The sequence below is a fragment of the Loxodonta africana genome, chromosome 5 (assembly GCF_030014295.1).
Source record: "Loxodonta africana isolate mLoxAfr1 chromosome 5, mLoxAfr1.hap2, whole genome shotgun sequence".
Lineage (NCBI taxonomy): Eukaryota > Metazoa > Chordata > Mammalia > Proboscidea > Elephantidae > Loxodonta > Loxodonta africana.
In genome coordinates this window covers 101,054,416-101,342,773 of record NC_087346.1, presented here as the reverse complement: position 1 = coordinate 101,342,773, position 288,358 = coordinate 101,054,416, and the positions used below count along the sequence as shown (strand labels likewise).

The 288,358-nt window shown below is 40.4% G+C and overlaps 4 protein-coding genes across 6 annotated transcripts; 2 read left to right on the top strand and 2 right to left on the bottom strand.

Annotated features, from left to right (window-relative positions):
- The first annotated feature begins 72,576 nt into the window (after positions 1–72,576).
- REST (RE1 silencing transcription factor) lies at positions 72,577–113,361 on the top strand. Of its 3 annotated transcripts, XR_010322096.1 has the most exons (5): positions 72,712–72,819; positions 75,198–76,108; positions 79,580–79,663; positions 85,057–87,750; positions 90,009–113,361. XR_010322096.1 is itself a non-coding variant. In XM_064285759.1 (4 exons), the coding sequence occupies exons 2-4, from the start codon at positions 75,211–75,213 to the stop codon at positions 87,276–87,278; spliced, it is 3,204 nt and encodes a 1,067-aa protein (XP_064141829.1). In that variant the 5' UTR covers positions 72,577–72,819; positions 75,198–75,210; the 3' UTR covers positions 87,279–113,361. The 3 variants fall into 3 exon arrangements, 2 of the variants coding, with proteins under 2 accessions (XP_064141829.1, XP_010594000.1); XM_064285759.1 differs by having other exon boundaries at positions 72,577–72,819; positions 85,057–113,361; XM_010595698.3 differs by lacking the exon at positions 72,712–72,819 and adding an exon at positions 73,509–73,637 and having other exon boundaries at positions 85,057–113,361.
- An 11-nt stretch (positions 113,362–113,372) lies between these two features.
- Positions 113,373–124,770, bottom strand: NOA1 (nitric oxide associated 1). The gene is made up of 7 exons (XM_003415896.4): positions 123,552–124,770; positions 121,609–121,773; positions 119,913–120,121; positions 117,285–117,416; positions 116,175–116,291; positions 114,626–114,746; positions 113,373–114,377 (listed from the first exon to the last, which is right to left on the bottom strand). Exons 1-7 carry the CDS (start codon positions 124,699–124,701, stop codon positions 114,169–114,171), a joined length of 2,103 nt encoding a protein of 700 aa, XP_003415944.1. The 5' UTR covers positions 124,702–124,770; the 3' UTR covers positions 113,373–114,168.
- Positions 124,771–125,382: 612 nt separating this feature from the next.
- POLR2B (RNA polymerase II subunit B) lies at positions 125,383–177,580 on the top strand. Its single transcript, XM_064285757.1, has 25 exons — positions 125,383–125,515; positions 132,678–132,750; positions 137,999–138,149; positions 140,602–140,714; positions 140,860–141,079; positions 141,453–141,611; positions 148,818–148,982; positions 151,840–152,036; positions 152,215–152,334; positions 153,151–153,337; positions 156,049–156,192; positions 156,397–156,536; positions 156,655–156,766; positions 160,360–160,514; positions 161,238–161,436; positions 161,756–161,924; positions 167,552–167,648; positions 168,619–168,713; positions 171,060–171,310; positions 171,392–171,481; positions 171,729–171,836; positions 172,564–172,677; positions 173,041–173,201; positions 176,319–176,514; positions 177,314–177,580. Exons 1-25 carry the CDS (start codon positions 125,497–125,499, stop codon positions 177,401–177,403), a joined length of 3,525 nt encoding a protein of 1,174 aa, XP_064141827.1. The 5' UTR covers positions 125,383–125,496; the 3' UTR covers positions 177,404–177,580.
- Positions 177,497–261,610, bottom strand: IGFBP7 (insulin like growth factor binding protein 7). The gene is made up of 5 exons (XM_003415897.3): positions 261,106–261,610; positions 186,879–186,988; positions 179,712–179,828; positions 179,006–179,132; positions 177,497–177,767 (listed from the first exon to the last, which is right to left on the bottom strand). Exons 1-5 carry the CDS (start codon positions 261,578–261,580, stop codon positions 177,748–177,750), a joined length of 849 nt encoding a protein of 282 aa, XP_003415945.1. The 5' UTR covers positions 261,581–261,610; the 3' UTR covers positions 177,497–177,747.
- Between the last annotated feature and the right edge of the window lie 26,748 nt (positions 261,611–288,358).

The following is a 288,358-nucleotide window of genomic DNA, read 5'->3' as shown; positions in this document are numbered from 1 at the left end:
TTTTAGGGTTGTTCCATCTCAAATTTGTAATATGTAGTTTTTCTTTTCTCTCAAAAGGATGTTTTCAAGCCCTGGTGCTGGCTTCCTGGATACACCATGAATGGGTATGGAGAAAATCCACTTCCAGCTATCAGGTTTTTGATGAACAATGTATCAGATCTATATTTGTCCCCTAATTATCCACAAGTAATTAGATAATTAATTAACAATTAATTCACAAATAATTAACATTCACTATTTAATCTAATGAAGTTGAAAAAAATATTAAAAAACTGGAAAGGTATTGCAACAAGATAACATAACTTTCTGAAATTTCCAAATCAGAAAAATTTTATTGTGTTGATAGTGTTATTCTATTGTCTACTACTGTTTACCATTTATTTCTGCAGTTTGTGAGTTTATCTAAATGAAAAATTAATAGTGATTAGATACTGCTTGGCTTATATTTGATTTTTTTTTTTTTTTTTTTGCATTTTCTGATCCTATTATGAAATCAGAGGACTACATCAAATTAAATTAACTAAGAATGAAATGGTTTCCTGCCAGGTTAAAGTGATTTGTCAACATAATCATGTGAGCAAAGCAGCCCATGGTTGTTCCAACCTAAGAATGTCCATCTCTAGCCTGTGCCAGTTGTGAATGGCAGGGAACAGAAAATAGAAGGCCCAGTGATGTGGAACACATGGTTAGCTTTCCTTTATGAGACAAGCACGGTACTCAGAAGAGTTACCTCTTACAGCTAAGTTAACTGGTAACACACAGTTTAAATTTTGATTGAGAATGTAGAATTCTTTGTACATTTTAAAAAGAATTACAAAAATATTACCTCTTTTTAAAGTAATTCTTAAAAAGCATTTATAAGGAATAGCATGAAAAGGAAATACTAGAAAGAAACAGAAAGAAAATGTCCTGGAAACATTAGAAAACAAAACTTGCTATTTTTCTCCCAAGAAGTGTTTTACAAGATAATAGGAATAATTTTTTTCCTAAGAAGTTTCCTTTGGAAAAAATGATTTTTAAAAGACTATTTGTTTTTTTTCTGATTCAAAGGAAGGTACTTTATCAGAGAACCCCAGACAAGTTATAAAATTCTTAGTACCTGTGAAACATAACTGTCTAGTCATTCGTAAAGCAATCTTGGATTGTGCCTTTTCTTCCCCTAACCTTAATGAAAATGTTAAAAGGAAAGTAGAAGAAAATAGCCGGGTAAATCCCATCTACAATGGTGGCAAAGAGCCATATCCAGGTACTTTATTTTACATCACTATAAACGAGTAAAATCCACAAGTGTGAAAATACTGGTCTCATACTAGTCTCATAGCCAGATCAATGCATTGTTCATTTGAGAATCTGGGAGTTTTGAAAATGTGATAAACTGTTTCAATTGTATGAAGCAATTGTATAAAGCAGAGAGAAACTATTCCCTTAGAATACCGAAAAAATATTTGTCAGGAACATTTAGGCCTACTATCGCATAAATGGAGCCCTGGGGCACAGTGATTAAGAGCTTGGCTATTAATCAAAAGGTCGGCAGTTCAAATCTACCAGCAGCTCCTTGGAAACCCTCTGTCCTGTAGGGTCGCTATGAGTTGGAAACGGCAATGGGTTTGGTTTTTGGTATCACATAAACGCCTTCTCAATGCAATATTTAGGAAGAAAATAGAGAAGGGCAGAAAGAAGAAATTAAAGTAGGAGACAAGGGTGTCTCGAAAGTACTTTGGAAATGGCTTGCTGTTCAATGTTTTTCTTTTGTTTTTCCACACATTAGGCAGAGAGATTCCATATGGGAAAAAAATATTATAACTTAACACTAGAGGAAAAATAGTATAGCTGAAGTTCAGGAATTCACCTTGTAGCAAGAAATTCACAATATGAAAAACATGCCATCATAACTGCAAAATGTGTAAAACTGAAGAAGTTCAGCTAACAGTTGCCGTGAAACACAAGACCATTGGAACAGACGGAAACTGTCAATGGTATGCAGCAGGTAGAGAAAGGAAAGTTAACCCCTGGAAAAAATGAGTCAGAGTTTGAAGCCTATAATGTCGTGGTATACATTTTAATGGAGAAAAGTTGTACCTTCCTGGTTCGCTGTTAGGGCTCAGGATTAAAAGTACTCTGGGGGAGCCATCTGTGTGTACAGAAGAACAATCCTGTGCACCAGTGGCTTTCAGATCTTTCTGGCTTTGACAAAAAGAAATCAATTTCACACAGCTACCAATGCGTACACATTTACACACACACAACTGAAGAAACCGATTGCTGTTGTTAGTTGCCATGGAGTCAGTATCAAACTCATGGTGACCCCATGCACAACAGAACAAAAAGCTGCCGCATCCTGCGCCATCCCCATGGTCAGTTACAGATAGGACCATTGTGATCCATAGGGTTTTCGCTGGCTGATTTTTGGAAGCAGATCGCCAAGACTTTCTTCCTAGTCCCACTTAGTTGGGAAGCTCTGCTGAAACCTGTTCAGCATCCTAGCTTCCGCTGACAGATGGGTGGTGGCTGCACATCAGGTACCTTGGCTAGGAATGTCAAGAATGCTAACAATGCTCACCCTTATCGTGTAAGATATACTTGGACATTTTTATGCTATTCTGTGTTACTTTTAGTGAAGATCCACTAAACGGATTTCATGAACCACTGGTAAGTTGTGACATTCAAGTTGAAAAAAGCTGTTATGCAAAACTATTACCCAGTTTCATCCTGAAATACAGAGAATAATCAGGTAAAGCCACAGGATCCAACCTTTTACATCAGCCCACTCTCCCCACCAGGAAAAGGTAAGGAAGTCAAGTGTGAAACAAATTTTCTTTTTAAGATTTTAATGATGCATAAAGTTGAACCAAGTATTTAAAAAAGTTTTTTCTTCCTGTTATTTCCTCATTCTCATTTCTTATTTTGTGAAATGATGCTTTTTTCTTTTTTATTTCTTAGGTTAGTGATTTATTGCTTTTTTTAAGAGTTATTTCTTATATTTTTCCATTGGTTCTGCCATTTTTCAATTCTCTTATTAATTTTTGCGTTTTGTCTTTATTACTTCTTTTTCTTCCTGCTTTTTTTTTTTTTATCCTTGAGTTTATTTTGTTTTTCTTTTAAGTATTTTACTTTGAGGCTTAATTTAGTTCTTTTAATTTTTCTTATCACATTAACCTATTGCTATTAATCTATTATAGGGTTTCTGTGAGGTGGAATCAACTTGACAGCAATGGGTTTGGTGTTTTTTAAATTATTAATCTATTATAAGAGTCCTTGGGTGGCACAAAAGGCTAAGTGTTCGACTGTTAGCCGAAAGCTTGGCAGTTCAAATCCACCCAGAGGCTCCTCAGAAGATGAGCCTGATAATCTGCCTTCAAAAGGTCACAACCTTGAAAATCCTATGGAGCAGTTCTACTCTGCCCACATGGGGTCGCCATGAGTCGGAATCAACTCAGCAGTAGCTAACAACTACATTAATCCATTGCTGTGAAACAAATTACCCTAAAACTTAGCCACTTAAAACAACACACCTTTATTACCTCAGTTTCTTTGGGTCAGGAATCCAGGTTTAGGTGGGTTCTGTGCTGCAGTATCTCTCACAAGGCTGCAATCAAGGTGTCAGCTGGGGACACCACCCCCTCAAGACTCAACTGGGACAAAATCTGCTTCCATAATCACTTAGTGGGATCAGTTCCTCAGTAACTGATAGTTGGTGGCCTTTCTCAGTTCCTTGCCATGTGGCCTCTCTGGTTCAAGGAAAGAGACAGGGACAAAAAATACCACTAAGACTTAGGTCACAGTCTTTTGTAACCTAGTGGCAGAAGTTTCAGTCCATCATGTGTGCTTATTCTAGGTCCAGCCCACCCACAAGAGGAGGAGGTTACACAAGTGTATGAATACCAGGAGGCCCAGATCGTTGGGAGCCACATCAGAGGCTGCCTATCACAAGTAGATATTAGTGTTTGCATATCAGGCTGTAACTTTTCCTCTGAGTTGGGTTTTATATTTATTTCATAGGTTCTAATATGTTGAGAGGGAATACTGATGACAGACACAGTGACTAGGCACTCAGCTGCTAACTGAAAGGTAGGTGGTTCAAACCCACCAAATACTACACAGTATTACAGAGCTGAGCTTTCCAGTTCGGGACTAAGCCCTGCTTAGGTTCTTTCGTTTTTCTGACCGAGAATGGCCAGGAAAAGCTCAGAGGTTCCACATGAACAAAGGTTTATTAGGGACAGAGAGAAAGTAAAAGGCCTGCGAGGGAGAGAGGGAGAGAGAGAGAGGGGTTTCCACCTATGTTAGCCTCCAGTCTCTCCATGAACAAAGGATTTCCTAGGCTTATAAAAGTTTTTAGGCAGGGAAAAAGGCGTTATCTTTATTCATTAGATGAGTGGAGATTTCCAGGAGAAGGGGGGAGATTATGAAAGTGAAATGCATGCACAGTCAGAATTCAAGATGGACTTCCTCGCAGAGGTTGCTGGAACCAGAGCGGAGTCTGTCACAAAGGCTGCTGGGATGTCGAACAGGACTTATTCTGTGATGTTGTGCATGCGTGATGCCTCTAGATCTTGGTTCAAGCCCTGGCGAGGAGTCCCTGTTCATGTTTGTCTCATGTGGAAGGTCATTCATAGGCCACGTTGATCTTTATTGCGCATGCTCTGCACCTGGTGAGGTCTTGAAAAACAACTCAGGAAGATTATCGGTAATTTACAGCTGGTCAAGTACACAGGGCCTTGAAATGTAGCCCCTTATCTTGCCTAAGCACCTAGTTTGTTAATCACAAGTAGTTCTCGGGTGCCAGCAGTAAAAGTTATACGGTGGTCTGGACTCAGGTTTAGATTTAATTATAGCTGGTCGAACACACAGGGCCTTGAAGTATAGGCCTTATTTAATTCAGCCAGCCTGCTTCTTTGTCTCAATGGAGAAAAAACTCGGTGATCTACTCCTGTAAAGATTAAAAACAAAAACAAACAAAAAACAAAATAAAACCCATTGCCATCAAACCTATTCCAACTCATAGTTATCCTATAGGGCAGAGTATAACTGTCCTATAGGGTTTTCAAGTCTGTAAATCTTTACAGAATCAGACTGCCACATTTTTGTCCCAAGGAGCAGGTGGTGGATTACAGCCTAGGAACTCTATGGTGCACTGCTGCCCTGTCCTATAGGGTCACTATGAGATGGAATCAACTGCGACACACAACAACAATAACAATATGTAGAGTATACTTGTTATTAAGGTATTATCTCTCAACTCCAAACTTCAAAAAGATTTACTTTCCAAGTACCTTGAGTCCTATATGCTGGTGTTTTTGAAAACTCCAAGCTTTGTTTGAGATTGTGGAGCTGCAACTCTATAAAACATCCTTTGTCAGATGGCTCCTCTTATGTTCTGCCAATAGGGGGCAGTAGAAGGAGACTGTCATACTGTGGTGGCTTGATACTGGAAGCTACCAATATCAAGTACCTTCCAGTCAATTCCAACTCATGGCAACTCCATGTGCTTCAGAGTAACTGCACTCCACAGGGGTGACCTTTCAGAAGCAGGTGGTGAGGCCTTTCTTTGAAGGTACCCTGGGTGCATTTGAACCACCAACCTTTTGGCTAACAGCCCAGTGCTTAACCATTTGCACCACCCAGGGACTCTGCTGGAAGCTATGCCACCAGTATTTTACCCATGGTGACAAGTTTCAGTGGAGCTTCCAGACAAACACAGACTAGAAAGACAGACCTAGTGATCTACTTCCGAAAATGAGGCAATGGTAGATCACAACAGAATATTGTCCAAGATAGTGCTGGAAGGTGAGCCCCCGAGGTTGGAAGGCACTCAAAATACAGTGGCTGCAACAATGGACTTGCTCCTTCCTGCTTTTATTATTGTTTCTGTCACTGTTGCCTAGCAATGCCTCTTTGCCCTGGCAATAGCAACAGTTGGTTCCACTCCTGGCTTCTTTTCCATACTCCCTGAACCAGTCCCACTGTACCCCTCAGAGGCCTGAGTGCCAGCTTTGCAAGGCCCCTCCTAGATTATGGCAACTGCTACCTGCAAGCATTAACTCTGGGTTACCTCGATGTCAGTCCTTTGACATCTATGTAACCAGTTTCCAAATGAATTCTTTCTGTTGAAATACCTATTGTGGTATTTTTTAATTCTCTCTGTTGAAATACCTACTGTGGTATTTATTTTCCTGGAATCTGATACACTGTGTTGTGTTAGCTGCCTTGGGTTTGGCCCTCAACTCAAGGTGACCCCATGCACAACAGAACAAAATGCTGCTGCTCCTGAGCCATCCCCATTTTTATTGCAGATAGGACCGTTTTTACTGGCTAATTTTCAGAAGTAGATCGCTGGACCTTTCTTCTTAGCCTGTCTTAATCTGGAAGCTTCGATAAAACCTGTTCAGCATCATAGCAATAACATACTGGTGGTAACTGCATGACTTGGACTGGCCAGGAACGAACCTGCTTCTCCCTCATGGAAGGAGAGAATTCTACCACTGAATCACAGAGATTTTTTATAAAGGTTCCTGTTTTTTAAATAATTTCAAACTTATAGAAAAATTGGAAGGCTAATACAGAGAACTTTGAATATCCTTAACTCAACTCAAATCCATCAATTTTTAATATTTTGCCATTTTTGCCTTATAGTTCTCTCTCTGCTTATTTATATTTGTATCTACATACATTGTATTAGTTTCCCAGGACTGTTGTTAGGTGCCATTGGTTCTGACTCATAGCGACCATATGTACTACAAAACAAAACACTGCTCGTTCCTGTGCCATCCTCACAATTGCTATGTTTTAGCCCATTGTTGTTGTAGCCACTGTGTCAATCCATCTCGTTGAGGGTCTTCTTTTTCGCTGACCCTCTACTTTACCAAGCATGATGTCCTTCTCCAGGAATTGATCCCTCCTGATAACATGTCCAAAGTACATGGGTCAAAGTCTTGCCATCCTTTCTTCTAAGGACCATTCTGGTTGTACTTCCCAGACAGATTTGTTATTTTCCTCTCTCCCAGCTTCTAGTAGCCCAGGTGTTCTTCGACTTGTAGATGCACCTTCATTTGGCCATCCTTCCTGAGATGGCATTAGGACCCACCCTACTCCAGTATGACCTCCTGTAAACTGATAACATCTTCAAAGACCCTATTTCCAAACAACATCACATTCACAGGCACCAGGGGTTAGGGCTTCAACAACTCAATTCATAACATGCCTGTATGTTTATACACATAGTTATGCATAACGTTAATTTTTCTGAGCCATTCATGATTAAGTTGCTTAAATCTTTCCTCCTTTACTTCTTATCCATCTGCCTGAATTTCCTAAGAACCAATCATATTCTCATATATAACTACTCATTTCATGTAATACTAGTATCTGATTTATATTTTATCTAGTCTACAGTCCACATTCCACATTCCAATTTTGTGAATCGTCCCAATGATAGCTTTTATAGCATTATTTTTCACATGAGTGCAGGACTTAGTCCAGGGCCATGTATTGGATTTAGTTGTCATGCCTCTTTAGTCTCCTTCCGTGTAGAACAGTCCTCTTTGTCTTTCCTGACACTGGCATCTTTTTAAAGAATACAGGCCAGTTATAGACCATTCTTCATTTTGGTCTTGTCTGATACCTCCTTATGAGTAAGTTCTGGTTGAACATTCCCAGCTGAAAGAGTATATAAGTGATTTTGTGTCCTTCTCAGAGTATCACTTCTGGAGGTACAAGATATCTATCTGCCCTTCATTGGTGCCATTAATTTTGCTCAAGTCAAGGCGTTGTCCAGTTTTTCCACTGTAGAGTTATTATTTTTCCTCTTGCAACTAACAAGCAAACTGTGGCAAGATACTTTGAGACCATGCAAATATCTAGAATTTTCATAATATTTATTTTCTGTATATTTTGAGGAGCCCTGGTGGCACGGTGGTTAAGCATTTGGCCACTAATCAAAAGGTTGGCAGTTCGAATCTACCAGCTGCTCCTTGGAAACCCTATGAGGCAGCTCTACTCTGTCCTATAGGGTCCCTGTGAGCTGGAATCAACTCAAGGGAAATGGGTTTGGGTTTTTTGGGGTGTATTTTGTAGTTTGGTCTTGGATTTTCTCTTAGTTTTCCTCTTTGATTCAAAGTTTAAAGGGAGTTTTAGGATGTACTGTTTAACTCTACAATTCTTATTAACTATTTTTTCTTTAAAGGCAAAAATAAATCACGTTATTTCAAAAAAACTTCGTTATGCTTATTTTGTTATATGTTTTTTAATACCCAATCTCTTTTTGATGTAAAAAAAAATTTAATGTAAAAAAAAATTATTGCTATAGTTAGATGTCTTAAAATTCAATAGACACAAATGGCATACAGCAAAAAGTCTTCCTCTCACCCCTATAATCCAGCTACCCAGTTTTCCTCCCTGGAAGTAATCAGCGTTGCGAGTTTCTTTGTGTCCTTCTGGATATAGTTTATTCATATAAAGCAAAAAACCTATATACCACCCTATAAAAATTGTCAAGGAAACCTGCTGGTGCAGTGGTTGAAGCACCTGGCTGCTAATCAAAAGGTCTGAGGTTCCAACCCACCAGCCACTCTGCAAGAGAAAGACGTGGCAGCCTGCTTCCCTAAATATTACAAGCTTGGAAACCCTATGGGGCAGTTCTGCTGTGTGCTATAGGGTCACTATGAGTCAGAATCGACACGACAGCAGTGGGTTTTTGGCATAAAAATTGTCTTTTGGGTATGCTTTTCACATTGTTTAACAATATATGCTGGCCCTCAGTGCATTAAATATCAGCTTCCTTATTCATTTTGACGGCTGCATAGTATTCCATTGTATACAGGCTCTGTGATTTAGCTAGTCCTCTACTGATAGACATAGAGTTGTTTCCATTCTTTTACCTTTTATAAGCTATACTACAGAATAACCATGCACACATATCAGTTCAGACATGTGCAAGTATGTCTGTAATAGAAATTCTTGCATGTGAAATTTCTGGGCCAAAAAGTTTGTAAGTTTGCATTTGTAATTTTGGTAAGTGTTGCCAAAGTTCTTTTTACAGAGTTTCCACAGAGACTGTACCAATTTACACAGAATGCATTTTAGCACAGATGTTCACATCTCCTTTAAACACATGCAATACGCTGTGGAAAAACAACAAACAAACAAACTTGAAAATAATATTAGCCCAAGAAGATTCTAAGGGAATGGCTTTGCCAAAAATGATACATTCAGTATTGTGACATAGTTCTTAGGGTTCAAAAACTTAGCTCAAAGACGAGCCTGGAATTTTCGTTTAATTCTTGTACTTGTAAAAAATTGTTGTTTCTCCCACTCCAAAGTCTTGCTATTGGCTTAATTTTAATTCTGTGCATATTCCCAGCCATGCTATAAAGGAGAACAAAACTCCAGAAGGTAGCAAAAAGTTCAGTCATTCTACAGATGTGAACACTGGCAGAGGAGAAGAGGAAAAGCACTCCAACACTGTGAGTTCTCAACTCTCCTGCAGGCGTTTCTGTCCTGGGAGAATTTTCCTTGCCCAAATAAGAGGAAAATCATTTTCCAGCCTTAAATCATGTGCCAAAATTATTCTTGGAATCGTTCCTTTAATCTGTCTATTTCATTTCCCCACAGAGGTGTGGTCAGGGTAGCCAGGCAGAACTTCACAGTCAGAATCAGAGTTGGAACTTGATTGTTCCCACAGATAGCTGACTTGGAAAAGCACCTTGCAAAGAGATTTCAATAAGGAACTAGAAACAGCTATGAGCTGGCACAGGGATATGAAGTTCTAGTTTCACATTTGACTTCACTCTTTCTACAGTCCTAGTGGTTAACAAGGAGTCCCTGGATGCCGAAAATGGTTAAAGGCCTTAGCTGCTAACTGAAAGGTTGAGGATTCAAGTCCACCCAGAGGTAACTCAGAAGAAAGGCCTGGCAATCTACTTCATTGAAAACCCTATGAAGCACAATTCTACTCCAACACACATGAGCTGAACTCCACAGCAACTGCTTTTTTTAGTGCCTAGCAGAGGTACACAGCAATTAATCATCCCTGGGAATTTCTCAGGGAAGAGAAGGCAGAGGAATCTAGGTTCCCAGGCCTCTTACTGTTAGTCTCAAGCTCATTTCCCAAGTTCTTCATTTTCATTCTCTTTCCCAGTCTGGTCTAGTCAAGAGCACGGGCTTGAGAGCCAGAGAGATTTCAGTTCACATCAAGCTGTCCATAGCTGGATATGGTACTGCAGAAGACTTAGCTTCCTAGACACTCAGGGTCCTTACCAATAAACCTAGGATCAGCTTGATATGGGATCAGTGTTGATGTGAGGATTAAAAGGAAGTCAAGGGTACGGTGACCATGCTACAGCACAATCTGACACATAAAACCAAAAAATCAGACCCATTGCTGTCAAGTCGTCTCAGACTCATGGCAACCTCAAGTGTTATGTAGCACTGCTCTATAGGGTGTTCTTGGCTGTAATCTTTACAGAGAAGTCCTGGTCTGCAGTGGTTAAGAGCTTGACTGTCAGCCAAAAGGTCAGCAGTTTGAATTCAGCAGCCAACCCTTGGAAACCCTATGGAGCAGTTCTACTCTGTCCTGTAGGGTCTCTATGTGTAGGAATTGACTTGATGGCAACGGGCTTGGTTTTTTGGTTTAGGCCTTACTTCTGCGGCGCCCTTGGGTAGGTTTAAACTGCCAACCTTCTGCTTAGTAGCTGAGAGGAAACCATGCTGCTCAGGGACCTCTCAGTAAATGTTAGTTTCTTTCATATCACCTCTCTAGCCCTCTGGCCAATGGCTTAAAATTATTCTTCTGGACCTTATGATCTTGACCAGTATTAAATTAGAAAAGAAGCACTATGGTAAGGCAATGTTAGAGGAAACACCAGGCTTCACGTATACCTAAATTAGAATTTGGAAATTAAAAAAATATATATGTATGTATCTCCGTTCCTATCCATCCGGTGAGATTTTCAAAGCCTCAGAAATGTATTTTGCAGTGTTCATAGACACACTGTTAGTAAATCCACACCTTTGGGAGCAACTCAGGCAAGTTTTGTAATCAAGTCAAAACTATAGTTTATATTGAAACATTTCACAATCTTGTAAAGCAATTTAAACACAAATGCTATGTATATACATATATATATACATTTTTTTTTTTTTACAAAAATCAAGTTCAAGTTTCTCCTTTCTTTCATCTCCCCATAGAATATAAAAGGCAGTTCCCATGAATAGGGGATGGTTTTATCATAGAATGAAGTCTTGCAAATCCTTTGAAACAAATAGTTTCTAGAATTTCTAAATACAAATATACTGATGTGAATTGTTTTACTCTAAAACCTTTGTTTATAGATATCCAGCAGGAACCAACTTATTTAACCACAGCGACAGAGATTGGCCAGCTGTCCACCAAATCTCTTTTCTTGTCCTCCTAAGCACACAGGGAGAATATTATTTCCCAACCTCCCCTGCACTGAGGTATGGCCAGTGGAATGTGGTCCTAAGTAATAAGAACCACTTCCAAGCCTAGCCCATTAAGACTCTCATGCATCATCCTCCAAACCGTTCAACCCACCTGTCTTCCAGGTAGGACGATGACTCTCGGGGCAACCTTGGGAACCAGACTTTTAATATAGCAGAACAAAAGAAGGAAGGAGCCTGAGTCCTGAATCACTACTTGGTAGAAAACTGCCTAACCAGGAACATCTGCATTAGATAATTGTATGGGTGAGAAATAAAGTTTTTTTGTATTGTTAAGGCACTGAGATTTGGAGGGTTTATCTGTTACAGCAGCTGGTATTATCAATACAACATCAAACATAAAAACAACATCTCGTAGTCCTCAAGTGCTTTACATCAGCTCCTTCCCTCTTCCCTTCTTTCATCTTTGTCTTCATGCCTTCCTTCCTTCTTTCCTTTACCAGCACTAACTGAGCACCTACTACATCCCTTCCAGGCACTGTTCTAGGCACTGGGGATGTTGGGTGAAGACAGAGACAAGTCTTTTGTATTATAATGGAGGAGACAGGCAATACGCTAGTTAATATGGTTTCAAGTACTAATATCACTTAGAATAAAAATAAAGAAGAACCTTGGAATATATTCTAGAGAAGAGCCATCTCACCAATAGACATACATACACCCATGTTCATTGCAGCATTGTTTACAATATCAAAAAAATGGAAACAACCTAGATGCCCACCAACAGACGGAAAGATAAACAAACTATGATATATACGCACAGTGGAGTACTTATTACTCAACGGTAAAGAACAATGATGAGTCTGCTAAGCATCTTACAACATAGATGAATCTGGGAGGGCATTACACTGAGTGAAATAAGTCAATCACGAAAGGACAAATATTGTATGAGCTCACTACTATAAAAACTCATGAAAAGGTTTACACACAAAAAGCATCTTTGATGATTACGAGGGAGGGGAGAGGTGGGGATGGAAAAACACTAAATAGACAATAGATAAGTGGTAACTTTGATAAAGAGTAAGATCGTACACAATACGAGGGAAGCCAGCACAACTTATACAAGGCAGGGTCATGTGAGCTCCATAGACGAATCCATACCCCTTGAGGGACCAAATTATTGGACTGAGGTCTGTAGGGAACATGGTCTCCAGGAACATCTAGTTCAACTGGCATAACATAGTTTATAAAGAAAATGTTCTACATTCTACTTAGGTGAGTAGCATCTGAGGTCTTGAAAGCCTGTGAGCAGCCATCTAGGATACTCCACTGCTCTCACCCCATTGGGAGCAGGGGAGAACGAAGAAAACCAAAGACATAAGGGAAAGATTAGTCCAAAGGACTAATGAACCACAACTACCATGGCCTCCACCAGACTGAGTCCAGCACAACTAGACGATGTTCGGCTACCACCACTGACTGCTCTGACAGGTATCACAATAAAGGGTACCAGACAGAGCTGGAGAAAAACGTAGAACAACATTGTAAGGCACAAAAAAAGACCAGACTTTCCGGCCTGACAGAGACTGGAGAAACCCTAAGAGTATGGCCCCTGGACACCTTTTTAGCTCAGTAGTGAAGTCACTCCTGAGCTTCACTCTTCAGCCAAAGATTAGACAGGCCCGTAAAACAAAATAAGACTAAAGTGGCACACCAGCCCAGGGGCAGAAACTAGAAGGCAGAAGGGGACAGGAAAGCTGGTAATAGGGAACCAGGTAGAGACAGCAGAGTGTTGACATGTTGTGGGGTTGGTAACCAATGTTATAAAACAATATGTGTACTAAGCGTTTAATGAGAAGCTAGTTTGTTCTGTAAACCTTCATCTAAAGTACAATAATAAATAAAGAAGGAGAAAGGGGTTACAGAGTGACAGGGAGGGTCTTTTACGCAAGATGGTTGGAAAGGCCTCTCTGAAGAGGTGACATTTGACCAGAGACCTGAATGATGTAAAGAAGCGAATCACTGAAAGATCTGAACAGTGAAGTCTTAATAATCATTTCTCTAAAAGCAGAAGGAAAACAAATATAACAGTATAAAAAGAAAAACTGTAGTGACTCAGACTAGTCACAAGGTGAGTCATAGAGAAAGATGAAACTCAGACTCCAGGTTTATATAGAGGTAGCCCCTGACCTACAACGGATTCCTTTTCAATGACTCCAACTCCAGTGTCAGTTCTGAAGTAAGTTGAATGCCTCTTTTTTTTTTTTTTTAGTTCTCATTATTATTGCCTTTTATTATCAGTATCTTTTTTGGTGTGTGTGCATTCGATGAAAGTTTACAGAACAAATTAATTTCCGGTTCGATAGTTTGTACGTAAAGTGTTCCACAACATTGGTTTCATTCCCCACAAGAAGTCAGCGCTCTCTCCATTTCCATCCTAGGTTCCCATTTCCTTTCATCCTGATTTTCTACCCCTTCCTGCCTTCTGATCTTTGTTTTTGGGCAATTGTCACTCTTTTGATCTCGTATAATTGATTGTTCCGAGGAGCACGTTCCTTTTGGATGTTACTGTTTATTTTATGGAACTTTCTATGGTTTGGTTGAACGGCACTCTTCGGTATCAGCTTCAGTGGCAGTTCAGAAGGGTATCTTAGGGCCATAGTCTTAGGGTTCCTCCAGTCTCTGTCGGACTGGTAAGCCTGGTCTTTTTTGTGAATTTGATTTTTTGCTATCCAGTTTTTTTTCCCTGTCTGTCCTGGACCCTCTGTTGTGATCTCAATCAGTAGTGGTAGTAAGGCACCATCTAGTTCTTCTGGACCTGAAGTCATGCAAGCTAAGGTACAAGTGGTCCTTTAGTCCTTTGGATTATTTGCTCCCTTGGATCTTTGGTTTTTTTCACTTTCCTTTGCTCCAGATAGTAAGAGACCAACAGATGTGTCTTACATGGTCGCTCCAAAGCATTTAAGAGCCCAGCTGCTACTCATCAAAGTAGGATGCAGAACTTTATGAACTATGTTGTGCCAATTGACAAAGTTGACCCCTGAGTCTATGGTCCCTTGCCTTTGTACCTAAGAACTTCGTTCCATGACATATTTGGCTATGTCTAAGAAGTTGCCCTGACTGTGGCCCTCGTGTGCTCTATTGTCTATATTTATATATCAGCAGCACCTACAGTGTATGTAGAAATATCCACCTACTGCAGTGGGCGTATTCTCTTACCCCCTCCCACACTCCTTGCAATACCGTCATGGATTCAATTGTGTCCCCCCAAAAAGTGTATATCAATTTGGCTAGGCCATGACTCCCAGTATTGTGTGTGTCCACCATTTGTCATCTGATGTGATTTTCCTATGTGATGTTAATGAGATGGGATTAGTGGCAGTTACATTAATGAGGCAGAACTCAGTCTAAAAGATTAGATTGTGTCTTAAGCCAATCCCTTTTGAGATACAAAAGAGAGAAGTGAGCAGAGAGACGTGGAGACCTCACCAACAAGAAACGAGAGCCAGGAGAATAGTGCGTCTTTTGGACCTGGAGTCTCTACACTGGGAAGCTCCTAGTCCAGGGGAAGATTGATGACAAGGACCTTCCTCTAGAGCTGACAGAGAAAAATAGCCTTCCCCTGGAGCTGATGCCCTGAATTTGGACTTCTAGCCTACTAGACTGGAGAGCATAAACTCCTGTTTGTTGAAGCTATCCAGTTGTGATATTTCTGTTATAGCAGGACTAGATAACTAAGACAGACACCTATCTGCATATGTATCCATTCATAAATTAGTCTTTATTAATGCTATTGTTGCAGGATTGTCTATGCTATAGTAATTGCCCTTAGTTCTTGCAGGCTTCTCTGTGACCTCCCATACCTTAGTCCTGTCTCGTTTTGTTAACTTCCCCCATAAACTGTATTGCCTTTCCCTTCACCAGTATTGACACTTGTCTTTTATCTATTTAGTAATTTTCCCTCCCTGCCCCTCCCATCCCTGCATACCAAAAATATTTTTTTCCGTCAGGAAAAGTTTTCTTGTTTCTTGGTAATAGAGGTCTCATACAATATTTGTCCTTTTGTGATTGACTTATTTCACTCAGCATAATGTCCTCCAAATTCATTTATGCTGTGAGATGCTTCGTGGATTTGCCATTATTCTTTATCATTGCATAGTATTCAATTGTGTGTATGGACCACAGTTTGTTTATCCATTCATCTGCTGATGGACACTTAGGCTGTTTCCATCTTTTTGCTCTGGTGAATAATGCTGCAATGAACATGGGTGTACATATGTCTATTCGTGTCACAGCTCTTATTTCTTTAGGGTATATACCTAGGAGTGGAATTGCTGGGTCGTCTGGGGTTTGTTTTTATGGTATTTCTATTTCTAGCTTTTTAAGAAAGCACCATACCATTTTCCATGGTGGTTCTACAATTTTACATTCCCACCAGCAGTGTACAAGAGTTCCAGTCTCTCCACAACCTCTTCAATATTTGCTATTTTCTGGGGTTTTTTTGCCAATACTGTTGGGTGAGATGGTATATCATTGCAGATTTGATTTGGGATAGGGTGGCTACGAGTCTGAATCGACTCGACGGCAGTGGTTTTTTTAATGGCTAATGAGTCGGAATCGACTCGATGGCAACAGGTAACAGATAAATGGCTAATGATCATGAGCATTTCCTCATATGTATGTTAGTCATCTGAGAATCCACTTTAGTGAAGTGTCTGTTCATATCCTTTGCCCATTTTTTAACTGGAGTCTTAGTCATCTAGTGCTGCTGTAACAGAAATACCACAAGTGCATGGCTTCAACAAACAGAGGTTTATTCTCTCACAGCCTAGTAGACTACAAGTCCAAATTCAGGGCATCAGCTCCAGGGGAAGGCTTTCTCTGTCTGCCGGTTCTGGAGGAAAGTGCTTGTCATCAATCTTCCCCTGGACTTGGAGCTTCTCAGCGCAGGGTCCCCAGGTCCAAAAGAAGTGCACTGCTTTTTTGGTGGTATGAGGGCTCCCTGTCTCTCTGCTCGCTTCTCTCTTTTCTATCTCAAAAGATATTAGTTTAATTTGTAGATTAATCTTGTAGATTGAGTCTAGATAACTGCCGCTAATCCATCTCATTAACATCATAGAGATAGGATTTATAACACATGGGAAGGTTAGATCAGATGACAAAATGGTAGACAATCACACAATACTGGGAAACATGACCTAGCCAAGTTGACAGATATTTGGGGGGAACATAATTCAATCCATGACAATTGGATTGTTTGTATTTCTGTTGTTGAGGTGTTAAAGTTTTCTATAAATTTTAGAGATTACACCCTTGTTGGATATGTCATAGTCAAAAGTTTTTCCCAGTCTGTAGGTTCTCTTTTAACTCTTTGGGAGAAGTCTTTGACAAGCATAAGTATTTAATTTTTAGGAGATCCCATTTATTTAATTCATCTTCTGTTGTTTGGCAGTTTTAGCTGTGTCTGGTATTCTATTTACGCCATATATTAGGGCCCCTAGCATTGTCCTTATTTTTTCTTCCATGATCTTTATTTTTTTAGGTTTTATATTTAAGTCTTTGATCCATTTTGAGTTATTTTTTGTGTATGATGTGAGGTATGGTCCTGTTTCATTTTTCTACAAATGGACATCCACTTTTGCCAGCACCATTTGTTAAAGAGACTGTCTTTTCCTCACTTAATGGAGTTTGGCCCTTTGTCAAAGATCAGCTGTTCATAGGTGGGGTTTACATCTGGGTTCTCTATTCTGTTCCATTTGTCTATGTGTCTGTTGTTGTACCAGTGCCAAGCTGTTTTGACTATCCTGCTGTAGAGTGCGTTCTGAAATCAGATAGTGTGAGTCCTCCTACTTTGTTCTTCTTCAGTAATGTTTTTGTTAAGTTTGGGACTCTTTCCTTTCCATGTAAAGTTGGTAATTAGTTTTCCATCTCATTAAAGAATGCTGTTGGAATTTGGATTGAAATTGCATTATATCTGTAGATTGCTTTGGGTAATATTGACATTTTCACAATGTTGAGTCCACCTATCCATGAACATGGTATATTTTTCCATTTATGTAGGTTTCTTGCAGTAGTGTTTTGTATTTTCTTTGTGTAGGTCTTTTATGTGCCTGGTTAGATTTATTCCTAAGTATTTTATCTTTTGGAGTGCTGTTGTAAATGGTATGGTTTTCCTGGTTTCGTTTTCAAAATTATCTTTGTTGGTGTATAGGAATCCAACTGATTTTTGTATGTTGATCTTGTATCCTGCTTCTCTGCTGAATCCTTCTATTAGTTCCTGTAGCTTTTTTGTGGGATCTTATGGGTTCTGCTGTTCTAGCTATGATTTCCAGCACAATTTTGAATAAGAATGGTGATAAAGGGCATCCTTTATTCTTTATCCTGTTCTCGAGGGGACTCTCTCCATTGAAAATAATGTTGGCCGTTGGTTTTGTATAAACACCCTTTATTATGTTTAGGAATTTTCCTTCTGTTCCTATTTTACTGAGAGTTTTTTTAATCAGGAATTGGTGTTGGACTTTATTGAATGCCTTTTCAGCATTGATTGAAATGAGCATGTGTGTGATTCTTTTCTTTTATGTGGTACGTTACGTTGATTGGTTTTCTAATGTTGAACCATCTTTGCATATCTGATATGAATCCTACTTGGTCGTGATGTATTATTTTTTTGATATGCTGTTGAATTCTATTGGCTGAATTTTGTTGAGAATTTTTGCATTTATATTCATGAGAGATATTGGTCTGTGATTTTCTTTTTTTGTAGTGTGTTTGCCTAGCTTTGGTACTAGGGTTATGCTGGTTTCATAGAATGAATTCAAGAGTATTTTTCCTTTTATATGCTCTGAGATAGTTTGCGTAGTATTGGTGTGAACTCTTCTCTGAATATTTGGCAGAATTCTCCAGTGACTGTCTGGGCCAGGACTTTTATTGGTTGGGAGTTTTTTTTTTTTTTTACTATCTCTTCAGTCTTCTCTTTTCTTATGGATTTGGTCAGTTTTTCTACCACGGTTTGTGTTAATTTAGGTAGATAGTGTGTTTCTAGAAATTTGTTCATTTGTTCTAGGGTTTCAAATTTGTTGGAGTACAATTTTTCCATAGTGTTCTGTTATGGTCCTTTTTATTTCAGTTGGTTCTATTGTAATGTCACCTGTCTCATTTCTTATTTGGGTTATTTGCTTCTTCTTCTGCTTTTCTTTATCTGTTTGGCCAGTGGTTTGTCAATTTTATTGATCGTTTCCCAAAGAATCAGCTTCTGATGGCGGTGTTTCTTTTTATTGTTTTTCTGTGCTCTGTTTCATTCATTTTTGCTCTAATTTTTATTATTTCTTTTCTTCTGGTGACCATGGGCTTCTTTTGCTGCTCTCTTTACGTTTGATCTAGTTATAGGGTTAGTGTTTTAATTTTAGCCATTCTTTTTAGATTTGTGCATTTATTGCTATAAATTGACCTCTGAGCACTGCTTTTGCTGTGTCCCAAAGGTTCTTGGTAAGATATGTTTTCATTCTCATTTGGTTCTAGAATTTTTTTTATTCCATCTTTGATTTCTTCTGTTATCCAGAGGTCTTTAAGCAAGGTGTTATTCAGTTTCTACAAATTCGATTCTTTTTTCCCTTGTTAGATTTCTACTTTTGTGGTGTTGTAATCAGAGAAAATGCTTTATATTATTTCAATGTTTTGAATTTTGTTAAGGCTTGGTTTGTGGACTAAAATGTGCTCTATTCTAATGAATGTACCATATGCATTGGAAAAGAATATATACTTTTCTATTGCTGAGTGGAGAGTTCTATATATGTCTATGAGATCGAGTTGGTGGAATTTTCCTTTAGAATTTCTCTATCATTGCTGACTTTTTTCCCAGGTGTTCTGTCCTTCACCAAAAGTGGTGTGTTGAATTCTTCTACTGTTACTGTGGAACCGTCTATTTCTCTTTTCAATGTTATTAGACTATGTTTTATGTATTTTGGAGCCCTGTCATTGGGTGCATATATATTTATTATGGTTATGTCCTCCAGATGGATTTATGCTTTAATCATTATGTATTATTCTTCCTTATCTTTTATGATGGATTTTGCCTTGTTGTTGTTGTTATGTTATTAGGTGCCATTGTGTTGGTTCCAACCATAAGGACCCTATGTACAACAGAACAAAACACTGCCTGGTCCTGTGCCATCCTCACAATCCTTGAGCCCATTGTTGCAGCCATTGTGTCAATCCATCTCTCTGAGGCTCTTACTCTTTTTCCCTGACCCTCTACTTTACCAAGCATGATGTCCTTCTCCAGGGACTGGTCCCTCCTGATAACATGACCAAAGTATGTGAGACATAGTCTCACCATCCTTGCTTCTAAGGGGCATTCTAGTTGTACTTCTTCCAAGACAGATTTGTTAGTTCTTTTGGCAGTTCATGGTATATTCAATATTCTTTGCCAACACCATAACTCAAAGGCATAAATTCTTCTTTGGTTTTCCTTATTCATCCTCCAGCTTTTGCATGTGTACAAGGTGATTGAAAACTCCATGGCTTGGGTCAGGTACACCTTAGTCAAGGTGGCATCTTCGCTCTCGAATACTTTAAAGAGGTCTTTTGCAACAGAGTTGCCCGATGCAATGCATCTTTTGATTTCTTGACTGCTGCTTCCATGGGCGTTGATTGTTGATCCAAGTAAAATGAAATCCTTGACAACTTCAATCTTTTCTCCATTTATCATGATGTTGCTCATTGGTCCAGTTGTGAGGATTTTTGTTTTCTTTATGTTGAGGTATAATCCATATTGAGGACTGTGGTCTTTGAGCTTCATCAGTAAGTGCTTCAAGTCTTCTTCACTTTCAGCAAGCTAGATTGTGTCATCTGCATAATGCAGGTTGTTAATGAGTCTTCCTCCAATCCTGATGTCCTGTTCTTCTTCATATAGTCTGGTTTCTTGGATTATTTTGCTCAGCATACAGATTGAACAGGTATGGTGAAAGGATACAACCCTGACACACATCTTTTCTGACTTTAAGCCAGATATTTAAGCAATATCCCCTTTTGTTAATTTTGCTTTGTTTTCCTTGATCCCTTTCTTGGTCTCATGGAGAGCCGTATATATTATATTAGTCTTTTGAATTCCTGTTCAGGTAGTTCCATTGCCATTTCTTCCTCTGGAAGGCTTTCTGGTTCTTTATTTTCGTCACTTGCTAGAGCAATCATGTCCTGCTTCTTTATGTGACTTGATATTGTTCCTTATCTCCGAGGCATCAAAAAGTTAATTTGTTTATTTATTATTTATTTATTTGTGGTATGTTTGTTTGCTGCATCCTGAATTTTTGTTTTGTTTTGATATATCTGAGTAGGCTGGGTATATGTGCTACTCAGGTTGTTAATCTGGCCACCTTTAAGCTCTCACTTCCTGTCTCTAAGCGGATAGGGCAGTGACTGCGTGTGTGAACATGGGTCTCTGTTCACTGACCTTGCAAGGCTGCCGAGAATGTAGCTGGTGTTTCTAATGAGATGATGGATCTGTCCAGCCATTCACCTGGTCGTGGGTACAGGCGGCATTCTGCCTGGTTGCTCGGTTAGGTTTCTCTGTGCATCCTGCAGGTTTCTGGGTGGTAAAGGCAGGGATGCCCCAGTCATCAGTCGCCTAGTGGGTGGTACAGAAACTCTCACCAATGGTCCTGGGAGGGCAAGGCTGCACAGGGGTGTTTGGAGTGAGCCCAAGCCTCCAGTTGCTGGGAGGGGTGGGTAATGCAGGGGGTGAAGCAGGGGGGATGTTACCTGTCCACAGATGCCCAGTTGGAGGAGGACATGCCCCACCCTCTAGAGCACATTGCAGGGGAGGTTGAGCAGCTGATCATCTGGACCCTGGTGCAAGTAGCTAAAGGGAGTGGCGGGCATCTCTGGCACTGTTGGAGGCACTTCAGGACCATGGGTCCCCAGTGCGAGTGGCTGAGTGAAGGGGCAGACACCTACAGTCTGTAGGTGCCCAGCCTAGGGGGTAGGGCAGTGGTAGCTACCACTGGACTGGGATCACAGGCAAGGAGGGAGATAGGAAAGGAGGGTGAAATGGCCCCAGGCCTTGGGGCTTCTGGCAGTAGGGCATGGGGTGGGTGCTGCGGATGGGGTATGTGCACTCAACTTTCATGGAGTGGGAAGTGCTCCTGCCTGGCTCTAGAGATGATTGTAAAGTCATTCCTGCTTGGTTGCACCAGTTGATGGGGGTTTCAGCTGGGAATGCTGCTTCCTTTGTCTCAATATGGTTCAGCTAGTAGGGTACCTACAATATGCAATTCTCCATGTCCACAGCTTCTACGCTGTCTCTCCTTCCACCTGGCACTTGGTCCAATTCTTCAGCCTTGTCTTTTATGCTCAGGGTTTCAAAGTTGCCTTCTATCTTAGTTATCTAGTGCTGCTATAACAGAAATGCCACAAGTGTATGGCTTTAACAAGGAGAAGTTTATTCTCTCATAGTCTAGTAGGCTAGAAGTCCAAATTCAGGACATCAGCTCCAGGGGAAGACTTTCTCTCTCTGTTGACTCTAGAGGAAGGTCCTTGTCATCAATCTTCCGCTGGACTAGGAGCTTCTCAGTGCAGGGCACCTGGGTCCAAAGAATGCCCTCTTCTCCTCGCACTGTTTTCTTGATGCTATGAGGTTCCCATGTCTCTCTGCTCATGTCTGTCTTTTATATCTCAAAAGAGATTGGTTTAAAACACAGCCTAATCCTATAGATTGAGCCCTGCATCGTTAATTTATCTGCCTTATTAACATCATAAAAATAGAGATAGGATTTATAACACATAGAAGAATCTATCAGATGACAAAATGGTTGAAAATCACACACTGCTGCGAATCATAGCCTAGCCAAGTTGACATATGTTTTGAGGGGACATAATTCAATCAATGACACCATCTATATCCGATTCACTTGTTCTCTGTGTCTTTGTTGTAACAGCAACTCTACGAAGCATCAGACTGCTCCGCCTTCTTGGACCACCTCCTTGTTATCAGTATCTTTATAAATCCAATCTTTGTCTCTGGGGTTTTGAAACATACATAAATATAAAAAAAAAACTTGAATCATAAAAATTTACTCCAATGATGAAGAAGAGTTGGACAACTTTGGCATTTTGTCAGTTGTGGTAATAACTCCATTTGTGGAAAGTTCTGGATCATCCCTGGGAATGGGAATGGTGTTTCTAGTCAGAAAATTAGTAAGAGTGTCTATATGGGCCTTTTTTTTTTTTAGTTTGTATGTTTCTTGGTAACATCTCACTGCTTTCTGAGTCTATTTCTCAACAGTAACAAATGATCAGTGTTTAGGTCCATGTTTTCAAGCAACTGAACCCCCTGATTTAATTTAGAAAGAATTCCAGCCAATCCTTTTACTAATGAGCCCTGGTGGAGCAGTGGTTAAGTGCTCGGCAGCTAGCCAAAAGGTGGGCGGTTTGAACCCACCGGCCACTCTGACGGCGAAAAATATGGCAATCTGCTTCTGTAAAGGTTTATAGCCTTGGAAACCCTAGGGGACAGTTCTACTCTGTCATGTAGAATCTGTATAAGTTGGAATTGACTAGACAGCAAAAGATTTTTTGTTTTTAATCCTTTCACTGTAAAATTTTTTGACAACTTCTCTCCATCCTCTTCCTCATTATTTCTTCTCCGAAAGCCATTAAGTTCTGATCTGTCGATTCCCTTTCTTCGTGATCTATGAGCTGTTCCACATCAACAATGTCAAGCTGTAAATTCAGCATTCTTACCATATGAACAACTTTTCCACTGATCTCTTCCATCATTTATCCTGATCAGATGCTTGGAGTGTGTGCACGTAACTCAGCAGTTTTTTCCATATCCTTTGCATGCATTTTCCTGTAATTCCCTCCCAGGAAGATGTACAGAAAAAAAGAAAGAAAAAAAACTGGACAACTGTAAGTGCGGTTTATAACTTAAATACATTAATAAGTTGGGGACTACCTATATCCTTAATCTGACTTTAGAAGCGCCCGGGTGGCGCAATCAGTTAAGGGCTACCTAAAGATTGGAAGTTTGAGTCCAGCCAGAGACACCTCAGAAGAAAGGCCTAGCAATCTGCTTCCAAAAGATCAACCGCTGAAAACTCTACAGAGCACAGTTCTACTCTGCCACACATGGGGTCGCCATGAGTCAGAGTCAACTCACGGAGGCAACTGCTTTAACCTGACTTTACCCTTGGCCAGGAATCATTAGCATCATTGAGAAGCACTTCCTTCCATTTTTGGCTGATTTATTCATACTTTTCATTCCCTCACATTAAAGCTTATCCATTTATTAAGGCAGTACTATATGTCAAGCTCTATGCCCAGACATTTATCAAACACTATCTAAATGAAACTACCTGTGGAAACTTCATTTGGTTGGTTATTTAATCTCTCCAATCCTTAAGTTTCTCACCTCTAAAATGGGGACAGTCACAGCAACTCAGTTACTTCATAGGTTTATTCTGTTGATCAGATGAGATTGTGCCTGTAAAAATGTCAGTACATAATAAATGCTCAAGAAACACTGCTATTTTTATTAAGGTTAAATTAACCTATTGCACTCCATTTACAGTCCAAGTCTATGAAATACCTGAATCCATATTCTTTTTTTTAGTACATATAATTTATTTTATTTTCGTTGTTGTTGAGAATATATACAGCAAAACATACACCAATTCAGCACTTTCTACATGTACAATTTAGTAACACTGATTACATTCTTTGAGTTTTGCAAACATTCTCACCCTCATTTTGTGAGTTGTTCCTCCTCTATTAACATAAAAGCTCACTGTCTCCTAAGATTTCTGTCTAATCTTCGGAGTTGCTGGTTTCAATTTGATCCATATAGATAGATCTGAAAAGAGCATAATCCCTAAGGCATGAGTCCATGTTAGCAACCAAGATACTTCTGGTCTCTTTTAGGACAAACTCCAGTTCTGACTGGAAGGAAAAAGTGTAGTCCTCCTAATAGGCCAGTGTATTTATGGCTTTTTAGGTAGGGCAGAGAGGAGCCATGGTGGCGCAACTGATAAGCACTTGGCTGCTAACTGAAAGGTTGGCAGTTTGAAACCACCCAGCAGCTCCATGGGAGAAAGACCTAGCAATCTGCTTTCATGAAGATTGCAGACTAGAAAACCCTATGGGGCAGTTCTTCTCTGTCACGTGGGGTCGCTATCAGTTGAATATTGACTCCATGACACCTAACAACAACAATAGATGGGACAGGGAACCAGCTGGCTCTGGAATGCAGAAGGCTTTGTATTAGGGATGCTTATTCAGGAGCAGCTGACCTGAGATACTGATCTGGTTGTCTGAGACATGTTCCCCACTGGGTGGCTGAACTGCAAACTCCACAGGGCACCATTCACATAGAACTCTGGGTTGTCATCTATTTGTGGGGTGGGAAATCAACTCGTGGATCACGGCTAGCGTCTTTTAAAACTTTTATTGACATGTAACGAAGAAGCAGAAAAGTGTACACATCGAAAGCATACAACCCAATTAATTTTTATGGAACGAACACAACCAGCCTGATGTGAATAAACAGAACGTTGTTAGCATCTCAGAAATCCCCCTTGTTACTTACCTTCCTCCAAAACTAACCACTGTCCTGATTCCTAGCACTAACGTTATGTTTTGTCTTTTTAGAGCTTCATATAAATAAAATTACATGTCAGGTGTCGCCGCGGTACAGAAAGCAAGTCTGTTTAAGATAAAATTACAGAGGTTTATTCCAAGCAAAGATTACAGTTAGAACTGTGAACAGTACTGCTCACTGAGACGAGACAGTAGTGTCTGAAGAGAGGGTCTGAATCCAGGATAATTATATTGCTACAGCAGGCATCAGCCACAGGTTATTCTTGATGGGTGCATCTCCGATTAGGGAAGTGGGCGGTGGAATCTTGCGAAGCAGGGGAAAGGTACCTTATTGGTTCAGATACTATAGCTGCAAAACACTGATTGGTTACTGATTACTGATAGCTGTAATCAAAGATTATGGATAGTTTGACAGGATGCTTAGATAGCGATGCTTACATGTATTGTCTTTGTCTATCTTGCAAAAATACCTTGCTGGCAATAGCAACCAGACAACACTCTTCCTGAGTATGTGTATTTTGAGGGGTGCAGATGGTCTTTTGGTCGAGACCCCTTAGGGCATATGGTTTCACATCCTGGTTTTGACCACTGAGAAAAAACATGTTTTTCTGAAAAACATAGCTGTTAGACTAGAAGTCCTCATTAAAATTAGACAGCATGATCAGCTTATGATGCCATTATGCGTCTGTCTTACTGACAGCACTGCAAGTTTGTTTTTTTTTTTTTCTCTCTCTCTCTGAGACACATGTATTCTTTTGTATTTGGCTTCTTTTGCTCAGCATTATATTTGTGAAATTCATCCGTGTAGTGATAGTTCTCATTGCCATAGAATACTCCATTCGTAATGGAGTATATGAATATACAGCAACTTATCTATTCTATTTTTTAGTGGACACTTAGGTTGTTTCCAGTTTTTGGCCACCACAGATGGTGGTATAAAAGAACAACCTTTTTCTCCTGTTCACAGATTCTGAGTCAGGAATTCAGAAAGGAAACAGTGGAGATGGCTTATTTCTGCTGTAAGCATGTCTGAGCCCCAGCTGAAAAGACATGAAGGCTGGTGGTGTCTTGAGGGAGTACGGGGCAACCATGTTGGGCACCTGGGCTAGGAGGACTCAAGACTAAGGACTGTAATTTAGAGCACCTACATATGGCCACTCCAGGTAGCTGGGCTTCCTCACGTTATGGTGCCCTTACGACAGTTGCACTTCTCACATGGTGGCTCAGAGTTCCAAGCCTGAGTGACTCCAGGAACAAGGCAGCTTTGAAAATCAGTCAGCACCATTTCCACAGAATTTTACTGGCTACAGATGAGTCACAAGCCTGCATAGTTTTGAAGGGAGGGGCAGAGACCCGTCTCTCCTAGTAAGGAATATCAAAGTTACATTCTAGAAAAACATATGAGCCGGGAGAGATTGTTACAGTCCCCTATGAAAAATACAATCTGCCACAGCTGCTTTGACATTTTTAGTGTACATATGTATATTTCTTTTGGGTATGTGCCCAGGACTACAATTGCCAGGTCAAAGGGTATGTGTATGCTAAGATTTAGTAAATAACACCAAATGGTTTTTAAAGTACTTGTACCAATTGATACTCCCATAAGTAATGTATGAGAGTTCGATTGCTTCATATCCTTGCCAACAATGGTTTTTTGTTTTTTTTTTTAGCCATTCCGATGGGTGTGTAGTGGCATTGCATCGTGGCTTAACTTGCCTTTCCATGATGGCTAATGAAGTTGAGAACTTTTCATATGTTTACTGCTCATTTGAATATTTTTCTGAAGTGACCATTCAGGTGGGCAACTTTTTTTAATGTAAAAAATAGAAAATATCAGAGGCCATCATGTATAGCAAGAGGTAGTTTTATGTATTGCAATAGATGCTATGTTGTACTATCCAGATTCCCTTCTTCAGGATGAAGGCACAAAGTCCCCAGCTTCCGGTAATCTTGCTTTCTGACTGAGTTCCTTCTCAGGAAATGCCCTTAGTTTAAGGGAGCTGAATCACCGGGTTAAGGCCCTTTCCCAAGAAAAGCCCACATCCAGTTTGGTGGGAAGGTTCAAAGGCATAGACCTCCTACGATAACTAACTCTTCCTAGTTTGTCGGGGTTGCAAGTGCATCACAGCTCAACTTCTCCCTCTGCTCAGTCCTGCTCTCCTTACTTCCTTACAAGTGTTGTTCCTAGAATGCTCCCCAAAAAACAAACTAAAAAGTTCCTGTCAATTAGATTCTGACTCGTGGATACCCATGTGTGTCAGAATAGAACTGCATTCCATAAGGTTTTCAGTGGCTGATATTTCAGAAATAGGTTGCCAGGTCTTTCTTTCGAGGTGCCTCTGGGTGGATTCAAACATCCAGCCTTTCAGTTAGCAGCCAAGCATGTTAACCATTTGCAACACCCAGAGACTCTCCTTAATAAACAAGCTGCATGCAATTCTTCATTTCAGAATCTGTACCCCAGGGAACTCAGTCTACTATGTATAGTAAGTCCTGGTGATAAAATGCATTTTTCATGTTCCGTTACATACATATTGACCACAATTTTTTTTCTTTTTTTAATTTCTATTGTGCTGTAAGTGAAAGTTTACAAATCAAGTCAGTCCCTCACACAAAAGCTTATATACACGTTGCTACATACTCCTAATTGCCCTCCCCCTAATGAGACAGACTGCTCCCCTCTCCGCTCTCTGTTTTCATGTCCATTTCTCCAGCTTCTAGCCCCCTCTACTCTCTCATCTCCCCTCTGGGCAGAAGATGCCAGCAGAGTCTCAATTGTCCACCTGATCCAAGAAGCTCACTCCTCACCAGCATCCCTCTCTAACCCATTGTCCAGTCCAATCCCTGTATATTGGCCACGATTTTTTAAAAATACATTTCTTCCTGGATATCAAGCTCAAAAAGATTTGAAAGTCACTAGTATGGTAGACATTGCCATTTTGTCCACCTTTCTCTTCCACCAATGACAGTATCCTGTTTCTTATATGAAAGGAATAGTCCCCTGACTCCAATCAGAGGTTCTTGTGGGGGCCTCCAATTTAAGTGCCCCATCCCTGATCCTCAACCACCATCACAGGAGTGGGCCTGTGTCTCAATCCAGACATTTCAGAATCTTTTCCTATAATTTTTTATTTGGAATTAAAGAAAAAGAGTTCTTTCCTCTCAGATGTGCCAGGAAGGGTGAGCCTGGGGCCATCCAGAGACTATGGAGCCCATGCTGAGTCAGAGGAGCAGGGGAAAGATGGAGAAAATGATGGGACAGACATGAGACTCACTTGCACCTCCACCCTTGCCTGGTTCTCCTGGTTGGGCTTCTGCCATATGCATCCCAAAGGATCCTGACTAGTGCTGAAGACTTTTAAGAAAAGTAGATTATGGGTGGTCATGGCCCCCAGAAATTCTGTTGGCCCAGGACAGGAACCATTCCCAAAGCCAACTCTTCAGACGTGGATTGGACTGGACAATGTGTTGGAAAGGGAGGCTGGTGAGGAGTGAGCTTCTTGGATCAGGTGGACACTTGAGACTATGTTGGCATCTCCTGCCTAGAAGGGAGATGAGAGGGTGGAGGGCATTAGAAGCTGGCGAAATGGACACGAAAAGAGAGAGTGGAGGGAGAGAGCAGTCTGTTTCATTAGGGGGAGAGCAATTGGGAGTATGTAGCAAGGTGTATACGGGTTTTTGTGTGAGAGACTGACTTGATTTGTAAACTTTCACCTAAAGCACAGTAAAAACTATATTAAAAAAAAGTAGATTATAAATTAAAAGATTTTAGATGGGAAACTTAGGGGGCAATGAGTTTATGTTAGTGGGGGAGGAACAAATTGGAAAAGGAGGGTGAGAATGGTTACACAACTTGAAGAATGTAATCAATGTCACTGAATTGCACATGTAGAAATTGGTGAATTGGAGTATGTTCTGTTCTCAAAAACAAAAATAAAATAAATTATATATATAACAAAAAAGAAAAAAACAGATTATGATAATTTATCAGGAAAACAATCCACAGATGTACTGCTGCCTTTCTAATGCTTTTTCTTTTTCTTTCCTCTTTTTATCCTTTGCCTTCTTTTCCCTGCATAATCAAGTCTACCCCTCCTTCAAGACCTATTCAAATGCCCCCTGCTCAGGGAAGGCTAGCTTTCCTGACACTCCCAGTCAGATAACATTTATGCAGTCAACAGACATTTATTGAGTGCTCAGTACCATTATGCTTGTGGCTGCTGCTGTGCTAGCACCGAAGATCCCAAATTGAACAGTGCACCAAAGACCAAGCCTCTAGGTGCTTTAATATCTTAGTGGGAGAGGCCAGCACATAAACAGATGATTTATAAATTCAGTGATAGAGATATTAGGGAGCCCCTAAACCAAAACCAAACCCATTGCTGTCAAGTTGATTCCGACTCATAGTGACCCTGTCAGACAGAGTAGAACTGCCCCATAGGATTTCCAAGGAGTGGCTGGTGGATTCGAACTACCAACCTTTTGGTTAGCAGCCAAAGGCTTAACCACTGTGCTACCAGGGCTCCAGAGAGGGCAAGTCATCCAAGAAGCTGGACTATATGAAGAAGCACACAGCATCAGGATTGGAGGAAGACTCATTAACAACCTGAGATATGCAGATGACACAACCTTGCCTGCTGAAAGTGAAGAGGACCAAAAGCACTTACTAATGAAACACAAAGACCACAGCCTTCAGTATGGATTACACCTCAACATAAAGAAAACAAAAGTCTTCACAACTGGACCAATAAGCAACGTCATGATGAACGGAGAAAAGATTGAAGTTGTCAGGGATTTCATTTTACTTGGATGCTATGAGTCGGAACCGACTTGACAGCACCTAACAACAACAAGAGGAGGGGACACGTGTGGCAGCCAACTTCCAAGATGCCCCCCAATGAGCCCCACCTCCTAGTATTCCTCCCTTTGTGTAGTTCCCTCCCGCATTGTATCAAGGTTCCTCTATGTGACTTATAGAATACCACAGAAGTAATGGTGTATGATTTTCAAGGTTGGCTTAGGGGCTGGCAAGCTTTTTTTCTGTGAAAGTCCAGATGGTAAATATATTAAGCTTTGCACACTGTCTTAGTTATCTAATTCTGCTATAACAGAAATACCACAAGTGGATGGTGTTAACGAGGAGAAATTTATTCTCTCATGGTCTAGTAGGTTGCAAGTCCAAATTCAGGGTACTGGCTCCAGGGGAAGACTTTCTCTTTCTGTTGGCTGTGGAGGAAGATCCTTGTCATCAGTCTTCCCTTGGTCTGGGAGCATCTCAGAGCAGGAAGCTCAGGTCCAAAGGACACTTTCTGCTCCTGGCACTGCTTTCTTGATGGTATTAGTTTCCCCTGTCTCTCCGCTCGCTTCACTTTTATATCTCAAAAGAGATTGGTTTAAAACACTACCTTATCTTGCAGATCTCATCAATATAAATGACAATGATCCATCTTATTACATCACGTTGTTGGTTGTTGTTAGGTGCCATTGAGTCGGTTCCAACTCATAGAGACCCCTATGCACAACAGAATGGAACACTGCCTGGTCCTGAGCCGTCCTTACGATCGTTGTTATGCTTGAGCTCATTGTTGTAGCCACTGTGTCAATCCACCTCATTGCTGACCCTGTACTCTGCCAAGCATGATGTCCTTCTCCAGGGACTGATCCCTCCTGACAACACGTCCAAAGTATGTAAGAAGCAGTTTTGCCATCCTTGCCTTTAAGGAGCATTCTGGCTGTCCCTCTTCTAAGACAGATTTCTTTGTTCTTTTGGCAGTCCATGATATATTCAATCTTCTTCCCCAACACCACAATTCAAAGGTGTCAATTCTTCTTCAGTCTTCCTTATTCACTGTCCAGCTTTCACATGCATGTGATGTGATTGAAAATACCATGGGTTGAGTTAGGCGCAGTTTAGTCTTCAAGGTGACATCTTTGCTCTTCAACAGTTTGAAGAGGCCCTTTGCAGCAGATTTACCCAATGCAATCCATCTTTTGATTTCTTGACTGGGCTTCCATGGCTGTCGATTGTGGATCCAAGTAAAATGAAATCCTGGACAACTTCAATCTTTTCTCCCTTTATCATGATGTTGCTCACTGGTCCACTTGTGAGGATTTTTGTTTTCTTTATGTTGAGGTGCAATCCATACTGAAAGCTGTGGTCTTTGATCTTCATTAGTAAGGGCTTCAATTCCTCTTCACTTTCAGCAAGCAAGGTTGTGTCATCTGCGTAACACAGGCTGGTAATGAGTCTTCCTCCAATCCTGATGCCCCATTCTTCTTCATATAGTCCAGCTTCTTGAATTATTTGCTCAGCATACAGATTGAATAGGTATGGTGAAAGAATACAACTCTGACGCACACCTTTCCTGGCTTTAAACCAATCAGTATCCCCTTGTTCTGTCTGAGCAACTGCCTCTTGATCTATGTAAAGGTTCCTCATGAGCACAATTAAGTGTTCTGGAATTCTCATTCTTCCCAATGTTATCCACAGTTTGTTAAGATCCACACAATCGGATGCCTTTGCATAGTCAATAAAACACAGGTAAACATCCTTCTGGTATTCTCTGCTTTCAGCCAGGATCCATCTGACATCAGCAATGATATCCCTGGTTCCACGTCCTCTTCTGAAACTGGCCTGAATTTCTGGCAGTTCCCTGTCGATATACTGCTGCAGCCGTTTTTGAATGATCTTCAGCAAAATTTTTCTTGCATGTGATATTAATGATATTGTTCTATAATTTCCACATTTGGTTGGATCACCATTCTTGGGAATAGGCATAAATATGGATCTCTTCCAGTCAGTTGGCCAGGAAGCTGTCTTCCATATTTCTTGGCATAGACGAGTGAGCACCTCCAGTGCTGCATCTGTTTGTTGAAACATCTCAATTGATATTCTATCATTTCCTGGAGCCTTGTTTTTCGTCAATGCCTTCAGTGCAGCTTAGACTTCTTCCCTCAGTACCATCAGTTCCTGATCATATGCCACCCCTTGAAATGGTTGAACAACGACTAATTCTTTTTGGTATAATGACTCTGTGTATTTCTTCCATCTTCTTTTGATGCTTCCTGCATCGTTTAATATTTTCCCCATGGCATCCTTCACTATTGCAACTCAAGGCTTGAATTTTTTTCTTCAGTTCTTTCAGCTTGAGAAACACCAAGCATGTTTTTCCCTTTTGGTTTTCCATTTCAAGCTCTTTGCACATGTCATTACAATACTTTTTCTTCTTGAGAAGCCCTTTGAAATCTTCTGTTTAGTTCTTTTACTTCATCAATTCTTCCTTTTGCTTTAGCTGCTCGATGCTCAAGAACAAGTTTCAGAGTCTCCTCTGACATCCATCTTGGTCTTTTCTTTCTTTTCAGTGACGTCTTGCTTTCTTCATGTATGATGTCCTTCATGTCATTCCACAACTCATCTGGTCTTCAGTCACTAGTGTTCAATGCATCAAATCTATTCTTCAGATGATCTTTAAATTCAGGTGGGATATTCTCAAGGTCATATTTTGGCTGTCATGGACTTGCTCTGATTTTCTTCAGTTTCAGCTTGAACTTGCATAGGAGCAATTGATAGTCTGTTCCATAGTCGGTCCCTGGCCTTGTTCTGACTGAAGATAATGAGCTTTTCCATCGTCTCTTTCCACGATGTAGTCAATTTGATTTCTGTGTGTTCCATCTGGCGAGGTCCAAGTGTATAGTCACTGTTTATGTTGCTGAAAGAAGGTATTTGCAATAAAGAAGTCATTGGTCTTGCAAAATTCTATCATTCGATCTCTGGCATTGTTTCTATCACCAAGGCCACATTTTCCAACTACTGATCCTTCTTCTTTTTTTCCAACTTTCACATTCCAATTGCCAGTAATTATCAATGCATCTTGACTGCATGTTCAATCAATTTCAGACTGCAGTGGCTGATAAAAATCTTCTATTTCTTCATCTTTGGCCTTATTGGTTGGTGCATAAATTTGAATAGTAGTCATATTAACTGGTCTTCCTTGTAGGTTTTGTATGGATATTATCCTATCACTGACAGCGTTGTACTTCAGTATACATCTTGAAACGTTCTTTTTGACGATGAATGCAACACCATTCCTCTTCAAGTTGTCATTCCCAGCATAGTAGACTATATGATTGTCTGATTCAAAATGGCAAATACCAGTCCATTTCAGCTCACTAACGCCTAGGATATTGATGTTTATGCATTCCATTTCATTTTTGATGATTTCCAATTTTCCTAGATTCATACTTCATACATTCCAGGTTCCGATTATTAATGGATGTTTGCAGCTGTTTCTTCTCATTTCGAGTCATGCCACATCAGCAAATGAAGGTCCCGAAAGCTTTACTCCATCCATGTCATTAAGGTTGACTCTACTTTGAGGAGGCAGCTCTTCCCTAGTCATCTTTTGAGTGCCTTCCAACTTGGGGGGCTCATCTTCCAGCACTATATCAGACAGTGTTCTGCTGCTATTCATAAGGTTTTCACTGGCTAATGCTTTTCGGAAGTAGACTGCTGGGTCCTTCTTCCTAGCCTGTCTTAGTCTGGAAGCTCAGCTGAAACCTGTTTGCCATGGGTGACCCTGCTGGTATCTGCATGCCGGGGGCATAGCTTCCAGCATCAGAGCAACATGCAAGCCCCCACAGTACGACAAACTGACAGACATGTGGGGGTATTACATCATAATGATAGGATTTACAACATGTAGGAACATCAAGTCAGATGATAAAATGGTAGACAATCATACAAAACTGGGAATCATGACCTAGCCAAGTTGGCAGATATTTTGGGGGGGACACAATTCAATCCATGACACACACTCTACAGGAGTGCCTGAGTAGTGTAAACAATTACTATGCTCAGCTGCTAATGAAAATGTTGGAGGTTTGAGTCTACCCAAAAAATACGCCACTGAAAAGCCTATGGAGCACAGCTCTACTCTGACACACGGGGGGTCGCCATGAGTCGGAGTGGATGGCAACTGGTTTTTGGCATACTATACCGTGTCTGGCACAACTACTGAACTCTGCTGTTGTAGCACAAAAACAGCCAATAAGGAGACTAATGAGCTTGGCTATGTTCCAATAAAACTTTATTTTTACAAAAACAAGTAGCAGAAATGTCGCCAAACTGTGCTTGTAAAAAGCATTCAACTGGCATATGTTTTGTTACATATATTTTTACCACAATAAAAGAGTTTTTTTTTTTTTTTTAAAGGTGGTGGACTGGCATTGGCTGCTGGCTATAGTTTGTCAATCTCTGCTCTAGGTCATAAGAGACATCACAGTTTTTTTTATGATTTTTATTGTGCTTTAAGTGAAAGTTTACAAATCAGGTCAGTCTCTCACACAAGAACCCATATACACCTTGCTACACACTCCCAATTACTCTCTCCCTCCACGCTCTCTTTTTGTGTCCATTTTGCCAGCTTCTAACTCCCTCCACCCTCCTATCTCCCCTCCAGGCAAGAGATGCCAACATAGTCTCAAGTGTCCACCTGATCCAAGAAGCTCACTCCTCACCAGCCTCCCTCTCCAACCCATTGTCCAGTCCAATCCATGTCTGAAGAGTTGGCTTCGGGAATGGTTCCTGTCCTGGGGCAACAGAAGGTCTGGGGGCCATGACCACTGAGGTCCTTCTAGTCTCAGTCAGACCATTAAGTCTGGTCTTAAGAGAATTTGGGGTCTATATCCCATTGCTCTCCTGCTCCCTCAGGGGTTCTCTGTTGTGTTCTCTGTCAGGGCAGTCATAGGTTGTAGCCGGACACCATCTAGTTCTTCTGGCTCAGCATGATGTAGCCTCTGGTTCATGTGGCCCTTTCTGTCTTTTGGGCTCGTAATCGCCTTGTGTCCTTGGTGTTCTTCATTCTCCTTTGGTCCAGATAGGTCGAGACCAATTAATGCATCTTAGATGGCTGCTTGCTAGCATTTAAGACCCCAGAAGCCACTGTTCAAAGTGGGATGCAGAATGTTTTGTTAATAGATTTTATTACGCCAGTTGACTTAGAAGACATTACAGTTTTTAACTTGCTCTTTTGGGTCACTTACTCTGGGGGAAGTCAACCTCCCAGTTATAAGGACACTCAAGGAATCCTACAGAGAGGTGCACACGGGAAGGAACGAAGGCCTCTGCCAATAGCCAGCGCTAACTTGACAGCCATGTGACTGAGCCATCTTGTAAATGGATCATCTAGCCCTAGCCAAGCTTTCAGACGAGACTGCAGCCCAACTGACATCTTGATTGCCACCTTATGAGAGACCCACGGCCAGAAGCACCCAGATAAGCTGTTCCCAAATTCCTGACCCACAGAAATCTTGTGAATCAATACATGTTTTTTGGTCTTATAAGTCACTAAATGTTAAAGCGTGTGTTTTATGCAGAAATAGATAAGTAATACAGAAGGTTTGACTTCCTCCTGACGCCTGAGATAAGAATTAAAGGAGTAGTAGACTCTAGCGTTGGTTCTTTGGTGAGTTATTTGCTTGAATTACAAATACATACAGACTCATTGCAAATATGTAAACACTACAGAAGTATAGAGAGCAAACAAGAAAATTCCCCTGTAGCTACACTTCGCCAGCCCTCTCAGTCCCACTTCCGCTGCTCTTGCATGAGGTAATCACTATTAACATTTTTGTGTATAATCTTGTAGTCCCTTTTCCATAGCCAAACCAAACTAGCTGCTGTTGCCCCTACATGTGTCAGAATGGAACTCTGCTCCATAGAGTTTTCAATGGCTGTGATGGCTTAGAAGCAGATCTCCAGGCCTTTCTTCAGAGCTGCCTCTGGGTTGATTTGAGCCCCGAACCTTTCAATTAGTGGCCGACCATTTAACCATTTGTGTCACCCTAGCATAGGTGACTAATTTCTTTTCCCTTTGTTAATTTCCTCAGCACTTTCTGTTTTTCTCTAACATCTATTTCATTCTATTTTGTCTTAATGGTGGTTTTCATCAGGGCCAGCTTCACAGATGTACGACCTGTGCAGTTCCAGGGGGCCCCATACTTAGAAAGGCCCTGTGCTTGGTAATGCTCTATAATCACTGTCTTGAAATTCTTTTTTAAAAAAATTTAACTAAGGACCTTGCATTTTCATTTTGCCCTGGGCCTCGTTTTCATATTTATCCTCCCAAAATTTAAATGCTGGAATCCAAGGCATGGATCCTGTTAGGGGCATCTTTGAATTCTCCGCAGCACCTTGGGAATGCCCTCAGTAAAGACTCGTTTTTATGAGGGAAACACTTATCCCTGAAGCCTTTTGTTGCTGTTGTTTGTTTTGTTTTTGTTTTGATTTATGAAGTCATATACAGGTATCTTTAATGATGATCGACTAACACTCACAGAAGAATCCAGAATTATTATTATGGTTGAGTCCCATTTCCCTCAGATCTTTGCATGTTACTCTGAGCTTCATGTGTTCCATATATGGGACAAAGGAAGAATGCTGTTCTCTGTTTGTCGTTTAGAGAAATCTATAAACACATTCTCAAGAAGCAACAACTTCAGCCCCTTGCAGCCTCTGAGCTCCATTTTTCAATAATATCTGCATTCAAAGAAGGATTGTGAGCCATGCACAAAGAAGCTCATGTTTTCAGGCAAGCAGTTGGAGTAAGTGAATATATAATGGAGCATATGACTATGAGATGTAAATATTCTCTTCTATCCATACTTCAATCATTCTTTTGGGTATTTTCAGGTGTTCAAAATTCCTTGAATTTCAGTCATAGAAAGATTTATCATGATTTCTTGGAAAGAATATTTGGATTTCAGATCGTTCTGAATTTTTTTTTTTTAGAACAACTTTTTAAAAATGAAACTGTCTGCTTTTCCAAATTTATACTTGGAAACAGTTCAGGCCTTTTTTTCAGCCATATCCCCAAAATGTTAAAAGAACTTTTTCTGAAGCTTTATATTACTTCCTAAAGTTTCTTTTTCTTTTCTATTTTTTTTTTTTTTTGCTTTCTAAAGTTTTAAACACTTTTAAGTCTATACTATACCAAACCAAAAAAAACCCTGTTGCTGTCCAGTCTATTGCAACTCATAGTGACCCTATAGGACATAGTAGAATTGTCCCACAGGGTTTCCAAAGAGCAGCTGGTGGATTAGAACTACTGACCTTTTGGCTAGCACCTGAGCTTTTAACCACTAAGCCATCAGGGTTCCTTTAAGTCTATAAAAAAAGAAAAGAAAAGAAAAGAAACCTGTTGCTATAGTCTATGGTAAATTTAAAAGGTATAGACCGATTTAAAATGGTTCAGAAAAGTCAAACAGTAAAAATTTAATAAAATGGTAGTTATATGTTAACATCAAAAGTAAAAATTTTTTGCCACTCATTAGATCATTCATTATACCTTAACATTAAAAAAAAAAAAAAAAAAAAACCTCACAGCTGGACCAATAAGCAACACCATGATAAACAGAAAATACTGAAGTTGTCAAAGATTTCATTTTACTTAGATCAACAATCAATGCCCATGGAAGCAGCAGTCAAGAAATCAAATGACATGTTACATTGGGAAAATCTGCCTCAAAAGACTGCTTTAAGATATTAAAAAACAACGATGTCACTTTGATAACTAAGGTGCATCTGACCCAAATTATGGTATTTTCAGTGACTTCGTATATGTATGAAAGCTGCACAATAAAAAAGAATGAAGAAGAATAGATGTACTTGAATTACGTGTTGGCAAAGATTACTGAATATACCATGGCCTTCCAGGAGAATGAACAAATCTATATTGGAGGAAGCACAGCCAGAATGCTCCTTAGAAGTGAGGATGTCTTGCTTACTTCAGGCATGTTATTAGGAGGGACCAGTCCTTGGAGAAGGACATCATGAGTGGTATAGCTCTAGAAAACTAAAACCAAACCCACTGATGTCAAGTCAATTCCAACTCATAGCGACCCCCATAGAACAGAGTAGAATTGCCGCATATGGTTTCCAAGGAGCAACTGGTAGATTTGAACTGCCAATCATTTTGGTTAGCAGCCATAGCTCTTAACTACCACACCAACAGGGCTCCAGAAAAGGGGAAGGCCCTCAGTGAAAAGAATTGACACCGTGGCTGCATCAATGGGCTCAAACATACCTACAATTGTAAGGATGGCGCAGGACTGAGCGATGTTTCCTTTGGTTACACACAGGGTTGCTATGAATTGGAACTGGCTTGAAAGCACCTAACAAAATAAGTGAAGCTCCCACTATGTGCCAGACACTGTTGCAGACACAGGAAACACAGCAGATGAAGTCTCTGCATTCTGGAACTTGCATTATGGTGGGAGAACCCGACAATAAACACATGTGAAGACAGGACAGTTAAGTAATATAAAGCTTATTTTCAGCTAGCAATATGCAGCATGGAAAAAAAAGCACAAATTTGGGTATTTATGGACGTTTTAAAGATCTTTAGAGTGTGTTGTAAATGAAATTGCAAAATAATGAGGTATACTGATTTCATTTTTATGAATATATATGAATATTACAGGAAAAAGTTGAGAACTATATACACTAAAATGCTAAAAAAAAATAAGACTGTTTAAACTTGGAATCTATTTCCCAAAATTAAGAGTGAGAAAAAGAGGGGAAGCTTAATTCTCTGGGGCTGCCAAAACTTTGGTTCTATTTGATTTTATGACCAGCTGGAGAGGAATTTTTCCTAATGGCCTGGAGCCAATACTGACAAAAATAATTTACAGGGTGATAATGAAAGCAAGAACGCTGGCTTGCATTAGTGTACTTCCTCTGCCCACCTCTACGGTCAAATTTTCATATTGTCTGACACAGTGCTTTGCACGTAGTAGGTGCTGCATAACTGTTTACTGAAAGCTGGCAGGAAGGATTGTATGAACTTTCTGTGGAACGGAAAACATACGTGACCACTTCGGAAATGTAATCAAACAGTCTTTGCGGTACTAGTCAGGAGCGTATTTACAAACCAGGAAATACCCAACCTCAGGAAGCAGATGCTGGTATGCTTTTGGTGAAAACATCTTTTTCATAGAAAGCTCTAGCGTCGTTTACTTGATAATAATGCATTAATATGGGTTCATTAATTGTAACAAATATACCTTACTAATGTAAGGTGTTAATAATGGGGGGAAGTATATGTATCCGTGGTGTGGGGTAATATGGGAGCTCTGTACTGCAAACTCAATTTTTCTCTAAATCTAAAATTATTCTAGAAAATAAACTGTAGTAAAAAAAAAAATAAATGCTTTCACTGGTGGGAGAGAGAGGAAGAAGTGTCAAGAAAAGACTCCTGAAGAGATAACATATGAGCTGACACTTGAAGTTTAAAAAAGGAGTTGGCCAAGAAAAGAGAAGTCAAGGTCCTTCTAGGCAGAGGTCACAGGGCATTCTAACTAAATCTGAGAACTTTAAGAGCAAATTTGAGGTGGCTACAGCAAGATCCCTAGAGGAAAATGATAAGATAAGGCTGTGACCTTCCCATGGTAGGCCTTGGATACCAAGTTAAGAACTTCTGAATTTGTCCCAAAGAACCCAAAGAACCATTCATTCAACAACCAATGTTATCAGCAGTATCAGGTGAACTAGTCCTAACTACTGGCCTCCGGCAATGAACAAAACAGTAACACCCCTGCTCTCTTTGGGCTGGGTTGGGCTGGGCTGGGCTGGGTAGGAGGAGATAAGAGAGAGAGAGACACTACACGAGGGACTTTGATTTTCATCTGAGATGAGAGGTTTTGAGCAGAGGAATGACCTAACCTTTATGCATTTTTAAAACCTCACTCAGGTTGCTGATCTCCACTATAATCCATCCCTCCACAGCAGCTAAATTGACCTTGGTGACCAGGACATAATTAGACCTAGTTGTTCCCCTGCTTTAAAAACTCTCGTATTGCTTCTCCTGGCATGGAGACTAAAATTCGAACTCCTCACTGTGACCTCAAGGGCCTAACATGCTCTGGCCCTAGCTTACTTCTTGATCTCTTTTCTGGCTTTTCTTCCTCCTCTTCTGCTTGAGAGCTCTTTTCCAGCCATGCCAATCCACTTCCCGTCCTCTGAATAAACCCGTTGATGTTGAGTCAATTCCAACTCATAGCGACCATACAGGACAGAGAAGAACTCCCCATAGGGTTTTCAAGGCTGTAATCTTTTTTTTTTTTAAATAATTTTTATTGTGCTTTAAGTGAAAGTTTACAAATCAAGTCAGTCTCTCACACAAAAACCCATATACACCTTGCTACACACTCTCAATTACTCTCCCCCTGATGAGACAGCCTGCTCTCTCCCTCCACTCTCTTTTTTCGTGTCCTTTTCACCAGCTTCTAACCCCCTCCACACTCTCATCTCCCCTCCAGGCTGTAGATGCCAACATAGTCTCAAGTGTCCACCTGATCCAAGAAGCTCACTCCTCACCAGCCTCCCTCTCCAACCCATTGTCCAGTCCAATCCATGTCTGAAGAGTTGGCTTCGGGAATGGTTCCTGTCCTGGGGCAACAGAAGGTCTGGGGGCCATGACCACTGAGGTCCTTCTAGTCTCAGTCAGACCATTAAGTCTGGTCTCATGAGAATTTGGGGTCTTCATCCCATTGCTCTCCTGCTCCCTCAGGGGTTCTCTGTTGTGTTCCTGTTAGGGCAGTCATCGGTTGTAGCCGGACATCATCTAGTTCTTCTGGCTCAGCATGATGTAGTCTCTGGTTCATGTGGCCCTTTCTGTCTTTTGGGCTCGTAATCACCTTGTGTCCTTGGTGTTCTTCATTCTCCTTTGATCCAGGTGGGTTGAGACCAATTGATGCATCTTAGATGGCTCCTTGCTAGCGTTTAAGACCCCAGATGCCACTGTTCAAAGTGGGATGCAGAATGTTTTGTTAATAGATTTTATTATGCCAATTGACTTAGGTGTCCCCTGAAACCATGGTCCCCAGACCCCCGCCCCTGCTATGCTGGCCTTCAAAGCATTCAGTTTATTCAGGAAACTTCTTTGCTTTTGGTTTAGTCCAATTGTGCTGACCTTCCCTGTATTGTGTGCTGTCTTTCCCTTCACCTAAAGTAGCTGTTATCTACTATCTAATTAGTGAATATCCCTTTCCTACCCTCCTTCCCTCCCACCTCTCGTAACCACAAAAGGATGTTTTCTTCTCAGTTTAAACTACTTCCCAAGGGCTTATAATAGTGGTCTTATACAATATCTGTCCTTTTGCAACTGACTAATTTCACTCCGCATAATGCCTTCCAGGTTCCTCCATGTTATGAAATGTTTCACAGATTCCTCACTGTTCTTTATCAATGCATAGTATTCCATTGTTTGAATATACCACAATTTATTTACCCATTCATCTGTTGATGGGCACCTTGGTTGCTTCCATGTTTTTGCTATTGTTAACAGTGCTGCAATAAACATGGGTGTGCATGTATCTGTTCATGTAAAGGCTCTTATTTCTCTAGGATATATTTCAAGGAGTGGGATTACTGGATCTTATGGTAGTTCTATTTCTAACTTTTTAAGTAAGCGCCAAATTGATTTCCAAAGTGATTGTATCATTTGACATTCTCACCAGCAGTGTAGAAGTGTTCCAATCTTTCCACAGCCTCTCCAACATTTATTATTTTGTGTTTTTTTGGATTAATGCCGGCCTTGTTGGAGTGAGATGAAATCTCATTGTAGTTTTGCTCTGCATTTCTCTAATGGCTAGTGATCGTGAACATTTCCTCATATATCTGTTAGCTACCTTAATGTCTCCTTTAGTGAGGTGTCTATTCATATCTTTTGCCCATTTTTTAATTGGGTTATTTGTCTTTTTGCAGTTGAGTTTTTGCAGTATCATGTAGATTTTAGAGACCGGGTGCTGATCAGAAATGTCATAACTAAAAACTTTTTCCCAGTCTGTAGGTTCCAAGGCCGTAATCTTGATGGAAATGGACTGCCACATCTTTCTGGGTTCGAATTGCTGACCTTTCGGTTAGCAGCTGCAGGCTTAACCATTGAACCACCAGGGCTCCCTGTCCTCTGAATAGGCCAAGCTCATTCCTGCTCTAGGACCCCCAGGCCTCTGCACAGCTGCCTCCTTCTAGCTATTTAGACTGATATTCAAATGTCACCTCTCCAATGAGGTCTTCCCTGATTACCCATTCTTAACTATCCCAGGGCCCCCATCAGACTATTACCTTTTCTTCATAGACTGAGTCATCATTCCAGCATAATTGCATACTGTATTGCTGGTGTGCTACATTAGAAAACAGGCTCCAAGGGAACAGGACCTTGTCTTTTTCACTGCTGTGGGAAGCAATGGAGAATTCCAGGCAGAGAAGACTAGGGCTTAATTAAGGTTGAGCATTGAGAAAAACCCAAAACCTACTGCCGTGGAGTTGATTCTGGCTCATAATGACCCTATAAGAGAGTAGAACTGCCGCATAGGGTTTCCAAGGAGCAGCTGGTAGATTCAAACTTGCTGACCTTTTGGTTAGCAGCCGAGCTCTTAACCAAGAACTGAGAGAAGAAGATAAATGTCTAGAGGTATTTAGAGGGTAGAATTTACAGGATTTGGCCATTAATTAGATATTGGAGTCCTTGGGTGGGGCAAATGGCTTTGCTGCTAATCAAAAGTTTGGTGGCTCCAATCCACGCAGAAGTACCTCGGAAGAAAGGCCTGGCAATCTACTTTCAAAAAATCAGCCATTGAAAACCTTGTGAAGCACAGTTTTACTCTGACACACATGGAGTCCCATGAGTTGGAATAGACTGGATGGCAGCTGACCCTTGGATCCCAAAGATCTGATCCACAACAAATCACAGGGATGATGCAGGACAGGAGAGTGTTTTGTTCCATTGTGCATGGGGGTCACCATAAGTTGATGACCATTGCCATAGAGTTCATTCTGAATCATAACCACCCTGTAAGACAGAGTAGAACTGCCCCATAGAAATTCCAAAGCTGTAAATCTGCAAATCATTGTCGACAATTTCATTTCACTTGGATCCACAATTAACGCCCATGGAAGCAGCAGTAAAGAAATCAAAGGGTGTATTGCATTGGAAAATCTGTGGCAAAAGATCTCTTTAAAGTGTTAAAAAGCAGAGATGTCACTTTGAAGACTAAGGTGCCCTTACCCAAGCCACGGTCTTTTCAACTGCATCACCTGCATGCGAAAGCTGGACAATGAATATGGAAGACTGAAGACGAATCTGCATTATGGTGTTGGTGAAGAACCTTGGATATACCATGGACTGCCAGAAGAGCAAACAAGTGCTCCTTAGAAGCAAAAAGGGCGAGACTTCGTCTCAAGTAGTTTAGACATGTTATTAGGTGCGACCAGTCCCTCGAGAGGGACACCATGCTTGGTAAAATAGAGGGTTGGTGAAAAAGAGGAAGACTCTTAAGGAGATGGACTGAAACAGTGGCCACAACAATGGGTTCGAACATCGCAGCGATTGTGAGGACGGCACAGGAACAGGGAGTGTTTTATTCTGTTGTGTATAGGGCCACTATGAGTCAGAACCAACTTGATGACGCCTAACAACAACAACAACAAATCTTTATAGAAGCAGACAGCCACATATTTCTCTCATGGAACAGCTGGTAGCTTTGAAACACTGACCTTTCAGTTAGCAGGGGAACGCTTAACCACTGCACCACCAGGACTCCCTTCCATAAAGATTACAGCCTAGAAAACCCTGTGGAGCAGTTCTACTCCTTTGCATGGAGTCACTATGAGTCAAAATCAACAACAGCACTAATTAGTTGCTCCCGCAGAGAACTTGGGCTTGCCCGACTTCGGGGCCCATGATTTTTCCTCTACATGCCACGTCATTTTTACAGTAAGATATATAACACTTTTTTATGTTTACGGACACTAATAAAAAAGAAGGAAATTATAATACTATCCAAAAAATAATGATAGCAGTGAATGGACTAATGAACACATAAACTCTGAGTGTGAATGGCCCATTTTATTTGGATTTTCAGTTCAAGATGACCTTATATTTGCTGGCAAATTTTCCATGACTTTTCTCCAGTCAAAAACAAGTTACGTTGCTATTTTGCAGCTTAATTCCATTAGGGATAAGCTTGCTTCCTTGATTATAGTTCCCATTCCCTTCTTTAAAAAAAAAAAAAAACCTACCCAGTTCTTACCAACCCAACCCAACACTGACCAATAGTTGCTTTGCTCACAGTCCACTGTATAAGTAGGGAAGGATGTGTGGTGCTTGACTACAGGCCAAATATGCCTAGGTGAGAATCGATAGGAAATCTCACCATCAGCATTCCAAAAGGTCTCCAGAACTACTTCCCCTCAACCCACCCCTCCTCAAATACAACTCTGTCTGATGCTTGTTGAACGGATTTTCTCTGGTTAAATGAGTCCCTGCCTCCTCTAGCCTATCCTGACCAAGACTGGGTTGTTGTTGTCTTTCCCACTAATAGTGACCTTAGGTATAATAGAAGGAAAACTTTGCTAGGTCCTGTGCCATCCTCACAATAGTAGGTATGTTTGAACCTATTGTTGCAACCATTGTGTCAATCCATTTTGTTGAGGGTCTTCCTCTTTTTCTCTGATCCTCTACTTTACCAAGCAAGGAGCCCTCATGGCTCAGTGGTTAAGAGCTTGGTTACTCACCAAAAGATTGTCAGCTCGAATCCACCAGCCACTCCTCGGAAACCCTACGGGGCAGTTCTACTGGAAACCCTGGTGGTGTAGTAGTTAAGTGCTACAGCAGCTAACCAAAAGGTCAGCAGTTCAAATCCACCAGACACTCCTTGGAAACTCTATGGGGCAGTTCTACTCTGTCCTCTGGGTTCACTATGAGTCAGAATCGACTCAATGGCAATGGGTTTTTTTGGTTTTGGGTGCCCTTCTCCAGGGATTGATTCCTCCTAGGGGCAGATTAACCAATAAGCAAGGTACACAGGGCTTAATTGTGTTTATTCACTAATACGTAGTGCAGAGTTTCACATAGGTTTCATCATATCTTTGATGTGGTGAAATTTGGACTGTAGATTAACAAGTACGCACAAATTAAGCCTGTGTGTACCTTGCTTATTGGGTAATCCACCCCTGAGTCCCATCTGACAACAAGTACAAAGTAAGCAAGCCAAAATCTTGCCATCCTTGCTTCTAAAGAGTGTTCTGGCTATACAACACTTCCAAGGCGGATTCATTTGTTTTCCTGGCAGTCCTGGTATATTCAGTAATCTTCGCCAACATCATAATTCAAATGCATCAATTCTTTTATCTTCCTTTTTCATTATGCAGCTTTAGCATGCTTATGAGGCAATTGGAAAGACCATGGTCTGGGTCAGGCACACACTTTAGTCATCGAAGTGACAGATTCAGATGTCTTTTTTTTTTTTTTAAATTGTGTTTTAAGTGAAAGTTTACAAATTGAGTCAGTCTCTCATACAAAAATTTATATACACCTTGCTATATACTCCTAATTGTTCTCCCTCTAATAAGACAGCACACTCCTTCCCTCCACTCTCTATTTTCGTGTCCATTCAGCCAGCTTCTGACCCCCTCTACCCTCTCACCTCCCCTCCAGATGGGAGATGCCTGCATCGTCTCATGTGTCTACTTGATCCGGGAAGCTAACTCTTCACCAGTATCATTTTCTATCTCATGGTCCAGTCCAAGCCCTGTCTGAAGAGTTGGCTTTGGGAATGGCTCCTGTCTTGGGCTAACAAGGCTGAGGCCAAGTCAGGTAGCTCATAGGTTTTATTAAGAAGCTTAAAAACAGAAAACCAAACCAGTTGCTGTTGAGTTGACTCATGGGAATTCCATATGTTTGAAAAGTAGAACTGTGCTCCATAGGGTTTTCAAGGCTGTGACCTTTGGGAAGTAGATAATTAGGCCTTTCTTCTGAGGTGTTTCTGGGTGGGTTTGAACCACCAGCCTTTAGGCTAGAAGTCAAGCGCTTATTCGTGCCACCCAGGGAGCCCAAGCAGCTTGAACATCTCCCTTAAAGAAAAGGCAGTAGGGGATTTCAACAGAGGAATGATGTGATCAGATGATCAGATTTGCACTTTTAAAAGTTAGCTTTTATAAGCTGGTGGATGAAGAATGGAATGAAAAGGAGCAGGAATGGGAGACTAGCTAAGGCAAGACTGGTGGCTTAACGAGTGTGCAGTGCATGACTGAACCTTAAAATCAAAGAAGTACAGGAGTAAAACCTGGAAAAAAAAAAACAAAAACAGAAAACCATCCAGGTTTTATACCTCAGTTAACGAGGAAACTGAATTCCAGAGTAGTAGCACCATGAATTATTCAATGCTACACAGCTTATTCAAAGCCAAGCTGGGACTACAAACCAGTTGTGTGTTTTGTTTCTTTCCATCTTTTTTTCATGGACCTTCTTTGCTCACGTGATTCGGCAAGGTTTCGAATTAAAAAAAAAGGTGGTGTTTTACTAGGTGATAGGCATATGAGGTTGATGACACAATTCTTGCTACTTTGATATGTTCGAAAATTCTGATAATAAGGAATTTTAGAAGAAGCAAAATTTTAAAACTGTTGTAGCATAAGTACAAAGTTAAGCCTGCTGAAACAGTTTGGCTTCCTTACACTCCCAAGTTCTATGATACGCTCTGATTCCCACCCTAATAGACTCTTTGACAGCTGGAACGTATTTGGACTGATTGCCATAGTCACAGACAATGTCAGGCTGCTGGACTTCATGGTGCTTGCCCAGGGCAAGATGCATTACCTCTTTTAGGCTCTTCTGGAAAATGGGAGTCAACACCTATTACAAGAGGAGGCCTGGTGGCTCAGTTTTTAAGCATTCTGAAAGGTCCATGGTTCGAAAACCACCAGCTGCTACGAAGGAGAAAGATGTGGCAATCTGCTTCTGTAAAGATTACAGCCTTGGAAGCTGTGGGGCAGTTCTACTCTGTCCTATAGGGTCCTATGAGTGGGAATAAATTCAACGGCAATGGGTTTGCTTTTGGTTTGGCTACCTATTAAAGGAGCCCTGGTGGCACAATGGTTAAGCACTTGGCTGCTGACCAAAAAGTTGGCAGTTCGAACTCACCAAACACTCTGAGGGAAAAAGATGTTGCGGTCTGCTTCCACAAAGATTTATAGCCTCAGGAACTCAGTGGGGCAGTTCTACTTTGTCCTATAGTGTCACTATGAGTCAGGATTGACTCAACAGCAATAGGTATACCTATTACACTGGAGGTGTTGTGAAACGATTCATGTACCTCACTCCCAGATCCATGAATGTTTGTTTTTCACTTTCTCTTGAAACTGAGTAATCAGTCTTACCACAGGTGTCTGCATAAACCACCAAGAGTGACCAACCAGTTGTCCATTTATGGTTTATGTCAGGGGTAGATTAACCAGTAAGCGAGGTATGCAAGGGTTTACAGTAAGCAAGGTATGTCCGAGTTTAATTGTGTTTACTTACTAATCTGTAGTGCCCAATTTCACATGGGTTTCACAGCGCTGATGCAGTGAAAAACAGGTGAAATTGTGCACCACAGATTAGTAAATAAGCACAAGTAAGCCCATTCGAATCTTGCTTATTAGGTAATCTGCCCCTGTTATGTCACACGTTAAGATAAACTTGAAGAGGGTCTGGGTCCTTCTTGTTTCATTTAGGCCGTGGATCGTTACTCATTTAATAGACTTATCATAATGAAATCAAAATAACAGTTTATATTCACTGAAACAATGATATGGAAGGCAGGCGAGTGGTGGGGTATTTGCTTTCAATCTGAAATTGATGGGTCTCGGAGTGTGGTGGTTGACAGTTAAAAGAATTAACTTTAGTTATCAGTACCCACCCCACCCCGCTCCATGGCTGGTGTGATGGGTCTTCCTTAGAAGGTGTACTCAATGAACTCTTCAAATAGCATTCTCCATTTTCTTTTCTTCCTAATAGATTGAATGTTACACCTTTTACACCTAATAGACTGAACATTAACCTAAAAGTTGATGTTTCAAATGCACTCAGGGGCTCTACTGAATGAAGTCCTGGTAAACTGCTTCCATAAAGATTACAGCCAAGAAAACACTGTGGAACAGTTCTTCTCTGTAATACATGGGGTTACCATGAGTTGGAGGCTGACTTGAGGACAGGTAACAACAATAGACTCTTAGAAATAATTAGTCATTTCCCCAATTCCCTCCTCTTCTTAAAATTTTCTTTCCTTTCCTCAGTCATACATTGGTGAGGGCATATTCAAAGGGGCGAACAGAACTACTTGGTACATTCTACTACCCACTTAATATTGAGTGAACGAAGCAATTAATGAACAAAAGGATGAGTGGATGAAGCAATGAATGAACAAAAGGTTGTATAATTAAATTTGAGCACTGTAATTTAAATATAACACTATAGGAAGCCATATGGTATAAAGTCCAAGTACTTCTGTAACTTCATTCCCCAAAATAACCCTGGCCAACATTTTGATCACCTGCTTGCCTAAAACAAACATGGGAATGAATATTCTTATATGACCTCTATATGTTATAGGAGGTTACGTGGGCCAAAAGTGGGGCGTGCGTATGTATGTTTTTATTTTGACTGCACCAAATTGTTCTCCAAAAAAGTTCTGATAATTTTACTCCCTCGACCACAGTATTGTGAGATGGCCCATGATTCTTTTTATTTTGCTTTAAAAATTCTTACTTTCTAAATTATAAAAGTAATACACTCTTTTATTGAAATCCATTGCCTTCAAGTTGATTCCAACACGTAGGATCCTACAGGACAGAGTAGAATTGCCCACACGTTTTGCAAGGCTGTAATCTTTATGGAAGCAGGCTGCCTCATCTTTCTTCCTAGGAGCGGCTGGTGGATTTGAACCACCGGCCTTTCAATTAGCAGGTTAGCAGCTGAGCACTGAACCACTGCGCCACTAGAGCTCTTTTTTTATCGAAAAGAGTTGGAATAATTTGGAAGCAAAGTAGAAAATTAAATGTTCTTCCTACCCTCGATCCAATTTTTGGGATTATTTTCAGAACTATGAGAAAATAATTGTCGATATAGTAAACTCCCAAAATCAGTTTTACTTCATTTTTTCTTCTCCCTCCATCTGCCCCCCAGCATAGGTAACCAACCTGTATCACTGCTAGGAAATTCTGGGAGAGAGTTGCTTAGGATGAGTTGTAAGATTCTTCTAGGCCTCAGTCATTCCTACCTACAAGGCTCTACCTTAACATCCCACCCTCTACAAATGTACCCACATTAAATAAATATGTAGTGGATAAAAGGTAATAATTTAATTTTTTCCCCTTAAAAAAAAATTTGGTTATTAGTAAGTTACTTAATTTCCCAGCTGTGATTTCCCAATAATGGTTCTGCATACTCAGAATTTCTTAGGAAGTAAGAAAATCAATCATGGAAGTTTTTTTTTTTTTTTTTTTAATGTAACAACATTTTTATAAATACTAAATGTATGAATTAAGTAAGTTGACCTACTGTATTTTATAGGGACTGAATTAAACCTTTATCAATTTTTGTCTTACAATTTTCTTTTCAAAGTTTGGAACCAGTAAAATAAGCATTCTTCAGGTCTCAACATTTTCATAAACTCTTGTAAACTGGTAGATGTGCAGGTAAGAGATGATCATACCAGAGCAAAAGGTCATGTTGATATTTTCTTTGAAAAACTGTCTGGCCCAGAAGATTCTTTCAGAAAAATATGATGGAGTTCAGTCAGATCAGTCCCAGTGAAGGAATTTTCTGGAAAATACCATTGATTGCTTGGTGTCAGACAGGGCAAGCAATAGAAAGGGAAAACAATTTGGAGTTGCTTTTTACTGGCCAGCAATCTGCCTATCGTCCATACCTATTTCATAGTGAAGAGATTGACAAAGAAGTGGAGCTTCTGTACAAAAATTAAGCCTCTGAAAAGGCAAAGCACTGAAACGGTGTAACATCTAGGCCAGTGTCAGGTAGGGTTGCCATATTTAGCAAATAAAATACAGGATGGAACATACAAAAAATAAAAGTACAGGATGGGACATACTTATGCTAAAAAAAATTATTTGTTGTTTATCTGAAACCCAAATTGAATTGGTATCAGGTATCTTATCTGGCAACCCTACACCCAGGCCACAGTAGTCAATGTCTGGAGAGAGTTTTGGTTGTTACAACTTAGGGAGGGGAATGTGCTACTGGCTTCTAGTGGGTAGTGGCCAGGATGCTGCTAAATATCCTACAATGCACAGGATAGTCTCCCACTACAAAGAATTACAGAGTCCAAAACATCAGCGCAGAGGTTGAGAAATTCTGACCTAGGTTAACTGAAGTGTAAGGTGTTTGCTGGATTGAATGTGTGTTTCAGGTTATAGAATAATACTCATTAAAATAAAAATTCAAGCACTGAGGAAAAGTATTATTTGAGAGCAGAAGTCTACTGTCACCCTACTTCCCAAATTACCATAAACAGTTTGAAATGCTATTCCAGATATTTTTTTCATACCAATGTATATCCTGTTTGTTTATTTTTAAAAATAAAGACAGGCTTATATGATATGTTCTGTTCTGAAACCTGCATTTTTAAATTTAACAATGCTCCTTAGATGTCTTCTAATACCAAGACACACAGTTCTATTTTGTGTCTTTTAGAAGCTATATAATATCTCATTGAATGACTATGCCCCAAACCAATTCCCTATTGACGTTTTCCAATTTTTTTTTTTTTTTAAATGAGATTCTTGGTTCCAGCCATGCTTATTTTATGTCTAATTAAAAAAGAAAAGAACCGAAAATGTTACTGGTCCTCCAGGTCTCGCTCGGTGCAACGCTGAGACACGAGTCAGGCGAAAGCGCAATAAAAGAAAACCTTATTTGGTTGGCCAAGCAAAGGAGCATACCAGGATGTGTGTCACCAAGATGACTCCCCAATCTGCACAGGGGTTTATATGGGGTGGGGGGTAAACAGAGTAGGGGCTCTTCTTCAGGGCATGTTCAGGAATGTGATCCAACAAGATTGGTAGACAACCTCTATGATGATGTCATTGCCATTGGGTCAATGCAGTCCCATTGGGGTTCAGGATTCACAAGATGGCAGTGGCGATGGGCAAATGGTGACTTATCTCCTCCCAGCACCCCCTCCCCACAATCGACACCTCTGTGATATGTCACCAAGAGGACAAGTGGAGATTCTCTGCTCTTGCTTGCATTGTTCTGTGCCTGGACGGGTACTTCAGACTGATTCTGTCCAGCACTCACCCCAGTCCTTATTTTTCACTCTTGAGGTTTTATCTTAACCTTACCTGGCCACTGTCTAGCTGTTGGCCATTTTGGCTGCCCATCTCACTCCCTCCTTTTCTTTTCAGAATTTGGATCCCACATAAGGTCCAAATTGTGGGCCAGATGGGGACATGGGCCGGAGGTCATTCTTCTGTAAATATTTCATTCAGGCTAAGGGTGCTGGTGTAGAACTGGTCTCTGGCTGTAACCAGTTTGGGGGAGATGGGGCAATATCCTTGTTTTAACATCACCTGCAGATGGAACTTCTGGAGCCTGGAAGACACAAACTTTACTAAAAGGTTAAACAGACAAGGCCTGAATACAAGCAGCAGGATGACAGCAATCAAGGATCCTAGAAGGGGAAGAAACCATGTTAAGCTCGGGATTGCAGCCTTTACTGCATTCCAGATAGCCTGTGAAGTTGGACCTTGGTTGAACTTGTGTAGCCGTTTGGCTTTTTCATAAATCTTTTTCACACTTATTTCCACCTCTCCTGAGGTGTTGAAGTAAGTGCAGCAAGAGGTGTTGGCTACTTCACAAACGCCTCCTTGTTCAGCTAGCAAGTAGTCCAGAGTGATACGATCATCTAAGACCACCCTCACCACAGTCAAGGCTCTTTTGTTGAGCTTCAATGGTTCAAGCAGCAGATTGTGTAATATTTTCTGTGGACAAAGTCAGATTATGGAGGGTGGCTTCATGATAGGCAAATCCTCCCTAAGGGACCAGGAGCCCTATTACTGCACTTGCCCCAGCCAGAATTAAATCTAGTGCTCTCTGTTGTCTATAACTTGAGCTTTGGTTGGAGGCCTGGTCTATTTGGACACTGGTGCCTCATAGGAACAAAAATTCTAGGGAGAATTCACCTGTGGTAGTGACAGGGTCAATGTAAGGATTTGCCCATCCATAGCTTGGATAGTGATAAACTGGGCTGCGGCTATTTGGGTATGAGCTAGATCCACATATCCAGACATATCCACTGGGGGCACACAAAGATTCAGTGATGGTGCAGTTATTGAGGGCGGTGAGTCAAGTGTTGCTCTGCAAGCTCAGCCATAAAGTTCAGGTTGGTATACTTGACATGCAGGGCTTTGGTATTCTCTCCTGTGGTATTGTAAATATGCTTTGGAGGTGATGAAGTGTGCTTAGGGCTGTAGGCCCCATGCGGTAGGGCAAGCAATAGTTAGAGAGCAAATAAAAAGTTCTTGGGAAATTCCTGGATATCTTCCCTCAGATGGTGCCCCTGTGCAGCAGATTTGGTTGGTCAGGTTAGTTTGGATACAAGTTCTCTCATTCAGATTGTCCAGGGTTTTAGCATTGGAGTCAGCAAGACTTCGGATAGTCTGTTGGACAAAGTCCTTATTGTAATTAGAGGAATTAAACTCTTGGTCAATGAGTTGTGAACAGATGGAGTAGTTTCGGTTCTCAACCCAGGAAATGTTACTCCCGTATGTGGGAGTGAATGAAAGATGGGCCCAGAAGGAGACCCAAAGCATGGAGAATCTGACGGTGTTTTTAGTAGGTGGGGGTATTTGGGTGTAATTGATGACTGGGACTACTTCAACTACTTCTACATTGTCTTTAGTTCTGGTCGGGGGGAGGAGGTGAAGCAGATCCAGCACCTGGGCCAAATGGAGAGCATTTGAGGTACGTATGAGATAGTTATCTTGCCATTCTGGGGTTCTTGCGTCTCACCTAGAGAGACATAAGAGATAAACAAACAGGATGTCTAAGAGGTGAGGGAATAGGGTGGAAATTATATAAGGCCGCATGTGTGTAGCAGAGCACTTAGGAGGGCAAGAGCCCAAAGTGTGAACAGAGTTATGAACAGAGCTAGTTGACAGTCAGTCATTGAGCCCAGCAGGAAGCAACCACCAGGTGGTACAAAAACAGAAAATAACTACCAATAAGGCTAAAACAACATACACAGCCACCAGGGATGACAATCAAGTAGAACAACTGCCTATGTTGCCTGTTTCCTCTTAAACAACCACTTTAAACCCCTCTAAAGGCTGACTCTCCAAATCGTCACTGTCTTTCCAGTTCTAACTGTTTTGCAGGGTTTGCCAGTTGATATCAGGAGTGGGAACCAGTTTGATGCAAGAGTGGTGGATCCACTCTCCTCTTCCAGCAATCTTTAGGGCAGTGGGGATTGACATCAGCACTTCTAAAGGTCCCTTCCATTGTTCTGCCAGGTCTGCAGCATTCCAGGTCTTGACATATACCCAGGTATCAGGCTTCGAAATGTGGAGAGGAATTTTGAGTTGTGGAAGAATCTGCCACATCGCATACCTATGAAAAGAGTCAAGTGTCCCTGCCACAAAACACAAATACTGTTCAATAGCAAGCTGGCATTGCTCACGCATGTTTTCAAGATCCAAAGTATTTAAGCCTTCCGAAAAGTTACAGAGGAGAGGACACCCATACATAAGCTCAAAGGGGCTTACCTTAAATTTGGTTTGAGGTGCAACTCTAATCCTGGACAGAGCCAAGGGAAGGGCCTTAATCCAAGTAAATTTGGTCTCCTGGCAAAGTTTGGCCAAATGGGTTTTAATAGTCCAGTTCATTCTTTCTATTTTTCTGCTGGATTGGGGTTGCCACACACTGTGAAGATGCCACTTAGTCCCTAGCTGCCAGGCTGCAAGTTGTGCGACCTGAGCTGTAAAGTGTGTTCAGTTGTCACTCCTGATGGTCTGGGGGAGGCCAAACCTGGGGATGATGTCTTCCAGCAGTCTTTTGGCAACTTCTGTGGGCTTTTCAGTGCTGCAGGAGAATACTTCAACCCAATTGGAAAAGGTGTCTATAAACACTAGCAGATACCTGTAATTACCTGGAGACTGGGGCATCTCAGTGAAGTCTATCTGCCAGTCTTCTCCTGGAACATATCCTTGGTACTGGGTCCCCTCTGGCACTGCCGAGAAGGTCTCGGGGTTGTTTTGCTGACAGGTGACATATTATCTAGTAACGTCTCTGATAATAGCCTACAAATTCTGGCTGACAAAATGTCTCTTTACCCAATCATACTTGGCTTTTGCCCATAGTGTGTGGTCTCGTGTAGATGCTTTAGGATGCAAGGAACCCTGTGTTGTAGAATGAATAGCCTCCCATTCCTTGTGCAGAACTACTGATCCTTTTTCTGGAGCTACCACTTATCAGCCACATAAAGGTTTTTTCAGTATGACAAGGTCTTCTGTGGCTGGTAGCAAGCTAGGTTGTGGAAAGAAGGCAGCAACTACCACTGGGGCCGTTGTTCTTGCCACCCGCTTCGGCTCTAAGCCAGCCCTTCGGTTGCCCTGGGCCACTGCTGTATCTCCCTGCTAATGTCCTTTGCAGTATACCACAGCCAGAGTGGCAGGGAGTAGTACCACCTCAAGGAGTAGTAAAATCTGTTGGCTGTGTTTGATTTCTTTACTGCCTGAATTCAAAAGCCCCCTCTGCTTCCACAAAGCCTCGTGCACATGCAAAACTGAAAATACATACCTCGAGTCCGTGTAAATTGTCACTCACTTGGACTTGGCCACCTGCAAAGCCTGGATCATTGCAACCAGCTTGGCCTTTTGAGCTGAGGTTCCATTGGGGAGAGCGTTTGCTTCAAGGACCTCGGTGAGGCTGACAATTGCATAGCCAGCCCCCCTGTTGGTCACCCTCTATGAAGCTACTCTCATCTCTAAGTCGGTGTCTGCTAGAGGATGCTTTTGTAGGTCTGGGTGGCTGGCATAGACCAGGTCCACCATCTGGGCACAGTCACAGTGGATGGGGTCTCCTGGAGCAGAGTGGGGATAAGGGTGGCTGGATTTAGAGTAACAGCAGATTGGACCAACATGTTGGAATTGTCAACCAGAGAGGCCTGGTATTCAGTTATTTGACTCTGGGATAGCCAATGACTTCCCCTTTGTTCCAGTATAGTGAGTAGCAAATAAGGAGCATGAACTTGAATAGTTTGGCCCAAGGTTCGCTTTTTAGCTGCCTTCAGGATCTATACAGTGGCTGCTACTGTTTTAAGGCACGCTGGCTACCCAGGGGTCCATAGTCTTGGAGAAGTAAGCTACCAGTCGCCTATAGGAGCCCAGATTTTCACTGAAGGACCCCTGCAACTAAGACCTGATGCTCATGCACAAAAAGGTCAGAAGGTTTATGCAAATCCGGGAGTCCTAACACTGGGGCCTCTAGTAGGGCACTTTTGACCCGTTCGAATGCTGTCTGTTCTCGTTGGCCCAAAGAAATAGGTCTGTCTATTTTTCTTCTAGGGGGGCATAGAGGGGCTTGGTAAGTAGCCCAAAATTAGGGATCCATATCCTGCAGAAGCCTGCCGTCCCCAGGAACCCTCAGAGCTATTTGCAGTTCTCTGGGGACACTAGTCTATGCATAGCTCCTTTCTTGTCTGGATGGAGCTCCCTCTTTCCCTCACTGATGATAAACTCCAAATACGTGACTTTCTGATGGACCATTTGGGCCTTTTCTTTTGACGCCCGATAACCAGCCTCTGCCAAAAAGTTTAGCACAGTCACAGTGTTCTCTGCACAGCTGAACTTGTCAGAGCTGGCAATCAATAAGTCATCTACATACTGCAACCAGGTGCCATCAATCAGTGTCAGCCTTCAGAGCTCTTGGCCCAGGGCGGTTCCAAACAGAGTAGGACTGTTTTTAAAGCCCTGAGGTAGAACCTGCCAGTAATATTTTATTATTGTTTGTTGAACCATTTGAAAGTACATTGCAGATATGACACTTTACTCCTAATATTCTAACATGAATCTTCTAGAAACAAGGAAAATTCTTCCATATAACTACAATACCATTTTCACACTAAAACAATTTAACATTGGTGTAATATTATTACAATTTCCCCAACTTATTCCAATAATGTCGTTTATACATTAAAAAAAAAAAACAAAAAACCTGGGACCCAATCAGGATCACACCTTGAATTTGGTTGTCTTATTTCTTAGCCTCCTTTAGTTTAGGACAGCCCCCGCCCCCGACCCTTTTTGGTCTTTCATGATATTGACATTGTCTAAGAATCCAGAGGAGTTGTTTCTCAGAATGCCCCTCAATTTGGATTTGTCTAATCATTTCCTCTGTTTCCTCCTGATTAGATACAGGTTAAATGTTTTTGACAAAACACCACATAGATAATGTCTGGAGGAGACTGACCCAGAGAAAAACCACTTTTTTTTTTACCTACTTCCTTCCTCTTTCCTTTTTGTAACCATCGAGGACTAAGGTGATCTGAGAAGCTTAGAGGAGAAAGGAAAGAACTGACACTTACTAAGCATTCAATATGTGCTAGATACTCTGCTAGTATTCTCCATTTGTTGCTAGTATTCTCCATTTGTGATCTCATTTGGTCCTTACATTAGCCTTGTCAAGTTGGCATTACTATTTTGATTCTCCAAATGAAAAACCTGTGGTTGAGAGAAGTAGCCTAAGTGGCAAAGCCAGAACTCCACCCAGATCTGTCTGACTGTAAGCTTGTACTTTCCTTCCTATTTCACTTTACTTCCCAGACTTATATTGTTTTTATTGCTATTGTAGAAGGTGAGGCTGAGATTTCAGGGCAGGAGGCTTCTCAGCTTCTTATATAGAACCACACAGGAAAAAATAATATTCTAGAGCTTTACTGACCAAATAGAAATATAATACAAGCCATATATGTAATTTTTAATTTTCTAGTTGTTGTTAGCCCCTGTTGAGTTGGCTCTAATTCATAAGAATCCATGCATAATGGAAAGAAATGCTGCCTAGTCCTGCGCCATCCCCTTGATTCATTGCATTTGGAACTGTTGTGATCCATAGGGTTTTCAGATTTTTGGAATTAGATTCCCAAGCCTTTCTTCCGGATCGATCTTAGTCTGGAAGCTCTGCTGAAAGCTGTTCAATGACATAGCAACACTCAAGCCCCCGTTGACAGAACGGGTCGGCTGTGCATGGCTTGCATTGACTAGGAATTGAACCAGGGTCTCCCACATGGAAGATGAGAATTCTACCATAGAACCACCAATATCATAAATTTTCTATTACCTACATTGAAAATGATAAAAAGAAACAAGATAAATTAATAATTTAAACACTTAATTTAAAAATTATTATAGATTCACAGGAATTTGCAAATATAGCCCTGTGTACCTTTCTCTACTTTCCCCCAGCAGCTAACATCTTACATAATTACAGTATGTCAACAAGCAGAAAACTCAGACTCTGTTTGAAGAGGTTTATTATGGGAGAAAACAATTACCAAATTGGGAAACAGGATCAGAAGCTCTCAACTCAGTGTTTCCCCAGTTAGACGGCATCCAGGGCTCAAATATTAAAATGCAGGAACTAACAGTAAAAAATATTCTGATTGGCTAGCTAAAGTAAGTTCTTCTGATTGGCTATTTTCAGTAAATCATTAAAGACATGCCCAGGCAATTTCTTTATGTATAAAGTACATTTTCAGGGAAGTTCCATAGTTCTTTGTGTAAGAAGGACATACCTAGGCAAGTTCTTTGTAGAAGCATCTTTCTGCACACTAATTAATCTGCTTTCAACCACATTCTTCCTGAGGGCAAGCTCCCCTTCCTGAGCTTGCCAGACTTTATCTAAGCACAGCCTGGACTTGCCCAGATTTATGTAAGCATAGCCACATCGTTTAATGGTCAGTAAGCATTAGGGAAATAAAGAACTTAAAATGGAGACTGAACTTAAGTCAAGACTCGAAATGGAGTTCAGGCTCCAGCTGTAGACTGCAGCTTTCCACAAACCAAGTGTTTTAAATTTTAGGCTGTCATCCATTCTCTCTTCCTCTTGATCATGGATTTTATTTAAAATCCTTTGATCACACTTAGTTGGTGTGCTTTCTTCTGCATGGACTGGTTGATGGCTCCTTTAGATGGCTGCTTGTTTTAGGACAAGTTTTTAAGACCTCAGACACTATCCTTTTTTTTTTTTTTTTTAATTTTACTTTAGATGAAGGTGTACAGAACAAACTAGTTTCTCATTAAACAGTTAGTATACATATTGTTTTATGACATTGATTAACAACCCCACAACATGTCAATACTCTCTCTTTTCAATCTTGGGCTCTCTATTACCAGCTTTCCTGTCCCCTCCTGCCTTCTAGTCCTTCCCCCTGGGCTGCTGTGCCCCTTCAGTCTCATTTTGTTTTATGGGCCTGTCCAATCTTTGGCTGAAGAGTGAACCTCAGGGGTGACTTCCTTACTGAAAGGGTGTCCAGGGGCCATATCCTCAGGGTTTCTGCAGTCTCGTCAGGCCAGCAAGTTTGGTCTTTCTTTTTGAGTTAGAATTTTGTTCTGCATTTTTCTCCAGCTCTATCTGGGGCCATCTATTGTGATCCCTGTCAGAGCAGTCAGTGGTGGTAGCTGGGCACCATCTTGTTGTACTGGACTCAGTCTGGTGGAGGTCTATTACTCCTTTGGACTAATCTTTCCCTTATATCTTTAGTTTTCTTCATTCTTCCTTTCTCCCAAAGGGATGGGACCAGTGGAGTATCCTAGATGGCCACTCATGGGCTTTTAAAACCCCAGACACTACTCACCAAAGTAGCATGTAGAACTTTTTCTCTATAAACTATGTTATGCCAATTGAGCTAGATGTTCTCCGAGACCATGGACATCACAGCACTCAGCCCAGCAATTCAGTCTTTTAGGGTGTTTGGATGTGTCTATGGAGCTACCATGACCTTGCCTTGTGCAAGATGTGCTGGCTTCCCCAGTATTGTGTACTGTCTTACCCTTCACCAAAGTTACAACTTATCTATAGACTCTATCCTTTTTGGTAGCTGGGTACCATCTAATTTTTTTACCGTGCTTTATTGTTTTTTTTTTATTGTAGCACCCAGTCTTCAGTGTTTGTCCCCTTGAGGGTAAGTATGAAGCAGGGTCACAATGGAAGAACTACTTGGCCTTAAAGCAGGAGCTCGAGCACATCTGTGGAATATATACATGATTCCCTTCATAGGCAACATAATTAGCTTTCTGAGGAATCATGTTAGAAGTAACCTTCATACAACATTGGATAATTCCAATAACAATGAAAGTTACAATGAGCATCATTAATCCAATCAATAGTATAGATCTAAACCAAGAGCCTATTCCTTTTAGCAACTGGCTAAAGATATTAAGGAAGGGGTAGTCAGCTTGGGGAGGTATGTGGAGCCATGTAGCCATTTGACAAATTTGCTTAGTGTCTTGTTCCACTATACCAGAGGTGTTAATCCAAGTGCAACGAGAAGTATTAGCAATGGCACCAAGTCCACCTTGTTGAGCTAAAAGAAAATCTAAGACCATTTGATAGTCCAATATAACCTTGGTGAGGGAATTCAAAGATTTTACTTCATTTGATGTAGCATCTGTAACTTTTAATTGCCATACCTTCCACAGTGCAAGACAGGTTGCAGATAGCATGTTCTAAGTCTATAACTCCATATCAAGGCAGAAATGCTCAGAGGAGAGTATCTTAAGCCACAATTGGTATTCAAAGAGTTCATTGTTTCTTATTCATCTCTGGTGGACCTTTTTGTTTTCTTTTCACATAATTTTAGGTGACTGGTCCAATGTATACTTTCATTGTACGAGTAAAGTACTAAAGGAATTCCCAAATGAACTAGAGTACATTCTGTAGTCATACTCCATCCATCTAGATAAGATAAAGCCCAAGCGAAAGGCTGGGGATAGGCCTGCAATATTCTCACATAAACCTTATACTAAGAACATACACATGAGAACATATATCCAGGTGGTGTGCATAATATTCCTGCTTCAGACTGATTATCTGAGGCAGGAATAGTCTTATTTGCATGTATAAGTCATTTTTCAATAAGGGAGTTATACAAAGCAATAAGGCAAGTTCTAGGAAGGGTTTCATACCGAAGAAACACAATCTAAAAATAATACAGTAAAGCAAATAGCATAAACAAACCAGTTACTTTGTTGTTGTGGTTAGGTGCTGTTGAACCGGTTCCGACTCATAGCGACCCTATGCACAACAGAACGAAACACTGCCCGGTCCTGTGCCATCCTTACACTCGTTCTCATGCTTGAGCTCATTGTTGCAGCCACTGTGTCAATCTACCTCGTTGAGGATCTTTCTCTTTTCCGCTGACCCTGTACTCTGCCAAGCATGACGTCCTTCTCCAGGGACTGATCCATCCTGACAACATGTCCAAAGTATATAAGGCGCAGTCTTGCCATCCTTGGTTCTAAGGAGCATTCTGGTTGTACTTCTTCTAAGACAGATTTGTTCGTTCTTTTGGCAGTCCATGATATATTCAATACTCTTCAATTTAGGTAGCATTAAAAACAAAACAAAACAGGGGTCTAGGCTTATAAAAGAAATATGAAATATTAAAACAAGGAATGATACCACCAGTCTGCAATAGGCTATTATAAAAATACCAATCACCAGAAATCAAAGTCCAAAAAGTAAAAAAGAAAAAAAAAAAATGCAGTAGGTTGCATGAGGTCTTTCTGATGGTTTGGGGATTAGCTTCTACTCAAGAAGTCATCTGCTTCTGGCCACAAGAGTGGTGGTGGGTAAGCTTTAAGTCTCTAGAGGGTTAATGGGTCCAGAACTGATGTTCTTTCCAGTTAATATTTTTCAGGCAAATTTTGGAATTTAAATTTTCAATCATCAAAGGCTTCTCTAATCTTGAAAATATTTTTTTAAAGCAAAATTAAGTGTAGATAGAGCATTTGAGGAAACTTTGGTGGCATAGTGGGTAAGTGCTACAGCTGGTAATCAAAAGGTCGGTAGTTTGAATCCACCAGGCACTCCTTGGAAACCCTACGGAGCAGTTCTACTCTGTCCTATAGGGTTGCTATCAGTTGGAATCGACTCAAAGGCAATGGGTTTAACAGGTAGAGCATTTTATAGTAATAGATGTAAGGATGTCTGGGGTACTCAGTTTTGAAGAACTCATTTCTGGGAGTCTATGGGTGAACTAATTTAGAACATTCTGAATATATTATCTTCTAATCTACAGGAGATTCTGCAGCCAACATAATGTGATTAGTTATTGAAATAGATGATCCTTACAAAAAGGGAAAAAGAAAAAAATGTTTCTTTTATATACATATAAAAAATAGAGCATTGAACATTAGCAATATTCTCACATAAACCTTATACTAAAATCCTTTTACTTTACCTGATTCTGTGTAATTTGGTTTCATGTAATTCTGGAAAATATCCATATTTGAAATATTATAGTCCTCTGATTGGTCTGATATATAGTCCAATTTTGTTGAAATATTTTGATAAGTAGTAAAGTAAAAAAAAAAAAACAACAAAAAAACCTGATGGCCTTGTGGTTAACAGCTCAGCTGCTAAACAAAAGTTCTGAGGTTTGAATTCACCAGCTGATTTGGAAACCCTATGGGGCAGTTCTACTCTGACCTATAGGGTCGATATGAGTCAGAATTGACTTGACAGCAACGGGTTTGGTTTTTTTGGTTTAGCGAAGTAAAATTTATCTGTAGAAAACAACTTAAAATGTTCATGTCAACTTATAACAATATTTCTCAAAAGTGAAAACTATATTCAAAAGAAGTAAAGTCAAGACCAAATTAGCAATTAAAAAATAATAAAATTATGATTTTTTTTATGATATAATGTGTCTGTTGTCTAATACCAGGCAAGACCTCACTGACACATAATTTTCAAAGTTGTCAAGAGCTTATTTTAGGTCACTGAGAAACAATACTTAAGTTATTTAGCCAAAGAGTTTAAAGATAAAATTCTTAGCTTCCTTCAAAGCCATGTGGCCTGGTCCTCAACTCAGGAATTTTACTTTAATGAGAGGCTGAACCCTTGCCTTTTAGGGAGAGTACAGGAAGAATAAATTAACTCTTCAACCTAATAATTAAAGAAAATTTTCTTATTCTAACATCAAGAAATCTCTTCGTGAAGGGAGCGGGCTGGCTCATTAGGGAGAGAGTAAATGGGAGTATATAGTAAGGTGTATAAAAACTTCATATAAGCTTATATGTGACAGACTGACTTGATTTGTAAACTTTCACTTAAACCACAATAAAAATTATTTTAAAAAAACAAATAAACAAACAAAAGAGCATAAAAAAAGAAATCTCTTCATTTCATATGCATATTAACATTAAAGCTCTTAAAATCTCATAAAGTAACCCAGCAAACAGATAGTTAAAAAAATACTTGGACCATATCAAATAAATTCCCTTTCTAATAAAGCTTTTAAACTTTGTCTTTGTTGCATATCTCTTATAGTTCATCCCTAAATGACAAAAATGAACACACTCATTCACAGACTCATATATATATATATATACACATATATATGTATATGTATATTCCTTCTCTGTTGCATAAGAAGTAAAAGTATATAGAGTTAAATTATGAAGAATATCTAGCAACTCAATTTAATATCACTAAACCAAAAAGAAAAACCAAACCCACTGGTGTCAAGTCAATTCCAACTTAAAGCGACTCTATAGGACAGAGTAGAGTTGCCCCATAGGGTTTCCAAGGCTGTAAATATTCTACGGAAGCAGACTGCCACATCCTTCTCCCACAGAGCAGATGGTGAGTCCGAACTGCTGACTTTTTGGTTGGCAGCCAGGTGCTTTAACCACTGCATCACCAGGGCTCCCCCCCTAATATCAATAAGGTACTTAAACACCTTGGAAGTTATTTTAAACCTGTGTCCTGTAAAACATAATTACTGTTGAAATAAAGTTTGTTTAAATATTCGAAGTTTTCATTCAAACTTTTACCTGGGGGTGGAAAGGGAAATGAGGAGAGTGCTGACATATTGCGAGGATTACAATCAATGTCACAAAACAATTTGTGTATAAATTTTTGAATGAGAAACTAATTTGCACTGTAAGCTTTCACCAAAAACGCAGTTAAAAAAAAAAAAAAAGACACAGAACTCTTCTATCACCATAAAGATCTGCCTTGTGTTACCCTTTTATAGTCCCAAACACCCACCCACCCAGCCCCATTCTTAAAACCTGGAATCTCTAATGTGTGCTCTATCTCTAACTTTTTAAAAATTAATTCTTTTTTATCTTCTTTCTTTTCTCTCACTAATTTTCACCTTCTTTCCATTTTTAAATGAAATGAAGCCACTGTCTGTTTGACCTTAGGCAAGGGCCCTTGCGAAGCAAGCTGACTTTAATTTTTTTTCCCCAAAATTTTGGACTATTGTTTTTTTTTGTTTTTATTTTTTAAATTGTACTTTAGATGAAGGTTTACAGAGCAAACTAGTTTCTCATTAAACAGTTACTACACATATTATTTTGTGACATTGGTTGCCAACACTCTTCCCTTCTCCACCTTGGGATCCCCATTACCAACTTTCCTGTCCTCTCCTGCCTTCTCGTCCTTGTCCCTGGGCTGGTGTGCTTATTTAGTCTCACTTTGTTTTATAGGCCTGCCTAATATTTGGCTGAGCCTCAGGATTGATTTTATTACTGAGCTATAAGGGTCTCCAGAGGCCATACTCTTGGGGTTTCTCCAGTCTCTCTCAGGCCAGTAAGTCTGGTCTCCTCTGTATCTGCTTCACCTCTGTGTGTCTTATATGAATGCTTGTCATTCGATTTAGGGCCCACCAGGAGAATCCAGGATGATCTCCTCATTTCAAGATCCTTGACTTAGCTATCTCTGCAAAGATCCTTTTTTTTCCAAATCTAACATTTGGAGGTTCCATTTGACTCACTACATGCAGTATGCGAGTTTTTTAAAAATAGTAGTTATATATGTATATCAAAACATTCACTAATTCAACAATTTTAACATGCAGTGTGTGACCTTTGGAGACCCTGATGGCGTAGTGGTTAAGTGCTACGGCTGCTAACCAAAGGGTTGGCAGTTCAAATCCACCAGGCGCTCCTTGGAAACTCTATGGGGCAGTTCTACTCTGTCCTATAGGGTTGCTACGAGTCGGATCGACTCGACAGCAGTGGGTTTGGTTTTTTTTTTTGGATGTGACCTTTTGAGATTCGTTTTTTTCTCAGCATCTAATGCCCTTCAGATCCTTCCAGGTTGTTGTACTCCCTTTTTGTTGCTGAGTAATATTGCATGGTATGGTGAAAATAATTTTAATAATTATATATATTTTTTGTATTTACATATTTTGCATTCTTTGGTTGATACTAACTTTTTGGAATCCAGTGTGTATTTTACACCTACAGCACATCTTACTTTGGACAAAGCACATTTTAAGTGCTCAGTAGTCACCCATGGCTAGTGTCCACCACATCGGACAGCACAGCTCTAGAGTCTGAGCTTCAGCTTTATAAGATGCCTACAATTTGGTCCAGATAGACTGATCCATACTAGACAAACTCACCTGGATTGGTTCATCCATTCAAGAAAAAATTTAGTGAATATCTAGTCAGTTCCAGGGCTCAGGGGATAATCAGGAAACAAAACAGACATAATCCTTGCCTTCCTGGGCCACAGTGGTGTTGTAGAGGAAACTAACAATAAACAAAATAAATAAATAAGGTACCATATAGTATATTAGATGGTGATGAGCATTATGGAGAAAGAGAAAAGCAGAGAAGGGAGATAAGTAGAGGCAGGCTGTTGTTGTTGTTGTTGTTAGGTGCTGTCGAGTCAGTTCCGACTCATAGTGACCCTATGTGCAACAGAACGAAACGGTGCCCAGTCCCACACCATCCTTACAATAGTTGTTATGCTTGAGCCCATTGTTGCAGCCACTGTGTCAATCCATCTCACTGAGGGTCTCCCTCTTTTCTACTGACCCTGTGCTTTTTCAAGCATGGCTGTCCTTCTCCAGGGGCTGACCCCTCCCGCAGGAGCTGCAACTTAAAGTAGGGTTGCCAGGAAGGATTCATTGAGAAGACATTTGAGCAAAGCCCTGAGGTGAAAGAGGGAACCTTAAGGATAGCTGGGGAAAGAATGCAAGCAGAGCGGACAAGAAGTACAAAGGCCCTGAGGAAGAAATAAGCCTGGAAGGTGCAGCTATAGCTGAGTGAGTGAAGGCAAGAAAAGGAGTGATTTAGTAGGAGGCTTGATGGGGAAGAACCGTAGAGGATATGCATAAATTAAGATACCAATTGATAAATGACTTAATTGTGGCTTGAAATCAAAATGGGGAGGAGGGTTGGCTGGTGAGTATGGATGTGAAGTCAGGAGAGATAAATAATCTGGACTGTCAGATTACTGATTCTAGACCCTGGAACTACCTGTCCTAAACCTCCATTGTCTGCCAGATTCTGTTCTTAATCCCTTCTGGTCAGTGTAGGTGAACAGTGTCATTTTTTCTCTTTCATTTTCCTACTTTCTAGATTACATGCAGACTACCTTCTTATGGAAATACAGTCTTTCTTCTGAGCACAATACAAGTATTTAGATTTCATCCCCTTTCAAATAAATATACTTGATTAGGCTACGGTTTGATTGTGTAACAACCACAATTATAGCTGGATTGTAGTGCTATGATTATGCTTCTCCAAGAAACTTCTGTTTTCCTAATTCATTTAAGACCTCATTGCAACCCAGTCCAAACACAGAAGGAGTGCCCTTTACCTAGACTAATTTCGTACATGTCATTCTCAGTCCTGTTTTCTCCAGCATAGCTGGTTTGTCATCATGGTTTACCTGACTTGTCTGCAATCCCTTCTCTTTATTTTCGGACGTCAAGTCCTCCCCCACCCCCATCTTAGAATTTCACGGTAGGAATGACCTTAAGGTAACTGATCGCTGAACTTTGGACTGTCTTCATATAAACTGCTTCCATGAGCTGCTTAGTTCCAGCAATCAGACTCCATCTCCTACTTGAAGCTTGCTCATTGTCTGCCTTGTTGTTAGTTGCTTTTGGAATCAATTTTCATGGTGACCCCATGTGTGCAGAGTATCTCAATTGGTATCTTAATTTATGCATATCCTCTACGGTTCTTCCCCATCAAGCCTCCTACTAAATCACTCCTTTTCTTGCCTTCACTCACTCAGCTATATAGCTGCACCTTCCAGGCTTATTTCTTCCTCAGGGCCTTTGTACTTCTTGTCCCCTCTGCTTGCATTCTTTCCCCAGCTATCCTTAAGGTTCCCTCTCTTACCTCAGGGCTTTGCTACATAGCTGGAAGCAATTTCTCCTTCAAGTTCTGAAAGCTCTTACTGCCTGTACTTTAAAGCACAGTATGTTTTATTTCCCCAACTAGGTTGTAAACTGTTGAAGGTCAAAGCCCATATTTTATACTTCTTTATTTGCCTCCCAACCCACCCCACTCTTGTGCAGACAAAGGTACACAATAAATGCATGCTGAATAAAACAGCTTTAAGGATAGAAAATGACGTTCTTGGTAATAAATTGGTAGAGACTATATATTTTTTTTATATAAGGAGGAAAATATCATTCTCAAATATAACATTTTGTGAAAGGATTTTGAACGCTTGACCAAATAACCCAAACAACCATGTAAAGAAGAACTAGTTTCCATTGTTTACAATTAGAATTTTTTTAAGTCAGGCTTATTGAGGTTGTTATTGTGGGCTGTCTAATTTGGAAGTCAGACAAGAGCTCTGAAGACAAGCGAAAATGAACAAAGTTACATGGGCAAAGTGGTGTAAGAACAAGGAAGTAACACTGGGCAAAAGTGATTGGTTAGTTCTAAGTTATATTCCTCATATGGCATATTGGGAACTTTTGTAGCCAAACCGTGAACCACAGCTCAGGCAGCAAGCACAAATTGGTTGACTTATGTTTAGGCTCCTGGGAAGGTCAGGCATTATAGGAAATAGGAACTTAGCTAAGTTTTGATTTCCTGAAGTGGGGCTTAGCATAAGTGACTTCATCTTGGGTCTACTATTTTTTTTTTTTTTCACTACTATAGTCAGGTTGACAAGGTAAAATTTGCATATAGTGAAATTCACCCTTTGAGTTGCTCAGTTCTACAAAATTTGACAAATGCATGCAATCATGTGACCACAGCAGAAATATAGATTATTTACATCAATCCTAAAAATTCCCTTCTGCCCTTTTGTAGGCAATCCCCTTCCTCAGCTCTAGCCCCTGGCAACCACTGATCTATGTCCCTGTAGCTTGCCTTTCCTAGAATACTATGTAAAGAAATCATACAGCATATGTCCTTTGTATCTGGCTTCTTTCAGTTGGCATAATACTTTCGCAGTTGATCCATGTATAGTAGTTGCATATATCAGTAGTTAGTCCTTTTATTGTTTATTATTATTCTATTGTATGGATGCATTAAAATATATATTGACCAGTTTGACATATAGATTGTTCCCAGTCATCACGCACTTCCCTACAGGTATTTGTGTTACTGGGTGGAAACCCCAGGGTACTTGAAGAAATTGTCTCCTGAGCCAAGTCCTCTTTCCCCAAAATTGGTAAGCTCAAAAGAGCTACACATGGGCAAAGGGCTGGAGGCTTTCGTTAAAATGTCAATACTGTGTCTTAAATATTTTAAATACAATGAAAGATTGTCAGGACTTCCCTAGTCGGAAGGTAGTTAATATGAAAATAGGCGTAAGAGTGAAGGAAATGTGGATCTGAGGAGTCCCTTTACCTCAAATACACACTGACTGTGGAGTCATTGAACAAAGTAGCCTTTCAAGCCCAGGAGAGTAAAAGATATTTTGGGGAAGGTGAACTGGTGGGGCCAGGAAAGAGCAGAGGGAAGATGGGAGAAAGAGCTTGAGAGACTTGGAAGGAGTACTAGACTGGTTAGAAATCTGAGCTCCTGGATCTTAATTCCATCTGTGCCCTAACAAAAACAAACCAAAAGCTCAGAGGCCAGTCTTCTCTCATCTGTAAAACAAGGACCAGGACTTCTAAGATCTTTTTTAGTTGCGCCATTTTGTGGTCAGTATAGTCGCTATGAGTCAGAATCGACTCTAGGGCAGTGGGTTTTGGTTTATAGCACATGGATCCGCCAGGTGGGTACTGAATTGCGGTACCTATGTGGGTAAGGAGGGTCCCCACTTTGAGAGATTGGGATACCAAGCTAGGATCCTGTTAAACACGTTGCCATCAAGTGAATGCCAACTCATAGTGACCCTCTAGGACGGAGTAGAACTGCCCCATAGGGTTTCCAAGCAGTGGCTGGTGGATTCAAACTGCCGACATTTTGGTTAACAGCCATAGCTCTTCACCACTGTGCTTCCAAGGCTCCAGGATCTTGTTACTATTAATTTAACAAATACTGTTGGGCAACTACCATGTTCTAGGCATTGGGGATAAAGTTGAATTTCTCTGCCCTTCTGGAGTTTGGAGCATAGTGGTTAAGAGTGGCACAGTGGTGAAGAGCTATGGCTGCTAACCAAAATGTTGAATCCACCAGCCTCTCCTTGGAAACCCTATGGGGCAGTTCTCTTCCGTCCTGTAGGGTCACTATGAGTTGGAATCGACTTGATAGCAACATTTTTTTTTTTTTTCCCTGGAATTTAGGGTCTAGTGAGGGGAGATAATAAATAGGTTAAATAAATAAAATGCATGGAATGATAGTGATAAATATTAAAGAGAAAAAGCAGGGAAGGGGAATAGGATTAAGACAAAGAGAAGGGGGGGTTAATTTTAAACAGTGTGGCCACTGAGAGGGTGGTATTTGAATCACGGAGGGGAGGAAATGAGCTTCTTGGGCAGAGGGATATTTATTGTACAGACTTTCAGAAGAGGAACAGCAAGGGACCTGAGTTGGGTGAGTAGCCAGTGTTCAATGGGGCTGGTGTGGCTGAAGGGAAGGGAACCAGGGGGATTGTAGCTCAAAATGTGATCTGGGTTCCCAGAAGGTTAGAAGGAGCCCAGCTCATTCTCATGTTCCTTTCTTGCCTGCTTTCCTTCTCTCAGCATTTACAGAACACCTCTATAGCTCAGGCTGCAGACACTGTAGTGAATAAGACAGTGTGTTAAGCAGTCCTCAGAACCAGGTCAAAAGGTCAGGGTCCAACTGGCAGCAAGGATGAATGCTGCTGCATCAGACAGGACTAGACCAGAGCTTCTCACATCCTTCTGCCTTTGGGAAGGATGACTCTTGAAGGTAGTGTGGCTACAGGCCTACAAGTGGGCCTTGAAGAGGGCAACAGAGAGCTACAGAGAGGAAACAAGGGGGGCCTCATATACTGAACTTAAAAAATATGTAATTGTGCTAGGAAATACATGTACATGATTCAAAATTTGAAACAGAGTAAAAAGCACCAGAAGTTGCTGAGAATTTTAAGTACCACTAGTTCAATCTCTTCATTTTACAGAGAAAACTCCAGAGAAGGGATTCTTAAAGGGTCAGATGAGAAATGGGTCTCTTGTGTCCCTGGCCAGTGTGCTTTCTATTATATTCCAATCTTTCTCACACCCCACCAGGACTTTCAAAATAAACTTATAAAGGAAACAAGGCAACATTTTAAATGGTGCTTTCAGTTCACTTTTAGTTAAATGCGTAATAGAAATTGTGCTGACTCAGATGTAAGAATGTAAGAGCCAGGTCAGTTACACCTGGAGGAGATTTCTGTGGGGGCAAAGAGGGTGCTGGGTACTGCTGGAAATGAAGGGAGGATGGAAGAAAGGCCCCAAATTTTGTTCCTTGACAGACCAATGTCTTCACTCTGACTTTTACAGCAGAAAGTGGAACTGAAACCTTTCAACATCAGGATACAGATGTTGCACCCAATTTTTAATCAACCCAAACCTTGAGTCAGATGTAACATTTAAAGCAGATTGTTGAACTTCAGTGTAACATTAATGTGGGTTCAGTCAAATTACACTCTTTTCTAAAGAAAACATTGAGACATGGTTAGGAATAAAAAGCACATGGAAGCTGAAAAACAATATTTTACCAAACTTTTGAAATAAATCTCAAGAGAAAATATTAAGAACATATGACAATTAAAGTTAAAAAAAAAACTGCTGAATTAAATATGCAGGAAAGAACCCATATTCTCAAAATAACAAAACCAGAACTCATTCACATTTCAGTCTTTATCTTGCAAAAGATCTTAAAATTTGGATGCAACAAAGTAAAATACTGCCTCTTGAAAAACAATGAAGAATTTAACTTCATAGTACCAGCTTCCCCCAAGGTAATTTTCTATTGATTTATAATTTGGCCTTGAATTTGACCTGTGGCCTTCATGTCTTGATAATTTGGGTCATTCTGAATATGTCATCCCTTGAACAAGGGCCTTTGCTAATTTTAAGTGAATGCAGCTGCCCCATTTGCAATTCTTCTATTTGCATCACAATATGTGGGAATAAATTCACAATTAATAAAACATTTCCATTAAGCGGTCAGACCAAGGAAATGAAGAACATTCATCTAGTAGGTTTAAAAAGAGATTTCTCATTTTTTCCTTTTTGGACCTAAAAAGGGGCCCTGGTGGACAAAAAAAGGGTAAGAAAATAGTTCATGTCTTTGACAACTTTCATAGAGGACAGAATTGGTCTCTGGGGTACAGCATTTAGAATAGCCATGTAACCTCAAATTAGATTTTAGTTTAAAAAGAAGGGGGGAAAAAAGAATAAACATAGAAAAATTTTGTACCAAGCCTAAACATCTAGAAAAGTTGGCCTTGTTCCTTAGTTCTCTTTCTCTAAATGAAAATGAATACTTATCAAGTTTGATTCTTGGTGATGGTTGGGGTGGGGGAGGGGGGGAGGTTTGTGTTTGAAATGAAGTCGCTGAAACTTTTAGCCGTCTTTAGGCTCTTCATTCTATCCCGCATCTAAAAAACAAACAAACTAACCAGTAGCCACGGAGTGGAATAGGACTTCTAGCAATCCTATAGGACAGAGTAGAACTGCCCTATAGGGTTTCCAAGGAGTCCCTGGTGGATTCAAACTGCGGGACTTTTTGATTAGCAGCCAAACGCTGCATTAATTAGTAATATGTTGTCTAGATATAGGAAAATAAGAGTCTTACTGAGGAGTGTACTAGAAAGCGTCAAGTCTGGAAGTCCTGTCTGAAGAGAAAGGAGTGAAGGAACTGAGCGAGCCAGAGGAAGAGCTAGGGGTATCTTAGGCGGCTTTGGGCTTTTGAACTGGTTTTTACAGTTTAAATGGTCCTTCACCCAGGGCTAAAGAGAATTCTACTTGTTGAATTCTCATTCTCCAAGGTCAGATTGAATGTTATCTATTGTGAGAAGTTTCTAGATCCTCCTAGTTAGGATTCAGCTCCCTATTTTGAATCCCCGTAGCCCTTGCTGCCATCTTTATTATGATGCTAGTGACAGGCCGACTAACCTAGATCAGGTTAGGCAGGGCCTTGAATGCCACACTAAAGAATTTAAGCTTTTAGTTTGTAGGCCATTGGGAGCTATTAAGTTTCTAAGGACAGGCCTGACACAAGACTCATGTTTTAAGAAGGTATCAAAGGCACTTCGGGTGGAAACAGAAGGTAAGGAGTGCATGAAACTACTTTTTAAGCATATTATCATATGCCAGGCATTTTGTGTAGTTATTCCAATTTACAGACAAAAAAAAAAAAAAACCCAAAAACCTGTTCCGACTCATAGCGTCCCCGTAGGACACACAACTGCACCACAGAGTTTCCAAGGAGCGGCTGGTGGATTCGAACTGCTAAACTTTTTGGTTAGCAGCCATAGCACCTTATCACTCAACCACCAGGGTTTGCATTTATAGACGCGGAAGCCAAATTTAACAACACGTGGACGCCGGCAGCTTCACCACCTCTTCAGTTCTTTACCCTCAGTAATGTGGTTTCTACTCTTCCACTGGAATCGCGTTTTCAAGGCTCAGCAATGAGCTGTTTACCTGACACGTCTAGGGAGTTGTCCGCTCAATCTTATTTTTACTAACTGTTCTGAGGCTTTTAACACCGCTGTTCATAACGTCCTTCCCCGAACATTTTCTTCTCACAACAAACACACTAATTACATTTTCCTCGCTTACTGTTTGAAATTTGGATTGCATTTTTACCAAAAAAGTTTAAAACGCAGTTTAATTAGTTACGGGTGGGGATGGGTGGAGACTTGAAGAGATTTTGAAAAGTACTTTCTAGCGCTTCAGATTTAAGAGCCCAGTGACAATAGTGCTAAACAGAACGGTCAAAGCCTGCAGACTTTTCTTTTAACAGCTCTATTCTGACGCATGCACGACAGGGTTGGGGATAACTTTTCTGTTGCTTGCTTTTAAGAGAAATAAAGGAGCGGGGCCCGCCTCTTTTTTGACCTAAGAGCAAGAGTGAGGGACCGCGCGGATTTAGGTACGGCCCCCTCTAGGCGCGACCCCAGTCCAGCGAGGGTGTGTAACTACCCCCTTCGCCGAGGGGCGGGGCGCGCCCAGCGGCCACGCGCGCGGGCGGTGGAGGGGGCGTGTCTCGCGAGGGCGCGCAGGCGGCGGAGGGGGCGTGTCTCGCGGGCGGCGGCGGCGGAGGCGGCGGCGGCGGCGGCGGCGGCGCGGGCCGGATGCGCGGCGCAGCCTCCTGTGTTGGAATGTGCGGCTCCCGCGAGCTCACGGCGCAGCGGCAGAGCGAGCGCCGCCGAGGCCCCGGGCCCCAAACCCGGGCGGCGGCGGCAGCCAGGACGACAGGGCGAGGGCCAGCGGCCTGAGCACCCACAGCAGCCCTACTCCTGGACCTTCGCGGGCCTCGACGGCCCAATCGCCCAACTTTTCTACCCTGCACCTCCCCTCCCCCGAAACTCCAGCAACAAAGAAAAGTAGTCAGAGAAGGAGCGGCGACGCCGGGTCGCCAGCTCCTCGTCTCCTGGTTAGGTGGGTAAGCCGGGCGCGGGGCGGGGGGCTCGGTCGGCGTGGGGGAGGGCCGGCCCGGTAGTGGCCGGGCGGCGGGAGGGGGAGGGCGCGGAAGGACGCGGAGCAAGGCGCTGTCCAGGGCTGATTTGCAGATACTGTGGCTCCGCGGCGGCGGCCGTACCGGGCGGGGGCGGGCGGCCGAGCGGGATCGGGTTACACCGCCGCGGCCCGGGGGCTGGGCCGGGGGCGTCCTTGGGGAGCGGCGCGTCGTCGGGACCCCCTTCACGGGCGAGGCGGGGTCGTCCCCTCGGCGCGGGCCCGGCGCCCCTCGAATTCCGGTCCTGAGGCCGCGAAGCGGAGCTGCTCGGGGCCCCAGTCCTGAAACTTCCTCCTCCTCCTCCCATTCCCAGGTCCCGCCGCCCGCAGCAGCCCCGCGCCGGCCCGAGGCCCTCCCCTCCACCCTTCCCATCCCGGCCTCTCCCTTTTGCCGAAGGCGCCGTTGAGTGCGGCCGGGCGGGTTGAGTCAACCCCGTGGCCCGGGCGGGTCCGCCAATGGGGCTGGACAGCGATTTCTGCGCTCGGGCCGCCCCGGCGCCTCAGCCCTCCGCGCGCGGCCGCCGGCTTGTCCGACCTGGCGGACCCGGGGAGAGCGTCCTGCCGGGCGCCGTGGGGGAGTGAAGTTCGCAAACTTCCGGGGCGCGGGGGTGGCGGCCGGCGCGCGTGGGGGCCCCCTGCCTGCTCTGGGCCGACTCCTCCTGAGGGCGCCAGCGGAGGCTCTCCGGTCCTTGGCGGAGGGAGAGCCCCGGGGCGATCAGGAGAGCCGGGGCGCCGGAATTACGGTAACTTTCCTCTTTCCTCCCAGACCCGGGCCCGCGGGCCGGGAAAGGGACTGCCTGGACGTGGGAATGACTTGGTGTGGCCCCACGAGCCCCAAGTACCCATCCCCCTCGTTTTTAGTGTTGGGGGACACAGGAAAAACCTCGGGACGGTTGTTGGGGCAACTCGCGCGAGTTGGTGTGTAGATGTGTGCAGCGTGTAGGCCCGAGAGGAAGCGAGAGCGCCCGAGTTTGCAAAGAGCTGCTTTGTGTTTGGTATTTTGAGAAAATGGCCGAATGCCTATTTCAGTCAGGAATGCCGCCGCCGAGGCAGGCGCTGGTGGCAGCAGCACATAGGAATTTGTGCAACTCGTAGGGCTGTGCTTCGTCGGCCTCACAAATGTTAAAATTCCTTTAGGGATAGTAGGTAGTAGGATTTTGGAGGGATTAGAAAAGTTGATGTTTGGGTAAATACCGAGTAGTCTGTGCTGTTAGGCACTGGGAAACCTTTTACGGTTAGTTTGTTTTCTCTGTTGGTGTTTTGATTCCAACTTTTTCTTGGTACCTATTACTAAACCGGCTTGTGTTCATAAACTTGATTGAAATGGTCTCCTTTTTGTATTTTAGGTTTAACTGTACTTTTTAGTGTAACTTGTCGCATATTTTGGCTTTTCTAATTTGGAAGAGAACAGCTAAAGTATTTGAAAAGCAACGTGATGGTCAAGACCATTTAAAAAGCCAACATGTTTTCAAGAAGGTGATCTTGTAATGGCTTCCATTAGGGCAAGTAGGCCAAGTCAAGCACAATGCACAAAAAGTTACTGGTTGTGGAATGTAGAGTTGTAGGTTTTTTTCGTTAGAGGGGTTGAAAGATTAATTCTTAATCTTCGTTTGTGAAGTTTGGAGTAAGCTAAACTTCCCTTTTTCACAGGAAGAGGGTCCATGATTATTTTCCCCTTTGAAACCAGTGGAGTCATCAAAAAATTTAGACTGAGTGGTACTTTTTCCACAATAGCTTATTCTTCTGAAGTTAGTTGGGTTGATATAGAATTTAATTAGGTTGACCAATTATTACAGCCTTCCACTTTCCAGACGTGCTTGTGAATATAAGGCACAACAGTATGATTTTGGGGTTTTTCAGCTCAGATTTAGACCAGTGAATTGTTGGGAGAATAGGAGAACAACAATATGCTAATCATGTATTGAATTTTAAAATAATTTTAATTGATGTTGAAAATGAAGATTACTTGTTCTTTACCCACCAGAAAAATGAAGTTCTTGAGGGAAGACCTGCTAATCAAATATAAAATTAATCACCTAGTTGACCTAGTCGGTGCGTGAGTTATGTCAGTACTGTTGATAAAAATTTTTTAGGGGTAATAAAAGTTTTTCTGTTGACTGAAGAAAAGAAAATTGGTGATTACAAGAATATTTTGAAGGTTTGTTTTTAGTGGTTTATTAAGCTTCTGGAGTTTTAAAGATTATATTGGAAAAAATGTTTTTTTAGTTAGGAAGAATTACATTGATGCTTTCATTTCAGACTATTAAAAGTTGTGTTTTATTTTTTGTTTATTTTAACTTCAGACAGAATACAGTTATGGCCACCCAGGTAATGGGGCAGTCCTCTGGAGGAGGAGGAGGGCTGTTTACCAGCAGTGCCAACATTGGAATGGCCTTGTCTAACGACATGTATGACTTGCATGACCTCTCTAAAGCTGAACTGGCCGCACCGCAGCTTATTATGTTGGCAAATGTGGCTTTGACTGGGGAAGTAAATGGTAGCTGCTGTGATTACTTGGTTGGTGAAGAAAGACAGATGGCAGAATTGATGCCTGTTGGGGATAATAACTTTTCAGATAGTGATGCAGAAGTACTTGAAGAGTCTCCTGAAATAAAAGGTGAACCTAATGGACTGGAAAACATGGAACTGGAAAGTTTGGAACTCAGTGTTGTAGAACCTCAACCTGTATTTGAGGTATCTGCTGCCCCAGAAATTTATAACACAAATAAAGATCTTCCTACCAAAACACCAGGAACAGAGGACAAGTGCAAGAACTTGAAGACCAAACCATTTCGCTGCAAGCCATGCCAGTATGAAGCAGAATCTGAAGAACAGTTTGTGCATCACATCAGAGTTCACAGTGCTAAGAAAGTTTTTGTGGAAGAAAGTGCAGAGAAGCAAGCAAAAGCCAGAGAATATGGCTCTTCTGCTGCTGAGGAGGGAGATTTCTCCAAGGGCCCCATTCGCTGTGACCGCTGTGGCTACAATACCAACCGATATGATCACTATACTGCGCATCTGAAACACCACACCAGAGCTGGGGATAACGAGCGAGTCTATAAGTGCATCATTTGCACGTATACCACAGTAAGCGAATATCACTGGAGGAAACACTTGAGAAACCATTTTCCTAGGAAAGTATACACATGTGGAAAGTGCAACTATTTTTCAGACAGAAAAAACAATTATGTTCAGCATGTTCGAACTCATACAGGTAAGGGCCTCTATCTAGTCCGTAAGTTCAGCTCTGTCAAAAAATTTAAATTTTCTTTATATGAATAATTTCAAACACCTCAGAAGTACTATAATACCACCATGATCCAGCTTATACCCATGGCCTGTACTTAACAGTTGCCAATATTTTGTGACATTTGGTGTATTAACAATGGTTTTCTGGGTAATTGTTTCATAAATTTAATTTTTAAAAAGAACATTATCTAGATTTTTTCACATACCATGCAGTTCATCTATTTAAAGTATGTAATTTAATAATTTTTACTATTTCGTGTATTCAGAGTTGTGCAGCCATCTCCACAATCAATCTTAGAACATTTTCATCACCCTGGAGAGAAACCTGTATCCATTAGCAGTCACTCCCCATTTCTCACCAGCATCCCTTACTTACTTTTAAAATTGTCTTTTAAACTTTTGTTAATTAAGGGATATCATTTTTCAAAGAGATATTTGTAACTGTTAGTAGTTAATATTCACATTTTTCATTTTCCTGGTGAGAATTGAGGCTGGATTACTGCCTGAACAAAATGGATAGTAAACTAGTGTACTGTACTCTTTGGATCACTAGTGAAAGGGGGCTGTAGAAGCTGTTTTGTTATCAGGTCCCCTTTCCAGGAGGTGGCACTCTGCAGGATTGAACCCTACAGGTAAAGAGGGACCCAGTGAAGGGGGGAGGGAGATTGATAATGCTTTGTTTATTAGGTAGATTTAAACAGTAAAACTTACAGGTGAAATTCCATTACAGGAAAGATTTGCAGCAAGATTTCTAGGCCCTGTGGTTGCAGATATCTCATTTCATGTTTTCGTGTTAAACTCGTGCTAAGCGTTTTCGTGTTAAACTTAATGCTTTGTTAAAAGATTTTTTTCCCTTGTTTTACCTGATTAATGTGATTTTTTTTTTTTTAATTTTAAAAACAAAGTTTATGAAGGATAACATTTAAATGTAAATTTTAAGAGTATCTCTAGTGCTAAATGCATAGTTCTGAAAATTGAATTTCTGGAGAAATAAACTGATTTGGTGCTATAGAGCAGAGAACAGAAATGGTAGGGGTAGGAATCACTTGTTTCTCTTTTGCACTGTTAGTTTTCAGATTCATTTCATGGATTTATTCTGTTCCTCATTAAGTACCTGGTGTTAGATACTTTCTTCTGTTCTATGCTAATCTTCAGAAAAATCCATTGAGGAAAAACAGGGCAAATTACAGCAGTCTGTATTTCCAGAGAAGAAAACTAGATTTGAAAGCGTGAAGTGATGTGCCCATCATTCCCTAATGATACATACCACTGGGATTCAAAGTTCAGAATCTCTTTCTATAGGTAATTGTCATGGGAGCGGGGTGGAGCTAGAGATTACTTCTGAGTCAGCCTCTTTAATCAGAAGACTCAATTTTGTAGTTTTGATATATAACCTGTTCACAAATTCTTCTTAAAAAGATCGTTTTTGTCCATATGTGTGACTTCAAAATCACCGCCTAACTAAACTTTCTAGAATAGGCCTATTTTGTGGAGTTTTACAGATAAGAGCAATTTATTTTGTTATAAAGAATTTAAGAGTAGACCTCAAATGACCTTTCATGCTAATCTAGAATAGTGTTTAACTTTTCTCCATTAACATTTTTATCAAATTAAATAAATATGTAACAAAACGTTTGCTGTTTTAGTATTTTTTTATATGTAAAATTCAAGGGCATTAATCGCTTTTATTATGTTGTTCAACCACGACCATTATCCATTTCCGAATTTTCCTGTCACCTTTAATAGAAGCTCAATGTCCCCTAAGCAATGACTCCTCTTTACTCCCTTCCCTATTCCAGATATACTTCGTATAAGTAGGGTCATATAATATTTGTTCTTTTGTGACTGACTTATTTCAGTTAGCATGTCTTCAAGGGTCTTCAATTTCATTAACGTTTTTTATAATTGCTTTAACCAAACCTAACCCGTTGCCGTGGAGACGACCCTGACTCAGAGCAACTATAGGACAGAGTAGAACTGCCCCATAGAGTTTCCAAGGAGTGCCTGGTAGATTCAAACTGCCAACCTTTTGGTTAGCAGATGCAACTCTTAACCATTATGCCACTACGGTTTATTGAGATATAATTCACCTAGCGTACAATTCACCCACTTAAAAATCTGTACAATTCAGTGGCTGGTAGTATCTTCATAGAGTTGTGCGACCATTGCCATACATCTTTTTTTAGAAAATTTTCATCACCCCAGAATCCCATACCCATTAGTATTCACAACCCCATTTCCCCACAACTTCCCCAGTCCAGGAACCGCCAGTTTGTTTCCTGTCTCTGGATTGGCATGTGTTCTGGACATTTCATATCTGCCAGGCACTCCTTGGAAACTCTGTGGGGCAGTTCTACTCTGTCCTATAGGGTCGCTATGAGTCGGAATCGACTCGATGGCACTGGGTTGGTGTTTTGGGTCTCCAGTCCAGGAACCACCAATCTGTTTTCTGTCTCTGGATTGGCATGTGTTCTGGACATTTCATGTAAATGGACTCTCACAATTTGTGGTCCTTTGTGATTGGCTTTCACTTAGCATGTTTCGTTGTTTTTATATGTAGAGTTCTTATTTTTATTATTTGTTTTGCTGAATAATACTCCATTTTATAAGTAGAATTTTGTTCATCCATTTTTCAGGTGGACATTTGGTTTGTTTCCGCTTCTTGACTGTCATGAATAATGGTCCATAAATTCTTGGGTACAAGTTTTTGTGTGGACATACGTTTTCATTTTTCTTGGGTACATACATCTAGGAGTAGACTTGCTGGATCATAAAGTAACTCTAACATTTTGAGGAACTGCCAGACTGGTTTCCAAAGTGGCTGCACCATTTTACATCTCCACCAGATATATGAGGGTTCCAATTCCTTCACATCCTTGGCTAACACTTGGTATTATCTGATTACAACTATTCTGTTAGTTTCTGTCAGTCAATTCCAACTCGTGACAGCCCCATGTTTGCAGAGTAGAAATGCCCCCATAGGGTTTTCTTGTAGAAGCAGATCATCAGGCCTCTCTTCAGAGGCATCTCTGGGTGGGTTCACCAACCTTTCAGTTCACCCACAGCTTATTTAGTAGCGTTTATCCATCAGTTATTTTTTAATTATTAGTTACAATAGAAAGTTATTCCAATTGCACTTATACAGGAACCATACAGGTGGAAAGAAGAGCTAAGACGTTAAATACTTCAATAATAACCTGCAGCATCATTTTGAAAATAAAAAGGGCTATGAGAATTCACAAAGCCAACCTGAATAATGTTATGGAAATTCTGAATTGAATTATGTACATTTCTATATAAATTGGTCATTTTGCTAGAAATAGGAAACATACCTTTTTAAAAAGAAAAATGCTCCGTGCCAAATATTGTGTATGTTAGTGAGATCTATATTTGGCTTATTTTGTTATATTTAAACACTATTACTGTATTTTTGCAGGAGAACGCCCGTATAAATGTGAACTTTGTCCTTACTCAAGTTCTCAGAAGACTCATCTAACTAGACACATGCGTACTCATTCAGGTTGGTATGAAATGGGAACTTTTTAAAGTCATTTTTAGTGAACTACCGTTAAGTTCTTCTAGATTTGGAACTGAGTATGATTTATTAACAAAGTATTTTAAACGGCTTGTTGGCAAATTTAGAAATTAGAGCTAAAAATCAGTGCTGTGTTAGTGTGCAGAGGGAGATCCTTAGCCTGGAATTTAGATGAACTCCTGAAAACTGAGTGTAAATGCGAGTGTGTGCACGCTTTCCGGGAGGAAGGTCCTTAACTTAAATCAGATCTTCAAAGACAGAGAGCTCCATAACTACAATAAAATTTGACCAGCTATCATAGACCAAGGCTTTTTGAACAATCTCCACTTTCTCACAGTTCCCTAGGCATGTCATTATGTACACAGTATAATGTTGAATTTCTTAGTATGTGATTACGGTTACCAGGTTCTAGAGATTTCATCCTCAGGTCCTGAAATTTGGATTTGTTATTTTGAGTTGACAGGGGTTTTAAGAGCCAATTCACAAAAACTAAACACAAAAGAAAATGATAGATAATCCAGGGTACCAATTTGTTAACCTATAAAGTATAAGACTCTAGCAAGTGGAAAGTTAATCCGTTCCAGTGACTGAAATCATCATGATCACTGCATGGATTTGGTTCTCATTTTCAAGGTATGTAGATGGCAAGGTAAAAAAAAAAAAAAGAAAAAGAAATCTAACATAGGTGGTTATGAAAGGTAATTATTTCATTTGGCCATGAGGGACCCTTAGTGAACTACTACTTCTGATCAGATTACTCTCCTTCCAGATTTGATGGGGAAAATATGCTAAAATCTTGCTATTTAGGAAAGTGTAGATTCATTTTCTTTAAATTAACAATTAGATCTGGCCTATGAAGAGGTCATATAGTATGCTAGCCTTGCTTGACCTCACATGCTTGTCATGTTAATGTACATTGAGTGTTCCTTCTAAATCTCTGAAGTTACTGAGTTGGGTTACTTACCTAGAAACTTTGGGAATAACTTGGACACAATCTCAGGCTTTGTTGAGGACAGGGCAGAGTCTTGTTGATAGATGTGCGCCAGGCCCTAAATAAAAACATTTAAGAGCCTTGCATGAGTTAACTTAACTCGTTATAACTCCCTTATGACTTATTAAGTTCTATTGTTATCCTCATCTTTCAGATGGGGTAACTAAGGCATTGGAGAAATATGGCTATTTTTTCCTGTACAATGTCCCCCCTTCTGATTTGTCTACTTGCTTTTTTATGGTGCCATTTAGCTTTTTCCTGTGTCTTGTATTTCCTGTAAGGACTTGATATTTACTTTCTGATATGTGTCACTTGAATTGCATACTGATCAGTGATGCTTGGTCACTGGGTTAGGATGATTAATTCTTGTTTCATTGAACCGATACAACTTTGTCTATGGTGTTTTACAGTAGTTGATAATCTTCTGTGAAGCACTTTTATTTGGATTTGTCGTACCTTGCCTTGGGTTTCATTTACTTTAAAGATGGTTTTCTATACTTGTTACAGTACAGGAAGTATTTTAAAAGTGTTAATAATGAGTAGTAGCTTTATATGAATATGTAAAACTTGTACAAATGTTAACTCTTTTGAATTGGACTTAAATTAATTTGGAAGACAGAAAAGGTGCCTAATCCCAGTTTATAGCTGAGGACATCGACTCAGAGGATAATAGTCATTTCTTGAAAGTAGAAGAGCTAGGATTTGGTCTCAGACCCCCTCCACTACTCTCCAACTTCTATCAACATAGTTAAAAAGAACATTATGGCTTAGAAAGTGGCTCAAGTAAAGAATTTACAGCATGTTGAAATTTGAACCACACTGTATTGAGAGAGCAGAACCATTGTCTTTTACTGGATGCCAACAGCTTGTGAGTCAAAAACTGGAAACAAAAATAGTCTGTTTCATGTTTGAGTGTGCTGAATTATTTTCAGCAGAGCCTATATTTTAATACTTTGAATGGAAATTGCTGATAGCACATAAAATGAGGCTAAGTCAGGTCAAATTGGATGGTCTTTCGCATGGACTGAATATCTTGGTGGCTCTGTGGTCTCATTTTTATAGGTCACCTTGGGCATTTTGGTTCCTTGTTCATCTCAATGTCTTTAGAGGAGCAGTTTGTACTCTGACTTATTTCTGGGCGAGATTAGGCTTTGTTGAGTTAGTACATTTTAGCCAACCTGACAGTGGTTTATAAAGCAAAACCATATTGGTTGTTTACTTGGAGCACTTCTAACCAGGGTCTAATTTGATCTTAGGTCAAATTAGAGATCAGAATGTTAGTTTGGTGAAAAAGAAAATTGGATATTGGTGCAAATACAGCCACACTGAATTAATCTGGTGGTGGTGTGGGCTTCATTTTATTGGTGTTCTTACCTGATAAACCATCTGTGATCAAGTTGATTCTGACTCATAGTGACCCCATGTATGTCAGAGTAGTCCTGTGTGCTCCATAGGGTTTCATTGGTGGCAGAAGTAGATGGCCAGGCCCTCTTTCCAAAGTGCCTCTGGGTAGACTTGAACCATCAACCTTTGGGTTAGTAGCTAAGCACGTTAGCCTTTTGCATCACCCAGGGACTCCTACCTAATAGTATAATAGTATTCGGATAGCCTCTCCTGGGTAGGCCAAGAGACACTGATGTTTTCCTCAGCTCTCCCTTTCCTGCCCTCAGTGGAGGCCACTGGCCTGTTTATAATTGCCGTTATATTTACCTGTAATTATACTTCATGTATCACACTGACTAGTTATCCCATTCTGCTAGTATTGGACTTAATTTTGTCTATTTTCTTATTACGTGGGTATGGATGTTTGTTAAAGATAACAGAAAAGTAGCTTGCCAAATTCCACCGCCATTTATTACTTTTTTAAATTCACTGGTAAATTTATTTTCTTTTCAATAACTATTTGGTTATTATTATTATGTTGTTACTTGCGATTGAGCTGGTTGCTACTCATAGCAACCCCATGTATAACAGAACAGAAATTGCCTAGTTCTGTGCCATCTTCATGATCCATTGGTGTAATTATTTAATACCCTGGCTTATTTTAAAGACATTTTGGTTTGAGAGTCTTCATGAATTTTAGAGTGATTTTTTTAAGTAATAATTCTTTGTAGTATGGTTTATTTACATTAAATTGCACACATCTTAAGTATTCTTAGAGGGTACCTCAGTGGCTTTCTGGATCTTTTCACCTTTTTGACTACTGCCCAGATCAAGGCATAAAACTTTTCTGTCACCCTCAGAAAAGTTGCCTCCTGTCCCTTTCCCCATCAGTACCCTTCTGTCGATATTCTGACTTTTTATCAAAGAACAGTTTTGCCTTTTAAAAGTCATGTAAATGAATTAGACAGTATAGAATTCTTTCATCTAGTTTCTTTCACTTAGCTTAGTGTTTTGGAGGTTCATCCCCTTTTGTTGAATTATCAGAACTTCGTTTATATTGTTGAATGGTTGTAATCCATTGTATGTCCCTATTAAAATTTTTCTTAGCTGTTCTTTCTGAATTATTCTTTATATGAATGTGTAAATCTTGTACAAATCTTTCCTTTTTTGAATTTACCTTATACTTAAAATAGACAAAACTGGCACATTTATATGAAATGTGATGAAAAACATGGGTAAATAGCAGATTTGGAAAAGAGAGTAAAGTTAAAACTTGGTCCAGGGCAAAAAGACTTATTCAAATTAGGTACTTGTACATTAGAAAATCTTGATGAATATTCTTAATACAAGCCAGCTTTAATGTCATCAACAACAACTGGGAGAGAAAAATTAATCCAGCAGGTTAATTATGCCACCAAATTTTAAACATAAAATTCCTACATTACCACTTCCCTGGCCAGGCGGAGGCTAGGTGGGGGTGTACACCTCAGTACTTGCTGTTCAGATCTCCTTATTCATAGGGGGTACTAAATGGTGATATTTTAGTTACCATTCCCTTATTAGAGCAAATATTTTCATAAACAGATAAATTTCAATTGTTAGTTTTTTATTTACTCATAACCAAAAATTACCAGTTGATTCCAAAAGTGATTGGTTATAGATAATGCGTATTTAGTGCTTTGTCAGCCTTGAGCTAAGTGCTTTATGTGGATTAGATTATTTATATCTCACAAGGTTTAGAGAGTATTTTACAGGTGAGGAAATTGTACGTTGCCCAGGGCCTCACAGTAAGCAAGTAGCAGAGTCCATATTTGATCCCCTAGACTTTTAACTCTAGAACTTGAATTCTTAACCATTATGCCACCTGTCTTTCCCCAATTTATGTCTACATACGGTAAGCAGATATATTCTCCATTTAAGTCTTAGATTTGAAAGGACAAGAAAGGGCCAAATGGACAGTAATGAATCCATTAGTGGACCAGTGTGGAAAGTTGTTGTTCAGTTAGCTGCATATCCAATCTGACATACCTGGATAAGTTTTTGTTTTGTGATATAGTATTTAAAGTTATCATCAGACATTTTCTAATCATGTAAAGCTTAGTGTCTAAATGGTTTTGCTTTTAATGTCTGAGTAGTTTTACATTATGAAAATTTAAAATAAGATATTACATGAATTTGATGTTTGAGAGATGAATTTTCATAAATGTCAATTTCCATTTTTTTACTATGCATTCCATTGGACCAGTGGGGTATGGATACCATTTGGTAATATTACTAGAATGTGATCTAGATGGGTATGTATTCAGGTAGAATGTGTTACTCTTATCCCTTTAATTTGGGGGTGGGAGTGGTTTTTCTGGTTTTGTATGTATCTGTGATTATGATGTTGTTGGCATATTTTATATACCATATCTATTTGTATGCCTCTTCTCACCTAACTTCCTTGGCCATTTTATAGAAGAAAGTGGAGGCGGGGATCAAGAAAAGTTTTCTGAATAACTACCTTGACTGTATTTTTGCTTTAAAATAGCAACTCTGGCATTTGTAAAGTTTGCTGAGCAAAACTTAGCACTTTCCACAATGGACAAAAGGGTTAAATTTGAAGAAAAAAGCCTTTTCTCCCTGAGCCTAGAGCAATGTTTACATAGTTTTCCCCTTGGGTCAGGGAGTATAGAGTATAAGAGATTTCTTTGAAGTTTTTAAGATTTATCTTAAAATTATATAGGAATTTTAGATTTTCTTTAATTAGTAGTGCTTGAGAGCCTCTTGATGAACTTTTCTGAAGATGATGGTAGACTGAGATAATTATTCCTCTCCTTGGTTTTAAATCAATATCAAGGGATAGAGAAAAGTTAAACAAATAAATATGGTAAACATAAGGTGCATGATACGATCTGTTAAATAGTCTGTGGTTTTTACACATATACTATTCTTTATATTTTAGCAGGTCTTGAATTCATTGCTTAATCTATGTCTTCTCTAAACATCTCTTATTTACCTTCAGGTGAGAAGCCATTTAAATGTGATCAGTGCAGTTATGTGGCCTCTAATCAACATGAAGTAACCCGCCATGCAAGACAAGTTCACAATGGGCCTAAACCTCTTAACTGCCCATACTGTGACTACAAAACAGCAGATAGAAGTAACTTCAAAAAACATGTAGAGCTACATGTTAATCCGCGGCAGTTCAATTGCCCTGTATGCGACTATGCAGCTTCCAAGAAATGTAATCTGCAATATCATTTCAAATCTAAGCATCCTACTTGTCCTAATAAAACAATGGATGTTTCAAAAGTGAAACTAAAAAAAACCAAAAAGAGGGAGGCTGACTTGCCTGATAATATAACTAATGAAAAAACAGAAACAGAGAAGACAAAAATAAAGGGAGATGTGGCTGGAAAGAAACATGAGAAGCCTGTAAAGGTAGAGAGAAAAGATAATGTTTCAAAAGAGAAAAAGTCATGTAATGCCTCAGTGGCCCAAGTGACTACCAGAACTCGCAAATCAGCAATGGAGACTAAAGAGATGGATGTGCCTGCAGGAAATAATTCAGAAAAATCCTGTAAAACCAAGAAAAGCAAAAGGAAGATGGGAGCTGAAGCCCATTCCTTAAATGATCCTGTGAATGATGAAGAACCTATGACAAAAAAGAAAAAAAAAGTAGAAAGCAAATCCAGAATCAGTCAGGAAGTGTCAAAGGATGACAGCAAAGTGGAGGAGAATAAAAAGCAAAACACATACACAAAAAAAAGTACAAAGAAGAAAACTCTGAAAAATAATAAATCAAGTAAAAAAAGCAGCAAGCCTCCTCAGGTCGAGTCTGCTCAGAAGGGGCCTTGCCAGAAGAAGCCTGCTCAGGTAGAGCCTCCTCAGACAGGAACAGCTCAGAAGCAGCCAGCTCAGGTGGGGCCTTCTCCCATTGATCCACTTCCTCCCACAGGCCCTCCTTCTGTGGATCCTCCTCCTCCCATGGAATCTCCTCCCATGGAACTGCCTCCTTCCGTAGTGTCTCCTCCTCGGATGGAGCCTCTTCCTCAGACGGAGCTGCAGCCTCAGACAGAGCCGCCACCTCAGACAGAGCCGCCACCTCAGATGGAGCCTCCTCCTCAGACAGAGCCTCCTCCTCAGACGGAGCCTTCTCCCCTTATGGAGCCGCCTCCTCTGATGGAGCCCCCTCCTCTGACGGATCCCCCTTCTCAGACGGAGCCGCCTTCTCAGACGGAGCCGCCTTCTCAGACGGAGCCGCCTTCTCAGACGGAGCCGCCTCCTCAGACGGAGCCGCCTTCTCAGACGGAGCCGCTTCCTCGGATGGAGCCTCCTCAGGTGGAGCCGCCTCAGATGGAGTCTCTTCAGATGGAGCTGATTCCCAAAAAGTCTCCTCCCCCAAAAGATGATAATAAGGAAATGTGTGACACACAGAGTGAAATGGCACGGAAGGAGCAAGTCCTTATTGAAGTTGGCTTAGTGCCTGTTAACAGAGATAGCCAGGCTCTAAAGGAAAGTACAAGCACACAGGAACTCCTACCGTCACCACTGCCACCAAAGGAAGACTTAAAGGAAGAGGAATCAAAAGACCAAAAATCATTCTCTGAAGAGGAAGGAATTAAAGAAGCCTCTCTTCAGAAAGTAGGAGCAGAAGACGCAGACAAGAGTCTAGCTGGTCTTACTGCTACTACCGAGGAATCTACCAGTATTTCATCTTGTGAAAAAAACTTGAAAATGCCAGAGGGTGATATTTTAGATGATAAACATCAGGCTGACACTATGCTTTGTAAAATGGAAACGGATACTGATCAAAACAAAACAGAGAGTCTCTCTGGTAAAGACTCAGTTAAACCAATTTTACCACTGCTTCTTCCCCCACCGATAGAAAAACGTGAAACAGTGTCCAAAACTGCTGTGACATCACCTCCTGTTACCACGGCAGTAAATGAGTCTCAGGAAATTGATGAAGACGAAGGCATTCACAGTCATGATGGAAGTGACCTAAGTGACAACATGTCTGAGGGTAGCGATGATTCTGGATTGAATGGAGCTCGACTGGTTCCACAAGAAACTAGCAGAAAAAATGTAAAGGAAGCTTTGTCAGTCAAAGTGGCTGAGGGAGATTTTGTTTGCATTTTTTGTGATCGCTCTTTCAGAAAGGAGAAAGATTACAGCAAACACCTCAATCGCCATTTGGTTAACGTATACTTCCTTGAGAAAGCAGCTAAAGGGCAGGAGTAATTAACTTTGGACAAAGTTACAGGTCTATCATATTTTATAGTCATTTATAGTAGTAGGCAACCTTTTATTTTTAAGATTGCTTTAATTAGTGTCCAGCGTTGATTTTAAGTGACACTTATCCTTAAGACTTTTTTTATACTGATTGATATATAAATTGGCAAATCCAAGGGAGTTAGTACTAAATCAGCAGAAACCTAAATCTGTTAGCTTATGCATTTAATTGAAATGAGAAAGCCAAGACGATATAGAATTCTGTTGCTTTGTTCAGGTACAACGTGTCGGTTTTTTTCCATTTCACTGTATTCATAGTTTGTTATTTAGCTCTATAAAAATTGGCATACTCAACAGCAAATTACTTGAAGAATTTGCCTGCTTTATATAAAGTTAGCACTTTAAAATTTTTTTTAGAGATGAGAAAAGATACTTAAATTGAAGAAAAACTCTCCCAACAATGGACAGTGTATTGGTCCAGGTATTTACTTTCTGAGTTTTGATCATTGTTTCTTATTTGTGTATGTTACTGGTCATGAAAACAGTGATTTTGGTGTGCTTTGTGTGTGTGTGTGTGTGTGTGTGTGTGTGTGTAGGGGGGGTGCTTTAATGGCTTAAGATGTTGCACATTTTTTTTTTGTTTGTTTTTTTACCTATGCAGTTAATTTTTAAAAAAATAGCATTTGTGTTGAACAGGAACACTTTATACATATATATGCATGTTTATTTTGGCCTCTTTGGAGGGATGCTTTTAGGCTTGTTTGCAAAAGGACAGTTTTCTTTTTCTTTGCTGCGATTGTCTTTTTTGCAGAATATTAGCGTGCAAGTTTGTGAGCAAATGAAACATGCAGGCTCAATCTTTTTTTTTTTAAATTTCATATCTTTATATCTATGCTGTATTTCATGTAGGTTATTTATTTTGAATGGATGTAGTAAATTTGTAACTCTCAGCTTTGATTTTTGCAATAAACCACTAGGCGCTATTGAATGGATTTTTACATCAAATTACCAACCATCGGTAATTATATTTTGCCTGTTTTGGTACAGCTATGTCCTGACTGTACAGTGTTAAATAGTATGTTTGAGATAAACCTTCTTCCATAGGTGGCTGGCATCCATATGGCTACTCAACTGAGTAAAGAAGTGATATTTGAAAACTGCACATCTTGATTTAGGAGACAGACATATGTTCAAGTTATACTGAATATTGCTTGTGAGATTCCAAAGCCATAACTATTACAGCAAGCCTAGGGTAAGACAGCAGTAGTGTGAGTACTGGTAGACCAGCTGGAACTTCCTATGACTACAGTATAAAAGGCTGGTGAAATTTGAGTACAGTCCAGATTTTAAAATCACACTTTCTCAGGGTTTTCCACAAACTAGTGGGTGTCCTGGCTGTCCCTGTAACAGCCTCTTTCTATAGATGGGGCCTAAAATGAATTGCAACTGTCTTGTGTTCCAGTGGGGCACTTTGTATGAAAAAGGAAGTGTACTCTCAAACATTTTTGTAGGTTCTTTGGATAGTTGCCAAAGAATATGAAAGAATTCAACATAGGATTTTTGGCAGTTCTTGCTTACAACAATTATTCATTCAGTAAAATAAAATATCCCATTAGGGGATCCTGAACAATTCTGGCCTCCCATGACTTATTCTGAAATAATCAACTTAATACTTCATTTATTTTTTTTATCTGGTGATCTCTTTGAGGCAAGTTTCAGATTTTGGCAGTATAACTTAAAAGATTGGGAAAAAAAACATTGATAAAGTGTGGGTGGAAAACTGTTAAAAATCTTGAGTGAAGTTAAAAAATGTTTGGACTTGGAATTGACTGAGAGGCCAAAGATTTAAGGAAGCAGAAGATTCTCAAGACACGGAGTAAATTGCATGATGTGTGTTGTGTTTTGTGTGTGTGAATGGGAATTACTAAATGATGTTGAATTCTAGGCTCTGACAATCATTGTCAACAGAAGATCAAGTTGCAAATATTTATGTTTTAAATTTAAATTATAAAGCTAGTAAAATCTTTCTAACAACTAGTTTTAATGCTCATGGGTACATTTTGCGTAAGTTACCTTTTGCAGTATGTATAGAAAGATTCACCTTGAGCGTAGATGGAAGATAGGGAATCACAGATTTTTGTGGATTCTTTCATACTTCTGGGGAATGCCGAAGAATTCAACTAATTTCTAATCTAGTTTTTAGGCTAGAATGCTAAAAAAGACAAAAATATGCAGGAAACTAATTGGTCTATAAGAACATTATTACTGGAAATTGAGTGGGAGTTTTGAGGCCTTTCTTCCAGAAAACAAGGACTTTTGATGGTCAGGCCTATATTAGGTTCTGAACCTTAATGCCATGTATTCGTACTTATTAAAAATTGTATCAATGGAAAGTATATTAGTAATATGAACTTCTAGTTCAGTTGGGAGTTCTTCCATTTAAAAATGTGATATTTGCATGAAACTGTTTGACTCTTTGTTTTCTCAGCCCTTACCCTCCTCCCACTGAATAGAGTTGAAACTACAATTTTCCCTTCTTGATAAAGGAACAAAAAATGAACATGTATTTGTAAATCGATGCTTAGTAACTAGTGATAAACTTGAAATACTAGAACACATTATAAGCCTAATCCTAGATAGTCTTATGAAAATGTATCTCTTTTAACTATCTTTTGAACCTATATTCACATCGGTTTTGAAGATATTTTAAATTATATTTTTTCCTCTTTTTTTTTCCAGAGCTGCTTCTTCCTTGGGGAGCTACATGTATTCTTTTTTTTTTTTCTCTAATTGCGGTGAAATTCACAAGGAGCTAAGTGTTCTTGATAAGGCTTCTTATAACTGGGTGGATGTACTGCTCTAGTCTTCCAGGAAAGGGGCCCTTTTATTTTTTAGAGTCACTTCCAAAGTCACATGGTCTTTGAACTTTGGGGGCTATTTTGCTTATAGGTGCTGATAAAAGTCTCAACCCAAGTAGACCCCGTGGCATGTCGCCCTGTGAATGTTAATGATGGAAAGAATACCTTGCCTGTAGTACCTTATCAGTTCTGGACTGAAAAGTTGGGGGTGAAACTTAGTTTGGTTTTTTTTTGGTCTTTATTATATAAATCAGAAAAACTTTACAGCCAGTGTACTGAATTTCGCTGTTGACCTCAGCAGGTGAACTGAGCTGATAGTGTTAATTCACAGTCCAGGAATTACCTGAATCTTGGTTTGTGTAGATTTACAATCTACATGCAATATTAACAAAACCAGGTAGCTTTTACAGTTTCGTGTGTGTATAGGTTCCTCTCAAATTACTCCCCCTCCCCCACATACACACTCAGTAGTTATTGAACTTTGTAAGCTGGCATTGAAACTATAACGAAATTGTATCATTTTTTAACTTTTACAGTGCAATACGTGTGTTTTTCTGAAGCAAACCAAAGGTAAATTTCTCATGGTTCTTGCTGCCTGCTTTAGCAGCATTTGAGGGAGGATCTTTTATACATTTGTATTTGTAATAGATGAAAAACCAGGTGTAAATCCTCTTTTTTTTTTTTGAAATCTTAAACCACGCACCAAGGTTTTGGTCCAAATTGTGTAGGATAAGTTGAACTTCAATTGAATTCTGTTAACCATTATGAGTGTATTTCTGTAAACATAGTTATGTTGAAATAAAGTTGGGAAAAAAAATACAATGATGGCTTTGTTTATTATTGGTACATAAGTATCAAGGAAGTCAACTTAACTTTGTTGGTATTGCAAGTGTATCAGTGATTCCCAAAGTTATTTTCTTACATATCCTATAATAGGTGGAAAGGTTTTGGGTAATAATCCAGTGGGTGGTGCTCCAAAGCATCCTGATAATGAAAGATAAAACGCTTTCTTCAAGACAAAGGGTCTGGGGGAGAAACTGGACAATTCATTAAGGTTTTACATAGTAATTCCCTCTTAACCACAGATCCCTTTAAAAGTAGTAATAATAGGCCCTTTTCAATAGTAGAACTGAGATTAGGATTTAGATTTGTAATTAGAAATAAAAAGGGTCAAAGGGAAGATAGGTTGAAGTTCTTGAAATAGTTTTTAAATTGAGTGTTCACTGAGTGCCAGGGCACTATTTTTTATAGAGAACCAAATTCTTTATTCATGTGTTGCATTTGAAATATTGTTAGTTGACATCCTTGGCCTGTGATTCTTTTCCATAGTCCTTAACCAGACAACTGCAGCCAACAACTTTTCTACCTTTCCCAGAGATTTACCCATTTCCATAGTAGTCATCAACCTTATTTAGGTTGATTTAGTGTTTAGCACGGAGGGCCTCTGCCAACTTGTTATGTTCCTCACAGTTGCAAGCACGCAGAGATGAGTTTGTTACTTGTCTTTGTCAGCTTGGCAAATTGCACATGCTAGACCATCATGAATGAGGATAGTCTTAATTCATGTAGAGCTGTATTAACAACTATAATGTCCTAGCCATGACAGTTGGTTATGGGTGAAGCCCCATTTTGAATGCCCCTGAAAGAGCTAGGGCACAAGTATGATCTTAAGGGTTTTATAGAGAAGTAAATGAAACCCAGGGGAAAGAGAAACCAGAATCTTAGGCTTTGCTTCCTCTGTTAATGGAAAGGAATAGGTTTCTATATTGTGGAGTTTAGAGTAAGTGGAGAAGGGGTTGGAGAAACCTCCCCAACTGTGTAAAGTGTCAAAGTAAATGGATGGTATTCAACTGTTCAGATGTAGCATGTGACCTGGAAGATAACCAGTTGCAAACCGGAAGGAATATTTGTGATTTTACCTGCCTCTCCCCCCGCCCCCAAGGCTTCTCATCAGCAACAAGGCGAATTAAATTTCTAAGCATTTCTGTGGCGTGGTAGAGTCATTGACAAGAGTTCATTGAAATTTTTACCTGACTGGGGTGTATGGAATTTAAATAAGATGTTATTGATAGTCTTATTTGGTATGCTATCTTTAATGAATGAAATAATTGTTACAAGTATCTTTCTCTAGTATATTCCTACCTCCTTCCCAAAAAATCCCGTATGATTTTTACATGTATCAAACATTTATACTTGACCTCCTTCCTCCACTCTTTTTTCCCACTTGAAGGTTTCGTAGATTAATCCTAGTTTATAGGTAGAATTAACAGTATCATTATATGAGCTTCCTTCTAGGGTACTTTGCAGCTCTTATCCTCAGCTCTAAGACGGGTAAGTGAAAGTGCAAAAAATTTGCTAATGTTAATTAGGGAAAATTCAATGTTAAGGCTTTTCAAAAGATGTTGATGTTGACGCATGCTACATCAAGTGCTATATATAGGTCCTGGAGTCAGACCTGGGTTTGCACTGGACTTGTCTCGCTTACTGAGTATAATTGGGAGATCATTCTAACTTTACTCAGCCTCTTTACTCATCTCTCAAATGGGGATAAATAGTACTTCCACAGAATGGTTTTGACTATATTGCATGGTTAAGTGCCTACATGTTAGTATTAAGACCTTTTGCACTGGGTCCAAGCCCAGTAAATATCCTTAAATATATAATGTGCCTCTCTATTTGGGAATGGTTAAGTTGTATAACTCCTGCTTGTGCAAGTTAGCATTTTAGTGCTGAAGTAGTATGAGCTTTCGTATCAGGCTAGATTGTAATTTTCATGAGAGGAAGAATGCTTTTATGTTTGCTATTGAAGCACCTGAAACAGTATCTGGCCCTTAGTAGGACAAATAATTGTTAATTGGCTAGCCCAAGAGTATGTGTGTCGGGATGGGGGGGGGGATTCCCCTTGGCTTCTAATGTAGTTCTACTGTAATTTTTTAATTCTGATAATCCAGAAATCTCTAAGTTTCTAGACAAACTGGGGTGTTTTTCTCTTGGATGATGTGAGGAGAATCAAGTAGCAGGAAATAGCAAGCCTTGAAAAACAATCTGTAAATGAGTATATTACACTAGAAGGTATATGTCAGTTTATCTCATTACCGATTATGTTAACTTTTATCATTTGGTTAAGATGTCCTTCAGGTATTTCCCTGTGAAGTTATTTTTTTCCTTTTATAAATTGTGTGTGGGGCAGGGGAAGGATACTTTGAGACTAAATATCCTGTTCTCAACATTCACCCAGTGATTTTAGCATCTGTTGATTCTTGCTGGAATCAATTATTACTATTACACCTCCATTTAAACTAGCTGGTATTCTGTCAAGAAGAGTTTTTCCTTCTCATGTCCTAATTTGTAACTCGATATTGGTGTGGATTCATGGTTTTTTGTTTCATTCGTGTGCCCCAATTCAGCGCCCTTTCCAGCTGACTAAATGAGAGTTAGTCTGCTAATATACTTATTGTGTTTGCCATGTTGTTTCCTATTCATGGCGACCCTATGTGTGCAGAATAGAACTGCTCCATGAGATTCTCAGGGCTGTGAACTTTTGGAAGTAGATCGCCAGACTTGTCTTCTGAAGTGCCTCTGGGTAGGTTCGAACTGCTAACCTTCCAACCAGTAGTCAAGTGCTTAATCATTTGTGCTATCCTGTGACCCCTGCTAATATACTTTTGGGCTCCTAATTATGACCAAATACTTTGAAAAGTCAGATATATCAAATTTCTGCTTAAGTCATTAACAGTACTATAAAATTTATGAAAGCTTGATGGAATATGTTAAGGGATAAATTGTAAACGAAAGTTTGCAAGTAATCAAGATTGTATCACCAGAAGAGGCAATCTTTGAGAACAATAACCTAATTCTTTCTGAATGTCAGACTGCTGGTGTGCTTTTTATTGATTTTAGAGTATTACAACTTTCTTTTTCTGTGTACTCTAATTAGATCATCATTCTAAAAGATCATATAACATACACAACTGCATTCTCACAGAAATTTAAACAAGCGAAAATCTCTTTTGACAAACTTTGACCTTCATTTGTTTCTTTAGAGTTAACTACTGTTAACTTACTACTTCCATCTGTGTATGCACATTGAAATGTATAATTTGTGTATTTTACATAAATGAGATTGTTGATACTGTTCTGCACCTTGCAGAAGAAGTCTTTAATTTGAGGTCTCGGTCAGTAGTTAGAGACCTACCTCGTTCTTTTTAACTAAGGCATAGAGTGTTCTGTAGTATGGATGTGTCATGGTTTAGTTACCTTGTTGTTAGGTGCTGTCCAGTTGGTTCCAACTCATAGCAACACTACCTGCTCCTGCACTATCCTCAGAGTCGTTGATATGTTTGAGCCCGTTGTTGCAGCCACTGTGTCATTCCATCTCGTTAAGGGCCTTCCTCTTTTTTGATGACCCTTTACCAAGCATGGTGTCCTTCAGAAACAGCCCCTTTCTGATAACATTTCCAAAATACATGAGACAAGGTTTTGCCATCCTCCCTTCCAAGGAGCATTCTGGCTGTACTTTTTCCAAGATAGATTTGCTCATTCTGGTAGTCTATGATATATTCTGTATTCTTCGATAACACTGTAATTCAAATGTTGTTGTTGTTAGGTGCCATGGAGTTGGTTCCGACTCATAGTGACCCTGTGTACGACAGAACGGAACAGTGCCTGGTCCTGTGCCATCTTCACAATTGTTTTTATGCTTAAGCCCATTATTGCAGCCGCTGTGTCAATCCATCTTACTGAGGGTCTTCCTTTTTTCCACTGACCCTCTACTTTACCAAGCATGATGTCCTTCTCCAGGGACAGATCCCTTCTGATAACATGTCCAAAGTATGTGAGACGTAGTCTTGCCGTCCTTGCTTCTGAGGAACATTCTGGTTGTACTTCTTCCAAGACAGATTTGGTCATTCTTTTGGCATTGAGTATGCATTCAAATGCATATGCTTTAATATCTGTTATTTACCTGATATTCTTCCTGCCAAAACTGGTTGACAATTGAAGTGTTTTGAGAGTGAAGCCATGTGAAGTGAGTGGTTGAAAGTTCCTATACTTTTTCCAGTCTTATAAGTTATGTTTGTTTATGCTTGTGTGCTTGAAAATAGAGCTTGTTTCATATTTTTTCAATGATAACCAAGCCTTACAGTCTATGTTGAAGTTTTTTGACTTGAAAGATTTCTGTATATGGAATGTTCAATTTAGTGTGTTCCTGAAAACAACAAAAAATTATGAAAAATAGATGTCCAACATCACTGTGCTAGGGGATAGTACCTAGGCACTCAGCTAACATTATCAGGGCGAATGATTGAATTATTCATATAATGGTATATTAAACATTTACAGTTTAATGAGGTAGGGTCCTTATTTGAGCATAAGCTACAACAGTAACTCGAATTCAGCCATGTCTGGTGGATCGTTGTAGGGAGAACAGCAAGGAGTCTTATTTGCATCTTTCTGATGGAGATACAGTTCATCCTAAAGAATAAGCAGGCATGTTTCCCCAGTGGCAAGCATGGGTTCCTGGTATTAGTGGAGGTGACTAGGATGATGGCAGTACCCAGGGATCAGAAAGAGGCAAGGTCAGGAATCGGTGCCACCAGCAGAACTGGAAGCACTGAGATAGCCTCTCTGGTAGGGATATCAATGAACATGATTAGTCCCGTGGTGATTAGTGACAGCAGTGGAGTGGTAAGATACCTGCATGTGGCCTCCCTGTAAGCAGACATGGGGAATTTCATCAAAGGGAGCTGATCCTGAAGAGGAAGAGAATGGTTGATTCTGTGTAAGAGGAGTCGTTAGCTGCCAGCTACCATGGAGTCAGACCCCAACCCATGGCGACCCCACGCACATGATGCAAAACACTGGTCCCGTGCCATCTCCATGATCAGCTGTGGTTTGGACTGTTGGGATCCATAGGGTTTTCTTTTTCCTTTTTAAACTTTTTTTATTGTTGCAGAGAATATACCCAGTAAAACATAACAATTCAACAGTTTCTACATGTACAGTTCAGTGACACTGATTACATTCTTCAAGTTTTACAACCACTTTCACCCTCGTTTTCTGAGTTTTTCCTCGTTAACATAAACGCACTGCCCCAAGCTTCTAGTTAATCTTTAGAGTTGCTTTTGTCTGTTTGATCCCATATAGATAGATCTTAGTTAAGCTAAACCATTGTTTGGTTTTAAGAAGACTTCAGGAGATATTTTTGGTTTAAAGTTTAAAGATTATTTCAGGGCAATAGTTTTGGGGATTCATTTAGCTTCCCATGACTCCAGAAAGTCTGATTTCCATGAGAATTTGAAATTCTGTTCTGCATTTTCCCCCTTTTGTGATCTGTAGGGTTTTCATTGGCTGATTTTTGGAAGTAGGTCAGCAGGCCTTTCTGCCTAGTATGTCTTAGTCTGGAAGCTCTGCTGAAACCTGTTCAGCATCATAGCAACACGCAAGCCCCCACTGACAAGAGAGGGTGGTGTCTGTGCATGAGGTATGTAGGCCAGGAATTGAACTCAGGCCTCTTGTATAGAAGGCATGTAAGAGTAGAGTAGGAAGGCCGTATTCATGATCCTATGTGAGCCTTCTCCAGGGACACTCAGAAATAATTGGGGGACATTTTGCATGGGACTAGACATCCTGTATTAAAACCCCAAAAAAGGACTAGACATCCTGCATTAGCAGCTAGTAATCCTTTTTAGGTGTCAAGCTAAGCACAAGACATTAACTCATTGAGCTGCTCTCAATATCCCTGAGAAGTAGGTTGTTATTTTCACCTACTTTCCTCAGAACTTAACTTGCCTGAGGTCACACAGGTAGTAAGTGGCAGGTGTGTGTTACCCTGCCTTTTCTGATTAAGTGAAGGATATTAAATCATGTGGGGAAATGGATGCTATAATATATAAAAGGAGGAAATAGGAGTGGTGGTCAAATCTACTAAATGTTCTAAGCCTAATCTGAGTGTTCTAAATTTACAAGAATATTAATGTGTTCTTTAATTATATTAACATGGTAAAGAGAGGACACTTATTTTAATGGGCCGTACGGGCTTCCCTCTATCATGGCAACCCTACGTATGCAGAGTAGAACTGTTCCATAGGGTTTTCAAAGCTGTGACTTTTGGAAGCAGATTGCCAGGCCTACCTTCTGAGGTGACTCTGGGTGGGTTCGAACCCTTTTGGCTAGTAGTCAAGCACTTAACCATTTGTGCCATGCAGAGACCCTTATTATAATGTCAAACCAGTTTATGGTTACCAAAGACCACGAGAAGTTTACCAACAGTGGTCAGATTAATTCACCTGGAGAAAAAAAGTAGGGTAAAACAGATCTGGGACAGCATAAGCTAGCTGCGCCCCCCCCCACCCCCATTTCGGGCCAAAAGATTCTCATCAAGAGAAAGATGGAACTTTGAATAAAAAAGTTTTAAATTTTGGTGCAAATATATACAACAAAACATTGATTAATTCAACAGTTTACAGGCACCATGCAATGGTATTGATTACACTCTCCATGTGCATAAGCCTTATCCTATCTTTTTCCAAATCTACTGCTATTATAAACTCAATGCCTCCCCCCAGGCAAAATTTTCCTCTCCCTCTCACGCAACTTGGCATTTTTAGAAAAACCATTTCTAATAATTTAAAATAAGTTCTGGATTTATTTGAATAAGTCCTTGGTTCTTGGGCCTTGGTGAACCTGCTGTATGGTAAGTCTTGACATTTGTCCCATCTGATCCACTTACTAGAATATCACTTCAGCTACAGTTTCAGTTGCATGCATCCCAGAATTAATAGGGAGTGATGAAAATGGACTATAACAGGTTATCCACTCTGGACAGCTGCCAGGAGATAGGCAGTGGAGAGAACAACAAATATCCCCAAAATGGGTTCTCATCTACTTGCTTGCTGTTCACTGGACACCATGTGATTATATTTTGCTTAATTGAAAAAAATTTTTTTTAATGTATTTTTTTATAGCTTTAATGTATGTCTGTGCTGTCTTCCCACAGGTTTCATTTCTCCTTGACTAACCATAGCAGCAATAGCACTGATAGCAGTAATAGTAATGGCAATAATAAGCATTTTCTTTCTTCCTGTACCTTTTTGATGTATCCCCACTCCCAGCACCACTCATATATGTGTACACACACCTCTAAACCTTGTATTGATAATGGGTAAAGTTCTGTCTCTGGTTAGCAGATGGCTCACTGGCAGGCAGCCCCAAGGTCAGCCCACCCCACGCAGATAAAGTCAGAGGGTGTAGAGTTATTTCAGGGCCTTGTCCTCTCAAGACAGTGAATCCAGAGGAAAGCGCCCTTCTGGAGATCCCCTGGGCTGTGCTTATATACATGGGTGTGTTGACCAATTCACATCAATTGTCAATTTTGTTCTCCTGTTCCATTTTTGTTCTGACGTCAGCTGCATATACACTTTTTCCTCTGACCCTAACCACACAGAGCTAGGTCAGACCTTACTGTTAAAGGTCACGGTCCTCCAGATTGCCAAGTCTACCCAAGACTTTGGACACCAGCCATAAGCTTGTAAGTCCCCATGACACCCTCATTTCTGACCTGTTGGCTACAAATTCAGGATTTTTCCACTACGCCTTCAGGATGACACCTGTGAGCTCGGGGGCCCCCGAGTGCTCCCTTCACTTCTGACCTGGTGGCTGTGAATTTGGGGGTTCCTTCTAACCTCTCAGGATGCCAGCATAAGCTTGAGCCCTGCAAGCACTCCCCCTCACTTCTGACCTGCTGACTTCCACTACTCCCTTGGGTTGACTAGAATGACTCACAGAACTCATGGAAAGTGCTATATTTATGTTAGTTTTACTATAGCAAAAGTAATACAAATGAGTTTCCTTGGGGGTGTGGCTTGCATCCAATATATATGGATGTTTTGGCAAAGCTCATTCTCTTTCTTGATCTGACTCGTCATCCTCTGACCTTGGTTCTTGGGATGTAAGCCATCTGACCTACTGATTTTGGTTTGTCAGCCCCTGTAAACATATGAGTCAGGAGAAGGCTCCACCTGACGCTTGACCCACAGATTTGGGACTTGCCAGTCTCCACAACTGCATGAGCCATTTTCTTGAAATAAATCTATATATTTACATGAATATATTTCACTGGTTTTGCTTCTCTAGAGAACCCAGCCTAAGACAGGCATGATTGACTCATCACCCCCCACCCCCCAATATCATGAAGTGGGCCTTTCCAGCCTGGCCAACCCTGACCTGAGTCACTTTATTAGCATAACCTGTTAGGTAAGATGTGGTCTCGAGCCCTCATCAAAGACACTTCAATCACCAGGGAAATTCCAAGATTTTAGAGGTTATTGCCCAGGAACCAAGGATAAAGAACAAATTTGTTAGGTAAAGTTAACCCCACACTCAGAAATGTGCTTTACAGTAGAGTCTGGATATGCCCTGAGACCTTTGTAGTTCCCTGATCCCAAATCTTAGCAGATCATCTGATCACTTTCATTGTTAGTTGCCCTCTTAAAACAACAACAAAAAAACCCCATTGCTGTCGAGTCTATTCCTACTTATAGGGGCCCTATAGGGGACAGTAGAACTGCCCCATATGGTTTCCAAGGAGCCATATAGGTGCTCCAAATCATGTACAGGTTATCCAGTCTAGACAGCTGTCTTCTATGTGACGTTATGTATAACAGAACAAAATATTGCCTGGTTGTCTTAGTCGTCTAGTGCTGCTATAACAAATACCACAAGTGGATGGCTTTAAAATACAAATTTATTTTCTCACAGTTTAGGAGGCTATAAGTCCAAATTCAGAGCGCCGGCTCTTGGGGAATGCTTTCTCTCTCTGTTGCCTCTGGAGGAAGGTCCTTGTCTATTTAGCTCCCTCTCCCTGGTTGCTTGGAAATTCCCATGTGTCGTGGCATCTATCTTACCCCATCTCTTTCAACTCGTATTTTACTATAAGTAGCAAGGAAAAACCACAAGCCCCCTTTAAGATCTTGCTTAGAAATCTCATCCACCATATATCCAAGTTGATCACTTACAAGTTCTACCTTCTACCAAACATTTGAACATAATTCAAACAAGTTTTCTGCCACTGCATAAAAAGCATTGCCCTTCCTTTGTTGTCCAGTCACAGGTTCATCATTTTGTTTTAAAGCCTCACCAGGAAGAAGCACATTTAATGTCTACATTTCTAGCCACATTCCCTTGCTGGCGCCGCATGTATTCTCTAAGACAATAGAGTCGCTATAGCTCCTCACTTCATTCTGAGCCCTCACCAGAATTGCCTTTGACGACCATGATTCTACCAACCGGCTCTTCAAGACTTTTACTATTAGGTACCTTAAAAGTTTTTTAGCCTCTACCCATTACCCAATTCGAAAACTACTTCCACATTTTAGGTATCTGTTATAGCAGCACCCCCACTTCTTGGTGCCAAATTCTGTCTTAGATGTCTAGTGCTGCTATAATAGAAATACCACAAGTGGATGGCTTTAACAAACGGAAATTTAAATTTTAGGAGGCTAGAAGTTCAAATTCATAGTGGCTGCTCTAGGGGAAGGCTTTCTGTCTATGTTGGCTCCAGAGGAAGGTCCTTGTCTCTTTATCTTTTGCCTCATGGTTCCTTGGAGATCTCCATGTGTTTTGGCATCTATCTTACCCCATCTCTGCTTCTTTGGCTTGCTTGTTTAATCTCTTTTATATCTCAAAAGAGATTGACTTAAGACCCACTCTACACTAATCCTGTCTCAATAACCTTATAAAGACAGCCCATTCCCAAATGGGGTTATAACCACAGGCATAGAGGTTAGTATTTACAATGCATAATTTTGGGGGACACAATTCAATCTGTAACACCGGTCATGTGCTGTCTTCATGATTGTTGGTATTTTTGAGTCGTTTCAGTCAGTACATCAATCCATCTCACCAAGGGCTTCCCTTGCCTTTGCCCAATTCTCCACTTTACCAACCATGATGTCCTTTTCTAGAAATTAGTCTTTCTTGATGATGTGTCCAAAGTAAATGACCCAAAGTTTTGCCATCCTCACTTCTAAGGAGAATTTTGGTTGTATTTCTTCTAAGAATGAGTTGTTCATTCTTTTGGCAGTCTACTGTATGTTCAGTATTCTTCACCAACATTACAGTTTGAATGCATCAGTTCTTCTGCTTTCCTTTTTCATTGACCAACTTTCACATGCGTATGTGGTGATAGAAAAGACCACGGCTTGAGTCAGATGCACCTTAGTCATCAAGTGACATCTTTGCTTTTTAAAACTTTGAAGAGGTCTTGAATCAGATTTGCCCAATATAATGTGTTATTTGATTTCTTGACTGCTGCTTCCATGGACATAGTTGCTCCAAATAGAATGAAATCACTGACAACTTTAATTTCTTCACTATTTATCATAATGTTGTTTATGGGCCTAGTCGTGAGGATTTTTGTTTTTTTCACACTCAGGTATAGTCCATACTGAAGGCTGTAGTCTTTGACTTTAATCACCACGTGCTTCATGTCATCTTCATTTTTGGCAAGCAAGGTTGTGTGATCTGCACACCGTGGGTTGTTAATGAGTGTTCCTCCAATCCTGATGCCATGCTCTTTTTCATATAGTTCAGCTTCTTGGATTATTGGTTCAATATACAGATTGAAAAGTATGGAACCCTGCTGCATACCTTTTTCAATTCAGAAACACGCATTTTCCCCTTGCTCTTTTTGAATGACTGTCTCTTGGTTCATGTACAGGTTCTACATGAGCATGGTTAAACTTTCTGGAATTCCCATCCCTTCCTAATGTTATCCATAATTTGCTATGATCCACTCAGTCAAATGCCTTCATGTACTTGATAAAACACAGGTAAACATCTTCCTGGAGTTCTCTGCTTTCAGCCTCAGCCAAGATCCATCTGACATCAGTGATATCTCTCATTTTATGTCCTCTTTTGAATCTGGCTTCAACTTCTGGCAATTCCCTGTTGATGTATAGCTACAGTCATTTTTGAATTATGTTCAGCAAAATTTTGCTAGCATGTGATTTTAATGATATTGTTCTATAATTTCTGCAGTGCGTTTGATCACATTTTTTTTGAAATGGACACAGATACGGATCTCTTCCAGTCAGCTGACCAGGTAGCTGTTTTCTAAATTTCTTGATGCTTCCAGTGTTGTATTCGTTTGTTGAAGCATCTCAATTGGTATTCTGTGAATTCCTGGAGCCTTGTTATTTCACCAGTGCTTCCAATGCAGCTTGAACTTATTCCTTCAGTACCAGTGGTTCTTGATCATATGCTACCTCATGAAACGGTTGAATGCCTACCAGTTCTTTTAAGTACAGTGAATCGGTATATCCCATCTTCTTTTGATGCTTCCTGTGTCATTCAATTTATTCTTCATAGAATCCTGCAGTAATTCAACTGAAGGCTTGAATTTTCTATTCAGTTCTTTTAGCTTGGGAAATGCTGATCACTTTCTTCCTTTTTGGTTTCCTAACTCCAGCTCTTTGTGCATTTCATCATAATACTTTACCTTGTCTTCTTGAGCTGCCATTTACAATCTCATCTTCAGCTCTTTTACTTCACTTCTTCTGTTTACTTTAGCTACACTGTGCTCAAGAGGAAGTTTCATTGTCTCTTCTGACATTCATTTTGGTTTTTTCCTTCTTGCTTGTATTTTTAATGGCCTATCACTTTCTTTTTTTAAAATAATTTATTTTTGTTGTTGAGAATATACACAACAGAACATATGCCAATTCGACAGTTTCTATATGTAGAATTCAGGGATATTGATTACATTCTTTGAGTTGTGCAACTATTCTCTCCCTCGTTTTCTGAGTTTTTCCTCCCTCATTAACATAAACTTACTGCTCCCTAAGTTTCCTATCTAATCTTTCAAGTTGCTGTTTTCATTTTGATTCCATATACATAAATCTTAAAGGAGCTTAATGCTCAAGGCAGACATTCTTTACTAAGTTAAGCTAAACTATTGTTTGGTTTTGAGAAGGCTTCAGGGGATATTTTTGGTTTAAGGATTAAAGATTATCTCAGGGCAACAGTTTCAGGGGTTACCTAGCATCCATGGCTCTAAATGGTCTGGAGTCCATGAGAATTTGTAATTCTGCTCTGTAGTTTTCCCCTTTTGATCAGGATTCTTCTATAGAATCTTTGATCAAAACATTCAGTAATGGTAGCTGGGCACCATCCAGTTCTTCTGGTCTCGTGGCAGAGGGGACAGTTATTCATGGAGTCACGTAGCCTTACATTCCACTTCCTTCTCCTATTCCTGACTCTCCTTCTTTCTCTTGTCCAGGCAAATAGAGACCAATTATTGTATCTTGAATGACCACTTGTAAGCTTTTAAGACCCCAAGCACTATACAATGAACTAGAAGGTGGAAGAAAAATACTAAACAAGATACTAGGCCAGTTAACTGGGATGTCCCATGAAACCATGACTCTAAACCTCCCAACCAAGGAACCAAATCCTAAGAGGTGTTTGGTTGTATATAAGGAGCCTCAGCAGCCACTCTGTGTGTGTGTATCAGTGTGTGTGATTGTTGTAAATATGTCTGTCACACAACTTTTGTTGATTCAAATTTTTACAAGTGTACAACTTCCTTTCATTTTCTTCATGTATGATATATTCTTGATGTCTTCCCATAACTCTTCTTGTCTTTGTCATTAGTATTTAGCACATCAAATCTATTCTTGAGATCTTTAAATTCAGTTGCAATTTTCAAGGTTATACTTTGGCACTTGTGTACTTGCTTTCATTAGCTGTGTTAATCAAATGGCTTCTTCAAACTGTTAACAATTCTGTAAGTATACGGTGAAACTAATTCATAAAGCTTTTACATATCTTTAGCTTTCTGTCTTTTTACCTAATTCTTTTTTCCTTTATGATTTCCCTTTTGCACTAAGTGGTGGGAACAGTTGTTCAAATTCTTTTTTTTTTGTTGTTTCAACCATTTTAACCTGTGCCCTCTTTTGATGAACATAATCCCATTGTACTCCCACCACCCTCCAAGTTTGTGACACATTAGGTGGTAGGCCTCCCTCTCCCGTTAAGACTATTGAATAGGAGTTAAAGATGATTTTTTAAAAATATTTTGTTTTAGATGAAAGCTTACACAGCAAACTAGGTTCTTATTTAACAATTTTTATACACCTTTACATGCATGTACATGTACTTTCGTATGCTTTCCTATATACATATTATTTACCTATGTAACCACAGACATATTTTTTGGTTGTTATCGTTGTTGCAAAATTGTATATGTGTAGCATTTACTGAAATTGTCCCTTTTTCTTGTGTACTTCTTAGTGTCTTTATTTACCCTTGGTGAAGGTGTGTAAGAATTCATCCGTATTTAGTATTGCCTTTCCCATGGCCAACAATAACAAGTGTCTACTATGTAGAAAATAATGCCCCCTCCCTCACCTCCCATGCCTGGTAATTTCAAAGAACATTGCTTTGTGTATATCTATTCTTGACTTTTTAAATAGTGAGACCATACAATATTTGGTTTTTTTGTGATTGACTTATTTCATTCTGCATAATGTCCTTAAGATTCATCCATGTTGTTTCTTTATAGTTGTGTAATATTCCATTGTATGTATGTACCACAGTTTGTTTATCCATTCATCCATTGATGGACACTTAGGTCGTTTCCACCTTTTTGCTATTGTGAATAATGCCTCAATGAACATAGGTGTGCATATGTCTATTTGTTTCACTGCTCTTATATCTCTTGGATATATTCCTAGGAGTGGGACTGTTGGATCATAAGGTATTTCTATTTCTAGCTTTTTGAGGAAGCACTGTACTGTTTTCCATGGTGATCTTACCATTATACAATCCCACCAGCAGGAAGAGTATGTATAAAATTGAAGTTGGTATTTAAATATCCCAAGCGTTAGTGAAAAAGGTTCCTGGGTGGCACAACGCAGTTTGTGATCAGCTGCTAACCTAAAAGTTGGTTGTTCAAACCCACCCAGTATACCATGGAAGAAAGACCTGGTGATCTGCTTCTGTAAAGATTATAGCAAAGAAAACTCAATGGAGCAGTTCTACCCTATTACACGTGGCGTCCCCAGGAGTCAGAATTGACTCAACAGCAGTGCACTTGGTTTTTGTTCTTTTTGGTTGTTGAGTGTTAGTGGCTTAAAATTGAAAGATTTTATTATTCTTTGATGGGATTTAAGGGACCTAGGAATGCCCAAATTTTGCCCTGCCAATAACAGTAACTCATGGGTTCCTGTGGGGAGCTATAGCAGGCTAGAAAATTAAATTTATCCTTTATCAAATCTCTAGAAACACCAGCATGAAATTCTAGTAAAACACTGAGTTGAAGACTGGATTACGAGTAAGTAAAAAACCAAACCTGTTGCTGTTCAGTCAATTCTGACTCAGTGACCCTAGAGGACAGAGTAGAACTGCCATCCAAAGAGTGGCTGGCGGATTTGAACTGCTGAGCTTTTGGTTAGCAGCCAAGCTCTTAACCACTGAGCCAGTAGGTCCCCCTATATGATTTACCCCTTTCCTGCCCTCTTAAGTCAGCCTGGGCTCAGTGTGCTCTGGCATGACTGGGAGTGGGTGGGGGAAGGCAAGGAAAGAGATTGAGAAATACTGGTAGATGGCCAATGCTAAAAGAAGGGCTCTGAAATCACTTCCAACCCCACGTCACCTCATCCTTCTCCCTGATTGTGGAGCCAGGAGGAGAAAGGAAGAGCTCATAGGGCTCTAGGGCCCTCAGCTTGGATTCTACCTCAAGCCTCCATCCTTTCTTTCTTCTTGGAGACTAATAGAATACTGGTAGTCCCCAACTTATGACGGGGTCCTGTTCTGATATAAGCCAGCTCTGATGTAAATCAAATACCTCATTTTTTCCCCATTATTATTGACTTTTAGTATCAGTATCTTTATAAATTTGATCTTTGTCTTTGGGGGTAAAACATTACATATAAACTTACAGATATGTTTTAACATTTTATGGAGGACATATTACTAATGAAAGATGTACCAAAAAAAAGGTATGGTTCATCATAACTCGAATATGTGCTAGGTTGGGGACTACCTGTACTGTTTTGAGATATGAAGTTCCCTCATTTCTGTGTTCTTATTACCTTCCCTGTGATAGAGACTTCCAAGATAGCTGACTTCCTGAGAGAGCTTTCTGTTACTGTAGGTGCTGCCTCATGGAGGACAGGGTTGGGGCAGTGAAAACTTAGATTTGAATCTGAATGGAATTAATTTTTTTTTTCAATTCAGCAAAGGAATACATGCACACACTTAAAAACAGAAAATATTCCTGAAGGATTTATGATGAAATTGACAGTCAATAACCCCCATCCTCCCTTTTTCCAGTCAGATAGCTGCTTTATGTATCGGACTCCTGAGGTAAATTTAAATTAGAATCAAATTTCTTATTTGGTAGGTTTACATTGGATTTACTTTATATAGATCATTGGAATGGACTTGACGGCAATTAACAACAACAAAGGTTGTTGGAAGAGATAGCATGTTATGCTGCATTTTCCTCAAGGTGATCAAAGCAATGAAGCCTTGTAGTGAATTTAAATGGCCACAAATTATTTGCAGTCCTTCGTGTCAAGAGTTGCTGTCTATCTCTTTACCCCATGAATCTATGTTGCCATTGTGACTTGCTTTGACCAGCAGAATGCTAGAGAAGTGACATGGTTTGACTGCTGAGTCTCGGCCCCCAGGGGCATTGCAGCTTCCAGCTTCGTGCTATATTTTTCAGAATACTTTTATGAATAAACCTGAATTGAGGATAATACCCTAGGTGGAGAGAGCAATCACATGGAGAGAGGCCCAGCTTTCCCGGCCCTTATAACCATCCCAACTGAGGCTCCTGACATGGAGTGAAGTTGGTCTGCCTGTCAACTGTCCGCACAAGCACGTACCCATAGAACAGAAGAACTACTGAGCAGAGCCCAGACTAAATTGCCAATCCCAAGAATTGCGAGCAAATTAATGCTTGCTTAAAGTCACTAAGTTTTGGGGTTGTTACTCTGCAACAGATTCACAAATCAAATCATGTCCTCAAATTTAATCAATAAAAAATAAGCATTTCCAATTAACAAATGAGCAATTGTACCTAGGAGAGACACCCATGATGAATGGGGCAGGTTGGTGGGTAAATGAGACCGTTTATGCATTGTTCTCCTTTGTTGAACAGTCTCTTGTCCATGTTCCCATGTTGAAAAATTTCAACACATTTCTCAGAATTAGATTTGCATAATAGCATATTTATCCAGTGGAAAAAGACATTTTCTTTAGCTAGTGTTTCAATAAAATGCCTTTTTATCTGACATTTAAATAAAAGCAGTCTGCATTTCTCTGATTTGCCTTCCTTTTGAGTATTTAACCATAGAGATTAAAGTCAAAGACAAGAAAAAAATAACTTTTGTTAAGCCAGATGTTAAATGCTGAGAAAGAATGATGATAATAGAAAGCTCTTAATTGGTGAGGCTAATTGCCACTGTGAACAAGTGCCTCCTTTGCCATGAGTTAAGAAGAACTGCATGGTGCCCAGATACCATTTCTGAATATTTTGATCAAAGATTCTACAAACCCTGATTAAAAGGAGGAAAATGCTGAACAGATTTTCAAATTCTCATGAACTGTAGACTTTCTGGAGCCATGGGGGCTGGATGAACCCCTCCCTGAAACTATTGCCCTGAGATAGTCTTTAAAACTTAAACCAAAAATATCCCCTGATATTAAAACCATAGTTTAGCTTAACCTTTGGGAACAGCAAGTTTATGTTAATGAGGGGGGAATAAGCTAGAAAAGGAGGGTGAGAATGGTTGCACAACTCAAAGAATGTAATCAATGTTACCAAATTATATTTGTAGAAACGGCTAAATTGGTGTATGTTTTGCTGTGTATATTCTCAACAACAGCAAAATAAAATTAAAAAAAGAAAAAGCTTTTAGACAACCTAAAACCCCTTTTTTTGGAAAGTCAAGATGTAACAAGGAACAGGAAATAGTATGAGTGCTACACAAATAGAAAAGGCAGGTCCATTTAAACAAGTTCAGGATCAAAATAAAAATTTGGTCTTTGAAGCTATTTGATTTGTGAATAAAAATAGTGACCACTAATTATTGTAATTCTCACTAGTAGGGCTAGAATTAATAATTACAACCTCTTTTTTCATGATGGTTTAGTGGTGTAATTCTTTGGATGTTTGCATTCCAAATTTCTTGTGTATTTAATTTACTATTTTCTTAATCAGAATTGTGGGTCAGGATCTCCACGCATGCTGTGATCTGTCCGTGGTACTTGGCAAGCTCACTAACGATATGAAGTTTCCCAGCCGGCCCTGAAAGTACAGTCAATTTAAAGTTATCTGAGGTGGTAAAACGGCATGGAGATCACACTCGTACCCGTTTAGATCTGCACAGCACATCAGATATTTATAGACTGAAAATACTTAGGGTTTAACTGTATATGGTAAGATTCAAAGAAAGCCAAAAAGAATTAAGGGACAGTTATAGAGTTTCCAAGGAAATTGTGTGTCATTATCTTTTTTTTTTTCTTATTTTGTTGTTGAGAATATACATAGCAAAGCATACACCAACTCAACCATTTCTACATACACAATTCAGTGACATAGATTACATTCTTTGAGTTGTGCAACCATTCTCACCCTCCCTTTTCCAGTTGTTCCACCTCCATTAACATAAATTCACTGCCCCCTAAGGTTCCTATCTAATCTTTTGAGCTGCAGTTGTCACTTTGATCCCATATAAATAATTCTTAAAAGAGCACAAAACTCAAGGCAATGGGTCATTACCTTTGAAGGCCTTCAACGTTTCCTTTCTTCTCTGAGATGGTTAGCTTCCTTTCTAAGGTTGAATAGTTCTTGTCTTTAGACTTGTGATGAGTTCTTGTACATAAAGCAGTATGATGTAGTGATTAAAAACACAAATATTGATGGAACCATTCTATATCCTGATTATGGTGATGGCTAAATGAAATTATTCATGTATTAAAATCCATAGAAATCCCTCCCTCCTTCCCCACCCCCCAAAAAACTAAACCTAACTCACTACCATTGAGTCAATTTCGACTCATAGCGACCCATGACTCAGGGACAGAATAGGGTTTCCAAAGCTGTAAATCTTTATGGAAGTCAACTGCCATAACTTTGTCCCACAGAGTGGCTGGTAGGTTCAAACCACCAGCCTTTTGGTTAGCAGCCCAGCTCTTTAACCACTGTGCCATCAGAGCTCCTTCCATAGAACTGTACATCAAGAGGAAAAAAAAAATCAATTTAACTGTATAATTAAAAAAAAGTCATAGTGTGGAGCTAGATTGGTTGTGTTTGAATCACAGCTCTATCACTTAATTGTGTGACCCTGGGTAAGTTAGTTTTACCTCAGTTTTCTTATCTAGGAAACACTAAATAAATTACACCCAATGTAGGGGGTAATAGCACCTACAGCATGAGGTTGTTATAAGGATTGAGTTAATATATATAAAGCACTTAAAACAGTGCCTGGACCATGTGCTACATAAGGGGTAGCTACTATGATTATTATAAGAATTATATAAGAATATAAAAGAATAAAAAGAAGGTATATGGGCTATGTTATGATTATAGTAACTATAAGTAGTCTGAAATACAACTTCCTGAATGCAAAGTGCTGTCTTTATGCAGGGAAGGAAGAAACTCTAGAATAAGTGTAAATGCTACTACACAGAATTTAAGTCTCCTCTTTTGCTATTTTCCAGGGAAGGCAAAAACCAGCTAGCCACACAGACAAAAACCCCTCACTCTCCTAATTCATTCATGCATTAAATGCCTACTATTTTCCAATGACTTAATGAAAAGTCAGGAAGAATCTTGGCAATCTTTTGCTTTCAAAATCACCTGACACGTGATTCACTTATTTTTTTTTTTTGTGGTCTTATTTTTCTCAGATTTACTGACAATGTCTGTGATTAAGTATCTACCTATTACTCCATCTTCCAATGAGAATATCAATACCAAATAAACTCTTCTTCTAGCTGGACTATCCAGAAGGGAAATTCTGAGAATTACTTGGGAAGTAAAATGCTGCTTTTGAAAAACAGGAACCTGGAGATCTAAGCAGTGGGTGTTTTGAGGATGATGTAGATATACTTTGGAGTATTCAGGTCATGAAACCCGGGGAGCTATTCTCTACATGAGAGAATAAAGATGCCCTTTGACATGAAGGGAGAAGGTGAGGCATCATTCCGACATGGTGTTAAAATAGTAATCCTGAACCATTCCCCACCCCCACAGGGCATTACACCATGGAGAGACATTAAGAGTGGGCAGAGGTACTATTTATTGGATTCACATGAATTTGAAGCCTTGCTTTTCATGTTTAAACATTACTCTTTGACAGTTGAGAGAAAACAATCCCCCTGGGAGGAGGAAAGCAGCCAAGAGAAAATGGAACAGTCGGAGAAAGAATGGAAATGATTCTATTGCTCCACGACGCAGAGCCAAGTGGGAGGGAGGCCAGGGTAAATGATCAGAGGCTGTCTCCGAAACAGCCTGCCGCAGCTTGAGCACTGGGGGCCTGCTCGGTGAAGCAGTACACAGCTCTGCTGTGGCTGCCACAGCTGGGGCTCCAAGTTAGTCATCTGCAGAAACGAGGCTTGATCTCCATTTTGCAGGAAGTGTCCTAATGACCAAGAAACACAAGCACACAGGACGGCATCTGCCTTCCACTTCTCCTCGGTTGTCACGGGAAGTGAGTGTCGCAAGTAACATACACGAAGTTAAACACTGGGAAACTACCAGTAAAGCCCTGGAGATTCGTAGGGCTTGGCATTTATGGTGCTTAAAAATACAAAGTACATTACAACTTCAGTCTGTTTCAGTAACTTTGAAGAGGATGCTGTTACTCTAGCTTTATCAGAGGTAGAAAAGCAGAGATTACTTCTAAGTGCAAATTTTTAAAAACACAACTTTCAGCCTGTTGTATCATAGGAGTCATAAAGCCTTTGATGGCACGTTTCACTTCCTTTGACTGTCTTTAATACTAGAGAGGTGTGACATGCTTAACACCGCAAAGGCTGCAGAGCTTGGTAAACAATCTAGTATAAACTTGCTCAGTTGCTTTCAAAACAACCTCTATTCCGTGGAAGTGAGGGGGATGTCCTGACATTTTGCCATTAAAGGGCCCACTACCTCCAGAACCTCACCATAGTGTAAATGATTACTGATTCCAGGGAGGTCTCCATACTCAGATTAATGGATTAAGAGATATCAACAAACTGGCTAATGCTCAAAAACCAAAACTGTTGTTAACAGAATTTTCTTAAAATCCACGGTGGAGCACAGAATAGTCCAGCAGTAACCCTGGGCTATATTAGTTTGGAAGAACATGGAGTAAGTTAATACCAGGTCATAGCAAAGGCCCTCAACTAAGTCTAGGCACAGGGTGTCTTTTCTGAGTTATTGTAACCACCCTTCCCTGGCTTGCTTTCCTGCCTGTTTTTAGTCAGAATTATAAACGAATAGAACTGGGAACCCTTCAACGTGAACTAGTTTCATAGGTGAGAAAATTAAGACCCAAAGAGATTAATATAACTAAAGAAACTTAAACTTAGCAAATTGAACTATTCAAAACTCCTAGAAAGGTACCTTGGAACATTTTTAGGTAGAGTCCAACTTTATGAAACAAAACTGTTGAATTTTAGAGGTAAACGAGACCTAAGAATATGATCTATGGACATTTAAAAATAGAATCTTTGCTAGTCAAGAGGCCTAAAAGCCTGGAGAGAAGAAGGAATGTTCTGCTTTCTAAAATACCCAAGTTGTCAGGGTAATAACCATGTTAGTTTTGAGGTTCTGTATTTCTCTAAAAATGCCAAATATACCATATTTTCTTCATTCTATGTATAGATTCAGGTATTAGCTCTAAATTAGGAACTCTTGTTCTCAACAGAAGATAGAAATATAATGGCCATACAAATGAGTGGTATTTTGTTCTCTACAAAATGAAACAAGCAAAATAACTAGAAATCAACTTCCAATCAGGTTTCTCAATTTGGGAAGCCACCATCCTCTAGAAGTACACTGGGAAATATTGAGGGTTCTTTTTGGGTGTCACAATGACTGGTGGGGGGGAGGGGAGAGGCAGTTGCTACAGGAAATCAGTGTCTGGGGACCTGGGATGCCAGGCACAAAGTTTTGCAGACAAAAAAAAATATTCTCTTTCCCAAGAAACCCAAAGTGCCCATTTTGAAAGACTATGAAAATGAGATATACAAAGTTATTACAGGTTGCATCTCAAAATTTTTTCCTTTATCTTTATTCTAAGAGGAGTTATTGAGAATAGCGGTAGAAGGAAAGGCAGGAAAGTGTGAAATATGTAGGGGCTCCCACACAACAACCCACAGACTGGCAGAAAATACGTATCTCTATTACCTTTATGTCAAACCTCAGAGTCTTCAAGAAGTTCATGCATCTGACTGCATTTCAGCCCAGCTTATTCATCTAGCATTTATTTCAACATTAGGATCTAGGACTTGACTTGCCAATTATTTGTTGTGAACAGCTGTAGTACTACTTACTCACCTAGGGATAACAAAAGGTTGACTTCCGATTGATGTATTTCTTAGGTTTAACTATAGTAAATGTTACCCAAGGTTTAACAGGTTAAATATAACACAGGCAAATGTAAACACAATGGTTCAAGTGCTCTTACAGTTGCAGAAAAGATATAGCTTGAATTCTTTTACCTAAGCTGTTAAGGCATTTTTAAATTGTATAAGGTGGCCTTCTAATTGTTGTCCAGAATCCACTCTCCTCTTCTTTCCTTAATAAAAACCTGAAATGATTCCTTTTTCCCAGGTTCCCTGTGGGTAAGTGTGGCCATGTGACTGTTGACCAACGAGCTGTGTGAGCTGAAGTGATGTTTGCAACTTTTTTTTTTTCTTTTTTCTCCTTCTTTTAAATAGGGAAGTTGCTTGCCTTCCATTCTGTCCCCATCTTCCCACTTCTTGGGAAATGATGACAATTTGAATGACCACCTTATACTTGGGGATGGAAGCCATGCAGTGTTCTACCAACGGGATCCTTGGATGACTACACGGAGCAGAGCCACGTACGCACTATTTCAGCCAATGTATTTAGAGAAACTGGTTTTCTGCCATTTTTTCATATGCCAACTGCTAAACTGTCAACTGTAGACTCCAAATAGGAAGAAATCACAACTGGTGTCAATTAAAAAAAAAAATAGTGGGAGAAACTTGAATGTAGCAGGTCTTTTTTTTTTTTTAAATAATTTTTATTGTGCTTTAAGTTTACAAATCAAGTCAGTCTCTCACATATAAGCTTATGTACACCTTACTGCATACTCCCATTTACTCTCCCCCTAATGAGTCAGCCCGCTCCCTCCTTCCAGTCTCTCCTTTCGTGACCGTTTTGTCAGTTTCTAACCCTCTCTACGCTCCCATCTCCCCTCGACAGGAGATGCCAATAGTCTCAAGTGTCCACCTGATACAAGTAGCTCACTCTTCATCAGCATCTCTCTCCAACCCACTGTCCAGTCCCTTCCATGTCTGATGAGTTGTCTTCGGGAATGGTTCCTGCCCTGGGCCAACAGAAGGTTTGGGGACAATGACTGCCGGGATTCTTCTAGTCTCGGTCAGACCATTAAGTCTGGTCTTTTTATGAGATTATGGGGTCTGCATCCCACTGTTCTCCATCTCCCTCAGGGGTTCTCTGTTGTGATCCCTGTCAGGACGGTCACTGGTTGTAGCCGGGCACCATCTAGTTCTTCTGGTCTCAGGATGATATAAGTCTCTAGTTCATGTGGCCCTTTACAGGTCTCCTTTTTAAGGTGTATTTGGGTCACTGATACATACACAGCTTACAAAAAATAACATGTATTTATAAGCTCATTATATTACAGACAGGCACAGTCTAAGTAGTTTAAAAGGCCATCTGTTAAGATCTCTAAAGTTGGGAGGAGGGGGGCTTTATTATAAAAATAGTTTTATTTAATATAATCCAATGTACAGTTATGTTCGGTAAATATTCATTGTGAACAAGGTCAGCCTCATACACTTAACTGTTTTTTCTTCCGCAGGTTGTACACAAGGGAAGGAGGCTTCTTGGTTTTATAGGCCACACTTTTCTTGATGCGTTTTCCTTTGATGTTCACAATATATGGCAAGAGAGGGGGCCGGACCGTCAGAACCGTTCCTTGAGGTGTATAGCCTCGGAGATGCAGTCTGTCTTTAAATTGAGGTGTTACTGTAACCCAACCTATGCAGGCATGCAACAGAACACAAAATGGGGTTAGCAATCATTTTATTGAAAACACCAAACCAAAGCTCAAAACGGAGCACAAAAGGAGGCTGTGCTCTTTCACTTTCTTTTTAAAACTTCTTATGTAGTCCTTAAAATACTCAGCTTATGTAAGATACACGTTTCTATAAAATTACACTATTGTACTATGTTAAGTCATAAGGTTACTTCATGTAACTTTTAAAACATGCTTGGTATAAACTTACCTGCGGAGGAAAACTTGATGTCAGCCACTGCTTCAGATTCCCCAAGTCCTTCTTCTAATGTGATGTCTTCAGCAACAAGAGGAGGAAATTCTGCCATTCGCTCTTCTCCACCCATTGGAACCTTTCATTGAAATAAAATGAAAATGCTTCGAAGTTCAAATAAAATCCCCTATAACTCTGATATTAAGTAAATCACTAGTAAGATGATCTCTACAGGGATCAAGAAGAAAATCCTTTTAAGCATTCAACTGTTGAAAAAACTCCAAATCACTTCCAAGGTCAATTGAAAAGCATGGGAGCTCTGTGTCTATGATGAAAAGCATAAATTCCAGTGCCACATGTTAGGCAGGCATATGGTGGTAACCTCTTGAGGGTAGAATTGGGTTTTATTAGTTTACTGTTTTCATAGCCCTCTACAGGACTTTATTACATAGAGTAGTGTTGGGCAATTAAGGCAATGTCCTTCCAAATACCTCGACTGTTACAGTCCTGGCCATGAAGATTAATTTCTGCCTCATGACTAGCCAATGGTACATGTATAACAGAGATGTTTCCATGAATTGGAAGGAACCTGATAATTATTTATCCATCCACTCATTAATAAATGAATGCTTATCATGAACACCTACTATGTCCCATGTTAGGCATGAGGGGCACAAAGGCAGATGTTCCAATATGGTCCCTGCCCTCAATATCAGATGGGGGAAATGATTTATAAACAAATACACGGTGAGAATGTGATATGAGAGACATATATAAAGTGCTATGGTTGTGGCAAGAGGTGTAGTTAATGTGTTTTGGGTCAAGGACATTAGTGAAGAAGTAATATGTGGGCAGTATTTTGAGGAATGAGTTGAAGTTACTCAGTAGAAAGGTATTCCGGGAAGAAGGATAAGCACACGTACAGATACAAAAAACTGGAAAAGGGTTGATGAGCTCAGGGATTTATAGTTTAGGCTTCTCTAAGTAATGTGGAACTACCAAAGAATTAAAAGTCGGAGAGAACAAAGATCAAAAAGGAATAATGCGACCTGGTTTGTATCGCTATTTTTGGGCCAAATAATTCTTTGTTGTGAGGGGCTGTCCTGTGCATTGTAGGATGCTTAGCAGCATCTCTGGCCTCTACTCACTAGACCTGGGTAGTACCCCAAATTCCCACAGTTGTGACAAAATCCATAATGTTCCCTCCTGTTATGAGCAGCATTGTCAAATGGAACTTTCTGCAGTGATGTGACTACTGGGCACTTGAAATGTGGTTAATATTTAAATTTAAACTAATTTTTAAAAATTTAAATAGCCACATGTGGCTAATGGCTACTGTACTGGGCAGTGCAGTCTAGAGAAGGCACAGCTCTGTAGCTATTCTAGGAGTAGGCCAAATCAACTCCTTTTTTCTTATGCAGTCCTTTCACTTTATAGGTGAGGGAGGAGCTGGCTAACAGTATAGCAAAGACTGCTCTATCCAATAAAGGTTTCTTTGCAGGGCTATGGGACTATCATGCTATATGTTCATATAACTATATGCAATCATCGAAGTGTGTCACCTTACCTTCAGTAAGGTATGACCTGCATGCTTCTGATACACAGCATCTGCCCTGTCCAAGGAAGTAATGTGTACAGGAAGGATGTTGGAAGCCACAACTGTAAACCAAGCTGAATGATTGCCCTTGAGAAAGGAAGAAAGAAGTTACTTTATACAATAAAATCTTGCAAAACCAGCACATTACACGGTAAAATCAATTACCAAAAAAAAAAAAAAAAATCAAGCTCCTTCTATGAGTATTACTCTGATAGGGCAGCTGTAATCAAACGATAATGCCTAAAAAGATGGCACAATATGGAAACAGTGCCTTTTAGCAATCCATTGGAAAACTATGCTTCCACAGCTTTGTTTATATCATTTAAAAACAAACTACTATTATTAAAATCAAAGAGGAAATACTGTTCCCTTTAACTGTCTCTATGTAAAAACTGATATTCTGTGGATCTTAATGAGGTATATAAGGATTCTAAATGTGTAATGCTATACTTTCAATAAGTTATGACTATAAAACCCAAGAAACTTATTACTGCAATGTCCTGTAAATTTCATTTGGTATTGTTGAAGACACTCGTATTTCATTTTCCTTTCCCCCCTTACTTTGGTAAAACAGGGAACAATTCTACAGACCTCCTAGATCCCCTAAATGATGGTATGCAGATTAATGCCAAACAAAAACATACATATAAAAGCATACATGCCATGATATAAAAAAAGCCTAGAATTTATTTAATGCATACCTACCCTGTACCTAAAGGTCTGACCTACGATTTCTACATGAAACACCACCATAGGAAAAGAACAGTACTATCTTGTCTAAACGCAAGCTGTATGGGACATTCAACATCCCATTGAAGATACAGTTTTTAAGGCCTAGTCCCTTTGTTTAGAGTGGGAAAGGCATTTTTTTTTTCCCCTTAAGTTTTTATTATGGGAATTTTCTAACATACAAAAAATAGTAAATCAAACCCCCACATACTCATCACCTACTTATCAACATTTTGCTGGTCTTGTTCATATGACTGATTTCTTAGCCCCTTCCCCCATTTTTTCCTGGAATACTTAAGCCCCAACACTTAGTTTTTTTTTTTTTTTTTAAATGGTACAGACTTTCCTTACCTGCAGGAAATCTATGCGGCCTATAGCACCCAGAAATAGAACCATTCCTGGTTTAAGCACAAAAGTTCTTGGAACAATGGAGTGTGTTGGCAAAACAACATTTACTTCTTTTTCTGTTAGAAGATTTAAAATCTGTGAAGCAAATAGCAGATTTTTAGAGAATTACTTTTACTGAAAATAAAATATGACTTACCTGGAAGGTAAAAAATAATGAAAAGTTACCATTCCAGACTATCCAATAAACCGTCAGAATTTGCTACACATAAATTTTATGTATTTTTTTCCTGTCTAAATTAATCTCAATTTACTGATGGTTCTATTCTTAGTACTTTCACAACTCAAACCTGAGGGAGGGCAAAATAATTTTTTAAGAGTATGGGACTTTCCAATGCTACCAGCAAATCCCTCCCCTCCCCTCAATGTCAAAATCAGTGTGAGCCTGAAAACACTGCTGATTTAATTGCAAATTGAATAGTATGCTCTCCCCTTCAAAGCTTCTAAGGAGCAGTGGTTTTCAGCTGAAGGTAACAGAATATGCTACCTTGCATCCCAGTGGTAACCATGTACGCATTAAATACAAAATGGTCATCAACTCAAGGAGCAGGTAGACAGCCTGAAAAATCTCTAGATTCTGATTCTCAATTTCCTTCAAATATTCAGCAAAAAAAAAGAGAAGGTAATGAATCCTGTTGCTTCTAAGGATGAAGAGTTTCTAAACAGACTAGAAAAAATAGAAAAGGAAAACCAGGAAGTACAAAATTCTGTTAAGATGTAAAGAATCAAAATCTGGTTAAAAAAAATGAATAGAGAAGGTAAAAAAATGGATAAAGAAACCTTTTAGCCCTTTTAAGCTGAGGGCCTAATACTTCCACTTTACAATGGAGTTCCTTGGTTAGTTTGGGAAACTTTGGCTCACAGCCTCAAATGAGCGTAATGGCACAGAAGCAAACTACTAGTGCTGGGAGACTCTTCTATCTAATAACCTGAGGGTCTCATTCTGCTGGCAAAAATATCCTGCAAATTCTTGCCTTTCTGATCTACTTCACAAGAGTGACTAAAAGTAACTGCTATCCCAGACCTAACTGGGTCTGAAAGGGAAGAATTAGTTGATGAAGTTAAGGTGAGAGGCCATAATTAGAAAGCAGTCCATTTACACTGAAGTTACAGATTGCTAAGAAAGGAAAGCCTGTGCACAAATAATTGTTCTTTTTGTTGTTGTTGCTGTTGAGTTGATTCCAACTCATGGCGACCCCATGTGTACAGAGCAGAACTGCTCCATAGGGTTTTCGAGGCTGTGACCTTTTGGGAGCAGATCCACAGGCCTATTTTCCAAGGTGGTGCATTTCGGTGGGGTTTGAACCACCAAAATTTGGCTAGTAGTGACTAGCTGTTGAGCGCTTATAACTGTTCGCTCCACCCAGACTACCTAACAATTATTCTAGGGAGACAAAGGAGTTAAAGATCTACATGATCCTATGACTTGGGCACCAGCTAGAATATAATTCTGAGAATGGAATAGTAAGCGATCCAGATGAGGCAAAGGAAGGAAAAGTACCTAAGAAACCACTGATTTCCTCCCCCCCCCCACCAGAGATACTTAGGTGACTCAGAAACTCCATAACCAGATTCAAAGGATGCTGGCTAATGGATGTTTCTTGCAAGGCTGTATCCTCGACACATACCGAAATCAATCAATGACTGGATGAAGATTAAAACTGCAAATGAATAAAAAGTTGTGAGATTTAATGAGTATATAACAGAGTAGGGTACAGACTGAATTTAACAAGATAAAATCAAAGTTGCCCATGATTCTGCAACTGGATTCCAAAGGCTTATGAGGGCAAGACAGGTGGAGTTAATCCTATCCTAAAGTATGCTCGTCTGAGGGCACTTATACAGGAAATTCAGTACTCAGTGTCATACTTTAAGAACAAAAACAAATAGAAAACATTCTGAAAAGAGGCTTGGGATGATGAACAGCCTGGATCCCGTCTCTTAGAGAGAACAGCTGTAGGACATGAAGACAAATAATCTGGATTATGAGTCAGCACAGTGTTTAGCTGGATAAACAAACGAAAGGGTAGCAACAGAGTGAGGAAGAGATAGGACAGTACATTCTAAAATATTTCAAGGTCTGGCAAAGGAAGTAGTCATTACATTGGTTCCGTATGGCTTTGACAAACAAACAGGTACAGGTTAAAGGGAGACTGTTCACCTCAACACAGAGAGGCCAAAGATCAAATGCGTCATGTTGGGAGGTAATGTGATACTGCTTCAGCTGATGGAGAGTCACTCCTTATTTCAAGTAGGATGACCTCTTGATGGATATTTTAAAGAGGTAACTCAAGCACGGAGTAAGGGGTAAAACTGCAGTGATATTTAATGTTTCTTTCAACCTCAAATCTAGGCTTCCATAAATATCTCCCTTTAAGGTGACACCCATAATGATAATACAAGAAGGCTGTCTGCAGTGATGGCTACCAAATGGAATATAGAATGTGATTCATCCCTGAACTGCCTTTGCACATGAATCATAACTGAGTCTAAAATGAAAATATACCTTCTGCCAATTAAGAAAGTACTTTTGCAACTGTCTGTCAATGTTTCTGAAAGAAACCAAATACATACACAGTTCTCTTTTGTAATTCCAGGGGTGTCATGAAACCAGTGGGCATCCTTCACATCTTGTGGTGTCAATTCTACTCCTTTGGTGGGTTTGTCTTCAACCACAATGGGGGGTTCATTTTCCATGTCAAAGGCAAGTGAATCAGCATCAAACGTAAAGGTAGCTTCACCTTTCTGTTTTTTTGAATACAGGAATGTTCTTCCAACTCTTCCTAAAACAAGTTATAGGGACATTATTATCGCTGCTTTAAAGATTTTGACTCCAGACAGGTAAAAAAAAATTTTTTTAATGGCTAAATTAGTTTTATTTTTATTTTACTCTGCTTTAGGTTAAAGTTTACAGCTTTAGTTTCTCACACAAAAATTTATACACACATTATGTGACTGTAGCTGCTATCCCTGTAATGTGATAGCACACCCCCCTTTCTACCCCAGATTTCTCATGTCCATTTAACTAGCTCCTATCCCTTTCTGCCCTCTCATCTCACCTCCAGACAGTAGCTACCCATTTAGTCTTGTGAACTAAGAAGCACACTTTTCACGAGTATCATTTTATGTCTCATAGTCCACTCTTTGTCTGAAGAGTTGGCTTCAGGAATGGTTTTAGTTCTGGGTTAACAGAGTCTGGGGGCTATGTCTTCTGGGGTTTCTCCAGTCTCAGTCAGACCATTAAGTCTGGTCTTTTTACAAGAATTTGAGTTCTGCACCCCACTTTTCTCCTACTCCATCAGGGACTCTGTGTTCCCTGTCAGGGTGGTCAGTGGCAGTAGGCAGGCACCATCTAGTTCTTCTCGTCTCAGGCTGATGGAGTCTCTGGTTTATGTGGCCCTTTCTGTCCCTTGGGCTAATATTTTCCATGTGCCTTTGGTGTTCTTCATTTGCTTTTGCTCCAGTTGGGTTGGGACCAATTGATACATCTTAGACGGCCACTTGCTAGCTTTTAAGACCCCAGATGCCACTCACCAAAGTGGGATGCAGAACATTTTCTTAATAAACTTTTTTAGGCCAAGTGACCTAGATGTCCCCCGAAATCATGGTCCCCAGACCCCTGCCCCTGCTATTCTGTCCCTTGAAGTATTTGGTTGTGTTCGGGAAACTTCTTAGCTTTTGGTTTAGTCCAGTTGTGCTGACTTCCCCTACACTGTGTGTCAGATAGGTAAATTTTATGTTTGCCTTAAAAAAGTTACTAATGTTAACTACAACCTATGGAAATAAGACCACGATACCAACTTTGCTTTTTTCCCCAAAGGCAGTGGGAGTCAGACTGTTGCAATGATCAAGTGTACAACTGGCTGTGTAGTGTTGGGGGTAGTGTGGTGTTGGAAATCAAACTGTTTTTATTAATGAAAGGCTGGAAACAGATACCAAGAAAAGGAGGACAGATTAATTTAAAGCTGCTGCAGGGAATCACCTTCACTACCTGTAATGGTCTGCATTGAATAGGGTGCCTCCTGAGGAAATGTTTCTACTGCTGACAATGGCTAGGGCAGCAGCTATTGCATGGTTTCTTTTCTGGACTCCTCCAAGTAACTATGGTCCCAGCGTACTAACCTCTGGGTTTCCAAAGAGAAGCTTTGCATCTGAAGGGCTTCTATTTTCTCCACAAAAACTAGCTAGCCCACGACAGCTGTATTTCAGGTGGCACTCCGAAGAATTTTAGCACAGAACCAACAACAGCTTTCCTACGGAAGATGCTTACCTACTACATAACCATGCTTTTTCAAGAGATTAAGTTGATTTTGTTCTTGCTCTGTAAGATCTTCTTCAGCTTTTCTTGCATCTTTTTTAAGCCTCTTTTGCCTTTCAAACATTCTATAAGGCGTTGGGTTGCAAATAGGAAACTTCAGAAGGTTTAATGTAGTACCTAAAATACCAAAGAATAAGTGGGCTTTTATAAATGCTGTACCAAAAAAAAAAAAAAAGAAACGCGCGGGGCGGGGAACGACTAACATTTTTGAAGAGTTACACTGTGTTGGATACTGTGATTTATCTCACTTAAGCTTTGTGATAACCCTCTATAAAATTATTCCCATTTTACAGATGAAAAAACAGGCTCAGATTGGCTCAGGATTTGAATCCAAAATTTGCAGATCTGATTTCTTTCTATATTCACCATGCATAGAAGCACTTTCCTGTATAATTCAACCAAAGTTCAAAGCAGAAAAAAAACCAAAGACACAAAGAAAATATTAGCCCAAAAGATCAATGGACCAAATGAATCACACACAGCCTCCACTAGCCTGAGCTCAGAACTAGATGGTGCCGGGTTACCACCACCAGCCACTCTGACAGAGATCACAACAGCGTCCTGGACAGAGCAAGAGAAAAATGTAGGACAAAATTCAAGTTCACACAAAAAAGACCAGACTTACTGGTCTCACAGAGACTGGAGGAGCCCCCGAGACTATGGCCCCCAGAAACCCTGCTAACTCAGAACTGAAGCCACTTCCGAACTCCAACTTCCAGACAAAGATTAGACAGGCCTAAATAACAAACAATTTTTTTTTGTTCAATCAAGTATACCAGACCAAATGGGCAACTAGTGCCCAAAAGCAAGATGAGAAGGCAGAAAAGGATGGGAAAACTGGACAAATGGACACAGGGAACCCGGGGTGGAAAGGGGGAGTATGCTGTCACATTGTGGGGACTACAACCAACATTACAAAATGATTTGTGTATAAATTTTTGAATGAGAAATTAATTTGTGCTGTAAACCCTCACCTAAAGCACAATACAACAAAACAAAACCAAAACAATAAAGTTCAAGGCCGAGAAAGAAAAAAGCTTGCCAAAGCTCAATTCTAGTTTCAAAGGAAAAACTGGGACAGTTAGTACCCACAAAAGATTAAACCAAAAAAAACAAACAAAAAAACTCCACCAAACCTGTTGCCTTTTCAGTCGATTCTGACTCATAGTGACCCTATTGCCAACTGTTAAATACTAACAGGGTCACGTTGTTGTTACGTGCCTTCAAGTAGGTTCCGACTCATAGCGACCCCACAGGAGAACTGCCCCATAGGGTTTCCAAGGAGCGGCTGGTAGATTTGAACTGCCAACCCTTCGACTAGTGGCCTAGCTCTTATCCATTGCGCCACCAGGCCTCCAACAGGCTCATAGAATGACCCATTTTTCGATTACAGAAACTTCTTAAAGCCACAAAATCGACATTTCTTCTAGACAGAGCCACACATCATATTGCTTCACTGAATTTTTCAAAATGTGAAATGTGTATAGCACACTTCACATTTGTATGAATAAACTCAAGATATGAGAAGTAGGACTGAAGGGTGTAAGTTCAGAGCATAAAAGGAAACATAACGTTTCAGAGAAACACACAAAGAAGTTACAAGGGAAACCTCCAAGACAGCAGGAACTTTGTATCTCCAGTGCCTAGAACAGTGACCGACACATAGAAACGCTCCATAAATATTTCTGTTACAAAATTACTACAATGCATACAGATTGTCCAAGCACTAAGATGACTCAGAAAAGAGACCTGTGACCAAAGTTGGGAAAGAATTTCTAAAGGGAAAACTGTAAGCACCTCCTGGTGGACATTACAAATGCTGTACTAGACGCCTGGGGTCACGACCAGAAGTCCAACTTCTCAAAAACCGAAGGGGCGAGCCTCGTACGGCTCACCTGGCCAGGTGGAGATGGTGGCCCTGTCGATGGCCTCGGCGCCCTTGGCGATGCAGTAGTCGGATTCTAGGAGTGTGTTGAAGAGAGTGGACTTGCCGGCGTTGGTGGCGCCCACCAGGTAGACGTCACCACGGTAGCGCCAGGAGCGCTGAAGCGCGGAGATCAACTCTTCGACCCCGTAACCGGTTTTGGCGCTTATCAGCCGCACGTCCCTGAGTACCGTGCGGGGCTTGGCCGACGGATTCGGATTTTCCTCCCGGTCCCCAGGGCCGTCTCCGCCGGGGCCCTGTGGCCCTCGGTACCTACGAGGCGGCAGGAGGCCGGCGCGGGCACAGTCGTTCCACAGCCGCTCCCGGAGCCGCCGCCGGTAGCCGGGGGCGTCCTGGGGCAGCAGGTCCACCTTGTTCCCTAGCACGATCAGTTGTTTGGGGCCCACCAGCGCCGGCAGGTCGGGCAGCAGGGCGTCAGGCAGGTCGAGCAGGTCCACCATGTAGAGCACCAGTGCGGGACCCGGCCGTCGGAGCGCGGAGCTCACGAGCTCCCGGTACTGCTCGCGGCTCACCTGCACGCGCAGAGCGCGCCGGTGGTGCACCAGCAGCCAGCAGCGCTGGCACACGGTCCGCGCCAGCCCGCCGTCGGCCTGCGCCGCGGCGCTGAGGAACTTCTCGCTGGGCAGGTAGCCGGGCACGTCGGGGTTCTGGCAGTGCAGCTCCGCCCCGCAGCCTGAGCAGTTCACGCCGCTGGGCGGCACCGCCGCGTCTGGGTGCCCTACGATCGGGTGCACCCGGCGGCTGACCCGTAGCTTCTGCTGGCGTCGCTCCTCCCGCCGCTGCTGCTTCTCTCGCTCCTCCTCCTCCTGCCGCTGCAGCTGCTGCTGCAGCTCCTCCTCGGGGGTCGGCGCGGGCTCCGGCTCCGCGACGTACTCAGGGAACAGAAATTGCTCCTCCATGTCAGTCCTTCCTCCGTAGCCCCCAGTCGCCGTCGGGCCATAAGAAAGCCCACGTCCCAGGCCGGAGGGGTGCTGGAAGGAGTAGGCGGCCGCGTATCCTCTCTCGAGCAGCGGCTCCCGGAGGCCATGGCGCACTACCACAGGAGCTGAGGCCCGCAACAACGAGAGGAACAACTCACGGGTTAGGCGTGCGGGCAGCATGAGAAACGCGGCACCTGGGCAAAGGGGCGGAGCCACCTCCGCACATGCGCACTCGGGACCGAGGCGCGAGGCAAACGCGAGTCGAAAACCCCGGGGTGTCTGGGAGCTATCATTCTGGCTCCTCCTCCCGTTTTGAATTCCGTGAGTTCTCGCGATTGGAAGGCTTTGAGGCCACGAATCTGGGACCTAAATACTCACTTAGCTGCCACAAGAGGATAGTTCATGCTTTGAACTATTCAGATTCCTTCAACGCTCCACCGCTAGCATACCCTGCTCTTAATAAATTACATTTTAAAAGCTTGCGTGTTTTTTGGTCTTCAGAAGTGCAGAAAATAAAACGAGTGTCGCAGAAGCAGGGCCGCAACGAAAGCCTTTTATTAATAACACTTTTTAAATTAATACACCTTGGCTAAAAAAAAAATCATTATTTGCGCAACAACACTCAGAGTGTGCACACAATAAAAAAAAACCTGCACTGGCCGAATACCCTCAAACAGTACGAGGAGTTCTAGCGAACAGCCACTAGAGGCGTCGTGTCAGAATTTGCGCGTGCGTAAAGCCAACCCTAGCCAACATGCTCTATCATTTGCGCAAGCGCAGTTCTAATATTTGCTTCTTTGTGGGTGGCTTTTTTTGGTGTTTTTTTTTTTTTTTTTTTGGTGTAAGACGCACAGTATTCTGGGAACGCCGGAGACGGAAATTACTTCGACGCGCTCTCCGGGAGCTGGCGGCTGCTTCGCTCTTTTCTGTCTCTCTAGATTTCAAGAGCTAGGCGCTCCGGTACCTTTTGCCAATATGTATGACGCGGACGAGGGTAGGTGACCACTCAAATCTCACTCCGCGGCGACCCAGTTAGGGTGGGGAATTTGGGTAACTGGACGGATTGAGGATTTGTGGCCGACCCCCGCCAGCCGCACAAGTGTCCCCGGTTGTGGTCCTCGCATACTACAGGCCGAGAACGAAGCCAGGTTGCGAGAGGTGGAGGGTGCAGGGAACGTGACGTTGAAGTTCCTAGTCAAGTGACTGTTATTCTCTTCTCCCTCTCTATTCTCTATCCTGTTAATTGTGCTATTTACCTGCGGTATTGCAAAAACGTACAGAACCGTAAGACAAATATGGTTGTTTTGACTTGATCTGAAGCAAAGTGCTCTTTTCTTGATTTCCCTTAGGGCCACAGTTAGTGGTTTTATCGACTAGTTCAATTAATGAGCGTCACCCTTGTGCCAGGCGTTGTGCTGTTGTTGTCATTAGGTGCCGTGAGCGTCTTCCTCTTTTTTGCTGACCCTCTACCAAGCATGATGTACTTCAGGGACTGGTCCCTCGTTTTAACATGTCCAAGGTACATGAGGCGAAGTCTCACCATCCTCGTTTCTAAGGAGCATTCCGGCTGTACTTACTCCGAGTCAGATTTGTTCCAACTTCTGGCAGTCCGTGGTATATTCGGTATTCTTCGCCAATACCGTAGTTCAAAGGCATCAGTTCTTCTTGGGTCTTCATTCATTGTCGAGCTTTCACATGCATACTTGATGGAAAATACCGTGGCTTGGATCAGCCGCATCTTAGTCCTCAAGGTGACAGCTTTGCTTTTAAATACTTTAAAGAGGTCTTTTGCAGCAGATTAGTACAGTACGTCGTTTGATTTCTTGACTGCTGCTTCCATGTGCATTGATTCTGGATCCATGTAAAATGAACTCCGTGACTTCAGTTTTTTTTCTGTTTATCATGATGTTGTTTATTGGTACAGTTGTGAGGATTTTTGTTTTCTTTGTATCGAGGTGTAATCTATACTGAAGGCTGTGGTCTTTGACCTTCACCAGTAAAGTGCTTCAAATCCTCTTCACTTTCAGAAAGCAAGGTTGTGTCATCCGCATATCGCAGCTTGTTAGTGAGTCTTCCACCAATCCTGATGCCACTTTCCTCTTCATATAATCCAGCGTTTCAGATTGTTTGCTCAGCATACATATTGAATGAGTATGATGAAAGGATACAACCCTGACGCACACCTTTCTTGACTTTAAACCACCCAGTATCTCCTTGTTCTGTTCTAACGACTGCCTCTTGGTCTAAGTACAGGTTCCTCATGAGCACAATTAAGCGTCCTGGAATTCCCATTCTTCACGGTGTTATCCATAATTTGTTATGATGCACACAGTCGAATACCTTTGCACAGTTAATAAAACACAGGTAAACATATTTCTGGTATTGTTTCTGTCAACCAAAATTCCTTTGACTTCAGCAATGGTATTCCTTGTTCCATGTCCTCTTCTGAATCTGGCTTGAATTTCTGACATCGTGCTAGGCCCTGGAAATACACTGGAGAAGGGGTTGATCTAGTTTGGCATTCCTCATGCTGTCTTAAGTCTAAGCAAATTGTCTTAAAAGATGGCTTTTAAACTTACTCTTCCCACAAGGAATTGTAGTAATTGTTCTTGCTTGATAATACGTTTTACTGAACAGGTGGAACGTATCCTTTTTCTTTTTGTATAAAGAATTTTTAATCATGTCTAGTGTATTTTCATGTTGTGTTTTTAAAGCTCCCTCTTCGATTGCCTACAGTTACTATTTCAAACTTCATTCTCCTCCAGCTCCTTATCCTATGGTCACTGCTTGCTTTTCTTGTCATTCTGTTAGCTACTTCACGGAGAAAATAGAAACGGAAAGTTAAAACTCTGCTGTAATGATTCTGTCTGATTCATATCTTTTGTCTAGAAGTTCATCAGCATCTTTACATTTCCTTTTCTTCTTAACTTTATCTCAGAAGAAAATTTTAAAGTTTTAAGTTTTTGAGTAGGTACTGTATTCTCATGGCTCACCAGCTAGAAATTACAAACACTTTAAAGTGCCTGTTCTCATTCTTGTTTACCATCTGTCTACTTTAATCCCTTCCACAAATGAGTAATCACTCTTTTTAGATTCTTACTTATTACTCCAGAATTTCTTTTATGCATATTTAAGCAAATATAAATGAGATTCTGTGGGGCAGCTTTGTTCAGTCCTGTAGGGTTGCAATGAGTCAGAATTGACTCAACATAACAGGTTTTTATTTTTCCCCCTTTTACAAATAGAAGCTAATATTCACACTTCTCTGCACTTTTATTTTTTGCTTAATAAATTTAGGAGATTTTCTATTAGTATATAGAAAGCCTCGTTTTTCTACCATAGTTAACCTAGTTTGTATGGATATCTGTAACTTAATTAGGTAGTGTCTTGTTGATGGACATTGGTTATTTCCAGTCTTTTTCTAGTTCAAACAGTGGTTCATAATCTTGTACATATGTTTTTTTTCCCACGTACAAGTATGTCTCGAATAAATTCCTGGGTATAGAATTGTTGGTTCAAATGTTAGACACATTTAACATTTTGATAGATGGTGCCAAGTGACCGCCAAGGTAATTGTACAATTTTACATTCTTATTAGCGATGTATAATAATAATGCCTGTGGAAAAAGAGTTAAAGTTATCATGTTCATGAATGCTCTAGGATTGAGTACATTCCATTCACGTCTGTGCCTTTTGAAATCTGTTAGACACCATCTTATCAGTTTTCAGACACTACTTTTCATCTGGTTTCTGTGTAAAATATTAGATGTCATTCACAGGATACACCATTCACAGTTAAACCCTCTTTTCACTGTTTTCTTTTTTTTTCTCCCGGTATTTTTGTCTTCCTCTTTCCATTCATAGCCACGCTTACTAAAAGGAACAGGCTCTGCATGTTTCCAATTCCTGTCTTTCAGTTTTTCCTCAACCCATTACAGTCTGATTCTGCTCACATCACTGCATTAAAACAGCTCTTACTAAGACTGTTGGTGACTTTTCAGTTAATAAATTAGATAGACATTCTTTAAACTTTGTCTTGAACCTTCTGTTATTTGACATCGTTGATGACTTCCTCCTGGAAGCTTACTCCACCTTTCTGCCATTTCACTTTTCACTTGATTCTTTTTACCTCTTCACTTTCTCTCGCATTTTCTCCCACTGATATTCTCATTGGATTATCTTATTTTTTCTTTATGACTACAGTCATCATTTATATATAGGTACTTCTGATTATGTATTTCCAGCCCAGATGTCTTGTTGCATATCTACCTACCAGTAGACAACTTCACTTGGATGTCTTCCAGGCCCCTCAAACTCATCACTGCCCAAACTCAGCTTACCATTTTCTTCTACCTAGGCCCCTTCCAAAGCTGCTTCCTCCTGTGTTCTCCATCTCGGTGGATGGTACCATCCTCCTCTGTTGTTCAAGCCTGAAGCCTGAGCATCATTCTTGATTCCCCTCTTTGGCCCCTGATTGGTGGTTCTGTCTCCTAAATATGTCAAATTTGGTCACTTCTCTCTCTCTCCTCTGCCACAGTTCTAGTTCATGCCACCACCATCTCTTGCCTACATTCCTTCTCCAGGCTTGTAACTGATTTCCCCACTTCCAGTCTTCCTGCCCCTACAGACCACTCTCCAGAGTGTACCATAATGATCTTTCTAAATGAAAATTTGAGCTAGGTACACCCATGCTAAAATCTTAGAATGGTTTTGTAAAATGCTTTTGGTAAAAAGTTGAAAACTCTTCTTACCACTTCCAGCTTCATACTCCTTGAGTCAGTTACATTGTCCTTATATTCTCTGAATATGCTTTACTATCTTTCATCATGGAGTCTTTGAACAAGTTGTTTTTTTCTGGTTGGAATACTCCTTTCTCAACTCCTCCCATTTTCACCCTCTCCTTTTGCCTGATTTGCCGTTGTTCATGCATCAAGTTGCAGCTCAGCTTTTGGGAAGTCTTTCCTGACCTCCACAGGCCCTGGTTAAGAGTGTCCGTATCACTTTGTCCTTCCCCTTAATTGACTTAGTCTTTTCTGTGTCTCTGAAACAGGTATAATCTCCCCGCTGGTGGTATCTCCAATGCCTGGGACATAGTAGACACTCACACTCAATAAATATTTTCTGAAAGCATGAATCAATAAATGAGTCTCCTTTTTCATGGCTTCATTTTCCTTCACATGACTCTCAAACAGCAGTGATATTTATTTCTTGTCTTTTGTCTTATTTCTTTACATAAACTCTTTTTATTCTTTTACCCATTTGTTAATAATTCCTAAATCTTTGTAATTTAGACTCCCTCATTTGAGCTTCATATTCAGTTGCATACTGGAAGTATTTAAAAGGGTAAGTATAAATTTACACACATGCCTAAAGTTGGCCTCATCATTTCATCTTCCCTAGTGCTGCAGTGGTGAAAGAACTTGACTGCTAACCCAAAAAGGTTGGCAGTTTGAACCCACCAGCCACTCTGTGGGAGACAGATGTGGCATTCTGCTCCCATAAAGGTTTACAGCCTTGGAAACCCTGTGGGCAGTTCTCCTCTGTCCTATGGGATTGCTATGAGTCAATTCAATGGGAGTGGGTTTCTCACCTTCCTACCTATTTTTCTATACCTATTGCCATCAAGTCGATTCTGACTCATAGTGACCCTGGAGGACAGGGTAGAACTGCCCTAGACGGTTTCCAAGGCTGAAAATGTTTACAGAAAGAGACTGCCACATCTTTCTCCTACAGAGGGGCTGGTAGGTTCAAACCACCAACCTTTCTGTTAGCAGCTGAGTTCTTAACCACTGTACCATCAGGCCTCCTTTGCCCACCAAAACAAAAAACCAAACCTGTTGCCATCGAGTCAATTCCAACTCATAATGACCTTATATGATAGAGTAGAACTGTCCCATAGAGTTGACAAGAAGCACCTGGTGGATTTGAACTGCCAGCATTTTGGTTAGCAGCCGTAGTTCTTAACCACTATGCTACCAGGCTTCCCGCTTTTCTTACAGGGCAGTGTTATAACCTCTAATCTGTCATCAAAGCTAGAAACCTCTGAGCTAGCTATCTTAGATACCTTAGTCTTTCCCCCTCTTCCCGCATATGCAGAGATTAGTAACTCCAGTTCATTTGAGAAGCATTTCTTAAAATTTGGCTATGTTTCACATATTGAATGGAAAGCCTTAAATTTTACAGACTACAGTTCAGAATATAAAACAAGTGAAAATACAGCACACAATCTTTCACATGAGAAGATAGAATAATTACTAGAGGGCCAGTGCACAGTGATTTTACAAATGCCGTATTCCGGTTACTACAGCTGCATGTTGTGTGCCATCAAGTGACCCCATGTGACAGTACAACTGCCCCGTAGGGTTTTCTTGACTATAATCCTTACGGAAGCAGAATGGTAGGTCTTTCTCCTGCAGAGTGGCTTGTGGGTTTGAACCGCCAAACTTTCAGTTAGCAGCCAAGCGAGTACTTAACCACTTGTGCCTCCAGGGCTCCTTCATAGCTGCACAACAACCCCAAAATTATCTGCTTAAAAAATCATTTTGTTATGCTCATGGATTCTTCTATGAGTGTGGAATTTGGACAGGGCGTAGTAGGAATGGCTTGTCTATTATCCAATGTCTGAGGTTCAACTGCGAATACTGGATGTTGACTTGACAACTGGGCCTGGATGATCTGGAGTGTTTACTCACACCTGTTACCTAGTGTAGGAGGACTGAAGGATGGGGATTGCTGACTGGAGTGGCTTCTCCGAGTGGTTTGAGTTTCCTCACAGTGTAGCAGCCTCAGAGTAGTAGGACTTGTTACATAGCAGTTCAAAGCCAAAAAGCCAAACCCGTTGCTGTCGCGTCAATTCCGACTCATAGCGACTTTACAGGGCAGTGTAGAACTGCCCCATGGGGTTTCCAAGGAATGGCTGGTGGATTCAAGCTGCTGACCTTTTGGTTAGCAGCCGAGCTCTTAACCACTGCACTACCAGGGCTCCAGTTTAGGCTTCCAGAAGTAAGTGTTTCATTGAACGAGGTGGGTACATAGCTCTTTTTTTTTTTTTGACGTAGCGTCTGGGGTCATGCAGCGTCACTTCTGTTGCATTCTCTTACTGGGCGAGTCATCAAAAGCCGACCCCAACTCAAGGGAAGAGCATCTCTTGATGGTTTGGTAGGAGTGTCTAGGTCACATTGTAGAAGAGCATATGGCTATGATTGTGGCCATCTGTCTTAGTTTCCTGGGGCTGCCATAACAATAGCTCAAAGTGGATGACTTTCAAGAACAGAAATTTATTCACAGTTCTGGAGGCCACAAGTCCAGATCAGGGTATGGGCCATACCAGTTCTTTCTGAGAACTTAGAGAGAACTGTTCCTGCCTCTCCTAGCTTCTGGTGCTAAGCCTTGGTGTTTGTTTGCTGCTTTCCTTTGCCACTTGTAGATATATCTTCACATGATGTCTTTGCCCTGTGTGTGGGTCCTTATCTCTGTGTTTGTTCTCTCATTTTATAAAACACCACTCAGAAGGGATAAGGATCAGTAGTATACCACCCTACTCTGGTATACTTTAACTGATAGTATCTTCAAAGAAAGATCCTATTTCCCCAAACACGATAACATTCACAGGTACAGGGTTTAGGACTTCTGCGTATCTTTTGGTGGACACAATTCTGTTCATAACACCATCTTTGGAAAATACAATCTGCCACACCTGTACATGTTGGAAATGTTGCTGTGATAGCCCTCCCCACCTTTGGGTATTGCCCAGCTGTTGGAATTGTTTTTTAGCTTACCTCTATACCTTTACCTCTGGCTCAGGTCTCTGAGGAGCTTATTGATCAGAGGATTTTGAGCTTGCTCCCAATTATTATGGTCAGCTATACATGAGAATTACATGGATTTGGACTTTCTGGACAAGCTGAGAAGTTTACCAATCCACACAGTTTATATTGAACCTTTGTAATAAAACTTCTTTGTAAATCAGAAGAATACCTATATGATATAGACATACACTGTTTCCTTAATATAACTGAAATTTCAGAAGTGTAGTAAAAGGATTGCTTTTTATTTAGATAGATGGGTAATTGCCATTGCAGAGAGTAAATATGTAAATCTCATCACTTAACTAGTGGTATTTTATTGCAGATGAAAACAAAATTTTGTTTTTGCAGATATGCAATATGATGAGGATGATGATGAAATCACCCCGGATTTGTGGCAAGAAGCATGCTGGATTGTAATCAGGTAACTTTTTAGACCAAACAAAAGGCGCTGTAACAAGTAAGGATTTCCTGATAATTCTCTCCTGGGAAAATCAGGTGTTTTACATGAATAAGCTACATGGGAGCCTGTTTTTCAACTTATTTGTATATTTCAACTTTTATTTTTAAAATGTTTCAAATTTATAGAAAGTTACACTGGAATTCCCTGAACATTCCCTGAATGTTTACCTTTTATCACATATTCTTTCTTTTTCTCTGTGTTTGTATTATTTTTTTCCTGAAACATTTGAGAGAATGTTGCAGGTCTATGCCTTTACCTCTAAATAGTTCAGTATGTAGTTCCTAAAAATAAGGACATTCTATTGTGTAATCACATTACAGTGATCAAGATGAGGAAATTAATACTGATGCAATACTGTTATTTAATCTACAGACCTTACCTGACTTTGCCAATTATGCCACTAATGTCATTTATAGCAAGAGAAAAAGAAGTTTTTTTTTTCCTGATCCTGGATCCAATCTTGGTTCACATATTGCATTTACTTATCATGACTAATTTTTTAGACTTCATTAATCTGGAATAATTTCTCAGGTTTTTTTTCTTTCTTTCATGACATTGACATTTTTGTAGAATGCCCCTCAGTTTGGGTTTGTCTGATGTTTTCTCATAAGTAGATTCACTTTTGGCAAAAGTGGTAGCCTATTCTGAGCACATTATATCAGGAGGGAAACGATGTCTATTTATCCTGTTACTGATGATGTTAATTTGATCCCTTGGTTTTCTCTTTATTTTTATTTTATTTTTTGGGTGGGAATATACACAGCAAAAACATACACTAATTCAATAGTTTCTGTATGTACCATTTAGTGACACTGAGTTGTGCAAACATTCTCATCCTCCTTTTCTGAGTTGTTCTCCTCCATTAACTAAATTCACTGCCCTCTAAGGTTCCTATCTAATCTTTCTAGTTGGCTGTTGTCAGTTTGGTCCCATACATCTAGATCTGAAGAGAGCATAATGCTCAAGGCAGATGTTCTTTACTAGTTAAGCTAAGTTTTCTCATTATTTTAAATGGATAAAGTTATTTGGTTGTATTTCAACCCAAATCCCCATCCAATTCTAAGTGTAACTCAGTAAAACTCAATAAGAAGCTTTATGTATAGGTAAGAAAAGTAACTTAAGTAACGAAGTAACATCCTGTTAAGCTAGAATATAAAATGCCAACAACTCTGCTCTCCGATCACCAAACTGAAAGTTACTTTAATTGCAGTAACATTCCAAGATACACATCCTTTGGTTTGACATCCTCTCCCCTTTTCAAAGAACACATGCTCCTGACATTCTGCCAGTTGTACTTGGAGTATAATTGAATTCTTTCTTGGACAGTGTTACGTTAAAAATGCATTGAGTTTTTGAGATGTGTATCCCCTTGGTGGGCTGTAATCACCCTGTCACATAGTCCCGCCTAGTCATTTGGGTGGAAGTTATAAGAGCATGGCTAGAAAGGCCACACAAAAGCAATCCATCACACTGCAGGATGTTAAGTATATGTTTTTCTTATTAAAAGACTAGAAAAACTTTGTATTGAGACACAAGTATGTTCTATGATGTTTGGGTGTTAAAAACCAAGAGGCGTTTTACTAGGAAACAGCAACAGAGTAGATGTTCTGTGGGCTATGCCTGTATTCTATAGCTTCTAGGTAGAAAAGACATTTTTATTTTAGGCAAAAAAGAGTAGTTTTTAACATAAAAACTACTCTTGTTCAGGAATAATATACTCTATTGTGAGCAGTTACAACATTTATCTTTTGTTGAAAAGTAAATGTTTGATTTTTAAAAATTAACTCTTGGTCGGTACCTTAACTATTGTGAGGTGAAATTCTATTTTTTCATTTTTTAATGTCACATGATCATTACTGAGTAACATGAATGTGATATTATTTTATGTCATGAATAACACCAGTAAGTTGACCTCTGGCAAAATAATCATGCTAGTAGATAACATAAATATGAAATAGTTGTGTGGTTTAGGAATTTGAAGGTTAGCATTCTACTGAAACATTGTTCTAATGGTTTTGGGGGAAGTAGCTTATGGCTCATTTTCTTTGTGTGATGATACTTGTCTAGAGTTTGAGAAGATTTTTTTGTTTTAAATTGCCCATAAAAGCCATTGCTATTTATGTTACAGACAGTATCTTCTATATGTTTCTGACATAGCAGTGGCTGAACCAGGTGGTTATATGAAATTTCTTTCCTATTAGCCCACAACCTCTACTGAAGGAAATTGCCTGGCCACTCTTTAGGCTATACCTTCCGGATGGATGGTTGTGTGCTGTGTTCTCTATCGCAGAGCCTAACTTCTGGTACTGGTGGTCATGGTTGATTGGATCATGCAGGGGCCTTGACCAAACGCAATCTGTAGGCCTACCAGTGACCTCTGAGATGACCTGATGATGCCAAAATAGGAGGCTGGTGATTAGCTGGGCTATGCATATTGTCTCAGAATATTGAAGTGAGCATGGAGGAGTCAGTAGTTACTGGGCTGAGGGGAACAGAAGCTAAGGCAGTCTCACAGATACAAGATGCAGTGGGTCACGAGGTGAAGGAGTTCAGACATGGGGTGGTGGTGGTGGGGCAATTCCTACTGCTGAGGGGTGATGATATAATCCACTCAGTAGGGTTTTGTTAGATGTCAGAGCTCTTCTGGTCTCTATGAAACCCAGCTATAATACAGTTGTTCCTGGGTGGGGGTGGAGAATGATTTGTTGAGATTCCTCTTGCGCTTATGTCTACTTGTGTCTTTAGTATGTATCCTTTCCCCATCCCTCATCTGTGCGAGCATTCCTTGTAAACAATAAAGTCTGTGCTTTTAGATTGTCTGCCTTCTCTCACTCATGCTCCATTTTTTATCTGTATTTACTTGCTGAGTATTTTCACTTATGTGACTTGCTCTCATTTCACCCTCAATAAGTTCAAATAGAACTAATGATCTTTAAAAATTGATATTCTAATATATTTTCAACTTTAGTCATTGTTATAACCATTCTCCCTTTTGTTCAGATTATTGTTATTAGGTGCTGTCAAGTTGGCTCTGACTCATAATGACCTCTCTTAGTTATCTAGACCCCAAGTGGATGGCTTCAACAAACAGCCTCCATGTGGCAGGATTAGAGGCAGTTATGTTAATGAGTCAGGACTCAGTATAAAGTATTAGGTTTTATCTTGAGTCAATCTCTTTTGAGATAAAAAAGAGAATAGAGTAGAGGGACCTCATTACCACCAAGCAAGAAGAGCAAGGAGCAGTTACAATCATAAAATAAACTTCTGTTTATTTTCTCACAGTTGAGGAGACTAGAAGTCAAAATTCAGAGTGTCAGCTCCAGGGGAAGGCATTCTGTCTCTGTTGGCTTTGGGGGAAGGTCCTTGTCATCAGTCTTCCCCTGGTCTAGCAGCTTCCCAGTGTAGGGACCTCAGATCCAAAGGATGCATTCTGCTCCTTGCTCTTCTTGCTTGGTGGTAATGAGGTCCCTCTACTCTATTCTCTTTTTTATCTCAAAAGAGATTGACTCAAGATAAAACCTAATACTTTATACTGAGTCCTGACTCATTAACATAACTGCCTCTAATCCTGCCACATGGAGGCTAGGATTTACAACACATGGATAATCATATCAGATCATAAAATAGTGGACAACCGCACAGTACTGAAAATCATGGCCTTGCCAAGTTGACACACATTTTTAGGAGGTAAAAATCAGTTCATAACATGACCCTGTGTACAACAGGACAATACACTGCCCGTTCCTCTGCCATCCTTATGGTGGTTGCCATGCCCGAGCCCATTGTTGCAGTCACTGTGTCAGTCTAGCTTGTTGAAGGTCTTCCTCTCTTTTGCTGACCCTCTGCTAAGCATGGTGTCCTTCACCAGGGACTGGTCCCTCCTAATAACATGTCCAAATAAGTGAGATGAAGTCTGATCATCCTTGCTTCTAAGGAGCATTCTGGCTTTACTTCTTCCAAGACAGATTTGTTCATTCTTCTGGCAGTCCATGGTATATTCAACACTCTTCCCCAACACTGTAATGCAGACGCATCAATTAATTCTTCGATCTTCCTTCTTCCTTGTCCAGCTTTTGGGTGCATATGAGGTGATTGAAACTGGCATGGCTTGGGTTAGGTGCACCTTAGTCCTCAAAGAGACATCTTTTCTTTTTAATACTTTAAAGAGGTCTTTTGCAGTAGATTTGCCCAGTGCTGTGCATCATCTGATTTCCTGACTGCTGCTGCCATGGGTGTTGATTGTGGATACAAATAAAATGAAATCCTTGACATCGTCAGTCATTTCACTTTTTATCATGATGTCGTTTATTGGTTCAGTTGTGAGAACTTTTGTTTTCTTTGTGTTTAGGTGTTGTCCATAGTGAAGGCTGTAGTCTTTGGTCTTCACCAGTAAGTTCTTCAAGTCCTCTTCACTTTTAGCCAGCAAGGGTTTGTTAATCTGCATATCGCAGGTCGTTAATGAGCCTTCCTTCAGTCATAATATTCATTCTTCACACAGTTTAGCTTCTTGGCTTATTTGCTCAGCATACAGATTGAATAAGTATGGTGAAAGGATACAACCCCGACACAAACCTTTTCTTATTTTTAAACCATGCTGTATCCCCTTGTTCTGTTCAAATAACTGCCTCTTGGTCCATGTAGAGGTTCTGCATGAACACAACTAAGTGTTCTGGCATTCCCATTCTTTGCAATGTTATCCAAAATTTGTTATGATCCACACAGTTGAATGCCTTTGCATAGTCAATAAAACACAGGTCAACATCTTGTATTCTGCTTTCAGCTATGATCTCTGACATCAGCAGTGATTTCCCTCCTTCTACACCCTCTTCTGAATCTGACTTGAATTAGAGTCTTTGTTTTCATTTTTGTCCATTTTCTTTAGTTTCCTTTCTTGACACTTTGAAGAAATGTTTCAAAGGAGTTAGATGAAATTTGTGGGTAAAAGACATTTTTAAATAAGTGATTCCTTGTAGTTCTAATATTGTGCTTTTATTATTTTATCTATATAGGCCTTGTTTCCCAAACTTAAAATAAGTTATACAAAGAAAATGCCCCTGGTCTTACCCCTTTTCTGGATACCTCATAGCATCTTGTGCAGTGATTGGCATACAGTTGGTATTTAATGAGTATTTGTTGAATTTAAAAATGGGGAAATGAATAGAAAACATCACTGAGTTGTAAATGATTATAAACTCAAATATTTTCACAGTTCCTATTTTGATGAGAAAGGCTTGGTCAGACAACAGCTGGATTCTTTTGATGAGTTTATTCAGATGTCCGTTCAAAGAATTGTGGAAGATGCTCCACCGATAGACCTACAGGCTGAAGCTCAGCATGCGAGTGGAGAAGTTGAAGAACCGGTAAGATGTTTGTTTTAATAAAGCAGCATAAGTAAAAGAAGAGTAGTGGTTTGAAATTTCAGCCTTTCCCCTTTCTCCAGACAGAAAGGTAAAAAAAAAAAAGCCAGTAGGTGATTTTAACAATATATTTATATAGCATTTTCAGTTAGCTCCTGATTTGTTTATTTATGCTAATAGAGAGATGCATTTTTGCAAGTAATCTAAAGTCCTAATTCTTATTCAGATAAAAAAGAAAAACGAAAAGCAAAAAATCACTTGCTGATTTATCGATTGTGACTCATGGCTGACCCCATGTGTTTCAAATTAGAACTGCACTCTAGGGTTTTCAGTGGCTGTGATCTTTCAGAAGTAGATTGCAAGGCCTTTCTTCTGAGGTGCCTCTGGGTCGTTTCAAACCACCAACCTTCCCATTAATAGCCAAGTGCTTAACCATTTGCGCCATCCAGTAGGTATTTAATAGTTGAGAAGAGGGAACTTAGAAATGTGGTGAGTAACTAAGAGAAACCAACCAGAAATAGTACTATTGCTTTAGATAACTACTTTTTCCTTCACAGTGAAGGAATTATAAAAGAAAAAGCATTTGAGGCACTTTTCCTCTCAATTTTTACTTATTTCCTGAAGTACATTATAACATTATGAGAGAGAGTGAAAGAAAATCAACCTACCAGCTATTTTAATTTTTCTCAGTTCTTAATAGTTTTTGTTCACACATATTCATATCTTTAACATCATTGAAATCATTGCAGTGGTATAATTTTATAATCTGATCTTTACCTGAGTGATTGTAAAGAAGTAAGTAGTCGAACATAATGATATTACTCAATTTTGGAGAGGTGGAGAGGCAGCTGTGGGAGCGTGTTGGGCTTTGAGAGCCAGAGAAAACTGGAAAACAGAGTGCGAAATAGAGTAAGCGATAGGGAGAGGTTGTTATTTCTCACCAGTCTAGCACCTCTTCTCTGTGGCTAAGTCCCTAAGGGCTGGTCACTTACTCTCATTCTAGTGGGAGATGCTACACAGAATTCTACTGTTAAAAGTAATTGGCTTTTCTGGCACTGTGCTGGAAATAGTGGCATGAAAGGCCTTTTTTTATCTTCAGGTTATTTTTCTTCTTGGTCTTTGCATAATAAGTGAGATACAATACAACAGAGCACATTCAAAGTGCCAGAACTGTAAGTACTGCAGGAGGAACAGATCTCTACAGCTTGGGTATCAGAGCTTTATTGAAAAGATGGCAGGAACTTAAGCTGACCTGGAAGGGCGGGTAGGACTTAGTAGAGAAATGATGCTTAGCCATTTCAACAAGAAAGTACTTGGTATATTTGGCTTGGGGTTAGGGTGGTACCACACAATCCATATATGATTTTTAGTTTGATCTGTTTTTGATAGATGTTAGTGGAACCAGGTTATAGAAGGTGGAACCAGATTGTAGAAGGTTTGGATAACATAGGGAGTTGTTGAAAGATTGTTGAAGAATATGTATAAAGCATGATTTTAGGACGGTTGCTTTGGAAATGTTATTTACTTGGAATAGGAAAAGGATGAAAGCAGATTAAAATCTTAGCATAACGTAGGTTTAGGATAAGGAGGTGCTGGACTGGAGTAATGGGGGTGGAAATAAGGAGTGAAGAGATGGCTTCTCTTGGGTTCCTTAGCACCACCAGTTCTCTTTGTCCTTTACCTACTTCAGCTCGAGGAACGTGGATGTCTGTCATTTACCTATAGGTCTGCTTAGTCCCATCTTCTCCTTCTTTGAGATTTGATTTAGAGAGAAATCTGTTTATCTCTAAAACTTTGTTGTCATGGATCTTGGCTTATTGGGCAGCAAATAGATAATTTAATTGAAAGCTTTTTTTGTGGGGGTGTGGGGGTGAGCGCTGTAGGCTAAGTAGTAGTAAACCAGGGTTGGCAGTTCTCAGTCCTTTGTGTAGGTTCATTAGGATTTTATGTATATTCATTTGAAGAGTCAATTTTTTATTTTCCTGACACTACTGTTTGATATAGACTCCAAGCATATGGAATGTACAGTCTTTATTGGGGTATATTAAATATCTTTTTCCTTTCTTCCTTAAAAAACAAAACAAAACAAAAAAAACCTGTTGCTGTTGAGTCGATTCTGACTCATAGCGACCCTGTAGGACAGAGTAGAACTGCCCCATAGGGTTTCCAAGGGGTGGCTGGTGGATTTGAACTTCCATCCTTTTGGTTAGCAGCTGAGCTCTTAACCACTGTGCCACCAGGGCTCTGTCTTCTGCCTTAAAGAAGCAATTAAGTATAAAACTTGTCATCTATGGAATGTGGATGTTGACTTTGGAGAGTCACCATATCAGTAAAATGGATTAATTTTGCCATTTCATAGAATTTCTATTTAAAATGTTAATATTGGTTAAAATAAAATTATTAAAACTTTTATGAGGAAAATTTATCCTTTTTTTTTTTTTTTTTTTAATTTCAGCCAAGATATTTGCTGAAGTTTGAACAAATTTACCTCTCCAAGCCTACCCATTGGGAAAGAGATGGTGCCCCTTCACCAATGATGCCAAATGAAGCTAGATTAAGAAATCTCACGTAAGAAATAGTTTTTCCTGTCAGCAGCTGAAAAATAATAGTGAAATAGAATTTGAGATGTCATTTTTTTTTTAACCAATTGAGGGTTTATGCTTTAGCAAACATACTGCTGTTACCTAACTGTGAACTATTTTTATTTTCAAAGGTATTCTGCTCCACTTTATGTTGATATAACAAAGACAGTCATTAAAGAAGGTGAAGAACAACTTCAGACTCAGCATCAGAAAACCTTTATAGGAAAAATTCCAATTATGTTGCGTTCAACTTACTGCCTGTTGAATGGCTTAACAGATCGTGATCTTTGTGAGTTAAATGAATGCCCCTTGGATCCTGGTGGCTATTTCATTATTAATGGATCTGAAAAGGTATAGTAGCATTATTTAAAAAAAAAAAAAAAATTATAAAATAATATTTAAAGATTATTCAAATTGAAATTAAAAAGTAAACTTTTATACAGAATAACCTGGAAGTGGCGGTTGAATTTAAGGGTTCACAACTGAATTTATTTAGTGGTATATAAAATATATCAGATACTTATTTCTATGAAGCATTTGTACAAAATGGAGTTTGTAAAGTTCAAGAATAATGTTTCAGTGATGTTTTGGATGAATTTAGAGGAAAGATAACTGAGATTATACGTATCCTTATATGTGATCAGTTTAAGATGCAAACTGTACTCTTCTTTATACTTCAAGTGCCTTTTGGGTTTTATGACTGACTTTCTTATTGCCCATATAGGTGCTGATTGCTCAAGAGAAAATGGCGACGAACACAGTTTATGTGTTTGCCAAAAAGGATTCTAAATATGCCTACACAGGAGAGTGTAGATCATGTCTGGAGAATTCTTCCCGGCCCACCAGTACTATATGGGTTAGCATGCTGGCGAGAGGAGGACAGGTATGGACTGGGATAATATTGTTTGAGTTTATTCCTTTGTGCCTAGTTTTGTTACTTACCAGACTGCACTCTCAGTCTGAAAAGCTTTTCTGGAACATAATATTATTGGTGTTACGTATTAGATACTGTATGATTTACCCATTGCTCTGCAACAAATTGGAGTCCCTGGATGGTGCAAATGGTTAAAGCACTTGGCTGCTGACCGAAAGGTTATAGTTTGAGTCCATGAAGAGGTGCCTTAGAAGAAGGGTCTGGCAGTCTGCTTCAGAAAAATCAGCCATTGAAAACCTTATGGAGTACAGTTCAATCTGATACACATGGGGTCACTGTGAGTCAGAATCGACTCGATGGCAACTGGTTTGGTGCAGCAAATTACCCAACACTTAGTGGTTTAAAGAGCAACATTTATGATCTCACAGTTTCTGTGAGTCAGGAATCTGGATGCAGCTAACTGGCCCAGGTCTCTCTCTCACAAGGCTGCAATCATGGTGTTTGCCCGGCAGCAGTCACCTCAGTGCTCGTTCTTGTTGTCGGCAGGATTGAATTTTCATGGGCTGTTGGACTGAGGTCTCAGTTTCTCTCTGGTTGTTAGCTGGAAACCTCTCTTAGTTTCTTGCCACCTGGGCCCCTCCGTATAGCAGCTGACAGCACGGTGGCTTGCTTCATCAGAGTAAGGAAGCATAAAGAGCCGCAGAGAGTGTGAAAAGATTGAAACTACAGTTTTTTGTAACTTAATCTTGGAAGTGACACCCATCATTTTTGCCTGTTCTTTTTGTTAGAAGCAAGTTAGTAAGTCCAACCCACACTCAAGAAAAGGGAAATACACAAAGGCAGTGATAGTAGGAAGCAGGAATCATTGGGAGTCGGCTTATAAGCTACGTAGCTTAGGCATGTTGCTTATAAAAATGAAATTGAAGAATAGCTACCATTTGAGCTATGTGCCGGTTATACTACTCAGATAGTTGATTTAATCTTTACAACTATCCTACAAAGTAGTTGTAATTGTCTCTATTTCATTCATTATTAACTTATTAATGTATTAACTTTTTGAAAAAGCCATACATGCATGTTAAAAAAAACAAAACCAAACCCATTGCTGTTGAGTTGATTCTGACTCATAGCGACCCGATAGGACAGAGTAGAACTGCCCCATAGTTTCCAAGAACGCCTGGTGGATTAGAACTGCTGACCTTTTGGTTAGCATCCGTAGCACTTAACCACTGTTCTACCAGGGTTTCCATGCACATTAGTCTTTAAAAAATACAAAAATGTGTGTACAATGAAAAGTAGTCTCTCTTTCATCCCCAGGTCCCTTCCTCAGGGGTAGCTGTTTTTGGTAATTTCTCATGAATCTGTCCAGAAAGAGTCTTAATGCAAAAAATACAAATGGGAGCATATCATATATACTGTTTGAATTTTGCTGAGATCCTTTAAAAACAAGTATTGTGGAGATCCTTTTATATTGGCACTTCATCATTCTTTTTGAGATGTAACATTCAAGACCTGGCAATCTGCTTCCGTAAAGATTACAGCATTGGAAACCCTGTGGGGCAGCTCTCCTCTGTCATAGGGGTCACTATGAGTTGGAATTGGCTTGGTGGTACACAGCAACAACAACATTCTGTATGCAGATGTAGCATAGTTTATTTAGCCACTTCTTCTTTTTTTTTTTTATTAACTTTTATTGAGCTTCAAGTGAACGTTTACAAATCAAGTCAGTCTGTCACATATAGTTTATATACATCTTGCTCCGTACTCCCACTTGCTCTCCCCCTAATGAGTCAGCCCTTCAGTCTCTCCTTTTGTGACAATTTTGCCAGCTTCCAACTCTCTCTATCCTCCCATCCCCCCTCCAGACAGGAGATGCCAACACGGTCTCAAGTGTCCACCTGATATAATTAGCTCACTCTTCATCAGCATCTCTCTCCTACCCACTGTCCAGTCCCTTTCATGTCTGATGAGTTGTCTTCAGGGATGGTTCCTGTCCTGTGCCAACAGAAGGTTTGGGGACCATGACCGCCGGGGTTCCTCTAGTCTCAGTCAGACCATTAAGTATGGTCTTTTTGTGAGAATTTGGGGTCTGCATCCCACTGATCTCCTGCTCCCTCAGGGGTTCTCTGTTGCGCTCCCTGTCAGGGCAGTTGTCGATTGTGGCCGGGCACCAACTAGTTCTTCTGGTCTCAGGATGATGTAGGTCTCTGATTCATGTGGCCATTTCTGTCTCTTGGGCTCTTAGTTGTCATGTAACCTTGGTGTTCTTCATTTGCCTTTGCTTCAGGTGGGTTGAGACCAGTTGATGCATCTTAGATGGCTGCTTGTTAGCATTTAAGACCCCAGATGCCACATTTCAAAGTGGGATGCAGAATGTTTTCATAATGGAATTATTTTGCCAATTGACTTAGAAGTCCCCTTAAACCATGGTTCCCAAACCCCAGCCTTTGCTCCGCTGACCTTTGAAGCATTCATTTTATCCCGGAAACTTCTTTGCTTTTGGTCCAGTCCAGTTGAGCTGACCTTCCATGTATTGAGTGTTGTCCTTCCCTTCACCTAAAGCAGTTCTTATCTACTAATTAATCAGTAAAAAACCCTCTCCCTCCCTCCCCTCCTCGTAACCACAAAAGTATGTATTCTTCTCAGTTTATACTATTTCTCAAGATCTTATAATAGTGGTCTTATACAATATTTGTCCTTTTGCCTCAGACTAATTTCACTCAGCATAATGCCTTCCAGGTTCCTCCATGTTATGAAATGTTTGACAGATTCGTCACTGTTCTTTATCGATGCGTAGTATTCCATTGTGTGAATATACCACAATTTATTTACCCATTCATCCGTTGATGGACCTTGGTTGCTTCCAACTTTTTGCTATTGTAAACAGAGCTGCAATAAACATGGGTGTGCATATATCTGTTTGTGTGAACGCTCTTATTTCTCTAGGGTATATTCCGAGGAGTGGGATTTCTGGGTTGTATGGTAGTTCTATTTCTAACTGTTTAAGATAACGCCAGATAGATTTCCAAAGTGGTTGTACCATTTTACATTCCCACCAGCAGTGTATAAGAGTTCCAATCTCTCCGCAACCTCTCCAACATTTATTATTTTGTGTTTTTTGGATTAATGCCAGCCTTGTTGGAGTGAGATGGAATCTCATCGTAGTTTTAATTTGCATTTCTCTAATGGCTAATGATCGAGAGCATTTTCTCATGTATCTGTTAGCTGCCTGAATATCTTCTTTAGTGAAGTGTGTGTTCATATCCTTTGCCCACTTCTTGATTGGGTTGTTTGTCTTTTTGTGGTTGAGTTTTAACAGAATCATATAGATTTTAGAGATCAGGCACTGGTCGGAGATGTCACAGCTGAAAATTCTTTCCCAGTCTGTAGGTGGTCTTTTTACTCTTTTGGTGAAGTCTTCAGATGAGCATAGGTGTTTGATTTTTAGGAGCTCCCAATTATCTGGTTTCTCTTCATCATTTTTGGTAATGTTTTGTATTCTGTTTACGCCTTGTATTAGGGCTCCTAAGGTTGTCCCTATTTTTTCTTCCATGATCTTTATCGTTTTAGTCTTTATGTTTAGGTCTTTGATCCACTTGGAGTTAGTTTTTGTGCTTGGTGTGAGGTATGGGTCCTGTTTCATTTTTTTGCAAATGGATATCCAGTTATGCCAGCACAATTTGTTAAAAAGACTATCTTTTCCCCAATTAACTGACACTGGGACTTTGTCAAATATCAGCTGCTCATATGTGGATGGATTTATATCTGGGTTCTCAATTCTGTTCCACTGGTCTATGTGCCTGTTGTTGTACCAATACCAGGCTGTTTTGACTACTGTGGCTGTATAATAGGTTCTGAAATCAGGTAGAGTGAGGCCTCCCACTTTCTTCTTTTTCAGTAATGCTTTGCTTATCCGAGGCTTCTTTCCCTTCCATATGAAGATGGTGATTTGTTTCTCCATCACCTTAAAAAATGACATTGGAATTTGGATCGGAAGTGCATTGTATGTATAGATGGCTTTTGGTAGAATAGACATTTTTACTATGTTAAGTCTTCCTATCCATGAGCAAGGTATGTTTTTCCACTTAAGTATGTCCTTTTTAATTTCTTGTAGTAGAGCTTTGTAGTTTTCTTTGTATAGGTCTTTTACACCCTTGGTAAGATTTATTCCTAAGTATTTTATCTTCTTGGGTAGCCACTTCTTTTGACGGACATTAGATTTCCAGTCTTGTGCTTTTACAAACAGTTCTGCCGCAGAATCCAACATCGTCTTTATAATATGCCTTATAAAGATGAGGAACCTACAGATTGGACAGTTTTAATTTGCTTAAAGTTATATACAGATGTAGAGTAGGTATATTAAAGAGTTAAAATAGTTTTTAATTTATAAATGGGAATGACTGTTTCTTGGTAATTAGTGTTTCCATTGGTTTTTCATAGTAATACTTGTAAGATAAAAGTTCCTCCATGTGTAAAACATTGGTGAGTATTATGAGAGGTAATTAAAATGCACGGTCCTTATGAAGAAGCTAATGCTTTTATTGGGAATACAGAGTTTAGCCATAAAATGATAGTAACATAGTGCAGAGGCCAAATGACACCTAGTATATAAAATAAAAACCCAAAAAAGCCACTGCTGTTGAGTCTATTCCAACTCATAGTGATACTGTGGGACAGAGTAGAACTGCCTCATAGCATTTCTAAGACTGTAAATATTTATAGAAGCAGACTGTCACATCTTTCTCCAGACTATACAAAATAGTTCTATAGAAACCTGGGGGAGATGAGATTACTAGAATGGTGTGGTCTAGAATGGCTTAACAGAGAAGCGGGGACTTGACTTATACCTTAAAAGACAGTGTGCATTTATGTAAGCAGAGAGAAACTGGAAGAACTTTTTTTAAGGTATACAGTTTGGTGTTAGCAATTAATCATGTTATGTAACCACCACCTATATTCATTGCTAAATTTCCTATCACCATAAACAGAAACTCACTGCTTCCTAAACCATGGCTTCTCCTTTCCCTCTTGGAAGGACATTCTTGATGGAGGAGAGTAGGGTGAATAGTATGTGTTTGACGAATCAGCAGAAGATTGCTTTGACTGGGCTAGGCGAGTGTGTTGAATAGTGGGTGATAGGTAGATGATCAGGATCGGTCTGGATTAATGGTTCCTAACTACAGGTTTACCTCAGTTACAGTATACAAGGTAGGCCCCCTTTTCAAATCTGCTATGTCAAATGAGGGCTAGGGGTGAGGCCTGGGTACAGGTATTTGGAAAAGATCTGCAGGTGCTTGTGATGTACATTCTTTGTTGAGAAGCATTGGTCTGGATTGTGGAGGACAAAGATAGGAACACAGTATATTAGGGAGATTATCATGGCAGCTATGAGCAAATAAATTCATAGAGGCAAAGCAAGGAAAGTCTTCTGGATTTGGTGATAGGTTTGATTTGAGATGAAGATGAGTAAAGATTCCATAGTTTCTGTCCTGAGGCTCTGGGACAATGGGAATAAAATAGAGAACTTACAAGAACTGATTTTTGGAGAGAATGTAGTGAACTGTTTTAGACAAGATTTTAGGGAGGGTCTCTTAGTCATCTAGTGCTTCTGTAACAGAAATACCACAAGTGGATGGCTTTAACAAAGAGAAATTTATTTTCTCACAGTTTAGTAGGTTACAAGGCCAAATTCAGGGTATCAGCTCCAGGGGATGGCTTTTTCTGTCTGCTGGCCTTGGAGGAAGGCCTTTGTCCTCCATCTTCCCCTGGTCGAGGAACTTCTTAGGCACAGGGACCCCCTGTCCACAGGACATGCTGTGCTCCTGGTGCTGCTTTCTTGGTGGTATGAGGTCGCCAACTCTCTGCTTGCTTCCCTTTCCTTTGATCTCTTGAGAGAGAAAAGGTGGTACAGGTCGCACTCCAGGGAAATTCCCTTCTGGATCAGGGGGGTGACCTGAGTAATCCTTTTAGCCACAGGCAAAGATTATGATTTATAACACATGGGGAAAATCACAAAATGGAGGACAAATACACATGGCCTAACCAAGTCGACACATATTTTTGGGGGCCGCAATTCAATCCGTTACAGAGGGTGCATGATGTAGGCATTATTTTTTAATGTTCTATTGGTCCTGGAAAAAGATCTATGATGAAACAAATAATATACTGAATGGAAAAATTGATGTCCAATTAGAAACAACCAAATGGCAGTTGGAGATGTGGCTGAGGGTGCAGAAAAAAGATTAGGACGACGATTTGGATGTCATTTATGAAAAGTTGCTGAATGAACCTGTAAGTGGGATAAGGTTTCTAAGGAAGAAGACCTGAAGTGGGAGGAGGAAGAAGACAGAAGTTCTTATTAGAAGGGTCATTATAATGTAGGGTTGTCAGGCCAAGAAAGGATAGAGAGTGAATTTGATATTGAAGGGAAGAAATAGGGTTAAACCTGAGAAACCAGGTGCCATTGGTATAACTTCTATTTTGTTCTGTATGTGTGTATAGTTAAAGTCAGAGAGACTGGAAAAAAAGAAGCTTGTGTGAAAAAGCTTTTCGTTGATTTTAAAACATTCAAACAGGGAGATACCTTAAAGAACATAGCTGAGATATTTAGTTTTCATTCTGTGCTTAGCTTTTTTCGACATTTTACCTATGCATATTCTCTTTTTTACTCATCTGTTTTCTTCTAGAAGTTTTTTTTTTTTTTGAGTAGGGTTTTGAGTGGGGCAGGGAGATGGTGAGGGGATAATGTTCACATTCTTTTGAAGTCAGAGGTCATTTCCAAATACCAAAAAAAAAACCCAAACCCACTGCTGTCTAGTCGATTGAGACTCATAGCAACTCTGTAGGACAGAGTAGAACTGCCCCATAGAGTTTCCAAGGAGCGCCTGGTGGGTCTGAATGGCTGACCTCTTGGTTAGCAGCTGCAGCACTTAACCACTACGCCACCAGAGTTTCCAAATATAGTATTGGGTAATTCTGGAGAATCTTGGCAGGTGGATAGTAGAGAATGGAAGTTCGCTCAGATCTAAATGATTTGTCTATGCATAAAAATAGTAAACCTGTTCAGTGGTTTTGAAAAGCAGGCATAGGAGTTCCTTTTGAGTATGGGAAGCATGGTCTTTTGAAATATATACAATGAACATATATAGTAAATGTTTCTAATAATGTTTCTACATGACTGAGCTCTGTGTGTTTATGTTCTGATTTTTTTTTTAGGGTGCAAAAAAGAGTGCAATTGGTCAACGCATTGTGGCAACTCTACCGTATATCAAACAAGAAGTTCCCATCATTATTGTATTCAGAGCATTAGGTTTTGTGTCTGACAGAGATATTTTAGAGCATATTATTTATGATTTTGAAGATCCAGAGATGATGGAAATGGTAATGTGAAAGCAGAATTCATAGTGTTATACAAAATGTTTAAAGTTACTGAATGTTTCTTACCTTGAAACAGTTGAAAGGTACTCTGAAGAGTAATTTAGCTGTCTAAAATCTCATGCCATTTACTGTGTAGTGAAAGCATTCAGCCCTGCATGGTCTCAGTTCTGTGTAATATAGACATGAAAACTATTGGCAGCTAGAGGTCACTGACAGCAGCAAGCAGTAGCGAGGAAAGTCATAAAAACCATCAGTCTGGTGCAATTATTAAAAAGGGAAAATGAGTACAGGTAGTCCCCAACTTACGACAGGATTCTGTTCTGACTACTCTGTTGTAAGTCAGTTCTGACATAAGTCGAATACCTCTTTTTTTCTTTTAGTTTTCATTATTATTGCCTTTTATTTTCAGTGTCTTTATAAATCTGATCTTTATTTGTTGGTGAGTGAACATCTGAGAATGATAGCATCGGCACATTGGGTGTTGCAACACTAGATGTTATACATTTCACTAACGATAAGATGTAAAAAAAAAAATGGTCATAAGTGCAGTTTGTTGTAACTTGAATATGTGATAAGTTGGAGACTACCTGTAGTTGGTATCTTTTTTTTTTTTTTTTTAACTTTGTTTTGAAATAATTTTAAATTTACAGAAAAGTTACAAGAATAGTACGAAGAACTCTTCTTTGCTCTTCATTTTGATTCACTGTCGTTACCTTTGGCACATTTGCTTTATCCTTCTATCTGTAAATATGTGTTTTTTTCTGAACCATTAAGAGAGTTAGAGACATCATATCCCGTTATTCCTAAATACTTCAGTGTATATTTCATAAGAACCAGCGCATTCACTTATGTAATTAGAGTACAGTAATCAAAATCAGGAAACTTAATCTAGATATAAAACTATTAATCTACAGATTTTATTGAAATTTTGCCAGTTGTTCCAATGATGTCCTTAATAGCCATTTTTTTCTTGTTCAGGTTGTGATCCAGGATCATGCATTGCATTGTTTTTGTATGTCTCTCAAGTCTCTCTTAATCTTGCCTCAGCCTTTGTCCTTCATAACATTGACATTTTTGAAGAGGACAGGCTGTTTATTTTGTAGAATTTCCCTCAACTTAGGTTTTTTTTATTTTTCTTTATAATTAGATTCAGTGTATGCATTTTGGCAGGGAAAATACACAAGTGATATTGTGTGCTTCTCAGGGCACCATATCAGGATTCACAGATGTCATTTTGTCCCATTATTGGCATTGTTAAATTTGATCATTTTATAGTGGTATCCCCTAAGTTCCTCCACTGTAGAGTTACTGTTTTTGTGAGAAGGTTCTTTGAATCTAGATGGATATCCAGTTCCATTGATGATGCTTGTCTGAATAGTACTTGATATTCTTAAAGATGTCCTGAATTACCCAGAGTAGGTACATTTATGCTTAGTGAGTTTTTAAGACTACAGATAAACAAGGTAAAATACAGGGTAAATGTTTTTCACAAGTCAGAAAGTGGAGTACATTTTAGTTACTAGAGTTTTCATTGGTGTTAATGAGAAAAATGGGTTCCGTTTAGATTTTACTTTGGGCTTTTACTAGTAGTCTTATGTCTTTTTATTTTTTTAATGCTTAAAAACTTGATTCCATTTATAGAAGAAAAGATAATATATGTTATCTTTGCTCTGAGGGCATCCCAAATGATTGACTTTTACTGAGTTCAGATCTAATTCAGACTGGAGTTTTCTTAGTGAAGTGGAAGACCTGATTTGTATATGTGTGTTATTTTCTGAAAATTACTGTTTGGTCCTTCAGCTCTCATGAAGCTTAGGGAAATTTTTACAAGTCTCTGGGTTAGCCATTCATCGTGCAAAAGTGCTTTAATTTTTTCTTCTAAAAGTGCATTATTATTTTTATTCCTTTTTCCCAATCCGTATTAACTTCAACAAAACCGTTTCATAGTAACAATGACAATTTTCTTTAAAAAGATGACTATCATTTACTATGCTATCTGTGGTCTCACTTCGATTGGTTTCCGTGTGTGCCCTTTTTCTGAACTTTGATTCCATGATTGGAATGTGAATGTTTAAACTTGTGGATCAGTGACAAGTAGACGTAGTATAGGAAGCCAAAAGGCAGGGAGGACATTTCATTGTATGTGATAGAATTAGAGTGTGCTTACAGGGGCCAAAGTTAATGAATGCTGCCCCCTTTTCTTATGGTCATTACTGTGCAGAACTGGAATTTTAGAATGTTAGAACTAGTGGAATTTAGAGATGATTTTGTGTAACCGTTTTTAAATGTGGAAACTGATTTAACACGACTGCTCAGAAGTGACAGCTAGTTAGTGGCCATAACATAGGTCTCTGTAACAGTGTACTTTTAAAATATTCTCCTTTACAAGGTATTGAGTGGTTTTACTTATATGTTAAAAACTTAATATCAGTACTGAAAATGACTTGGCACATTTTTTCGTTTGTAGCTCAGTAAATTTTAATTTGAGTATTAAATTTCTCTAAATTGATGTTTTGCCATTGGTCATTAAAAGGTAAACGACATAAAAAGAAATACACTCAGCTCTTTTTATAGTGGAATTATTTGCATTTTTTTAGAAAGTACAACTGCCTGTACTGATGAATAGACTCTTTCAGAGATCTCTAGATCTCTGTCAATAGCACCATGTTGTCTCCTCCTCTAGATCTCTAAGGTCTCCTCTAGTTTTAATGTTCTGTGATTCTTTGATACTTATAGAAATATTTGCATCTTTGATTAGGTTCACAGAGATATTTAGCATGTTATACAGTAAATGACAGTTAACTAAATTTAAGGTGAAAATATGAATTTGAAAATAACTTTTATTTAAATTATCTGATAGGTTAAACCTTCTCTTGACGAAGCTTTTGTCATCCAAGAACAGAATGTTGCCCTAAATTTCATTGGCTCAAGAGGGGCAAAGCCAGGTGTTACTAAAGAGAAAAGAATTAAATATGCAAAAGAGGTCTTACAAAAGGAAATGCTCCCCCACGTTGGCGTCAGTGACTTTTGTGAGACCAAAAAAGCCTATTTCTTGGGGTAGGTTAAATTTCCTTGTTTCAGGTTCTTTGCTAAGATACAGTTGAGATAGCTTTTCTCTTAAGGCTAAAAATATCAAAAATTATATTTCTAATATGTAAACCAAGGTGGGGCGGGGGGACAGCCAAAAATTGTGTGTTTTCTTTTTTATGTCTTTTTTTTTTTTTTTTCTTTTAAGGTATATGGTTCATAGGTTACTTCTGGCAGCCTTGGGTAGAAGAGAACTGGATGACAGAGATCACTATGGAAACAAAAGATTGGATCTTGCTGGGCCACTACTTGCTTTCTTATTTAGAGGGTAAGGTATTACAGAATAAAATCATTAACGTAAGGAGATCTCATTTTAGATGGGGCATTGTGCAGGGAGGGACTGAGCTGTTTTGACACGCGTATTGGATGCATATGAAGTTAGCTACATTCTCTTTGCCATCTGCTTAGATTTTTTTTTAGATTTAGTTCTGGTTCGTGTCTTGAAATGTCATGTTTGTGAGGACACGTTATTACCCGTTTATATGTTCTTTATTGCTTTGGTAGCCTTAAAAGTGTTTGAGAAAGCGGAATTATTGATTTTTAATAATGATTGAATTATTGAATTATTAGAAAACCCTGATATTCTAAGTGGTGATATTGGAATTTTTATTAATGCTGTTTTTGCATTTAATGAAAACATACAAAAGCTGGAAGGAAATAAAAATATTAGCAGTGATTGTCTCACAGTATTGGGGTTATTTGGGGTTTTTATTTTACTCTTGACACGTTTTAACCTTTTCCGTATTTTCTATAATGAGTTTATAATACTTTTATAATTAGAATGTTATTTATAAAAACAAAATATGTTGACAACTTAATATGAAAAAGCTTGTATTAATATTAGAGTGTTTTGCACATGTTCTGTTAGTGTGTTGTAGAATAGTGATTTTAATTTTTTTTATTATCAACCCACTAAGACACCTTATTGGACATTTTCCCCTAATCTTTCCCCATACATGTTTATGTACTGTATGTATATCTGCATTATATGTAAAAATAGTAATAGTCTCCCCTCTCCCTCTCCTGTTGAGAATGCATGTTGTAGAGCCTTAAATGTTTAAAACAACACCATTTTATTCTGCAGTATGTTTAAGAATTTGCTTAAAGAAGTGCGGATCTATGCACAGAAGTTTATTGATCGAGGGAAGGATTTTAACTTGGAATTGGCAATTAAAACAAGGATTATATCTGATGGCCTAAAATACTCTTTAGCTACTGGAAACTGGGGTGATCAAAAGAAAGCTCACCAAGCCAGAGCTGGAGTATCTCAGGTAAGGGTATCAATTGTAATTCCAAGTTTGATAGGAAAGATGTTATAGGACTAGCAGATTCTTTCGTTCATTGAATATAAATTGTTTTGCTTTTTTTCTTGGTCAGATGTAAAAACAAAACAAAACATTGAGGGCTTTTGAATTATGAAAATGAAATTTTTCTTAAATTAGCAATCATTAGCTTTACTTAGACTTAAGTTGTAATTTGCAGAATAGAAACTCAGGACTGTTAATAAATTAAGAGTAGAAGTTTAGGAGATAAGACAGCCCATGTTAGTGAAATTTTTATGTCTTAAAAGCCTTTTTTGGAAGCCAACCCAGAGAAAAAATGGGCATCCTTTGTTGCAAAATATGGTACTCCTAACGCTGATGTTTCTGTTCTGGCCTGTTGCACAAGCAGTAACTCTAACACCTGCTTTTCAGAGGGAGTAATGGGGAAAAGCTTTAAAAAAAAGTTTCACTGGCCTTTTGGTTTTTTTTGTATGAACTTTTAATATAAGACTGAAAACCTATAATGTACTTGTCTAGCTTTATGGAATTTTTTTAGGATTCCCCCCCTTTTTTTAAGTGGTCTATTTTTATACTGGTATTACCTGATTGATTTGGATTCAGACACCACCTTCAGGCACCTGATCCCTAGAAACCCAGGTGCTGTAAGAAAGACTACTGATAGCAAAGTTACATTATTAGCCCCTTTTAATTCCATAAAGATTTATTAGGTATACTCTGTGTTTGTGATGCTGGATTCTCAGCATGAATGAGGTACCATTTCAGCTCTCAAGGAGCTTACCATTTAGCAGATTCATCCATGTATAGCTCACTATGTCTTATTATGATAAATGGCACGCTGCCACTTCAGTTCAGTGAAGTGCCTGGCAGTGTGCCACACATTTCCCTTAATGATACGAAGGTGAATAAAACATGATCCCTGACCTTCAATAATTTATAGTCTATACTAGGATAATTACAGCATGGTAGAGTAAGTATTTTAATAAGAGATATGCACAGCTGCTCTGTGGGAATGCTGAGAGAGGCATATAGCCCAGGCTGGGAGGGTGAAAAGGAGTCTTGTCTTAGGATATAACACCTGAGCTAGATCTTGAAGGCTGTTGGAAAACAGCCCAAATTGGGGAGGAGGAGGGTAGAGCCAGCAGCACACAGGAAACTGGAGCAAACTTGAATAGTCTGAACAAAGGGACGGAGGCAAGAAAGAATGAGTTTGTGGGTGTGTGTGTGTATGTGTGTGTGTAGGGGCAGGAGACTAGAGCAGTTCAGGATTTTCAAATCAGAGTGGGAGATGGGGTTGGAAAGGGGAGCTGGGAATAGCTCAGAGAGAATGGCATGGTCAGTTTTTAGTTTTTTAAAGACAGCTTTAGAGTAGTTGGCAGTGTAGAGAGAAGATTTGAGAAGAACAAGGCTGGTGTCAGGAAGATTGTTGCAACAGCCTGGGTGAGAAAAAATTAGGGCTTGAACTAGAGCGGTTTAGTAGAGACAGAGAGTGGAATCAAATTTGAGAAATGTTTAGGAAGTAGGTTTTGTAGGACTTTATAACTAATTAGTTGAATGGTGGAAAACTCCCTAGAGTACAGAAAAGGCAACAGTTCTTCCCAGAGGTAGATCAGATGGCTTTTGTAGAGGCGGTAACATTTCAGCAGGCAGAGCCAAGTGGAAACGTGCATTCCATCCTGTGGCAATAGCATGGTCAAAGATGTGGGGGTGAGAGAGTGTATGTTGGGAGTGTCAGGAGACTGGTAGGGGAAGGGCATGGGGCTTCATTAAAAAGGGCTTTAATGTCATGGTCTTCTGTATTTGATGGGGTCGTGTTTATTTTTTAAATGGGAAAATGATGTGAATATATGTATGTTCTAATGATTTTGGTAACTATGGAGGGTAGGTTGGAGGGGACAAGATAGGGATTAAGAGGCAGTGGCAATAGTATAGGTGAGAGGTAAGGGGCTGGTCCATTGCCGTGACATTGGGAATAGAGGGGTTGGATTTTTAAGAAAATTTTTTGAAAATAAGATTGACAAGATGTGTTTATTAATGTATGGAAGGAAGAAGTCAGAGACACCAGTGATTTCAAAATTGGAAAATTAAGGGACAGCTGATGCCGTTAACCATGACTAGAGGAAACTCAGGAAGAGGAAGGAGGTTTGGGCTAGAGGAAGATGGTGAATTTGTTACTGGGGTTATTGAGTTTGAGCTGCCTGCTGTATTACCTTAGTTATGGATGTGCGATCTCTGTGTTGAGGATTCAGAGATCTTAGTCTGCAAAAAGTACTGGGATGGATTAGTGGATGTCTGCTGTGATCAAAGGAGTGTGAGTTGGTAGCATTTAATTTAACTTTTATTGAGTGTCAGATAATGTTCTAGGTGTTAGGAATACAGCAGAGCACATAACAGCAAAAAAATTTCTGCTGTCATGGAACTAATACCCAGTGTTCAGAGACAGACCATGAAGAAAACATTTGTGTGGTATGTTAGCACTGTACATCATGTGTTCGTCATTCTCCTGTAAAGCATTGCTAAGTCATGGGGGTGAACAAAATTATCCAGGGAGAGGGTAGAGAAAAGAGGGGTAGTAGGGACAGTTTGACACTCAATGCGTTGTATGTAAAAATATGACTTTGCTCATTTTAGTATTTGCAAGAAATATGATAGTGTGAATCACAGGAATGCCCGAACTTTAAAGATTTGTTATCTTTTTCTAGGTATTGAACCGCCTGACTTTTGCATCTACTCTTTCTCACCTGCGTCGTTTAAATTCTCCTATTGGTAGAGACGGCAAGCTAGCAAAACCAAGACAGTTGCATAATACTTTGTGGGGAATGGTGTGTCCTGCTGAGACCCCAGAGGTAATGCATTAGAATTTATGTGTAGGATACTAAGTCAGCTAGTAATTATGTAGGACATAGTTACTTTTAGAGTTAGGTTTGTATTTTACAGGGTGGTTTAGAGAACTGGTCTTGGAAAATTAGCATACTAAATCTTAAATTAAAGGAAAAAGAATTTTGATAGGCGTGTTAAATCAGTTAAGTAATATTTTGTTTATTCCTTAGGGCCATGCTGTAGGACTTGTGAAAAATTTAGCTCTGATGGCTTATATTTCAGTTGGATCTCAACCATCTCCAATTCTGGAATTTTTAGAAGAATGGAGTATGGAAAATTTAGAAGAAATTTCTCCTGCAGCTATTGCTGAGTATGTATAGATGTTTTCTTCTTCTTCTTTTTTTTTTTTTTAAATACTGTTATTAGTCTTTGGTTATAGTTTAGTATAGAATTGTGAAGTACAAAATGTCTTTGGTTTTGCGTTTCAGTGCAACCAAGATTTTCGTTAATGGCTGCTGGGTTGGAATACATAAAGATCCTGAACAGCTTATGAACACCCTAAGGAAATTGCGGCGTCAGATGGACATTATTGTCTCTGAAGTAAGTCTTGAACTAGTTAAGAGGGCATGACCTGTACGCAAGGCACAAGACTAGTAAATGTTATCTTTTCATTAACATCTGGTTTCCCTTGAATTGTAAAGTGTATTGTCAAAGGCTTCTAAGTGACATTTTTAGCTTAATTTATTTATAAGATAACGATTACTATAATGTTTTAGATATGCTCCTGAATTTTTTGACATGTAATTTAAGTTTTAGAACTTAAAATATATTTAAGGGAAAAGAAATTCCTTTGTGAATCTTTTTGTAAATGGAGAATCTCTGATTTCTTTTTTGTCTGAATCCAGACATTTTCATTTATAAAATGTGATACACCTATTAATAGATTCTCTTCTATTTGCTTGGATATTGAAGTGCTTTGGGATTAGGATTTTTTTAACTATTAAAATGTAGTATCAGCTTTATTACTCCTCAGAATAGATCTTTTGCTTTTGGTGTATTGTGTTGAGAGATATAGCTGAAGCTTTTGATTCCCCTACGTCCGTACCTTGGGGCCTGCCTAGGTGAAGTAGTTTTGGAGAGAAACTGTAACACATTTAACCGGTAGCTGGTGCCTTTACACCTCATGAAGAGCTTGGCCGCTCAGGGCCTCCCTTGAGCTGGCAGGCCCTGGTTTTTGACCCAGGTGTTTTTATAGCCTGAGGGCAGGCACAGCATGCCTCACTGGAGAGCAGACAGAGGAAGAGAAAGCTCAGGAACCAAATTGGTTGTATTTTTTATGGGGAGAAATTTGTTAATGTTTATTGTTAGGCGTGCTTTTCTGCTGAGAGCCTTCTTTAGCTTTTCTGTGTTTTCTAGGGTAAAGTTAAATTCTTCACGCTATTTTAGTCCTCTAGGCTTTTTCATGGGTCCAGTCCCTCAACCTGGAATGCTTGTAACCCCTCTCTTTTATTCCCCCCCCAAAAACGGGGGATGGGGAGGAGAAGGAAGTATATTACTTTTTTCAGGTAAATCTCACTTATTATGCAAAACTTGTATTAACTGTCATCTCCTCCAGGACATCTTGCATGACCCCCTAGTTTGTTTTTGATCAGGGGTTGGCAGACTTTTTCTATAAAGGATCAGATGCTCAGTATTTTATGCTTTGTTGCAACTACTCAACTCTGCTGTTTTGACGAAAACGGCCATAACCAAAAACCACACCCACTGCTGTCGAGACGAGTCTGACTCATAGCGACCCCATAGGACAGAGTAGAAGTGCCCCACAGAGTTTTCAAGGAGCACCTGGTGGATTTGAACTGCCAGCCTCTTGGTTAGTAGCCATAGCACTTAACCACTACGCCACCAGGGTTTCCAAAAACAGGCATAGACAGTATGTAAACCAATAAAATTTTATTTATAAAAACAGGTGGTGAGTGGGGCCAGATTTGGCAGGCAGTTTGCCAACTCCTGATTTAGTTCTCCATGGCTATAACATCTTTTGCTTAAATACCTCTTGCAAAATACGTGCAGCCCTGGTGGTACAGTGGTTGTATTTGACTGCTCACCAAAAGTTCGGATCCACCAGCCAGCTGCTCCTTGAAAACTCTTTGGGGTAGTTCTACCCCGTCCGATAGGGTCATTATAAGTCGGAATTGACTCGATGGCAATGAGTTTGGTTTTGTATAATACTTATACCTTATAGTAACTATTGATTTATCTCCCTGCATCACCCACTACACTGTTAGCACCTTAGGGGCAGGGGCCATGTCTGGAAACCCTGGTGGTGTAGTGGTTAAGTGCTACAGCTGCTAACCAAAGGGTCGGTAGTTCGAATCCACCAGGCGCTCCTCAGAAACTGTATGGGGCAGTTCTCCTCTGTCCTGTAGGGTCGCTATGAGTCGGAATCGACTTGACAGCACTGGGTTTGGTATGATTTATTAAGACAAAAGAATTATATTAGGAATGTTTGTTCTCTTAAGAATTCAAGGAAAAGCATTTGAACCCACTATCTTTTCTGGGACTTTAGAACACCACTCATGGCATTTTGTTTCATGGGCAGTGTTCTTCGCAGATTGCTTTCTAAGGAAAGGAAGTGGACCAGGAACTTTGAACATTTTCTTTTTCTTGGCTTTTAACTCTTTAGTTTTAGAGACCCTTGTGTTTTTATCAGGCTTTGATAGTTTACCATTGTTTTTAAACCAGGTAACCCAAATCCCCTCCTTTCTTAGGTAATCCCAATCCTTTTTTTAAAAAAAGGACTCAGGTAATGATTTCAAACCATTTCTCACTTTTTTAAAATGCTCTTTTGGGGAAATACCAATCTGTCTTTCAGTTTCCCAAGTCATTGACAGTTCATTTCTTGGTTGACTTATAAGATCACATATTGGATCAAAACAACCAGAACACAGTTAAAGAGAATGTTGACACATTGTGAAAAATGTAACTAATGTCACTGAAAAATTTGTCCAGAAATTGTCAAATGGGAACCTAATTTGCTGTGTAAACTTTCACGGAAAACGTAATAAAATATTGTGTAAAAGAAAAAATCATATATTTGATCAAGATAATTTCTTGTAAATTCTTATTTCCTTTTTGACTTACTTCTTTACATATAGGTACTCAAAATTTTGCAGTTTGCTTTAAATAATTCTTATGTTCTTTATTGCAAATTTTCCCAAAATATGTTTGATAATACTTTCTAGGAATATTACATTTTTAGACCAGCACTGCCCAATAGAAATATAATGTGAACCGCATATGCGATTTTAAATTTTATAGTAGCCATATTAAAGAAGTGAAAAAGAAATAGGTGAAATAAGCCTAATGTATTTGACCTGATACAATGCAAAATGTTATAATTTTTTTATAGTCAGTATAAAGATATTAATGAACTAGTTTACTTTTTTGCCCTGTCTTTGAAATCTGGTTTATATTTTATGCTTACAGCATGTCTCAATCAGACTGGCCACATTTTAAGTGCTTGATAGTCACAAGCGGCTGGCTAAAAATGGCTGTTGGAGAGCTAGATTATAAGCCATTGGTCTGAGGGGTGATTGTGAGGAGTCAGGCTTTAGAACTGGGAAAGTATGGTCAAGGCGAAGCTATATAAACCAAAAACTAAACCTGTTGCTGTCAAAGCCAGTTCTGACTCATGGTGACCCTATAGGACAGAGTAGAGCTGCCCCATGGGGTTTCCAAGGAGTGACTGGTGAATTTGATCTGCTGACCCTTTTTGTTAGAAGCCAAGGTCTTAACCACTATGCCACCAGGGCTCCCAAAGGCTTGGTTATTGAAGGATAACAAGGTGAAGTATATGTAATTAACAAAGAACCAAAACAAGAAATTCTCATAAACTAGTATTTCTGGTACCAAAAAAAAAAAAAAGTTTCCTTTATTTCACATTCGCTTGTATGACATTGTTACCAGATGCTGTTGTTCAGCCCTATAATCCAAGGTTAGAACTTTTCTTCTACAAAATTTTAAATTATACCTAAGTTTCTAGTATGTTGAACAATGATAAACTAAGATTCACCCATTTTACTTGATAATTGGTTGCTCTAGAAATTTATTAGTAATTTTATTGTATTTCTGCCTAAGCCTTAATGGTATGGAGAAAATAAAAGTTTATGAGACTTTTGTCTTTTTATATATAGGTTTCTATGATCAGAGATATTCGAGAGAGGGAGATTCGTATCTATACAGATGCAGGCCGTATTTGTAGACCACTTCTGATAGTGGAAAAACAAAAGCTCCTTTTGAAGAAGAGACATATTGACCAGTTGAAAGAGAGAGAATATAACAACTACAGGTAAGAACATGCAGTGAGAAAATTGTGCATTAAAAATTGAAATATAATTTACATACCATAAAATTCACTCCTTTAAAGTGTACAGCCCAGTGGCTTTTAGCATACTAATAAGGATGTGCTACTGTCACCACTATCTAATTCCAGAACACTTTATCACCCCAAAAAGAAACTCTGTACCCATTAGCAGTCACATTTGTTTTCCTTGATTTTTGTTATCAAGCAAGGGATTTGTAGGGTTTTGTTAAGAATGAAAGTCCTTGTGGCCTGTTAAAACCTAATAAGAAATTTAATAAAAAAAAAAAGAACCTGCTTAAAAAATTTGTTCTTAGTAATACATGAATGTATACATTCTTACTGTAAAAAAATTCAAACAATATGTATAGTCACATAAAAGCCACCAATTCATACTCCCCTCTTCAAAAGTAAGCGTTATTAACAATTTGGTGTATATTCCTCCAGACTTTATATACTTACATACTCACCCCTCACATGCAGCTTACAGTTGCTTTAAAATAAAGCAAAACAAACTAATAATAGTAGTTATGAGATTATACTTTGTATGTATTGTTCAGCAACTTACTTTCTCCACTGTTAACAATAATATGTTTATTTTGGAACCCTTTCCATATTGGTGCATATAGGTGGAAGAATACTCTTTATTAATTAGGAGGCCAAGGTAGTTAATCAGGAGATGAAGAAATTGAGTGAATTCTTCTTTTCCAGCTGGCAGGATCTTGTGGCCAGTGGGGTAGTAGAATATATCGATACCCTCGAAGAAGAAACAGTGATGCTCGCAATGACTCCAGATGATTTACAGGAGAAGGAAGTAGCTTATTGTTCCACATACACACATTGTGAGATTCATCCTTCAATGATCCTTGGTGTCTGTGCATCTATTATTCCCTTTCCTGATCATAACCAGGTTGGTCGCACTTTTTATCTTCTCATCTGTGAGGAACCGAAGGAAGTAGAATAGAAATCAGAGGTTAATCAGTATTTCTTTCCAGAAGAAAAGGCTTTTAATGAAAAGGCTATGTATTCCTACAGATCAGTGTTTGACATGTATAGTGCCTTGTTTCATTCTTAATTGCCATAGTTATTTCACATGATTATCACTTATCTTTCTGGGGAAAAAAGAAGAACTTTAGTTACCATATTTCTTATTAATGTAGTACCCTGTAGAGTCTTTTCCTTGAGGTAATTAAGTTTTCATTGATTCTGCTTTTCATTTCTGCCTTTAGTCCCCTAGAAACACATACCAGTCTGCTATGGGTAAGCAGGCTATGGGAGTTTATATTACCAATTTTCATGTTCGTATGGACACATTGGCCCACGTTCTCTATTATCCTCAAAAACCACTTGTGACCACCAGGTCTATGGAATATCTGCGATTCAGAGAGCTCCCGGCAGGTATGTTCAGTTTTGTGCAGCAGTTTTTAAGGTTTTGCCATGCATGGGGTATTTTTCTGGGCACTTGGGAGAGTTAAAAATGCATAAGATACAGCCCCTGTTCTTAAGGAATTTGTAGTGTGAGAAACCTGAACACAATTAAATAAAAAGATAGGTCAGTGAAAAGTATTCTGGAGGTATAAAGTGATCGAGAAGCAAGAGCTAAGGAAAGTGATTGGTTCCTGTGGGAAGTCTAGAGGCATTTTCATTCAGGAGGTGGCATTTTAAACTGGAGTAAAGTCAGGGGGAAGGGTATTTGCATTTGAGAGATGGCTTGAGCAGGGTCTAGAGGCGTAAAGGCATGAGATGCTATTTTTGGAACAGTCAGTGGTCATGTCGGTTTAGCATGACTGCAGTGTGAGCATATAGGAGTGAAAATTGGTATCATAGTGCGGAGAGAGCCTGAAGATTGAATTTTATTTGGAGAATGAGGACCCATCTAGACTTTTAGAGTAGGGAAGTAGTATAATTAGAATTTTTTTTAGGAATATCATTCTGTTAGCGGTGTAAGGGGTACATTGTTGTTAGATGCTGTCGAGCTGTCTTGGACTTATAGTGACCCTATCTATGTACAGCAGAATGAAGCACTTCCTGGTCCTGTGCCATCCTCGCAGCCATTGCTATGTTTGAGCCCGTTTTTGCAGCCACTGTGTCAATCCATCTTGTTGAGGGTCTTCCTCTTTTTTCCTGACCCTCTACTAAGTATGATGGCCTTCTTCAGGGACCGATCCCTCCTGATAACATGTTCAAAGTACATGAGATAAGTCTCGCCATCCATGCTTCTAAGGCGCATTCTGGCTGGGCTGTACTTCTTCCAAGACAGATTTGTTTGTTTTCTTGGCAGTCCATGGTATATTTAGTATTCTTCACCAACACCATAATTCAAAGGCATCAATCTTTCTTTGGTCCAGTTTTTGCATGCATATGAGGCGACTGAAAATATCATGGCTTGGGTCAGGCGCACCTTAGTCCTCAAAGTAACATCTTTGCTTTTTAACACTTTAAAAGAGGTCTTGTGCAGCACATTTGCCCAGTGCAATATGTTGTTTGATTTCTTTATGGCTGCTTCTATGAGTGTCGATTGTGGATTCAAGTAAAATGAAATCCTTGACAACTTCAGTCTTTTCTCCATGTATCATGGTGTTGCTTATTGGTCCAGTTGTGAGGATTTTTGGTTTCTTTATATTGACGTGTAATCCATACTGAAGGCTGTGGTCTTTGATCGTCATCAGTAAGTGCTTTAAGTCCTCTTCACTTTCAGGAAGTATTGTGTCATCTGCATATCATAGGTTGTTAACGAATATTCCTCCAATCCTGATGCTGTTTTCTTCAGGGGCAGATTAGAGGGAGGTAATTTAGAGGCTTTTTTTTTTTTTTTTTGTAATAGTCTAAGTGAGGAAAGGTGAGGTCCTATAGAAATGAAAAAGAATGATGGTTGAGATATCTTTTGGAATACACTTGATAGAACTTGATGACTGTTTGGATATGCAATGATCAAGAGAGGAAAGAGAGGAATTGAAAGTGTTGCTGGTGTTTTTGGCTTGAGTGTTTGAGGAGAGGTGTGATATTAGTAAGATTGGGAGCATATTAGAAGAAGGTAGAGGTTTTAGAAGTAAGATAATAAATTCAGTTTGGGATATACTGATTTTGAGTTGCTGCCAGGACATCTAAGAAGTGATCTTCCAGCTGTGAGTTGCAAATGTGGTTTGAAAGAAGGTTGGGTGTAGAATTGTGAAGTTTTTGTTATATTAATGATAGATACTATTATGAAATTGCTTAGGGAGAATTGAGTGTGAGGAAAGGGCCAGAGACAGAACTTAATGCACTATTGTTAAGGGCGTGCAGTAAAAGAAATCAGGTGAGGAGTTGTGACAAGTAGCTGATAAAGAGGAGAGTCAGGAGTTTTGCAGGAGGGTATTTCAAGAAAACTGGACAGTAGGTAAACTGGTGCAGAGAAGGTGGAAGGTAGGAAAATGTTGACTATTAAAGGACACAGTATAGTTTGTTGGCAGTATTGTGAGCAGAATTTTGGCTTTCAATTTAGGTAACATTTTGCCTTGTAAGCAATGGCTCTTAGTTTTTAACTATAATAGGGGTTCTAACATTTTGATTGCAAATTCTCATAGGTTAGAATTATTTATTTTCAGAGTCCTCCACAAGAGGTTACTCTTGGGAAAAACAAAATCTGTTAGGTTATCTACATTATGCTTATATCTTTGAGCTATGCTTGCAGTGCTGGGTTTTCTTCAACATTTAGATAACATAGTTTATTAGGGCTAAAAGAGGAAAGGAATACAGGTGAAGGATTGAATTTGAAATCAAATGTTTCTTCCTTTGGTACTGATAAGACATGGTGAGGGCATGGCAGGTCGGGACTGCATGCCTTTTGGCGCTGTTCTGTCTTTGTATCTTAAACATGTTACCTTTTTAAAAAACTTTATTATTTTGAGATAATTTCAAAGTTAGAGAAAGTTCTAAGACTAGTACAAAGAACTCCTATAAGCCATTCATCTAGATTTTCTAGTTGTTAACAATTTACCATATTTGCCTTATTCATTCTCTCCCCTTTCCTTCTCTTTCTCTTTCTTAACCATTTGAGAGTAAGGTGCAGACGTGAAGCCACATTACTGTTTAGTTGTTCAGTGTGTGTTTCCTAAAAACAAGAATGTTCTTCACAGTACAACCATCAAATTCAGGAGGTTAACCTTGTTACCTATCTAGTCCATAGTTCCTAATTCAGATTTTGCCAGTTAGCTCAGTAATGTCCTTTATGGGTCTGCAGTCTAATCCAGGATCATGCATTGCATTTAGTCACATGTCTCTTTAGTCTGTTTCAGTCTTGAACAATTTCTTAGTCTTTCCTTGTTTTTCATGACCTTGACATTTTTGAAGAGTTCAGGCCGGTAACTTTGTACAGTGTCTCTCAATTTTAGTTTGACTGTTGTTTCCTCATGATTGATTGTATGAATTTCTGGCAGGACTGGCACGGAAGTGTTGTTCTGTTCTCAGTGCGTCCTATCAGGAGGCACATGCTGTCAGTTTTCCAGTTATGAGTTATTTGAACTTTTACCACGTGATTAAGATGGTGTCTGCCAGGTTTCTGCATTTTTTGTTAATTATAAGTATTTTGTACTTGTTATTAGTTACCGTTGAGTGGGTCCCAACTCATGGTGATCCCATGTGTTACAGGGTACAACTGCTCCATAGGGTTTCCTTGGTTGTAATCTTAATGGAAGCGGGTTGCCAGGCCTTTTCTCCTGTAGAGCTGCTGGGCGGGTTTGAACCTTTAGGTTAGAAGTCGAGCACAAACCGTTTGCACCACTTACGTGGACCTTTAGTACTTATTAGGAAGTAATTAATAAATCTTTTTCTGAGGAGATACTTTGAGGTGATGTGAATATCCCCTTCCCTATCAGACTTTTAGCCCTTAGTTTTACTATTGGTAATCGTTTTCTGATTCCACCATTCCTTACGATTTGATGCTCAAATTGTCCCAGATTTGACCAGTGGGAGCACTTTCAGTATGACTCCTGATAAGTCCTCATTATTCTTTAAGTACTTCCTTATGTTTTTTCTCGTCCTATACTTTCTGTGCCCTAAACTTTGACTCAGCCATTCTCCTTTTAGTGGAGGATAGTTGAAAATCAACCAGTAAAAACCCTATGATCACAATAATTTGATCCGCAGCCCATCATGGGGATGGCACACGACCAGGCAGCATTTTGTTTCATTGAGCATGGGTTTGCCATGAGTAGGGGGTCCACTTGACAGCAGCAAAGAGCAATAGTATTTAGAAACCAAAATCTGGGTGCTAGGTATGTTCGTTGTTATTAGAATGTTACCGTTTCTGGGTCCTTTCAGCTAATAGAGCTAGGAAATACATGTATGCCTGCACGTAAATACATATACACATCTGTATCTATTTTTATATCTCTATATATTTAATTATCAGGAGTTCAGACCAGTACCACTCGTCCCTGTCCAACATCGTGGAGTTTATTCTAGAACTCTATTCTCCAACAGAGAGAAACCTGGCTTCCATTGCCTTCCATATTTACCTGTTTGCTCAGTCTGCTGATGTAACCAGTCTCCTGATCATTCCGGTTGAATTCTTGGTCCTGGCCCTGCCAGACATGTCAGCATGTCAAATTCAAAGCTTGACCTGGGGAAAGGGCCAATCATGTTATCCCAAGGAGTGCCTTTTTGATTGGTATAAATCCTATTTCTGTAGTGGAGTATGATACCTTGGTCAGCAAGTCCTCTGGGAGTAATGAGCCTTGTGGTAAAAGTTAGCCTTAAAGTGGGTCAGGGGACTTTAGAGCCTCCTCAGTGCTGAGCTGCGGCCTCTAAGTGGGTGAGGAGAAAGCGACAGAAAGAAATTCCCATAGGTATGCCTGAACCTGGCTGACAGGTGGGTTGTAATCCTATGTTTCATGTGTATATTATAGTCCTTGAGTCCACAAATAGGTATTTTTAACAAAGTTACTGTTACTTATTATTGAGCGTTCAACTGTGTGAAACAGCATCCAAAGGGCTTTACGTATGTTATCTCTAAGAATCATGAGAATTTTATGATGTTTCTTCACCTCCCAAATGAGAACAATAATAGTACCTACTTCACGAAGCTTTTATGATGATTAAATGGTTAAAAACTCATGGCTCAATACCTGTTATTTAGTAAGGGAGGAATAGATGTAAACTGATGTAGTAATAGTGATAGTTTATCACCTCCATTTTACAAATGTGGAAACAATAGGAAAGGTGAAGTCATTGGCCCAAGGTTACACAACTGAAATACGTGGAGCCAGAATTTAAACTCTGATCTAATTCCAGGGCTTATGCTCTTAAGATTTTTCCTTTTGGCCAGAAGTAGGCTTTTCTCCTCCCATCTTTTCTTTCTGGTATTCTTCCCTCTTCACTGTATTGCTTCTTGAGTTTGGACTTCTAAGCTAAGAAAAAACTATTAGAAACATCATTTGGAAGTTTTCTCTTTTAAGCTAAACTTAGCTGAGGTCCCAGACTTGCCCAGATACTTTAGAATAAGGTTATGGGGTGAAGGGACTTACCTCCTGGGAGCACAGCATACCCGGGAGAAGGAAGAGGGTAGTTCCAGGCTCAAACCTAAAGCCAGGAATCAGGAGACAAGGAGCTTGGGATTGATCCCTTCACTTATTAGCCTTGGGTTCACTTATTAGCTTGGGATCATGGACAGATTATTTAGTTGGTTCTTTGTGATTTATGAGAATAGTTACGCTTACCATGTTTATGGCACAGGGTTGCTCTGAGGGTCATAAAACATGGTTTGGGGAGACACTTCATAAATGTGAAGTGACTTGCATATATAATCACTGATTATAAGAATAGATACACTGAGAATGACTGGTCTTAGGATTCCCTTTTGTTAAACATTAAATTGCAGAGTGATTGCCTCACAAATTTCCATTCCTAGAGGAGTAGACCATTTACTATGACAAAAACATCCAAGTATCTATGCACGTATGATTAAATCAAATTGATTTAAAAGAAAGGGTCAGTTTTTCTTTGTTTCCCAGATGATATGTTAATGAGTGTTCTTAAATGCACTTCAGGTATCAACTCAATTGTGGCCATTGCATCATACACTGGTTATAATCAAGAAGACTCTGTTATCATGAACCGTTCAGCTGTAGACCGAGGCTTTTTCAGGTTTGCTTTTTATAAAATTTGTCAAAACATGGATACAGTGGAAATAGAAATTTTTGTAATCAAAAAAAGTTCTTTAAAAATAAGATTGACTTGTATGTATCCAGACTTATTAGTGCTTCTGAAGGTCAGACTGAAAGACATTTTGATCTAACAGCAGATAGAAATTTTCCTGTTAAGATATTTACTCTTTTCATCTTCATTCATGAAGCTTTGTAGATGACCATGCTGTTGTGTGGATGCCTGTATATAGAGTGTAGTGTGAGGAAATCAAGCCCCCCTGCAGAAAGCGGAAGGCCTAGTGGATGGCAACAAACACCTGAAGACACTTTTTCTCCTATCTCAGGATTTTTCAGATGCTAATATTTTGAGCCATTTTTTTTTTTTAATAAGCAAATACATGTTTGCATTTAGGTAGTATAGAAACATCTAAAGAAGAATTAAAAATAAATCTGTGATCTTGGGACCCATATATAACTATTTTTAAAGTTATGCTGTGTTTTCCTTTCATTCTTTTTTCTATTATGCTTCAATTTTAGTGTCATATTGACAGACAGATTGATCTCAAATCCATGGCATATGAAGACTGGTTAAAAAAACTGGGAATTTAGAAGAGGGAATGGATTTTTTTTCTTTTCCTGTGTTGTTTCAGAGACCAGCACTAGGAGCGGGGGTAGACATTATAGCTTAATGTCAAAAACTTACCAGTGGACAATTCAAGCAGATCCTGGGGTGGTTATAAAAGTGATTAGGGTAATTCCAGTTCTGTCAGGGTTATGGGTCAAACGCTGCTTGTGTGGCTGATGTGATAGCGTTTAGGATTTTACTTTTATTCTCAATACAGTTACTGTTGTCTCAGATTCATGGTTTCAATTATCTCATCTCCCAAATATCAATGAAGTGAAAATTATTAATTATTAAGCTCTTTTATTAAAGAAAAACAGAAATTACCTTGAGAACCATGTGTTTTTAGGTCTGTTTTCTACCGGTCTTACAAAGAACAGGAGTCTAAAAAAGGATTTGATCAAGAAGAAGTTTTTGAGAAGCCTACACGTGAAACGTGCCAGGGTAAGTGATACATTTAAATTTTAGAAATCAAGGATAATTGTGTACGGCTTTCTTAATTCATTTCGTGGGTTTTTTTTTTTTTTTTTTGGTACTCATAGTTTTTATTTATTAAATAAGTACTAGTCATGATCTGCTAATTGATTTCATGACACTCTAATGGGTTATTACACAAAATTTGGGAAACAGTGGCGTAAGCAGTATGAGAGGAGTCACAGGAAAAATTCCTGAATGGAACTTGTAGTCTACTTGGGGAGAGAGAACAAACTTAACAAACAACCACAGCGTATTTTAAGATTATGATAAATTATTTGCTAAATTGTATGATGCAGTGTAAGAATGACGGAAGTTCAGCTTTTAGCGATTTTTCCGTGTTGAAGTAAACAGATCTAAGATTAAGAAGACAACTTAAAAAACACAGTTATATTGTATTTCATGTTTCTAAGGCAACTTTTTCATGTTTTTACATCTTTAAATTGAGATATATCTTAAAACTGATGATATTTTACAATCAGTATTTTCAGGCAGCTGTCATGAGTCAGTTGTCATTGCTTGTGTGTGATCAATCTTGGTTGTCATTGCTGGTGGTGACATGACTGGACAATAAAACCTTTTGCCATTTCGGTCTGTGTACCATTTGAAGAAGGAATATTTATCTTTTACTGATAAGAAATTCAGTCTCTTCTGGTAAGATCAATAAGTATCAGCATCAGAACTTCAAGAATATTGTCAGTAGTTTGGAAAAAAATCCCAGAAGCAACAATGGCACACACTTTAAAAAAAAAAAAAAAAGCTACATATACAGTATATTGTTGGTACAGAAGACGATATTATGTAGAAAACTCTCACATCTGTAACTCTGAGCCAAAATATGATTTAGGATAGTTGGACTTTAAATTCGAAGAAGTTTTGCTTGTATGTTCCTTTTTTCCTCCTAAATTTTATTTTGTTGTTGTTGACACTATACACAATAAAACAGGTACTAATTTAACAATTTTTTCGTGTACAAAGATTACATTCTTTAAATTGTGCAGCCATTCTCACTCTCCTTTTCTGAGTTGTTCCTCCCTGATTTGTTGGGTTATGTTACCTTTTTTTTTGCCATGTGGTGGTGTGTTTTCATGTCATTCTTAACCAGAAAAACCCATTGGCATCAAGCCGATTCTGACTCATAGTGACCCAGTTCGACGGAGTAGAACTTCCCCATAGTGTTTCCAAGGCTGTAAATCTTTAGGGAAACAGACTGCCACATCTTTTTCCTGTGGAGTGGCTGGTGGGTTTGAATCATCAACCTTCTGGTTAGCCGCTGAGTGCTTAACCACTGGGCCACCAGTGCTCCTTTGTCATTCTTAAGAGCTCATATTTAAGAAAATATATGTATTTGCCAATAGTATTTGCATCTAGGAGTGGGCTTGCTATAGACCTTTCCTCCTGAGCTGGTCCTGCACTGAGTAGGATATACAGGAAATCAGAGAGGTTGCATCATTTCATGGAACGCATCTCAGAGCCTCATTCTCACTTGTACTGTGTCCCTCAGCTTGTACATTTGCATGGGACCTACCCACCCCCACCCCAACTAGATTCTTAGTATGTGGTATGACTGTAATATTTGTTCACACACAGTGTTTGTAAGAATTCAAAAATAAACAGTGAGAGGATATTTAGCATTTGTTACTTCTTTTGGAAAAAACACTCTTGTTTTATTTTCTAGTTTTTATTTATTTTCACAGACATTTAAAAACTGTATATTATTTTTTATTTTATACTTCTTTTGGAAAAAACACTCTTGTTTTATTTTCTAGTTGTTATTTATTTTCACAGACATTTAAAAACTGTATATACAGTGTAAAGGATAGGATGTCCCAGAGAAGTGGGGTATCCCTGCTACAAATTTCACTCCTTGTAGCATTGCATGAAGTAAAATGTATTCTTTCTCCTTAGGCATTTTCCTGTTACTCCATTTCTAGTGAGTGGTTTTGTGTATAAGATGAAATACAAAATATCTGTGTGAGGATGTGTGTAGAGGACATAGATACTCTTTTTCATGTAATGTAGGGATCAGAAACTGGTTGCACACTTATCCAAAGTCACCTAGCAAATGTCTGTCATAGGAGAACCCAGATACCTAAGACTCAACCCAGTGTTTTTTCTTTATAGACTTTGGTATTACAGAGTTCAGAGTAGTTTATAATATTTAGAATAAGGGAATTCTGTTATTACTAAACACTGTTTATGGTGTTAGAGATTCCTGTGACTTCTCTCTGACTTGGAACTGATTCATGAGTGTGGTTTTTAATCTTTTCCTATGGTAATACCATTTCAGAAACTTCCATGTCTGTTTCCTTGCAGGCATGAGGCACGCCATTTATGACAAGCTCGATGATGATGGTCTGATAGCTCCTGGGGTTCGTGTATCAGGAGATGATGTTATCATAGGCAAAACAGTCACCTTGCCAGAAAACGAAGATGAATTGGAGAGCACTAATAGACGCTATACCAAGAGAGACTGTAGCACTTTCCTCAGAACTAGTGAGACGGGTATTGTGGATCAGGTGATGGTAACTCTCAACCAGGAAGGATATAAATTTTGTAAAATAAGGGTGAGTAGAGCTTGGTTCATGTAGCTATTTATAGAAAGTAAACCACACAGACTGAACTAACCTATTTTTATATATCTTCAGGTGCGCTCTGTTAGAATTCCACAAATTGGAGACAAATTTGCTAGTCGACATGGTCAGAAGGGTACTTGTGGTATTCAGTATAGGCAAGAGGTAGGTGTCTTTCTCACCTCTACCCCAGAGTTTTGTTGAATATTTTATTGAATTAAAATTTGTTTGACTGAAGACCCCAAAAGTGGTAAAGACTTTTTAATTGTAGTGTTTAATAAGTATACAAGCATACCATGTTGTGCGAATTCAGAATATATAGAAGTTCAGTTTCAGATTAGTTCTAGTTTTTTGTTCCATAGCTAAGAGATTTGAGTGTCCTTAAGTCTCTTTTTTACAATTTTCCTTATAGGACATGCCCTTCACCTGTGAAGGTATCACCCCTGATATCATCATAAATCCCCATGCCATCCCCTCTCGTATGACTATCGGTCACTTGATTGAATGTCTTCAAGGGAAGGTAAGAGATTTTCTTTAAAAATATAGGTTCCAAACTGATTTTTCTTAAAAAAATGATGATAGGTGATTTCACTTATTTTTGAGCTAGAGTACTTTGGAAAAAGTTTGATATTTATTTATTTTCCTGTTTTCAGATTTGTTACGATTATGCCTATTTTATTTTAGAAGTTTGCAAAGCTATGGCTAAGTCACAATTCTTGTGAAATTTATTACATCTAACCCCTACATACATACACAGTTATCCCTTTTGACTGGTTCTTTCCTATAGATGAAGAGTTATTTCATTGGTAGCTAGTTCACTGTGAACTTTATTATTTTGTAGTTATATTATTAGCTGTGAGGACGTCTTTCAGTGGAGGTTTTCTATTTTTAAGTGTCCTGTTAAGATAGAATGGCTACAGCCTAAAACATGAATGGCTTGGCTCTAGGGTATTAAAATGTAATTTTCCTTAAGCTGTCGGAAGTATTTGGGAGTTTCATTCTTTTTGTGCCTGGTTCCATGGACAGCTTCCTATTTGAAGGCTTATTATAATTATTTTTCTTTTTAGGTAAATTAGCTTATTTATAAATACTTTGTGTATGATATTAATAAAATGAACTTTAAGCTATCACAGCTTTCCCTACATGGATTTTAAGTTCAAAACCCTCTCTTTTATAGAAAGGATTTTTTTCATTGAATGTATTTTTAAAGGAAAGCAACCTTCTAACGACAATTTTGTTTTTTAAAGGTATCAGCCAACAAGGGTGAAATTGGTGATGCCACTCCCTTTAATGATGCTGTCAACGTGCAGAAGATTTCTAACCTTTTATCTGAATATGGCTACCATCTCAGGGGAAATGAGGTATCTTTGCACTGACATTAGTAATTTGTTACTTGGATTCTTTTTTGTATGCCTGTGGTTTCATTAAAAAAAAAAAAATTAAACCTTTTGTTGAAGTGTAACACATACTTATGAGACTAGCATCCAGCTCAAGGAAAAAAAAAAAAAAAAATGACCAGAACTCTCTAGGCCTGGAAGCCGTGTAGTGTACCCTTTTCTGGTCATTACCTTCTTCTTCAGAGTAACCACTGCCGAGATTCTAACACTGTAGGTTCGTTTTGTCTGTTTGATTTTATAAATGGAATGATACAGTATCTGTGTATATACTCTTCGAACTTGTTTAATATTTTTAAGTCTGCGCTTTAAAATCCGTGTCTGTTTTAGGTCCTGTACAATGGGTTTACTGGTCGAAAAATCACATCGCAAATTTTTATTGGCCCCACTTATTACCAGCGTTTGAAGCATATGGTGGATGATAAGATTCACTCTCGTGCTAGAGGACCTATTCAGATCCTTAATAGACAGCCCATGGAAGGTAGATCTCGGTAAGAATTGCATCATCGTCATCATTTAGCCCTTTATTATGGAAAATGTCAACAACTGTCAACTCATGACCAGTCATGTTTTACCCATCTCCCCCACCCAACAACCCCGGATTGTTTTTAATTGTTTAAATGTTTAATTGGTTTACTTAAATGTTAAGCAAAACCCAGATAGAGTTCCTCCTATAAATATTTCAGTATGTATCTATAAAAGAGTGGTTCTTAAATTTTTTGATCCCAGGACCCCAAAGAGCTTTTGTTTATGTGAGTTATATCTATTGATATTTTATCATATTAGAAATTAAAACTGAGAAACTTTTGAATATTAATTTATTAAAAATAACACTAATAAACCTATTATATGTTAACATAAATAACATCTTAAATGAAAAATGTATTTTCCAAATAAAAAATTTAACAAGAAGAGTGACCTTGGATTACATATTTGTGAATCCCCTAAATGAGCTGGCTTACTAAAATATAGCTGGATTCTTGTATGTGCTTCTATATTCATTCCATTTATAATATATTATTTTGGTTGAAGTATATGAGGAAAATCTGACCTTACACAGATGAGCCATTGAATAAGAGAGGTATATTTTAATAACCTTTTCAGATAATTGTGGATATTCTTTGATGCTACACCAAAACTAGACAAGTGTTAGCTTTCTAAAGGTTAATTACAATATGGTGTATTTTTGTACTTACATTAAATTTTTTTTTGAACTTCTTGTACTTAATATACTGAAATCCACTGTACTGTCTTGCACTTTGAATGGATCTTTTACCAGTGCATAATTTTATAATATCATAATTGATCCTTTGGAAAATATTGGTTCATGTAATTGAGTTATGCGGATTTTCAAATGTTAACATATTTCATTATACAAAAAAAAAAAATCACATTTGTTAATGCTACCACTCTCATTAGAAAAGTCTAAGCATTGGGAAGCTCTCAAGCCCATGGTGGTGGATATACCAAACCCAAACCAAACCCAGTGCTGTTGAGTCAATTCCGACTCATAGCGACCCTATAGGACAGAGTAGAACTGCCCCATAGAGTTTCCAAGGAGCGCCTGGCGGATTCGAATTGCTGGCCCTTTGGTTAGCAGCCGTAGCACTTAACCACTACACCACCAGAGTTTCCCGGTGGTGGATATAGGTATTCCAAAATCCTAATTTTCACTTGAAAGCTCAAATTTTATAATTATCAAGAAGTGCTTTAAAATTGTTTTTCTTGAATGGCTTACTTTGTTCATTTTCAAGAAAATAGCAGCCAAATACCTAAAGTCTCAATTACCACAGTTGATCTTTCAGTTGTTTTTTCAAGTAAAAAAGATGTTCTATGAAAAAGTGACTAGTTCCGAATTATGGAAGGGGCTTTCTTTGAGACAGCCAGCTAGCTAACTTCTGTATATGGTAGAAGTGCTTTATGAGAACATCCAACTTTGTCGTAGAATGTTAAAGAGGTATGTACTCAAGGGTCAGCATTTAATAAAACTATAATTTTTTTTTCCTACTATTTCTTCAAGGACATTCTTAAGTGAAATTGGCTTTTCTTGTCCTTCACTGCAAGTATATGACAGTGCAGACTATCACACTAATGAAGCCTGGTTCTGCTGCCTCGATTTGTGCTCAGATGCCAGCAGTCTTATTCAGTTACTTTTGCACCATCAGGGCACGTGCCAACACAGTGAAAGAGGCAAATAATATGGTTGTATTATTATAAAAATAGTTTTGACCCTTGGGAGGTCCACAGACCACACTATGAGAACTGCTACTCTAAAAGATTAGGATTAAAAAAAACAAAACAAAACTGTATTCTCATTATGTCATTAAATATCTTGTGTTCAGAGTTTCCTGATTCTCAAGTAAATTTGTAACAGTTTTGTTGATTTTAATCAGGATACAAATCGGTCTGTGCCTCACAATTGATTGATAGGTGTCTCTTTAAGTTCCCTCTCCCTCTTTTTTTAATCTATAGATTTCCCTTTAACTATTTTTTTTTTTCTTATAATTTCCTTTTTGAAGAAACTGGATTGTTTGAGCTGGAGGGTTTAATCATAGTCTGGACTTTGTTGATTGCATCCTGTGCTATGTACAACACCTTTCTCTGTCCCGTTTTCCTTGTAAATGGCTCCGTAGATCTAGAGGCTTGATAAGATTTAGAGTTTGAATTTTTTGGCGGTAATACTTCGTAGGTAGTATTGTGTTCTTCCCGTATCTGGTTGTTCTCTTTTTAAAATTTAGCAGCGGTAATGATTATTGCCTAAGGCCTTTAATTAAATAGGGACTGCAAACTGGTGAGAGTCTAATTTTATCATTCCTTCTTCATTTACTAGCTAGAGTACTTCTATAAAACCCAAAAAACCCAGAGTACGTCTATAGACAAAACCATCTCCTCAGCTGTTTGATTACTTGCTGACAGTTTATATAGTGAGGGAAGGATAAGTGTTTGGCTCTTCCCCTTTATTTACCAGCCTTCAAAATAATGAGTTGGTTCTCTAGCATCCTCCAGATGTGACCAGTGCTTTTTTTTTGTTTTTGTTTTTTTTTGTAAAATCATTATGAACTCAGTGATTTAAGCTTATTTGATATATTTTGTATAGTAAGTCCGTCAAGGAAGCCATCACCATCCACTTTCCTGGCTGTCTGAACAATGCATTTCACGTCTGTGTTGGGGAAACCTGTAATCATTCACCTGCTCTTCCCATTACTTAACACGCATTGATCATTTTAGGTTAGTTTGCCTGGGAGACTCATTTGTTGAGAAGCTGCTCTATTTAGATTGGTTCTTTTATTACTCATTTTTGAGCATAAAGTTGAATTCTAATAAGCTAAATGCTAGCGTGAGACTCTACTGCACTTCATTGTATTTTATGAGGAAAATTATATGCTGTACTTGAGATTCTAATGCTTTACTGCATTTGAGGGTCTTCTCAGGCACATCAAATAATTGTTAAACTTTTCGCCCTACCAGGTAGAGAGAATGCTAGGGTGTGAGAATTACAGCCTAGTTCTTCTCCTTGACTAGTAACAATCTTGACCTTTGCCCATAGCCAAGGTGATGTTTATAATAGAAAATAAGCACAAAGTAATCTGTTGTTTTTTCCTTAACAGTGACGGTGGCCTGCGTTTTGGAGAAATGGAACGAGATTGTCAGATTGCCCATGGAGCAGCCCAGTTTTTAAGAGAACGGTTGTTTGAGGCATCAGATCCATATCAAGTTCACGTTTGCAATCTCTGTGGAATAATGGCCATTGCTAACACCAGGACCCATACGTATGAGTGCAGGGGCTGCCGCAATAAAACCCAGGTATGTATAGCCTTTGCCGGCGGTTGATATTTGTTTAGGATATAACCATCTAGGCAGATTCAGTGTGCTGAAACAGATAAGCATTTTCACAATGTTGAGAGCACACCTCTGAAAGATTCATAGTTTTAAATGAGGGAAAAGATAAAAAATAACTTCATTTTTTGAAAAACTAGTTTTAGTGTGGTAATTTCTCTAAGCTCTTCATCTTTTACCCATTGCCGTTGAGTTGATTCAGACTCATAGCGACTCTAGAGGACAGATTAGAGCTGCCCCATTGGGTTTTAAAGGCTGTAATCTTTACGGAAGCAGACTGCCACGTGGTGCAGTGGTTATGCGCTTGGCTGCTAACCGAGAGGTCAGCAGTTTGAATCCACCAGTGGCTCTCTAGGAGAAGGATGTGGCAGTATGCTTCTGTAAAGATTATAGCCCTGGAAACCCAACAGGGCAGTTCTGCTGTTCTAGAGGATTGCTATGACCTGGAATTGACTTGATGGCAATGGTTTTTTTTTTTTTTTGGTTTTCGTCTTTGGAAACAATAAGGCCTGTTCAAGAAATTTTTAAACAGCAAGTTTTTCTTAAACCTTTTAATTGAGGCAGATGAATATAATTTATGCCTAGCAGAAAGGGTGAAGTACCAAAGGCTGTTAGGAGAAAGATTAGCCAAGGTAGCAGGATGAGTGTTACCAGCCAACTCCTTTATTCATCATCTGCAGAACTGATTCTTAACCATTTTCTGGGGTGGAGAAGTCAGGGCACTTCAGTACAGCTCTGCTAATTACTATCTGCTTTTTCTTTTCAGATTTCTTTGGTGAGAATGCCTTACGCGTGCAAACTGTTGTTTCAGGAACTTATGTCTATGAGTATTGCACCTCGAATGATGAGTGTTTAGATCTTTGAAAAAATTCTCAACAAGATACTTGTAAATATCTTTTGTATCTTGTTTCTATGATACCTTGTTTTAAAAAAACAAATATGTACCGCATTGCCCAAAAAAGCATTTTATTTGTCTTAATGATAATGCATGCTTTTCTTTCTTTGTTCTGTAAATAAACAATAAATTTTTGTAGATAGTCTTGATGTGTTATCTTTATTTTGTAATTTTTTGTGTAAAACCAGTGAATATAATTAAAGCATTAGTGGACTGGATTAAAAGAAACTGGTTATTAGACAAGAACAGGGGTTGTGGTTATCCATGACTACTTAAAGCGATGCAGCCTGATACATCCTGCAGGCTTACTGCTCAGCACTTTCACCTGTTTAAAACAAGAAAAAGATAAAAATTAGTTACTTACATGAACATGGTTGGCTTCTTAATTTTCAGGTAATTTTGTTTTTCTAACAAATGAAGATGTTAAAGTGTGGGTATAAAGGGATATATGAGTAATTGTAGAAATGATGTGCCGGAGTGGTCTGTGCGCTTTGGGCTTTATGATTTTAGATGTGGAAGACCATCTTGCTGTGCTGACCTGTTGTAAGAGATGGACCTCATCATGCAGTGAAACCTGGGAGAGCCAGAACTCCATGGGACAGCCTTGTTTTCCCAGGCCTCGTGAGTCTTCTGCCTTGGATAGGGTGCACAATCTTACCACTTTTGTTTCGCTCTCTGTTAGTGGAAAATATTTGAGTTTTCCTTCTCTGACAGGATTCTGCCTTACACGCGTTCTGGCTTTCAAAGGTTTTACTGTAGAAAACTGGAAGAGCACTTTTATAAACGAGTATGTTGAGGTCTGGAGAGGCTAAGTAACTTTCCAGTGTCATCCAGCGCTCATTCAAGATGAGACATGACACGGCTCTTAGCTGCTGCTCTAACTGGCTTGTATCATCTCCTAGCTTTACACATCTTGGCTGAAAAGAATCTGACAAACACATCTTGACTTGATATTTCGTTTTATACCACAGCTGAGTGATCCTCACGATGGGATGGTTTGACAAATGCTTATTTCTGGGATAAGTGAAAGCCAACCCAGACATCAGTCTATTAGAACTATATGAATGTAAAGTAGTGTTGCTAGGACACTGTCATGATGTGTGCTTAAGAGGAAGCCTTTTGGCAGTGAAGTGGAGGCAGAATAGAGTTGGGTTCTTGACAGTATACTGTCTTTTCTGGCTTTTTCTCATAAAGCACAGAGTGAAGGACCAGGATTGCCCACAATCATTTCCTTTTAGATGGGAATTTAGTATAGTAGTCACAGCATAAAGGAAAAATGCCATGTAGATAGAAAGTTATGGGAAATACAAGTCATTCCAGTAGAGTTTTAGGGTAAGAGAAGGTGAAGGCATCTAAGTCATAGTAAAGACATTGCATCATCCATCCAAATGTTCTTTTGGAGCCATGTGCTGTACGTTTTGATGGCATACTTCATGCTGTTGTGGATTGTTACCCTTACAGAAATTAATTAATAGCCATGTCTGGTACTTTCAGACTTGGTTCTGTTCTTTACTAAGCAAAACCACTAGTCATTTTTAAATGACGGTGGGATTTATTACTGACCTTTTTTCACTGGTATTTCATGTAAGGCATCAACCACTGTGATTTTTGCTGATGCCGAAGCCTGTCCTTGGGAATTGGAAGCATGGCACTCATATTCTCCAGCATCTTCTTTACTTAGAGGAGATACCTATGAAAGAGAAAGAATGATGGTCTTCTCTGGTATTTTTCCAGTATCTTCAATTAGGTCATCATTTCATAAGTTTTTTAAGATGTGGTAAAGTCATAGTGCAAATCTTTGTGCTAAGAGACTTAGATACAGGTATCATATTTGGTCTGTCCAGACAATTCGTACTCTGAGAAAATGTCAAAGTTTTGATCAAACTGCATAGGTGAAAAACTGGATAGGTACACATATCAGTTTGAGGGAGACCTTGGTAGGACACAAACTCTAAGTACTATCCATGAGTATCCATGAGTATCCATGAGTGTCAAAGGTCAAGTAAAATCATTATTAATCAACAATTGATAAAGATAATTAATTTAGTTCCCTGTGAGAATTTGCTTTGAAATCTCAGGGGAAAAAAATTTATTCCTGTTTATACATCCAAAAACCTCAGCTCTTCCTTCAGTTCCCTCTGGAAGAGAAGCTTCAGTCCTGTGGAAGGGCTGTTCCCCAGGGATGGAAGATTAACTCCCAGGATGGCAGCACACTGGGCACCTTTGTGTAATCCTCACAATCAAGTCCTCAGCAGCTCTTGGAACTCACCAGCACCCAGCCAGTTACTTCATGCTTCTCTGGGCCTCCCCGAGTCTGAATGGCCAGGTTGTCCCGGTCACCAGGCAAGAGTTCTGTCCTTTGAACTCCATAGTGACCCCTTTTAACCTGCAAAAACAAAAGGAAGTAGTCTCAGTTCTCTGCACTGAATCGTCAATCTAGAAGTGGCCACACTTCCTAGAATTGCACAGGGTGTACATCAGATTGTAAACCAGCATCTACTCACGTACTACCCTTTCCTGAATACTTGTCAAATACAGATCCTTTGTATTTCTTCCTTCCAGTTTCCCTCTAAGCTTATATATTTTAAGTTCATAGATTTTTCTGCATGTTTGGGGACTACACATGGCCATACTTTCCTGCCCCTGGCTATCATCATTCCTTGTACCCTTGTAAATTCTGCTTCTAGGACCAGGCCTTTTCTTGCCAGCCCTGCTTGTTTAACTGACAAACTGTGTCACCAGTGCTAGGCTTGATGCTTGGAACCTCATGTGGGAGACCAAGTCCAGGGGACTGACTCTTCCTACGGCAGCCTTATCAGTGGGAAGAGTAGGTGGAACCCAAAGCCAATACTATGACTTCGTTTTTGAGGACTAAAGATTAATCAAATAATTTACTAAAGCCTTAAGAGCAAAAATGCCTGCCACATGTGCTGATGTCATTATTCCCTGGTGACAAAACTTGGTGCCTTCCCTTTGCATCATGATGAGATTCAAAAGAATGGGTTAAGAAGAAATTCAGTTTCCTTGGTTCAAGGCCAATAATAGTGAATATTGTCCTAATTATCCCCCTCATTTAAAAATGCAAACTATGTTCATTATATAAACTTTGGAAAATATATACAAATATATAGAAAAATAAAATTTACCTATAACCTCTTCATGCATATACATGTAGCATAAATTTCTAGAAGTGGAATTGCTGAGTCACAGGGTACAAATATTTAAGCCCCACCCCAGCCCCGTTGTTGTGGAGTTGATTCCAACGCATGGCACTGCATGTCAAAGTAGAACGGCGCTCCATAAAGCTTTTTTAAATAATTTATTTCATTTTTTGTTTTTGCGCATACACACTGTAGAACATACATAAGTATGTTTTCAGTGGCTGATTTTTGGGAAGCCAATCACCAGGCCTTTCTCCTGAGGCACCTCTGGATGGACTAAACCACCAGCCTTTTGGTTAGCAGCTGAGCGAGTTAACCGTTTGCACCATCCAGGTACTCCTGCTTTTGGTGATGGTGGCTTTTTTACAAAAAAATTCAGAGGATACATGAAGTTTATCCCATCCCAGCCCAGGCCTCCTTCAAGAGGCAAGGTCATGTTGGTTTGAAATTAGGAAAAAGGGTTTACAGTCTCCAAAAGGTAGTTTCCTTTTCATTTCCTTCTATAATAAAGCAAATCTTGTTAACGATGACTAGATCATAGTATGTGTTTTTTGTACAGTCTGTATCAGTGTCATTTCTCCAGTGTGTGATCTAGGCCCACTCCTACCCTGTGCTGTTATTTAGCTGCTGTCGCTCAGCTTCAAACCTGTCCTTCTATCTTCTCTGCTTTATGATGCCAGGGCTGGGGCTCTGCAACCATGTGTGATCGAGGCCAACTCCCACTTCTGGAAAAATACCGAGTATTACTGATTTAGAATGCCTCTTATTTTTTCCCCTCCTTGGGATTATCCTATATTGCTGCTACTAGAGAAAACCAGGCAATTTAGTGTTTTTCTCATGTGAATGCCATGAACACAAACATAATTACTCAACAGGCATCTTTCTCCTTCAGTTTCCCAAGGAGCTGACAGAAACAGTTTATGTCAGAGCAAATTTTGAAAGTTATTTGTTACAGTTCTTGATAATACTTTAAGAATAATATTAGCCAAGCTAATATTTATTTACTGAGATTCAGAACCCTTTAAGGGTTTTATGTAAGTGTGACCAAAGCAGAAAGATCAGAAACCTACAGCATAGAAATATTGAACCTTAGCTAATGAGCTGTTGATCCTTAGATCCTACGCCTCGTAATAAAGAGCATTTTATGCTAATTAGCCTGATACACTATTTACAGTGTTCCTGTCAAGTATTTGATTAGAAAATGAGTACTTAACAGATGTCATGATATATTTTAATTGCTATATTATAAAAAGTTATACACCACGTAGAATACATATAGAAAAAGGTGTCAATTTTTATATGGCCTGTGTAAGGGGAGATTTAAGTGTTGATAAACATGTGATTTCCAGTTAAAAAAAAAAGTGCAGGCTGAGAAAAGTGGCTTCCAAGATAATTTTACAGATGTGCAGTGCGCTGGAAGTGCCTCCAAGTCTGAACCTTAGAAATCCCTAGGCTGGAAAAATTGCCAGATGGTTGCTGCGCATTGTGACGGTAGGGGGAGAGTCACAGGGGGCCCAGGAAGTCCTCAGCGTGCTCTGGTTGTATTTTATTTGATTTTGGCCCTTTCTTCTTTTTGTATGTGTGCATCTATTGATACAAATTGACCTCTGAGCACTGCTTTTGCTGTGTCCCAAAGGTTCTGATAGGAAGTGTTTTCATTCTCCTTGGATTCTATGAATTTCTTTATTCCCTCCTTAATGTCTTCTATAACCCAGTCTTTTTTGAGCAGGGTATTGTTCAGTTTCCAAGTATTTGATTTCTTTTCCCTGGTTTTTCTGTTACTGATTTCTCCTTTTATGGCCTTGTGGTCTGAGGAGATGCTTTGTAATATTTTGATGTTTTGGATTCTGCTAAGGCTTGCTTTATGACCTAATATGTGGTCTATTCTAGAGAACGTTCCATGTGCACTAGAAAAGAAGGTATACTTGGCTGCTGTTAGTGTTCTATATATGTCTATGAGGTCAAGTTGGTTGATTGTGGCATTTAGATCTTCTGTGTCTTTATTGAGCTTCTTACGGGATGTCCTGTCCTTCTCTGGTTGTATTTTAGTTGCAACAAAACCTTTCTGAAACCTGCTATCGCTAACTTAGGGAAGAAGGGGTAATGATTACAGGAACACGATGGATCTGTCTGATTCCTACAGGTTAATACATTTCTAGGGGGTCAGTGAATTTCAGGGAAACTTCAAAAGACATTTATGCAGCGTAGAATATATATGCTATGTCTTTTTGGTGAATTTTTAGAAGAGTTTTACAGTCACTGTAAATAAGTAAAAGACAAAATGATTGTCTAGGAGAAAATATAACACAGGATAAAGGGTCCAAATCTCTAACGTAAAAGAAGATACAGTCTGATAATAACAGGAAATAATCCAATGGGAAAGCAGGTAAAGGATATGAGCAGGTAATTCACAGAAGAACCCAAATGAGAAAAGATTCTCAATGTCGCTAGTAGTTAGGGAGGGAGACCTGGTGGCACAAACGGTTTGTGAGCAGCTGCTAACCCAAAGGTTGACATTCCAAATTCACCCCAGTAGATCCGCAGAAGAAGCCTGGTGAAATGCTTCCATAAAGATCATTGTCGTCAGGTGCCGTCGAGTCGATTACGGCTTACACTGACCCCCGTGACGGAGGGGAACTGCCCTATCATGTTTTCTTGGCTGTAAACTTCACGGAAGCAGACCACCAGGTCTTTCTCCTGTGGAGCTGCTGGGTGAATTCAAACCACCAAGGGAAGTGTGGGGACTTTTTAACTCTTTATATATCTTTGAGTGGTTTCTCTTTGTTATCATTATACTATTTTTAATTAAAAAAATAAGAATAGTCTTAAAGGTCATGAAAGCCCTAATATGAACAAACGTTCAGGCCGGAGAAGACAGAATTGAACAGAAAGGCTGTCAGTCTCGGAAACATCCGAGTGCTTAGAAGGAATTCTTGGTGTTTTGCCCTCCCTGCAAGCATCATTTCTGCCTCACCAGGGCTAAGTTTAATGTGGCTATTTCAGTTTATTTTCCCATCTCAAAATGTTGCCCTTGGAATCTTTATAGGTTAGAGGTTTGCTGAAAAAGTATGGGATTTGCTGAAAAGGTTTGGGATTTGTTGGCATCAGCAAGATAATAGCTACTGGTAAGAAAGTACAGAGCACTCACCAGGCTGTGCCAACCACAAGAATTACTGCTTTATCCTGAGTATCTCAGAGAGGGGGCTCTGAAGTAGCAGAAAGGCTTACCTTATTCGTTCTGCTGTTGCTAAGAACTCTAGAGGAAGAAAGCCATGCTACCTTCTTTGGATCTCAGTTTCCCTGTTTAACAAGTTGGGATTCTAATATTCATTTATATCCAAAAAATAGTTCCATGCTTAAATTTGAGACAACACGTGATCTTAAATATAAGTGTATATTCTTAAATTTCATCACAAAGAGAACGAGGATAAAACAAACAGCCTGCTGAATTATTTAGTTCAGTGACTTTCAAAGGTTTTTGACAAGGTATTTTACACTGCTATCTGGAATATATCAAACTAAAGTTCTGTGAAATGACACTCTTATAAATGTGATGCCTTAAGATATTTTCTAGTCTATTCTCTTTTTTTATTGTGGCAAATACATATGTAGTAAAACACGTGCCATTTCAACATTGTTCACATGTACAATTCAATGACATTACTTACGTTCCCCATGTTCAACTATCACCATCAGGTGTTCCCCAATTTTCCCATCACCCGGAACAGAAGGTCCGTGTCTCCTAAGCATTGAGTCCTTCTCCCTCTTGCCCCATTTTGTTCTTTTTCTTTAGCAGAAAATACTGGTTGTGATCCCTACACGGATTTCAGGGCTCACTTATTGGTCATGGTCTGCAGTTTGAAAAACACTGCTTTGGCTCATGCACGAGGCAAATCACATCGGGAAGGCAGAGGTAAATTAGCTGAGCATAGCAGTTGGGTTTTTGCTTGTTTCTGGCAAGTCTGTAGAAAGTTATTTTCTTCTTCCTGGTCTCTGCTCCCAACTGAAGCCTCAGAGTTGACAGTAAGTAATCGTGGTGCTTTTGGACAGCCCTGAGAACAAATGCTCAGGGAAGCCCATGGGATCTGCCCCATTCAGTCCCAAAAGCTTATAGGCAAATATTCCCAAGGCTGATTTAGCCCTTTGGTATGTGTGTACTTCAGCTGGGGTGGGGCAGAGCAAGGACTGAAGAAGTTATTCTCTGCCAAGATTTGTCAGTAAGGTCACATGTGTCAGGACACTTCAGTCCCCCTGGCTTCTCATTGTGTAAGTATCTCTAGGGAATTGCAGCAGTCTTTTACGGGTATTCCTTGGAAAAGTTCCTCCACCTCCCTCTGCCCCGCCTCCCTCCCCCCCCCCCAACGAGCAAACCGCCCGCTCCCCGCTGCCATCGAGTCGATTCCCACTCATACGAGCAAACCAGTAGCCTCCAAATAAGCAATGAGGAACATCAGCAGCTTTCTGGTCCACGGGCTGCATTTTGGCTCTTCATTGCTCCCATTAACAGAGGTTTCAGCTGGAGAGGATAGTTGTAATATAGCTGGGGTTGTCTCTGCCCGCTGCCCACCCGGACTTCACTCCAACCAGGTTGTTCCCACGGGGGTGCCAATCTCAGTGGCTGCACCCCTCTGGCCGCATGGGGGCGCCAGAGGCTGGCAGGTGACCCACCCTGGGTCAGAGCCCTTCAGTGGGCTCTGTACAGTGCAACGGAGAGGGGAAGCCCTTTATTTCCTCTGGAGTCTTCAAGCTGTAATGATAATGTGAGCTTGGAGCTGCTAGTAACAATATGGTCCACTGTGTGGAGGAAGATTTCTGAAGTAGAAGAAGTTGAAACCAATACACTGAAAGCAGAGTCAAGAGTCCCGAAGACATTGTTTGTGTTCCTGGATGCAGTTGTCCTTGAGGCTGGGTCAACCTGTTTTTGTTTTTTTCCCCTAAGCCCGTTTGAAGTGAGTTTCTACAACTTGCAAGAGAAAGAAATTTCTGACTACAGGAGCCCAAAAACCCCGGAGTTCCAGAAGTTGCTCCTCTGGTCAGACATCAAGCAAACAAATTAATCAAGAGACCATTATCCATCTTAGAGCTCCCTGGAGGAGTAAACCAGCTCAAATGTGGTGTCTGTTTACACCACATGACATAAACTAGACTTCCTCTGTTTTTGAAAACAGAAGATTAGGTTCCTTTGGAATTCAAGAATTTGTGCTTTATTCTTGCTGTGAAACTTTGGTACATAAATTCTTTGCAGATTTCCTCTTTGATAGAATTAGTTTGATAATTTTTACTTCATAGGATTTTTGGGAGGCTTAAATGAGTCAAACTGTAGAAAAAAGGACAAAAATCTAAAACAATATATTATACAATTGTGAGGTATTATTTGATCTGGCAAATGAGTGTTTTCTTTTCCCTTCTACAGTCATGCTTAGAATGTTGTCCTTCAAATGTGAAGATAATGTTACTAGATAATGCTACTCAAAGGGAAAATTTCCAGGATCAGTAGCTAATATCTACTGAGTGCTAACTATGCATTTGGCAATGAGTCAAGTGGTTTTAACGGCCTTGTCTTACTTAATCTTTACAATAATTATCTGCTACTTTTATTGTACAGAGGAGAAAACAGGCTTAGAGCAGTGAATCTCGGCTGTGGATAATTTTCACCTAGGAAACATTTGACAATGTCAGGCGATGTTTTTTGATTACCACAACAGTGAGGGTGGGATGGGTGCTACTGGCACCTAGTGGGTAAAGGTCAGGGATGCGGCTAAACATCCTACATTGTACAGAACAGCCCCCCACGAAGAAGAATTATCTGGCCCCAAATGTCAATAGTGCCAAGGTTGAGAAACCTTGGCTTAGAAACCAGCTAACCTGTCTAAGGGATTCACACTCTTAGCCGCTATGTTACACTGTCTGCACTGGGGACACACACACACATGCACATGCACCCTCACATATGCATACACACACTTACACATGTGCACTCACCCACACACATACACTCACTCACAAGCTGGGTTTGGGTGTTCAGCATTTTAGTTCTTCCAGTTCCTAAGGTTCCCTGCTAGGGCACTGCTAACAGAAAGTAACAGAAGCAGGGACTATTTTCCAGGTAGGGAAAAAGGTTCCATGGATTCAAGGAGGTGTCTCTAAGATTGCCATAATGCTTTGCCTTTAAGGAACAGCAGGCAATGGACCAGGGGAAGAATTTTAGGCTATTATCATTATTATATTAAAAGCTTGTCAGCCTAGGATGCCTTCCTGAAATCTGTGCCACCAACCTTGTTCCAGATGAGGACAGGAGTTGGGATTCCGATGACCTCACAGCTCAAGTACACCTGGGCACCAGTCACATTCCAGATGTCCTTGGGGGGGGTCACAATGGAAGGACCTACGAGAGAGGGCACAAAGCCATCTTTGAAACAGTCTTAACATTAGTCAGCATCCTAGGAAGTCAATGTTTGATTATGTTATGAGGTCATCCCTTCTGGATTGTTTGAAGCAGATTTCAAAGACCAGACTGACTTCTCCCTGCCACTGGCATGATTTTAAAATATGCTTTGGGGATGCATCAATCTAAATACACAAAAACAATTAGGAAGAAACATTTGTTGTTTATAAAATTTTCTTCTCCCCCAAACCACGCTCAAATGAGTTTTAGTTTATCAGCTGTTTGGCATTACCTGGGATTTTTCCATTAATATTGTAAAATTTTAGTTTCAAAATGTTTAGTGGTTTTTTTTTTTTTTTACACCGGTATTTCTATTTTGGGGTGGGCAACCAAAAACAATTACTTAGGTAATTAAAGAAAAAAAAATTAAGAGAGAGTTTACTCCCTTTATAGGGAGTAGATTCTGGGTGGTTGGTACCCAGAAAAGTCAGAAGTCCCTGCCTCAGAAGCGTAGAAGCTAAGACTGACAAGCTGATGAGGATAAGGCAGAGGTGGTAACTTCCATCAAGCGGGAAAAAGTAGAGTGCCCTGTGCCCTGGGGACCGAAGAGGGCACCTTGGACAGAAGTGTCCTGGGCATCAAAGAAGATGGTGGAAGGGTCCTTCCAGCTGGAGGAGGCAGTGAATAAAAGAGAAGCAGTGGAGGCTCGAGCTTACCCAGAGGCACCTGGGAAGAAAGGCCTGGCAGTCTACTTCTGAAAGATCACAGCCATTGAAACCCCTATGAACACAGTTCTGCTCTGACACATATGGGGTCCCCATGTGTTGGAACTGACTCGACAGCAACTGGTTTAATCCTGGGTTTGGCAAATTACAGCCCGTGGACCAAATCTGTCCTGCCACCTGTTTTTGTACGGTCCATGAACTAAGAATAGCTATATGTTTTTAAATGGTTGAAACAAAAAAATAAAAGAACATGTAAAAATTATATGAAATTAAAATTTTAACGTTCATAAATTAAAGTTTTATTGGAACATAGCCTCACACTCATTACATATTGTCTGTGGCTGCTTTTGTGCCACAACAACAGAGTTGAGGAGTTGCGACTGAGACTGTATGGCCTAAAACAGTGCCTATCTGGTCCTTTACAGAAAAGGCTTGCTGATCATTGCTCTGATCAACTGAAGGGTCACAAATGGCCAAATAAGATATTAACGGAAAGCACGAGGACTTCAGTCCTTTACGCATTACCTGCAATTGATGCAAATAAAACACTGGATGATTTAGGGCTCAGCTCTGAAACACACCATGTTAGCAGCCAACAGATACTGAAAGAGCATGTGTTTGCTTACTGTGCGTTTCGGTGAGAGGCCAGCTCCCCAACGTCTATGCTAGAAGAGATCTGCGCACCTACTCTTTGTTGTTGTTAGTTGCTGTCGAGTCAGATCTGACTCATGGTGACCCTGTGTGTAACAGAATGAAACACCGCCCAGTCCTGAGCCATCTTCATGACTATTGGTACGTTTGAGTCCGTTGTTGTCGTGACTGTCTCAATCCATCTCGTTAAGGGTTTCCCTCATCTTTGCTGACCCTCCACTTTACCAAACATCATGTCCTTCTCCAGTGATCAGGCCCTCCAGATGTGTCCAAAGTAAGCGAGTCAAAGTCTCTAACAGTATCCTAATTTTTGACAATAGACCACCAGGCCTTTCTTCCTAGTCTGTTTTAGTCTAGAAGCTCTGCTGAAGCCCATCCACCATGGGTGACCCTCTGATATTTGAAATACCAGTGCCATTGCTTCCATCATCATAGCAAAACACAAAATGACAAAATGACCGATGGGTGGTGGGCCTACTTCTTAGTGAGTAATTAGGATTTTGAGGGCTCTGGTTGGTGGTACAGTGGCTAAGTGCTTAGCTGCTAACTGGAAGATTGATGGTTCAAACCTATCAGCTGCTCTACAGAAGAAAGATGTGGCAGTCTGCTTCCATAAAGATTTACAGCCTTGGAAACCTTACAGGGCAGTTCTATTCCTAAAGGGTCGCTGTGAGTTGGAATTGAGTCAACAGCAATGGATTTGGTTTAATTAGTATTTCATTTCTGCTAATTCTGAATGCCAGGGGCCTTCAGAGAGACTTGGAACAGTCCACAAAGGAGTGGAAGTAGAGCTGGGAGCTTGGGTCCCATGGATGCCTCAGCAGACAACTCCAGAACCCAACTTTGCCCTTACTCTATACTCAACAACTATTTCTTGAACGAAGAAGTTAATTATTCCTTCTGAATTTCAGATCTCTGCTGTCTTGGATCTCTGAGCCTAGTAAAACATCTCCTGCAGGGTCATCTTGCATCAGAGCCCTGGGAAAGGACAATATCCCCTTTTGGCCTGGAAAATTTTCTGGCATAATCAGCATTCCAAGGACACAAAGTCCCCCTTTTTGCAACAGACTATTTCCAGCGCACGATTAATTTCTTGAAACAGAAAGGAAATGACCCCAGCGTCCAAGATTTTCCCACCCATCTAAAATATCAGACGCTGATTTTTTTCTTTTTTTAATCCTTCGGGGTATTTTTATTTTTTCCCTTTGTAAGAATGTACAAAACAATCGAAGATTTGAAATCTTTAAATATATTTCATGCTTCCTTCCCTCCAAACCACAGGTCCAAATAAAAAGCATATATCTTGGCCAGGGGTCTTGGCTTTTCTGTCACAAACGTGGGTGTGTGAGCACAGCAGTGCTGTATTTATGTCTGTTTCTGGCTCTGTCTCAGACATTTCCTGGCGTGGATGTACCAATACAGGACCCAGCAAAGGGCTAGGCTGGCCTCACTCCATCCCGGGCTTCCTCAAGGGTCGTGTGACCCCAAGGACTTGGATACCACATAACTGGATCTGTCTGTACATTGAACTACTTTTGCCCACCTCTTGGAGGGCCCCCATGCTGCTCTGTCCTCCTTCCCACACATGAACTTGGCAGGATGACCTCAAAGCTCAGGGGATGTCTAGAAATTGTTCTGAGAAGAATATACCAGTGTTCAGAGATTTGGAGAGGCTTGGGAACAAAGCTGCTTCTCAAAATCCAAACCACACAAGGAATGCAAGATGTTTTCACGGTGAGGATGTGAGTCTTGCAAAAGACCATTTATTTTAACCTGCTGTCATCTCTGTCTAGTCAGTGCAGGTAGCAAGTCATCAGCCTGTTTCCAGGAAGTAGCTTCCGGAGTGCATGTGGATAAATTCCAGCCTGACTTTCTGTCAGATATCTTGAAGACATGTTATGAATTCTTCCCATTTCATAATTTTTAAATATATGTTTTTAATCTTAACATGGAGGGGCAGTGGTAGAATTCTCGCCTTGCATGCAGGAAACACGTATTTGAGTCCTGGCCAACGCACCTCATGTGCAGCTACCACCCAACCATCAGTGGAGGCTTGCATGCTGTTATATGCTGAACAGGCTTCAGCAGAGCTTCCAGACCAAGACAGCCTAAAAACAAGGCCTGGTGATTGACTTCTGAATCAGCCAATGAAAACTGTCCAACACAACGGTCTGATTCCATTGTGCACGGTGTTGCCATGAGTCAGGGGCGACTTGACAGCAGCTAACAACAATGATTTTAATACAGTCCAGTTCATCAAACCTTTCTTTTTTGGTTAGTGCTTTTTTGTGAAATTTTTAAAGAAATTTTTGCCCAGCCTATAGGGATCGCCTATATTTTCTTCTATAATCTTTATGGTTTTACCTTTTACATTGAAGTTTGTGATCCATCTTGAATTAATTTTTATGGATGCTGCTAGGTAGAGATCAAGGTTAATTTTTTTCCCCAAAAGGACATCTAATAGCTTCAACACAGTTTGTTGAAAAGACCATTCTTTTCTTACTGAATTATAATGGCATCTTTGTGGTAAATCCATTGACCATATATGTGTGGGTCTACTTCTGGACTCTCTGTTCTGTTCCATTGGTCTATGTGTCCATTCTTGCACCAATAACCATGGTATAATTTAAAAATTAACTGTTAAAATTGAAGTGCTGAATGGAGGGCACTATCTCTCCAAGTCCAATCTCCTTCTTATTCCAAGAAGCAGAACATTCCAGGAGGTGGAAGAATTCTTTAAAAACATTTGTATGCAGGAATGTTTTGAATTCAAATAATTGCCAGGAGCTTCGGATAAAGACAAATCATGCTGTGGGTTCCTCTTTCTTTCTCCCAACCCTGGAAATGCATATAAAACCTTAGGTAAATGGGCTGGGTCAACATTTGGGCCATTCTAAGAACAAATTATTTTGTCAACCCTGCTACCAGGGTAACCTTGAGTCATACAAGATTTCTATATCACAAGAATCTGCATCACTTGCTGATTCTTGTTGGGGTGATGGGGTAAAACGACAGAGGAGGAGCCCTCAGGACCATTTGGTTGCACAACATTTAAAAAACCTTCGGCCATTTCAAATGTCTTCAAACAAATGTTGGATTCAATGACACAATGAAAAGTGTAATAAACAATATCTAAACTGGAAAATGATAACGTATAGAATGGTCTTTAAGTTTTAAAGCATAGTATCTTGCAAAGGAAAACATGATCAATAAATGATTAGACTGATATTCAAGTGGCCGACCAAACTCCTAGTGTAGATGGAGGTAGGTGGTCTTCAGCCTGACTTCCTGTGTTGGAAGAATCCACTGGGGTTCTACATTCTTCCCACTCACTTTGTTCAGTGCTGAGACCTACTAGCTCATCTACTTACTAAGCACTACCTTTTCTTTGCCACACACCTGGTCTGAAAATTTTCTAAGAATACACAAAGAGGGAATGGAGAAACTCTTGAAAAGGGCAGAGCAAAGTACTATTATAAAAAGATGAGTGATGATACATGGTGAGAAAGAGTAAGGGAGTAGGTAACTTAATGGCAACCCACAGAGATATCAAGTGGACCAGTCTTGTATGAAGAGATGTTGAAAATGGCTTGGGCTGATTAGGATGGCAAACACAACAACACCGCCTTCTCTCTCCCCACGTTGAAGAGCCATCATCCTACATATTTCATTTATAAGTAATTTCACCCACCAAAAATAATCTCTAATTCCACATCGATTACATAATTCAATTCCTGAAAGTTCTATTCTACCATTTTTTACAGAAAAAATTCAGGAAGGGGACTTGGCTAAATGACTCTTCACCAAATAACTTCTAATTCTTTTCTCTCTGCCTTTCTTCCATGGGTAAGCAGATGCAGAACTTATTTCTGTTTTTAGGGATAAAGTAAATAATCCGAGAAGCTGGACTATATGAAGAAGAACGGAGCATGAGGATTGGAGGAAGACTCATTAACAACCTGTGTTACACAGACGACACAACCTTGCTTGCTGAAAGTGAGGAGGACTTGAACCTCTTACTGATGAAGATCGAAGACCACAGCCTTCAGTATGGATACACCTCAACACAAAGAAAACAAAAATCCTCATAACTAGACCAATAAACAACATCATGATAAACAGAGAAAAGATCGAAGTTGTCAAGAATTTCATTTTACTTGAATCTGCAATCAACACTCACGGAAGCAGCAGTCAGGAAATCAAAAGACACATTGCATTGGGCAAATCTGCTGCAAAAGACCTCTTTAAAGCGTTGAAAAGCAAAGATGTCACCTTGAAGACTAAGGTGCGCCTGACCCAAGCCATAGTGTTTTCAATTGCCTCATATGCATGCAAAAGCTGGATGATGAATAAGGAAGACAAGAATTGACACCTTTGAATTGTGGTGTTGGAGAAGAAAATTGAAAATACCATAGACTGTGAAAAGAACAAACAAATCTGTCTTGGAAGAAGTACAACCAGGATGCTCCTTAGAAGCAAGGGTGGCGAAAGTATGTCTCACATATTTTGGACATGTTGTCAGGAGGGATCAACCCCTGGAGAATGACATCCTGGCTGGTAAAGTAGAGGGTCGGCAAAAAAGAAGAAGACCCTCAACAAGATGGACTGATACAGTGGCTGCAACAATGGGTTTAAGCATAATAACAATTGTGAGGATGGTGCAGGATTGGGCAGTGGGTCGCCAGGAGTGAGAACAGACTTGACGGCACCTAAAAACAGTAACAACGTGAGCTAGCTATTAGGCAAAAACGCAAAATCAGTCCCAAGGCCAAATGGATCTAAATAATTCCATTTAGATTCTGCTTCAAACAAGTCATAGCACATTTAAATATATAGAGGTAACCGTCAGGATAGGTTTATTTATTTATTTATTTATTCTCGCCTTTGTTCCAGGAAGGACCTCAGGCTGCTTAAACACACCCGTCTAACAAACATCCTGTACATAGAATGACTGACTTCTTACTGTCTCCTCTTCCCTTTGCCCACCCTGGGCAACTCCTGACAGCGACCAAGCAACCAGTGCTGCCTAGTGGCTGAGGTGAGGAAGAGTCCACCACAACAAAACCACCCATATATTTTTCTGTCTCAGATGGCTGTCCCCAAATGAGGCTATCCCATTTCCTTTCTTACCTTTCACAACTCAGTTAATTTTTGTTCAATCTCTCTCTTTAAAAAAAAAAAAAAAATCTTGCTCTTGTTGAAAATATACACAGCAAAATGTATACCAATTCAACCGTTTCTACGTGTGCGATCCAGTGACACTGATTACATTCTTCATGTTGTGCCACCATTCTCACCCTCCTTTTCTGAGTTGTTCCTCCCCCATTAACATAAACTCACTGCCCCCTAAGGTTCCTATGTAATCTTTCTATTGTCACTTTGATCCCATATACCCATAAAAGATACTTCTAAAAAGAGCATAATGCTCAAGGCTGACATGTTTTACTAGTTAAGCTAAACTATTGTTTGGTTTTAAGAAGACTTCAGGGGATATTTTTGGTTTAAGGTTTAAAGATCATCTTAGGGTCATTTAATCTCTTTTAACTTTTCCAACCCCCTAAGTTCATTTTTTTCCTCCTTGACCGGTGACCTCAGGTAGTCTTCTTTTAAATTCCTCTTGAGGGGAAAGAGGAAGAAGAAAAAGGAGGAAAGGGAGAAGATGAAGGAGAAGGAGAAGAAAGAGAAAATGAAGGAAAGATAGATGGTAAACGAAGTTTCAAGAATTGTGGATGGATAGATTTAAATTTGGAATATTATGACTTGGTTCTGAAAAGGCTCAGCTCTCAAAAAACACACTATGTCATGAGAAGGAAGAGACCTTGAAATGGAATTAGTTTTGAATATTATCTGCAGCTTATTCAAACTGATAACTCATAAAGCTCTAGTAAAGAGGACAGAGTTGAAACAAGTTATTCTATAAAAATCAAGTAAAATTTTGCTGAAGATAATTTAAAAGTGGTTGCAGCAGTACATCAACATGGAACTGCCAGAAATTCAAGCTGGATTCAGAATAGGATGTGGAAAGAGGGATATTCTTGCTGATAGACAGATGAATCTTGGCCGAAAGCAGAGAATACTGGAAAGATGTTTACCTGTGTTTTATTGACTATGCAAAGGCATTCAACTGTGTGGATAATGACAAATTAAAGATAACATTGCAAAGAATGGGAATTCCAGAACACTTAACCTGTGCGTAGACCAAGAGGCAGTCATGAGAACAGAACAAGGGGATACTGTGTGGTTTAAAATCAGGAAATATGTGTGCCAGGGTTGTATCCTCTCACCATATTTATTTAATCTGTATGCAAATAATCTGAGAAGCTAGACTATAGGAAGAACGTAGTATCCGGATTGGAGGAAGACTCATTAGCAACCTGCAATATGCAGATGACACAACCTCGCTTGCAGAAAGCAAAGAGGACTTGAAGCACTTGCTGCTAACGATCAAAGACTTCAGCCTTAAGTATGGATTATACCTCAACATAAAGTAAACAAAATTCTCACAACTGGACCAACAAGCAACATCATGATAAATGGAGAAACGATTGAAGTTGTCAAGGATTTCATTTTATTTGGAACCACAATCAACGGCCATGGAAGCAGCAGTCAAGAAATCAAACAACATATTGGATTGGGGAAATCTGCTGCAAAACACCTCTTTAAAGTGTTAAAAAGTAAAGATGTCACCTTGAGGACTAAGTTGTGCCTAACCCAAGCCATGGTATTTTCAATCACCTTATATGTATGTGAAAGCTGGACAAGGAATAAGGAAGACCAAAGAAAAATTCATACCTTTGAATTGTGGTGTTGGTGAATAATACTGAATATACCATGGACTGCCAGAAGAACGAACAAGTCTGTCTTGGAAGAAATACAGTCAGAGTGCTCTTAGGAAAGGAGGATGGCACGACCTTGTCTCATGGACTTTGGACATGTTATTAGGAGGGAGCAATCCCTGGAGAAGGACTCTGTGCTTGGTAAAGTAGACGGTCAGCAAAATAGAGTAACTCTCAATAAGACTGAGCGACACAGTGGCTGCAATGATGGGCTCAAACAGCAACCATTGTGAGTATGCCGCAAGACCAGGCAGTGTTTCGTTCTGTTGTACATGGGGTCGCTATGAGTTGGAACAGACTCAATGGCACCTAACAACAACACAAAAAGCACAGGGATAATGTAAAAGAAAAATGTGAATAATTTCCTAATTTCTTACAGAGCACAAAGCAGTCGTAGACATGATTTGAAATGTCCTTACTATTACTATTAAAAAATAAGACAAATAATGGACTCTTGGGGACAGAACACTTGGCTCCAGATCCTCGTTTACCACTTACAGCCAAGAGACCTTGGACAAGCCATTTAACCATTTTTATAGTAGAAGAAACCTGGACAGGTCTGAGACTCTTCTCTTTGGGCTGGGATGAGAGTATATCATGAATGTGTCCTATAGCACAGACATATGCATCTTCAACATCCATGAAGTCCTGAAGTTCCGTTGCCTGGCTCTGGAGTTCCTTTCCCATAAATCAGTCCACTACAGCTCCTCACTACATAAATGCAATATGTGTGATTCATAACAAAGCTCATTCATCTGGAGATTGAAGAAAAGAGGGATTTATAAAAGTGTCTTAGTTATCTAATGCTGCTATAACAGATACCACAAGTGGGTGGCCTTAACAAACAGAAATTTATTTTCTCACAGTTTAGGAGGTCAGAAGTTTGAATTCAGGGTGACAACTCTAGGGGAAGGTCATTATTCATTGGCTCCTTGGCGATCTTCATGTGGCATGGCATCTATATTCCCACATCTCTGGTTGCTTGCTTGTTTAATCTCTTTTATATTTCAAAAGAGATTGATTCAAAACACATCCTACACTAATCCTGCCTCTTTAACATAACAAAGGCAACTCATTCCCAAGTGGAATTATAACCATATGCATAGAGGTTAGGATTTACAACACATATTTTTTGAGGACACAATTCAATCCATAACAAAAGGTTATCAGCCAAGACCTCTTCAGCCAATTTTTTATCTAGAAGAGTTGCATATAAGATGTTTGGAGAGAGAATACTTGGAAGCCAAATATATTCTATGGAGCTGAAGAAATGGTCAAAAGTCATATTCTCCCCATCTGTCAATTTCTGTCCTCCAATATCACATTCAACTATATATTCTTTGCTTTGTTGCCTTCTTCATTTCCCCTGTCATCTCTTCCATGTTTACCCTACCAATCCACTCTTCTCTCTCACTTCTACCCAAACTGATTCACTGTTCCTGGCAGTCAGGTGTCCTCACCCACCATTATGTGCTCACTACCACTTCCAGAACTTTTGCCTAAGCTGATACGCTTGCCTACTTGGAATGTCCTCTCTCTTCTTGTTTCTTATATTCACCCTACCTTTTATTTGATACTCGCAGACTGAATTTCCATCTCCCTTTTGACATTTCGGACAGCTCCAGTTCTTACTCATTTCTTCTCTGAAATTTTGTTGGTGTCAGAGTTAGTGCCACATAGCTTAGTGCATCATTGTTCTCTAATGCTTTCTCCAGCTTGGCTTATTGAGAATGCCAGTGTCCTGATGAATCTGAACTGAAAAAAGGATTCTAGAATCAGATGCTCTTCACAGTCATGGAAGAAAGGAGAGCCCAGTGGATGAAGGGCAGCAGCAAATTCAGTACAATATAACGTGATGAACCAAAGAGAACTGAGAAGATAGCAGCTATTGTCTTGAAAATTTGCCATTGTACGTGCTGCTAAACTACCTAACCAAAGTGGCGTTATAGTCTCCTCTTATCTATAAGTTGGTGGATTATTCATCATGATTTTCTTTAATTCTCTACTTGACTTTCTCTTGCCTTAGGCAATGTTTCTTAGTTACTCCTCACTCATCAACCAATTACAACATGATCCAAACCAAAAAACAAACCCATTGCCCATTGAGTTGATTCCGACCCATACTGACCCTATAGGACAGAGTAGAACTGCTCCATAGGGTTTTCAAGGAGTGACTTGTGGATTCGAACTGCCGACCTTTTGGTTAGCAGTCAAACTCCTAACCACTATGCCACCAGGGCTCCACAACATGACCAGGAAATGAAAATTTATTTGAACATGTATCGGTCAATGCAAATCCCAATGAGAAGGACATGTCTGTTGAGGGGGGGAACCATCAACAATTCTCACACCAAAAACAACGAGTTTTGGTGTCATACTGGGTTATATTTATTTGCATCATGGCTCTCACTGAGTACTTATTAGGCAGTTAAGACAGCTGAGTCTAAGGACTTCTACCAATTATGGTAGGTTTGCTAGCCACACTCATCTTGTAGGGACAGTTCTCTGATTTTGGCTCTTTCTTCTTTTTGTATGTGTGCATTTATTGATATAAATTGACCTCTGAGCACTGCTTTTATTCCCTCCTTAACGTCTTCTATAACCCAATCTTTTTTCAGCAGGGTATTGTTCAGTTTCCAAGTATTTGATTTCTTTTCCCTGATTTTTCTGTTATTGATTTCCACTTTTATGGCCTTGTGGTCTGAGAAGATGCTTTGTAATATTTTGATGTTTTGGATTCTGCAAAGGTTTGTTTTATGACCTAATATATGGTCTATTCTAGACAATGTTCCATGTGCGCTAGAAAAAAAGTATACTTTGCAGCAAATTGGGTGGAGTGTTCTGTATACGTCAGTGAGGTCAAGTTGGTTGATTGTAGCAATTAGGTCTTCCGTGTCTCTATTGAGCTTCTTACTGGATGTCCTGTCCTTCTCCGAAAGTGGTGTGTTGAAGTCTCCTACTATGATTGTGGAGGTGTCTATCTCACTTTTCAGTTCTGTTAAAGTTTGTTTTATGTATCTTGCAGCCCTGTCATTGGGTGCATAAATATTTAATATGGTTATATCTTCCTGGTCAATTGTCCCTTTAATCATTATGTAGTGTCCTTCTTTATCCTTTGTGGTGGATTTAACTTTAAAGTCTATTTTGTCAGAAATTAATATTGCTACTCCTGCTCTTTTTTGCTTATTGTTTGCTTGATATATTTTTTTCCATCCTATGAGTTTTAGTTTGTGTCTCTAAGTCTAAGGCGTATCTCTTGTAGACAGCATATAGACGGATCGTATTTCTTTATCCAGTCTGAGACTCTCTGTCTCTTTATTGGTAGCCACATTCATCTTGAATCTTAATGATACTGGGGTCCCAGAATAGCTCATACAGAGTATGTGCATTCATACCAAATAAGGGGGGGGGGGAGTTAAAGAAAGAGCTGAGATACCACATATGGAGATAAAGAATTCAGATACCTTGGCAAGAATTTCAGATTGAGATTTGATTCTGATAACACATTGAAGGGAAAAGCACCAAACAAAAGTACAAACTGGGAAAAGAATAGTAGGAAGGCACTATGGCCAAGAGGGGGAAGGGGGATAAAACAAGCGGAAACTTCCTGATATTAAATAAGAGGAAGTAGTAACTGTACAGCTAATTAAAGAGCAGAGCCATCTGCCAATGCAGGTCATTTCGGGAACTCTCAGAGGTGGGGTGATTTAGCAGCTGAATCTCGATATGGGAAATTAGGGCATAGTCTCAGGAGTATCATGGAGGACAACAACGGGAGGAGAAGGCAGTAGTAAATCTTGAACTGCATAAGCTAGATTTAATTTCAAAGTTTTAGTTCAAGACAAATTTAGTTGGTTATGGTAGCCACAGTTAGTCATATACTTTAGTTTGAATGAAGAACCAATAGTTTATAATGATAGGGCCCTACCGAACACTGCAGGAGATAAAGATGTTTAAGAACTGCTTCATCTTCTCCAGATATCATAACTTGGGGGTAGGTAGGTGGGTGTGTGTGTAACACATTTAGGCGTGAACAAAGGGCTGGGAGGTAGTAGACTCTAGTGAGTTTGGAGCATGAACTTTGGAGTCAGGATTCTGCTCTGCCACTTCTGAGTCATGTGACATTGCACAAGTTCTTTAACTTCTCTCAGTTTGTTCCTCTTTGAAATGAGGATATAATATCTATGTCCTGACTATCAGAAACATCAAACCAGATGCAGCAATTAGGACATAGCTGACACGGAGTAAACACTCAATAAGCATTAGCCACTGTTGAATATACCATGGACTGCCAAAAGAATGAACAATCTGTCTTGGAGGGAGCAATGCTCCTTGGAAACAAGGACGGTGGGACTACGTCTCACATTTTTTGGACATGTTATCAGGAGGGATCAGTCCCTGGAGAAGTACATCATGCTTGGTAAAGTACAGGGTCCGAGAAAAAGAGGAAGGCTCTCAACAAGGTGGATTGACACAGTGGCTGTGACAATGGGCTCAAGCATAGCAATGATTGTGAGAACGGCACAGGCCTGGGCGATGTTTCATTCTGTTGTATACAGGGTGGCTGTGAAACAAAACCAACTTGACGGCACCTAACAACAACAACAACTCTTTTTATTGAAAAGCAGCATGTAATAAATTCCTTATGACTGGAACTGATAAACGTTGCTTACTCAGGTAACAGAGACATCATATCAGTTGGAGCTCGGGTAGTTAAGGAAAGGAGATGGCATCTGAAGTCCAGAAGTAGGGCTTCCATCAAGGCGACTGCTCACCTGTGTGTGTAGAAGTGTGGTGGCTGGAAAATGCTAGTGGAACAGTAAGCATGTCACTCTGGCCACAGGGAGAGGGTTGTATACAAGGAGAGGAGCTGAAATTCAGGTGGGGCACAGAGGAGGCTGAGGAGGGGCTGCTGTATGGCCTAATGCATCTCTGAATGTTGGAATGACATGATTACAGTAGCATTTCAGGAGATCATTTTGGAGGCCTTTACAACAAGGATTGGGACAGGGCAGGAATGAAGGACCTACATCAAGGTTGTAGCAACGGGAATAGAGAGGAAAGGGGCAGATTTGAGAGACTGCGTAGGAAGAACTAACACCATCCATTGTCTGGGTGTGGGGATGAGGGGAATGGGTCAAAGCCTGTAAGCCTGGGTAGCAAGAAGCTGGAGGCACCATGGACAGAATCAGGAATGCCAGTCTGAGGAAGGTGCTCAATTGAAGAAGAGGGAAAGGATGGATTTGGACTTAGACTTGCTGAATTTGAGGCACCATCTGGGCAATGAGGAGGCACTGAATCCCAAGGAGAAAGGGTACTGCGGAGACCAATGGTGTGAAGGCACACAGTGTCTAGTTTACATGTTAGCCCTGGGATGGCAACAGAGGTGCGATGGAAGGAAGAGAGTTCTGGTTCTCCCTCCCGCCATGGGCAGCTTTTCTGGAGGGAATTCCATCAGCTCACTAAGGTATTGCTTAGCCACCAGCTATTCAATTGCAGGACCAGTCCATCTGAGAGACAGCAGAATGTCTAATATTACACAACTCTGGTGACATAATATACAGATCCTATGAATAACACATCTTGGCATCATGTTTGGAAAAGTAGAGGGTCAGTGCAAATGAGGGGAACCCTCAATGAGATAGATTGACACAATAGCCACAACAATGGGCTCAAACATATCAAAGATCATGAAGGTGGCACGGGGCTGGCAACATTTCGTTCTGTTATACATAAGGTCTCCGTGAGTTGCGCCCAACTCAATGGCAGCTAACAACCACCACCTCTGGCTTAACAATTCACCTCATTTTGGTTTTAATCTTTGATGCTGAAAATCTTCCTAGAGTGTATTAGTCTATTTTTTCTGAAATAGACTTCATAGTATTCGGACAGCTTTCTGTGAAGATTGTGAATCTTACAATGTCTCGTAATTATCACCATAAATTTGAACTGACCTTAGAACATAAACAGAAAGTTTTGTTGTGATATATTGCTTGCAAACAAATCTCTTATTTAATGAAGTTTTCTTACTATTTTTCCCTTCCTCGTACAAGAAAAAATGGGGTACCGATCAAGGGTCTGACTCCCGGGCATGGTTCCTGCACTACAGTAATTCTGATTCACGTGGTCTGCTCTCACCCTTGTAGGAACCTGCATCAGGTAAAGAAAATCCATGACAGATTTACATCTATGGTCAGATCACTCTGGTCAGCAACATTGCCAAAGGATGAGCTAATGTATCCAGGTGAGTTCCCACAGAAGTTGGGGGACCTAAACTACCATCACAATACCCGGCTGGCTGATGTTCGCATGAGTTAAATTAGCTAGCTAGATCTTTAATAAGTTTGAGCCCATGGAAGTACTGACTTTATATAGAGTGGATTTCTCCATACAAAGGGAACCCCCCTAGTTATGTGGGCATATCTTGTTCATGTTAATGTAGCCTTAGAAATACCTTTTTCCATATCTCATGGAAAGGACTGGACTATGACTCACCTTAAATCCAACGTATTAAAATTTTGGTTCACTTTTTCCTATTCTACAGACACAGAATTGGGTGGGAAGTTTCCACAGGAAGGCACTTATTGCTAAGCCATGTGCATGATCACACCTGATTCTGGGATCCCTAGAAGCCTGGCCAGTGAATTCCCCATGCATGCTTCATCTTTGAGTCCCTGCCAACTTCCCTTCCCTACATACACTGGGCAGGGCATCCCCAGGACCAGGAAGTGCCTCCTGAATCGAGACGTAAGGAAGGTCTTACTGAGCCTGGAGGAACCCCACCCTTGGCACTTGGTCTCAGACCATAGGCCCTGCGGTGACTAACAAGGAATTACACCCTGTCAGTCCGAAAGAAATAGATAGATGTCTTCAAACTCTACCGCTGGAGCAGGCGGAGGATTTGAGCGACTCCCAAGTGCCCCTTCAACCTCAGGAGGGCCGCACTTACTAAACCAAGCATCTAAAGCATTTTGGAAAGCTGAAGGAGGCTGGGGTCTGAACTGCCTGCAGGCTCTGGGAGGACGCTATAATGGGCTAACTCTGCCGTGGCTCGTCCACTCAGTCAACCTCAGTACCAGGGAACTAACCTTCTGAGTAGGAGAAACTTGGCTGACATCCAGTTCTTCAGCTCTCTGAGAACAAGATAAGCCCTTAGCACCACTCTTTATCCAAAAGAGATTTAGACTGTGGGAATCTCAGCAAATTCTTCTGGCCAGGCTGACGGTTCTGGAAGCAGCCTGCAGGATTTGGCTGTACAATGTAGAATCATCCTCAGACTAGGATTGATCAAGTAGAGATTTGCTCAGACTCTGGAAGGTTACACGGACTGGCAAAGATGAGTCAGGGAGGACCCTGCTAAGAGGCTCTGCAGAAATAATAGGCTGCTAGACACAAAGAGCAATGCTCCAGGCACCTGAACGCTCCAGGCATCTGCCTCCAAGAAGCATTCTGTTCTCAGGATCTCATCCAGTGCTGCCAACCCTGGCTGCACATTCGGCTCACTTAGGAGCATCTTAAAAAGTACCCATGACTGGGAGCAAGGAAGAATGAAGACAACTAAAGATACAAGATTAGTTCAAGGACTAATGGACCACATCTACCACGGCCTCTGGCCTCTGCCAGACTGAGTCCAGTACAACTAGATGGTGCCCAGCTACCACCACTGACTGCTCTGACAGGGGTCACAATAGAGGGTCCTGGACAGAGCTGGAGAAAAATGTAGAACAAAATTCTAACTCATAAAGAAAGATCAGACTTGTTGGCCTGACAGAGACTTTAGAAACCCTGACAGTATAGCCCCCGGACATGCTTTCAGCTCAGTAATCAAGTCACTCCTGAGGTTCACCCTTCAGCCAAAGATTGGACAGGCCCGTAAAACAAAATGAGACTAAAGGGGCACACCAGCCCTGGGGCAAGGACTTGAAGGCAGGAGGGGACAGGAAAGCTGGTAGAAGGGAACCCAAGGTTAAGAAGGGAGAGTGTTGACATTTCGTGGGGTTATTAACTAATGTCATACAACAATATGTATACTAACTGTTTAATGAGAAACTAGTTTGTTCTGTAAACTAAAGTACAATAATAAAAAAAAAGTACCCATGCCTAGGGCCACGCCCAGAGTTTCTCATTGGTCTGGGGCGAGGGCCTGGCACTGGTATTGGAGAAAAAAAAAAAAAGCTCCATATGTAGAACCAAAGTCCCTGGGTGGTGCAAACAGCTAACATGCTGGGCTGCGAATCAGAATGTTGGAGGGCGAGTACCCAGAGGTATCTCAGAAGAAAGCCCTGGCAACCTTTTCTCTGAAAAATCAGCCATGGAAAACCTTATAGAGCACAGTCTACTCTGACACACATGGGGTTACCATGAAGTTGGAGTCCACTGGACAACAACTGGTATTTTAGACAGAGCCACTCAATTAAAATGTGGCTTCAGGGCAGGAGAGACTCAGATGATGAGGAAGGCAGCCAGTAAGGGAGGAGGGGAAGAAGACAGATTGGAGGAACTAATGTTCCTGGGCCTTTTAAGAGAGTGACAGGCCAAATACTGCTTGAAGCCGGCAAGTATTCCAGGAGAAGAGAGAAAACTCCAGGCAGCAGGCTCTGGGTAAAGTGAATAAACATCTGATACTTGTTTTTTTTTTTGTTTCCATTAACAGCAGTAGCCACAGCACTAAACTGTTGTCATTATCATAACTTTAACCATATGTGGGGACGGGAGGCAATGTCTTATTTCCCCTTCTTTGTCAGAAGCTTGGGGTTCCCTGTTCTCAGTCTTAGCTGTTCTCCTTCTGTACTGTTTTCAGTTTTCATAAAATAAAGTAGTTGGTTCCCTGCCCTGTTCCTCTCTCGCTCTCATAACTCTTACCCTTAACTGTATTGTACAGAGATGGCGTTCAGCGACCTGAGTTTGTCGGTCACGGTAAAAGTCCCACTCAACTGTGACCCTTTCTCTGCTCATTTCTTGTCAGGTCTTCCCTCTGTTAAGACACATTTTATTTGGTTTTAAGGGTGCAAGTAGGATGAAATAAAAGGGATCTATGTGTGATAAAATAGGCCTCTTCAGACTTCGGTGGAATGGGGCGAAGAGTGTGCTGGGTGGCTCAGCCTACGTCTGGAGTCTGTACTTGGTGAAGTTTTGCCCTTCAGGCTTCGTTTTCATTTAGAACGTTCATGGTTCCAGCTGCTGCCTTGGCAGACTGTCCCAGACATTAATCAGACGCACATAACTGAGCTTCCCCTGTTCTTTCTCAGTGTTTTTCCCTTTTCCAGCTTGTGCCCTCTGGTTATTTTCTAGACTCTTTTGTGATGTCCACAGACTCAATGAAAGCTCTCAGTTATTTACCCCAAGTCACATCCTTTGTTTATCTACTCTTTGCTGAGTGTTCTCAAATTTTCTCCCAGCCTTTAGTAGGATTTGACATTTCTTCTGCCAAGGCTTAAATTGGAACAGAATACTCCTCTTCCCTTATGGGCTAACACTTCTTCTATGTGTGTCTTAAGAGTCCCTAGGTGGTACCAACAGTTAACGAGCTCAGCTGCTTACCAAACAGTTGGAGGTTTGAGTCTACCCAGAGGTGCCTTGGAAGAAAGGCCTGGCAGTCTACTTCTGAAAAACCAGCCACTGAAAAGCCTATGGAGTACATTTTACTCTGACACATAGGGGGTCGCCATGAATTGGAATTGGCTCAACGGCAGCTAGTACTTGTATATGTGTCTTGGGTACTTATTATATGTCTGTCTTAGTTATCTAGCAGCTGTTATAACAGAAATACCACAAGTGTATGGCTTTAACAAAAAGAAATTTATTCGCTCAGTCTAGGCTAGAAGTCTGAATGCAGGGTGCCAGCTCCAGGGGAAGGCTTTCTCTCTCTGTTAGCTCCGGGGGAAGGCCCTTGTCATCAATCTTTCCAGATTGAGAAACTTCTTAGTGCAGGGACTCTGAGTCCAAAGGACACGCTATTCTCCTGGCTTTTTTTTCTTGGTGGTATGAGGTCCCCATGTCTCTCTGCTTGCTTCTCTCTTTTATATCTCAAAAGAGATTGATTTAAAACTCTACCTAATCTTGTAGATTGAGTCCTGTCCCATTAACATAACTGCCACTAATCTGGCCTCATTAACATCATAGAGACAGGATTTACAACACAGGATAATCACATCAGGTGACAAAATGGTGGACAATCACACAAAAATGGGTATCACGGCTTAGCCAAGTTGACATATTTTGGGGGGATGCAATTCAATCCATGACAGTGTGCTACTGTGTACTTAGTTTGTGTAGCACTGTGAACTTACTACGTGTTCCAATACAACTATAAGGCATTTTTTCTGAGTGCTCAGAAGAAATTCACATCACAGAACGTGTTAGATGTGGGTGCAGTGAACAATCTGGGCTTGGAAAAGCTAGATGGCTCAGTGAGGCTCAGAAGTGCCAATTGTCACTGCACTGAAAATCAGGGACATATAGGTATGTCCCTGACTACATAATGAGCCCTGGTGGCACAACGATTAAGTACTAGGCTGCTAACCGAAATGTTGGCGGTTTGAACCAACCCAGCTGCTCTTTGGCAGAAAGACCTGGCAATCTGCTTCTGTAAAGATTATAGTCAAGAAAAACCTATGGGGCAGTTCTACTCTTTCACATGGTGCCGCTATGAGTTAGAATTGACTTGACACGTCTAACAACAACTTTGACCACATGTTAGGAATATTTATCTAGTGAGGGCTGAGGGGGATTTGAATAAGGATTTTTGTATTTATCGTTTTAGTGAGGCAAATCATTTTTGCACTATTGGGCTGGAGGACAACCTAGAGCCCAACTTGTTGGGTGTGAGTTATAAGAAATGGGAACCAGGTAAAGTAAAGCTATGCCAACACACACAGGGCATAGTTACCCTAGAAGGATTCTTGGGGCACAAAAACATTCTTTGTTGCTTTTACTGGTATTTATAGAACCAGAAATCTTTGCTTTGGCGCTTTGACTATTTTTAGGTAGTGGTCATGTTTCTGTAATTAATGGTGCTTTCTTTCTTTGACGAGTCTTGGTGGTGCAGCCGTTAAGAGCTTGGCTGCTAACCAAAAGGTCAGCAGGTTGAAGTCACCAGCTACTCTCTGGAAACCCTATGGGGCAGTTCTACTCTGTCCTACAGGTTCTTTATGAGTTGGAATCGACTGGATGGCAATGGGTTTGGTTTTTTGAGTTTTCTTTCTTTGGAGTTTTTTTTTGTGTGTGTGCGTTCCTCGAGTTGTTAATTCCTTTTACAATGTAAGAAGAAACAAGGGAAGGGATTTTTGTAGTTTCAACAGTAGATTGGGTTTTAAAGTTTCTTTAAAAGAACCGGAAGCAAATACAGGAAACCTGTGAGAGCTAGAACTTGATGGGACTGCCTTGTTTTTCTGGGTCTTGCAAGTTTTCTGCCTTTGACAGGGTGCAGTCTTACCACTTTTCTACCACTCTCTATTAGTGAAAGATACTTCAGTTTTCCTACTCTGACATGTTTCTGCCTTGCGCAGGTTCTGGCTTTCACAGGTAATATTGTATATGCAAGATGTCCTAAGGGTGAGGTGAGCATCCAGGGAGAGAGAGACAGGGGCCCCTCGTAGAACCATCTTTTTCCTCTGGAGGTTGTTCTTCTAGAGCAGCCATCAGCTTCAGCCATGGAGATTTTATTCTTTTGTTTTACTAAAGGAGAATAATTTCCTCACAAACAAAGCAGCTGGGATTTCAGATTTGGCACCTCTTCAGAGCAACCATACATAAAACTAGGAAACTGATTTTTTGTAGACGTGGGGAAGAAAATGTCCTTGATATTCCTGAAACTGGCCTTGAAGCTGCAGTCCTTGCTTTTTGGGTACATTTTCAGGGAATCTCTTTAGCAAAATGTGTGGCCCCTTCAGGAAGCTGGGAGCTTCAAAGATGACAGTCAGATCTCTGAACTCAGCTAAGCCAGCAGACCTCAAGAATCAAACTAATGCTTCCTCATGAGCATTAGCTGCTCGTGAACAAGGGGGAAAAGACGGAAAAGTCGTCCAGGCTTATCTATTCCATGGGAAAGGCTTATGGTCTCTGAGCTAATGTATCAGTTGAGCTGATACTTGAAGAGAAAAAAACTCAAACTCAAATAGAGAAAGTAGGAACAAGTATGGGGCGACTATGTGTTGGCTAACCATACAACCCATCTCCAGCCAAATTTCCACCCATGTATCCATGGAATTATGTCCATTAATTCATTTGATTTTCTCTGTGAAGACCACAGGGTCATGATTCCTGGAGCTGAGAGAGAAGATTGATTCGATTCACAGATGTTTCTTGAGCAATTTTTTTTTTCAACGATAAAGCAGCATTTTAACCCACACAATAATAATGAGGAATAACAATTGCATAAATATTTTATCGTGTCAGCACTGGATCCCTTTCCCCAATGTCATGTAACACACTCAGAAGATGATTAAAATAAGAACTGATGTTTTTGCAACACACTGATCAACAGATGTAAAACTGGGCTAGCCAGGGGTTCAATTCCTAATAGTTAATTTGGAGACAGCAAAGAAAAATGTCCTCTAATCACCATCGACTTTAATATCCATCCCTATAATTAGAGTGCCAACTTCTACTATTGCCTAGTTGAATTTATTCATGGAGGTAAAGTTTCCTTGGAAAATGGTATTTAAGTTAAAAAAAAAGTCCACAATAATACTAACTAAAATACAGATAAGCCGCTGACTTAAGATGGAGTTCTGTTCTGATGACTCCATCACAAGTCAGTTCTGACATAAGTTGAATATCTCATTTTTTTTTCATTATCATTGCCTTTTATTATCTGTATCTTTATAATTCCAATCTTTGTCTTTGAGGGTTGGAAACATTACATACAAACTTAATTTTTAACCTGTATGTTGTACATATTACTAACAATAAGATGTATAAATTAACAACAACAGATGGTCATAAGCACAGTTCCTTGTAACTAGAATACATCGTAATTCAGGGACTATCTGTAAATTTCCGCATTGTACAGCATTAGACAGTTAAAAGCATGGAGTGGATTAATTTATCCAGGTCCACTATGAACTAAGTGCTGTGCTAGGTGACATGAGGGATATAAACGTGATGGGGTTAGACCGTTGCCCAATATCAGTTTAAAATCCAGGAGGTGTAGACAGACAAGCATACAAGCAATTATTATATGGGCAGAGTATAACTTGTCCTATGACAAACCACAAACCAAACCTGTTGCTGTTGAGTCCATTGTGACTCATGGCAACCACATACGTTACTGAGTAGAACTCCTCCATAGGGTTTTCTTGGCTGTAATCTTTACAAAAGCAGATTGCCAGGCCTTTCTTCCATGACACCACTGGGTGGGTTTGAAGCACCAACCTTTATGTCAGTAGTTAAAGTGCAAACTGCTTGTGCCACCCAGGGAGGTCTTATGATAGAAATATAGATATAAAAAAATATCCATATTGAGCAGGTCAGAACTCAATTTGTGGAAGAAGGAAAGGGCTTTCAAAGGCTAAAGATGGTGGGTGGGGACAGGTGAGGACATTCCAGGCAAGGGGATCAACATGCTCAAAGATGCGGGAAAGCTTGGGGCATTGACTGGTAGAAAAAATAACAATATTTTTAATATTGATATCAGGTTTTTTAACTCCACCAAGTGTTTTTACATCCATTAATTCATTTTGATTTTCCCAACAATTTTGTAAACTAAAAACTACTCATTTTACAGATAAAGAAATTGAGGTCCATTGAGGTTAAGTATCTGCTGCAAGGTCATACAGATGGGAGTGGTGTGGCCAGGACTTGAATGTAGGTCTTCCGAGTCCAAATCCAGAGCTTTCCTCATGCTGTCACAGTGCTTCTCATGTAATCCAATATGGCTGAGGTGTTCTGTCTTGCTTTGTTTTGTTGGGAGATGAGGTGTTTGGGGAGAAGGAAACAGAATATTGAGGACTAAAGACTAGACTAGAATGCTTAGGTTTATCAATGCCAAGCCAAGGAGGTCAGTTAGTTATGTCTAAAAGTTATTAAGACAGAAAGAAAGACAAAACAATAAAAACGTTAATATATTTTGGGGAAAGGGTCACACAATTGCTAGAATCTTAGTAGGTGTCATGGTTTACTATTCATACCCTGGCCTGAAATATTGCAGAGGCATTGTCTGACTGGTTCTGGCTAAATAGTTTGGACTTGCAATCCCAATAGGTGAGAGTCATCCTCCTTATACTGAATGGTAGGGGGAGGTTATCTACTGTGGCCATATGGCTAGAGCCCTACCCACTTACTTAGAATAAAACAATCTGGGTGTTCCAGCCATTTTTATAGGATTTTAATGTTTCAACTAATGTTTAACGTGAAAATCGGCACTTGAAAATATGTTTCCAAATCATTAAGATGCCAGATTTTAGAAATTACCTTATATGGCAGGAGTCCTACGAAAACTTTAAAGTTAATATTAACACTTAGTAAACATTCCTGGGCAGAGCCAAGAAATGTTTATATTAGTGAAAATGTTTTCTATCTGGAATTAAATATCTTTTAGACTTATATCTTCATCTTGAGAAAACCTTGTAACTGCTAGAAAGGGGCTAAGAGTTCTGAATAAATGTATTTACTAAACTATAAAATCTAGATTGAAAAAGATCTGGGCCTAGGTATCTTCTCAGCCTCATCTCTTGCCACTTCGCTCCTGCATTTTGTGCTCCAGCCACAGTGTAATTCCTCAAATATGTCCTGCTTTCCCTGGCTCCTAGCCTCTAGACATGCCATTCCTGTTTCCTAGAGCATTGTCCCCATTTCTTACCCCTCCTCACCTGCAGTGCTGGGTTGAATAGTGTCCTCCCCTCCCCCAAATTCATGCCCACCTGGAATCTCTGAATGTGATCTTATTTAGAAATAGGATCTTTGCAGATGTAATTAACTTATGATAAGGTCATACTAGATTAGGGTGGGCCCTACATCTAATGACTAGTATCCTTATAAGAAAGCCATGAGAGACACAGAGACACAGAGGAGACACAAGGAAGAATCCCATGTGAAGACAGGCAGGGATTGGAGTTATGATACCATAAGCCCCACCCCCAAAAAAACAAAAAAACAAACCCATTGGCGTGGAGCAGATTTTGACTCATAGCGACCCTATAGGACAAAGCAGAACTGCCCCATAGAGTTTCCAAGGAGTGCCTGGTGGATTCAAATTGCCGACCTTTTGGTTAGCAGCTGTAGCTCTTAACTACTATGCCATCAGGGTAGGAACACCAAAGATTGCCAGCAACTACCAGAAGCTAGAAAAGGCAAAGAAGATTCTTCCCTGGAGTCTTTGGATGGAGCATGGCTATGCCAACATCTTGCTTTTGAACTTCTAGCCTTTAGAATGGTGACAGAATGTATTTCTTTTTTCATTTTTTTAAAAATTGCGATTTAGGTGAAAGCTTACAGAGCAAATTAATTTCTCATTAAAAGCTACCTTGTTTGTGGTAACTCTTTGGAGTAGAATGAGGTTGGCTGCTAACCGAAAGGTTGAAGGGTCAAGTCTACTCAGAGGCACCTTGGAAGAAAGGTCTGACAAATCTCCTGAAAAATCAGCCACTGAAAACCTAATGGAATACAGTTCTACTCTGACATACATGGGGCTGCCATGAGTTGGAATTGACTCAACGGCAGCTGCTACTGATACTGGTAGTTTGTGCTAAGTTGTTGCAGCACCCTAGGAAATTAACATGCCACATCTGCCTGGTTGACTCCCAGACACCCATTAGTTCTCATCTTAGTTATCTTTCTATCTAACAAATCTTCATTGACCATTCTCCACCACTCTCCACCCTTTATCACCACCCTCTCCTCCACTTAGAAAGGCGGCCTCTTTCCGGGTTCTTGTATGCTTTCTATAGTTACCATTATTATAGCATTTCCCCAATGCATTGTAATGGCATGCATACCTCATTAGACTGTGGGCTCAACGCTGGTAAGGACCAGCCAATTTATACTCTAGTTCGTCTTTGTTCTGATGCCTAGCATTGAACAGGTGACCAGTAAACTGCTGAGACGTTGAGTAAATCAATGCCACTATCAAAATGGCTACCAAGACTTAGTATTTCTATTAAAAAAGAAAACCGACTCATAGCAACCCTATAAGACAGAGTAGAACTGCCCGATAGAGTTTCCAAGGAACACCTGGCAGATTCAAACTGCCGACCTCTTGGTCAGCAGCTGTAGCACTTAACGACTATGCCACCAGGGTTTCCAGTATTTCTATGAAGGTTTAAATAGCAAGAGTTTAGGAACCATCCCAAGAAACTGGCTTTCTTTGATTCTGACTATTTATTACAAAGACTTGGGGGGCTATCTAGTTAGGACTACTTTTATTCCAGGGTTAGTACTAGGGCATGTTTTATCAATTGGGAAGGGTTAAAGTGCAGAGATTTTGATTAGCTCTGGCCCATTTAAAAATTAGTTCTCAGCTGTTCTTGAGTACAAATAGGTCAATGTTTAGGTATGCCCTTCTCAAGTTCCTGACTCAGCTACTCGACCCAGGCAGTAAAATAGCCAGAGTTGCTGATTCCATATTTTTACACTTATACTAACAGAGATCATATGTTTAAAATCTATAAAAAGTAGCAATTGCATTTAAAAGTTTGGATAAAACCCAGCGAGACAAAAGATAAAGAACGACCCTACAGCAAAAACGTTCCCTTATTTGTCAATTTATAAGATTTAAAAATGAGAGGTTAGACTTTTGGTGGGAGGAAACGGAGTGAAGTTTGGGGTAACTATTTAAAAGTACAAAAATGCAAATCTGTGTTGACAAGCAATAAAATTATATTGGAAAAGATGCATTTTAAAGGAACAACGAGCAAAGCGTAAACCCCAGCTATACAAAGACATTAAAAATATTTATACGAGGTCATGTGAAAACCGTAACTTAAAATCTTGTTTTCCAAGAAGATTTGTTGATTCCACAATGCAGAGGGAAAGTACCGCTAAGGGTCAGGCCTTTCCTGGAGGGATGGGTAACAGGACAAACTACAGAGATTCTCCTCTTGTGTGGTAAATAAATCCTTCCCTATTAAGCCTTTTCTATTCTTCTTTTTTTTTTTTTAACCATCTTATCCACCACCACCAGCTGCCATTGAGTAACTCCAACCCATGGCGACTCCATGTGTATCAGAGTAGAACTGCACTCTGCAGGGTTTTCAATGGCTAATTTTCTGGAAGTAGACTGTTAGGCCTTTCTTCTGAGGGGCCTCTGGGTGGACTGCAACCTCCAGCCATTCTGGTTAGCAGCTGAGCTCGTTAACCTTTTGTACCACCCAGGGACTCCAAGTGATCATACAGCCAATGCAATCTAGATTTAGAAGGTTCCTCAGGCCCTTGTTGCCCAGATTCTTGTTTTCATAGATGTGGGGTAGAGGGTAAATATATGCCTGAGCTCATTCTGGAGCCCTGGTGGAACAGTGGTTAAGAGCTCAGCTGCTAACCAAAAGGTTGGCAGTTCGAATCCATCAGCCACTCCCTGGAAACCCTTTGAGACAGTCCTACTCTGTACTGTAAGTTATGAGTCAGAATCCACTTGACGGCAACAGGTTTGGTTTTCTTTAGTTTAAGCTCATTCTAGATGATGGCAGAAAAGGAACTAGAAATACATAAATTCATTCTTATCTGATCTCCTTGCACTTTATTAATAAGATAACAAAGAGCATTATCTTTTCTCAACCAGTTGCCTACTATTTAAAGTGCAAAGCTGGGAGATTAGAAAGTTAGTGAGAAAAGCCATCAAACACCCACAGCTACATTTCCTAGGCAGGTGGTCAGCTGACAGTTTAGTTGTGGGAATATTTCCAATTTGCATGGATGGAACATGCACAAATAAGATAAGACTGGCTCCAGGAAAGCAATTTCCCCAATTCGCCTGAGCCTTGGATTTGGAAAACTGCAGCCTGCTCTGGAATTCTGGAACGTCACAAATGGTACGGGGTAGAACTCCGTATATGACCTCAGCCCACGCACAGAGGCTTGTCAAAGACCCAGGTGCTGATTCGCCCACGGGCTTTGGTTCAGACAGAAAAACAAAGAAAAAGAATTCTCCCAACACACACACATAAGCAAAAAGGATCTTCCTGTGTGCTCTGCCAAGAGAGCTGAGGCAAAAAAGATGAGTTTGGGCCTCTGATTCATCCATCAAGACAAATAAACTGTCTATAGAGGTTAGGAGGGCAATTTACGAAATAAAAGTTCAGTTTTGAGAAAGGGCGTCTGGAGAAAATGCAGATGCTATCCCTCAAATGTGACTCCACAGTGAGGAGAGAAAAGGGTTCACTCTTCAGGTGTGGAGTTCTGAAAATGCCACCAGAACAAGTCCAAAGAGGCAACTTCAGAGGCAAACAGCGCCAGGATGTCAGCCCTCCTCCCATTCCATGGAGGGCAGGAATGTGGAGTTTGGGTTTTGAGCCTGCTCCCCACTGAGCTAAAGGAGAGTCCTTAGTGGTGAAGAGAGCTCACTGGCGCTGCTCAGTTTTAGCAACAGCAAATGAAGGTCTGGCTGGTAAAAGTTTGGACTTACTTCTCCAGGAATACCAAGCTCCTGGCTGGCCTGGACCATCCACCCTTGGTCCCTGGTCAAAGCCACTGCCCACTCGTATCTGTATCGCCTCTCTGGCATCCCCCTGGCATCAGTCTCAGAAAATCTAACACATCTTTCATCGACTTGCTCCCTTCCTGTTTTCTCTCTGTCTATAGTCTTGGCTCGCGGGTTTGGCTAGCCAGCTGTTTCCCTGGATGTGATTTTTTGTCCCCACTCTCTTTGATCCCAGCATCACTAGATTTTCTGGCCCAGGTCTTACCATCCCTTCTGCTGGATGGGCTTCCTATCCCCTTATCAAATCCTCTCTTTTTAGGTGGAGCCTCATTCTACTTCCCTTGAGTGTGAACTGGACTTGATGAGTCGCTTCTAATGAATAGAATGTAGTGAAAGTAATGATGTGTGACTTCTGAGGCTAGGTCATGCAAGGCATTGCAGTTTCTTTCTGGTTTCTCTTGGATCATTCACTATGGGGAATGCCAGCTGTCATGTTAGGATGTCCAAGCAGTGCAATGGTCAGAGAAGTTCATGTGATGAGAAACTGAGTCCTCATAATAACAGCCATGTGCGGAGTCAACTAGAAAGCAGATCCTAGTCAAGCCTTCAGATGACTGCAGTGCGACAACATCTTGACCAAAATCTCATGAGAGACGTTGAGCCAGGACTATGCAGTTTAAGCTGCTACCAAATTCCTGACACATAGAAACTGTGTGATATAATAAATATATATTTTTGCTCTATGTTGTCAAGTTTTGGAATAATTTATTATGTAGTAATAAATAACTGGAGCCTTGGTGGCACAGTGGTTCAGAGCTCAGCTGCTAACCAAAAGGTCAGCAGTTTGAATTTACCAACTGCTCCTTGGAAACCCTATGGGGCAGTCCTTCTCGGTCCTGCAGGGTCGCTATGAGTCGGAGTCTACTCTACAGCAATGAGTGAGAATAACTACTAATACAACATCTTTGCTCTTTCCCTACTACCAGCTAGAACTGTCCTTTAATTAATAATCATAATCTCTTTTTGGAGGATTTTTTTTGATTCAGTCTTTCTCCAAGGGTTAGAGTAAAAAAAACACATTTATGTAGGGTTCTCATGGATGAACATTTATTGACTTGGAGCCACTACGGAAGGTCTTAATCCATGGCTCAACCCCAAGGAGATAACTGCAGTGATGATCATATATTTATAAGAATCATTCTTAACAGTTCTTTGTACTTGTCATTTTAGAATCTTTATATTATCTTCCTCATTATATAAAAAAGAAAGAGGACTTAATATCTCTCCAGCCTCCCATAAACCCAAGTCTTAAACTGTGAATATCTGTAACCTGAAAAAGCCCATATAAAATATGAGGCTTTTTTTTTTCTTGAGAGTCTTGAATTTACAATTTAAGAAATAGTAAGTGACCTTAAAATGACCTTAATCCAAGCTTCAAAACAGTGACTTTTTTTTTCTACAACACCTCAGTACTTTTCCAATAGACCACTGAGTGTCATACAGTATCAAAACCCCTCAAAACTCAAAAGATTTTTACTTGTTTTTATATAAAAAACAAACATGTTGCTCACTTCTTCCCGGAGGACTGGCAGGTTGAGGAAGGAGATAGCATGGCACACAAACCAAACTTATAAAGACAGCATGCTGCAATTCCAGGAAGTAATGAGAATCACTGACTAGAGAGATGTTGAGGTTTCAAAAAGTGGACTTAAAAAAAAAAAAAAAAAAAAACTGAGAACACAACAGAGAATCCCTGATGGAGCAGGAGAACAGTGGGATGCAGACCTCAAGTTCTTGTAAAAAGACCAGACTTAATGGTCTGACTGAGACTAGAAGGTCCCCAGACCTTCTTTTAGCCCCAGATAGGAACCATTCCCAAAGCCAACTCTTCAGACAGGGGTTGGACTGGACAATGGGAAAGAAAACGATACTGGTGAGGAGGGGGCTTCTTGGCTGAAGCAGACACATGAGACTATGTGGCCAGCTCCTGTCTGGAGGGGAGATGAGAGCGCAGATGGGGGTCAGAAGCTGGCTGAATGGACACAGGGAATACCGGGTGGAGAGGAGGAGTGTGCTGTCTCATCGGGGGAGAGCAACTAGGAGTACAAAGCCAGGTGTATACAAATTTTTGTATGAGAGACTGACTTGATTTGTAAGCTTTCACTTAAAGCACAATTTAAAAAAAGGAAAAAAAATAGGAGAAATTGTGTTCAGGGAGGACGGGGTATATGAGAGCTCTCTGTACTTTCTGCACCATTCTTTTGTAAAACCAAAGCTGCCCTAAAAATAAAGTCTGTTACAAAACATACCTGAGCATTTGACAAGATAAACTCCAATCAAAGGACTGACATCACCAGCTTATTGCTTAATTTATCCTACAGCAAAGACTTGTAGACACAATACGCAGGGAAACAGGACAAAACAGAAGCCAGGGATGACTCAAGGAAAGAGTGAGCTAATGCACAGATTAGAGGAGCCTAGAGATAACATGGGTATTGGCAGAGAGAAGTCATGAAGACAGAAATACTTTGTATTCGGTAGCACATCACTGGAGTAAGAGATAAAGCCTATATAGACAGCAAGATTCTGTTATGTCATTTTCCAAAGAAAGAAGGTAAGAAAAAGTATCAAAAGAGGAGAAATGGCACATGAAGGATGGAATTTTCATAGTGTATATACATAATTGGAAACCCTGGTGGCATAGTGGTTAAATGCTATGGCTGCTAACTAAAGGGTCAGCAATTTCAATCTGCCAGGCGCTCCTTGGAAACTCTATGGGGCAGTTCTACTCTGTCCTATAGGGTCGCTATGAGTTGGAATGGACTCCACGGCACTGGGTTTGGTTTGGTTGATATACATAATTATCACTGTAGGTGGCAAATCAGGAATGGAATTCTGTGAAGGCATGGAGGGTAGGGGAAGGACAGTTGGATACGATAAAGACAAAGAGAAAGGCACAAATTGCATTTAAGAGCAGGAGCTAATGTTCTCAAAGTTGACTGATAGCTGGACCATCTTTCTCTTCAGTCATTCCTCAAATTATTAGTTTTTTACCCCAAAAGCTAATTCTGTGAAGCTTTTCAATTACCACTCTAGGGTGTGGGCCCCTTCTGAAGGGCATGAGAGAAAAGCCAAAGCTATAAAGGAAGTATTTCGGGCCAAGACGGAAGAAATTTTCCATCCATCTAGAGATTAGGAAGTGGCCCCTTGGTGGGTGACTGAACTACTGGGCTCCCACCAGCCCTACCACGCCCAGGCCTTCCTCTAGACCATTGCTAGGAGTTAAGATGAAGGTGACAATTACATCCTCCCCTTCTATTGTTTCAAGGCAGAATATCACCATAAATAGTTCACTCTGACTTGCCCAGTAAGGAAATTCAAATTGGAGGGAAAGCTTGAGTGCTCACCTGGGTCTCCTGGACCTTGTGTGGAGGCAGCAGGAGAAAAGAATAAAGACAGAAAATAAACAGAAAATTTGGGCAGGAGCTACACTTTAGACCGCAGTGGGAGCTTCCAGTTATGGAGATTTCCATCTGTTATGGACTGAATTGTGTCTCCCTCCCCACCCATCCCGCCTAATATATTGAAGTCCTAATCCCTGTACCTGTGAATGCAACTTTATTTCGGTAAATTACTATTATTTTCATTTTTTTTTCTTTTTCGGTAACAAGCTGGGTCAAACCTGAGTAGAGTGCGTCCTAGTCCTAATGTCTTCTTGGCTGTGTCTTCTAAAAGGGAGTGACACACAAGGTGGCGACAGACGCCAAGTGACGATGGAGGCAGATGTATCTATAAGCAGCAAAACAAAACAAAACAAAACCCAGGAAGGACTGCTGGCAGTCACCAGAAACTAGGAGAGAGGTCCACAGAAGGAACTGACATGGCTGAGATCCTGATTTGGAATTTTAGCCTCCAGAACTGCGAGACAATACATTTCCGGTTTTTAAAGCTATCACTTTGTGATATTTTGTCACAGCAGCCCTAGGAAACTAAGACACCATCTTTCTAGGTTGTTGAAGGTCCCTCACCACAAACCAGAAATAGGGGGTTCTGCGGCAGGAGCCCCTCGGCATCCTCAGTTCTCCTGAGACTTCCTATGGGGATCTCATGTGATGGTTTCATTCTTTCTTCTAGAAGTCTTCCCAGAATCAGCCACTTTCCCCTCAAAATGTTGACCAGACCCACTGTATAATGTTGGTTTATTAAGAAATTAATTTTACAAACGGGAGGCTGGTTGAAATAAAAAGGAATACCAAAGAAATACTCCTTTCATATTTGACATGGCTTTTTCTATCTTTCAGGTTTTCTCTACCCTGCTCCCTCATCTCTCCCCCTACCACAAAAAAGAAAAAAATTCTTTTTGTCTGATTATATTAAGAGATTCTGTTTATCTCTGCATTTCCACTATAGCTAACAAACCCGGAAAGAAAAATACACTCCTGCTGAAAATCACATTTAACAAATCCCTTTTGGGTCAGAAAAAAGTGCAAACTATTTAAAAAGATTAGTTTGTGGGAGGAAGAAGTAAGTTTGGAATCACTCCTCTGCATCGGCCTCTAGGTAAATGAGGTGGACGCCCCAGGTCACATTTATAACTGCGGAAGGTACTCAGTCTCTCACTGCAGGTCTGAACCTCTCCGAAACCACAATTGCTTTCAAATCTAAACATGCAAAATGTAAAACCAAAAGCTTAAATAAAACCTTTGTTTCCTTTTTGAATACCTAAGAGAACACAGCCAGCTCACAAATTGGGGGGATGGGATGATAATCTTTGAACACAATGGATTCTCAGTGCATAGTTCTATTTGATTAAGAAAGATTAATCCAAAAAAAAAAAAATATTAATCCTGAAAGTCTGTCAGTTTGTCAAACTGTGGTGGGTTGTGTGTTGCTGAAAGCTATACCACTGGTATTTCAAATACCAGCAGGTCACCCATGATGGACAGGCTTCAGCAGAGCTTTCAGACCAAAAAGAGTTGAAAAAAAAGCCTGGTGATATACTTCCAAAAAAAATCCCTATGAGCACAGTTCTACTCTGACACACATGAAGTCGCCATAAGTTGAAATTGACTTCACAGCAACTTTTTTTTTTTTTTGCACAGAGGTGAGGAAATGGGGGCAGGAGGATTTAGTAACATGCCTAAGACCAGGAGCTCACACAGTGGCTGTCCTGGTGTGAACCCCAGGTCTCCAAACCGCCTGCCTCTGCTCTGCTCTTGGGAAAATGCATCTCTAATCTGGAACAAAACCATCTTGTTGCTTCTGCCTCTCCTTTCCTTCCTCTCATCTGCCTGCCTACCTGCCTGCCTGCCTGCCTCTGAAGATGTTATAAAGCAAAATGAAGCCATAACCAACACACAGGTTCTGCTTTTCATTCAAGCAAGTTTGAAAGTTCTACACACTTCATTCATTTCTCTCACTCTATAGATGTTTGAGTTTACTCCCAGCCTTATTTCAGGCGATTACCATATTTTACCCATATTGTTTGTTTTTGCCAACCTTGTAACCCCTCTCGCTATTTTCATAAGTAAGCTATGCCTCCTTATGTTAGGGTACTCTGGAAGCTGAAGACACTGAAGACATCTAATTAATCAGTACTCCACCAGGTATCAGGCACTCCTGGTCACTTCCCTACATGTCACTTACTTCCTCTAAGTTGTTTTTCAGGCCCTCTGGAAAGCCCTGGAAGAGTCCAGGTCTAACCGGCTCAGAGTAGCCCGACAAGGGTAGAACAGACTACAATGAACACGACAAACAACCCTGGGCTGTGACACATGCTCAATGATGCAAGAGAACTTATGTCAAGGAACCAAAAGACTCATGCCAAGGAACCAGTATCACTGGATATGCATCATGGACAATAGTCGAGCCTATTTCAAAAGCATTTGGTCCGTCGGCCACTGTCGTGCTGACTCTTAGCCCCGACTTATAATAAATAATCAGTAGAAACTACGAATAGGTAAAACCTTATGATCCTGCCTACCTTCACCCCTAATGAATATGTATAAGTATAAATTGTACATCGCTCGCGCAGATGGGGAACTCAATTTAAGGTCGATTCCTCTGAGTTCCTGCTTGCTAGCCTGCGAAATAAACTCTTTCTTCCTCTCAAAGACAGCGTCTGAGGGTTTGGCTTCTTGCACACTGGGCATGGACCCTTTGGTTCGGTTTCAGTTATATGCACGGGCGCGTTATTTGCGAAAAATATGGTATTTCACCCTTGTTGGCCAAAACTCTCTCCTTCCCTTTCTTCCATCTCTTAAAGTTGGAAGAGGTCTCCTGTTTTATAGTTGTTGCTGTCCTGTTTTATAGTTGTTGCTGTTAGCTGCCGTGTCAGCTCCCACTCACAGTGACATTTTGTATAACAGAAGGAAATTTTGCCCAATCCCGTGCCCATCTTCATGATTGTTGTTGGTATGTTTGGGCCTTCTGCCATGTTTTTGGGAAACCCTGGTGGCATAGAGGTTAAGAGCTACAGCTGCTAACTAAGAGGTTGGCAGTTCGAATCCACCAGGTGCTCCTTAGAAACCCTATGGGGCAGTTCTACTCTGTACCTTACGGTCGCTATGAATCGGAATCGATGGCGACGGGTCTGGTCTGGGCCATGTTTTTGAGTCCCTTGCCTTCTTTACATTTTTTTCCTAGTTATATTTTTCTAATAACTGAGCCCTTTTTTTGGCATCTTTTCGTACAGTTTTCTTCTTTTTAAGTTTTTCAATTAAAAGAAAAAAGATACAGCTCCCAAATGATAAAAAAAAAAGTCACCAGCACCCAAGTACTGTCATGCTTCAGGAACTTAATTGTACTTCATTTGGCAAAATCTGTTAATACAGTATTATCTCCTTTGAATGCACTAGAAGCCCCTCAGGGCAGATTCATGTTTTGTATGAGATGGTAAATCTAGTTGGAAATCAACAAGAAATAGTGTCATGTGAGGAAATCCCTGCCTACTGTGCTCTTGACTGATCACATTTGAAAGCCCAGTGCTTTGCTAAAGCGTATTTTACTTCAAAAATAAGCAATCCTGTTACTCAGAGCCTTTTCTGCACACCATAGCTTTGAAGGAATTGAAAGTTTGCAAATTGTAAAGTTGAAAATTAAAAACCGAAGAATAAGACTTGAATCCATTTATTCATGGTAAAATGAATATAGCTTTGAAAAGTCCATCCTCATTAGGATCATTTCAATGTAATCTGTAACCTGGGGTAAGGCTGCTTAATTAACCTTTGCCCATTTAAGGAGAACTTTTTTTTTTTTTAATATGAACTTTCTCTTCACAGGACTCCTGAGATACCATATAACAATATTAGCTGAAGTGCATTTCTTTTTCAAGAATGTTTCATTGTTTTCTTAATCAGTATTATTTTTATTTTGCCAGGTTTAAGGGACCTTCTCCCCACAAATGCATTAAAATTAATCCCAGCCCCTGCAGGAGTGATCAAAGCCTCCATAGTCACAGAGGCATGTCCATTCCTCCAAGCTTGGGGAGGTCTCTTAACTAATGAACTAGAACACTGTCAGAAGTCTGGTTGCCAAGTAATATATTAAAGAGCTTTTCTAATGAGATTTCTGCAAGGTAACCATAAGACCATAAAAAGTACACTAAACTTCAGTGAAGCAGAAACACTAAAAAAATAACCAAATGCCTTTAAGGGAGAGAAGAGTTCAATATGGTAGCTAAAAAGCTAAAAAACATTTGACAAGTAGAAACATAAAGTCCAAATAATTTCCACTTCAGAAAAAAATGGTGGACACAAAGCAGCGTATATAGTACTTAGGGTGTTGAATATCTGATGCTAGCCTTTCCACTTATCCTTGTCTATTTGTAACATGGATCTGTTAGATACATAGTTATAAATATACCCTAGAGGTTGGCATTTTGAATCTGTTCAGTGGTGCAGTGGAAGAAAGAACTGGCGATCTGCTTCTGTAAAGATTACAGCCAAGGCAACCCTATGGAACAGTTCTACTCTGTAACACTTGGGGTTGCCATGGAATCAGAATTGACTCGATAGCAATGGGTTTGTTTTTGGTTTAAAAAAAAAAAAATTTTTTTTTTTTTTTTACTTTACCATGGAAAGAAGGAAAATATATTCATTTTTAGAACTTGTATCTCAGAACTTAGGAATATTATATAAATATCTTAAATACCAAGGACCTTTTTGGTTAGAGCTAATAAAATGAGGAATTCTCATTCTAAACACAAAATAGCAACAGCATGAATCTTTTACTATGGACCACTAGTATTTGGAAGTTCTTCCATTGACTCCCACTAACCACTGTCTTCATCATTTAGCCGTGGAGCCCACCATGACACCAGTGAAGCTAAGAGGCCAGCCATCTTAGTCAGCATTAGTGTTTGCATAATGCTCCAGTGTGTTCTGTACTGAGCCAAGCAACCCTGCTGTACTGTGTCCAGTTCTAAAGTCTGAGTGGAACTGACACATTAGAGGATGGTGTGGTATCTGAAAACCAACACTGAAGGTGACGTGGATGTTTAGCTTAAAGAAGAGACACCCCGGTGTGGGAAGGAATCTGTTAAATATCTTCTAAAACCTGAAAGGATGCCACATCAGGTAATGAGAAGCCTTGCTTTTAGTTACTCCAGAGGAAAACTCTAAGGTCAAAGAATCACCATTATATATTTAAAGTCAAAGTAACAAAATCTTTGTCAGCCGTTAAAGATGCTCAACAATAAGCAAAATTTTAAAAAACACATAGTGTTTTATGCACATATATTCATATATATAATAAAGCACATGGGGGCACAGTAACAGATAATCCTTAGACATAACCAAACATTTCTCGGGATTAATTGTCTGGGTTTGAAGGCTTAGGATCATAGTCTCGTGGGACAACTCAGTCAATTGGCATAATACAGTTCATTAAGTTTATTCTACATCTTAGTTTGCTAACTAGTGTCTGGGGTTTTAAAAGCTTGCAAGCGGCCATCTAAGATACAACTGTTGGTTTCTACTTGTCTGGAGCAAAAGAGAAAAAAGGAAACCAAAGACTCAAAGAAGAAATTAGTCTACAGGCACTAATAAGTCTGTACGAACCATGGCTTTGTTACCGGAGAATGGCCTCGGTTCTTATCTTCAGTGTAGGAAAGAAGTCAAACACTAAGACAAATAGTGTCAAGCGAGCAGAGGTTTATTAGCTAGCAGAGGGTGAGTAGGGAAAGTACACTTGACTAGGGAGCGTCAAGCAGGCTACTCAGGTAGAGAAAGAATCTGAGTGCCCCAAGAGTCATTTTCTTAGGGTTTTATACCCTTCTTGTCTCTTATCTTTCCCTGTTAACGTTTAACAGCCAAGACAGGGACTCCTATAGAGACTACTTCCTTGGCATAAGGATTAATTACCAAGTTAGGGACCTTATCAAGTTAGGGACTTTATCAAGTTAGGGACCCCATAGGGATCATTTCCTTGGCTTAAAGTTTAACTATGTAGGGACCATCTTGTTGAGGAATGTCACCACCCTGTCACCACCCTGTCTCTTCCTCTGTAGGGACTATCTTATTTAGGAATGTCACCACCCCTTTTCTCTTTCTCTTCCCGAGTGCAAGCTCTCCCCCTCCCCCTTACAGCTTCATCTATCCTGAGACCAGGAAAAACTAGGTATCGCTACTGTTCTAATCAGGGCCACAATAGTTGGACCCTGAAAGAATGCGAGAAAAATGTGGAACAGACATTAAAAAATCCAGACTTACTGGACCGGTTGAGACTGGAGGACTCCCCAAGACCATTAACCTGAGATACTCTTTACACCTTGAAGTGAAACTAGCTAAATAACAGATCGACTCAAAAAATAAAGAATATCACCTGTGAGTACTTCCTTTAAAGAATCATCGATATGAGGCCAAATGGTCAACAATTACCTTAAAACAAAGATGAGAAGGTAAGGGGACAGAAACTAGATTCATGGAAAAGGGACAACCAGAATGGAAATAACAAGAACGTGCATGCATTGTGAAGATTGTAATCAATGTAACTGAACAATTTATGCAGAAATTGTTGAATGGGAACCTAAAATGCTGTGTAGACTTTTACCAAAACCACAATGAAGAATTATTAAAAAAAAAAAAAAGCAAAAAACCCCAAAAACATTGTACAGTAGAGGGCACACAAGCAATAGCTGAGAGTTGCCAAGGATTTATTCTTCATCTTATTCATAATTCCTACCAAATCAAATGATGGACTGATTCCAATGGGAAATTTTTATTGCCTAACATTATCATTTCTTTTAATTAGCTAACCTCACTAGTATTAGAAAATGACTTAAAAAAAAATTAGTCAATATCAATAGAATTAAAATAGTTTTCAAAATATGGTGCCCCGGATTTATAAAGAAGAAACAAAGCAGAATAAGACATGTGTTCATAGGTAATAAATATTCATTTCCATGAGAACATACCTATACTGTCTGTTGTTGACATAATCTCTGGATTTAAACAGATCTGGGTTCAAATCTGAGTGACCTCGGGTAAATTTTTTAACCTATAAATGGGGGTAATAACATGACCTAGACCTTGTGGTATTGCAGCATATGCACAGGGCTTCCCACGCTGTCTGGCACATAGTAAACACTCAACAAATGACCACTGTTACTATTTCAAAATAATAACTTTACAATGCCATAGGATTTGTTAAGGGGAAAGTTGGTAGATGGCTCTCATGGTTCCTACAACCACCATATTCTATTACCCTATTTATTTTTTTCCCTCAACTCACTCCTGCCCCTGGAGTGGCCATATAACAATAACAACAGCAATGCCTATTCACTGATGGCTCATTATGGGCCATTCACACGTGTAACTAATTTAACCCTCTTAACAACTCTGTGAGGTAAGTTCTGCCTTCCATCTTACAGAGTAGAAAACTGAGGCACAGAAAGGTTGAATAACTTGCCCAAAGCCATAAGGCTCATAAATGGTAGAGTTGGCATTCAAGAGAAGGCAATTTGGTTTTAGAACCCCAAGGTCTAAACCACTACCCATATTACCTCATATGGAATCTAAAATTCTACCTCAGTGAACCGACTAGTGAACAACTCATTGCAGAGGATGAAAAAGTGGTCAAAGTCCCAGTGTTTGCTTTCAATCTCCCCTTTCCAGTCTTTAACACATTCTTCTAGCTCTAAATTTTAGCAGCTTCATTCCTTTTATGGATTCCTCTACCTCCCCTCCCATATAACACCCTTACCATTGATGTGCCAGTGATATAAACATGCATTTCCCATTCATTTGTGGGTTTAGGGTTTTTAAACTTGGCTCTATCATGCTCCTCCATGCTCCTCAGGTCCTTGGGTGTATGAAGAGTTTGCACTCAGCTGCTAATTGAAAGGTTGGCAGTTCAAATCTACCCAGTGGTGCCATGGAAGAAAGGCCTGGCAATCTGCTTACAGAAGATTACAGCATTTAAAAACTCTGTGGGGTGCAGTTCTACTCTGACACACATGGGGCTGCCATGAGTCAGGATCAGCTTGACTGTATCGGGTACCATGCTTCTCAGATTTTTGCTCTTAAAGAAGACCAGGTCCATGGTAAGTTGGCTAACCCAGAGCCTGCGGAGCTCTGAGCACAGTCAGGTATTTATTTCAGAAATGCATTTGGATGACAAAGAAGTTTCTCCAATGATGGAAAGTTCCCATCAAACTGTTAGGGCTCAAGAAGATCAGCTTTACCTCCCATTCCCAATGACCTAGAAGATGCCTCCTGGATAGAGCTGGTCCCACCTGTGGGACCTCCAATCCTCTTACTCAATGCCTCCTGCTGCAGTTGCTTGTTTCTTCTTGTCCTGAATGTCGCTTTCCAACAGTGATGATTAATGCCTTTTATTTCAGGTGAGAAAAATGACCTTACTGTCCACGCAAATGGGGATCGTTCATTCCATCTACAATAAAGGCAGCACACACCTACTGGGCTCAACTCAGAGTATTCCTCTTTGCTGTCTCCTTGCTAAATGCCATCATTTCTTCAAGCAAGGTATTACTTTCTTTCGTTTTTTTTTTTTTTTAATAAATTGCAGGTGATTCATTGCATTTTGTTTTGCTAAAATTCACATCCCACTGTACTTCATTAGCAAAATCCCGTTCTCCTCCACCTTTCAACACTGCTCGATGAGATGCAAATGGAATCATTTCAGTTTTCCAGTTGAACAGCCATAAAAAAAAAAGAGAAGCACCTTGCTTATCTCCACGTTACACATTAACACAGTCCTCCCTTTGCAGAGGTTCTTCAAGGTAAGAGCACTTTAAAAAGTCAAATAACTGACAGAACAATTACCCCGGGCCTCCAAGTCCAATGCAAACACTAGGATGTCACCTTCTGTTGAATTCTTTACCAGACCTTCAGTCTTTGGGAATGTAATAGAGAATGAAATGCAAAGAGAATGAAATTTTCCCATTTCTTCACTAAGATGTGATTAAAAAAAGAAATAATAGAAGAGCTCAAAGGAAAGAAAGTTAGAGAGGTCAAGTTTTATATGAGATCTTCCCAAATATCTCCTGTCCAGCAATCTCTCCTCTGCTGACATCCAACAGCGCTTTGTCCTACCATTGCTAATGCTACTTGGCTTATTAATAATAATACTTGTTATAATGAAAATCACCATTACTCTTACCACCACACTAATTCTGCCTCGACCACCATTTATTGAGCTTACCATATGCCAGGCAAGGTGCCCTGATAATGCGAGGGTTAAGCAATCGGGTGCTAACCGCAAGATTGATGGTTGGAACCCACCCAGCAATTCCCTGGGAGAAAGAACTAGTGATCTACTCCTGTACTTATTACAACCTAAAAACCTACGGGGGTAATTCTAATCTGTCACACGGGGTTGCTAAGAGTTGAAATCAACTGGATGGCACCTTACAACAACATATGCCAAGTACTGTGCAGGCTTGTTATGAACTGAATTGTGTCTCCCAAAAATATGTGTCAACTTGGCTAGGCCATGATTCCCAGTATTGTCCTCCATTGTGTGATCTGATGTAATTTTCCTGTATGTTGTAAATCCTTACCATTATGATGTTAATGAGGCAGGATTAGAAGCAGTTGTGTTAATGAGGCAGGACACAATCTATAGGATTAGGTTGGTTTTTGAGTCAATCTCTTTTGAGATATAAAAGAGAGAAGCTAGCAGAGAGGAGAGGGACCTCATTACCATCAAGCAAGAAGAGCCAGGAGTAGAGCGTGTCCTTTGGACCCAGGGCCCCTACACTGAGAAGCTCCTAGATCAGGGGTGATGACAAAGACCTTCCCCTGGAGCAGACAGAGAAAGGCTTCCCCTGGAGCTGGCACCCCGAATTTGGACTTCTAGCCTCCTAAACTATGAGAGAATAAAGAACCCAATGAGGTATCTATGCTTGTTAGGCCCATTTTACAGATGAGGAGTCAGAGGCTCCGAGAGCTTGTCAGTGTAATGGACCATGATTCGAGGGTAGGTTTGACTGCAGAGCTTTCCACTTAACCACGTGCTTCCCATAATTTTTAGAGTAAAACATTTCCTTCTCTGTCCTGTTAGATTATAAGTTAGTCAATAATGTGGCCCTTCCCATCCCCACAGAGCCTACAATAGGGCGTGGTGGGCATTTGAATGAATGAATTCCCACATGAATGAATGAACCAACACACAAGTGAATGTGCTTTCTGAAGATAAAGTTTTCAAAATAAAAGATTTGATCTCAGTTAGAAAAATAAAAAATGTCTAAAACTGAGTATGGGAGTACCTGTTATCTCAAAATAAGATCATTTCTCCACCCACTTAAAATTCAAGGGGGTTGGGTGGGATTGACATTACTGTTGAGTTAATGGGCACACCTGAAGCTGACACATTCAAAAAGATCTTGACTTCAGACACAGGAGGATTTTACTAAAGTGAACATCAAAATCTTTTCTTCCAGTACTGGATCCTACCTTCCCCCCCACCCCCCTCCCCTGCATTTATAGTGAACTTTCTGAATGACATTTACTTTTCTCAATTTTTGTTTGAAAGCAACCAGAGAGAATTCCAGTCTTACCCTCCCCCACTTTCTCCAACCTCTCCTCAACATATCCTAGCTCAGGAAATGTGAAGAGACAAACCAATACAGCCAATGGGGAGGAAAGGGCTAAACAGCATTAGGTAGATCAGCAACTATGAATGTAAGTGCTCTGGTTCATAAAAAATGTCTGTTGCTTTCCTTTCCGCTGCCAAGCAGGCGTGCACGTTGGCTCTCTGTTACTCAATTCCCCCCTCTCTGTCAGTGTTCCTGGAGTTCCTCGGGTGAGTGGGGGATGCTGAGAGATGCCAGGTGGTCCATCTCACCTTTCCTCTCCCCAGAGCCAAAGTACGTTTCCTCTACAGAGCTTCCCCCTTTTGTCAACACAGGAAGACAGAGTCCCAACCAGGGTAAGTTTAAGTGGGCTGTGAGTGGCGACCTTTTGGGTCATTCCTGGCCTCAGAGCGGGACTCAGGGGAACTGCCTCGTACATGTAGCTTATTTTTACACTTGCTCTGTAATCACTTTAGAAATGTCAGTTCTTCACAGATCCTATCTATCTTGTCTTTGGCCCACGTCCAGCAATGAGCTCTAAGTATGAAAAGTCTGTCAGGGCATTAAAATGCTTACTGCTAAGATGCATAAGAATTATGAAAGAAGGAAGCTGATGTTTAGATGTATTCTCCTCTACCCCCCCCACTCACACTAGAGACTGCATATTTTCACCTCAGAAAGGAAAACATTCCTGACCTGTGTTTATCAGAAGTTGTCCAGACTTGCAGAGCCTCTGAAGTCACACTCCTTATTAGTCACATCCTTCTTGGTGTGTGGTGTGACCCTCTAATCAGCCCAGAAGGAATGCTTGGACATCTTGCAGAAACGATTTGGTGCTGGAAGCACCAGCCGCCACCCAGGGATTTTCACTCAGCCCCAACAGTAGCAGAAACTGAGCAAAAAAAATTGAACTTTCCAATGGCTGCATAGCTTCAGTGTTGACTATGTATGAAAAGTCCTCTTAGTTCCTAATCCTGTGGGGCCTTGATGTTAAAACAAAGCCCCCAGCAGGGAGCCTGAAACCAGAGGGGAAAATGGAGATTCCAGGTCCTCAACACAAAATGAGGGACCATTTGGAGTTTAATTGAGGCACTGAGGACTGCTCTGCTTTGGGCTGAAATCAAATCACTTTGCCTTCCTGGGCCTTTGACACTGATAAATTAGTTTATACTTCAGGTTTTATATAAATAACATGCATCCAACAGACCTTGGGTTAATGAGTGAAAAGCAATGTGGAACCATCTAGGTGATGCTGGTATGTGTTGGGAAGAAGGGAAAGCAGTCTATGGGCACAAGAAGCCCTGGTGGCACAGTGGTTAAGAGCTCAGCTGCTAATTGAAAGGTTGGTGGTTTGAACCCAGCAGCCACTCTGAAGAGAGAAAGATGCTGCAGTCAGCTTCTGTAAAGACTGAAAAAAAAAAAAAAAAACCCATTGCCGTCGAGTCCGACTCATGGCAACCCTATAGGACAGAGTAGAACTGCCCCATAGAATTTCCAAGGAGCACCTGGTGGACTCAAACTGCCAGCCTTTTGGTTAGCAGGCATTGCACTTAACCACTACACCACCAGGGTTTCCTGTAAAGATTTACAGCCTTGGAAACCCTATGCAGCAGTTCTACTCTGTCCTATAGGGTCACTGTCATGGATTGAATTATGTCCTTCCAAAAATGTGGGTATCAGTTGAGCTGGGCCCTAAGTCCCAGGATTGTGTGATTTTCCTATATGTTGTAAACCCTGCCTCTATGATGTTAATGAGGGAGGATGGGCAGCAGCCATGTTAGTGAGGCAGGACTCAATCTACAAGGTTGGATTTGTTTTGAGGCAATCTCTTGAGATATAAAAGAGAGAAGCGAGCAGAGAGACAGAAGGAACTTCATACCATCAAGAAAGCAATGCCAGGAGAAGACTGCATCCTTTGGACCCGGGGTTCCTATGCAGAGAAGCTCCTAGTCTGGGGTAAGTTTGATGAGAAGGCCAACAGAGAAAGAAAGCCTTGCCCTGGAGCTGACACCCTGAATTTGGACTTTTAACCTACTTTACTGTGAGAAAATAAACTTCTGTTTGTTAAAGCCATCCACTTGTGGTATTTCTGTTACAGCAGCACTAGATACCTAAGAATTTGGTACTAAGAGAGTAGGGTGTTGCTATAACAGACACCTAAAATGTGGAAGCGGTTTTGAAACTGAATGAATAGAGTTGCGACGGTGGCAGAGGACCAGTGCAGCAGAGAACCAGCAGCGGCAGAACCAGGAGACAAGCACAAAACGGTGATGAAGCTGGCCGACAGAGTGAGAGAGCTGAGTGCCTGTGCGCAGGAGGCTTCAGAGCTTTGGAACACTTGCCCCAGCAGGACAGTTGTGGGTGTGAGGCCCGAGGAGCTCAGAGGCCAAGAAACCAGGAAACAGAAGCTGAAGAGACAAGAAACACAAGAAGCTGAGCTGCCTCAGTCTCAAAAGGTATGGCCACGACCTCAGGGGTTTCAAAGGATGGAGCCATGGCCTCTGGTGCTTCTAACAGTGGAGGTGCCACTCAGACGGACTAGGAGAATGGTGCGCCTAAAGTTGAGGGAGCAGAGTTGCTGTCCCAGTGGGCCTGGAAGGCAGAGCTGAAGCCCAGGGCCGAGGGCCTCCACTCAGAATCTGGAGAATGTGGCTAATACCTAGAGGCTGGAGGGCAGAGTTATTGTATAAATGGTCTCAGAGAACAAAGGATTATTTTCAAAGCTTTGAGGGCTAATGTAATATATTCTGCTGACTTGCTTGGTGCCTGTTATCCCTCCTTTTCCTACAGTTTCTCCCATTTGTAATGGAGATGTCTAGCTTGTGCCTGTTCTGCAATCGTACCTTTGGAAGGAGATAGCTTGTATTCTAGATTTCACAGATGAAGAGGAATTTTTAGATTTTGGACTTGGAGTTAAGACTTTTGTTATGATATGATGGGATATGTTTTACATGTTGCAAGAATGTGATTTTTTCGGGGGCCAGAGGGTAGAATGTCATGGATTGAACTATGTCCCCCCAAAAATATGTGTATCAATTGGGCTGGGCCATGATTCCCAGTATTGTGTGATTTTCCTATATGTTGTAAACCCTGCCTCTGTGATGTTAATAAGGGAGGATAGGCAGTTGTATTAGTGAGGCAGGACTCAATCTACACGACTGGATTGTGTTCTGAGGCAATCTCTTAAGATATAAAAGAAAGAAGAGAGCAGAGAGACATGGGGGACCTCATAACACCAAGAAAGCAGTGCCAGGAGCAGAGCGCATCCTTTGGACCTGGCGTTCCTGCACAGAGAAGCTCCTAGTCCAGGGGAAGATTGATGAGAAGGCCGACAGAGAGAGAAAGTCACTGTGAGTCAGAATTGACTGGAGGGCAGTGGGTTTAGTTTGAGTTTGGTTCATTGCTCTGGCTAAAGCTTTTTAAATTAAAAATTACATAAAAATTCCCTGTATGGACTTCTAAGTCAATTGGCAAAATAATTCTATTATGAAAACATTCTGCATCCCACTTTGAAATGTGGCATCTGGGGTCTTAAATGCTAACAAGCGGCCATCTAAGATGCATCAATTGGTCTCAACCCACCTGGAGCAAAGGAGAATGAAGAACACCAAGGTCACACGATAACTAAGAGCCCAAGAAACAGAAATCGCCACATGAACCAGAGACCTACATCATCCTGAGACCAGAAGAACTAGTTGGTGCCCGGCCACAATCGATGACTGCCCTGACAGGGAGCGCAACAGAGAACCCCTGAGGGAGCAGGAGATCAGTGGGATGCAGACCCCAAATTCTCATAAAAAAAGACCATATTTAATGGTCTGCCTGAGACTAGAGGAATCCCGGCGGTCATGGTCCCCAAACCTTCTGTTGGCACAGGACAGGAACCATTCCCGAAGACAACTCATCAGACATGAAAGGGACTGGACAGTGGGTAGGAGAGAGATGCTGATGAAGAGTGAGCTAATTATATCAGGTGGACACTTGAGACTGTGTTGGCATCTCCTGTCTGGAGGGGGTATGGGAGGATAGAGAGAGTTGGAAGCTGGCAAAACTGTCACGAAAGGAGAGACTGGAAGGGCTGACTCATTAGGGGGAGAGCAAGTGGGAGTACGGAGTAAGGTGTATATAAATTTATATGTGTCAGTCTGACTTGATTTGTAAACGTTCACTTGAAGCTCAATAACAGTTAATAAAAAAAAAAAATTCCCAGTATGGTCCTTCATGAAACAATAATCTCCTATATTAGTTAGGATAGTACTGGTTGCTGTAATAAATAGTCCTCCTAGGGGCATACTGGCTCAAATAAATGTCAAATGCAATATTAGTTTATTTCTTGCTCACGAAACAGTCCAAGGCGGATGCCTCTGATCAGTGGCAGTCATTGAGGGACTGGGTCTTCTGTGTTTCTGCCATCTTCAATGTGTAGAACACCTTAAAATAAATTCTCAGAGAGTTTTCATTTTATGTAATGCTTTTCATAAAAGGTAGTGGCCAAGGTTTAGGGTCAGTTTGCCCCTAATCACACCAATGCAAAAAGAAAGAAAAAAAAAAAAGTCAAGATGGATTAGGACCCCAAATGGGAAAAGAAAATAAAAACTTTTAATAAAAAACAAATTCAAGATGGATTAAAGAATTAATGGGGGGGGGGGTGTTGAGGAAACAAAAAAATATAAGTATTCTGATAATCCAGAAACCATGAGGGAAAAGGCTGACAGACTATATAAAAATTTTAAACTCATATATTCATTGATTCTTTAAATAACCGTTTTACTGAGAACATACTAGTCATCATTCTCATAGACTTTACATGCAGTATGGCAACCAGTACCATAAATAAAACTGAAAGATAAATGATAGCCTTGAGAAATTATTTGCAAAACATATGATAAACAAAGAGTAAGCATCTGTAAGAAATAAGAGCTCATACGAATTAACAAATAGCCCAGTAGGAAAATGAGCAAAAGTTATAAACAGTTAAACAAAGAACTGTAAATAACCAACAAACATGAAACACAACCTTACAAGTAAGGCAGGAAAACGCAATTACAACAATGACACACAGCTTTTCTCCCTTGAGCCTGTCTAATTTTTTAAAAAATTCCTGACTCCCACTGCTGGGAAATGTGTACGGAAATGAGCACCCTCATCCGCTATTGCCAAGAGCAAGAATTCCTAACGACCTTTTTGGAAGTAATCTAGGAGTATCTATTAAAATTAAACATTCTCCTATCCTTTGATTTAGCAATCCCGTTTCTGAGAAGCTATCCTTCCAGTGGTGAAGTGGCTAAGAGTTCAGCTGCTAACTAAAAGGTTGACAGTTTTCAAATCCACCAGCCGTTCCTTGGAAACCCTACGGGGCAGTTCTACTCTGACCTGTAGGGTCGCTATAAGTCACAATGATGGCACCGGGTATCCTACAAAAACAAAAGCATGAATACTTATGGACATGTGTACAAGAATATTTATTGCATCATAGTTGGTATAGAAAAACAAACATCCTGAATGTACATAAAGACACACACTCATATGACAGAACATTTTGCAGCTGTTAATAAGAATAGTAAATTTGATCTTTGTGTATTGAGCTAATAAGATCAATACTGGTATGTTAATTGTTCACTAAAAAAGACAACTTGTGGGGTAATAGTTATGAAGCTTTTAACTAAAAAAAGGAAAATGAAAAAACTATGTATAAATTGTTAATATAGATTATTGGGAGGCATACTGAAGATAAATCACATGTTTGTGCATTATAATTCTACAGTATGCTGGCAGTTAAAAAATTTCCAAGATTTCTTTAAGGTGCAAACACTTCTTGATGAAGCCTTCGTGGTTGAGAATGATGGCCTTATCCTCTGGGCCTGTGCAGTGGTTCTTGTTCATGCACTGCACATGTGGCATTGCTCACAAAATGGCTTGGAAGTAAACCTAAATTGCCTCCATTATTCATTGGATACTCTGTTTTCTTCTGGTATAAAGAGCTGCTGTCAAAAGGTCTGATGATAATTTAATTTTTTTTTCTTACAAATCACTTTCTCTTTTTACTCAAATGTCTACAGGATTTTTTTTTTTTCTTTTAAAGTCTAGTAATTTTACTAGAATAGGACTTGATATCTCTCATTCTAGGTTGATATCCTTAGGTATGTGGTCTGCTCTTTCAAAATATAGCTATAAATGTTTTTTGCATTTTAGGAAAATTTTCTAGAATTATAGTTTTTAGTATTTTTGTTCTCTTGCTTTACTTCCTTTCTTAAGCTACTCCAGTTACCCACATGTTAGATCTGGTTTGTGTATTTTCAACACTTGTTTCTTTTTACATCTTTTTTCATTTGTTTTTAATTTTTAAAAACTCCCTCCTTTTGATCTTCTAATTTTTTAAGGCATTATCTGTTGTGTTTAATTGCTACTAAGTTTCTTCTAATTTTGCCTTCATTTCTGAAACAATTTTGTCTTTTATTTCTAATTCTTCCAAGTTTCTTCACCTCATTTTTCAGTCCTTCTAATTTGGATTTATGTTATTTCATATATTATTTTCTTAATGTCTTTTAGTTAATTTTGATCAGTCGATTATTGTTTTCATCTGTTTTGTGGGCATGATTTTTTTTTTTTTCTTTTTTTCAGGCATGCTTTCATTGTCTGTCTTTCATATTCTAGCATGGCATTTGACCTTCATCTTTTTCTGTGCTAATTTTTAAAAATTTATTTTGTTGTGAATATACACAGAAAGACATACACCAATCCAGTGTTACCTACATGAACAATTCAATGACATTGATTACATTCTTTGAGTTGTGCAGACATTCTCACACTTCTTTTCTGAGTTGTTCCTCCCCCATTAATATAAACTCACTGTCCCCAAAAGTTCCTATATTTCAAGTTGCTATTGTCACTTTGATCCCATATGGGGAGTTCTTAAAAGAGCATAATGTTTAAGGCAGTTATTTTTTACTAGTTAAGATAGGCTATCGTTTGTTTTTAAGAAGACTTCAGGGGATATTTTTGGTTTAAGGTTATCTCAGGACAATAGTTTCAGGGGTTCATCAACTCTCCATGGCTCCAGAAAGTCTGGAGTCCATAAGAATTTGAAATTCTGTTCTGCATTTTTCCCCTTTTGATCAGGATTCTCCTATAGAATCTTTGATCAAAATGTTCAGTAATGGTAGCTGGGCACCATTCAGTTCTTCTGGTCTCATGTCAAAGGAGGCAGTTGTTCATGGAGGCAATTAGTCACACATTCCATATCCTCCTCCTATTCCTGACTCTCCTTCTTCCTCTGTTGCTCCAGGCGAATAGAGACTAATTGCCACGACTTGAGTGGCCGTGTGCAAGCTTCTAAGACCCCAGGCACTAGGCAACAAACTAGGAGATAGAACAGAAGCACTAAACATATTATTAGGCCAATTAACTGGGATATCACATGAAATCATGACCCTAAACCTCCAAACCAAGGAACCAAATTCCATGAGGTTGTTGGTTATACATAAGTAGCCTCAGTAGCTACTCTTCTTTTTTGTTGTTGTAAATATATCACAAAATTTGCTAATTCAACTTTTTATAGGTATACAACTTATTGTTCTGTGCTCATTTTTGTATAAAACCAGTTTTCCTGAACTTTAGAGGGAGGAATTTTTCTAACTCTTCAGAGCTCCCTTTTGTGTTGTTTTCATTTAGTGTTAAAAATATGATGACTTGCTTTCTGAGATTTCCTGGTTCTGTTTCCCTCCCCAATTTTATCTGGCCTTCTCTTTCCTTCATCTCTCTTGTTCCTCTCCTGCTCAATTTGATTCTACTCCCAGCAGTTTCTCATTGGTGAGTGTCATGGATTGAACTGTGTCTGCCCAGAATATGTGTCAACTTGATTAGGCCATGATTCCCAGAATTCCCAGTGTGATTGTCTTCCATTTTGTAATTATAATTTCATGTTAAAGAGGATTAGGGTGGGATTGTAACACCCTGACTAAGGTCACATTCTTGATCCAATGTAAAGGGAGTTTCCCTGGAATATGACCTGTACTACCTTCTAACAAGTGATAAAAGGAAAGGGAAGCAAGCAGAGAGGGGGGAACAGAGCATGTCCTTTGGACCTGGGGTCTCTGTGCCTGAGAAGCTCCTTGACCAGAGGAAGATTGATGATAAGGACCTTCATCCAGAGCTGACAGAGAAAGCCTTCCCCTGGAGCTGATGGCCTGAATTTGGATTTGTAGCCTACTAGACTGAGAGAATAGATTTCTCTTTGTTAAAGCCATCCACTTAAGGTATTTCTGTTGTAACAGCACTAGGTGACTAAGACAGTGAGGGACCCTGTCATGGCAGAGAGCCCTGGCTGGTCAGTTTCGAGAGTTCACGGGCTCAGACTGTTCCAGCCCCAGAGGCCCTTTTGCGGGTGACCAACTAATGGATTTTGTTCACCATACTTTCCAGTGAGTACCTGACCCGTTGGCTACACTTGGATTTTCCTATGATGACGATTTCTCATTACTTCCCTCTGATCCCTTCCACATAGCTGCTGACATCATGTAGGTCTTGTGGTCATGGTGCTTTGTCCCAATCTACTTATATTTTGGAGTTTTCAGGGATACCTTTTCACCTATTTTCTGGCTAATGTTGCCCATGGGGTTTTGGCTTTACTATCTAAGGGCTCTATCTGTTTTTATGATGGAATTCAATCCAGACAGGCTAAAAACCTCTGCTGCTGCCATGGCCCATTATTAAACTAACTCCCAGAGATTGAAGTCTGTGTTCTGTGCCCCACAGTACAAGTATGGCACCCGACACATAGAAAACACCCACATATTCAACCATTGAACAAGTCATTCTTAATTCCTTTTTTTTGGCATGGTGATAGGATGCTCTCCTGTACTAATTAAAGTAATTGATGGGTAACATAAAAGCTGTCATCATTACCTGGTCAATATGCAACATGAGGTTTTAGTTTGGAGAACACTGCCAACTCTTGGTTACCAACTAATAAAGGGCAGGAGAGGAAGACTATCTCAAATGAATGATGATTTTAAAGTACTCTATATTTTGCCTCGAATGAATTTGTTGTAGCAGATTTTCTCACTAATTGGTTCAGGCTAACGTGTAACATAAGCAGTCCCTGGGTACTACTTGCTGGTAGTGATTGAAGGGAAAGGGGTGGCCCAGATGTAAATAGGCTGACCTAGTTAAGAGTAAACATTTGACACAGATACACTGAAGGTAGTTAACTAATTGGGCATATTTGAGAGTTGTTGCTGCAATAATCAGTGAAGTCAAAGGGAATAAAATCTTGCATTTGTATACAGCTTTACAATTACAAAGGGCTTTCAAATCCATTACCTCATTTATTTCCCATAATCCTAACCCTTTATGACAGGCCTTGCTAGTTCCATTTTTATAGGTGCTTAAACACAGGGACCAAGAGATTAAGTAATGTGCCCATGATCATACATTTGGTTAACATATAGTCAGGACTCAGACTCTTCTAAGTTTAGTGGATTTTCTTTACTACACCATCACGATACCTGAAGAATGTGGTCATATAAACTGCCTCAAATTCCATGCTGGAAGAAGGCAGAGTGCAAATTATAGGTATATAAAAGCAAAGAGGTTCTGGACTAGTTTGGGCAAGAACAGCCCTCACTTTCTCTATACCATCCCCAAACCAGTCCTATCACAATCAGTTTCTGCCTCCACATCACTATGCATCCCTGCAGGAAAAAAGGGAACAATGAAGGTAAGAGTACCATGGGGTGAACTTTCGAGGCTATTTCAGAAGCATTAACCAGTTGCCACTGAGGCAGCTCCAACTCATGGCAACACCATGTGTGTCAGAGTAGAACTGTGCTCCACAGGGTTTTCAACGGCTGATTTTTTGGAAGTAGACTGCCAGGCCTTTCTTCGAACTGCCAACCTTTGGGTTAGCAGCTGAGTGTGAACCATTTGCACACCCAGGAACTCCCCAGAAGCATCAACACTACTACTATTAATGATGAAGGCAATGACCAGATTGTGAACTTCTACTGTGCGCAGGCATCATGCTTGAAGTCTCATATAGTTAGTACTAACAACCCTGCAAGACAGGCAATATTGTCCCCACTCTACAGATGACAAAACTGAGGTTCTGGTAAGATAAGTAGCTTAGCCAAGAGCATGCTGTTAGTAAGTGGGGAAGTGGGGATTCATTCAAACCCCATGTTCTCCTAAGCACTAATCTCTATGATATGTATGATTTATAGAGCCATAAAAACATTTCAACAGTTAGAAATTCACCATAATTAGACCTAAGGCTGAAATGAAGCTAATGTTTGTACTATTTATGAAAAGCAGAGTATGCTTGTTTTCTAAGCATTTTTACAGCACTTATCTGCATACGAGGAGCCCTCATATGCAGTGGTTAAAGCAATGGACTGCTAACGGAAAGGTCAGCAGTTCGAAACCACCAGCGGCTCCATGGCAGAAAGATGGGGCAGTCTGCTTCTGTAGAGATTTACAGCCTTGGAAACTATGGGGTCACTATGAGTCGGAATCTACTTGACGGCAGTGGGTTTGGTGGTTATCTGCATATAAACAATAATTTTTTTTTAAATTAATTTCAAATCAGCCCTTTCCATATATTAAAGCTAATCAGGTAAGAACCCTCAACTCTGTTGGTCATCATTTCTGTTAAGGAGTGAAATGTCATTTCTTCAAAAATGGTCTCTATGAAAACCTATGACAATATTCAGATACGACTTCTTTCCAAGGAATTTTGGGAATGGCATATTTTGCTATAAAACTTGTCATTTTTTTTTCCCCCAGTCACGACCTATTTTATCATCTGGTTTTCAAAAGTGAATATAGTTCAGTAAAGTCTGATGGGCTTGGCAGACTCCGAAACCCCAAACTTCCAGTCATTTTTAAAATTTGCTTTGAGCAACTGTGTCTGAAATGTACAGCTAAAAAAGGACACTTCTGGTACACCCTGCTAAAGCAGACACTGAAGGTAGAATGGAGTTCCTGGTGGTGCATATGGTTAACATGCTTGGCTGCTAACCAAAAGGCTGGTGGTTTGAGTCCATCCAGAGGTACCTCCAAAGAAAGGCCTGGAGATCCACTTCTGAAAAATCAGTCACTGAAAACCCTATGGAGAACAGTTCTACTCTGATACCTGTGGGGTTGCCATGAGTTGGAATTGACTTGATGGCATCTGTTTGGTTTTGGTAGGTAGATTAACTCAGCACCAATCTCCAACCCCCTTCTTCTCAGGCCCTCTTGCTGCCAGAGGTGGCCAAGTGATCCGGTTCTGGCTGAGATTAGGTATAAATTTGATGACAGGAGGTGTACTGTGCTGAATGGTTCCTCAAAAAGATATATTTAAGGCCTAATCGCCAGAACCTGTGAATATGACCTTATTTGGAAATAGGGTCTTTACAGATGTAATCAAGATGAGAACATACTGGATTAGGGCAAGTCCTGAGTCCAATGATGGTGTCCCTAGAAGAAGACAGTGTAAAGACACAGGGACATAGACCTACAGGGAGAATGCCATGTGATGATGGAGGCAGAGAATGGAAGAAACAATAAGAAGGGAGACAGAGGCAGAGATTGGAGGGATGCATCTACAAGTCAAGGAGTGTCAATGATTTTCAGCAGCCACCAGAAGGTAGAAGAGGACAGAAGGGATTCTTCCCTAGTTTTCTTAGAAAGCGTGACTCTGCAGACACCTTGACTTCAGACGCCTGCCCTACAGCACTGTGAGAAAATATATTTCTGTTGTTTTAAGACACCCAGTTTGTGGTATTTTTTTTTACAGGAGCCCTAGGAAATTAAAACAGGAGGGCTTCAGGGAAACTATTGCTCACCTGATAAAATGGGGCATATGGCTGTCACTGCCCTTTTCCCTGTTTCTCCTAACTGCCTTGAATTAGGACTTGATGATGGGAGATGTAGCAGCCTTCTTGCAACCATTAAACATGAAGACAGAAGCCAACATGCGAAGGATGACAGAGCAGAAAAAACCTGGGTCCTTAATGGCTTCAGTGAGTAGTTAAACCCACAGCAGCAGCGGTCTGCACCTGGACTCCTTATTCTGCAAGCAAATTTTGAGCAAGCCACTGGGCCGTGTTATCTGTTACTTGCAGCCAAACACATTCCTTACCAATAGATCAGCTATTGCCCTTTTTGGTCCTTCTCTTGCTGTTAGCTGCCATTAAGTCACCTTCAACTCATGGTGACCCCAGGTACAAGAGAACGAAATGTTGCCTGGTCCTGCACCATCTTCATGATCACTGGTATGTTTAAGTCCACTGTTGTGGCTATTATGTATTTTGAGTGGCCTCCAACCTAGGAGCCCTGGTGGCACAGTGGTTAAGAGCTTGGTTGCTAACCAAGAGGTTGGCAGTTTGAATTCACTAGCTGCTTCTTGTAAACCCTACGAGGCAATTCTACTCTGTCTTACAGAGTCACTACGTGTTAGAATTGACTCAATGGCAACGGGTTTGGTTTTGTTTTTTCCAACTTAGGGGGCTCATCTTCTAGCATTTTATTGGACAACATTCTGTTGTAATCCAAAGAGTTTTCATTGGATAATTTTTGGAAGTAGATTGCCAGGCTTTCCTTCCTAGTCTATCTTAGTCTGGAATTCTGATAAAACCTTTCCACCACGTGTGACCCTTCTGGTACTTAAACTACTGGTGGCATAGCTTCTAGCATCACAGCAACACATGAGCCACCACAGTATGACAAACTGACAAACAGGTGGTGGCCTCCTTTTACACCTCCCTAAATCCAACCATCGATTTATATGTCGAGGGAAATGGCACAGAAAAGCACCTTCACCTTAGGTACAGACCTATAAGTATTTACAAACTAGAATACCGTAATTAATACAACTGATTCAGAAAACAGCTGAGAAATGCTCCTTCACCTCTGTGTTTGCCTAGGAATCTCTCGAGTCTGAGGTAATTGTCATGTTGTCATGAGAAATCTCCTATTTCCAGTTTCTTTAGTAATGTCCAAAGTTAGGCCTTCCAGTTCTTATGACACTCCCTGTTGGTCTTAAGGACTTTCAGTGGGTCATGTTCTTGTTCCACAGAAACACACGCACACTCCAACAATGAAACCTCTCAGAGCTCAATCCTATTCAACTTACTGAAAATTTAATTCAGTCTTCACCAAGTTCTTATGCTCTTCAGTGATATAGGTTTTATTTTAGATAACATGTAAAAACATGTAATTTATTTGGCTACATTTTTCTAATTTATTTTGCATTTTCCTCAGAAAATTGAATGATACATTGGTTATTTTATCCAGCAAAGCTAACACATCCAGGTATGTACTCTTTGGAAGTGGGACCACCTGTAATTAAACAAATTAATCGTGGATACTTGGGGATTAATTTTATCATGCTACATTAGACAACAACTGCCACTGCCAAAACCAGGAATTTATTTTAATTTACTAAAAGAAACTTGGATTCTGTGGATATTCCCTTCAAAAACACACACAGGGTTTTTGAAAACCAGCACGAGCATATGCATTGCCACATGATGGCAGTAACCAGAGTAACTGGAGATTTTGGAAATACAGAATATTGACAATATAGGAAATTTAATGAAGGAAATGCTGAAGCTGAAATCCACTTACGTTCAACAGGTTCAGAGAGTCAATTCTAGCCTCCTTTGGATTTAGATGAAGTCCCTGGGTGGTGCAAACAGTTAACATGCTCAGCTGCTAACTGAAAGGTCAAGTCCACCCAGAGATGCTTGGGAAGAAAAGTCTGGAGATCTACTTCAGAAAAACCAGCCACTGAAAACCCTAAGGTGCACAGTTCTACTCTGACACACAAGTGGTCACCATGAGCCAGAGTTGACTCACCAGCAACCGGCTGGATTTAGATGTGGGCACTCGTGTGTGTGCACCTGCATATGCATCAGCTCACCTGAATTCCTGGCTCAGCTTCACTCAATTCCCTTTAGGGCTCTGCTTGGACACTGAAACTCACTGGATCTTGGTTGCTTAATTTACAACATGGAGGTAATACATAATGACACAGGATTCTTGTAAGGATTAAAAAGGTGATATACATATGTACACATGTGAAAACTCCGATGGACTGTACTGTGCTATGTTGATTTAAGGCATTGTTATATTCCTAGCTCCCAGTTAAGCACAGGAAAAATTCTTTACTACTGATTGACTGCATTTGTCAGAACAACCACGCATAGCTTCTCCATTTTGTAAATATCTCCTTGGCACTGTTTAGTTACTGTATTAAGGAGAATAACTGCCTTACAAAAGACTCTTGCTGCTGAATGTGCTGGAGATTAAAGGATTTGAGAAAAAGAAACTAGGCTTTGATCTCTTCAAGGACCCAAGGTGAGCCCCAAGGGCACACGCAGTAAAAAAACGTTGTAGGGAGATCCTTTTTTAGTTTTAGCCAGTGGAGCAGGCCACAGGCTCTCCCAGAGAGGTGGAGAACAACAGGACATCCCATGAACTGAGATGAAAGAAGCAGTCAAGCCATGCACAGGACCTGTGCTGAAAGAGATTTGGGGAATCGACTGGATAGACACCATCATCTGTAGGCAAATGAGAGCATAAAAACCTTTTTTTTTTCCTTCTGTGAAAAAATACTAAAAACAAAATCTCCAAATTTCACAGTTTTTACTGCTTACATTTTTGTAGGTGGCCTCCATTAAAAACAAAACAAACAAAAAACCCATTGCCATTGAGTCGATTCCGACTGATAGTGAAACATTTTTAAGTTACTCCAGCAGGGATACAGATGCTTTTCATGAACCACAATTTAATTATGCACAAAGGAATGTTCTTTCCATCACTCTATTATTTTGAAATATTTAGTTGATGAACTTGGGCTTCAACAAAAGAAAAGTTACAGCAAATGTGTATTTTTTCTTTCTCCTCTTGCTATAAGAATTCCAGTTGATCTGAACCAGAAACTCTCTATGCCTGGCAATCCTGGATGCAAACTGGATAATTGAAATGGCCTCTGGTTTCCTCCCAGTAATTTAAAAACTTATGAACTAAGATGCAGGTACAACTCTCAATGGTCTCTACAGTGTTGAAGAAGGGTATTAGCAAGTATAGTCCAAACCTGAAGATAACCGAAAAAGTAATTTCTGCTGGGTATTGGAGTGCTTTGCTTTTGTTTGCAGGGGAAAATATATCTACTTGTAGATATTGCTATCTGCCACGGAGTGGGCCCCTGGACTCATGGTGATCCCATGCACAACTGGGTTGGACCATTGTGATCCTTTGGGTTTTCAGTGCCTAATTTTCAGAAGCAGGTCACCAGGCCTTTCTTTCTAGTTTTTCTTAGTCTAGAAGCTCCACTGAAACCCGTGCAATAACATTTGCTGGGAATCGAATCCAGGTCTCCCACAGGGAAGGCGAGAATTCTATCACTGAACCACTAATGCTCACCCATATAATTATTTAGAAGAGCCTAATTTTCAAACTGGAATCACCAATGTCAATACGTTTAAAAACATTTTTTAAATGTCCATGCCTATGAATTCTTAATTTCAACTTAGGATCTATTTTAAAGAAAGAATAAGGAAGAAAGAAGATATTTATGTACAAAGAAAAACTGGAATAAATTATAGTTTATTCAAGTGATTATGCAGCATCATAAATGATAGTTATGAAATGTTTCAAACACACAGAAAGTATTAGTTATAAAAAAGAACAAAATGCATAAATTTATATAGCATGATCAAAATAATTATGTAATACATGCCCAGGAAAAGACTAGACTAGAATAAAATATTAAATAAAATATTAATAATTATTATCTATGACTTTAATGAATTCTATAAATTTTCCATGTTTTTCTTTAATATTGAAAAAACTTTATTAAAATGAAATGAATTTTCTCATATTCCCAGAACACACAGAAACTGCATAGCAACTGAAATTAAATTAATTAGCAGGGATATGTAAGTCTAGAATTTAAAATCCATTGTGGTTTGTCCAAAACGCTAAACACCTGACAGTGGATCATTGGAAACTCCCCTCATAGTCTCAATAGGTCATTAAAAAAACACCTATTTAAAGTTTTGCTTTTGCACATTTGCCAGGGAACTAGGTAGAAACTAAAAAACTCGTTGGTGTTGAGTTGATTCTGACTCATAGTGACCACATAGGGACAGCTGGTGGATTCGAACGGCCAATCTTTTGGTTAGCAGTCAAATGCTTAACCACTGTACCACCAGGGCTCCAAACTAAGTACAGTGAAGTGAATTTACAGCATATTTTTTTTCTGTGTTTACCAAAATATTTAAAAACAATCTCTAAGATTACTGCTGATCAATATTCTCTCCTTAGCTCAATTTTGAGCAAATAAAAATAAGATTCACTTATCTCCATCCCGGTGCTAAAACTAATTTATTTATATACTATACATTTAGCCATAGTTACATTATTTATAAGGTCACACAGTCTGTAATTAAATTATAATGTATTCATAGGCCATAAATGTGAAGGCCTTTGTTCCTTTCCAGCAGAAACGGCACAGAAAATATGCTTTCAAAGATTAAAAAGAAAAAGGCAGAGGGGTGGCTTCAGGTGCTCGTGTATGATTGCTCCTACGCCTTTCTATTGACTTGACTTAGAGAGGCACATTTTTTCTGAGTCTGACTCTTCCGCCTTCCCACACTTCACAAACTATCAAAAGGAGCCACAGGTTTGCAGGCTCCTTGGAGAAGGGGCGTTGTCTTTCTCACTATAAACATCCTTTGGGCACCTAGCACAGCACATGATACAAGCGAGGGGGAATTAGTACAATTTTCCACTTCCAATGACAGTGAGGGTCCAGGTAACCTTTGTTTCCTGAGATGAGTGATGGGTGAACCTGAGGAGCCAGGAGAGAGCTAACTGCTCCATATAAGCCTAGAGAGAGATGAGGCCTGGTTGTAGGGAAGTTCACGTGAAGGAGGGAGCTGGTGAGGCTGGCTCTCTGTGAAGGCAACGCAGTGGACTCTCCCGCTAGCGGGAAGACTAGAGAGAGGGACAGAAGCGGGGAGCCCTCCATAAAACCTTCCTGCTGCCGCTGTGAAAACTTAGTAACATCTACACTTCTCACTAATGCTTTGTGGAATGGGTTTTCTTTAGGGCATATGAAGTGCAGAGTTCTGCTTGAAGGTAGGGGCAAGGTCATGTCAAGGGGAAAACCAACACAAGGATTGCACATGTGTTTGTTAAATTGGATCAAGAGTCCAACAATTGTCGCATACCAGAAAGAGGGTGAAAGGCAAATGTTGTGTTATGTTTTACAACAATAACAACCAAAAAAGAAAAAGAGGATACAGCTGCTGAGACTATTTAGGTATAACCAAACAATTTATGGGATTAGCTCTCTTGGTTTGAAGGCTTAGGGTCATGTCTTCATGGGACTGTCCAACTAATTGGCCTAACAATGTTTTTTAGAGTTTCTGTTCTATCCCCCCAGTTTGGCGAGTAGTGCTTAGGGTCTTAAAAGCTTGCCAGCAGCCATCCAAAATACAACAATTGGTCTCTATTCACCTGGAGCAGCAGAGGAAGGAGACCCAGGAATTGAAGAAGGAACTGGACTGTAGGTCTAGTTGCCTCCATGAATTATTGCCTCCTTGCCATGAGACGGACACCCTGGTGGCATAGTGGTTAAGAGCTACGGCTGCTAACCAAAAAGTTGGCAGTTTGAATCTACCAGGTGCTCCTTGGAAGCTCTATGGGGCAGTTCTACCCTGTCCTATAGGGTCGCTATAAGTCAGAATCAACTCGATGGCAATGGGTTTGGTTTCGTTTTGCCAAGAGACCAGAACTGGATGGTGCTCCACTACCATTACTGAATGTTTTGATCAAGGCCTCAAATAATGAGTTCTGATCACGGGGCAGGGGCTGGGGGGGGGGGGGTAGTGGAACAGAATTGAAAATTTTTAATAGAATCTAGACTTACCAGACCCATTGAGACTGGAGGAATTCTCAAGTATGTTGCCCTGAGACAATTTTTGAACCTTCAAGTGAAACTCCCCTGAAGTCATCTTCATACTAAATAACAGTTTAGTTGACTTAGAAAAGAATGTTTGCCCTGAGCATTGCAATCTTTTGAAGAATTACCTATATTGGATCAAACTGACAATAGTAACACTAAAGCACAGATGAGTAGTTTACGGGGCAGTGAGTCTAAATCAATAGTGATGAAACAGTATGGGAAGAGATAGTGAGAATGGCAAAATAACGTTTGTTGTTTTGAATGTACTCAATGTCATTGAATTGTTCATGCAGAAATTGCAGAATGGGTGTATGATCTGCTGTGTATATTTTTACCAAAAATAAGTATTAAAAAAAAATAAGAGTCCAATAATAATTTACTAAAATCTACTCTGTGCCTAGAACTATGCTAAATGCTTTGGGGGCATACAAATGCAACATTACCCACACATGGGTTCTGCCCTCAAAAACCTTGGTAGTTCCTGAATGTTTGTCACTGATTTCCTGACCATTTCCAAATATTTGGACCATCCTCTGTTGCTGTTTAACTGGAGGGAAAGGTAGACTAAAATTAAGTTTTATTAAGGGCCTGTTGTGAGCCCAACACTGTGCTAAGCATTTAAAATACACTAACTTACGTAACTCCACAACTACATTGTGAGGTAGGTAGTGTCTTCATTTCATAGATGAGAAGGCTCATGCACATACAGGTTAAGTAGCTGTGGCAGGGTACCATTCCTATTGTCTGGGAAATGAGTAGGGGGAAATAATAAAATTGAACCGAACGCTTGTTTTCAGTCTCAGAGTTGTTGTGATCGTAGTAAGTAAGTACAAAGGGCAATTTGAGAAGATGCCAATTGGGAAAGTCTCAGTCAAGCCACAAGGGATTCTCCCTCTAGGCTAGGGTACCCATAAGCTGAATAGGGTCCCCTCTCCCTATCAGAGATTCCAGAGGGGGGTGATAGAGAGATGTGGGCTTCCACCAGTGTGAAAGTTCCCTCTTTCCAACAGGACACGTTATTTAAAAAAAAAAAAAAACAAACCTGTTGCTGTTGAGTCAATTCCAACTCATGGCGACCCATGTGTTACAGAGTAGAACTACTCCATAGGGTTTTCTTGGCTGTAATCTTAACAGAAGCAGATTGCCAAGCCTTTTTTTCTGCAGTACTGCTGGGTGGGTTTGAACCGCCAATCTTCAGGTTAGTAGTTGAGTGCAGACCATTTGTGTCAACCACTCTTAATTATTCCTGCATATACTCAGTGCGCATGTACTGAACACTTGCTGCATCTCACGGGCTGTTCTAGCCACTGGGGATTTAACAGATAAAAGCACGGGGCTAAGAGGACTTCCGTTCCAGTGAAATGACTGACAGGCTGGATGGTGTGGCCTTAGGGAATACTTAAAGTATTGTGATACCCAAACTTACTGTCATAGCCATAACAATACTGACAGATGTAGGCCTATTTCCATTCTGTCTGATCAGGACTCTAGCACTGAAATAACCAAGAGACAAGAAGCAGCCAGACCAATGTGTTGCCTGTGTTATGTTGAGGGATCATGTTTTCCAGGACTTCCACGTCCTATAACATGGTGTACTAGATATTCTCAAAAGTCTTCCTGCTGCAAAACACTAGATGCTGCATAAGCTGAGCAAAAACTGGCACATCATTATTATAATTATCCCAAGGAAAGGAGGTACCCAAAAAGTCACCTGAAGTCTTTTTAGGACAATAGCTCTCAACCTGGGCTCCACATTGAATCATCTGGGGAGCTTTTAAAAGTTCTGCTGCCCAAGTCACGCTCCAAAATAATTAGATTCTCTGGGAGTGGTACTCAGGCTCTGGAATTTTGTAAAGCTCACCAAGTGATTCTGAGGCACAGCCAAGGCCGAGAACCACTGTTTTCTGTGTTTTTTTTTTTTTTTTTTTAATAACATGTGACAGTGCATAGCACACAGGCAGTCGGTAGTCCCAATGTTCTGCCAATTTCACGCTAACTTGCTGATGCTAGTAGACCTGGAAAGTTCTCCAGCTTCTTAAACCTTTTCTCCATGCTCTCATTCCTTCTGCTGTCCACTCCATGCTGGGAGGCAGACATTATCACCTCTCAGATGAGTGCAAACAACCAGCCTAAGTGGGGGCCTTCCTGAGTCAAAATATGCCTCACTTACAGGTAAACATTTTGATTTTTTAAAATGAGTTTCTGCTAAGTTGAGGCTACATGTATAAGCAAAAGAAGAGACACATGAATTGCAACAAAGGGCTGTATTATTTCTACCAAAAATAATCTAAAAGCCAAGGATAATATTCAGTGTGTACCTAGTGGCACTAAGTATACTCTTTCTCTGCCAATCGCTGAGATTTTGGTTCACATACCTCTTTGGAGCCAAAACCTCAAACTTTTTTTTTTTTAAATGAACTGACCAACAAAAATTATTGAGCATTTCCAATGTATAAAATACTGGTAGAATATGTAGGAAAAAATAGGCCAAGAATTACTGAATTTGAGTGTCCCCTTAATTCAAAGTGATCCTAAAGCCTAAAAGGCACTACTAGAAAGTAATGTGTGTGACGCAGCACTTAAAGATAGAAATATTCTGTGTGGCAAAACAAAACTCTGCCCAGCATCATGGATAGTTGCCATTCCACTGTCTGCATTTGGACTCTGAGAACTCCCAGAGTTGGGATGGCAGCAGGGTAAGAACAACAGCAAAATGGAAATTTCCAGGGATTTGTTTATAATTTTATTTGTATAGATCCAAACACAGGTTTCAGATCTGAATTGGAGAAGCATGAAGCATCCACTGTGTTTGGATTGGTCAAAGTAAGACATCAACACATCACAGTCAAGGCACTTAAAAACTCAGAACCAAATTTTATAATGCTAATAACAATTGAAATGAAACAGTATTTAATGAGATCTTAGTATGTAACAGCTACCAATGCTTTTCAGGAATTATCTCACTTATCCTCTCAACAACCCTATGTAGGGACATTATCATTAGACCTATTTTGCAGATTAGGAAACTATGACTCAAGGTCAGGATCACACAACTAGTTAAGTGGCAGAGTGGGGATTTGACCAAGGTGGTCCAACTCCAAAGCTCACCTGCGTAACCACTGTTATACTTCCCCACATATACCAGCTAAGTCTTGGCTGCTGGATGTCCCTGGAGAGTCACACAGTTGAAGGCAATTGGTAGGGCCAGACCCAGGGTAAATGGAGACCAGTCAAGCCCATGGTCACCATGGGGCTGTGGCTATCTTCCCCTAGCTTCTTGGCAGACAACTCTGGGCTTGTCCTGAGAGAGGCGGTAAATTCTGGGCTGATGCACGGAGTGGATTAGGATTCTAAGGCATCTGAAAAATCTTTATCCGAATGGAGTGCCAAGGAAGGAAGGGATGATGTGGAACTGGGCTGCCTGCCTTTCAGAGGTGGGACGCAGAGCCTTTGCTCATTCCCTCTTGGGAGGCAATGCCAGACATGGCTCCTGAGTCTGGGATGGAGTGAGGTGAGGGGTTGGAGCAGAGCTCACCATGTACAAAGCTGCTGGCCAAGCCAAGCTCTGTAACTGAGAGGAAGGGCTGGAAGTGACCAAAGAAAACCACACTTCTTTGAGCTCAGTCAGACAGGAAAAAGGAGTACCATGCAACGATAGGCCAGGCAGAGCAAGTAAAAAGGCAGACCTTGGATAAGAGGACATCATGGGGGAGGAAAGACAGAGGAGGTGCTAACTTTTCTGCATCACCACTGGGTCTGGAACAGGCCTGCCCCTGCCCCGATAGTTACTATCTGTGAAGCAAAGGCTCTGCAGTGCAGAAAGATCCAGTCCGCATTAGCTTCTCCCTCCTGCTCCGAGGCTCTGATGTGAGGCACACCTGAGCAGAGGGGCTTCTGGCTCCGAAGCTCTGGCTTATCAGAAACGGGGCAGCATTTTGATCTCTGGCCCCTGCCTGCCCTCTGCAGCTGGGCTGAGTATCTCTAACAAGCTTCACGCTGCATGGGTCCCCTCGCCTCGCCTCTGTGTACGCATTTTATTCTCCATCAAATGCTCTAAAGCTTCCTGAGAGGGGCCCTTTAGAAGCCAGGGTTACAGTGTAATTGCTGCAGCTGCTGTTGAAACTCACTTTTGGATGCCTGTTCACTGAGCAGGAGAAAGTTCTGAAGGCTCCCATGGAGAAGGAGCCGGCTACCCTGACAAACTCTTGAAGCCTCATTTCTGTGTGGTCTCTTTCAAAACCTTCTGAATGTTCCAGGAGATGGATTTCTTGATAGATTTTTCTCCCTTGCTTGGGGTCAGGCCAGAAGAGAGCGGAGCAGATGTCAGATCTAAAGCTTTCCCAACACACCGCGATCGTCTCTTAATCAACCACTTGACCCCGGCCGGCTAATCTGTGGTGATGTAAATGCAATGCCTCTGAGCCTTCCTCACTCAGGGAGAAAGACAGGCCTCTGAAGAAGCTGGAGACATGCCATCTTCAAGAAAAACAACATGAAAGAATAGGGTGATTGGAGTCAGCTGTATTTCTGACTGTTAGAATATTAAAGCACTCTTTTTTTTCCCTCCTAGAAAGTCAAAATGGATTATGCTTTATTGAGTTTTCAAACCCCTACATGAATTTTCCTTCTGCAAGGTGTCACCTGGGTGACAAAAAAAATACACTTCAACCCCTAACCTTTGCTCCTTTAGACGCAAATTCTCTCAAGAGAGTACGCCGCAGTGAACTGCAGCTTAGATGCGGAGTGGATATTATTATCCACGCAGGAAAAATTGACGGTAGAGCAGTGCTGGGTCAGGGGTCAGGGTCAGCGCTCAGGATTAAAACCTCAGGTGAAAACAGGACACTTGAGCTTGTTGACAGTTATCTTAGTGATTTTTCTCCTCCTCTACCCTCCTCTTGGAGCTATGAGAAAGGGCTGGCAAATGACCAAAGCACACACACAAACATTTTGCTCTAAGAGGTCTTGCTTGGGCAAACATTCATGCTAGCCGCCCCCCAGCATACTGGCCCTTCAAGAGCCTCTCAACTCTCATTGAAGAGATGAGCTCTAAGACTTCTAATTGGCTCCTGAAGGACTGGGGCTAGACTGGTATCAGGGATCTGTACAGAGAAAATCATGCCACCTCAAGCCCCCTCAGAGGCATTCACTCATTTAAGAAATCCCATTTTTCACTGAACGTACTATGCCATGTATTGTAAGGTACACTATTATTTTATGTACCATAAAAAGCGAATTAAACTATGATATAAACTTGGTTATCACACTAAGTTTTTATTTTATCCTAATTGAAAAAGCTCTTTTAGACCTATTTAGACACGGACTTAGGGTTCCGGGTAACACAAATGGTTATATGCTCGGCTGTTAACTGAAAGGTTGGCGGTTTGAATCTACCAGAGGGGCCTCAAAAGAAAGGCCTGGTGATCTACTTCTGAAAAATCAGCCACTGAGAACCTCACGGAGCACAGTTTCACTCTGACACACACGGGGTCACCATGTGTCAGAATCAACCTGATGGCAAACAGACAAGGGTTTATCATATTTCTCCTTGTTAATTCGTCAAAAAGAAAATATAAGCAACAAGTAAGTTTGCTAAAGTATTCCTAAAACTTGTTCACCTTCAAGAATTTGACTCTTCTGAATCCCTTTTGTTTTACACTTTTAATTTTGCAATAATTTAGATTTACCGAAGAGCTGCAAAGGTAGTTCAGTGAGTCGATGCCATCGGTCTGTTCACCGTGATTTGACAGCAGGACTGTGGTAGAATACCTAGATTTAAGCATCAGAACTGCTATTTACTGGCTGTGTGACATCTAAACTTCAGTTTCCTTCTTTCTAAATCGGGATAATAATTTCTCTTATCTTCCAGAGTTGGGAGTCCCAGATGAGGACACCATCTACAGAAGCGCTTACTCTGCTGCCATCGAGTCCATTCCCACTGATGGTGACCCCATGTGCTTCAGAGTAGAACTGTGCTCCATAGGGTTTTCCTGGTTGTAATCTTACAGAAGTAGATTGTCAGGTCTTTCTTCTGTAGCACTAATGGGTGAGTTCAAACTGCCAACTTTACTAGCCAAGTGCAAATCGTTTGTGTCACCCAGGGACCTAGAGAAGCCTTTAGTAAACTGTAAAATACTGTAAAGTACTACATAAACATCAGTTTTATTACCACCTATAAGGCACTATGTTGATTCAGTCCTTGCCCTCTAGCCGATAATAATTCTTTACTTTTTTTTTTTTAATAGTTTTTGGTGCTACATAGTTTATAAAGTATTTTCATAGCTGTTAAATAATTTGATCGTTGCTATAATCCCGTAAAGCAGGTAGACTAAATTGTATCTTCATTTATTATATATGTTATCCTGAGGTTGTGAGGGTATTGCTTTTTAATAGTGGTAAACTCTCCTTTGAACATGTTGCCTTGTCCTTGGCCTTGTCAACACTCTTACAGTTAGTATGGTGCTTTATACCATATGAATAGGCCTTTGCCCGCACTGGGTCACCAGGTCTGTTTTACGTGATTTGAACTTTTCTTAATTTTCAGACACAAAGCTTCTGTGCAACTGGCCTGCTTTTGGGAACAGTTGCCCCTCCCTGGATTTCTTGGAACTCTTCTCTCCGTGGTAACCCTTTGCCTTGTAGAAGCATTGCCAGTGGGGTGAGAGGGGGAGTGTAATGTTAGCTACAGGTGTTTGTAATTGACTTCACCTTTCTTTCCTCTGTAGAATGGTGAGTCAGTTCAACCAGGACTTTGAACCAGTTCGTTTCGGTTTGAACCCCTGCTGAGAATTTGCACTTCCACCCCAGATATACTGAGTCAGAATCAACATTTTAACAAGATCCCCAGATGATTCTTAGGTATAACTCCCTGGGAATTTGTTAGAAATGTAAATTCTCAGCAGTGAACTCGTTAGAAATGCAAATTCTTAGCAGGGGTTCAAACTGGAACTCACTGGTTTGAAGCCCTGCATTCAATAAATCAGCTTTTTCAAGAAGCCAGACCATTTTGCCATTTATCCAAACTTAGGATGTAACAGAGGTCAACTATTTAACACATCAATCTGGAGATAAAAATAAACAGATTTTTCCCCTATATTATCGAAAAAAAAAAAAAGGTTTTTTTTTTATTATCAGCTCCTGTTTTCTTCTTCTGATCTCCCCACTTTCTCCAGTTAGATGTCGGGGAGGTATGGGGTGGGGGTGGGAGTGTTTTGTTTGGCTTGGGAAATCTCCATAGAACAGGCTGGGGAAGATTTCCTTGGATATTTTTAGTGCCACCCCACTCTCCCCCACACTCAAAGAGTAAAGGATTATTGGCAAATCTTTAAAAGTTACTAAAATAAGTGTACTTATTATTTATATGAGTCCCTGGGTGGTGCAAACATTTAACCCAGGGTTTAGAACCAGTTAGTTCTAGTTTGAACCTCTGTCGAGAATTTGCATTCTAATAAGTTCCCTACTGAAAATTTGCATTTCCACTCTAGATATACTGAATCAGAATCTACATTTTAACACCCCCCCCCCCAAGTACGTAACTTCCTGGGATCTTGTTTCAGCAGGATTTGGAATGAGAACATACCGGTTTGAAGCCCTGGTTTAACACACTCAACTGCTAACTGACAGGCTGGATGTTCAAGTCCACTCAGAGGTACCTTAGAAGCAAGGCTTGACGGTGTGGTTCTGAAAACCCTACGGAGCACAGTTCTACTCTGACGCATACGGGGTTGTCATGATACAGAACCAACTTGACAGAAGCTGTTTTATTTAAAGTCTTCTCCCATCTCCAAGCTTTCTCCTCATCTAAATCACATACACACACACACACAAATACACTCATATATTTCCTGTCTTAAAAGTTCTTATGACAAAAATTCAGGGTTTCTTTTTGAACAGTTACTAAAAACAAGATGTTATTTGTCTTTCAATTAAAAACACAGATGAGGTCAGATCATTTGCAGGGTAGCCTGAGGTAAAAAAGTACTAAGCACCATAATTTTATCTACCGTGGAGAGGAATTTAGCATAAGGCTGACTGGCCTTGGACTCTCCCCAAGGGTGTTTTGTTACTAAAGAGGGCCTTATAAGGCAGTTTCATCTAGAAGGCAGGTCTACAGCGGACCCTGACGGCAGGCTCTTGGGATAGGATGGAAATCATATTTAGGGCTCTCAATCAATGTCTATTCAGCTTAGTCATTCTATTTCGGAGCTCTACAGCATAAAAGATCTTGCAATTTAGGAAATCCTCTCCCAGGCTCTTTCCTTCCTCCTTTAGGTTACCTCTCAGCTCTCCAAAAGAGATTCTCAGAAACAGAGGTTCCTCTGATTCCCAATTGAGCATGTCACAGTATTCAGCAGTTTTTACTGGCATGGTCTCCCTGGTGTGTGATCTAAATTATGTGATGTGCGGACACTTAATCCCAGGCCTTTTAATTCCTTCTCCTGAAGAACTGTAGAAGAATCGGTCAGACACCTTTCATTTAAAAATTAATTCCCAAGCTATGAAGAAACACTATCTCATTCTTTGGATGACTTTCCTCTAAAAGAATCTCAAATCCTTTAAGCCCCTTCTTCAAGGTTGCCTATTTGCTTTTCTAAAACACCTTTAGCTTTTCATATCTCTCCTTAACCACAGTGATTAAAACCAGCTGAAGTGATAATAAAGAACCAGTGATCCACCCACCTTTCCAGAAGTTTCTAATGCTAAAGAAGGGCAACTGAGGGCAGGAAAAAAAAATAAAATAAAGAATTTCCTTTGGGCTGGGGCAGACTCTCAGAGACATGACTTTTTCCGTTTCTGATCCAGAAGAGGAGAAAGTAATGGGGGTGGCGGAGGAAGATGGGTGACAGGCTCCTGAAATGGGCAAGTGATTGTAATTCGGTAGCATAGGACTGGCTAACAAGCAAGTGATGTGAGGACACTTGGTGAGGAGCCACTCAGTAGCAGGAAGCCCAGAAGAAGCTTTTCACACCCAAGTTGGTTAGGAACCCAGATTTGACAACAATGCCTCTAAGCTCTGAGAGAGACACTAAAGGTCTTGTGCAGAAAGGGTCTAGACACCTCTCACCAGGATTACTGTAATAGTTTCCTAACGGGAGTCCCTGACCGCAGTCTTGCCTCCTTCCAATCCATTCTCCTAAGGGCATCCATAGAGATTTTTTTTTTTAAGAGCACAAATCTGATTATATCACTCCCTTGATTAAAACCCTCAATGGCTCCCCTTAACTCCCCTGGTTGCCAGTTAAAGAGTTTACCATCTAAACTCCTTAACTGGCCACTAGGTCCTCCAACACTGGGCTCTGCTTCGTGTCCGGCTGCCATCTCCGCTCTCCCTCTCCTCAAGGAGGCCCCACGGAACCCCTGCTATTCCTTCTACACAGAGCACCGTCTCATCTCCTTTCTAACACCCTGCAACCCATGCCAGTGCCTCTTCCAGGCAATTTCTTCTCGTCCCTCAAACTCAGTTAGGACATCACGCTTCCAGGGAGTCACTCCTGGAGCGTCCCCCCAGGCTTCCTGACATCTTTGAGGCATGACCATGTGTAAGAGTACTGCACTGACTTACATTCCCCTGAGACAAACCACCCATTAACAATTTCATTTAATTGTGGAATCCCTGTTCCAACTTTCACGAAATTTCAGAAATCCATTGAGGAATAATACAAGAATACCTGCTGCTGTCAAGTCAAATCTGACTCATGGCAACCCCATGTATCACAAAGTAGAACTGTTCTGTAGGGTTTTCTTGGCTGCACTCTTAATGGAAGCAGATCACCAGGCCTTTCTTCCATGGTACCACTGGGTGTGTTCAAACCACCAACCTTTAGGTTAGTAGTTGAAAGCAAGCCATTTGTGCCACCCAGGGACCTTTTAATACAATAATACAGGCATCTAAAGGATACGTTATCAATATAAAAATAAGCTTCTTAATGAACAAATATTTAAAATCCATTAACTGAAATGAGTTTTTGAAAACCGAATATTTACTACAGCCTTTTCCACTTATGAAGCAGTCTCCATTTTTCTGGACCTAATTCTAACCAAGAAGGGGAAGTGGAAATGGTGGGGCTTAGGGAGAAAAGTGACTGTCCAGTGTTAGCATTCAGGATAGCCAAGGAGGGGCAGAAGAGTCATCGTCAGACATATTCCTGGGCCAAGACTTCAGCAAGGCAGGAGATGTAAGAAGAAAAAGAGAGGAGACAGGCCAGAGAGCCTACTCCTGCGTTTCCAAAGGGGAAGGCACTTTCTTAAGAGAATCCCTCAGTTTAATATTTACAAAGTGCCCAACTATTCGTCAGCCACCATGTTCGTAAAGAATTATAAAAGGGAGTCTCTCTTTTAAGATGTTCACAGCCTAGTAGAGAAGATGGACATTTAATGAGCTGCCCTTTGCTTATTCTCCCACAGTGGTTAAGCTCAGCTGATAACCAAAAGGTGGGCAGTTAGGATCCACCAGCCGCTCCTTGGAAACCCTATAGGGGCAGCTCTACTCTGTCCTATAGGGTCATTATGAGTTGGAATTGACTTGATGGCATTGGGTTTGTTTTGCTCTTTCTCCACTCATGGCTCGTTCACTTGCCCAGAACACAACTCTTGGCTGAAATCTTCGCATGGGTTTTTAGCATAACTTTGCCCACCTCACTTATTATACTGCTCATCTATCCCTAAGGAGCCCTGGTGGTGAAGTGGTTAAGAGCTACAGCTGCTAGCCAAAGGGATGGCAGTTCAAATCCACCAGCCACTCCTTGGAAACCCTATGGGGCAGTTCTACTCTGTCCTATAGGGTCGCTATGAGTCAGAATTGACTTGATGGCTGTAGATACCCACCCCTAGTCAGTACTGAATTTTTCTGATTTTCTTTCTTCACAGTATTAACTATTATGTGAAAATATGTTTACTTGTTTCTGTCTAATGCTTACACTAAGCTCCATGAGAAAGTGGCCTCCTCTGCCGTATTTAAGGCTGTTTACCCTGAAACTGTAGTTCCTGGGTGGCACAGATGGTTAACATACTTGGCTGATAACTGAAAGGTTGGAAGTTTGAGTCTACCCAAAGGTGCCTTGGAAGAAAGGCCTGGCAATCTACTTCTGAAAAATCAGCCACTGAAAACCCTACGGAGTACAGTTTTATTCTGACACACATGGAGTTGCCACGGTCAGAGCTGACTTGATGACAACTGTTTTTTTTACCCAGAAACTAGAAGAGTGCCTGGCAGAGTCATCCATGCATTCAACACGTTTAAAGCATCTATTACATGCCAGGCACTGATCTAGGCCCTTGGGGATATATTAGAGAACAAAAATTCCCTTCACTCATGGAGCTTACTTTCGAGTTGAATAATGACAATAATACCAATTAATATTCATCGAATGCTTTCTATGGATAATCTTTATGACGTTTAATCTTCACAACAACCCTATGAGATAGGTATGATTATGATCCCCATTTTACAGGTGAGGAAATCCAGGCACAGAGAGGTGAAGTAACTTGGTCAAGGTTATAGCCAGTAAGTCGAAGAGCTGAGATTCGCACTCATGGAGTCTGGTTCTGGGGCCCATCATCCTAGCTACTCTGCTATAATGCCTATATGCTGATGTATAGATTTATGTATATATCTATACATACACACACTACATGTGCAATAAATGCTTAGTAAAAAATGGCTAGAAGCATTCAAAAGCCAAACCTATGTGGCAGAGTCGATTGTGAGTCATGGTGACACCATGTGTTACAGAGTCATACTGCTCCATAGTGTTTCCTTGGTTGTAATCTTTATGGAACCAGATTGCCAGGCCTTTCTTCTGTGGTGCCATTGGGTGGTTTCAAACTGCCAAACTTTAGGTTAGTAGTCGAGTGCAAACTGTTTGTGTCACCCAGGGACCTCCAGAAGCATACAAAGAGCCCCAGGAAAACAAAGGATATCATGGAGGCTGGGAGTGTCACATGGCCTCACAGAGAAAGTGACGTGGGCTGACTCTTAAAGGCTAAGCAGGAGTTCAGAGGGTGGGAAGATAAGTGAGGGCGGTGTGTGTGTGTTGGGGTATGGGGGGGCGAGAGGCACTCCAGGCAGACGGTAAGCATGTACAAAGGCATAGAGGCATGAAGAAATATGGTATGTTGAAATGTGAATGGCAAACAGTTACTAAGGCTGGAGTATAAGGTGTGTGGAGGGGGTTGGAGAGGAGGCTTAAATATTAAAAGGAAGTTGTATTGTGAAGGTTCAGTTGCCTTCCACGCAGGAGACCTAGGTTTGATTCCCATTTAATGTACCTCAAGTGCAGCCACCACCCATCTGTTAGTGGAAGCTTGTGTGTTTCTATGATGCTGAACAGGTTTCAGTGGAACTTCTAGGCTAAGATGGACTAGGAAGAAAGGCCGGTCAATCTACTTCTGAAAATTAGCCAGTGGGGGAAAAAAAAAAAAAACCTATGGATCACAATGGTCCAATCCGCAAGTGATCATGGGGATGGTGCAGAACTGGGCAGCGTTTCATTCCATTGTGCATGGGATCCCCATGAGGTGGGGCTGACTGGATGGTAGCTAACAACAACATATTGTAAAGAGCCTTGTATGTACTGCTAGGTAGTTTGGGCTTGGTCCTAAAGGTACTAAGAAGGGAGATCCTTAAAGAATGAGATTCTGATTCCATGAGTACAAATAATTCTGAGGGAGGAGTGGGGATGGTACCCAAAAGGACCAAAGCAGCTGAAATGGGATTGCAAAGGAGATCAGATATAGGAACATGAGAAAAACTTGTAACCAAGAATTGGAATGAATAAAGCAGCACCATGTTCTCTTCCATCTGTCAGATTTTATTATACATCTCCACTTCTCTATTTTGGCTTCTTTTTATTAAAGTGACTCACCAAATTCCCCTGTCTGGTTACCCATGACTTCAGGAACCTCAATAAGATCTAATGGCACTAAATTCGTAAGCCAGTTCCAAGACTTGGGATTATTAACTCATTACCTTTAGAACAGATTTTCAGGTAGGATGGCTTTGTCTCCTATCACAGAGGTACGGAAAACAAGTAGACCAAGATCCCTGCCTGGAAGATGGGTAAGTGTGATCTCAGAATAGAAGGGCAAGACTGGGAGTGTCTCCAGGCCTCCGGGGAGGGTGCTCTGGGAGGTGAGTTTGCAACTTGTAAGGACACTTTCTTAATTAGCAAGACCAGATCTGTTTTGTTCACCCTTGGATATCTAGCACCATGCACCGTGCTGACACAAGGTACATGTCAATAAATGTACGAGCTAATAAATATACGAGACCAAGAGAACAAAACACAGATTGAACCACACCATCATGGCTGAGTCCTACAGCGCCCCCTTGCTCTCAACACTTGAGGAAGCATAAACTCATTTCTTCTAAGGATAGAAGTGGCTGGAGGAACCTAGAAAGTGAGTTTCCTATTCTTTGCAAAGCCCCAGTATTAAATGGTACAGAAGTAAACAGCACTCTGTACAGTTTGCTCAATGTCAAACACACCCCGGAGTCGAGAAGTATGTTAAGAGACCTGTTTTAGCCCCACTTGTCGCTGCAGTGGAAAAGTATTCAGGTGGATTTCACATTCTTTTCCGCTTTTTCGGGCATGGTCTCTGGTCTCATATCTCTAAATTTAGGTTGGGAGGGAAAGACTAGTTTATGGCAAGACTTCCAGTTCTAGATGCTATTTCTCCCAGGATATTTCAGAACATAAAGATAAGCCAGGTTCCTACCCTCAAGGGCTTTGCAGGCTGAAGGGGTCCTGAGGAGCTGGGTGTACATAGTGTAACTAGAAGTTAATGAGACTAGTTCTATATGCCTATCTGTCTCAACATGTTTAGAGATGTAAGTGGGAGAAGACAGAAGAAGATAAAACTAGCTACACAACATGACCTCGACACCGAATAATCACGAGGCTAACCTCAGCTCAGATAAGGCAAGTACCAGTGACTTTGAAAGACTGTGGAGAAAAATTCCTGTTGGAATGTTTATAAGAAAAATCTCAATATGTGAAACAAAGTCAAAGTATGCACACTTCTCTCTTCATGACATGACTGACAAACTGGAGCTAAAGGAACAAATGACTGTTGCTGTTGGAAAAACAGGTGGATTATTTTGGATTGTGATTTTCTAAGTTTAAGGTGATGATAATAGAAGCAGCTAACATTGAAATGGGTGTTTGCAGGTGATCAATACTGAACTCTGAAACTGGTGACCTATTTCCATATGGATTTATGGGAAAAACTCTACAGAAAGAATTACTATTTGGCAAGTTTGAACAAAGTCTGAGCTGTGTTAAAGAATCAACAGCTTCTGTCATCTCCATAGAACTGCCCCCCCTTCCTTTTCTACCATGGCTGGGGCCAGGAGAAGAGCTGCCAGGCTGGATTTCTAACTTTCCTTTGGAACTACTGTCTATGGAAAATATTATTTCAGGCATTAGAGTTAAAATGTCTGTTTTTTCTTGCAAGTCCGGACTTTATTTATGTTCCCATTTCATTTATGGCAAGCTTAGGCTTGTTTGGAATAAAGTAAACTATTAAAAATAATCTCAAAGGCATTCCTGCGGAACAGTGCATCCTGGGGACAAATTACTCAAAAAAAAAAAAAAAAAGAAAAACAAAATGGTCAGAAAGTTTCCAACATAAACTTCATCACAAAAACGCTTCAAAGAGTTTGTATTTTATTGTTGCCCACAAGTAATTAGCCAGGTTACTGTTTGAAAATCTGTTTTTTTTTTTCCCACTAAGTGAATTATCTTCCTTAAGTTATTGTGAAGTCCTGTTTTTAAAATTCCTACAATAGATCCAATTAAACGTGGCTAACAACTAACAACTTTTCTCTAAGTCCTCACTTTGTATTTCAAACTCCTTTCCACTTTCTCTTTCCCAGTCTCTTGACTTCACATCTACACACTCAAGCCAAGAAAGAATGACGAGAAAATGACATCTCTGAGTACCCTAAATGAGTAGGGGCACTTCTTCCTAATCGACTTCCCAGCTGTTAGCATGAGCTCAGGTGAGCTTTCGGGATGGGGGAGTTTGAGGTATTGGAAAATTTTTTCTGTATATACACCCCACTCTGCGAGTGCTCACTTTCTTGGCCCACATACCAAACTCTCAACATAAAACCATCAAAAAAGAGAAGAGGGAGGCGTGGTCGTTTCTCCACGCATCCCGGCGGCTGCCAGCTCCTTCCCTCCCTTCTACTCCTGGATTCCGTGAGAAGAGTCGCGGGTACCCGCGCGGGACTCGCCAGCCGCGGACGCCCCACCCGGCCCGAACCACCAGGCGGAGCCCGGCTCTCCTGCCCGCGCGGGCCCAGTAGAGCCGGGCTGGTGAGGAAAGCGCTGGTGCCCACCTTGCTCGCAGGTGCCCTTGCTGACCTGGGTGATGGCCTTCTCCCCGCGGCTCTCGGCCCTGAGGCTAGCGGCGCGCAGCTGGCACCCGCTGGGGTAGGTGGTGCCGTCGCTGCCGCACACCGGGTAGCGGCTCTTGCACACGCACACGCCGCTCACCGCGAGGCCGCCGGCTGCTGCCCCGGCTTTACCCTTCCGCCTCTTGCGGCTCTTCACGCACTCCATGCCCGGCGCGCAGTGCCCCCTGCCTGCGCCGCTACCCCCGCACGGCTCGCCCTCGCCGCGGGCGCACACCGGGCAGCAGCCGCACGCGTCCCGGGTCTCGCCCAGCGGGCAGCCCCGCGGGGGCAGGGGCGGGCAGGCGGCAGGCTCGCAGGGCCCGCAGGCGTCCGAAGAGGAGGAAGAGGAGAGGGGCAGGAGCAGGAGCAGCAGTCCGGCGGCGCCGAGCAGCAGGGCGCGCAGCGGTGGCCGCTCCATGGCGGGGGGCAGTGGCGACGGCGGGAGCTCGACTGAGCGGGGGCCGACCGGCCTGCGCCTTAAACCCGCCGCCCCGCCCGGCCGGGCCGCGTGGACCACACCCCGGGGCGGTGAGAGCGCGGCCGCCCCGCCTGCCCGCCTGCTGGGCCGCCCCTCTTGGGATCGCAGGGCCGGAGCGCGCTCCTGCAGGCCGGGTGAGGCGGGGCGGGGCGGGGGAGGGTGGCGGACCCAGCGAGCCCTTGGGCGTCCGCGCTGGAGGAGAGGCGCTCGCTGTCACGCCTGCTTGGCTCGGCTTTTGGGCGGATAGCACCTCGCCGGCTCCTGCTCAGCCCCATGCCCACGCGGGCAGCTTCAGCCCTTCACAAGTCTCACCGCAGTGAGATTGGCACCCTCACCCTCTCCTTCCTCACCCTTTCCAGACCAAACATTTATACTTCCTAACAACTGGCAGCAACTGGCAGCATAGTGGTTAAGAGCCTGGCTGCTCTTAAGGTCGTAGTTCGAATCCACCAGCCGCTCGTTGGAAACCCTATGGGGGCAGTTCTACTGTGTCCTATAGGGTCGCTATAAGTGGGACTCCGCTTGGCGGCAATGGGTTTGGTTTTGTTTTAACAACAACAACGACTTTGAGATGACCAAGTGTTAAATTCTCCAACGGCCTAGCAGATCTGAGTACTGGATTACTTTGTGGGTTGGGAAACTCTTTTAAGGACATGGGGATTTTGTGTTCCCTGTTGGCCACAGGCCGATGTGGTTTTCGGTGCCAGGCTAAAAGGACAAATCCTTGCCAACCACTCCTCTTTTTAGAACCTCATAACCGCATCCTCCCCCGTGGCACGAATAAACAGAATCATGAGCTTTCTTAATCCAGTTTTAAGCGTGAGTACTCTATTCCACCTGAGAGCTGTGGCATTGACTAAACTCTCACACTAAATTGTGCTGAACATGCATCAGACCTCTTGGAGAACAGAAGCATAGCCGGGGTAGCAGAGGCGCCCCCGGGACACGTAAAACACCCCCGATCTTCCTAAGAATTTTTTTAAATAGACTATTTTTTAGAACAATTTTAGGATTACAAAACAATTGTACAGAAAGTATAGAGACTTCAGATATACCCCCTTGCTGCTCTGCACAGTTTCTCCTAGTAACTAACATCTTACAATAATGTGGTACGTTTGTTACAATTGATGAATCAATAGCGACACGTTATTTAACAGAAGCTCATATGTTACCTTAGGGTTCACAGTGTTGTACAGTTCTATGCATTTTGAAATGCATAACGTCAAGTATCTGCCACTGCATCCAGAATATTTTCACTGTCCTTAAAATGTTCTGTGCTCCACCCATTCATCACTCCTCTCCCTGTGAACCCCTGGCAACCACTGATCCTGTGAAGTTTTTGTTATAAACCATTGACAATTTCTCAACATTTTTTGTAAAATTCTCTGCAAACTAAACTTCAAAGACTCTTTTTCTAAAATGTTGGCCCTTCAAAGCCCTCCTATCCAGAAAACCTGGCACTGCTTTTTGGTCTCATGTTAGCATATTTTAGGAGAATGACACTTTTTTCAGAGGTTATATGTTGACGTGACAATCGATAAGAATTCGATGCAAAGTCTTCAGAGCAGAGTTTTGCCATTTTTGCTTTTGTCTCCCCACAGGAAGACATACATTTTGCATGACCCAGTACACACTCCTAGATTAAAAAAAAAAATACAGGGAGTATGCTCTGTTATTTCGTATTCTATTCTATTTGAATTTTATTAATTTGCTGGTCAAGACCTACTAAACTGTTTTCACTATCTACTTGCCATAGTTTTGGTTTTCCCAAAAACAGACTCTGAAACAGAATTCCAGTGTCAGTAGTTGACTTGACAGGTGATGTTGAGACACACAGGTGGGGAAATGGGAAGGGAGTAGGAAAGGAGGACAGCCATCAAAGGTGCTGCTCCAGCCATCTCCCTGAAGGGTGGACTGCCTGAAGCCAGAAGAAGCCCTCAGATTCTACAGTTTTTTTGTGTGGGAGGGGCAGCTGGAGGCCACTGACAGCATTGCACCACAGGGGCAATGCCCTATGGTGTTTTAAAACCCCATATCAGAGCCTGAGGGCCCCTGGGTGCCACAAATGGTTTGTGCTTGACTACTAACCTAACGGTTGGTGGTTCAAACCCACCTGGCAGTGCTGTGGAAGAAAGGCCTGGCAATCTGCTTCTGTAAAGATCACAGCCAAGAAAACCCGATGGAGCAGTTCTATTCTGTAACACATGGGGCTTCCATGAATTGGAATTGACTTGATGGCAACGGGTTTGGTTTTTCATTTACCAGCCAGCAGCAAGAAGGGACAGTGGAGAGGATGGTCAAAAGATAGTGCTTTTGTGGGGGAGGAGGGACTCGCTGCTTAGCAAGCAAAAGAGCAAGCAGGGCTCCTCCTTGCTGAAGGGGGAACCTGGCCTGTGCAACAGCGCTAGTCATTTTGGAGGACTTGAAAATAGCAAGAGATACAGCGATTCAGAGAAAGAAGAAAAGGCAGGAAAACGGAGCTTTGAATGAGAAATGCAACAACTTCTTCCTTCCAAGAAAGAAAATATTGTCACTGTCTTAGTTAGCTAGTGCTGCTTTAACAAACAAACACCCACAAGTGGGTGAATTTAAATAACAGAAAATTATTTTTTTACAAATCTGGAGGCTAAAAGTCTAAATCAGGGTCTCGGTTGTATCAATTCCTTCCAAGGATCCCTAGTTTCTTAAGGTGGGAAATGCTATTTCAAGACCACAAACTGGCCAGTGGGGATGTTGTTGCTACTGGGTTGTTCATTGTTTCTAAGGAAAGCCCTGTTTTTGAGGGTACACTAAAAAGTCATATGCAAAATAATCGGTAGCAATGTCCTTGAACACAATGGACAAAGATATATAGACTTGCATTTTGTTTTTGTAAAATCCAATATATTAAGAGTTGAATTTGAACAAAGAAATAAATCAGTGTCAGACTGTTGCAGGCTATAATGCCTAAAACCCTCCAATAGGCTTCTCATCTCACTCAAGAGCAAAGGGCAATATCTTATTGTGGTTTACAAGATTCTCTATATCCTTCCCCCCTTCACCTTTCTGATCTCTGCTCCTACCATCTGATGGCTAAGTATCCTCATTTTGGGATTCAGTATTAACCAGTCCACTTGGCCAGGAGGCCTAAAGCCACATCCTCCAACTTGGCCTCTATCAGTATAAAAGGAGATATTTTCATCTCCCATCTGCTTCCAAAAGATGATGATAGTATCCATTTTTGAAAAACTATTACAAGAGCAGTTTTGAATTGAATATACCATGGACTGCCAGAAGAACGAACAAATCTGTCGTGAATGAAGTACAGCCAGAACACTCCTTAGAAGGGAGGATGGTAAAACTTCGTCTTAAGTACTTTGGACATGTTATCAGGAGGGATCAGTCCTTGGAGAAGGACATCATGCTTGGTAAAGTAGAGTGTGGGTGAAAAAGAAGAAGACCTTCAATGAGATGGATTGACACAGTGGCTGCAACAATGGGATCAAACAGCAACGATTGTGAGGGTGGCATAGGATCAGGCAGTATTTCATTCTGTTGTACATAGGGTCGCTATGAGTCAGAGCCAACTTCATGGCACCTAACAACATTATAAGAACCATCTTTTAGGATTCACGCTTTGTGAATAAAGGAACTTCTATGTATTTAAGTCATAGGGAAAGTATTATTTTATTTACAAAACTTTAAAAATGCTGTATTTTCCAGGAAACACAATTTTTAATGCCAGGTATTGTGCTGGGAGTAAATAAATAAACCGACGTCGTCCCTGACATCAAGGAGCACACAGTGCAGTGGAGGAGGCAGAATAAATAAAGCAGTAATTGCAAGGAAGTCTGATAAGTCTTAGGGAAGGCAACGGAGGGCCAGCTCAGTTGGGGGGTGGGGTCTGAGAGGCCTCCTGGAAGACCGTGTGTGTTTTGGGGCAGAGGTGTCCTTGGTCTTAAAGGACAATGGAGGGCAGTGGCTGAGCAATCCAGCTCTAAAGTCAGACGGCCCTGGGTCTGAGTTCTAGTTAGCCCCTGTGATCATGTGTTTATACCTTGGATCCCTCAGCTAGTGAAGATTAATAATATTCCAGAGAAGTCGCATTTATTTACTTGGAGTTAGATTCTAAGTCTGCCAGTAAGGTGCAAATTTTATATACTCAAAATTATTCTTGAAAAGCCACTAAATCGTCATGACCCTTGGAAGCTTAAAATCCAAGAATTAACTATTCCCCCTCCTCCTCTTTCTTCATCTTTTTCTTCTTTGTTTTTTGCTTTTTGGCTGTAGCCTCTCTTTTCCTTGGGCAGTGGAGTCTGAGGCCACGTTAGAATTAAAGAAGGGAAAAGGGATTAACATACATAGGAATTTCTCTCTTCCTTTCTCTGAATTTTTTTCTCTCTCGATCTCTCTTTGCCTTGGTCATTCTGTGTTTTGTTGCAGAATAAGTAAAGTTTATGTAAGTTGAACTCACATTTTATGCAACTCCTCTGTACCTCCTCATATTGCTGGGGAGGGTTAACTGAGTTACAGTAATACGTGTGTCAGAGAATACTGGTTGTCCACAGGAGCCATACTCTTCTTCTTCCATAGCAATAGGATTGAAGTGAGGCCCATGGCTGCCTAGCTAAGCTGCATTTCCCAGCCTCCCTTGCAGTCAAATATGGCCATGTGACTAAGTTCTCTCCAATGGAAGATGAGAGGAGGAAATGTGTGCCGTTTCTAACCTAGCATCTTAAGAGAGCAGGGATGCCCCCCCCCCTTGCTGACTTTCTCCTTCCATCAGAGGGACTGGGATGAAGACCACCCAGTTTGATGATATGAATAAACACAGCCTCTCAGGACAAGGCAAAAAACAAGATGGAAGGAATGGGGGCTCTTGAATGATCTCATGGAGTAGAAGAGCCCCCTGAACTCAAGACCTTTCCCAGGATGATATGTGAGAAGCTTCCGTGTTATTTGCTCCATTGCAGTTTAGGTCTCTTTGCTACAATAATTTAATCTTCAGTGCCTCAGTATGTACATGTTCAGTAAATGGTAGTGAAAGTAGTTTACTGAGTAGTCTCAGTTAATGGGTGTGGTGGTTAATGTTGTGTGTCACTTGGCTGGTCCATGGTTCTCAGTGGTTTGGCAGATACTATGTAATCCATCTTCCATTTTATAATCTGATAAGAGAAGTCAATTAGTTGAAAGGGGAGTTTCCTTGGGGATGTAAACTTTATCCAGTATATACGGATGTTCCAGTAAAGTGTGCTCTCTTGATCCAGCATCCAACTTTTTATCCTCTGACCTCTGGTTCTTGGGACATGACCTGAAGATTTTGGGATTCACCAGCTTTTGCAACCTCATGACCCAGCAGCCTGTCGCTTGACTTGCAATTTTGGGTTTGTCACCCCTGCAACCGTGTGAGTCAGGAGAAGCCTCCAACTTGATGCCTGATCCATGGATTTGGGACTTTTTTGCCTCCAGAACTGCTTGAGCCATTTCCTTGAAATCAATCTCTCTCTGTATTTATATATATGCTTAACTGGTTTTGCTTCTGTAGAGAACCCAGACTGAGACAATGGGGTTAAACCTAAACTGGTTTAATTTGCCTATAATCATTGCTTTCGAATGTATTTTGTTGAATCTCCCTTTCTCAACCTTTATTGATATTAGGGCTGATTGCATAACTTTCCAGTTGTATTCAGTGATAAAATCCTATCCAGTTTATAACTCTATTCTAGTATCTGATTTAAAGTTTTACTTATCCCATCATCTGTTGGTACAGTGGCCCTAGGATGCTGAAAAGGGGTGGGGGCATAGTCCTGTCTTTACCCTCTCTCTCTTACTTCCTCCCTACTCTTCTTCCCTCATCTACTCTCAAGTTTAGGACTGAGGACTGGGAGAAGGCAGAGGGGAGAGAAGGAGTTGCCATATCTCTTTAAAAATTTAGCTACTTACAGTCCTTTTGTTGGTTGTTGCTGCTTTTCTAGTTAATTCTGACTAGTCATGGATAATCAGAGTGAGGCAGGCATCCCCAGATTGGTTCTTGTGTGGAATTATTTGAAGGGTAGTGTGTGAGGTAGAAGTTGATTTTTGTGGTAGTGCTAAGGAACATTCTTGATGTTCCCTTTTAGAATGTGAAGACACCTAGCACCTATATTTTGGGTTGTGGGTCTCCATGCCAATTCCAAGGCAAGGGCAAAGTTGTCTTATTTAACAATCTGTTACAGTGGCTATTTATCATCTTTATCATCATTTCATTTTCTTCCCCTTCTCCTTCTTCACCATCAGTAAGAAGGAGATGGTCAGATGAAGGATGGGTGGGGTAGGGGTAAGGTATAGATGATTGTCAAAGCCAAAATAAACAGCACATGAGAAGGGGCAAAGCCAAGGGAAGTCATTTTGGCACATTCCAGTAACCAGAATGCATAGCTGAAAAAAGTACGTATGTGGAAAAATGGGGAGAAATAAGTCCAGAGAGAGGACGGATGCCAGATGATGAAGGGCCTTGCACACTTTGGCCAGGACTTTGGACTTGATCTTAGAGATGATAGAGAGCTGTCCAAAGATTCAGGGGGTAGGCAGGATTAGGTTTGTGATGTGTGAAGGTCATTACAGAAGTAAGAGGAGGAATGGATTAGAGTAGAGGCAGAGTAGAGTAGGCATAAAGTAGGACTGTCCTGGACAACAGGGACATACAGTCACTCTAAATGGAGACAAAGGAGTGGATGAGATATTAAAGAGGTCAAATATACAGGCCTTGGGAAGTACCTGAGTGTAAGAGGAAGTCGAGAGAAACCTCGAAGTTTCTTGCGTGGATGAAAAGTGTTGCCAAAGCAGGTTTGTGTTGGAGGCAGAGATGATAAGCTTGATTTTGAACAGACTGATTTTTTAAAAAATAATTTTTATTATGCTTTAAGTGAAAGTTTACAAATCAAGTCAGTCTCTCACATAAAAACTTATATACACCTTGATAAAAAAAAAAAAAACCTTGATACATACTCCCAATTACTTTCTCCCTAATGAGACAGCCCGCTCTCTCCCTCCACTCTCTCTTTTTGTGTCCATTTCACCAGCTTCTAACCACCCCCCCACCCCGATCCTCACATCTCCCCTCCAGGCAGGAGATGCCAACATAGTCTCAAGTGTCCACCTGATGCAAGAAGCTCACTCCTCACCAGCATCCCTCTCCAACATTGTCCAGTCCAATCCATGTCTGAAGAGTTGGCGTCAGGAATGGTTCCTGCCCTGGGCCAACAGAAGGTCTGGGGGCCATGACCACCAGGGTCCTTCCAGTCTCAGTCAGACCATTAAGTCTGGTCTTTTTATGAGAATTTGGGTGTTGGGAGTTTTTAAATTACCTTTTCAATCTCTTGTTTAATTTAATTAGTTGTTCTACCTCTGTTTGTGTTAGTTTAGGTAGGTAGTGTGTTTCTAGAAATTTATCCATTTCCTCCAGGTTTTCAAATTTGTTAAGAGTACAATTTTTCATAGTATTCTGTTATGATTCCTTTAATTTTAGTTGGGTCTGTTGTGATATCACCCATCTCGTTTTCTTTTTTTTTAATAATTTTTATTGTGCTCTAAGTGAAAGTTTACAAATCAAGTCAGTCTCTCACACGAAAACACATATACACCTTGCTACACACTCCCAATTACTCTCCCCCTAATGAGACAGCCCACTCTCTCCCTCTACTCTCTCTTTTCATGTCTATTTCGCCAGCTTCTAACCCCCTCCACCCTCTTATTTCCCCTCCAGTCAGGAGATGCCAACATAGTCTCAAGTGTCCACCTGATCCAAGAAGCTCACTCCTCACCAGCATCCCTTTCCAATCCATTGTCCAGTCCAATCCATGTCTGAAGAGTTGGCTTCGGGAGTGGTTCCTGTCCTGGGGCAACAGAAGGTCTGGGGACCATGACCACTGGGGTCCATCTAGTCTCAGTCAGACCATTAAGTCTGGTCTTATGAGAACTTGGGGTCTGCATCCCACTGCTCTCCTGCTCCCTCAGGGGTTCTCTGTTGTGTTCCCTGTCAGGGCAGTCATTGGTTGTAGCCGGACACCATCTAGTTCTTCTGGTCTCAGGATGATGTAGTCTCTGGTTCATGTGGCCCTTTCTGTCTCTTGGGCTCATAGTCGCCTTGTGTCCTTGGTGTTCTTCATTCTCCTTTGATCCAGGTGGGTTGAGACCAACTGATGCATCTTAGATGGCTGCTTGCTAGTGTTTAAGACCCCAGATGCCACTCTTCAAAGTGGAATGCAGAATGTTTTCTTAATAGATTTTATTATGCCAATTGATTTAGATGTCCCCTGAAACCATGGTCCCCAGACCCCTGCCCCTGCTATGCTGGCCTTCGAAGCATTCAGTTTATTCAGGAAACTTCTTTGCTTTTGGTTTAGTCCAATTGTGCTGACCTTCCCCCCTATATTGTGTGCTGTCTTTCCCTTCACCTAAAGTAGTACTTATCTACTATCTAATAAGTGAATGCCCCTCTCCCACCCTCCCTTCCTCCCCCATCCTGTAGCCACGAAAGAATGTTTTCTTCTCGGTTTAAACTATTTCTCAAGTTCTTATAATAGTGGTCTTATACAGTATTTGTCCTTTTGCAACTGACTAATTTCACTCAGCATAATGCCTTCCAGGTTCCTCCACGTTATGAAATGTTTCACAGGTTCCTCACTGTTCTTTATCAATGTGTAATATTCCATTGTGTGAATATACCATAATTTATCCATTCATCCGTTGATGGGCACCTTGGTTGCTTCCATCTTTTTGCTGTTGTAAACAGTGCTGCAATAAACATGGGTGAATCCATTCTGCCACTCTCTGTCTCTTTATTGGTGCATTTAGTCCATTTACATTCAGGGTTTTTATGGGTAGGTATGAATTTAGTGCTATCATTTTAATGTCTTTTTTTGTGCGTTGACAGTTTCTTTTTTCCACTTGATTTTATGTGCTGATTAGATTTTCTTTATCTATTGTCCTTTCCTCATATTTGTTGTTGTTGATTTTGTTTCTGCTGACTCTGTATTTTTCCCTTGTATTTTATTTTGATAAGTAGGATAGTTTGTCTCCTTTGTGGTTACCTTATTATTTACCCCTATTTTTCTAAATTTAAAGCTAACATTTATTTCTCTGTATTGCCAAATCTTCCTCTCCATATGGAAGGTGTATGATTATATTTCTTAGTCCCTCTTTATTATTTTAATGTTGTCTTCTTTTACATAATAACATCGCCGTTACCCTGTGTTGGGCTTTTTTTTTTTTTTAAATCTTGTTTTGTTTTTTTGGATTACCCTGTCTGGGTTGACTTCTGGTTGCTCTGCCCAGTGTTCTAGTCTTGGGTCGATACCTGATATTATTGATTTTCTAACCAAAGAACTCCCTTTAGTATTTCTTGTAGTTTTAGTTTGGTTTTTACAAATTCCCACAACTTTTGTTTATCTGGAAATGTCTTAATTTCACCTTCGTATTTAAGAGACAGTTTTGATGGATATATGATTCTTGGCAGGCAGTTTTTTCCTTCAATTTTTTAAATATGCCATCCCATTGCCTTCTGGCCTGCGTGGTTTCTGCCGAGTAGTCCGAGCTTATTCTTATTAGCGCTCCATTGTAGGTGGCTTTTCTTTTATCCCTCGCTGCTCTTATAATTGTCTCCTTATCTTTGGTTTTGGCAAGCTTGCTTATAATATGTCTTGGTGACTTTCTTTTAAGATCTACTTTATGTGGAATTCGATGAGCATCTTGAATAGATATCTTCTCATCTTTCACAATATGAGGGAAGTTTTCTGCCAACAAATCTTCAACAATTTTCTGTGTATTTTCTATTATCCCTCCCTGTTCTGGTACCCCAATCGCTCGTAGGTTATTTCTCTTGATAGAGTCCCACATGATTCTTAAGGTTTCTTCATTTTTTTTAATTCTTTTGTCTGATTTTTTCTTCAAATATATTAGTGCCAAGTGATTTATCTTCGAGTTCAGAAATTCTAGCTTCTACTTGCTCAGTTCTACTCCTCTGACTTTCTATTGAGTGATCTAATTCTGTACTTTTATTGATAATCTTCTAGATTTCTGATTGCTGTCTGTCTATGGATTTTTCCAGCTTTTTAAACTTTTCATTATGTTCCTGAATAATCTTTCTAATTTTTCAGTTGCTTTATCTGTGTGTTCCTTGGCTTGTTCTGCATATTGCCTCATTTCCTTCCTGATATCTTGAAGGGTCCTTTATATTAAACTTTTGTGTTCTGCATCTGGTAATTCCAGGAATGCACTTTCATCTAGAAGATCCCTGGATTCTTTGTTTTGAGACCCTGTTGAGGTGATCATGGTCTGTTTTTTTATGTGACTTTATATTGACTGTTGTCTCCGAGACGTCTATAAGTTATCATATTAGTTTATGCTTGCTTACTGTGTCGTAGCTGCTTGCTTTGTTTTGTTTTGTTATACCCCTATGGGCTGCTTGAGTGAGCTAGCTTGATTAACTTCACCTTTGGAGCTCTGGTGTCCTGTCCCCAGCTGGCTAGAGCTATTATCAGGTTTATCAGTCTAGGAGTCCATTCAGTTTTCTTGTATGAATTCAGCTCAGGTTTCCAGGTAGCTGATATCAAGTGTGTGGTACAGGCTCTGTCCTACAGTCTTAGAGGGGCAGGGGTGATTGGAGTATATACCAGTATCTGATTGCAGCAGGGGGGTCACGCTCTGAACAAGGCGGGGGGCTGAGAACCGACCCCAGATTGTCTCTGAGGAAAACACATCTCTGTTCTCTAAAGCATGCTGGTGGGTGGGTTCTGCAGATGGACCATGGGCACCTAAAGTTTTTGGTTGTAAGGACTGGGAGGTACCAGTTATCTTTGGACCCCTGTCACGGGTGGCTGGGTGACCTGAGTGGAGCTACCAGTCCTTAGGTCCCTGATGTTGGTAGGTGAGGACCTTGTTTAATAGGCAAAACAATGTCAAACGTCAAACACCCACCTCTCCACCACATGGCTGAAATGGTTGGAGTTTGCCAACAAGGGCCTATTCTCCTGAAATAGGCCCACACAGGTCCATGCAGAAGGGAAAGGTGCTCAAGGTCCACGGACGGTTTATGCCTGGACAGGAGCTGCTTCTGTCCTGAGCTCCCTCGGTTAATGGAGCTAGCAAATTATCTTTTCTCCCCAGTAGCAAATTTTTTCCTAACCCAAGGCCAGGAGGATGACTTTAGGTGCTCACCAGGGTCTATCTCAGGCCCAGGGATTCATCCACTGAAGCCGGCTTGGGGGTGGGGATGGGGGTGGGGGGGTGCGGTAAAATATACACAAGTATTTAGCTTTTGCCGGGAGCGCTGTCCTCCTCAGGTTCTGGAGGTGTGAGTAGGCAGTGTGGCTGGATGCTTCTCCCTGAGGAAACTGCAGCCCAATGCTAGGACCAGCCTCTCACTGCCACCACTCCAGGAATGGTGCTTGAGGGCTCCCCGTGATTCAGGTCCGTAGCTCCTCTCCACTTCTGAATGGTCTCTTCCTCCCCCTGCCCCTCGGTTCGTTGTCTAAGCTTACCTTTGATGCTCAGGGCTCCCAGCCTGTCACAAATATGCTCGTTTCACTTGTTTTTTTCGGGTCTTTGTTGTAAAGAGGGCTCGATGGAAGCGTCTGTTTATTCCGCCATCTTGGCTCCACCTCCCCAGATTGATTCTTTTTTAAAAAATTTTTTTACGGTGGTAAAAATACACTAAACATGCACCGAGGAGTCCTGGTGGTGCAGTGGTTAAGCATTGGGCTGCTAACTGAAAGGTCGGTGATTCACACCCACCAACCTCTCCACAGAAGAAAGATGTGGCAGTATGTTTCCATAAAGATTATGGCCTTGGAAACCCTATGGAGCAGCTCTACTCTGTTCTATAGGGTCGCTATAAGTCAGAATCAATTCATCAGCAATGAATTTGTAAACATACACCAATTCAACTATTTCTACATGTACAATTCAGTGACACTGATTACACTCTTCACATTGTGCAACCACTCTCCCTATCCTTTTCCAAATTATTCCACCACCATTCACCTCAACTCAATGGATGCACTGATTCTTTATAAAATCATGCCTATCCTTTTTTGGACCATTCTGGAGAGAGAAAGGGGCCTCCCTAGTGATCATACTACTCCGTCTTAGAAACATATTGCAGCGCATTTGACTTAGAGTCCTTAATGTTTGTTCTCTCCCTATATGTAAAGTCCCTCAGTAATAAAATCTCTTTGTTTAATAAAGAAACTGATTTTAATAAAGAAACTGATTTCTTATCAGCATTCTGTACCTGATCTCTTAAAAGAGCTACTGCTATAAAGGGAAATAGCTAATAATGTAATTGAAAAGGCATTAATAGCCTATAAAATTCAATCTTAGAGTCACAGAATGGAAGGACTCTCTAGGGGTCATTTAAAGCTAGGTGACACTTGAACGTGTCGTTAGCCCTGATCCTGTCATGAGGGGCATGGAAGTACATGTAGAACTGTCAAAGATCATCAAGGAAGATGAGTTTTGTAATCTCCCTGGTATTCTCTTGTGTTATTTGTTAGCCTTTCACATTGAGAAAGACTTCAGAAGGTCCCTGAATAATAGCCAGCTTTCAAACATGCTCACTTGCAAAGGAAATTTAGATTTTAAATTCTAACCCTCACTCTACAATGTATAGCATACCAGGCTGTTAAACTTGTAAGAGCTTCATTTCCTGGCTTAAGATTCATGATTTTACACTTTAACTTTGAATTAACACAGAATTGGATGTTTAATATAGGCTTGCCTATAAAATAAACCAGAGAGCATTTCTTTGCATGACAACAAGTAGAAAAATCTCTTTGGGTTATTCCATAATTATGCTCCATTCTTCTTTTGTTGTGGGGGAAATGATAAGATCATTTAGTAGTAAATGATGCAGTAGCCCCATATTAATCTTGCAGTAGCCTGGTTCCATAATTCACCTTGGCAAAGTAGAAAAATAAAAAATGTCTCCTTATCATCGTAAAGACCTGTGAGAACATCGAACCGAGGCCGAATAAAATGTTTTCAGGGAATAAATGGTTCAGTGACAAACTTAACTGTGGGTGAAACTTTGTGCCCAGGAAGAAGTAACTTGGGTATCTTTAAAGGTGTGTGGAGACGTTTATCCTGAAAGCATGGATTCTTTTCCTTCTGGACAGATGATCAGCTAAGATGCTAAGATATTGAGCAACGAAATTCCTTTCACCAATGCTAAGTTCTATTGTTTTTGAAAGCTTGTTAAGGTGTTAGAATAAGAACATTTCTTTCACTGATTTTAAAGATTCACTTTTTACAAAGCTGATAAGCAATTGACAAGAATGTGGTTTTATCTACTCCTGCAGCATAGCTACCTGACTAGGTGTCAGCCTCTTCAGTGAACAACAAGGGACTTCCAGCCTTGTCACAGCCTACGGCTGTCAAGTTTCAAATCCAAATCCTTTAATACCAAACCACCTCCCTCATTAATGCCTTCTCGTGCATTAATGTTGAATAAAAGTATTGGTTTTAAAGAGAAATGTTGATGTGTTAGGATAGGGGGAATACTGGGAAACTTCGCATCCCTTTTTGATTCTCGTCGGGTGGAATTTTCTCAGGTTATTTGAGTATATTCCTATGCTGTTGAAAAATAATGATTTTAGACTGTACCCAAGGTTCAAAGGTGAAATTTTTGTCCTCATGCTATTTAGCCTTGGGTCCTGGGAGCCCACATGATACATCAGTAGACAAAGTTGGTTTGAAAGTCAAGACCTTCAAGGGGGTGGGGGGTGGTTCCCAGGGACTCTCTTATTGCAGAAAAAGTTTGGGGAGTGAGAGGTCCAGGAGAGGGGAGAGAAGAAACAACTTTAAGATAAAGAAGCTAGTGGCTAGGCTTGAACAGCCTCCAAGAGTGGGAAATAGACCCTTCCTTCTTTTCTTGGGGGCTTTTAGGGTAGGAGGAAAAATAAATTCAATTACTGAACTCATTTGAAATTTGGCTGTGAGACTTCTGTTCTTCTGCTCTTTTTAATCTATTTTAGAAAGTGTTCAGGATTAATGGGAGGTAAAAGCCCTTCCCAAGGGGGCTAAGGCAATCTGATCTGACTGCTAAAGCATCCTGGCTCATCTGTCAGGTCTCCTGACAGGAGCATTCTCTAAGATCAGGTCTGGTGAGGGGCCTGTCCTCGGTGCAGTCTCTAGCTTTACTGTACTGTATCTGACCACTAGACTGCGATCTCGAGGATAATAACTTAAAAAATAAAACAAAACAAACAAACGAACAAAAGAAAAACTGGTTTATCCTACTGCATCTGTAGTACTCAGCCCAGTGGGCAGTGGTGATGCAGTAGCAGGATTCTCTCCTTCCTTGTGGGAGACTCGGTTCGATTCCAGGCCAGTGTACCTCATGCACAGCCAACACTCACTTGTCAGAGGAGGCTTGTATGTTGCTATAATGCTGAACAGGTTTCAGTGGAGCTTCCAGGCTAAGCCTAACAGACATACTAAGAGATGAGGAAGAAAGGCCTGATAATCTACTTTCAAAAAAAATTAGCCAATGCAAACCCTGTGGATCACAACAGTCCCATCCGTTTATGCATGGGGTCACCATGAGTTGGGGGCTTGATGACAGCTAACAACAACGACAAACACTTAGCCCAGTAGGTGCATGAACGAATGAAAGTCAGAGGCCAGTCATAGTTTTATCTATTGCCCTTTAATTCTCTGTCCCAAAGCACAGTAAATGACATTAAATACCCCTCGCTCTGGTTTCAGCCCCCTGCTGGTGAGATACATTTTTTCCAGGAGGCTAAGCAGAGAGTTCTCAAGGTTTTTGGGCAGAGAGATGTCTGTCTCCCAGGATTCTCACAAGCATTACCTGTGCTCCCTGTTGCAATATTTGTCTTTCTGGAAAAGGTGCCTGCAGATCTCAGTATAATTTGCTTAATACCTATAGATTCTTAATTCAAACTTTTCTTTCAAAGAGAGGGAGCGTTATTAATTTCACAGTGAGTGTCAGGGGAGCTCAGGAATTTGATCAAGCATCTCTGGAAATTACAGAGCTGTGATAAGAAAAGCCAATAGTTGCTTTGGAAACGCCCAGACATTCTGGTCTTAATACTGAAGGGAGTGATCATTGTATTAGTTTTCTATTGCTGCTTAGCAAATGATGACAAATTTAGCATCTAACAGGCTTGGCTGGGCTCTCTGCTTAGGCTGAAATCAAGGTGTCAGCTGGACTGGGGGCTCTTACCTGGAGGCTCTGGAGAAGAATCTGCTTCCAGGCTCATTCAGGTAGCTGGCAGAATTGGGTTGCTTGTGGTTGTAGGGCTGATGCCCCTGTTTCCTCGTTGGCTGTTATCAATAGTGTTCTCCGGTCCTTGCACATGGTCCCTCCATCTTCAAAGCTATCAACACCAAATTCTTTGAGTGCTTCAAGTCTCTCTGGCTTCCTCTTTTATTACCAACCCAAGAAAACTCCCTACTTTCACAGGGCGCATGTGATTAGGGCTAGCTGAATTAACTCAAAGTTAATTGATTATTAATGTAATTATATATGCAAAATATTTTTGCCATGGAATGTAACATATCACTGGCATGATAGCTCATCACATTCACAATCCAGGGATTAGGATGGGAATTGTTCTTTTTTTTTTTTTAATTGTGGTAAAAGCACATAAAACAAAACACTTCCCATTTCAATATTTTTTACATGTACAATTCAGTGTCATTAATTATGTTCATCATGTTGTATAACCATTACTACTATCCATTGCCTTGTTTTTCCACCACCTTTACCAGAAACTCAGTGCCCCTGAACAATGGCTTCATCTTTCTCCCTCCCTCCCGCCCCTGGTAACCACTAGTGAACTTTGGTCTCTATGCATTTGCCTATTCTAGATATTTCTTATAAGCGGAACATACAATATCTGTCCTTTTGTGGCTAACTTATTTCGCTCAGCATAATGTTTTCAAGGTTCATCTGCGTTGTAGTATGCATCAGGAAGGGTGGAGTCATTTTGGAATTCTGCCCACCAGGATTGTCAAGTATTTTTTCACACTGAAGCCAAGCTCTTTAGCTGTTCTCTGAAGCCAAGCTCCACGATTTCTCATTCTTGCCTCTGTGTGTCTGTGGGCCTTGAAGTTTGTGGTCCATGACCCATATCTTATCAACAGAGTTTTTCTATGGTTCAAAGAGACTGTCTGTCTCTCAGGGCATGCTGATCCGTGGGGCTCATCTGCTGGTTTGGGGTTTTGGTTGGACCACACCATACAAACAAAGATATGGGAAGCAGACAGCAGTCAACAGACCCCAGCCAGCCTCCAAACCTGTGCGTTTTAGTGTTACAAGTGAATAAGAAATTACTGCTGTATTCATGGACCAACAATTATCTCATTAAATAACCTCTCAGACCTTGATTTAGCCATTATGAAAGATGTTTTCATAAAGAACATCTGGTGTTGTTTTCAATTAAATATCGTACTGCTGAACTTTGATTAAAAATGGACTTAAAATTTTAATAGCTCCTTCTTTAGAAGATGGCTAAATGCAAAAAAGAAAAATGTCACTTATTTAAATTTTTTTTTCTCTTTTCTTGCTCTGGTTTAACTGGATTCCCATTAATGACTGTTTAAAACCCATACAATTTTAGATGCAGTAAATCTAGATGCATAAATAAGATTACCATACCAATACTGCTGTTTCCACTCTTTTACTATTGATACCTCATTTTATTTTTATGCTGTAATTAAATTGAGTATATTTTATGTTTGAGTTTGCTTTAAAACAACTGCAGTGCATGTAATGGACACTATTTCATTGCTGTTAGAAAGTGCTGAGTTGAATTAAACACACCAATTCCATTTCCTTTTACGTTTAATCTGCGGAAAAACTAAGACAGAAATAATATGAACTGTATGTCTTTTCCAAGTTGCCCTGATAGGTGAAAATAACTAACCACTGAGTAATAACTAATAAAGACTGAAATGAAATCTTTATTGCTAACATAACTCTTACCTATGTAAAAATAGATATTTAGTGGTATAAGTTAATTTTACTATGTAATTTTTCCCAAATGGTGTGTAATGCATAATAAACACAATGTTGCTATGCTGTATAAAGCATACATTTTCAAACACATATTTTAATATGTTTTTACCCAAGCTATCATGTTTAACCTAAGTATTTTTGGTAGGGAAAAGATCTTATACTATGTTTCTCTAGATCAGTGCCTGGCAAACTTGTTCTGTGAAGGGCCAAAGAGAAAACACTTTTAATGTTGTGGACCGTATGATCTCACAACTACACAACTCTGCTATTGTAATGCAAAGCAGCCATAGACGATACTTAAACAAATGAGCCTGATGATGTTCCAGTAAAACTTTATTTATCAAAACGGGCAGTGGATTTTTTTTTTTTTTTTTCTTTTTCTTTTTAACTATGGAGGGTAGAGTCTCTGGATGGTGCACATGTTTAAACGTGCTGTCTGATAACCAAAAGTTTGGTGGTTCGAGTCTACCCAGAAGCACCGTGGAAGAAAGGCCTGGTAACCTACTTCTGAAAAATCAGCCATTGAATACCTTATGGAGCACAGTTCTACTCCGACACACGTGGGGTTGCCGTGAGCTGGAGTTGACTTGACAGCAACTGGTTTTACTGTGGAGAGTGAAGCTGTAGCACCAGCTGATGTTCACAGCTGAGAAAAACCAATAGGCCAATTCGTGAATTAAGGACCTGAATATACGTTTATTCCTATAGATATTTTTTTGTTTGTCTCGCAAAAGCTTGCTTAATTTTAATCTGTTAATTCCCATGCTGGCATATCTACCCATTATTTCAATTCTAAAGTAGGGGCCCTGGCTTATCAACATTTCCACATGACCAAATAAAACTAACAAATGATTATCCTGGTTCAAATTTCTCTTTGCTAGTGGTTCAGACTCTGCCTGCAACGTGTCTGTCTTACACACAAATTTGGCTTAAATCAGGCCAGGCTTTGCAAGCTCTCAGCTTTATATTAGATTTAGTTCCAATTTTGGGTGGGAAGAGGGCCAAGTACGATGAAAAAGCCAGGAAGCATTTCTTAATTGGAATTTGGGAACTGGATACTATTATTTTGCTGGTAAAACACAGGAAAGCTATTTCTCCTTATCTTTTGCCCATGATGATATTTGTTTCCCTCAAATACAAATGTGTATGCAAATGCGGTACATGCCTGGCCCACATTCATATGATGTTCCTGTAGGGCCTTTGCCAACCATGGCTTCTGTAGCCATGGCATTCTTATTCAAAAGCAGTTACTGACTTCTACGTCAATTGCTTGGTGGCAGAATAGCACTTTTCTGGCCTGTAGTTACTGACATCAGTGTTAGTTATTAAGAGACCATTGATTCAATGAAAAGTCAGAGACTAGATGATTTGAATTTTCAGAGTGTTTCACCTGGTTTTGCCAGAAAAGGACATCATGTTTGGTAGAGGGTCAGCGAAAATGAGGAAACCCTCAATGAGATGAATTGGCACAATAGCCTCAATGATGGTCTCAAATGTATTAAAGACCAGGGAGATGGCACAGGACCGGACAACCTCTTGTTCTGTTATGCATAATGTCACTATGAGTTGGAGCCAACTTGATGGCAGCTAACAACAGCACACCTGGCTTGTCAAGCAACTTTTCTATATGAGTGGGCTGAGGTGGCCTGTAGAAAAGCAAAGCAATGCCCTTAAAGTGCTGGTTTCTTTATCAGGTAGGCGAAATTGCCTTATGTGTTTCAACTACAGTGTTAAACATTACTCCGCAACAGGTGTGTGGATGGCACTAATTACGCTAACACACCATTTCATCGAGGGTCTGTTTGTACTAGGACTGTTGAACATGTGTTCTCTAACCCCTACAATAATGATATGAGGTAGGGATTATTGGCACCATTTTACTGGTGTGGAAATGGAGGCTCAGAGATTTTGAGTGATTCGTGGAAGATGGCGCAGTTGGTAAGTAGTGGAGTGGGGATTTATGCTCTGGCCACTTTGAAGCCAAAGCCTATGTCTTCCTCTATGACATGTATTTTCATCTATCTTCAGACAAGTGGTCCTCAGTCCCCAGGCCCACTGCAGAGCAATTAAATCACAATCTCTGGGGTGGAGTCTGGACATGGTTATTTTTCAAAGACACCTCCTCCAAAAGCCAAAAACCAAACCAGATGCTGTCAAGTAGACTTTGACTCATGGTGATGCCATGTGTGTATGAGTAGAACTGTGCTCCATAGGATTTTCTTTCTTTCTTTTTTTTAAATTTGTTTATTGTGCTTTAGGTGAAAGTTTACACATCAAGTCAGTCTCTCATACAAAAAGCCATACACATCCCACCGTGCATTCTCAGGTGCTCTCTCCGTAACAAGACAGCACATTCCTCCTCTCCACCCTGTATTCCCTGTGTCCATTCAACCAGCTCCTGTCGCCCTCTTCCTTCTCAACTCGCCACCAGCCAGGAGTCACTCACGTAGTCTCATGTGTCCACTGGAGCCACGAAGTTCAGTCCTTACTAGCATCATTGTCTATCTTATAATCCAGGCCAATCCTGTCTGTAGAGTTGGTTTCGAGAATGGTTCCAATCTTGGGCTATCAAAGGGTCAGGGGACCATGACCGTCAGGGTCCCTCCAGTCTCAGTCAGACCAGTAAGACTGGTCTTTTTACAAGAATTTAAATCTGCATCCTGCTGATCTCCTACTCCATCAGGGATTCGCTGTTGTGTTTCCTGTCAAGGTAGTGATTGTGGTAGCAAGGTACCATCTAGTTCTAGTCTCAAGCTGATGTAGTCTCTGGTTTATGTGGCCCTTTCTGTCTCCTAGGCTTATATTTACCTTGTGCCTTTGGTGTTCTTCATTCTCCTTTGCTCCAGGTGGGTTGAGACCAATTGATGAATTTTAGATGGCCGTTTGCTAGCGTTTAAGACGCCGGGCGCCTCTCACCAAAGTGGAATGCAGAACATTTTCTTAATACATTTTCTTATGCCAAATGACCTAGATGCCCCTGAAACCATGGTTCCCAGACCCCCCATCCCTGCTACTCTGGCCTTCTAAGTGTTTGGTCGTATACAGGAGACTTCTTTGCTTTTGGTTTAGTTCAGTTGTATCGACCATCCCTGTGGTATGTGTTGCCCTTCCCTTCACCTAAAAAAAATTTTGTCCACTATCTGGTTAGTGAATATCCCTCTCCCTCCCTCCCCACCCTTGTAAGCATCAAAGAATATTTTCTTCTGTGTTTAAACTTTATAATCTAGAGTTCTTATAATAGTGGTCTCATACAATATTTGTGCTTTTGCAACTAATTTCACTCAGCATAATGCCTTCCAGATTCCTCCATGTTATGAAATGTTTCACAGATTCGTCGTTCTTAATCATCGCATAGTATCCCATTGTGTGAATATACCATAATTTATTTATCCATTCATCCATTGATGGGCATGTTGGTTGCTTCCATCTTTTTGCTGTTGTAAACAGTGCTGCAATGAACATGGGTGTGCATACATCTGTTCGTGTGAAGGCTTTTATTTCTTTAGGGTATATTCTAAGGAGTGGAATTGCTGGATCGTATGGTAGTTCTATTTCTAGCTTTTTAAGGAAGTGCCAAATTGATTTCCAAAGTGGTTGTACCATTTTGCATTCCCACCAGCAGTGTATAAGTGTTCCAGCTCTCCACAACCTCTCCAACATTTATTATTTTGTGTTTTTTGGATTAATGCCAGCCTTTTTTTTTTCTGTTGGGGTGAGATGGAATTTCATTGTAGTTTTGATTTGCATTTTCTTTTTTTTTTTAATGGCTAATGATTGTGAGCATTTCCTCATGTATCTGTTAGCTGCCTGAATGTCTTCTTTGGTGAAGTGCCTGTTAATATCCTTTGCCTTTTTTTTAATTGGTTTTTTTGTCTTTTTGTTTTTGAGCTTTTGCAGTATCATGTAGATTTTAGAGATTAGGCACTGATCGGAAATGTCATAGCTAAAAACTTTTTCCCAAGCTGTAGGTAATCTTTTTACTCCTTTGGTGAAGTCTTTGAATGAGCAAAGGTGTTTGACTTTTAGGAGCTCCCAGTTATCTAATTTATCTTCTGGTGTTTGTACATTTTTAGTAATGTTTTGTGTACTGTTTATGCCATGTATTAGGGCTCCTAGCATTGTACCTATTTTTTCTTCCTTGACCTTTATTGTTTCAGATTTTATATTTAGGTCTTTGATCCATTTTGAGTTGGTTTTTATGCATGGTGTGAAGTATGGGTCTTGTTTCATTTTTTTGCAGATGGATATCCAGTTATGCTAGCACTATTTGTTAAAGAGACTGTTCTTTCCCCGTTTAACAGATTTTGGGCCTTTGTCAAATATCAGCACCTCATATGTGGATGGATTTATGTCTGGATTCCCAATTCTGTTCCATTGGTCTATGTATCTGTTGTTGTACCAGTACCAGGCTGTTTTGACTACTGTGGTGGTATAATAAGTTCTAAAATCAGGTAGTGTGAGTCCTCCCACTCTATTCTTCTTTTCCATTAATGCTTTACTTATCTGGAGCCTCTTTCCCTTTCATATGAAGTTGGTGATTTGTTTCTCCATCTCATTAAAAAATGTCTGTGGTATTTGGGTTGGGATTGCATTGTATCTATAGATTGCTTTGGGCAGAATAGATATTTTTACAATGTTGAGTCTTCCTATCCATAAGCAAGGTATGTTTTTCTACTTATGTAGGTCTCTTTTTCACTGGCTAATGCTAATGCCAAGAAATAGGGAAGACAGCTTCCTGGCCAACTGACTGGAAGAGATCCATATTTATGCCTATTTCCAAGAAAGGTGATCCAGCCGAATGCAGAAATTATAGAACAATATCATTAATATCACATGCAAGTGAAATTTTGCTGGAGATCATTCAAAAACGGCTATAGCAGTATATCGACAGGGAATAGCCAGAAATTCAAGCTCGTTTCAGAAGAGGACATGGAACCAGGGATATCATTGCTGATATCGGATGGATCCTGGCTGAAAGCAGAGAATACCAGGATGTTTACCTGTGTTTTATTGACTATGCAAAGGCATTTGACTGTGTGGATCATAAGAAATTTTGGATTACATTGTGAAGAATGGGAATTCCAGAACACTTAATTGTGCTCTTGAGGAACCTTTGCATAGATCAAGAGGCAGTTGTTTGGACAGAACAAGGGGATACTGATTGGTTCAAAGTCAGGAAAGAAGTGTGCCAGAGTTGTATCCTTTCACCATACCCATTCAATCTGTATGACCAGCAAATAGTTTGAGAAGCTGGACTATATGAAGAAGAATGGGGAACCAGAATTGGAGGAAGACTTATTAACAACCTGCATTATGCAGATGACACAACCTTGCTTGCTGAAAGTGAAGAGGACTTGAAGCACTTACTAATGAAGATCAAAGACCACAGCCTTCAATATGGATTGCACCTCAACATAAAGAAAACAAAAATCCTCACGACTGGACCAGTGAGCAACATCATGATAAACAGAGAAAAGATTGAAGTTGTAGAGGATTTCATTTTACTTGGATCCACAATCAACAGCCATGGAAGCAGCAGCCAAGAAATCAAATGATGCATTGCATTGGGTAAATCTGCTGCAAAGGACCTCTTTAAAGTGTTGAAAAGCAAAGATGTCACCTTGAAGACTAAGGTATGCTTGACCCAAGCCATGGTATTTTCAACTGCCTCATATGCATGTGAAATTCGGACAGTGAATAAGAAAGATGGAAGAAGAACTGACGCCTTTGAATTGTGCTGTTGTCGAATATACCATGGACTGCCAAAACAATGAACAAATCTGTCTCGGATGAAGTACAATCAGAATGCTCCTTGGAAGCAAGGATGGCCAGACTACATCTTACATACTTTGGACATGTTATCAGAAGGGATCAGTCCCTGGAGAAGGACATCATCCTTGGCAAAGTACAAGGTCAGTGGAAATGAGGAAGACCCTCAACGAGGTAGATTGACACAGTGGCTGCAACAATGAGCTCAAGCATAACAATGATTGTAAGGATAGCACAGGACCTGGCAGTGTTTCCTTCTGTTGTGCATCAGGCCACTATGAGTTGGAACCAACTCGACGGCACCTAACAACAAATACAACAACAGGTCCCTTTTGGTTTCTTGCAGTAGTGTCTTATAGTTTTCTTTGTATAGGTCTTTTACATCTCTGCTTAGATTTATTCCTAAGTATTTTATCTTCTTGGGGGCTACTGTAAATGGTATTGATTTGGTGATTTCCTCTTTGATGTTCTCTTTGTTGGTGTAGAGGAATCCAACTGATTTATGTATGTTTATCTTGTATCCTGATATTCTGCTAAACTCTTCTATTAGTTTCAGTAGGTTTCTTGAGGAGTCTTTAGGTTTTTCTGTGTATAAGATCATGTCATCTGCAAAGAGAGATACTTTTACTTCTTCTTTGCCAATCTGGATGCCGTTTATTTCTTTATCTAGCCTAATAGCTCTGGCTAGGACCTTCTGCACAATGTTGACTACGAGTGGTGATAAAGGGCATCTTTGCGTCCAGTTCTCAAGGGGAATGCTTTCAATCTCTCTCTGTTTAGGATGATGTTGGCTTTTGGCTTTGTATAAATGCCCTTTATAATGTTTTGGAATTTTTCTTCTATTTCTATTTTGCTGAGAGTTTTTATCATGAATGAGTGTTGGACTTTGTCAAATGCCTTTTCTGCATCAATTGATAAGATCATATGGTTCTTGTCTTTTATTTATGTGATGGATTACGTTGATTGTTTTTCTAATGTTGAACCCTTCCTGCATACCTGATATGAATCCCACTTGGTCGTGGTGAATTATTTTTTTGATATGTAGTTGAATTCCATAGGCTAGAATTTTGTTGAGGATTTTTGAGTCTAAGTTCATGAGGGATATTGGTCTATAATTTTCTTTTTTTGTGGAGTCTTTACCTGGTTTTGGTATCAGGGTTATGCTGGCTTAATAGAATGAGTATGGGAGTATTCCATCCGTTTCTATGCTCTGAAATACCTTTAGTAGTAGTGGTAACTCTTCTCTGAAAGTTTGGTAGAATTCTCCAGTGAAGCTGTCAGGGCCAGGGCTTCTCTTTGTTGGGAGTTTTTTGATTACTTTTTCAATCTCTTCTTTTGTTATGAGTTTATTTAGTTGTTCTGCCTCTGTTTCTGTTAGTTTAGGTAGGTGGTGTGTTTCTAGAAATTTGTCCACTTCCTCTAGGTTTCCAAATTTGTTAGAGTACAATTTTTCATAGTACTCTGTTATGATTATTTTAATTTCAGTTGGATCTGTTGTGATATCCCTCATCTCGTTTCTTATTCGGGTTATTTGCTTCATCTCCTCTTTTTCTTTTGTCAATCTGGTCAATGGTTTATTGATTTTGTAATCTTTTCAAAGAACCAGGTTTTGGTCTTGTTAACTATTTCAATTGTTTTTCTGTTCTCTATTTCATTTAATTCTGCTCTAATTTTCATTATTTGCTTTCTTCTGGTGGCTGAGGGTTTCTTTTGTTGCTCACTTTCTATTTGTTCAAGTTTTGGGGACAATTCTTTGATTTGGGCCCTTTCGTCTTTTTGTATGTGCATTTATTTATATAAATTGACCTCTAAGCACTGCTTTTGCTGTGTCCCAAAGGTTCTGATAGGAAGTGTTTTCATTCTCATTGGATTCTGTGAATTTCTTTATTCCATCCTTAATTTCTTCTATAATCCAATCATTTTTGAGCAAAGTGTTGTTAGTTTCCATGTGTTTGATTTCTTTTCCCTGATTTTTCTGTTATTGACTTCTAATTTTATGGCCTTATGGTCAGAGAATATGCTTTGTAATATTTCGATGTTTAGGATTCTGCTAAGGCTTGCTTTTTGGCCTAAAGTGTGGTCTATTCTTGAGAATTTTCCACGTGCGTTGGAAAAGAACGTACACTTGGCTGCTGTTGGGTGGAGTGTTCTGCACATGTCTATGAGGGCAAGTTAGTTAATTGTGACATTTAGATCTCCTCTATCTTTATTGAGCTTCTTTCTGGATGTTCTGTCCTTCACCAAAAGTGGTGTGTTGAAGTCTCCTACTATAATTGTGTAGCTGTCTGTCTCACTTTTCAGTGTTGTTAGAGTTTGTTTTATGTATCTTGAAGCCCTGTCACTGGGTGCATAAATATTTAATATGGTGATATCCTCTTGGTCTATTGTCCCTTTAATCATTATATACTGTCCTTCCTTATCCTTTGCGGTAGATTTAAGTTTGAAGTCTGTTTTGTCAGAAATTAGTATAGCCACTCCTGCTCTTTTTTGATTGTTGTTTGCTTGATGTATTTTTTTCCATCCTTTGAGTTTTAGTTTGTTTGTGTCTTTAAGTCTAAGGCGTGTCTCTTGTAGGCAGCATATAGATGGATCTTGTTTTTTTATCCATTCTGCAACTCTGTCTCTTTCTCGGTGCATTTAGTCCATTTACATTCAGTGTTATTATACATAGGTATGAGTTTAGTGCTGTCATTTTGATGTCTTCATTTGCGTGTTGTTAACAGTTTCATTTTTCCACTTTTTTTGTGCTGAGTAGTTTTTCTTTGTAAATTGTGTATTCCTCTTTTTCATTGTTGTTGATTTTGTTTTTTGCCGAGTATGTTTTTCTTGTATTTTATGTTGATGTGTAGGACTGTTAGTCTCCTTTGTGTTTACCTTAATATATACCCCTATTTTTCTAAGTTTAACCTGACTTGTACCTCCCTATATTGCCTTGATTTTCTCTCCATATGGACGATCTATGGCTGCTTTATTTAAAAAAAAAAAATTTTTTTTCCCTCTTTATTGATTTAATGCCATCTTTTACATAATGACATCGCTGTTCCCCTGTTTAGAGCATTTTTTTAATCTTGATTTTTTTTCTTTTTTGAGATTTCGCTATCTGGGTTAATATCTGGTTGCTCTGTCCTATGTTCTAGTGTTGGGTTGATATCTGATATTATTGATTTTCTAACCAGAGAATTCTCTTTAGTATTTCTGGTAGTTTTGGTTTGGTTTTTGCAAATTCCCTAAGCTACTCTTTATCTGGAAATGTCCTAATTTCGCCTTCATAGTTGAGAGACAGTTTTGTTGGATATATGAGTCATGGCTGGCAATTTTTCTCCTTCAATGCTTTATATATGTCATCCCATTGCCTTTTTGCCTGCATGGTTTCTGCTGAGTAGTCTGAACTTGTTCCTATCGATTCTCCTTTGTAGGTGACTTTTTGCTTATCCCTGGCTGTTCTTAAAATTTTCTCTTTATCTTTGGTTTTGGCAAGCTTGATGAAAATATGTCTTGGTGACTTTCTTTTGGGATCTACCTTGTATGGGGTTTGATGAGCAGCTTGGATAGATATCCTTTCATCTTTCATGATATCAGGGAAGTTTTCTGCCAACTAATCTTCAACAATTCTCTCTGTTGTCTGTTATCTCTCCCTGTTCTGGTACTCCAACCACTTGCAAGTTATTCTTCTTGATAGAATCCCACATGACTCTAAGGGTTTCTTCATTTTTAAAAATTCTTTCATCTGCTTTTTCTTTGACTATATTGTTGCCAAGTCTTTTATCTTCAATCTTGCTAATTCTGAGTTCTGTTTCCTTGATTTCTGCTCTGCTGACTTTCTACTGAGTTGTCTAATTCTGAAATTTTCTTGTTAATCTTCTCAATTTCTGATTGCTGTCTCTCTAGGGATTCTTTCAGGCTATTAAATTTTTCATTATGTTCTTGAATAATCTTCTTAATTTCCTTGA

Bases quoted from the DNA above. Each gene is read 5' to 3' on its own strand.
- REST (XM_064285759.1), top strand. From the start codon at position 75,211: ATGGCCACCCAGGTAATGGGGCAGTCCTCTGGAGGAGGAGGAGGGCTG. The intron at 76,109-79,579 runs GTAAGGGCCTCT...GTATTTTTGCAG, and splicing joins GCATGTTCGAACTCATACAG to GAGAACGCCCGTATAAATGT. The intron at 79,664-85,056 runs GTTGGTATGAAA...ATTTACCTTCAG, and splicing joins ACACATGCGTACTCATTCAG to GTGAGAAGCCATTTAAATGT.
- POLR2B (XM_064285757.1), top strand. The intron at 132,751-137,998 runs GTAACTTTTTAG...ATATTTTCACAG, and splicing joins GCATGCTGGATTGTAATCAG to TTCCTATTTTGATGAGAAAG. The intron at 167,649-168,618 runs GTTTGCTTTTTA...ATGTGTTTTTAG, and splicing joins GTAGACCGAGGCTTTTTCAG to GTCTGTTTTCTACCGGTCTT.
- NOA1 (XM_003415896.4), bottom strand. From the start codon at position 124,701: ATGCTGCCCGCACGCCTAACCCGTGAGTTGTTCCTCTCGTTGTTGCGG. The intron at 121,774-123,551 runs GTGAGCCGTACG...TTGGTATTTTAG, and splicing joins CACCATCTCCACCTGGCCAG to GTACTACATTAAACCTTCTG. The intron at 116,292-117,284 runs GTAAGGAAAGTC...TCCTTTCTCAAG, and splicing joins GCCGCATAGATTTCCTGCAG to GGCAATCATTCAGCTTGGTT.
- IGFBP7 (XM_003415897.3), bottom strand. From the start codon at position 261,580: ATGGAGCGGCCACCGCTGCGCGCCCTGCTGCTCGGCGCCGCCGGACTG. The intron at 179,829-186,878 runs GTTGGTGGCACA...TTGTTTTTGCAG, and splicing joins CTGTCCTCATCTGGAACAAG to GTTAAAAGGGGTCACTATGG. The intron at 177,768-179,005 runs GTCAGTAATAAA...TGTTTTAAACAG, and splicing joins TGAAATACCAGTGAAAAAAG to GTGAAAGTGCTGAGCAGTAA.